Genomic DNA, 265,838 nt, shown 5'->3' with positions numbered 1-265,838 from the left:
CCCCTGACTGCTTGAGCAGCCATGTGGCAACGGGGGGGGGGGCACAGGGTCTGCAGCTGCTCTTGACTGCAGCTACCCATCCTTTGAAACCCTCTAGTCTGACCCCTTCCTTATTTCCTGTTGTAGCAACCCCGAACTGTCTGGGGCTCACTCACTGGCTGCAAAAATCGAACCCCAGTCACTCCTGGCCTAGCTGTGTTTCAGGCCAGTGAAGGGCTGCAAAGACCCCCAAGCCAACTTCCTGGACCCCACTGGCAATTGATCCGAAGCAGCAGGGGTGGGAACTCATTATGCATGGAAATGGAGACAAACGGGGCGTCCTTTGCCTTGACACCAAAGAGCCGTTCAGCGTTCAGTGAGCGGCCTTAATTCCTGGTAAGCAGAGAGAAAAGGGAAGCATTGGTTCAATCAAAGTCATTAAAGTCACCATAAATCACTAGGAGAATAATTCCTCCTGTATTGAATTACCCCTTTCAATTATTTCCCCCCTTCTCCCCCACCCCCTGCTTTTATTTCATGACCCCCCAAGGAGCAGCTTCTGTCAGTGTGTTCGAGTGACATCCAGTCAGGTTGGTGCTGTTAGGTAATTTCTGGACTTATTTTAGTGCAGGGTGTTTTCCCCCCTCTCTTGCAAATGAACTTGACCAAAGAAGTTGGAAGCCTCCAGTCTAAGCAAGTGTTTTTAAACTGAGGATTCTCAGCAGCTGAGCTTCAGGTTGTTTCCTCCAGAGCATGATCACTTTGAGTTTAAAACAAATTGTTCCAGCAAAAACTGATCTGCCTACTTTCCTTTCACTATCCCTACAGCAGGACTAAATTGGGTCCACATCAGTTAGACAGTTCACAAGTTAGCCCACACACCTCAAAATGTTCATGTGTCCACCGTCTTGAATCAGGGCGGATGACATCATCAAAACTATGTGTTTGTGGTGTCCCTACAACTGTACCAAATTTGGTCCAAATCAGTTCCTCCTTGCTTCATTGTGCGTTTCACACACTTCATTGGGTGTTTCATTGTGCATTAGAGTGTAGTCTGGTGTATATCAGGAGTTTACAAAATCCACTTTTTGCATGGGTTTTTGGGGGCAACTCCGAGTTTGCAGTGAAGCCTTGCAGTAAACGCACAGTAAAGTTTCTGCACCAAGTTCACATGTGCTTCCTCGCCAGTAAAACAAGACCAAGAGAGGTGAAATCAACCCATATCCTAATATCCTGCTATTGTTTTTACATGGCGGTGCCTTCCAGAGCAGCATGAGCAAAGCAGAGAGGTGGGTCCCACACAGCCCCAATGAGTTGACAGTCTTGGTTTTGACAAGGGAAGACGAGGGAGAGGAGAGCTGGTCTTGTGGTAGCAAGCCTGACTTGTCCCCATAGCTAAGCAGGGTCTGCCCTGGTTGCTTATGATTGGGAGACTTGATGTGTGAGCACTGTCAGATATTCCCCTCAGGGGATGGAGCCGCTCTGGGGAGAGCAGAAGGTTCCCAGTTCCCTCCCTGGCAGCATCTCCAACGAGATAGGGCTGGGAGAGAGATTCCTGCCTGCAAGCTTGGAGAAGCCGCTGCCAGTCTGTGAAGACAATACTCAGCTAGGTGGACCAAGGGTCTGACTCAGTATGTGGCAGTTTCCTATGTTCCTATGGAAGCCGCCTTGCAAAAAGAGGGGATGCAAGGCCAATAACACAGCCGTGGGGGGTGGGGCTGTTCGAATCTGGCAAGCGTTTAACAAGGAGGTGGTTGCCTTCCCCTTGGGTGATGCCTCTGCTTGCAGAGATAGCACAGGGTGGGGGGGAATAAGTTGGCGCAGGATCTCTTCTCCCCGCAGTCTCGTCCACCTGGAAGTGACTCTGGCCCACCGGCGCGTCGCGCGCAAGAATGAGACGCCGGCTAATTAGGCTGCCCTCCTGCCCTCCTCCGAGGTGCGCGATTCCTTTTTCGGCCTTTCCTCGAGTCTCAGTTTGGCCTGAGAGTTTCCGCGCTCCCCTCTCACGCTGCATCGGATTCTCAGTCTGCGGGACCCTCTGAATCTGTGCCTTGAATGCAGCCGCGTCGCATCGTGGGGTTTTGTTGCTTGTGGGGTTTTGTTGTTTCTGCCTGCTCCATGCCTTAAGAGCTCCCCCACCCACCCAACTAGAATGTGTTAACACTCACAATCAACTCCGCACCAAGAACTGCTGAAAAGGAAATGAATTGTGTATCGATAGCTGAGCTGGGGGACCAGCAATAATAAATGTTCTATCATTTGCATTTCCATTGGTTAGCTGCACAGTTCACGGGCTGACCCTGCAGGCTTCCTCCTTTTATTTTATTTATTTATTTATTTACTTAATTACGGGAGGTCCCCTTGTTATTTGGACCTTGCATCTCCCCTCACTGCCAGAATTCTTCCTAGAAGTGGGGACTGCTCTCTGTTTACCAGCCAGGGGATGGAGCCCCCAGCAAGCTGCTTTGTACTGAGTCAGACCCTTGGTCCATCTAACTCAGGATTGCCTACCCAGACTGGGAGCAGCTTCTTCTTGGTTTCAGGCAGGCTTCTTTCCCAGTCCAACCTGGAGATGCTACCCAACCAGGGTCCTTTACACTGACTGGCAGTGGCTTCTTCAAGGTTGCAGCAGGCAGGGGTCTCTCCCAGCCCTAACTGGAGATGCTGCCAGGGATTGAACCTGGGACATTCTGCATGCAAAGCAGATACTCTGCCACTGAGTTACAGCCCCCTGCCCTTAAGGAAATGCCTTACAGCCGACAGTGCTCACAAGTAGTCACCCCTCCAAATGCAAACCAAGGTGGCCCCTGCTTAGCAAAGGGGAGTTTTCATGCTCCCTGCTGCAGGACCTAAGACCACCCTAAGACCTTGTTTATTGTGCACTCACCAAAGCAAGGGACAGTTTGTATTACAAGCTGCCAAGGCGGGGAAACCAGTCCAACTGAAACAAATCCTCGAAATGTGCCAACCACTCTGACTTTGCCACCCATTTCTGGATGGGAAATGTCCCTTCAAGATTCCGGGAGCCAGTGCTTTAGGCTTGTTGACATCTCTTCATTGTTTTGACCGATGTCAGATACAAAATCTCATCAGCTATCTCACACTGTCAAGAACTAAATACTATTGCATATCAAGCAGAAAAGCAGCCAAAGATTGAAATAAAATTCAGGCAGTAAATAGACTCCAAAAATGTTAAAGAATTTAGGCTCTGGAAAATGGTAAACAGCAAGATTGGCAGATTAGCAACATTAATTCCTGCTTTAGAGATTTGCTCAAAGCAACAGCCCAGCAGTGTGCATATGCAAATACACATCCACACAAACTCAGAGTCAGATCTTTCCCCATCAGGTTTTCTACCAGATTTTAACTCCAGCCAACTAAGACAACCCCTCCATGTCAATAAGCAAGGAATAGCCAAGACCAGTCAAAATGTAAATCTCCTTCACCAGGAGTGTCTCCAAGGTAGTGGGTCCTTCCCTAAGAATAGTTCCTGATCCCCCATCCATCCGTCTGGACATAGGAACATAGGAAGCTGCCATATAGTGAGTCAGACCCTTGGTCCATCTAGCTCAGCATTGTCAACACAGACTGGCAGCGGCCTTTCCAAGGCTGCAGGCAGGAGTCTCTCTCAGCCCTATCTTGGAGATGCTGCCAGGGAGGGAACTTGGGACCTTCTGCTCTTCCCAGAGCGGCTCCATCCCCAGAGGGGAATATTTTCCAGTGCACACACATGGAGTCTCCCATTCATATGCAACCAGGGCAGACCCTGCTTAGCTAAGGGGACAGGTCATGCTCGCTCTCCTCTCCCCACCCCAGCCTTTCCTGCCGCGTGGCCAGGAAGAAAAAACTAGTTGGGGAAACAGACTGGAAGGTTTGGCCTAACCCAAGAAGGCAGTTGGCCCCATTCACGTGGTGACATACAGGTATACCTGGGTGCAGTCTCTGGCCTGGGCATGCATGGTCATGTGAATGGGCATGTGTGTAAGGCAAGATGCCTCTCAATCCCAGTTGCAGGGGAGCAATGGCGAGAGAGAGGGCATGTCCTCACCTCTTGCCTTTGGGCTTCTCGGAAGCATCTGGTGGGCCACTGTGGGAAACAGGAGGCTGGACAAGATGGGCCTCCTTGGGCCCGATCCAGCAGGGCTGTCCTTATGTGTACAGAGGCTGCACCCATCCAGTATATGTGGTAGCTGTGTGAATGGGGTGGTTATTTTCTAAGAGGGATCCAGCCCATTCCCTGAATAGATATGAAAATGTCAGACAAGTTTCATAAACACAAGGGACTTGCATTTGCGGTGGTATACAAATGTGTAAAATAAACATTAATAAACATTAATTACTTTGCCTCTATAATGTACAGCTAAATCCTCACTCTCCTAATAGCATGCTTTGCCACCCCATTGCTCCCTGGAACTAACCGCTCCAGAATTCCCCGTGTCCTCCACGCTGCAGCCTGCTGTCTCTTGTTCTCGGCATCCGTCCAGCGTCTTCAGAGAAAGACTTCTCCTGCTGAAGAAACATCTTCCAGTTCCTTCTGCCTCCCAAGTCAGGTCATTACTATTTCATAGATAAAAGCTTCACCCCCCATGAAGTTGCTGCCAAAGACTCTTAAAAACCACTCGTTCGCTGGCTGCCAGCAGATTGCTTGTTTGCTAAAGTGCAGCTACATTTGCTTGGATTTTCCACCCTCCTTCCAATTCAGTGCTCGTTTTGGCCAGGGGCCTCTGATGGGTCTCTGTTTATGACCACATCTTCCCCATCTGCAGCTCAAGAGATTCTGGCCTCGCAACCACCTCAATCCATCCATGGCCAGTAGCAAGAGCTCCATAATCCGTGAGGCCTTCTGATGGCACGGAGCTGTGTCGTGGGGTGAATTTAAGAGAGAGAAATGTGGCCCTGTCAAAACTTTGCAAGCCACCACAACACAGTTGGAAGCTCTGAGCAATTCTGCTTCCCCGTCAGGTCAGACCCAAATTAGCCCTGTGCCACCTTGGTTCCTCCATAGCCCCCAGACCCAGGAAAGAAGACGCACGAGGCATGTTGGTTGAGATTAACTAGGGGCCCCAACTTCCACCCTGGAGCTGCTGTGGAACAGACTCGTCTCTTTATAAACCCCCAGATCCCATTGTGGGGGGTGGTTTGGTCTGCAGAGGCACCTTAAAAGCCTGCCTCAGAAGCTGCTGTATGCTGAGTCAGTCCCTTGGTCCCTCTAGTTCCAGACTGGCCACACTGGCTGTCAGCAGCTCACTGAGGTATTCCCCAGCCCTACCTGGAGATGCTGCCACAGAGACGGGACCTAGAATCCTCTACATGCCAAGCAGGTGCCCTGCCACTGAGTCGTGGCCCCATGCCCAGCCCTGCCACAGATTCAACATGGCAGGAGACTCACTCTGCCCTGGCTCTGATTCAGTGAAGGTCTGGCTGCCTCCTCCTAAAGTGAGGGAGCCCTGAACTCAGCAGTGCCACCTGAGCCTTTGAGCTCTGAGTGGGTGAAAGCAGCTGATCAGCAGGGGCGTATCTAGGGTGAGGGAGGCAGGGCACATGCCCCGGGCACAACTTGAAGGGGGGTGCCATTTCTTAAAAAAAAAATTTTAAAGGCTGCCGAAAACAAAATGGCCACCACGCATGCTCAAATGGCCTCTGTGAGGCCCTAGGCCATACCAGGCCTCACAGAGGCCATTTGAGCATTCGTGGTGGCCATTTTGTTTTCAGCTGCAATTTTTTGAAAAAAAGCTATTTTTAAAAATGGCCACTAAACATGCTTAAATGGTCCCTGTGAGGCCCTAGAGGCCAGCAGGGGGGAGGGGAAACCTTTGCACACACACACACACCCCAGCCTTTAGGAAGCCCCCCAAAGGGGCTACAGGTAATTTTTAAAAAAATAATAATATAATATAAGTCACTGTACACATATTCAGATATGTGACTTGTATGTGACCTTCAGACTTGTATTTTTCCGCTGATATAATGGTAAAGTTATCTGAAAGATGGGTGTCAGATGTTTGGACAGGGGGAGCAATTTCAATGCTTGCCCTAGGCCCTACTTTCCCTAGATATGCCTCTGCCAATCAGTCCTCAAAGCAGCTTTGTCCCACCAGCCCAGTGACCCTGGGAGGTTAGGGAGGTACCCCCCTCCCCAACGCTCACCATCTAGCTGCTGGTGTCTCAGGGTGCTTGTTACGGAGCTTTAATGGGACTTTAATTTTGTCTTGGCAACCAGGATCCCTGCGTGGACAGCCTATGCAGCTGGACAGATGCTTAAGCTGTCGTCCTGCTTCTCTCTCTCTCTTGCTCTCTCGCTCTCTCTCTCTCTGCAACAGCTGCTACGTTGCAGCCCAGAGTAATTCTGCTGCCTTTGGCCACCGCAGCTCTCCATCTCAATAAGGCTTGGAAGAGGAGAGGCAGCGCTCACTTGTGCAGAGCTGGCAGCAGGGCTGAAAACTGGCACTTCCTTCTGGAGTGCTGTCTTTAAAAATGGTCGCAGCCCTGCTAATAGAGGACAACCGTTCTTCCTTGCCTGCTTTCAGGGTGTGTGTGTGTGTGTGTGTGTGTGTGCATGCACAAAGTGCCTTTAGTATGCCATGGAAGTCGCTTGCTGCTGTCTGGGGTCTCTTACTTTAAGCCAGGGGTTCTCAGATTTGGGACTACAACTCCCATCAGCCCCAGCCCCAATGGCCAAAGGGCGTGATCAGAGTTGCAGTCCCATCAACATCTGGAGACCCCCAAGTTGTAGGAAGCCTACTCTAAGGTGATGCTGTCACAGAAACTGGAGGCATGCAGGCTTACCTTTACACTGAGTTGGACCATTGGTCCATCTAGTTCCAATATCGTCTACACAGACGGGCAGCAGCTTCACACTGTGTGAGTGCCATGACCCTGGATCTGGGACCCTGCCCTTCCCGATTTGGGGATGAGGTCAATCCAGGAGATGAGATAGGGTGGGAAGACCTACGACATCAAGCAACCCCACACCACCAAGATACCCCACAGTAGGAGAGCTGGGGGACCCAAGGCAGCACCCTCATCATGACTCGAAAACACAGCCCTAATTTCATCCTCTACCTGGGAGGGGTCCCTCAAGGACCTGCCAGCACAGGCTTTCCCCTTTGTCCTAGGGTTGACAATTCTCCAGGAATCTTGAAGAATTGGCATCCATCCCATAAGGGAGAGAGCTGGCCATAAGGGTGGCAGCAAGCATGACTTGTCCCCTTTGCTAGGCAGGGTCCACCTTGGTTGCATTTGAATGGAGACTTGATGTGAGCACTGTAAAATCTTCCCCTGAGGGGATGGAGCCGCTCTGGGATGAGCATCTGCATGCATGGAGCATGTGTAAACACTGTAAGCACGGAGAGGAGAGCTGGTCTTGTGGTAGTAAGCATGGCTTGTTCCCTTAGCTAAACAGGGTCCCTCCCTGGCAGCATCTCCAAGTTAGGGCTGAGAGAGACTCCTGCCTGCCACCTTGGAGAAGCTGCTGCCAGCCTGGGAATACAATTCTGAGCCTGGCATGGCAGAAGGCAGCTTCCTATGTTCCAATGTTCCAATCTCCGGGTGACTCTTGAAAAGAAATCCTGGAGATCTCTTTGTGAAAGGTTATCAAGGGATAGCTTCGATCAGAGGTGGCAACCCTCCCACCACTCCTCCCATATTCTCGGGGGAGCATACAGAGCTCTCCCCTTTCTTTCATTCTCACAACCACCCTCTGAGGGAGGAGAGTTGCCAGGCCTGCAGGATGGGTCTGGAGTCTCCATGGACCGGCCGCCATCTCCAGGCGACTGTTGGAAGCCACGCTGGAGAGATCTTAATGGCTCGTTGAGGAGAAAGATATAGAGGGCAAAGCTTGGCTTCCGTCTGAATTGGCAGCCCTTCCCAGCCAACATTAAAAGGATCTTGCCCAGTGTTGACAGGGGACCCCTCTGAGTTGATGGAGATGGCCTGGCTTATGGGCACTGCTTGGTTTGTTTATGAGGGTGCCTTGTATGGCAAAAATCCAGCTATCCCTGCTTTGGGCAGTGGGCCTTGGACACCGGTGGGTCGTTTGCTTGCGCGAGCCGCAAACTAAGCCATGAACCACCCGCAGGCCTAAGAGCCAGGTGGACGGACTCGTGAATGGAACCACCTTGGGGCTCAAGATCCACCAGTCGCTGATGGTGCATCTCAGCCTGCATCATCTTATACTAGTAGCAACCTCTTGGGGCAGGTCCCAGGTGAATTAATCTGCTTTAAAAAAAACCAAAACACCTTCCCTGGTATCTGGTTCTGGGGGAGTGAATGTTGCTATGGCAACTGCATCCAGCCTAGTCACTTGAGTTTTGATAAGAAGAGAAACAAATAGAGAATAAAGCAAAGACAACAGAGGCCTGCAACGGAGAGACAGAAAGAAAGAGATGGGTGCCTCTGTGCGCATTCATCAAAGGCAGAAGAACAATGATAATAAATAAATAAAAACCGGCTGCTTCCTAATTTATGGGTGTTTGCTTTAAACCGGGTTTGTGGTGCTTCTCTGTCCCGGCGATTTCGGCTGCTGGGCACAGATTCAAATATCCGGAAGCCGAGGCATGAGGGAACGTAATCTGTTAGGATAACATGTTTGTTTACCAGATTAGGGGGAAATAAATTGCATCAGGAAAAGCAAAGCACCGTCAAGGAATCCTAATGACTCCTAACGGAAGCACCGGGGCCCTTCTGGTCCCAGCGGCCCCTGAATTTTGCCCCCAAAGACATTTGAGAACTTAGAGGACATTTGGAGGTCAAACTTCCCTGAGATTTTTTAAAGAATGTCAGAGGAGTTTACGACATGATCCTCAATTACCCCCTGGGTTTCACTTAAAGTGGGAAGAGAGAAACGGGAAGGGCACTTCCTTGGGCCACAGAAACAACTGAGGAACTTCCAGAGTTGGAAGAGTTTCCATTTCTCAGGAGAAAGGAGTATTGCGCAGCCCTGATCCGTGGCTTGAGGCAGAACTGCCTTCTGCATTTGACACTCATCTTACTGAGATTCTTGTAGCATCTATTGACATTTCTACAGATGCAGCTGCCAATCTGTGAAGACAACACTGAGCCAGATGGACCAATGTTCTGACTTAGTATATGGCAGCTGCCTATGTCCCTCCCTATAAGTATGAGTTGGGTCTCATCCTTTTCAGCCTAAATTTTAAATATAGCATCAACTTATAAATTGGTATATAATGACTGACGTGGTAGAAGGCATCTTCCTGTGTCCCTGTGACACCCCACCTGAGTGCTACATTCAAGGTGCTTACCTTTCCTCCCTCAAATTCACAAAGGACCTCGGTGGAGGCCGCATCAGTGTACCTAGCTGCCCATCATCTGGATTAAGTTCTCTACATCCGGAGTGTCAAAGTCACTTCACTTTTTGAATGAACAGGCTCCTCAAATCCGGGTTGCTATATTTAACTGGGAATTAAACTCTTTGATGTCAAGTGCTATATGCAATTTCCCCCCCTAGTCCTGGTGTGAATTTTTCATTAAAGATTGATGGTTTCCTTCTTTTATACTGCCTCAGCTAATTATTTCAAGAGCTGAGTGAGAGATAAATCTGGAGGAGATGTGAGTAAGAGAGTGGAGAGAGGTTTCTGGAAGGAGTTGTCAGGCAGAAGAGGGATTAAGTACACGCTAAGAGCCCTGCTGGATTGGACCAGAATGGACCCATCTCATTCAGCATCCTAATTTCCATCAGTGGAGAACTGGAAAAGCCCTTAAGCAGAACACTGAAGGCACAACTGAGATTTTCAGGCCCTTTCCTAATAGTCCTGAACAAGGAACTTGACTTAGGAACATAGGAACAGAAGGGAACTGCCTTCTACCGAGTCAGGACATGGGTCTATCCAGCTCAGTGTTGTCTACACCAGGGATACTCAACGTTGGGTCCCCAGATGTTATTGGACTTCAACTCCCGTAATCCCCAAACAAAGGCCACTGGGGCTGGGGATTATGGGAGCTGAAGTCCAATAACATCTGGGGACCCAGCATTGAGAATCCATGGTCTACACCAGGGCTGCTCAGCTTCGGCCCTCCTGCAGATGTTGGCCTACAATTCCCATAATCCCTGGCTATTGGCCACTGTGTCTGGGGTTTATGGGAGTTGTAGTTCAAAAACAGCTGGGGGGCTTAAGTTGAGCAGGCCTGGTCTACACAGACTGGCAGCAGCTTCTCCAAGGTTGCAGGCAAGAGTCTCTCCCAGCCCTATCCTGGAGATGCTGCCAGGGAGGGAACTTGGAATTTTGTGTATGCAAACATGCAGGTGCTCTTCCCAGAGCAGCCCCGTCCCCTAAGGGGAATATCTTCCAGTGCTCACACAGGGAGTCTCCCATTCATATGCAACCAGGGCAGACCCTGCTTAGCAAAGGGGACAATTCATGCTGGCTGACACAAGACCAGCTCTCCTCCCTGCAGGCTTGTCCTGCAGCTGCCTACTGCAAAGTAGTGCACAGGGGACATGAACTGTGTTGCTGGATGCTTTGTGTGTTTAAACACAGCCGGCTTCAGAGCGGCTCGACAGCTGACCGCCACCACTGCACCTCCAAAGTGGTTGAGATCCCTCTCTCCATTTACCATGTAGTCAATGTCATTTGGCCCTGAGTTGACTCTCTCACCAAAGCTAACCGGAGCCAGGGGCTTGTTATGAGTCGATATATTCTGCTCCTGCCGCCCCTGGCAGCGAGCCACAGGCAGCTGAACCAGATGGTTGGGGGGAAACCATTAGCTCCCAGCATAAATCCTCTTTCTACCCGCCCAGGCAATCCATTGATCCCTCCCACCTGCAATTGGTTGGGGTTTTTAAAAACATTTTATATCCCGCTCTTCCTCCAAGGAGCCCAGAGTGGTGTACTACATACTTGAGTTTCTCTTTCACAACAACCCTGTGAAGTAGGCGAGGCTGAGAGAGAAGTGACTGGCCCAGAGTCACCCAGCAAGCATCATGGCTGAAGGGGGATTTGAACTCGGGTCTCCCCGGTCCTAGTCCAGCACTCTAACCACTACACCACACTGGCTCTTGCGTGGTGTGGCCTTGCTTGGCTTGGCCTTGCTGAGTCTCTTGCAATTGGCCTCTGTCTTGAAAGCATCCCTGAATATTATGATGACTTGAGGTGGTAAAACAAAATTGGGGTGGGGTGGGGGGGCGGACTCCAGAAATAGCTTCAGTCAGAGTTGGCCACCAGGCATGCTGCAGCAATGCCTTCCAAATTGCCTTCCAAACTGTAGACCCCTGTTACGCGAGCCCTGCCAGCTCTTGATGCTTTTGAGCCAGGCCTCCACCCGGCTGGGTCTGGAGCACAGCCACATTGTGGGTCGGACTGCGTGCCTCTCTAGGCACACCCACGTCCCAGCATGCCCTGCAAGGTTCAGGCCAGCACCTTCCTCCGAGCTCCAGTTCCACCCCACCGGGAGCAATATGTTCCGCCCGCATCCTGCACGCCTGGCCGCCCACCTGCGGTGTAGACGTTGGACTACCCTGGTCAATCATCCACCGACTCCTCAGGCTAACCAGACCAGCTCAGCGGCTGCATACGTTCCTAGCCATCCAGGTGGGAGGACTCCTGCCGTTTCCTCCTCCTGGAGTTTCTACATCTCAACAAGCGCACAAATTAGGGTGATTAGAGGTTGCAAATTGGTGGTGATTGGGGCTAATCGCTTGATGAGAACTTTTTAGACAACTCAATCAGCTTGATGGCTTCCCTTGAATGAATTAATGGGAGTCAGTTCATTCATATAGCCATGGGATTTCCTCTATCTCGAGAGCTCGGCACAGGAGAAATCTTGAGACATTTTGATCCTGGGTCCTTGAGAGGATAAAATGAGGAACCATCTAAGCCACCCAGAGCTTGTCAGAGGAAGGGCATGAATTAAATAATTAATCTGGATTCATTCATTCATTAGAATTAATTGATTGTTTGATTAAATTTTACAGTCCCTGTGGGCCAGTCCTGCTCCCAGCTCAATCTTCCGGGGTCTGTCCCTTCACAGTTGGGACATCTTGAAATGGCTTAGAAAACCGGCTGCCTGGTGCCTGTGGAAGTCTGGTACTTCTAGGTGGAACTGCCTGATGTGTTCCTAGCAGGATCCTTGGCCAAGCCAGGGTTTCCACAGAGGCAGGGGTCTGGGTGAAGGCAAGAGTCCCGGGAGGAATTCAGACCTTGGACAGCTCCGAGGGAGACAGGCAAGAGGAGTCAGGCCACTGGAGAGCTCCAAACTGGAGAACAACCTCAGAGCAGGAATGGGTCTTCTTGCAAAGGTCTGGAATGTGTAGGTTGCCGGCCAGTTATTGTCATTGGCCCTGCGGTGCCTAGTCTCGCAAAAAGCTTCTGTGCCATTGAAAGGAGCCCATTTTTGTGGGGCCTCCACTTCAACTGTCAGATCCTCAAGGGATAGAGCTGACTCAGAGAACAAGGGCAGAGCTGTATCCTCAGGCTGCAGAGGGGGTGCTAGAATTGGCCCCCCTGGTCCCTTTAGTGCAAGAAGACGATGATGAGTGGGGGGGGGGCACTCATCATCCTCTGAGTAGACTGCCCTCGGTAGTATTTTCCTCCCTAGCTGCCCTTCTGTTGTACTAGTGGGATGCCCATCAAATACTGGGAACACGCATGAACACATGGCCAGCACTGTTCACATCCCTTCCTGGCTGGCTTTACACCACTTTTGCTTCCTTCTCTCTGCTGTTTCATCAGCTGGTCTTAGGAACATGGGAAGTCGGGAGTCAGACCCTTGGTCCACCTTGCCCAATATTGTCTTCACAGACTGGCAGTGGCTTCTCCAAGGATGCAGGCAGGAGTCTCTCTGCCAGCCCTGTCTCGTTGGAGATGCTGCCAGGGAGGGAACTGGGAACCTTCTGCACTTCCCAGAGTGGCCCCATCGCCTGAGGGGAATATCTTACAGTCCTGCTCACACATCAAGTCTCCCATTCATATGCAACCAGGGTAGACTCTGCTTAGCTAGGGGGACATCATGCTTGCAACCACAAGACCAGCTCATCTTCTTTCAGGTTTTCTCACTTTGCTCCCAGTCCATGCTAGCGAGATGCCTGCCATGCTCGGTGGGAGAGAAAGCAGCACCTCTGTGCTGCCAGCACCTCCATCCTCAGCTCCAACTCCACGTATGAGGGGGAGCAGCAGTGCCATCTCTTGGAAAGGGTTGCAGGTCTCCCCAATGGAGTCTGGTATCTTCCCACAGAAATGCAGGAAGCTGCCTTCTGCTTGGCCAGACCCTTCGCCCATCCAGCTCAGCATTGCCTACCCTGACTGGAAGCAGCTCTCCATGGCCTGAGGCAGGAGTCTCTCCCAGGGACTGGACCTGGGACCCTCGGCATGCAAGCATGCCCATGCCCTTCTCCTCAGCTATGGCCCCATCTCCAGAACGGAACACCTTACTGTGCTCATATGTACTGTAGTCACCGATCCAAATGCCAACCAAGGCAGGCCTTGAAGGTATTCCCACAAGCATTGGGAAGTGGGTTCAGGGAGCTTAGCTCCTGAGTCAGACCCTTGGTCCATCTAACTCAGTATCATCTACACAGGCCGGCAGCATCTCTTCAAGGTTTCAGGCAGGGATGCTGCTACAGTGGAGAGCAGAACGAGAGCGACTCACAGAGCGTCTGAGGATTCCCCCTCAGCAGACTCTGGCTTGCCTTCAGACCCCCTCTCCTCCTCCTCATGCACAGCCACGACTGTTTGTTTATCGGGATGGTTTTCAATTAAAAACGTATTGGAAACAATGCACTCCTTTTGAGCTTCATTAAGTTTGGCTAGTTTACTCAGCCTGGAAGAAACCTGGCAATCCCGCTCCATGACAAGCCGCTTAATTACAGCACAGACTGGCTGGTAAGCTCTGTTCAAAGAATCGCAGGCCTCAGGAAGCTCGGCGGGAATTAGCCCCAGTCAATGAGACGCAAATAAACTCCACCAAAGCAGCACGGAGCAGCCAGAAGCATCGTGGAATCCGAGGCCTGGAGGGCTCTTGTGGGGCATCTAGTCCACCACCCCCTTTCTCAGTGAAGGATGCCTGGATCTTGAGCATCCCCAATAGGGCTGGCCAGCCTCTGCTTGAACCCCCCCCCCAAGGAGACCTCCGGAGTTGGCTCCACTGCCAAACTGCTCTTAAAAATTAAGATCTTTCTCCTCATGTTCAACCCAAATCTGCCCTCCTGCAACTTACACCCATAAGATCTAGCCCTAACTTAGGAACATAGGAAACTGCCATATACTGAGTCAGACCGTTGGTCTCTCTAGCTCACTATTGTCTACCTAGACTGGCAGCGGCTTCTCCAAGGTTGCAGGCAGGAGTCTCTCTCAGCCTTATCTTGGAGAAGCCAGGGAGGGAACTTGAAACCTTCTGCTCTTCTGGGACAACAGGTTGTCTCTTCTAAGTGGCAGCACTTCAGGACTGGCAAAGTGCTGTGAGTCTCTCTTCTGCAGGCTAAACATGCCTAGTTCTTTCCATCTTTCTTTGCAGGCCTTTCTTTTTCAGACCCTGCCCGGCCTGCCTCCTTTGCCCTCCTCTGAACCCATTCCACGTCCTCCTTTGTGTGTAGTGCCCAAAGGTAGCCACAGTACGCCAGGAGAAGTCTGACTAGTGTGGGATGAAGTGGAACTGTTCGCTCTTGTTACTTAGAAAGAATAGTGCTTTTTAATACTCCCAGGAAACACATTCGCCTTTTTTGCAGCTGCGTCACTATGGTGGCTCATGTTCAGCTTCTGATCGGCTGCAGTCCCAAGATCCTCTTCACACAGGCTGCTGCCAAGCCAGGGGTTTCTCACCCCCCACCCCACCCCCGTAATCCTATACTTGTGTGCTTGTCCCTGCTAACAGAGCAAGGAAAGGAAAGGTCCTGCCGTCGAGTCAGTCTCAACTCCTGGTGACCACAGAGCCATGTGGTTTTCTTGGTAGAATACAGGGGCAGTTTTCCATTGCCTCAAGGTAGGGGTGTGCATGAACAGTTCATTGTGAACCAGTTCACCACGAACCAGGGCTGGTTCAAATCGATTCGAATTTGAACCAAACCATGTTTTTTTGTTTTTTTGTGTACACGCCTGCCTTGAGGCACCCTTGCGATTCTCCAGAACTTCTCAGAAACTATAGGCAGAAGTCGTGATGGCTAACAGTTCTTCAGGGTGTGGCTTCAAAAGCTGCTTTGCTCTTTAATTTGTTTGCTTGTTTATTAAATTTTATACCACCCTATCCAAAGGCTCTGGGCGAACAGAGCCCAAAGGAAGGCGTGATGGGAAAATCCTGGCCCACGAAAGTATTGGGGCAAAAGCAAGCTGAATTAATTAGACCTGGTTTGGAGGAGGATGATCTGACTGGCACATTTAAATATGTGGGAAGGAGAGCATGGCTACACACATCTCCCCACTCCTCTGTGCACTGCTGGTGCTCAGAAGTGCACAGAAGCACTGCACGTATTGCACAGCTGGGCAGTGCATCTGAATCCATGTGGTTCAAATACCCCACATGGCTGTGGTCTAATTTGGAGATGGCCAGATCTGGTGGCCCTGGCCAGATTTCCAGGAGCTGGTGGACCAGATATGCAGCTCAGCAAATGCACCCCTGGCCAAAGCCACCACCTACCCCTCCAGAAGCAAGACCTTTCTCTTCCTACCCAGCAGCTGCATAAGGCAGCATGACCTCATGCAGAAACAGCTGAGCAAAGAGGCACCTTTTAAAAAGCAATTCTTCTCTTTTATTTCGCAGGGGGAGAGCATTCGGATTTTTTTAAGAAGGCATACCTGTTTAGTCAGGCTTTTCGTTTATGGTTTTAAAGCTTTGGTTTTGGGGTATTTTAAATTGTTTTAATTATGTTAATGTTTTAATGGTTTTATATGGTGAACTGCCCAGGGACTTTTTTGGTATATAAATGTAAAGACTGACTGACTGAATGAATGAATGGGCTCTATCCAGCCCCAGCACAGCATCTCTCCAGGGGCTGTTGCTGGTGTCTACCTTGTGTTTCTTTTTGGCTTGTGGGACCTTTTGAGGCAAGAAACCATCTTTTAAAATTATGTTTCTTGTAAGCTGCTTTGAGAGCATTTATTGAAAAGCAATATATAAACATTTGTAGTAGAATCTTCACATGCGGGGTGTCAAAATAACATTTTTAAGGGCAAGCAGTCGGGAGGGAGTCTATTAGCTCTCTGATTTTGCTTCCTGGGTCCCTGGGGTTCATTTAGGTTTATACAGAGGACTTTGTGCCCTGCCCACTGGTTGCCACCAAGAATAAGGGCAAGAATTGAGACAGCTTCAGAATAAGGGCAAGAATTAAGACGGCCAGTCAGTGGAGAGACCACGAGGGCCGAAGCAGAAGGGACTAGTTATGTCTGCAGAAAACTTCACATATGGTCCATTTACACACACAGTTAGGTTTCGGGGAAGCAGGGGGGATGTGAAATCATGCTGGAAATCAGAAACCGTTTTGTAATGCTGTATATTGAAAAGGATACTTTAATCAGAATGTTCCTGTGGAGGTCTTGTTTTGTTTTGTGTTTTGTTAACAGATCCTCTGAGCAGCTTGGAATTAGATGGCAGAATGGAGTGATACAAGATGAATAACAGCAGCTCACTTTCGAAAGCTTTGATGGTTTTCTTTTGAATGTAAGAGCTCTGTGGGATCCAGCCCAAGGCAGCTTTGTTTCAACATCCAGTTTCCCTCAGTGGCCCACCAGATGCCCCTGAGAAGCCCCCACAACCAGAGGGTGAGGGCATGCCCCATCTCCTGCCATTGCTTCCCTACAACTGGGATTCAGAGGAGGCCTTCTGCCTTGCACCCAGAGGCAATGCATAGCCACTGAGAGGGTGCAAGTAAGACAGAAGCAAGTCTGCTAACTTGGATATTCATGATAATGTTGCATTTTTCCCCTGATTCCACTTTGCAACAACACTTGGAGTGTGTGTGTGTGTTTGTGTGTTGTTAAAGTTTTGGTGCCTTCTATTTAAAAAGCATAGAATTCAAAACATGCTAGGGCTATTCTTGAGATCAGAATCAGGGTCAGAAGAGTGCCCCGCCAGGGAGGAAAGCCAGGCACACAAGCGGCCGCCATGTGTTTGCAAAGATCAAGGTGGAGATTGGGGGGAGTCCGGAGCTGGGGAGGGCGGCTTTTCATCCACACTCAATAAAAGGGAGGGATTGTGGGTTGGCCACGTCCATCCCTCACAGCTCCCATGTGATGACTCTACCCTCCTCCTACCTTGACCCTCTACCCTCCTCCTACAAACACAACCACCAATCGGGAGTGCACCTGGCTCTTACTCCAACTGGGGGCACCCTCCCGCCCCTGATTTTGATTGTGAGAGTGAGCCCACTCTCTTTCCAGGACAAATCATGTCTACAGGGTGCCCAGGATGGATGCGAAAGCTGGACTTTGAAGAAGCCAGATAGAAAAAGTATTGACGCTTTTGAACTTGGGTGCTGGAGAAGCCTTTTGAGGAGACCATGGACAGCCAGGAAAACAAACAAATAGATCCTAGAACAAATCAATCCAGAATTTTCACTCCAGGCACAAATGACCAGGCTCAAACTCTCCTACTTCACACACATGATGCGAAGATCCAGATCCCTTGAGAAGTCCATAATGCTGGGAAAAGTGGAAGGAAAGAGAAGAAGAGGACGGCCAGCAGCCAGGTGGATGGACTCGATGACAACAGCAATGAAGGCACCACAGAGAGATCTTCAAGGCCAAGTGGAAGACAGGGCATCCTGGAGAGGATCTATCCATGTGGTCACTAAGAGTTGACACCAACTTGACGGCATTCAATCAATCAATCAATCAATTGAAAGGGCTCAAGCTCCTCCCCCTGCACCATAGCCTTGGTCCAGCCAGGGATTCCCACCCGCCTGTGGCTGCTTCTCCTAACTCACAGTTTGACCCTGATGGAGACTAAATCTGACAGCTGCCTCCAGAGGCACTCTTACCCCTGGACCTCCGGGTGGAAGTCTAGGGCCTCCACTCCCCCTGGGGGCCCCCAAATCCTCTTTAGTCTGTCCCAGGTGATGTGGTCACTGTCTGTGCATGCTGATGGCCCACACTGCTCTGGGTGGCTGAGTATGACCTCTGCTTTAGAGGCAGCGGAGTAGGGGGGCGATTCGGAAAGAATTATGTGGAATGGGAACTTAAGTGGTGTGCTGAAATGTTTCTGCTAATATGCATTAATATTCCTGTTTTATATTCTTACAGCCTTGTGAGTTCAGTTGCTGTTTTGTGCCCTCAAGAACTCACCTGTTAAAAAATACTTTGTGTGTGGGGGGGGGTGATGTTTAACTTGCAGCGGGGCTGGGGGGAGGGGGGCTCCCAAGGCCTTTAGGTCCAGGGCCCAGAATTACCTAGGTGGCCCTCTGGCTGCCTCCCGTTCAGATCCCTTGGCCCTTGGCCTTGGCCTTTTGTCTTCTTGCTTCTCTGGGCAGACCTCTGGATTTGTGAGCAGGGACCTAAAGCAAGAGCAAAATGGATGCGCCTTCCATGCTTTTCAAACTCAGACATGTGGCTTCTGGATTTTGAAACTTGATCCTGGCATTTTTAATCAAGTGGCCGCGAAGGAGAAATGGCAGCAAATCGAGATGCGAGCAAAACGGGGGGGGGGGGGGAGAGCCGGAATCAGAAGCTGATAAGCTACTCCCCTAACAAAAAGATTTGGATTTCGGAATCCAGTGTTCACATGTCAGAAATCAGGTCCTGAAAACTGGATTTAGCATGCAGAATCAAAAACCGGGAGTCCTTTTTCTCCAGAGCGACTTGGTTTGACTAAGTTTTATCAGTGGGCCAGCCATGTTTCCTTGGCGGGTGGCACAGGCTGTCCGCTGGAACAACTGAGACATCCTATTACTGCCCTTTTGAGTCTGTAGGATGCTCGGGCCACACAAAATGCTTCTGACACACTCTGATTATTGGCTGCCCTCTGACTGCTTTTATGTTAACCATTCAATTGTGTCTGCCCATCTGCCCGGCAGGAAATCAGATGTGACCTTGTGATGCGGAGATGGGGGGGGGGAGACGTTTCTGGAGCCTTCTTCCTCCTTGGACCACTTTGCGGAGTGAATCAGTTCTGCGAGCAGCTGACTAGCAGACTCCGGCTTGTCTAGGGGAAAGGGGGGGAAAGGAATAGCATCACCATGGTTACAGGCTCGTTTTTTTTCAGAGCTGTGAAGACCTCCCCGCACCAGCTGCTGCCTATGGGTGGGTTGCTTTCTGCAGTAGCGGCATGCATGTGTACACAGACAGGAGAAAGGGCCCAGGGATGCTTTCAGAAGCCACCGGAGGCTCTCCAGATTTGGCACGAATCTTTCCATTTGCTCAACGGCTCTTTTGCCTCCCAAAGGTGGCTGGGACACAGCCAGCGACTCACTGTCGCATTCGCCAGTGCAACTGCAATGGAGACAATGGAACCCCTGCTAGCCGGCCAAAGAGGCACCTTTTAATGTGGCGATTCTTTTTATTTAGCAGGGGGAGAGTAACTGGCCCCTCCAGTGACTGTTGCTGGGGTCTGTCATGTTTCTTTTTAGATTGTGAGCCCTTTCGGGAGCCATCTTATTTATGTATTATTTCTCTGTGTAAACCGCCCTGAGCCATTTTTGGAAGGGCGGTATAGAAATCGAATTATTGTTGTTGTTAATAATAATAATAATAATAATAATAATAATAATAATAATACATGTGAGCACTGTCAGATATTCCCTGCAAGGGATGGGGCCGCTTTGGGAAGAGCACTTGCCTGCAGAAGATTCCAAGTTCCCTCCCTGGCAGCATCTCCAAGATCGGGCTGAGGGAGATTCCTCCCTGGAGAAGCCGCTGCCAGTCTGGGTAGACAATACTGAGCTAGGTGGGTCTGACTCAGTATATGGCAGCTTCCTATGTTCAGGGCTGTCTTTAGAGAGCCCTGGCCGGGTGTGGGGCCCAGGGCAAATCAGCCAGTGTCAGGCCCCCTTCTAGTTAATTCTAATGGGGGTTAAGAGAGTGGGGCCCGGGGCGGTCACCCTGCTCGCCGTTCCCTAAGGACAGGCCTGCCCATGTCCCCTCTGTTCCTCATTAATCTGTACATGTCCCCACCATAATTGTAGTCCCCAGATGTTGGACTACAACTCCCATCATCCCCAGCCACAATGGTCATTGGCTGGTGTGGCAGGGGATGGATGATGGGAGTTGGAGTTGGAGCTGGGTGGGAAACCAAGTTTGAGAGCTCTTGGATTTAAATGATGATTCATAGCTGGCTGGCGGATGGGACTCCAGCATCCATGGACTGGCCCCACCAGGTGGAACCAGAATTTGTGAAGATCTGGAAACAGACACATAAAGCAGCATGCCGTTGGGGGGGGGGGGGCGTTGTGCTCTCAACGGCAGCAGAAGAGTGCAGATTGAAAGATGATGCTTCCAACCATCTTTGCTGGGACATATTCATCCCCGGAACCCAAGAAAGCAGCTCCCTGATCAGAAGAACCTAAAAACGTAGCCCTGCTGGATCAGGCCCAAGGAGGCCCATCTAGTCCAGCCTCCTGTTTCGCACAGTGGCCCACCAGATGCCGCTGCTGGAAGCCCACAGGCAGGAGCTGAAAGGGGCCTGCCCTCCCTCCTGCTGATTATATCAGCACATCAATCAAATTCGGCAGGGAGGTTTCCTTGGAAGCAGGGTGGGGTGGCCATGACGGAAGCTCAAGCAGCAGAAGCTGCATCAGAACATAGGCAGCTGCCTTCTATGGAATCAGTCCATTGGTCCGTCTACACTGACTGGCAGCAGCTTCTTCCAGGTTCCAGGCAGGACTCTTGCCCAGCCCTACCTGGAGATGCTGCCAGGGATCGAGCCTGAGCCCCTCGCCTGCCAAGCAGAAGCTCTGCTGTTGAGCTATGCCCACCGACCCACCCACCCCCGTTCCTTTCATGCTCCGCTATCAAGCTACACTCTTTCATCACGTAAGCCAAATGTACCCTTGTTTTGGCTGGAACTGAAGGGTAATGTTTGCTGAGTTTCAAGGACAAATTTGGCCAGTGTTTACAACACCGTTGGGGCCGGGTGGTGGGGGCTGTCCATGCAAAAATCACAGAGGGAGTCTATTAGAGGCGTTCGGAAGGCTGGCAAGAAGCAACACAAACAGCTTCCAAGCAATTGTAGGCTCTATTATGTCTAGTTTATAGCCTGTGATTTGCTTCCCGTCATGCAGAGGGCCAGTAAAAGTGTCTAAGTGGCTGGTGTTGATCTCGGCCTTGTTTCCTGCACCTGTTAAACCGATACCAGCTGGGGGAGAGAAATATGGCCAGCCAAACAGTCATACTGTATTTTATTGCCACTCAAAGTAAAGAAAATGAAAGCCAGCTCGCTGGGTAGCCTGAAAGCTCGTTGCTCGGAGCTGCTGGGAGAGGGCTTCATTCTCAGGTCTGCAGGCCGGCCCTGCCTTCCTCCGCACATGGGGGCTATTCTCGGAATAATGCGGTGGGCGCGGGTAGACTGAGGGAACGTGGCAGTGAAATGCATGGCCAAGTCAGGATGTCGGCAGTTACGGAATCACAAGCCACACCTCTGAGTCTCTCCGTCTGTCGTCCTGCTTCTCCTGAATAGTTCCATTTGCATAAGCAGGGGAGGTTCTGGCCAACGCCCACATGATTGCCGTTACGGTAGATGCCTCCTACCCTATTTCGGGAGCTGTGCACCCTCCCGTTCATGTGCCACCTTAAAAAAAAAGATGGGAGGCTGGAAGCTTGAATGTGAGTGAAACCCCAGCTGGGTGGGACAGTTTTTCTTCCCACCTCATTCTGAAGCTGGGGACAGATTCTGGGTAGGACGTGCTGATCCTACCCATCAGAGGCTTAGACAGACAAGCGAGCTCCTGGCCAGCACATGACTGGCAAATGGAAGCATAGACACCATTATCAGTGTGGGATATGCTAGACACCATTATCAGTGATAGACAGTATTATCAGATAGACACCATTATCAGTGTGTCCCACCCTCATGTCAATGATGTGAACTGCCCTCCAGCCTTTCATCAGAGAGCTTTTAACCCTGCACATGTACAATGCCCCTTGCCCTGTAGGATTTGCCCAGAGTGGTACTATTCCCATCTCTGTTTCTGAAGGGAAACTTCCATACCTTCACAGCATCAGAAGGCACGCCATCATTCTGTACTTCCTTCTCGGACCTATTTGCATGGCTAGCAACCAACATGCTAATTAAAGGAGTTAAAGACTGCTCTGCTTAATGGGTCTGGAAGCCAAAGTCAAGAATGAACATGAGCACACAGAAGTGAGCCAACACCTAGCCACCTGCTTACCATCTTGAGAGCTGGTGCAGAGCCGAGACAGAGTTAGAGCATTTGCTGGGTGTCTCACTAAGATGGCAGATGGATGTGAAGAAAGAAGGTCCTTAAGGTATCTTGGTCCCAAGCCATTTGGGGTTTTAGAGGTAACCTTGCACACAGAAAACTATTGGCACACAATGCAACAGGTGTCATATGAGGAGAGGAGAGCTGGTCTTGTGGTTGCAAGCATGACTTGTCCCCTTAGCTAAGCAGGGTCTGCCCTGGTTGCATATGAATGGGAGACTAGAAGTGTGAGCACTGTAAGATCTTCCCCTTAGGGGATGGAGCTGTTCTGGGGAGCAGAAGCTTCCAAGTTCCCTCCCTGGTTTCTCCAAGATAGGACTGAGAGAAACTCCTGCCTGCAACCTTGGAGAAGCTGCTGCCAGTCTGGGTAGTCAATACTCAGCTAGGTGGACCTATGGTTTGACTCAGCATATGGCAGCTTCCTCTGTTCCCATGATCAGGGTGCTCAGCACCCGTCACAGTTCTTGCCACTGCATTCTGTATCAATTGAAGCTTCCCAAGGGTCAAGGGCTGCCTCCCATAGGGTGCATTACAGTGGTCTAATTGGGTCACCATGGCCAGGTCCACTTATTCCAGAAATGGGCACAGTTGGCACACCAGGGGAACCTGGACAAATGAACCTGAACCATCACACCACAGCAGCCTATGCAGTTGCTAAGATGTCTGTGAAATATCAGGTTTACAAACAGCCTTCCCTTCCACGGCAATATTTCAGAGCCTTTACAAAGCACCTGCTTTTAAGTAGCACACAGGGCATTTCTTTGATGGGGCAATTCTCTGGTCGTGTATTTGGAATATATGGAGACTGCCAGGAGAAATGCTCGACAGAAGCCTCTTTGCCTTCCCAACCTGACACATTTGGGGTCTTCCTAAGAGCCATCACCAAGACTGCAGTCAGGGGTGTGGCAGAACGATTTGGTGGTTTGCAGCAGACATGGAGGAGAGAATCAAAGTGTGCTCCAGCCTACAAGACTTGGGGCCTTCTGCTTAGGGAAGAGAGCTGGTCTTGTGGTCGCAAGCATGAATTGTCCCCTTTGCTAAGCAGGGTCTGCCCCAGTTTGCCTTTGAATGGGAGACTCCATGTGTGCGCACTGCAAGATATTCCCCTCAGGGGATGGGGCTGCTCTGGGGAGAGCATCTGCCTGCTTGCCTGCAGAAGGTTCCAAATTCCCTCCCTGGCAGCATCTCCAAGATAGGGCTGAGAGAGAGTCCTGTCTGCAACCTTGAAGAAGCTGTTGTCAGTCTGGGTAGGCAATACTGAGCTCGATAGACCGATGGTCTGACTCAGTCTATGGCAGCTTCCTATGTTCCTATGGACTAGCACCATCAATCTTCATTCTCTCTCCCAACACAGCCTCTATAATTAGTGCATCCGTTCACGAACCAATGTTGATAGAGACTCTCTTGGGCTCCAGCGCCATCCCTCTTTCCTCCATAGTAAATGAGCTTCTCCGGGGCTGGCTAACTATTCCCACCCCTCAGAGAGGGACAGCAAATATCATCCTGGCTTTGCTTCCTTTCCTGAAAGTCGACACAGCCTGGTCGGCTGGGAGCCAGTGCCGTGTGGCTGATTCTCGCTTGAACAGGATTTGGCCCTCGAGAGAGTCAGCTTGTTACTGAAGGCCAGCCGCCAAGCACCTTCGTTCTTCTCTGTGCATCCAAACCAAAGAGAGGCCTGAACTTGGCCAAGAGAGTCAGCTGCCATAAAATGATGCCCATCACCTATTCCATGTCCGTGTCTGTGTTCCAGCTGCCGCTTGGCAACAGACCCCCCCCACCCCGAGTCCCCCTGTTTTCCCTCTCCAAGCAGAAAGATGAGAAGCCACTTTAATCCTGGCCACCAGATGGACGCTCTCTCCCAAAGCAATCTTGTTGGGGCTTCTTGGCATGGCAGACCTGGACAGCTTTGATGTGGAACTCAGGAGTATTTCAGTGAGCTTCATTTAAAAAAACAACAAAAAACACCACAGGCCAGAACTACTTTGGAAAAACAAGAGGCAAATGACATGCACACCCCCTCCCTGCCACCTACCCCAATGTTTGCTAAGAAACCACAGCAAGAGTTCCACAGGGTGGGTTTTGCTCCGCTGTTTGATTAGCTCTTTTGGATGAGGAGAGCCAGTTTTGCAGACCTTGCTGGTGCTGTTTAAAATGGGGTTAAAGGGGAAGGCACAGCAATGGGCTGATCTCCTGAAACTGGGAGCGTACTGCTGAAATCCCAAGCTCCCTTCAGTCTAGCAGATTTCCATGTGAATAGCTGCTATGTGGGTGATGCATTGTATTGTACTGTAAAGGTAAATTGTGCCATCGCATCAGTGTCAACTCTTGGAGACCACAGAGCCCTTTGGTAGAATACAGGAGGGGCTGACCATTGCCATCTCCCATGCAGTATGAGATGATGCCTTTCAGCATCTTCCTGTATTGCTGCTGCCCAATATGGGAAACATACCAGCAGGGATTCGAACCGGCAACCTTCTGCTTGTTAGTCAAGTATTGAGTCTTATTTATTGATTTAATGTTCCACACAATGGAGACTGAGCGAGTCTTCGGATGACCTTTGGCATCTACCGGTTGTGATGTCTGACTGTGCTGGGACAAAGGGGTTAAGGCACATGGACCTGAGCTTATGGAAGCATGGTCTCCACCCGATGCCTTGTGCAAGAATCAGGGGCATAGCTAGGCGAGAGGGGGCCCGTGTTTATCCCTCTCTGTGGTGCCCCCCCCAAGTGAGGGAGATCATGAAGAAAATAGGGAGGGATGGAACTGGAGGGCCCTCGGGAGCTGGGGGCCCATGTTCTTTGAACCCTTTTGCTCAGTTATAGCGATGCCCCTGGGAAGAACCAATTCTTTGCCAGGCTGGGGCTCGCTGGGTTCCAGGAGTCCCCACAGTCAGCAGTGGGAGAGGATGGCTCAGGGCTGGAAACTGAGAGAGGAACAGGACCACGGCCAGCTCCCTGGGCAGGTTCAGCACTTGGAGAGCTCCGAGGGCACCACCCACTAGGGCAGTTGTTGGGGAGGGAGCTGGTCCTCACTGAGTCAGCCAAGAGCTCTGCTCTCTAGCTCTCAGAGTTGCTAGAACTGAAGTATTAAAGCAATGCTTTATACTTTGGGCGCTGGCTCCAAGACTGGGGAGGAGCCTCCAACCAGGCCTGCTGGTCTTCAGATGGGTCCTCCAAGAACACCTCTGCTAGTCATACAGGAGCTGTATGGGATGCAGCCAGAGCTCCCCATGCTGACTCACCCATGAACTGCCTGTGCCTTTCCCTCAACCCATGAGAAAACTCTGCGAATCTCACACTTCATGTTTTAAAGTGACTAGCCCTCATGACTTCAGAGGGGGAAATGTGCTGAGATTTTTCTCTCAGAGCAAGTTGCTGGAGAGCAAATCCACAGTGTAATTTTAGTGTATGGGTGTGTACTGATATCCAACAGACCTGTGAAATCTGCATCAGTAAACGCCACCGTCTTCTGCCTAAACATGGAGGTCTTAAATTGGCTCCCAGCATTCTGTAACTCCAACTTACACAACCCAGGAAGGAATCAAAGTACTTTGAGAATGTTAATAGGCTGTCCCTCCTAGAAGCCCAACGGCACACTGAGTGAAAAAGCATTTATTTTGGAGATTGATGGATAAGTTGTTCTCATTGGCCTTCATCTTTTTAATTGGATTTTTTCCTCCAGTATAGTACACCTCCCCCAAAAAAGGGGGAGGGGAGTGATTGTTGAAAAAAGAAAGCAAGCTAATGAAATCTGCCTTGCATTGTGCTTTGGCAAGGCAGCTTCTGACTCTGATTTGCTGACCTGATACAATGGCGCTCATGAATGTCCCAGCTGCCCAGGGAACAGATGTCAGAATGTCTACAGTCCAGCTTCCCTGAGAGAAGGAGAAGTTGTCAGAGAAACCTTGCACAGGAATAATTCTGTGGGACAGGCTGAGTAATGAGAAGAAGTCCCAAGAGGAAGAGAAGCTAGAGGGCAAGCAGTCAAGGGGGCGTGGCAAGGAAGGATTGACTAATGGGAACCTGAGAGAAGTTTAGGAGGGGGCCTGCGTGACCTCGAAGGGGACTTTTGCCAGGGACAGTGGAGCATTATGAACTGGCACAAAAGCATTTCTGGCAAATGCTTGGGCTGCAGGCTCCTGGCTGCTCTTTATTGCCACACAGATTTAAAAAAAAAACATACAATCCTAGGAAAGCTAACAAAATGATGCAGAACCATAGGAGAGAGGAGGAATTATCACCAGGAGGCACATCCGTCCGTTTCACTCATTATATATACCAGTAATCTCTTAATATAAACCACTCCTGAATCTTTTTAAACTTAATATAGCAGATTTGCATAGCGCCCCATCCCAAGAGTGTGTGGTGCTGCCAATGGCTTCAGTTCTTCGAACAACACTGTAAGGGAGCAAGGATTATTACCAATCTCCTTCCCCACACATTGAGGCTGAGAGGGATCATGATCTCACCCCAGGCCAACTAGTGAGTTCACAAAAAGGAACATAGGGAGCTGCCATATACTGAGTCAGACCCTTGGTCCATCTAGCTCAGGATTGCCTGCCCAGGCTGGTAGCCGCTTCTCCGAGGTTGCAGGCAGGAGTCTCTCTCTCTCCCATTGTCCTTCCAAGGGAACTGCTGGTTCATAAGATCAGTTGCAAGGAGAGAGAAAGGAGGTAATTAAAATGCCTAAGTGGGCGGAGATTGAGGCAAGGCCTCGAACGGGCTGGGTGCTGCCACTACCATTGCTGCAATTTCCGGGAAGACTCCCACTTGAGTCTGATGATCCCTGGCGCACGGAGCCAGGGGCCTCAAAAGGCACCGGAGTCAATGGCAGCGGCAGCACCCAGCCCGTTCGAGGCCTTGCATCCATCTCCGCCCACTTAGGCATTTTAATTACCTCCTTTCTCTCTCCTTGCAACTGATCTTATGAACCAGCAGTTCCCTTGGAAGGACAATGGGAGAGATTAACAAATTACCTCCGTGGGCTTTTTGCTGATGAGTTGGTGGCTCCTGCGTTGTCCTCCAGGAGAGGGCGAGCTGCCTGGCTGTGGCCGTCTTTATGGCCAGCCTCTTCCACTGACCCATCGGAGGAGCTGAGGAGCGCTCCCAAAACAAGGCCCTTAATTTACTGTTATTGCCTGCAGTCCCTGCAGCAGCACACGTGATTTAGGTAGATGAAATCGGTGGTAGTTCAGAAGCGCATTGAAGAGGAGTCAGAGTCTCTCATGCTAGAAAGCTGGAATCTGGCTTGGATGGCTGAGAACATTTGTGGGTTTGCCATTTTTATATGCCGCCGTGTGTGTGTGTGCGTGCGCGTGTGTGTACACACAGAGGAGAGAGAGAGAGAGAGCTCTCTAGGTGGTGTACACAGTCGAGTTCTGCATAAATCCTGCTCCACAGGGCTCGGCACCCAGCATCCTCTGGGCCAAACATTACCCTCCCATTGACAAGGGAAGGCAAAAGCAGGATGTGGACTGAGCAGATCTGGGTGGCTTTAAAAGGAGCTTAGACAAATTCATGGAGGAGGACAGGCCTCTCAAGGGCTACTAGTCTGGTGGCTAGAAGCACGCAGATACCTCTTGCCTGGGTGCTTCCCAGAGGCATCTGGCGGGCCACTTTGTGCAACAGGATGCTGGTGGCCATCACCACACCCCAAGGCAAAGAATCCCCTAGATTAGTGATGCGCTGTGTGGAAAAGTCCTTCCTCTTGTCGGTCCTAAGTTTCCCAAACTTCCGTTTCATGGGGTGACCCCTAGTTCTAGTGTTGGGAGAGAGAGGTGGGGGGAGGCTTCCTTGGGCCTGATCCAGCAGGGCTGTTCTTATGTTATTTATTTATTTATTGTTAAATTGATACCCCGCCTTTCATGAAGCAAATCCCAAGGCAGCTATGTAACCCTTGTTCAAGTGTAGCTACACTACCCCTTGTAGAGATGGGGGGGGGGTTGAGGAGGAGGAGGAGGAGGAGGAGGAGGAGGAAGGCTGCCCCATTGCTTCCCTTCTTTCCACAGAAAAGTGAGAGAGAGAGACAGAGGAAGAGAAGGGCCCACCCACCCCCTTCCCCATGGCTGTAGCAGCAACCCAGCCTGAGGTCTCAGAAGCCCTTGGGGCTGGTAAGTTTGCCTTTTAAAAAACAACAACAACAGCCCCAGACCAGCCGGCCTGGGGGGGTTCAGCTTGACCTCGATCCGGGCCCAGTCTGGCTCGAGGGTGGGCCCTTTAACTGGGCCAGTTTGAGTACAAGCTGGCGCAACCTCAAACCAGCTTGTACATCCCTACATTACTGGCTTTGACAGCAGCAGGCGGAGGGACATGGGTACCAACCCCGCACCTTTATAAAAGTTTTTCCTTTGGGAAACTCAGTTCTGAGTAAAGATGGTTCGACTGAAGACAGGGTTTTCCGGAACCACTTGTGTCATAGGCCTGAGGAGTTCCTGCACTCTGCAGACTGATGGTGCAATTGAAATAAGGAGCACTGGGCGGAGAAAAACCAGGGAGACGTGTGTCTGCTGGTGCCAGTGGCAGCCCTCTTCCCTTCTGGCTGATTGGACTTGAAAGTTTACAGAACGCTGGGCTGGCTTTAGACACAAATCTTCTTTTTAAAGTGGATAGATCCAAGGCTGCAAGTGAGAGGGAGCTGGTCTGGGGGTAGCAAGCAGGAATGATCCCCATTCCAAAGCAAGGTCCACCCTGGTTTGCATTTGAATGGGAGAACATAGGAAGCTGCCATATACTGAGTCAGACCCTTGGCCCAACAAGCTCAGTATTGTCTTCACAGACTGGCAGCGGCTTCTGCAACGTTGCAGGCAGGAGTCTCTCTGCCAGCCCTATCTCGTTGGAGAGGCTGCCAGGGAGGGAACTGGGAGCCTAGTTGCTCTTCCCAGAGCGGCTCCAGCCCCTGAGGAGGGGAATCTCTTCCAGTGCTCACACTTCTAGTCTCCCATTCATATAATGCAACCAGGGCGGACCCTGCTTAGCCAAGAATGTCAGAGTTGGGGGAAAGGGCAAGAGCAGACCGCCTCCTTCCTGCCCTGCTTGTGGGCTTCTGGGAATCCTCTGGGCAGCCGCAGGATGGAGGACTGAGCAGTGCAAAGGGCTTAATCCGCCCCAAGCCCATCCTTAATGCCCTCTTGGTTTCACAGAGAATTGCTCTGGGCAAAGCTGGAGAACGGGGCGGGGGGCGGGGTCTCGCGCGCGTCCCGGAGGAGAGGGCTTTGTTTGATCCTTCAATGCGCTGCTTGGGGTCCTCTCCTCCCTCCCTCCCTCCCTCCGGGTTCCTTCCGTCACCGCTGGAAATGAGCAGCATCCATCCAGCTCCAGAAACCTCTTCATCTCGCCGCCCCGCAGCTTCTCTCCACGCCCGGAGCCCCCCGCTAATTATCTCCCCCCCCCGCCGGCGATTTCAAAGGACTAATCCCCAAACCGCGGCAGGAGGGGCGGGAGGATGGCAGTCCGGGGCAGCCGGCAAATGAGTCTCTGCATTGATTCCTCCTAATCAGGGGCAACAGTAATTAACGTGGAGGAGCCAGGAGACGGCGATGGCGAAGGGGAGTGTCCACCACGTCCCTACGCGAGGAGGAGATTAATAAAGTGGGGGGGGGGCCTCCTGCCTGCCTGTCCGCCTTCCGTTGGTTCCCACGGTTGGCGCAAAGGGCTGGTCAGAAACAGGCCAGCTTTTAACGGAGAGGGACTGTCCTACCAGCCCAGAATGCCTAGGCCGAGGGGCAATGCGCGCTTGCTAGTGAAAGACCAGCTCTCCTCCTCACCAGCGCAGAATGTTCGGAGTGGAAGGGGCCCTGAAGGTCTTCTAGTCCACTCCACCGCCCACCACCGGCTCAGAGCTGGAAATTGCTGCCTGGTTGCTCCTCCTGGTTAGTAGATCTGGGTGACTTGCAGCTCAGTTACTGGATGGGGCAGGGTGAGTCCAGTACCAAGAGGATCTGCAAAAATTAAATGCCCTCCTGTCTTCCGAGATGCTGGCTAGTGAGTGCACGGAGTTGGCTGCCGGGGTGGCATTCCTTTTGCGGCATTCGCTCCCTTCCTGGTGCCCTGGCCTGCTGGAAGTACGGACTTACAGCATGCAGCCCTTGTTTGCATGGCTGGGAAAGAAGTTGCAGCGCAGCTGGCCCTCTGAAAAATGTGCATTAAAATTTAAAATGTGTTCCAGAACATGCTTTTATAGATTAAAAGTGCAATTCCATGAATGTCTACTCAGAAGCAAGCCTCCCTGTGTTCACAGCAGCTTCCTCCCAAATGAATGTGCAGAGAATGGCACTGTACATGCATTAAATTTCAATGTATTGTTAGTCTATTTGGCTGTGTTGGCAACATCACACACAAACCTACTTTTAGCCCCCACAACTGCCTCTTATGGTTACTGACTTCTGATTTCAAAAATACTGAGTGGAAAGAGAGCCCTTTCCTCTCCCGCCCCCACACCCCCCCCCGCCCGCAAACTGAGAGGGAGAAGAGATGGGTGGGAGTTTCCCTTGAGGGAGGGCTGGGATGCATTTTGCAGCCTAAATTCACATTTCTTTAATTGGAGTAGTATTCGTATTATTACTGGTAATGTTGCTGTGGCTGTATATATGCTGCTTTTCTTTCTTTCTTTCTTTCTTTCTTTCTTTCTTTCTTTCTTCCTTTCTTCCTTTCTTTCTTTCTTGAAACAGCATATGAACTGTTCTCAGAGCAGTTTGCATTGCCAGAAGGATGGGAAGCCAGCTCCCTCCTGCCATAAAGGAGCTCTCGATATCTTAACAGAAGAACTAACTCCGTGCTGGAGAAGAGTCTCCCTGCAATTTGCCCCCTTTCCCAAACTGGGTGCCCCTCTCCCACGGGGTGGGGTGGGGGGGCTGGAGAGGTTTCCCTGCCCCAAGCTTACAATCGGAAAAGAAGCCGCACAAGGAAGATGCTTGCAACATTCCCTGGGGGTGGGGGTGGGCTGGTATGCTGGGCTGAAGCGGGAACCTTGCTGCTCTCCCCTTTGAAGCCTAAGAGCACTGCCTCTTTAAAAGTGGTGCCTCTTCTTTGCAGTTAGCAAACGGCCTTGGTTCAACCCCATGGAGAGACAAGAGAGAGGAGGAAAGAGGGGTTTCAGAGTTTGCATCGCATTCCAGCAATTCTGACAACAAACATGAATCATGAGACAGGGGTGGAGGCTGTGTGAATGCGCCCCTCCTATTTGGGCAAGGAGCATCAGGGCCCCAAAGCAGACTGCACCGAAAAACCCATTTCATCCCCGCTCTTCTTCCTGCATTCCAAATCTGAAGTGCAAACTCCAAACCCATCTGGAAATTCCAGGCGGCTGAGCTCCGTCAGATTTCCCCTTCCTCTTCCCCAAAAGGCTTTCTGCAGAGAGGTCCCCTCTGGCTTCTGGGCGCATTTTCGTTCCCTTTTCCCTGTTGCATCTCTCTTGGAAAAGACTAAAAAGCTACTCTGTAGGTGTAAATATTTTACCAGAAATTAATTAAAGATGAGGGCCATGTTGTGCCTGCTAAGAGGGGCATTTGGGGACATGAATTATGGACCGGCCTCCCCCACGCAGTCAGCCCCGTCTTTCCACGCAAGGCTTCAGCTGTTTTGAAGTTCCTGCAGCAATTCCCCAACATCTCTGAGCCTCCCTTTAAAAATACAACACCCTGCTGGAAGCAACCCAGACGCGACAGAAGATGGGGCTGTGCCCAGAAGAAGGGGGTGTGTGTTCTGCTGCAAATCTGTGCTCACCATCTCCCCTCTTTTGGATGGGCTGGCTGCATTTAGAGTCATGACTTGAACCCTGCAGCCCCATGAGCCAGGGGGAGCAGCCAGGCTCTCCTCCCTCACAGTCTGGGGAGGCGACAGAGGCATCCTTGTGGTGACTCCGACCACTGAGCCGCCAGCCTCCTTCTATGCTCCGCCCCTTCATCTGCATAAAACCCACCCCTGGGTTCTGTTGCTCGGTCACACTAAAGTGTGACAGAATGTTAGAAGTCTTGGACAGCATGCTGGGGGAGAGAGAGAGAGAGAGAGAGAGAGAGAGAGAGAGAGAGAGAGAGAGAGGACTAGACCCAACAGGTTGAAATTGCAAGGAATTGCAGCCTTAGGCTAGACAGGTGGGGAGGGAGGCGGGCGGGTGGGAGGGACAATGGCTGTGCTGTACTTACCTTCCCCCCAGATGATTTAATTTAATTTAATTTTTACATTTCTATCCCGCTCTTCCTCTAAGGAGCCCAGAGCAGTGTACATGGTTATGGTTATGCTCACAACAATCCGGTGAGGTAGGTTAGGCTGAGAGATACGTGACTGGCCCAGAGTCACCTAGCCAGTCTCATGGCTGAATGGGGATTTGAACTCGGGTCTCCCCGGTCCTAGTCCAATATGGCCAGGCGGCTTGGCCATGCACACGAGCAGTGCTCCTGGGAGAGCATCCCAGCCTCCAAGAATCCCAAAATGCACCACACACTGAGCAAGGTGCATTGGGGAATTCCCCCATCAGATGGGCTCTCTGGGCACCCATTTCGGTGTCTGCTTGGGCTGCAAGGATCCCGAGCAAACACATGATCCCAGTGCCAAGGTTAAGGGCACACTTGCTTTGTTTGGTCACACTGAAAGTTGGGTCAACCTTCCTCCCACGGTTCACGAGGCCTGTCCACTGTATTTTTTGAAGTATGTGCGTTTATCCATGTACATGTTCATCTTTCACCTCGGAGTTATTTAAAAAACTGTTTTTTTTAAAAAAAGTTTGCAAAGACATGGGTGACGTAACAAGTGCTAGCCAGTCAGTGCTGCCATGCAAAGATGGGTTTTGCTGCCAACATGCTGAACCACTTTCCCCAGAGCTTGATCCTGGGAAGAGGAAGGTATGTTCCTGCTGAACGCAAAGTGGGGTTGCCACCCAACACCTCAGCCCCTCCACGCGACAAATATTACGCCCATCTTGGTCACCCTGAGTTTCCCACAGTTGTGCACTTCTGAACTTGCTTTGAAAAGTGAATTTACCACTGTGACTGTTGGGGGAGGCATTTATTTTCCAAAGTGGCTTGTGCAAGGGGGGGGGCTGTTAATCTAAAACAAGGCATAACCGAAAGAGAGAGGTCCGAAAGCAAAGCTCTTTTAAAAGGTGCACAGAGGAGGGCGGGGAGGTAAAAGAGCATTCTCGGTTGTACTAAGATCAAACGCGCTTTGTCAACAGTTAACGGCACCCTTCTCTTGGGTACCATGGAAACCTGCCTCTTGTTGTTTAAATTATAAATGATATAAGGGAAATCCATGTTTCATAATAACTCAGGCCATTCCAAAAACGTAAAAGGCTTTGAAATCCAGGTTTACATTTCATTTAGGAATCCAAGGGAGGCTGGTGCAGAGAGCAAACGCCATCCACTGCAGAATTTGCTCCTGGAGCCCACAGAGCCCTGTGGTTTTCTTTGGTTGAATACAGGAGAGAATGACCATTGCCTCCTCCCGCGCAGTCTGAGATGATGATGCCTTTCAGCACCTTCCTAGATGGCTGCTGCCCAATCAAGGTGTTTCCCATAGTCTGGGGAACGTACCAGCAGGGATTCGAACCGGCAGCCTTCTGCTTGTTAGTCAAGCATTTCCCTGCTGCGCCACTTAAGGTGTCTGTTCAAGAGGTCTAATCAGTATAATATAGAAACATGCCTGTCCTGTCCCAGGTCTGGAGACTTGGTGCAAAGATGGGAGGAGGAGCAGATACTTGGGGGAGTTTGCAGATATCTGCTTGCTTGCTGGCTGAACACAAAACTAGTGGTCACATGGCGTTCAGCAGCTTGAGCTGCCATTGTGGAAGAAACCAAGTATCTAGACCTCATGAGGGCAGAGAAAAGTTTACAGAGAGATCCATGCCTTCCCTTCCAAGTCCCAAAGCACACAGGAACGGCCAATTCCAAATTATTTGGACAAGTTAATCAGAATCAGATTAACTCATGCAACAGCGTGTGCACATCTAATGAGTGAGTCTGCATAAACGAATCTACGAAAGCCTTGAGTTTAATTAGAGAGTGAAGGTGCTTGCAATTTTCACTTGCGCTCCAAGAAGCATGGAAACGGCAAGTGAAGAAGGTCACTCTAACCTGGGCACCCCATATGAGCCGTAAAGACTCAGGGCGGATCTAGAAGAGTGGCCATGTTCCAAGAACACAGGTCACCGGGGCCCCGGGGGAGAGAGGAGGAGAAACTGCTGCAGGCCCCGGAATCAGCCAACTCCACAGCAGCTACACACACACACACCACTGCCCGCCCGCCCCGCCAGCTGGCCGGCCCTAACCCATCCAGCACAGTCACCATCACCGGCAAAAGGCAGCAGGGCAGCCGCAGCATGAAATACGTACATTTATTGGGCAATGGAGTTTTCTGGGCTCGCCATGTGAAACATTTGTGGGCCCAGTGTGTGAGATTCGGTGGTCTTTTTATGCACAGATTAAATCCAGCACTGCCTGTCATCATCAATTTTATTACGGCCGTTGGCCAGCAGAAATAGGAATAACAAATATACTCAATACAACGATCAATAAAACAGTGCTAAAACAGTGCCTGTCCATTCTCCTTTCTTTGCAAAAAGTTAATCCCTTGAAATAATTTTCTTGCCTATGGGTTGTTCCCCCCAGCCAAGATGTTCACATTGTTTTGCATTGCGGGGTTGGGCATCTAAGCAAGCTGCCATCCTCTTGTAACAGATTAAAGAGGCATACAACGCACATTGTTATAAGCTGAAATGCTTTGGCTTATTCTTTCCCTGATTCTGCACCCTTCCTTTGGGAAATGCCAAATTCTCTGGCTTCATTATGCATTTATTTATGTATTGTGTATTCAGGATTTTATCAGAAGAGTTTAAGAGAGAGCGGGGGGAGGGGGAGGGCGCACATAGGAATACAGGAAGCTGCCATATACTGAGTCAGACCCTTGGTCCATCTAGCTCAGCATTGTCTACCCAGACTGGCAGCAGCTTCTGCAAGGCTGCAGGCAGGAGTCTCTCTCAGCCCTATCTTGGAGATGCTGCCAGGGAGGGAACCTGGAACCTAGATGCTCTTCCCAGAGCGGCTCCAGCCCCTGAGGGGAATATCTTCCAGTGCTCACGCATGTAGTCTCCCATTCAGAGGCAACCAGAGTGGACCCTGCTTAGCTAAGGGGACCATTCATGCTTTACTTTATTGCACAACTGTTTTTTAGTTTTATATTTTTTAAAATGTATTGTAAACTGCCTTGAGATTGTTTTTGTAGCAGATTACAGCTTTTGTCTCAGAGGGGGGGAATGTGGAATCATCCCTGGCTGGGCTTCTCATAAAATGAATCTATATTTTCTGGTAGAATTAAAATGCTGCCACTGCCATCCCTCTTATTGACAGAGCTTGAACCTCCCTGGGCTTAGGGTGGAATCCCAGGGGAAACACTATTTATTTTGCTATTGGATAAGTACAAAAAACCTTCCACGTGATGAGAAAACTGATAGCTGCTGAGCGCTTGAGGAGGCTTTTGAACCAGAGAAATCCCCTTTCTGCACTCCCTTTTTCTTGAGTTAAAAACCAACTCTGAGAGGCTTGTAAAAAGAAAAGAACAAAAAACCACTTTTATTCAGTTACTACAGACTGCTACTGTCTGAGGCTTTTAGGTTTTAAATAAATTCAAAAATACTTAGTAGGTTACAAAAATAGGTTGTCTTAGGCTGCAGTTTCAGGTTGCATTTAGGCGGATTGAGCATAGACTAGTCAGTGCATCTTATTTCAATTACGTTGCAGGTAAACAATAAAAGAATAGTATCAGGAATATGCAAAGTACCCATACAAAGAAATATAAGATGTCAGGGAGGGGTCTTGGAACCTTCTGTGTGCAAGCCTGCAGAACCTCTCCCCAGAGCGGCCCCATTATCTCCTCAGGGGAATCTCTTGCAGTGCTCACACATGTCATCTCCCATTCAGATGCAACCACGGCAGACCCTGCTTAGCAAAGGGGACCATTCATGCTTGCTGCCACAAGGCCAGCTCTCTCTCCTGTCTGCTGGTCTGCTCTGGAGACCTTTCCTGGACACAGACTGCCTCCCATTGGGCCATGACTTGCAGGACCTGTGAGTCATGACTCCACACAGTCTTCTTGAGGACTCTTGTTTCCACGGACTCACGTCAGCCCTTGTTCCTGGATCTGGCCCACTAAAGCAAAATCCAGCTGTCAATGCATGTCCCCTAGGGATACTGTTCCCCCAAGGATCAAGGCAGTGGGGAGGGTAGCTGGTCTGGTGGTAGCAAGCAAGAATTGTCCCCTTTGCTAAGCAGGGTCTGCCCTGGTTTGCATTTGAATGGGAGATGACATGTGTGAGCACTGTAGGATAATGGGGCCACTTTGGAAAAAATGCTTGCTTGCTTGCTTGCATGGAGAAAGCTCCCTCCCGGCAGCATGTCCAAGACAGGACTGAGAGAGACTCCTGCCTGCAACCTTGGAGTAGCCGCTGCCAGTCTGTGTAGACAATCCTGAGCTAGATGGACCAAGGGTCTGACTCAGTATAAGGCAGCTTCCACTGTTCCTATATTCCCTGCCTTCCCTGAGCCAACTAGCCCAGCCTGCTGGTTAATCCAGACGTAGGTGACTCTTTGGAAATTCTTGCTCCAAACAGTTCTTTTGAAAAGCGAATGCTTCCCAGCTCATGCCCAGACACGCCGGCTGTCTGCACTTCATTTTCTTGTGTGTCGTTATTCCTGAATGTGTTGTGTGATGATGACAAAGACCAGCTTCTATTTTAAAAAAAACAAAAACCATCCTCCCGTCCCAGACAAACTCCGCTTGTCTCAAAGGGCATGTCAGTCTTTGGCACTGATGAATGGCATGCTCACTTTCTTTTACGGGTGGTCTCCACTCCAAGCGGCCAGATCCTTGAAACAGGGACAGGATCTGCGTGGAGGTGACATTCTCTGCCATCCAAGTGAGGGACTCGTGGCCTTTAAGTGAGATTGATAAACAGAGTCGTCACAGCGTGGCATTCACAGTAGAAAGGGGGCACGTTGGTGGAAGGAGCACTTTAATTCCTCTGTTCCCATGAGAATCTGTCGAACTCCGGTGCATTCTTGCTGCCTGCTGGTTCTTTCCTGAGCAGCATCACCAAAACCCAGACCTCTGGCAGATGACGCTAAAAGTCAACTTGTGCCGTCGAGTCACTGTGAACTCCTGGCCACTACAGAGCCATGTGGCTTTCAGAGAAGGTACCCCCGAATCTGTGCTACGGAGACCAGGAAGACCGCAATGGATGTCAAGTCTGTGAATGTTCCTGATAAGGGGGGGAAAAAATCAAACAATTCTGTACCAAGACAATCTGAATCCTGTGACGGGTATAAATGGTGCAGATCTGGCAAATGCTTTTTTATTGGCTTGCATTATTTAGTTTGCATTTTTACTGTTCTGCATAATGTATTCTCCTTCTGCTCTATTAGCATTATTAAAAATAAGTATATACTGCTTTTCAACCAAACAAAAGTCCACAAAGCAGTTTATATAGCAAAAAGAAGAAGACCAGACAGCCCCAGCATACATTGGTCTATATAGTAAAGATGATGAAGCCCCCTCCCCAGTTGCTGAGAATTTTGTTCCCCACCCCCGCCTCACCACCACCCCCTTTGGTTTTTGAGGTTTCAGCAGGCCACAGACTTTGAAGTATATCTTTAGAACTACAAAATCATAGAATTGTAGAGTCAGAAGGGACCCTGCAGGTCTTCAGCCCCCTGATCATCACTGCAGGAATCTGCGGCAGCATCCCTAACAGGTTGGGTGTCCAGCCTCTTTTAAACGGGGTCCTGTTTAAATTAAGCAAGCATAAGACAAATAATTTGCTTAATGTGCCCCCTTTATAGGATCTGCTTCATTTGCCAGTTTAAAACTGGATGGTGGGTGTTGTAGTCCTGCGACATTTGGGAGCCTACATCTGGGAACCCGCATGTGAGAGCTGCTGCCTGAAGTGGAAACCAGTTTGGCTTTTCCCCCTCCCCTCCCCATGCTGTCTCCCATCTCCTACGGTATATGCTGTGTGACCCACAGACTGGGGACCCAGCACACAGGAGGCTTTGTAGGGCCTGCAGCTTGGAAACTCAGCTTGGAGTGCCCTTGACAGAACCCCTTGCGTTTGAGTCTGGGCAAGAACTGTAAGAGCTCCAAAGCAGCACAGCGAAGCAACAGCCCGCGAATGTGTCTCGGTGTGACAATTACCATGCATAAGTAATGAGCCTTTCTCCATCTGCCTTGCCAGCATGGAGAATTGGTCATGCGTTCTCCATTCATGTCCACCACCAGCCGCAGCAACAACGGGGCTTCCAGTCCAGGGCCTGGGTGCTGGTTCCGGGCTCCCACGTCCCTCCACTCCTCTTCACAGCTGCTTGAAATGTGAACAGCTCCTTCCTTGTCAAACGGCCAGCCCTCTCCCTCCTTCCTTCAGCCAGCTCCTGCTCCTCTGCCTTTAGCTGCAGCTTGACAGCCACACGTTGGCAAGTGAGAACGCTGACCTCCGTGCCATCACGAGAAACCGGCTTCCGGTTTCTGCAGATCTGGGTGCAGGATGTGTTTCCTGGCCAGTTGGCAACTGTATTTACCTAATCATGAGGACCTGAGGTTGTTGCAAATGCGGGGAGTTTAATGAAGCAAAGCAAAGCTTGGGCTAATTCAGCAGATGGAGCCAGACTTCGTGCATAAGGACGGCCATCTCTGGAACGGACAGTGAAGCCCTCTCTCACCCAGAGAAGCTGCTGCAGGTATATCAAGCCCACACCCAGACACCCCCTCTCAGCATGGAGTCCTGGGGGCTCAGAGGCAGCCTGGGGTTCGCCAACCATGCCCCCGCCTGATTACAGTCCCCAGGATTCTTAGGAGGAAGTCATGTCACTTAAGTAAGACTTCTAATTTACACGGTGATATGACTCTGGCACCATAAAGGCAAGCCAAGGGATCATGGCACAGGTTTCATGGGCAAACATCCCAGATATATAATGAAGCAAGCCTAGTCCACAAAAGGTAAAAAAGGATCTTAGGGTCAAGTTAGATGGTTGCCTAGATTCACTTTTCAGAGCTGTGCTTTGTGCCAGGAGCAACTCCCACTAAAAACCAGCATGCGGGCCTGATCCTGGTCGAGACCATGGCACACAGGGAGGGGAGGTGAACGCATTGCCCCTTGTGTCTTTTTTCCACCAAAAATCCCGACCTATAGAAGTGGCTGTTTGCCCCTAAAGCAACTAAGAGGCACCTTTTAAAAGTGGTTTTTCTTTCTTGAGCAGAGGGAGAGAGCTGGTCTTGTGGCAGCAAGCATACCTTGTCCTTAGCTAAGCAGGGTCTGCCTTGGTTGCATACAAAAGGGAGACTTGATGTGTGAGCCCTGGAAGAGATTCCCTTCTTAGGGGATGGAGCTGCTCTGGGAAGAGCACCTAGGTTCCAAGTTCCCTCCCTGGCGGCATCTCCAAGATAGAGCTGAGAGAGACTCCTGTCTGCAACCTCTGCCAGTCTGTGCAGATAACGCTGAGCTAGATGGACCAAGGGTCTGACTCAGTATATGGCAGCTTCCTATGTTCCTAATCAGAGAGAGATCAAGTGGGGGAAAGGCTTACATCCCTCGAAACGCACACTCCCTGGGATCCCGTCGCCCTAGGAGATGTGGCTCTTGGCAGAAGTCCGAGGCACTGCATGCTCGCCCACTGGTGATTAGCCCAATTAGCCCTCTAAAGAGACTGCCTTTTAGAGCTGATTACAACTAAGCGTCCGTTGCTGGCGAATAGCCACACATGAGCAAAGCGTGGCCCTCACAGGCACACAGAGAGACAGCGTAATGGGCCAGATTCTCACACAGAACCAACACTGATAAGGCGACACGCAGCAGCGGATGATATCAGCACCCACCACAAGGAGCTCAGCCGAGATGAGAGCGAGAGGGCGCGCTTCACACCAGCCTCTCCCTCTCAGGCAAGATGGCTGTCCCGTGCCTTCTACACAGGGACTGGCGCACGCAGGGCATTTCGTTTCACAACGGAGATCCTGACACAAGCACTAACTTTTCCTCCTTGGGACGCAATGTTCTTGTGCCAGGGGATCTGCCCCGATCCTGTTGCTACAGGGTAGCATGGTGCAACCCGGCACCACCAAAACCTTTGGTGGCCTCATGCCCAGGAATCGGGAGCGTGTGCATGACTCACAGATTCCCAGCTGGCCAGCTTTGCGTGGGTTGTGAGAACCTTATTTTGTGCCCAGTCCTCCTGGCTTTGCTCCTGAGCAATCTGCGCTGGACTCTCTCTCTCTCTCACACACACACACCCCTCTGGCTGGACCACAGAATAGGGCTCCCCACCCCCAGCACTGCATCTCAGGAGAGCGGTGTGCCAACAGACCCTCTTCGCCATAATGAACCCGGCTCATAAATAGCCTTGCTGTGCCTTCCTTCCAGCCGGTGAATATTTGAAAAGGCACCCGTGTCGTGGCTCTCGCTGTTCCTGTGACCTGCCGGGCGTGGGACGGGCGAGAGGCCAATACAGAAGCAGCCAGTTTTAAGCGTCCGTCGGAGCTCTAAAGCATCCTCACCTTTTTACAACCTTGGCTCTTAGGAGTGTTTGGGGGTTGTAATAAAAATGGGCATAATGCATAGAGGGGGCGCTTGGTGCCTGCATGTGGGAGGAAAGAGCATTCTTGCTCCAATTTGCTGGGGGCCGGCGGTGGTGGTGGGGGCCTTGTTGTTTTCACTCTGTGCCCCTGGAGGACAGCCTTCTCCTGCTGGGCTGAATCCTGCACATCGCAGCTCAAAGGGTCCAAGCGCAGTTTATTGGATATAAAAACCCCGACGACAGGCATGCGGGGTTTGTCCATGCATATGCTAAAGGCAAAAGAGGAATCCCCAGAGAACGCTGAAGTCGGGCGGGGATGTGTGTGTGTTAAGGCAGCTGCATTGCTGATTTAAAAGTTGATCCGTTATGTAGCAGGGAAAAACTGCAGGCTCCGACAGGCAATAATGCTCGGATTTGATAGAATAATGATCCTTCCCAGAAGCCCTCTCCTGCCAAACGGCGCCAGCTCTGTGCGGGCTGGGACTCTGGGTGGGTGTGTGGGAGGTGGGTGCCGAATCCAGATTCCTGAGCCTTTTGCTTTCTAGCCTTTGCCAAAAACACAGCAAGTGTCTCGCTGTCTGCAAAGCCCTGGCTGAATGTCTGCAGGAGGCATGGCTCCTCCTGAAACAGAGAGAGTTTTTAAATAAATACAAAGAATATTTATATAGCGCTTCACAACAAAAGTCCCCAAAGCAGTTTACATATAAATAAATAAAGTAAGTAAGTAAGGCTCCCTGTCCCCCAAGGGCTCACAATGTAAAAAGAAACACAAGACAGACACCAGCAACAGCCCCTGGAGAGATGCTGTGTTGGGGATGGACAGGGCCAGTTGCTCTCCCCCTGCTCAATAAAGAGGATCACCACTTTTCAAAGGGGCCTCTTTGCTCACTTAGCAGCGGTGGCCAAGGCAAGTTTCCAGAGATTGGGGGGGGGGCCAAGCAATGTAGCCTCAGTCTGCAATTTAGCTTCATTTTTTAAACTCCCAGTAATGGGCTTGTATCTAGCCACCTAATGGCACAGCAGGGAAAAGCTTGACTTACAAGCAGAAGGCTGTCAGTTCAAATCCCTGCTGGCAGTATACTGGGCAGAAGCGAAATAGGAAGTTGCTGAGAGGCAATGGTCAGCCCCTCCTGTATTCTACCAGAGATAACCACAGGGCTCTGTGGGACTCAATGACACACCTTTACCTTTAATGGGCTTGTAGCTCTGGCCAGGCCCCACTTGGACCTCTGGGCTCAGGTTTCACGCCCCCTCCGCCTCTCTCTGCCATTCCTGGGTCCTGCTGGCAGCATCCACTTGGCAGAAGTGGCAAGTTCTCAGTGGAGCCACATAGCAGAACAGGACTGCCAATTACTGGCTATTCTGCCTCCTGCGATATTTTTCACCCGCCAGCCATCAAAATGTTTAGAATGGCTTTCTATTGTCACATGCCAGATCCTGGAGGCTCTTCAGGCCAAACCTGGAAAGTGGGCCACCCTCCCTACCTCGCAGGGTTGTTGTGAGGGTAGACTAAAGAGGAGGCCCATATATGCTCCCCTCCCCTGAGCTCATTGGGGGTGTGGTGGCTGGGCTGCCAACTCTGGAGCCATGCCTGGAGACCTTTTACCCAGTAATGTGACATATTTCCACCCTGTCCGAGCCACTCTTGGAAGAGTCAGCTGGAGATAGGCGGGTGCCACTGCTTGGCAATCTTTGGGACGGGGGCGCTTGCACAACTGCACCCCACGAGCTGCCTCAATGCACAGGGCTTGCCTGGGTCTCCTCCCCTTCCATTGGCATTCTCTGCGAGTCCCCAATAATGTGTGATATTAAAGGGGGGGGCGCACCGCTTTCGAAATCCATTCTAAATCTCTTTTATCACTTGTGTTGCATCTATTTTTAAGAGACTGTCAAGACTGAGATTGTATATTCAAAGCAGGGGGGTGGGTGGGAAACAACAGCCCCTGAGCTGCCAGGCATAAATATGCAGAGTGGCGAAGAGAGCCGTTCTCTGAAGGCAGCAGCTGACGACATCCTCTGCTACTGAGCGCAGAACCCTGTCGCCTTCCGCCAGCGATGGGCGTCATGCAGCAGAAGGATCTGGCCTCCAGACTCCCCATGCCACACGGCCAGTCCAAAGGCAAGCCTGGAGATTGGGGTGGCTTGCTATGGCGAAACCCCTGCCAACTGAGCCAAGAGGCACCTTTTGAAAAGCGGTGATTCTCTTTATGGAGCAGGGGGAGAGCAACTGCCCCCCTCCGTCCCCAGCACAGCATCCCTCCAGGGGCTCCGGCTGGCATCTCTCTTCTGTTTCTTTTTCAGATTGTGAGCCCTTTGGGGACAGGGAGCCATTTCATTTATTTATGTATATCTATGTAAACCACTTTGGGAACGTTTGTTGAAAAGTGGCATATAAATATTCATCATCATCTTGCTATGGTGAATCTCGAGACATGGTTGCATACATACATACAAATATTTATAGACTGCTTTTCGACTAAAGTTCCCAAAGCAGTTTACACAGAGAAAACAATAATAAAGTCATAAGATGGATCCCTATCCCCAAAGGGCTCGCAGTCTAAAGAGAAACTCCAGATAGACACCACCGGCGGCCACTGGAGGGATGCTGTGCTGGGGACGGATAGGGCCATTTGCTCTCCCCCTGCTAAATAGAAGAGAATCACCATCTTGAAAGGTGCCTCTTTGCTCAGTTAGCAGGGGCTTCCGTCACCGTTGACCACCCTCAAACTCCTTGCCGGCTGAGCTGAGAGGAGCCCGCCAAGGCCTGTCCTTCCAAGAATGCCTCTTCTTCACACCACACACCCTTTCATGAGGCGAGTTGAGACAGTCGCCTCAGGCAGCAGGATGGCCAGATGCCCTCGGCCACTGGAGCAGGAGGAGAGAGAGGCCGATAGCAACCTTCCTTCCCCCTCCCTGCCCCCAATACACTTCCAATGATGCCTGCAAGGGTTGGTTTGGGAGGGGAGCTTGCCCCCACCAGGAGCATGGGGCAAGGCAGCTCTTGGCAGCTGATCTCAAGGTGTGTCCCCCCCACCGCCCCGCCAAGCCTTTTGGGTTGACTCTTGTGCCTCACCGGCACTTGAGAGATGACATGGAGGAGAGCGAGGAGATTCGGGCTTAGATTAGGCGACCCGAGTTGAAATTCCCACTCAGCCACGAAACTCACTGGGTGACCGTGGACCCCGTGCTCACCCCTTGGCCTGGCCTACCCTACCTCACAGGGTTGTTGTGAGGATAAAAGGGGAGACCCTCCCTGCAATGCCACCTCAAACCCCTTGCCGGAAGGGTGGCATAACCATGTCAGAAACAATGGTCCACATGCTGAAGACTGAGGAAAGGTTTCATTATATGAGAGACGGATCCCTGTTTACAGAACCGGTCCTGAGTGTCTGGTCTCTGCCCCTCGTTGGCTTCTGGGGGTGATGCGTGTCTAGAACTTCATTCATGTGAGTCTCTAGTTTGTTAAAAGATTTATCTCCTGCCTTGTTTTCCTGGAGGACCTGAAAATCGTTTACAAAATCAATCCATCAATTGATCATAAAAAAGCAATGAATGCAATAATGAGGCAAGCAGTAAGGAGAGACAGCAGACAGTCGCATGAGTCAACCCAGAGTTGAACGAGTCGTTCTAACTAAGGGGAGCTACTTTCCGCTGCTTTAAACATGGTAACTCTGACCTGGGGACCCCCCACCAATATGATGTGGATTTAGTTTGCATCTGTCAGCACAGGGTAACTGTCATGAACTCAACCTCCATAGTCAGGGGCGTATCTAGGGTGAGGCAGGCAGGGCACGTACCCCCGGCGCCACTTGAAGGGGGCGCCATTTTGTAAAATTAATTTTTTTTAAAAGACTGCCAAAAACAAAATGGCCACCATGCATGCTCAGATGGCCTCTGTGAGGCCCTAGGCCATGCCAGGCCTTGCAGAAGTCATTTGAGCATGCACGGTGGCCATTTTGTTTTGAGCGGCCATTTTTTTAAAAAAAGATTATTTTTAAAAATGGCCACCACACATGCTCAAATGATCCCTGCGAGGCCCTAGAGGCCAGCGGGGGGAGGGCAGACCCCCCCACGGCCTTTAGGAAGCCCCCTGAAGGGGCTACAGGTAATTTTTTTAAAAAAAAAAATTAATATAATATAAGACACTGTACGCACATCCAGAGTGGACCCAGCTTAGCAAAGGGGACGATCCATGCTTGCTATCCCAAGACCAGCTCTTCTCGGCCACTGTGCCCATATCCATGTGTGACACCACAACCAGACCAGACAGAAAACATTGCTGTATTTATGTATATCCGTCTCTCTCCGATTTATATCTCACTCTCTCCGGTGGGTTCAGAGCTGCTTATAACCACCACCATCACCACCAACAACAACAACATGTCTGTCCCTGAAGGGCTCACAGTCGAAGTAATTAAATGGCTGGGGGAAGAAAGGAAACCAGATGAAACAAAAATGAAGATTTCCAGACATAAAATGAGCTCAGCTCCAGCTTTGGGCATCTTATAAAAAACGCTGTCAAAAGAAGGACAGCAGGAAGGTGGTCTGACTTGTGCCCACCACGGAGCTGCCTGCCTCAAAGAGCCCCCCCCCCGCCCCGTCACCCCTCCCCGGCTGCTCATCAGTAATGACCAAGCCCCGCTTTGCCTGGCTTGGAGCACATGAGCAGGGTATGACGTATGCAAGCCAAGATCACCCTGGGTCCAGAAGTGGCGGTCTCCTCCTCGGGTATTTCTGAAACCTCATTTAATGGGCCATGGCTGGCGGACTCCAAAAGGCACGGAACAGGCCACCGGCTTCCCATGGTGCACAAGAGCCGGCTTCTTTTCGCACGGTGGGATTCCTTTGGGCTTGGAGTTGGTCGGAACACGCTGAAACATTCACAGGCTTTCGTTCACATGCATCTATTATGAACCTGGAATTCCTCCGCTCTATTAAAAAAATGATGTAATGATCTCAAAACATTCCATGTCTGCCCAGATCTAATAATTCCCTTACCTAGTCTCTAATGTTGTTTTTTGGGGGCGGGCGGTTTGAATACCGCAAACCACAGAGTGACTTGAATGTTCACAACAGGAGAGGAGATGTTTTCCACCCTGTTCTTGATGAGGCCACATAAGAACCTAAGAGAAGCCCTGCTGGATCAGGCCCAAGGCAGTTTCTCTAGTCCAGCCTCCTGATTCCCACAGTACAGCCCACTCTCTCTCCCAGTGCTGCTCCCCAACAGCTGCCCCCTCAAAGGTAGACTGCCTCTGGTCATGGAGGTACCCTGTAGCCATCCAGACTACAGACAGACCTGGTCTCCATGCATTTCTCTACGTCTCCATTAAGCTTGCCCTCGTCTTTTGTGGCAGTTGTTGTGCTCCCACGTACAGAGTCCAGTCTGGAGGAGCTTCAGTCTGGATCTCCTCCTGGAGGTGCAGGTGGCCTTGGTGACCAAGAGACCCTTCTCCCGGCTTCCACTGGCTGACCAGCCCAGGCCTCGTCTGGAAAGGCCTGCTCCTCTCTCCCCAACTGCGCACGATCTGCATTGGCTACCAGTTTGTTTTCAGGTTCAGTCCAAGATGTTGTTTGTGACCTTTAAAGCCCTGAGCGGTTTGGGGCCTGGATACCTTGAGGATCAGCTTCTCCCTCTATACCTTCCCATGGAGCATTTCCAGACAGCGGGCTGTACCGTGCGTTTTCTGCCAAGCTTTACTGTGGGTTTGAAGTTGCCCCAAAATACCAATGCAAAACTTGGGGTTTTTTTACCCCAGACAGAAATCGGGCTACGCTCTAACACACCATGAAAGACCCAAATCATGATGCTCTTCCCAGAGCGTCTCTATCTCCTGAGAGGGGAATCTCTTCCAGTGCTCACACTTCTAGTCTCTCTTTCATGTGCAACCAGGGCAGACCCTGCTTAGCTCAGGGGACAAGTCAAGCTTGCTTCCACACGACTATCCCTCCTCTCCTTGACCAGCTCTCCTCTCCATCACGTGTGCACCGTCCCCCATGCTCCCGACGTTTCATGGGCAGGGTTCACACAGTCACATGAATCTTGGTTATTCATCCTGGCTAAATGCTGGTTACCTGGAGCTGTCTGACTAGGATTTCTGTGAAATCCTGGGTTCTCACTGTCAGCTCCACAGGGCTCACTGATCTTGATTAACTGTTTAACCAGGATCCTTGTGGTTGTGTGAACCCAGCCATGGTTTCTTGCCCCTTCCTTCATTTCATTCCAAACTTCTCCTCCACAAAGTCCTGGCAGCCCCCTTCCCTTTTTAAAAAAAAAGATTTGCCCCCTATGGTCAGCAAAAGCAGAGCAGTGAGTGACCAGCAAAATCAAAGACTCTGTGAAGATTGGGGAGGGGCCTGAAGAATAAGGAGATGGGGTCTAGCCTGCCCCCCCCCACCCGCATTTGAACAGAGAGAAGTTGTCTGGGGGTGGGGCACAGACACATCAAGGCAGTGCGTGAATCCAAAGGTGTGATTTGGAAGGCAGGCTGAATCTCCCACATACCAATCGCCTGTTAAATATTCATCGGCTCCAAGCCTCGCCTCGCCTCGGGAGACCGGCGAAAAGATGGGAAATGTGAGTAATGATGAGCCCAAAGAGAGCAGCGGCAGGCAGCTTAATATCCTGTTTGAATAAACGTTTTGTAGATGGAGCAAGACGGAGGCCGGCTGATGACCACACACCCCCGCAGAAGCAGGATGTCTAGGGGAGCAGGTGGGGAGGAGGAGGAGCACAGCTTGTGTGGGCCTTGGGTGGCTGTGTGCAGGAGGGGGAAGTCTGGCGGGTGCAGCTTCTCCCTTGCCAGCGGCAGCAGGACTTTCTGCCTTGCCCTCTCCTACGCAGCAAAGCTGGGCCCTTGGCCCGGTGCATCTCACCCCCATTCCTATCTACAGCACGTTGGGTGGGATGCAAAGCTGCTGCCGGCTTTAAGTACAGGCATGGGAGACACAGGATTGCAGGGTGCAGAGTCCGGCCCTCTGCCACGCACACTTTTCCAAGGGCAGAGGCGTTCTAGTCTCCTCCTCCTCCTCCACGGGGAAGCAATGCTCAGTTTGTGCAGTCAGCCCACACCTGGCCCCATCGCTTCTGTTCCAGATACAGATCTGAACCATGGCAGGGTTGGGGTGGGCCCTAGGGGGGAACGGAAGACCCACCACTTCCTCCTCCTCCTCCTCCTCCTACCCACTTTCATGCCTTTACTGCAGAAGAAGTATAAGGACGTGGCGGGGGGACACAACATTCTTGGCACACCATTTCTCAAAATCCTGTGCATACAATATATCACCCCCTCGGACACTTTTCAGATCACACGTTATCGCCCCCAATGCTTCGGCTTGGCAGGATCGTCTTGAAAACGATCCCCAGAATCTCAAACTCCTACAATGGGGAAACACAGCAACTTTTTTTGCGACTGACTTGCAACACTGCTGCACTAAATCACAAAGACAAAACCTGAAAGAAGTCGTTGGAAATGGGCACGGCCCCTTGTGTCACAACGCAAGAAGGACGGAAGCACGCTTGGCAGATCCGTCGTGACCCTGTGGTTAATCTGGAGAAGGCTGGTCTTTTTAACGATCAAGATGAGTCCTCCAATGAGGAGCCAACAGTGTGCTAGTGAGCTGGGGAGGTGGGAGAGGAAGGGTGAAGAGCAAGTCCTCACCCAGCTGATGCCGCCCCCTGCCACAGGGGCTCAGGGATATTTGCCATAAGGACAGCCCGGCTGGATCAGGCCCAAGGAAGCCCATCTAGTCCAGCCTCCTGTTTCCCACAGTGGCCCACCAGATGCCTCTGGGGAGCCCCCAGGCAAGCGATAAAGTCATGCCCTCCCTCCTGCTGTGGCCCCCCTGCAACTGGGATTGAGAGGCACCTTGCCCCTGTGGCTGGAGGTGCCCTCCCCATCTGGAGGTGCCCCCCCCTTGTTCAGTTAGAGCTATGCCCCTGATCTGAGCCATTCCGCTGAGATTCCAAGGCCAAGGCCATCCCCTTGGACAGAGAGGCTTCTGGATCAATTCCTCCCCCCCACCTCCCCACCTCAATAGCGGCTGGCCTTGTAAGGGCCAGCCGCTATTGGCATAAATATCTCAGAAGTTTCCCTAACAGCTGAATGTATTTGAAATGACTACTTGATTAGGGGAAAATTCAATAAAGCACGTTTAATGTCCTTTGTTTATATTCAAACAAATCCAAAGCTTTATGGGGAAATGTTGTTTATTGGAATGCTTGTAAAACAGAACTATGCTCTATACGAATGCTTCTGACCTCCCCCAGGTCAGCAAAAGAAATGAAACACAGCTCTGGGTGTTCACTTGGAGTGAGATTGTGGCCGCATTCGCACGTGACACAAAACCGGAGGTGAGGGGACCTCCGGGTTCATTCTCAGCACGTCGGAATGTGGGCAACCGCAGCGTTGCTGCAAAATGGACCCATGGTTTTCCTCCCCATACAGAGATTTGTACCTTCAGTTTGTCATGAGGGCCACTATCAGGACTTCTGGTTCCATGGAGCCAGGGTTATGTTCAAATTCTGGCAGTCTAGTTGCTTTGCAACCGGAGTTGAGGGACGAAGCTCATAGGAACCTAGGAAGCTGCCAAATACTGAGTCAGACCCTTGGTCCATCTAGCTCAATATTGTCTTCACAGACTGGCAGAGGCTTCTCCAAGGTTGCGGGCAGGAATCTCTCTCAGACCTGTCTTGGAGATGCTACCAGGGAGGGAACTTGGAAACTAGATGCTCCTCCCAGAGCGGCTTCATCCCGAGGGGAATATCTTACAGTGCTCATGCTTCTAGTCTCCCATTCATATGCAACCAGGGTGGACCCTGCTTAGCTAAGGGGACAAGTCCTGCTTGCTCCCACCAGACCAGCTCTCCTCACATAACAAGAAGAAACAAGAGCATTGCTGCTTAAGAAGGATCTGTCACCACCGATCCTGCAATGTAGCCTCCATGAGGAGAGGAATTACTTCTCTGCCCTGACAAAGAAAGTGAGTTGGGGTGAGAGGAATGGGGGGGGGGGAGAACTCACCCATCCGCCACTTTTTCTAAGGGTGCGAAAACTGCATCAAATGTCTAATGGGGTGTGGAGTGCGAAAGGGTTCGTGACTCCACATCAGCAGCAAAGCCAGCAAGAAAGCTCTTTTGCAGCTGCTAAATATTTCATCCCCAGTCTGACTACCCTCCTGCTCTTCTCCTGCTTAGTGTGCCTTCACGTTTTCCCCTCTGCCCTAGCCTAAGCGCAGCGTCCAACCATAGCAGCCTCCAACTAGCCTGGTGGCATCTTTGATTTGTATTTAATGTCCTACTTAAATCCTTTCCCCTGCCACTTGTTTACATGAATTTTGGAAGCAGCTCACCAGTGCAAACAAACGAGGCTGAAACAGTAAACGTCCAATAGAACAATCCAAACCATGATCATCACAAAAAGGCAGTGAAATTTCATACCACTAGAAAGAAAAATCAGCTAATTTGGGAAGGTCAACAGAAAACAGACATGTTGCTGCTCCTTGTGGAAGGTTAACAGGGTGCCTCGACCTCTTTTGGCAGAGAATTCTACCACATTTGGTAGGCTTGAAACTGTTCCTGGAGATTCCTCCGTGACTAATATTTTTATATTATTATTAGAATATTATATTACTAATATTCCTACCAAATATTTTTCATACTGTCAAGCCACAAATCTCCAGGAGGAGAGCAGGCCTGGTGGTTGCAAGCATGAATCGCCCCCTTTGCTAAGCAGAGTCCACCCTGGTGCATTGGAATGGGAGTCTATATGTGAGCATTGTAAGATATCTCCCCCCCCCGCCCGCCCGGGGTGGGGCCAGAGCTCAGGGGAAGAGCACCTGCCTGCTTGCATGAAGAAGGTTCCCAGTTCCCTCCCTGGCAGCATCTCCAAGATCGGGTTGAGAGAGATCCCTGCCTGCAACCTTGGAGAAGCTGCTGCCAGTCTGGGTAGACAATCCTGAGCTAGATGGACTGAAGGTCTGACTCTCTGCATGGCAGCTTCCTATGTTCCAATGCTTATTTGAGAGGAGAGCTGGTCTTGTGGTAGTGAGCATGACTTGTCCCCTTAGCTAAGCATGGTCCACCCTGGTTGCATATGAATGGGAGACTTGATGGGTGAGCACTGGAAGAGATTCCTCTTAGGGGGATGGAGCCAATCTGGGAAGAGCAGAAGAAGGTTCCCAGTTCCCTCCCTGGCAGCATCTCCAAGACAGGGCTGAGAGAGAGACTCCCGCCTGCAACCTTGGAGAAGCTGCTGCCAGTCTGTGTAGACAATACAGAGCTAGATGGACTGAAGGTCTGACTCAGTATATGACAGCTCCCTATTTTAACTAATATCTTTCCTGGCTCTGTACTTGAGATCTTTTTAGGAGAGGAAAGCTGGTCTTGTGGTAGCAAGCATGACTTGTCCCCTTAGCTAAGCAGGGTCCGCCCTGGTTGCATCTGAATGGGAGACTAGATGCGTGAGGATTGTAAGATATTCCAATTAGGTGATGGGGCCGCTCTGGGAAGAGCAGAAAGTTCCAAGTTCCCTCCCTGGCAGCATCTCCAAGAGAGGGCTGAGAGAGACTCCCGCCTGCAACCTTGGAGAAGCCGCTGCCAGTCTGTGAAGACAATGCTGAACTAGATGGACCAACGCTCTGAGCTGGTCTTGTGGTAGCAATCATGCCTTGTCCCCTTAGCTAAGCAGGGGCCGCCCTGGTTGCATATGGATGGGAGACTAGAAGGGTGAGCACTGGAAGATATCCCCCTTGGGGATGGAGCTGCTCTGGGAAGAGCAGAAGGTTCCAAGTTCCCTCCCTGGCAGCAGCAAGCTATGGTGCCACATGAACCCATAATGCAGTGCGAAAAAGGTAACCCAACCCAGAGGTTCTAGTACATTGAAGAGCGGCTGCGACAGATAACTGAAGGTATGGTTGGCTTGCCTGAACAAAGTGGAGAATGTGGAAAGGGGGATGATTAATGAGCGTTAGCCGGGACACTTAAATTGAGATCTCCATCAAGGAACCCCAAATTGGCTTATCAGACATGTTATCAGAGTTTTAAAAGCATTGCTCTGGGCAACAGAGCCGACACTGGAGCCTGGGGCCTTGCCAAAGGGTCTCGCTTTCTTCCTATTGGCAGCGCATCGGATTTCAAATGATTTTTGCCATGAGGAGAGAGAAAATGAAGAGCAGCGACATGCAGAGCTGGGCCTGCCTCTTCATCGGCTTCCTCTCCCTGCCACACATCTCCACCCAGTTTTGGTTCCTTCACCCCACGCGCGAATGTGCGCGCGCACACACACACGCCCCTCTCTTTGGGAGATGCTCCACTTCATGATGCTCCAGAGCTCCCTGCCTCCCTCGTCCTCTCCTCACAGCCAGCCGCGTGCAGGAGAACACAGCCACAGACGTGGAAAGGGCTTTCATTCCCGAAACAAACAGAAATGAGAAGGCAGCCCAGCGACGGTGCCACGGTATTCCCTGGGCCGTCGGCGGTCTGGCCCTAGGTTCGAAAGGCTTGTCAGGGCCGAGAAGCTTCCAAAGAGCTGGTTCTTCTGGGCCAGGCAGGGCTTCAGTGTCGCTTGGTTTCTTGGTCATCTGCCAGTCTCCCTTTTGCATTTGAGGAAGCAAGCAGGGGCCTCCAGGCACTCCTGCCATGAGCAACTGGGATATGTTGCTGCTGTGTCGTTATAGAATGGCAGTCTGTGTTAGCTGGCCGGCCACGCCTTTGAGTGCTCCTCGCTGGCTGGTGAGAAAGAGACCCCAGGTGGGGAAAGGGCTCCCGCCTCCTGCTCACTTTCTTAAGGCTCCCCTGCCGTTTGCTAGAGCTGGCTGCTTGCCCAAGGGCCGCTGTAGCCCTTGACGACTGGTGGCTTCTAGAACTTGGACACCCCGACACCCCGGTGGGGGGGGGGGTGAGGTTTGAGGACAATAGTTCTGTGAAGCCAGTGAAGGCCTGAGGTCCTGCTGGTTGCCGCATGACTTGTCCCCATAGCTAAGCAGGGTCTGCCCTGGTTGCATCTGAATGGGAGACTTGATGTGTGAGCAGTGGAAGAGATTCCCCTTCAGGGGATGAAGCCGCTCTGGGAAGAGCTGAAGGTTCCCAGTTCCCTCCCTGGCAGCTTCTCCAAGATAGGGCTGGGAGAGAGACTCCTGCCTGCACCCTTAGAGAAGCCGCTGCCAGTCTGTGAAGACAATGCTGAGCTAGAGAGACCAACGGTCTGACTCAGTCTATGGCAGCTTCCTATGTTCCTATGTCTTTGGGATGGGGCTGCAATTGTGTGCTGTCTGCTGCGGTGAGAAATGAGGAATCATAGACCATTATTCAGAGCCATCGTCCTGGGCGTTTCCCTAGTCAGCTTGTGTATTTGTAAAGGAGCAGACATGTCTGAGAGAGAGAGAGAGAGAGAGAGAGAACACCCACCGCCCCTCACACTCTCTCCTGCCAAAGAAACCGATCCTAGGAGCAAGCGGCAGCCCTTGAACTCCCAGCTGCTCCGGGCTGTGAGGAGCACAAGCCAATAGGTTTCTCCGTTGTCTTCATCTCCGTCGGTCCTCTGCTGAGGCATCGCTCTCTCCTCTCTCGGCTCAGGCGGGCCGGCCTGACAGGCCGAGGCATGCCGCCCTCCAAGGAGCGCTCCCCGTTCAAGGCGTTGTGATAGGTTGTGACATCTTCAAAACAGTCCGTCTGGCGCGAGGACTCTTGACGATCTCTGGGAGGAGAAAGCAATTCAGAGCATCGAGGCAGGTATTGATTTGGGCTGGGGAGTAATTGGATTGTTCCAAAATAGCTTGGCAGGCATCCTTCGGTGTTGACACTCGGGGCCCACAGAAGGGCCGTCTGGATGAGCAGCGGAAAGGCGCTGGAAGTGGAGAGAGGCCTCCCACGCTGAGGTCACTCCAGCCCACTCCCAGGGTGGGTCCAGCAAAGCCCCCTCCCAGAGCCAGATTTGCTCAGGTCCATCAGAAAGCACCCTGGCCCACATCCATCCAAAACCTTTCCAGGTGGGAGAACAATCCCAGGGTCCGTTTCTCATGGAAGGGTGGCAGGCAGGCAATAGTGAAGGAAGCAAAGTCCACACTGGCAAACTCCTAGGAAAGGCGCTGGAGATAAAGCCACAAGTATCGCAGTGCCTTTCAGTAAATGCACGGTGCAGCCAGAGTTCGCACGTGACGTCGTGCAGTTCTGTCAACCCATCCGCTCCCAGGGTCTTATCAACAACCACGTGCCCTGCTTGTGAGTTTCCCAAAAGCGCTCAGCCGACTTTCCGTTGGGAAAAGAATGCAGGGCTGGATGGAGCTAGTCATGATAAGTAAATGGAACCTCTACATTCTGGGGCAGTGTACCCCTCAGATACCAGGGCGCTTTCCAGACTAGCTGCTGGAACAGCAGCAAAATGCTTCCGTTTGGGCAAGCTGCATTCAGATCGTAAATAGTAGGGGGAGCAGTCTCACAGCAACTAACAACCCCCCCAAAACCAGCAACTTTTTCACACTGGATGTACGACGTCCTTGCTCTGTATCACAGCGATTAAATTCGCAACAAGACTTTGGCAATGTGAACGGCACCCTGCTGTCCGTGTAGGGACTGCGGTGTCACGACGCAGGGAGTGTGGAAGCCCACTTCCGAGATCCGTCCTGACCCCCTGTAGGGTCTAGTCTGGGAAGCACCCAGGAAGAAGGAACAGGGGGATATGCTGCCTGCTTGGGAGTGTCCTGGCTGGACGCTGCTGCTGGAGAGGACCCTTGAACTCCTCAGTTTACTGCTTGTAGCCACAGCGGCTTTGCAGGGCAGAGCCTGGATGACCTCCTGAGATCCCTTCTAGGCACAGCAGCCTCTCTGTGATGAAGACAAATGGAGGTGTTTCCAGCTGCTGCTGCTGCTGGAGCGTTATTGCTTCATTTGGCCAGCCACTGGGGGGGGGAGCCCAGATACAGCAGCAGCACATTGATTGACAGACCAGAGGCTGCATCTGCACACAGGCAGGTGCAGATGGGTGGGGGCACAGGTGGGTGGGGGTGGGGTAGGGTTGCCAACTTTCCCTCATGACGCAGGATGTCCCTCATTTCAGGGATGAAACGTTGGTCCCTAGAGGGACAGCATTCCTCCCTCATTTATTCAATAGCATATCATTCAATTGCATAGACGTCAGTGATACTCAGGCTCTTGATTACCACTGGCTACACCTCCCAGCACCCCCAACCCGCCCCCAGCCAGCCCCCGCAAACCTGTGTCCCTCATTCTGGCAATGAAATGTTGGCAACCCTAGGGTGGGGGCATGGGGGACCCTGAACCCTTTCAGCTACGGGTAAGCTCTGGATCCGTACGAAAGAGGACTCTGCAGGAATCAGTGTGAGAATCCCTCAGCTGTTACGACCCCGTTGGTGCAGATCACGCCTCCCTCTTTGCATATCCAAGTGCATCCCAAATGCACTTGCAGCGGCTCCCAAACACGGGTCCCACCTGAGGCTGCCCAATGGCCTTTGGCTGTTGTAGCCGGGGGTGGCGGGAGTTGTAATCCATCAGGCTCTGGGGTCCCAAGTCTGAGAGCCCCTGTGGGCAGGCCAGTAGGGCCCGGGTTCCCATAGGATGGGTGGAGAGAGAGAGAGAGAGACGGGCTTGCTTCAAGCCACCGAGTGAGTACGTGAGTTCATGGGGGGCTTGGCCACACTCTTCTTGCTCAGCACCAGCTCGTGTCATTCATGATAACTTCGTTAGAAGGGAGCTAGGATTCCAGGCCAGGCAGCCGCAAAGGGCCGAGACGCAGTGCCTCCGCCTTCTCAGTGCAGGGGGGCCTTCTTGGAGGGACTCTTCTGCCCCTGTTAGGAGCAGAGGAAGCTGCCCAAGTCAGACCCTCGGTCCATCTAGCTCTGGATTGTCTACACAGGCTGTGGGTCTTTCCCAGCCCCACCTAGAGATGCTGCCAGGGAGGGAACTTGGGACCTTCCGCATGCAAAGCACCTCTGAGTGGGAGGAGGAGAGCTGGTCTTGTGGTAGCCAGCATGACTTGTCCCCATAGCTAAGCAGGGTCTACCCTGGTTACATATGAATGGGAGACTAGAAGTGTGAGCCCTGGAAGAGATTCCCCTCAGGGGATGGAGCCGCTCTGGGAAGAGCTGAAGGTTCCGAGTTCCCTCCCTGGCAGCATCTCCAAGACAGGGCTGAGAGAGACTCCTGCCTGCAACCTTGGAGAAGCCGCTGCCAGTCTGTGAAGACAATACTGAGCTAGATAGACCAATGATCTGACTCAGTATATGGCAGCTTCCTATGTTCCTATGTTCCTATGAGCTACGGTGACAGTCTATGGACTTTGTGGCTAGGGATGATGGGCGTTGTAGTCCAACAACCTCTGGGGTATATCTCACAGCAGACAGAGCGCCCCTTTAGTCACCCATCCCAATGTAAACCTAGGCACACCCTGCCCCAGAAGCCTGGAGGATATTTTAACCCAGAATGGGAACTTCTTGAGGAAAACTACATGAAGAAAATCTCCAAGTGTGCTTTTCCCTTTCCCTCAGCAGAAGCCTGGCATGCACTTGAGAGCGGCCCGATCCACAGCTCCATTTGTTTAGTCATATAAATTATGCGGTATCAATTACAACCCTGTTGTCAACACTGAGATTCAAACACAAAACCACTGTATTGAAAACCACCTTGGAAACAAAAAATATGCTAATTACTTGGCAATCGGCAACCTTTATCTCAAAAGGTCTCCAGCATCTCAAATGGTTGCACTTTACTTTGTCATTCCATATAAAGAGACTCCAATTACGAATACATTTCTCATAAGTTCACTGACTTTCTCTAAGCTACCCATAATTAGAAAATTTTACCAAATCTGCCATTACCCAAAGTTTGTTTAACTAGTCGTTCCAAGGTGGGGGGTGGGATTATAGTTGATGTCCAGACTAAATTACTGATGAGTAGTCCCACTGAAATTAATTGGACAATTTAGTCACACTGTCAGCCAATATTTCCCCATCTTTTTGTAATACCTTTAAAGCAGCAATTAATAGATGTATAATGTATCCAGTCCTCTTAAGATTCAAGAATTAATAACCACAACTGTGTGTTCTCTCAGACTTTGTTAGAATCTGCTCACAGATTTCCCAGGACTCCACGAGGACTAGAAGCCCACTTCTTGGTTAAAAAAGAAATCAAATTTCCCCAGAATGTTGCATCAGATTCTGCAGTCAGTAAGCTGACCGCAACGCAGGGGAGGGCAATGGTAAACCCCCTCCTGTATTCTACCAAAGAAAACTACATGGCTCTGTGGTTGCCAGGAGTCGACACCAACTCGACGGCACACCTTTTACCTTGAAGGTGACGACAAAGAATTCCAGGCACCACCTGCATTTAGCCCAATGCAGAATTACTGAGGCTGCTGGCTCAATGCCACAAACTAAAAAGCCTTGAGCACAGGCAGAGGCGCTCTTACTCCTGGACTTCGGGGCTGAATTTCGGGGCCTCCACGGGCGGGGGTGTGTGCAAATCCTCTTTAGGCTGCCCTGGATGGTGTGGTCGCCTGGCCGAGCATGAGGATGCTTGATTTGCAGGGTTAGGGTTGGGGGCGGGGGGGCTCCAAAGGCCTCTAGGTCCAGGCTCCAGAATTACCTAGGTGCACCTCTGAGCATGGGTGGGAGTAGAAGACCTCTAGGGTCCCATCCAGCATGCTGTCCCTGCTGGCTCCAAGGCTTGGGCCTGCAGCCCTGCCGTCCGCCCAGCCCATGGATGCTGATCTGCAGCTTCTGCCCACAGTGACTCACCAGCGAGAGCAGCAGATGGGGCTGTCAAGTGTGCCGCGGCTTCCCCTTCCCAAACGCAGGTAGGTACATGGCAGAGCGGCAGCAAACCTCCAGCAAACAGCTGGCCTGAGCTTCGTGGGGCAGATGCATGGAGGGGGGGCAGCTGGATCTGCAGCCCGGCTCGTTAGCACGAAGACCTGCATTCTAAAAAATAAAATAAAAATAAAGTTGGTTAGGCAGCAGGAGGAATGGTGAGGCCTCTGTTAGGGCACCTGGCAGGGAAGGGAGGCGGTGTATGGTTCATTAGCCAAATGGCTCTCTAGCTCGGCCTGCTTAATATGTCGCCTGTTGGCCAAGGCAAGGGAAAGAGCCCAAACAGAAAGAGCAGGCTGGCAAAGACCGGCTGGAAGGAGAAAAGTCCAAATGTTGGGCGGTGTGGCGGGTGGGCGGGGGTGTCTAATAACTGCAGTTCCAGAAACAACTCAATGGTGCCACCTAGACGGATCATTGAGGAAAAATTCAAGCTGGGCCCTTACTCTGTTCCTTGTCTCCACCCTATCCACCGAGAGCGGAAGGTTTTGCTGATCAGATAGACTGCTCCTGCTGCATGGTGCTCTGCAGCGCACCTGCTGAGAAATAATTAAAACAAACACTTCAGTGCTTTGGAGTCTGAGGCACTTGTGGGGAAGAGGATCGGAAAGAGTTCAAATCCCCTTTCAGCCAGGAGACTAGCTGGGTGACGCTGGGCCAGTCACTTCTCTCTCAGCCTAGCCTACTTCACAGGGTTGTTGTGAGGAGAAACATAACCATGTACACCACTCTGGGCTCCTTGGAGGAAGAGCGGGATAGAAATGTAAAAAAATAAAATAGAAAATAAACCAACCAGATTGTGTGGCTTCTGCACCAAGGAAAGCACCCCCATCATCAAGCCATAACAAAGGAAAGGGGGGATGATGCTGTGTCAAAGCACCAAAGAGCCCACATTGCCACAACAAGAGCCATTTTCTAGAAAAGCCCAATGTGAAAGCATAAACAAGCTATTTGCCTCCCCTGCAAATGTCTGATTTTAATGAATATTTCATAGGCTCCCCCCAAAAAACCCGCCATTGACATTTTGCTGGATTGCTTCAATTAGCACCTCAGACTCGTGTTCATGCAAATAGCAAGGTTGCGCCTGATCGTGCTTTATGCATCCATTTCGTGGTGCGACTGTGGAGAGGCAGGATCCTACCAGCCCTCCTGCTGCAGCCTTTATTGGATATAAATGACTTCGTAATTGCTATTGATCATTAACAGAGAACAATGTTATTGTTGAATTAGTCTGCAAAGGGGCTTGAGAAAGGCCAGCGATTCTGGGGCTGGTTCCCTCTCGCTCTGTCTCCTAGCAATCACAAGTGTTTTATATTCATAGAAGTGACTAATGGATCCTCTGGAAGAAAAAGTACACCGGGATCGAACATGGCTGAGGTGACTCGCTCAATTCTGTTGTATTTATCTATTGATCATTTCCCTTTTTGTCCTGTTCTGCTATGGTTTTCTGGGAAAGAGTTCAAGGCCCTTGCCTGGGAAACTATCAGCTGCTCAAGGTCTAGAGAAGGGAAAGTTATCCAGCAAACAAGGGAAGAACAGCCTTCTGCCCTGCTCTCATTCTGTAAGGGCCCGCCCAAGAGGTTTAGCTTGCCCCGAATATCTGGATCGCAACAAGAATCATAGACTAGAATCCTGGAATGTTAGCACTGGAAAGGAAGGGGTCTTAGAGGCCATCTAGACCAACCCCTGGCTTGGTGCAGGAATCTACTACAGCAATCCCGGTTCATGGCTATCCAGCCTCTGTTTGAAAATCACCAGTGATGGAGAGCGCCCCACTGCATGAGGCAGACTGTTCCACTGTCAAATAGCTCTTACAGTCAGAACCGCTGCCCCCCCACACCCAACATCTAGCCTGTATCTGCTTCCTTGCCATTTCCACCCATTGGTTCTAGACCTCAGGAGCTGCAGAGAACAAGCCTTCCCCTTCTATGGGGCAGCCCTCCAGATATCTGAAGTCAGCTACAGGATTGTAGAATTCAGACAAATCCAAAGACAGTATCCACGGCTGTTATCCAAAATGACGGCATGGAAGCTCCATGTTTAGAGGTGGTATACCTGCGAGCACCAAGAGCTGGGGATGAACAGCAAGGGAGGCTGTTGTCTTCATATATGTAAATGTAATAAATAAAATAATGTGAATAAAATAATAAATGATGTTGGCAAGCTTGTGAGCTTGCTGGAGGAATCATTCATCCATCCATTTGATTTCTGTACCGCCCTTCCCAAAGTGGCTCAGGGCGGCTTGCATCAGGCTGAAACAGGATGTCAAGCTCGATTTGCAGCACTGGGCTCTCCTCTTGCAATGAGCCAGGATTGGACCAGAAGACCTTCCAAGTCCCTTCCAAGTGTACATGATTCTAGAGGGGCTTTGGGTCTGAGCCCTCCAGATTCCCTTCCAGTGTTACAGAGACTGCTGAGGTGCAGCCCTTGGACTGTGTACCTCCAAGAGTGTCTCAAGGTCCACTGTCTCATCTGCCAAACAAGGTGAATGCGGGCAAAGGCATCTCTTTGCCATGCACGCGCACACACACACACACACACACACACACACACACCCTTCACGCCTGCCTGCCTAGCCCCACTTAGCACAAGACGATCCAGAGTTGCTGAGCCAGAGAATCCGCCATCTATACCACCAAAGTTCTCAAAGCAGTTTACATAGACAAACAAAGAATACATACATAAGAGACTTGATGTGTGGGCACTGCAAGATCTCCCCCCTCAGGGGATGGAGCCGCTTTGGGAAGAGCAGAAGGCTTCAAGTTCCCTCCCTGGCAGCATCTCCAAGATAGGACTGAGACAGACTATTGCCTGCAACACTGCCAGTCTGGGTAGACAATATTGAGCTAGATAGACCTGAGGTCTGACTCAGTTCATGGCAGCTTCCAATGTTCCTATGGAAGATGGTCCCCTGTCCCCAAAGGGCTCAAAGTCTAAAAAGAAAGCATAAGAGAGACACCAGCAAAGGCCACTGGAGGGGTGCTGTGCTGGGGTTGGATAGGGCCAGTTGCTCTCCCCCTGATAAATAAAGGAAGGTGTCTTTGCTCTGAGGGAATGAGAGCCAGGAAAGAGGTCAGCAGCCCGGACAGCACCAAGCAGCCGGCCATAAAACAAGGGTATGCCTTCTGTCACAAACATTCAGCTCAGGAGAGAAAGAGAGAGAAAGAGAGAGAAAGAGAGAGAGAGATTTAAATGTGACCAACATCGCAACAGCTGATCCAGTCACCATCTTATTTACTTATTTCTTATTTCTCTCTGTAAACGGCTTTGGAAACTTTTGTTGAAAAGCGGTATATAAATTGTTGTTGTTGTTGGGAATAAAGTCAACCGTGGTCTGAAATGCCATTATGTAACCGTCTGCTGGAACTGCAAGAGCAGTGTGTCATTTCCACTGAAATAGCCAAGGCCTTTGCGTCGCTGCTGAGACCCAGGAGGGGGTGAAGAAATAGTACCGGCCCTGCGTCCCTGCAGCACCTCACCACTGGAAACAAAGGCGACGGCTTTTCCATTGTTTCCCTCTGTGGTGGTAAACTGCTCTGAAGACACAGTGGGAAAGTGGCATCTCACTTTTTAAAAACAAATGCATCAGGTTTGCATCTGCAAATCGATGGCCTCCTTGTGGGCCTGTATCCTGGTAATTAACGGCACAGGCCTGTCACGGCTGATCCCTCCCTCGGATGCACTCAGAAGCAATCAGACGGTTAATGGAAGCCATTTCTGCCCAGGTTCACTCACTGGCTGGTCTGGCCTAGCACGGCTGCTCCCGCAAACCTTGGAAAGCTGCGATGTCATGCAGTAATTATTTGTACACCATTTAGAGTAATCGCTCCAGACAAGCTCCCGGAGGTGTCCAACAAGGGAAATTGCACTTGGGGCTTATGCTGAAGCTCCGTTTGTTTAAAAGATAAATTCAGTGACAGCTCACTTCAAGCAGGCCCTACCATGGCTTGGAAGGAAACCCTCATTAAAAGACCAATAAGGCCTCAGGCTGGGTTGTTGGCAATTGCAGAGCTTGGCAGAGGGAGATGTGAAGAAGAAGGAGCTCCCCTGGGTCACTGGACAGCACTGGTGACTCGGTCTGGCCCTGTTAGCAACAGGTTGCAGTATTTCCTTCTGGCCACTGGAAGCGCCCAAGAGCAGCAGATAATTGGTTTCAAGGCTTCCAGTGGCATCCTCTCCTGGGCGCTTGCCAGGCTACCCGCTCAACAGCGGCAAAATGCTTCGGTTTGGGCACATCGCATTCAAAACGTAAATCGCAAAGCACCCAGCAGGGGGAGCAGTCTTACGGAAACTCACAACTGGAAAATACAGAGACCTTTTTACGCCGGACACACAACGGTATAGCAATAAATGGCAGCGATTAAATCTGAAGCAAGGCATTGGAAATCTGAACGGCACCCTGCTGTCAGCGTAGGGACTGTGGTGTCGCAACACAGGAAGTGCGGAAGCACACTTCGGAGATACGTCGCGACCCCACTTTCAGGGTCTGATCTGGAAAGTGGCCTGGCAAAACAGTGCTGCAGTTTGACCGCATGTCCATGCCTGAGTCCAGCACAGCAGAGTCTGGAGAAGAAGCTGTTGAACCAGCTTTCGGCTGGGAATGGAGGAGCTACGGAGGAGCCAGGAGTGTCACCCCTTCCTGGGGCTCAGGCTGGCCCTGATCCAAAGCAGGTGTCTGAACTGGCCTCCCCCTCCTCCCAAGGAAGCCCATTGAGGTACCTGGTGAGCACTTCAGCTAATTGGCCAGCTGTGTCTGTTTCTTGAGATGAACGACCTCAAAGCGGTGGTACATATGCTGGTAACCTCTAGGCTGGATTACTGCAATGTGCTCTATATGGGGCTGCCTTTGTATGTAGTCCGAAAACTGCAGTTGGTCCAGAATGAGGGCAGCCAGGTTGGTCTCTGGGTCATCTCAGAGAGGCCATATTACTCCTGTGTTGAAAGAACTACACTGGCTGCCAATATGTTTCTGGGCAGAATACAAGGTGCTGGTTATTACCTATAGGAACATAGGAAGCTGCCATATACTGAGTCAGACCCTTGGTCCATCTAGCTTAGGATTGTCTACACAGACTGGCAGCGGCTTCTCCAGGGATGCAGGCAGGAGTCTCTCTCAGCCCTATCTTGGAGAGGCTGCCAGGGAGGGAACTGGGAACCTTCTTCTGCTCTTCCCAGAGCGGCCCCATCCCCGAATAAGGGGAATCTCTTCCAGTGCTCACACTTCTAGTCTCCCATTCATATGCAACCAGGATGGACCCTGCTTAGCTAAGGAGACAAGTCATGCTGGCTACCCCAAGACCAGCTCTCCTCTCATATCTGAAGCCCTAAACAGCTTTGGCCGGGGGTCTTTAAGAGACCGTCTTTTTCGCCATGAGCCCCACCGCCTGTTAAGATCATCTGAAGAGGTTCACTTGGCAGCTACTCGAGAACGGGCCTCCTCCATTGCTGCCGCTGGACTTTGGAATACGCTCCCTGTTGAAATAAGAGCCTCCCCATCTCTGGCCCCTTTCAAAAAGGCACTGAAGAGATGCTTATTCACCCAGGCTTTTAATTAGATTTATGGTTTTAAATTTGTCATGTTGGTTTTAAATGATTTTAATGTTAAGGATGTTAATGTTCAAATGATGTTAATTGTTTAATGGATTTAATGTTTAAACGTTTCTAACTGCAAATCATCCAGTCGCAGGTTGCGGGCAATATAAAAATATGTTAAATAAGTAAGTAAGTAAGTAAGTAAGTAAGTAAATAAATGAAATAATCTGGAAAGCGCCCATGTCAATACTGTAGAGCTTCAACCTAAGAAGCCGGGGGGGGGGGGGGAGGCCGCTTAGCTTACACCATTCTCTCTTCCTGCCTTGCCCAAGAGCCATGTTGCATGTAGGCTGGCCATTGGTCAGGTAGAGCTGTGTGGTCACCCGCACAGCTCTACCTGACCAATGTCCAGCCTGCAAGCAGCATGGCTCTCGGGCAAGGCAGGGAGAGAGAGGACGCGTCTGCCTGCCACAGCCAGGCCCCTCGACCGGTCTTCCTTGCAGCCCCCAAGCCCTTCCTTTGTGCACACATCACTGCAGGCGAGCGCTGGGTTGGCCGGCATGGTTTATTTATTGCTGGAGAGTTTGGGCACAGCCTTCTCCTCCTGGGAGACTCCTGCCCTCAATATTTCATAAGGCTGGCCGTCTCCAGCTGCCTGGCCCCATTTCTCGTCTAAGCTGCTTAGGCTGTGCCGGCCTCCAGGGGGGCCACGGAGGGAGCCTTCACGCATTTCTCCACTTCCCCACAAATAACTTAAAGCTGTCGTCTTGCTCAGTGGTGGAGAGGAGATTTGTAGGCGTCGGAGCCCTGCAAGGCGGGAGGGAGGGTCTGCCCCAAGAGGGCCTCCTTGCTCATCACGAGGTGTCTTGGCTGGATGCCTCCAACGGGTTCATTTGGGGTGACATCCTGTGCAGTGTGTGGCTAGCCCCAGAAGCCAGGATGTAACTTGAGCAAGGGCACGGCCCTGGAATATCTGGAGAAAGAAGAGCCTCTCTTCCCCTTGCCTCTGAGGGCCAACTGCAGAGCCCATTGGCCATGCCGTGATTACATCTCCACTTGCAGGAGGAGGGCAAAGCTCTCCTCAGCCAGACTCCTGCTGATCATATGGAGACCCCTCTTTGGGGTGCTGAAGACAGACACAGCACACAGCAGAGCAGTTCACCAGTGAGGCACGAGAGAAGCCCCCTCCCTCCATTCAGGAGCTGTGCCACACACACATTCAGGGGCTTTTGCCAGTCGTATGCTAGCTAGGTAAAAGGAGAGGAGAGCTGGTCTTGCGGTCGCAAGCATGACGTCCCCTTAGCTAAGCAGGGTCCTCCCCGGTTGCATATGAATGGGAGACTTGATGATGTGTGCGCACGGGAAGAGATTCCCCCTCAGGGGATGGAGCCGCTCTGGGAAGAGCATCTAAGGTTCCCAGTTCCCTCCCTGGCAGCATCTCCAAAGAGGTAGGGCTGGGAGAGAGACTCCTGCCTGCAACCTTGGAGAAGCCGCTGCCAGTCTGTGAAGACAATCCTGAGCTAGGTGGGCCAAGGGTCTGACTCAGTATACGGCAGCTTCCTATATTCCCTAAGATCTTTCCTGGCTCTGTACTTGAGATCTTTTTAAGAGAGGAAAGCTGGTCTTGTGGTCGCAAGCATGACTTGTCCCCTTAGCTAAGCAGCGTCCACCCTGGTTGCATATGAATGGGAGACTAGAAGTGTGAGCACTGCAAGATATTCCCCTGAGGGGATGGAGCCGCTCTGGTTGCCTATGAATGGGAGACTACATGCGTGAGCACTTTTAAGGTATTCCCCTTCTTAGGTGATGGAGCCACTCTGGGAAGAGCATGTAGGTTCCCGGTTCCCTCCCTGGCAGCATCTCCAAGATTGGGCTGAGAGAGAGACTCCTACCTGCACCCTTGGGGAAGCCGCTGCCAGTCTGTGTAGACAATACTGAGCTAGATAAACCAATGGTCTGACTCAGTATAAGGCAGCATCCTACATTCCTATGTTCCTAAAAGCAAGGTCAGAGTGGGGAATTTGGTCATTCCCAAATGGCCCCAGCTGGGTAGGACAAGCGTGCCCTAACTAGATTCCATACCCAGCTTTGAAACAAGGTGGGGGGGGGAATCATCCCACCCAGCTGAAGCTTCGCTCGCAATCAAGCTCCATGCCTCCAACCTTATTTTTAACTGGCGCACGATCAAAACCGAAAGGGCACAGAGCTCCTGAATTAGGCTAGGAAGCTTCTTCGACCCTAATGCCAATCATGTGAACTGCACTACTTCCATGAACCGTTGACCTAACCTAATTTGCCAAAAATATAACGGTGGGGCATGGGAGGAGCAAAGTATGACGCATCCACGGCTGGTCCAAATTCACCCCCTTTTTCGCCAATCTTTTTGCAGATGTTGCATCACGCAATGAGGTGGGGACTTTTTCATGTTTAAAAGCAGGGGAGACACAGCCAAAGGTAGGCCCCCAGCCCCCTAAGCCCTGTCCCTGGCACTCTAAAAAGATTTGTGGGTCACCCCAAAGTAATAAGAGCTTCTAACCCCTATCAAAGATGGGGGAAAAATCATCACAGCTTGCAAAATGCTGGGGTTTTCAGGAGGACTTTTAAAATTTATGTGGTTTTATTGTTTGTAGTAGAAGTTTGATTGTCTTCTCTTCTACATTTGTTTTAATCTCATGTATGCTGGCCTTGGGCCGAAATAAACCAATACATACATAATCTCATGCTGGCTGCTGACCGAAATAAAGAAAGTCAATGCTGGGGTCAAATACTTGAACCCCAACCCCAGTTCGAAGTAAATATTTAAGACTGCTATTACTCAGCAATTCTTCCTTGGAATTTCCTGGAATTTGGGCAGATTGTATGCCTCACAAGGGAGATTTCCCATGCCATACTTGCTTTAGCTAGGACCAACTGTCTTGATTTTATGATGAATAGAATCTTGCAGCTTTCTAATGAGAGAATACTGAGAGATCCGCTCCCCTGAACTCTCCTGGCCCTCCTTGGCCTGTACAGCGAAGTCTTACAAATTTGCTAAGTCCCACTGGAGGCTGAGAACTTCTGGAAATTAATGGGAGCTCAAACCCAGGGCCTCGCTGACACGTTCTAGAGACCTGTGGCATCTAAACGTGAAATGGTGTATTTCTACAAGTGGAAAGGAGGTTCAGGCTTTGAAGTGAAGATGTCCACAACTCCTTAATCAGATCTGACAGCAGCCAGCCCTCCTGGTTACCTCTCGTTAACACTCCTTAACGTGCTCTCTGGCAACGGTGAGATCCTTTTATCTGACAAACGCTCGCAGATCTGCTCGGGCCCCACTCTGCTTCTCTCACTCACCCTTGTGCACCCTGCAAGCCAGGAAGGGAGAGACACAAGGGAAGGGGAGAGGAGGCACACCCCGAATATTGCCTCGGGGCCACATAGGGAGATCAGCTGGTCCTGAGCCTTCTCCCCACACGTCTTCAAATGCAGGCAGTGAGTTGCGATTCACTGGCTAATCACCTGTCCATCCCAGGAGCCTTGACAGACCCCGTGTGATCATTCCAAGGGTCCGTCTTTCAGCTACTGCCTTCAATAGTTCCAGGATCCAATCAATCTGTAGTTAGTTATTCAAGCAAACTGAAAATCAGGGCGGTTGTGCGTCTGAAAGACTTTTTCACGTGGCTATTGAACCATTGGGGTTTTTTTTTTCCTGTTAACATTTTTATTAAGTTGGCCACGGAAACAATCAACAGAAACGAGATTGTCAGTCATAATATCTTTTCTATTATTGCCCCCTCAAAAATGTCTCACCATCTCTGCAATATATCATGAGCTGGTCCACAGTCAAAGAAATCAGATATCAGTCTGGAGGGCTGAAGTTCTGGTCGCACCAGCTTCCTAAAGCAAAAATGGCTCTCAGAGGTGCGAGGACACTGACTGCAGCAGCTGCCTGCCTGCCCAATATGCAAGGCTGTGGGTGATGTTTACAGCTGATGTGGCACAGACATTCCAGTGGGCAGCTTCAAGGACCATCCTTGTGCTTTTCGGTGCGTGGAATGTAGGAATATAGGAAGATGCCATATACTGAGTCAGACCCTTGGTCCATCTTGCTCAGTATTGTCTACCCAGACTGGCAGCAGCTTCTCCAAGGTTGCAGGCAGGAGTCTCTCTCAGCCCTATCTTGGAGATGCTGCCAGGGAGGGAACTTGGGACCTCAGATGCTCTTCCCAGAGCGGCTCCATCCCCTGAAGGGAATATCTGGCAATGCTCACAATGTGGTCTCCTATTCAAATGCAAACCAGGGCAGACCCTGCTTAGCTAAGGGGACAAGGCATGCTTGCTGCCACGAGACCAGCCCTACTGTGTGTGGGTGAACCTGTTCTTGAACCTGAGCCCTCCTCTCATACCAGAGGTTTGGGGAACCTAGACTATTAAAAGCAGAGTGGTTCTGCTGCAGTGTCCCGGGAGCCTGTGGTGAGAAGGTGATGATGCCCCATGCAGGGATAGAAGCGTAGGATTGGAGAGCCGGGAGGAGGGACCTTGGGGGGCTGCTCTAGTCCAAGCTCTGGCTCAGGGCAATTCCAGAGGGCAGCTGTGTGCGGGGAGGCACAGCAGAATATACCTGCCACGTCTCGGCAGCCCCCCCACTCCCCACCCGGCCGCCCAAATCCTTTTGCATTTGTGATTAAGCTTAAGCATTTGTGATGTGAACAAGACAGGGAAGCGTGCACAAGCTAATTCCTCTTAGCACAAGAGCAATCGCGTTTATTTGCATTATGCCCCCGGAATGGTTTTAATCAAGCCTGGGGAGCAGCAGACGCTTGGCCGTGGCGGGAAGGAGCTTGTTACCTGTCTGGAGTGGCTCCACCTTCGTTGCCAGGTTTCGAAGCCAAAGGCAGATGCCTTCCATCATGGGGCGGAAGTGGGAGGGAGGGCCCCAGGGCCCCGTTTCTTGGGAGTCAGCAGCAGATTCGCAGCTGTGGCCACGCAAGGCCCACCCTTCTATGAAGCGAGGGGAGAAGGTCACCCCAGCCAGCAAACTGCCCTGCAGCCTTGGAGAAGCTGCTGCCAATCTGGGTAGACAATACTGAGCTAGACGGACCAAGGGTCTGACTCAGTAGGAGGCCGCTTCCTATCTCCGTGACGTATGAAAACAGCCATAAAAATGAATGACAATCGCCCTGGACGTTAGAGCAGCAGGATCCAAGTTGCACTCCCAGGGGAAAGCTCCCCAGTTTGGGGGAGATGTGGGGAGGAAAAGGGGGTTGAGTCCGCACAAAGACGGTTGCTGCTGCGCTAACAAGCAAACAGTTGACAAATAATTCCCCATCACTGCAGTATTATAACCCAGTAATAAACACTATTTATAGCACCACACCGCACCGTTCCTGGTGCTCCTTTTTATAGCTGCATTGTTTCAGAGTTTATGCCAGTGCAGCTCCACCAGAATAACTGGAAGAAGACGGAAGTGACCGCGAGTGATGAATGGAGCTCCAGGAATGCATGGTAAACAGTTTAATTCCTGCACCATGTTAACGGATTGCTACATCCCGTGGCATCAATATGGAACAGGCTACCAGCTGCAGCAGCAAGTTATGGTTCGATTGGACGGAAGAGTGAGAAGAGAAATAACTCAGCTTGGGGAAGGGGGGGGTTCATATATTTCAGTACAGTCTCCCAAAAAGGGAGGGGGGGCCCTATACAACCAAGAACAAATCAACGAGTGGGTGGTAGGTATGTTTTTCCTAATGAGAAGCATGCTCAGAATGAGCAAGTGCTTTCCATGCCGGTGGGATCCCAGGAGAGTTGAACCCTTGATCATAAATTATTTAGAAATATTAGGCAGACAGCCGCCATGATATCAAATTGATTCATGGCGATATTAACAAGAAGGACTGTGTGTGAGTGCGTGTGTGTTGGGGGGGGGGGCAGAGAGAGAGATCAAGGCTGAAGAGAGCTCTGTGTGTGACGCAAAGAATAAAAAACGCCAACACCACACAGAGAAGAAAAAGTTTCAGGGGCCTCTGAACCAAAAGCGATGAGACTCAGAAGACCAAAATCATTTTAAGCCCTTTTAAAAAAAAATGGAAACAGGCAAGGAAGGAAAATACTTAAGGATAACAGTCACGGAGCGGCTGCAAAACCACGAAGGATGTCAACACACACCAGGCACATTTTAGGAGTGGAAGGGGAGGCAGAGAGGCCGGATCCAGAAGGCACAATTGCTCAGCAAAGGGCCTGCATGGGGAAAGCCTCGTCCTCTGCCAGCTGGAGGCAAGAAGGCAAAAGCAAGCCTCCATTCTCCTCGGTTGCTCTCTTGATGAGCAGACACACACGTATATTTGTTCCGCCACACGGAAAACAGCTGGCACCATCAGGTCGTGCCACAGCAACGACACCAGGGAGCCGTCCTTGCCAGCAATCAATGGCCAGCCATCGGGTACTCCTAGGGGTGTGGAGCAGGAGCAGGACTGTCCGAGATCAGTCCGAGCTGCCTCTCCTGGAGGCTTGTTTAGCTCTCAAGTTCTAACCCACCCAGAGGTGCACCCAGGTAATTTTGGAGCCTGGACCTCAAGGCCTTTGCAGCCCCCTCCCCTGCAAATTAAGCACCACTATGCTCCGCTGGGCAACCACGCCACCCAGGAGGATTGGGGGGGGAGGCAGGGGCTGTGGAGGCCCTGGACTTCGGCCCTGAAGCCCAGGGGTAAGAGCGCCTCTGATCCCATCTCATCCTCACAACAACCCCGTGAGGTAGGAAGGGTTGCCAACCCTGCAAGATTGGTCTGGAGTCTCTTTTCATCCCCATCACAAATAGGGTGATCCAGACGCACGCCATGGGGATCATCCAAGGCCAGGGTGTGTGTATGGTGGGCGGGGGGCAGCGAGGGTGGCGAGCAGCAAGGAAAACCCTGCAACTTTGAGCTGCTGCTACCGTTCTATGGCATTATGTCTTGGTTTATTCTGTAGAAACAATTCTAATTCTAGAAAGACTTGTTCACACAGTGATTTGTATCTCAGTTTAATGTGCGTTACCAGCATCCCACGCCAAGGCAGGAATCTCGGGCCATAAACCACCTTGGCCTGGGTTCACACAATCACATGAATGCTGGTAGCCCACATTAAACCTAGATTCAAACGAATTTGTGGACCAGCCTGGAAACACAGAATGAACCAAACTGGAATGCCATAAAAGGTCAGCAGCACCCCAAAATTGCAGGGATTTCCTTGCCCCCGCCCCACAGCCAAACACACACCCTGGCCCTGGATGAGCCACACACGGCGTGACCCTCGGTCACCCGACTTCTGATGGCAATGAAAAGAGCCCTGATGAGCAGGGAGGGTTGGGCAGACCAGGCAGTGGAGCAGGAAGGGAGATCTGGTCTTGTGTGTCCGAGTGTCGGGTAATAGAGAGAACACTTCGAGAGAGGGGAAACCAAGTTCACTTGCTTCTTTTAAAAAATTATTAATTATCATATAGGCTTTTGTGTCAGGCAGATAATGCATATTTAAAACCGGCTGGGTGCCAGCAAAAGCGCCCCGTGCAATTTCCTAATGCTAATAATGTTTCCATTAGCCACAATCAGGAAAAATCTGCTACTCTCTGGCCTAAATACCTTTTTTAAAAAATCCTATCATTCTGGCCAAAGGCAGCCGGTTGAATACATTAATGCATTTCAGATCCCCACTGAGATTTCATTTGGTCGAGGCAATTTGCAGTGGGAGGGGTGTGTGGCTGCAGCCGGTTTCTAAGCAGCGTAACTGATGGAATATCATGGCAGGGAGCTTCGAAAAGCTGTAGGATCCTTTGGGTCACAGAGTGTTTTCAGAAGTGGTGGGACATGGGGAAAACCTTGGGATTTTTCCCCACAGACAATTGTCTCAGTTATTTGTATGGGGCAGGCTTCTTTAATTTGGACGTCTCGGCGTACTGGCTTCGGGTGGCGGGGAGGGTGGTATTTGTCTGTTCTTCATTCACTGACTTGTATTCAAACGGAGAGGTTCTCCCTCTCTCACACTGTGAGTCTGCTTATTGTTTTCTTAGCCTATGCTTTCGTTCGTAATAGAGGTCCAACTCTGGTTTCTCCGTTAAAGCTGGTTCCTGTTCCTGTGCAATGTCCCTGCAACAGAAAAGAGGGGCCAGAAGAGACCAGCCTGTCCTGAGAGGATGCAAGCCCATTCCAAGACTTGCTGGAAGGAAGAGGGGAAGCAGCGTTTTTACTGGATGACAGGATAGGAAGCTGCCATATACTGAGTCAGACCATTGGTCTGTTTAACTCAGTATGGTCTTCACAAACTGGCAGCGGCTTCTCCAAGGTTGCAGGCAGGAGTCTCTCTCTGCCCTATCTTGGAGATGCTGCCAGGTAGGGGACTTGGAACCTTCTGCTCTTCCCAGAGCGACTCCATCGCTTAAGGGGAATATTTTACAGTGCTCACACTTCTAGGCTCCCTTTCATATGCAACCAGGGCGGTGCCAGTCTGGGTAGAAAATACTGAGCTAGATGGACCAAGGGTCTGACTCAAGTGTATGGCAGCTCCCTATGTTCCTATGTAAGTAGCTCTTCCTTTTAAGGACATTCTTCCAAATGTCTAGCCTGTATCAGTTTCTTATAATTTCCATGCTCCTGTTCTACTCAGGAGCAACAGAGAACACGCCTGTTCCTTCTTCTATAGGACACCCCTTTGGATATTTGAAGAGGGCTGTCAAACCCACCCACCCTGCTGGTGTCTTCTCTTCTCCAAGCTAAACATCCCCACCTCCTTCAACAGCTCCTCATAGGATGGTTTCCAGACCATTCCTCATCTTTCTTGCCCTCCTCTGAACCCGTCCCAGTTTTATCAACATCCCTTTAAAATATGGGGCCCAGAAGGGGACAGAATATCCCAAGTGAGTTCTGACCAGCACATAATAGAGTGGAACGATTCCTTCTCAAAGAAACAGCAAAGGCTATACCTTTGTTGATGCAGCCAAAGATCACATTCTCCTTTTTAGGAGCTGCATCACAACACTGGCTCACATTCAACCTGCTGACCATTGAACCACCGAGATCCTTTTCACATCCAGTGTGATATAACTGCTAAAAAAGCTAATGCAATCTTCAGTTACGTCCTGGTCTACTGAGGACCTGCCAGCCCTGGTGGCGCCAAAGCTTCTAAAACTGGGTGCATTTCCTGTAAGCAGCAGAGACTTCCCTAGCAAAGAGGTGGAGCCATTTCACTCTGCCAGGGCTGCAGCCATAAACAATGGACAAGAGCATCTCTCTTCGCAGCTAACTGAGGTCCTCCTGACCCCTTGCAAATCCCCTCCTCCTTGAGGGAGACCCTCACCCTGGCTCAGCCTAGACCAGGAAAGGCAGCAGCAGACTGCAGGCACGAAGGTCCGTCTTTGGACTTCCCCGGCCTACTTTCTTAGCTGAAAGTGTTGGAGGGGAGCCCAAGGCGGACCTGATCAGTGGCTTCTCCCCACCGTAATGAAGAGGCTTTTCCAAGGCTTTTAGCAAAGCCAGCTCACTGCTAATTGCGCGGCTCTTCCTAAGGAACGGCAGCCGTGCCAGATGTGATTAGAGGGCACAGCAGCCATTACAGGAGATAATTGGGCTGTGAGGGAAGAGAAGGTGCACAAGGAGAAGGCAAGGACTTGTGCTAAACAAGAGAACTGTGCCAGTTGTTTGGCGGAGAGGGTCCTGTCTGGCACATGGCGGGGAGGGATCCTGTTCTCCGGGGCGAGGCCCAGACTGTGAGGCTGAAAAACCCTATTCTCTATCACCGTCAGGAAGTCGAGTGGTGGAGGGCAGACCCACACCTTGCTCCTTCGAAGGGCTGGGCTTTTGCCCAGCCCTTGAAACCTTGTTCTTCTCCTGGGTTCTTCCAGGACTCACGGGTCCAAGAGCCTGAACAGATAGATTCCTCGCTCAGCCACCCTTCCCTGGTTGGTTTTCTGCCCCTTCCATCAATGTCCCCTTTCTGTAGCAGCAGTTAAGAGCCATTCAAGAAGCATCTTCTGGCCATGTGAGCCCACTGAGGATGCATTTTGTAGCCTAAAAGACGGGAGGAAATGTCATTTCATGCTCCTGGGCACTGGCTCAGGTTCAGCCCCAGTTTCTGATAGGAACATACGAAGCTGCCCTATACTGAGTCAGACCCTTGGTCCATCTAGCTCAGTATTGTCTTCACAGACTGGCAGCAGCTTCTCCGTCCCAGGTTGCAGGCAGGAATCTCTCTCCACCCTCTCTTGGAGATGCTGCCGGGGAGGGACTTGGAACCTTCTGCTCTTCCCAGAGCATCTCTATCCCTTAAGGGGAATCCCTTCTAGTGCTCACCCATGTAGTCTCCCATACAAATGCAAGCCAGGGCAGGCCCTGCTTAGCTAAGGGCACCAGCCACGCTTGCTACCACCAGACCAGCTCTCCCCTTGGTGACTTGACCGCTGCTTCTTGGCGTGCTGCCAGTGGCATCATTAACAGGAGGATCTTTCACATGCTCAGGCATTGTGGATTCGGGGTGGGGGGAGCAGGACGAGAGCTGCGAGGGTTTTCTCTCTCTCTCTCTATAAAGATGCTGTCGATCGCAAGCAGATCAAACTGATGACCCCTTGCGACGTTTCGTCTGAGATCGGTGTCTCTGCAGCCCAGGCCTCTCGGCGGGTGTGCTGTTTGGAATAAAGCCATCCATCAACAAGCCATTCAAAACATGAAAATCGATGCCAGTGGCACCGCGCAAGAGGGCAGCCCAGCAATAACAAAGTCACGTTTGGCATGCCTGGGGAAAAAGCGTTCCACAATACACCGCCAGGACATCTGGAAGGGGCTCCCAAATGCCCTGGCTCTGATGCCACAAGGGTGGATTTGGATTTGCGGAATGACAGGTTGGAGCCAGTTTCCTTGTCTGGAGCTGTGCAAAGCTCAGGAAAGGGAGGTCAGGAAAGACAATTTATTTATTTTGCCTCTTCTCCAAGGGACCCAGAATGGTACGTGGTTTATCCTCACAACAACCCTGTGAGGGAGGTTGGGCTGATAGAGATGTGAGCGGCCCAGAGTCACCCAGTGAGTTTCATGCCTGAACAGGGATTTGAACTCAGGTCTCCCCAGTCTAAGCATACTCTAACCACTACACCACACTGACCCTCAAGAAAACTGGAGGGGGACAAAGTAGCAGTGAAACAGGAAATGCCCTTGCTAACTGAGCAAAGAGGCGCCTTTTTAAAGAGGTGCATTTCTTTATTGAGCAGGGGGAGAGCAACTGGCCCTCTCCGTCCCCAGCACAGCATCCCTCCAGTGGCTGTTGCTGGGGTCTGTCTTACATTTCTTTTTTAGATTATGAGCCCTTTGGGGACAGGGAGCCATCTTGTTTGTTTGTTAGTCTGTCTGTCTGTCTGTTTATATCTATGTAAACCACTTTGGGAACTTTTGTTGGAAAGCAGTCTATAAATATTGGTAGTAGTAGGAATGTTACTAAATAGTTGTTATCATCAGCTCCACTGAGAGTCCCCCTCTATTTATTTAGGGCAGGATTCTCAGACTCGGATCCCCAAATGTTTTGGGACTTCAGCTCCCATAATTCCCAGCTAGGGATGATGGAAGCTCATGTCCCACAACATCTGGGATGATCTCTAAAACCCTGTTGGGCCAGATAAAAAGAGCTGGTCTGGTGGCAGCAAGCATGACTTGTCCCCTTAGCTAAGCAGGGTCTGTCCTGGTTGCATATGAATGGGAGACTGGAAGTGTGAGCACTGGAAGAGATTCCCCTTATTAAGGGAAGGAGCTGCTCTGGAAAGAGCAAGAAGGTTCCCAGTTCCCTCCCTGGCAGCATCTCCAAGACAGGGCTGAGAGAGAGAGAGACTCCTGCCTGCAACCTTGGAGAAGCCGCTGCCAGTCTGTGTCGACAATCCTGAGCAAGACAGACCAATGGTCTATGGCAGCAGCCTGTGTTCCAATGTTTCTATCCATCTCGTCGAGCAGTCTGCGTCTTCCCACTGTGCGCCCACCCCCCACCTGACCCTTTGTCAACCAACTGCTCCAACCCACTTGGGTTGCTGTTTTCTGCATGTTTTCCAGCTCTACCACATCCTTGGGGTGGGGTGGGGGGGATGAGCCATAGCTCAGCATCACTGCAGGCAGCAAGTCCCAGGTTCAATCCCTGGCAGCACCTCCAGGGAGAGCTAAATGGCCCCATGTGTGGGAGTGATTCCCAGGAGTGATTCCCACTAAATGGGCCCGTGTGGGGGAATGGTTCCCATACTCAAAAGAGACTTGAGGTGGTTCCCTATCCCAAAGGGGAGCACAGTCTAAAAAGAAACCCCAAGGTGACACCGGCCCCACAGCCACTGGGAGAAACTCTCTCTCTGATGGGCTGGACTGGGACAGCTGCTCTCCCCACTATCAAAGGTGCCTCTTAGCCAGGTTAGCAGGGGTCTGCTCCATGCTCTGCCCCATGAGACTTGGCCGGTTGAGTGCCACGAGGAACAGAGGAAGCTGCTTTCAACCATCAGACCCTTGGTCCATCTAGCTCAGGATTGTCTACCCAGGCTGGCAGTGGCCTCTCCAAGGTTGCAGGCTGGAGTCTCTCTCAGCCCTATCTTGGGCCAGGGACTGAACCTGGAACCTTTTACATTCAAGCAGTCAGGTGGTCTTCCCTAAGCAGCCCAATCCCTTGAGGGGAATGTCTTTCAGTGCTCACACATGTCATCCCCCATTCAAATGCAACCAGGGTGGACCCTGCTTAGCAAAGGGGGCAAGCCGTGCTTGCTGCTCTCCTCCCAAGACCAGCTCTCCTCCCGAGAGTCTGTTTTGTCCTCTGTGCTTTTTAAGGCCACACGCAAGAGCTGGAAGAGTTCCTCTGACAGTGCAGAGTGCCGCGTCATCAATATGCTGACGACACCCAGCTCTGCTTTCCATTCCCATCAACTCCGGGAAGAGCCAATTCTGTCCTTGAATGAATGAAGGCTTGAATATGGTGATGAGAGTGAGCAAAATGAAGCTCCAGTAGAGAGGCTGGAGGCAGTGGCAGAAGCAGGGCCGGCCCAGGGCGAGCAGGGTGCCTGGCTGGTCTGCCCTTGACGGGGTGCTCATTCTGCTGAGGGTCACCGCTTGAGGCTCCTCCGGGGTTCTGTGCTGCTGCTTGGTTCCCAGGGGTGTCCCAGGGCCAGTTCCCCAAACTTTGGTTGCTGGACAGGCTTGAGCAGGGCTGTCCTTAGAGCGCTCTGGTGGGGTGCAGGGCCTGGGGCAAATCAGCTAGTGCCAGGCTACTTCCAGCTAATGTGAATGGCAGGGGGAAGAGCAGGGCCTGGGGCGGTCGCCCTGCTTGCCCTGCCCTAAGGCCAGCCCTGGGCTCAGACGTCTTCTCTCAGACAAGGTGGGGCCGCCACTCAGTGGGGAAGCCTCCACTTGACTCCAATGGCTGTTGCTGGGGTCTATCTTATGTTTCTTTTTAGAGTGTGAGCCCTTTGGGGGACAAGGAGCCGTTTGTTTGTTTGTTTGTTTGTTTGTTTGTTTGTTTGTTTATATCTGTGTAAACCACTTTGGGAACATTATTTGCTAGCTAAAGGGCCAGCTTAGCCTTGTAGTTTCTTCTACTATTATGGAGAGGAGAGCTGGTCTTGTGGTAGCCAGCATGACTTGTCCCCTTTGCTAAGTAGAGTCTACACCGGTTGCATACAAAAGGGGGACTAGGAGTGTAAGCACAGTAAAATATTCCCCACAGGGGATGGAGCCACTCTGGGAAGAGCATCTAGGTCCCAAGTTCCCTCCCTGGCAGCATCTCCAGACAGGCCTGGGAGAGACTCCCCCCTGAAACCTCAGAGAGCCGCTGCCAGTCAGTGTAGACAGTGAAGAGCTGGATGGACCAAGGGTCTGACTCAGTAGGCAACAGCTACTGAGGGGATGGGCCCACAGCCCCATGGAAGAGCATCGGCTTTGCCTGCAGAAGATCCCAGGTTCAGAACATCCACAGGCAGGGCTGGGAGAAACTCCTGCATGAAACCTCTGAGAGTGGCTGCCAGTCTGAGCTAGATGGAGCAAAGCTTTGACTCTGGTAGAAGGCAGCCTCCTATGCTCCTGTGCAATTTGGGCCTCATTCCCCCAGTGACCTTTTGTATTTTCTCTGCTGTGCGCTGCACAAGGGCTTGTTATTTTAAACATGGTTCGGTGCCGAAAGCTGCGGCTACTTTCCAGATGGGGTTGAAATGCAAGGCATGCATCGTTCTAATGTTTTGCTCTGGCTGGAGTGCCAGATGATTGATCTTCAGTGACCTGCAAGAAGGTCTGGGGCCTGAGTGCCTCCAGGAGCCCCTTCTCCACCCAAATCCCTTCACTTTCTGGGGGAAGTGCTGCTCCCAGTTCGTTGTGGATGTCAGCACTAGAAGGACATAGGGCAGTGTTTTCTGTACAGCCACACCCAGATTATCACCCATGTCTACCCACGAAGATGCATCTGGCTCCATCTTCACTGGCGTCGGCCGCAAAGTGCCAGAGTCCGATGCTTCTTTCCGTTTCTACCTCAGAGGAAACGCACCTGGTTGCATTTCTCTGGTTGTTTTCCTGTGACTTAACCGGGAGTCGCTGGGTTCAAGATTGCCCTCACTGTTCTTTTTATCATGCTTGCACCATTATGCTTTGGGCACCATTTGGGCTGAGAGGGCCCCATGTCGATTTGCACATCAATCAGAAAACGAGATCGGAACCACCTAATTAAGGTTTCCCTGCTATGGAGGAACCTTTCCCTGTCCTTTTTGGTGCGTTCGGTAGCAGCTCTGCCCTTTGTCAGACGCCACACCGAAGGAGGCTCCTGTGAGCAACAACTCTCTGTGTGTGTCTGTGTGTGAGAGATGAGCGCTCTTGCGTTCTCTCTCCCTCTCTCTTTCTCTCCCTCAATATATTGGAAGCAATTTTCATCTCTCGTAAAACATGTAAACACCCAGGGAAAGGACAGATGGCAAATGTATCAAGAGAGCACAGATTTACATATAAAGAGAAGGGGGAGAGAGAGAGAGAGAGAGAGAGAGAGAGACCCACGTGGTCCCGTGTGTACCTTTCCTGGCACCACTGCAGTGCAGCAACGCAGAGGTTATTAGGACTCTCTCTCTCTCTCTCTCTCTCTCTCTCTCTCTCTCTCTCTCTCTCTCTCTCTCACACACACACACACACACACACACACACACACACACACACACACACTTTCCCAAGCACCCCACTGGGCCCCATTGCTTGTGGGCACCAGGCCCATTAATTCTGAACGGCTTCCTGATACCTTGCAGCACAGGTAAAGAAAAGCTCTTTGGAGATTTACTAAGGGAGTTTGCAAGAAAAGGCCGTGAATCAGAGCTTTGCTTTCGGAGCTATTAACATCCGACATGATGCGTTTTAGAGATTGGATTCCAGAGCGGGCACCCGCCTTCCCTCTGTATGTATTTTGTCTGCTTGGAATAGCTGGCTCCCTCAGGCGACTTTGGCATTGGTGGTGTTGTGATTTTCAAAATCCAGTTAGCGGGTCCACGGGAGGGGCATGGTGGAAAGAAAGCACTGGTGGGTTCCCTGCCCTTGAAGGAGGGCGATGTGGACAAGAAGAAAATTGCTTTGCGGAATACCACGCTGCTGGGATAATTAAGAAAGGGAGGGGCCCTTGCTTTGGGGAGCTCTCTCGTGGGAGGTGGTGATGTCCTCTAGCTCTGACAGCTTTTTTAAAATGAAACAGATTTGGAGGAGGAGAGAAGTTTCAGGATGTAAACCGCCTAGAGACGCGAGCTGAGGTGGTACTGTATATACATTCATAAAATAAATAATAAATACATATCCTCAGCTATTGGCAATGATCGCTCAATGGAGCCTCCATATACAGAGACTGTATACCTCTGGAAACCAGATGCCAGGGGAAGCAGTTGCCTTCATGCCCATATGCGCTAACTTCTCAGAGACATCTGACTGGCCGCTCTTGCAGGACTAAGTGGGGATTGGTCTGAACCGGCATGGTTTTCCTTATCGTCTTCAATTAACCATGATTTGATTTAGGAAATCCACCAATGCAAGATGCAGCAATGGCCACTTTTAAAAGAATCAGACGAATCCACTGAAATGCTTGTCCATGGCTGGAATAACTATATGTCAGGGGTTCTCAGTCTTGAGTCCCCAGATGTTGCCAGACTACAACGCCTATCATCCCCATGGTCAAAGGCCAAGGTGGCTGGGATGATGGGAGTTGAAGTCCAGCAAAACCTGGGGCTCCATCTCGGAGAACCCCTGCTATATGAAATCTCTGCATCCACAAGCATTACATGAATGACAGGGCTAAGATCATGAACCATCGGAGTCCTCCTGGGGCATTTGGCTGCCGCTGGGAGGAGACAACCGAGAGCAAGCATGCCTCTCCGGTTCTTAATGGCCAGGCCAGTTATGAGCCCAGCTCAAACACCCTCCAAAATTCATGCTCAGCTTGTAATGGACAAAGCAACACCGAGCCTGACAGGACAACCCTCCGTTCTGTGGCACGGTCAGTGATGATGTCAGAAGTGCTGTTTGACCGGAAACCCTTTGTTTTATCTGAGCCCATTTCAAACCAAGGCGGGCGAGAGGTGGTTCGCCCATCCCTGCTCGGCAAACTTGCATCTGATTTCCCGAGGCAATGCTTGTTGTGTCCTTAGAGCTGTCCACTGAAATCCCTCTCCTCATGGGCTTTCCAGTGAACTAGCAGGTGTCCTTTTCCATGCTGCAGCTTCAAGGTGTCCAAGTAACACAAATTAATGGCCGTTTGATCCTAAATACAATGCTGAATATTTCAGACTGATGCTGCGTTGTCCTTGATCATCTCCTCCTCTTGTTGATCTGGGGCCTTAGGCGACTGGACTTCTTGTGATCTGTGTACAATTGCAATAAGGGCAGGGCTACCCCACCCCATGGCATCCCACCCCCACCAGAGTATCATTATCACTGCAACAGCCAGGACAAAGAATACCCGTCTTGTGCCCTGACGGCTTCAGGCGGTAGGTAGTGCTGCCACCTTGTGGCATCTGGCAGAATCACGTTGCAGGAGATTCTTAAGATTAGACTGTGGGAGCCTGTTTTCATGACCACCAGTTGGTGGTAAAGTGTGCCATCAAGTCAGTTTTGACTCCTGGCTCCCACAGAGCCCTGTGGTTGTCTTGGGTGGGAATACAGGAGGGGTTGACCATGGCCTCCTCCCGCACAGTTTGAGATGATGATGCCTTTCAGCAGCTTCCTATATCGCTGCTGCCTGATAGAGGTGTTTCCCATCGTCTGGGGAACAGACCAGTGCGGATTTGAACCAGCAACCTCTGGCTTGCTAGTCAAGTCATTTTCCCACTGCGTGGTAGCACAGCGTTAACCCAGGAATGAATCCAGGGTTGTCTGAGGAACTGAGAGTTCTCTCAACCCAGACAGCCCAGACCCGCCACCCAGGTTAATAGTGAGGTGGAAGAGAAAGAGAGCCACCCTACCTTTCTGTTTGGGTCATCTGTGCAGCCAGCATGATTTAAATTGTTCCTGGCCTGCCAGTGGCCATGTTAACCATAGAGCCGGGTGGAAAGCAGGGCCAGGGAGAGGAAAGCTGTTGCTGTACGAAGGGCTGCCTCGCCAGCACTTGCACAATGCATTGTGGGATGGCTGGAGGCCCCAGCTCCCAATTGCCGCTCTGGAGGATGCTGCTGCAGCATTTGTGAGGGTGTGTGAGCTGCAGGAGGTGCTGGTCACCTGGGAGCAGGAAGGTCGGATTCTGCCTTCCCTCCAACCCACCTCCATTTGGTGGTGAGAACAGCCTCCAGTTGATAGAGTCAGGTTCCCATGTTTTTTGAAAAGGTTTGCATTAGAGGTTTTTGTATAAACAGTCTGTTTAAGCTTTCGGTCTTCATCTTAGTCATTATTTTATTAACTCATAGTCAAAAGACACTGCAATCAGGGGTACAACTGAAATAAAATATACAAGCCATACACGGGATACTGAAGGACGGCACTGTTAAGTTTAGCTCACTCATAGAACTGGTTCTCCTGAGAGCTGTGCCTGGTTTGTTTAAAACCGTTCTATCGATGTTTATTATCAAAGCACTCTTTAGCAGATATCACTTCACAGTCAAACAGGCCTCTGCGTGTCTACTCCAAAGTAAGTCCTACTAGTTTACTCCCAGGCAAGGATGCTCTGAGAAACCTACCTTGGAAATTCAAAAAAAGAAAGACGTCGGCAGATTCTGTTTCTAGTGCCAGGTTTTTAGTTAGTTCACGCAACCGTGGCAAAGATATAGGGAACGGTTCTGAGTTCAAGCCGAATCCAACGTGAGTGATCATTACGTGCATTCTTTTCTTGGCTGGAAAGAAGCCTGCCTTTTTTGCGTGTGAAGCAAGAGGGGGTCAAGAATCGAGTCTAGCTTTTCCTTGGCAATTATAGGCGGGGGGGGGGCGGATTCCAGGGAGGCCTCCCTGCTGCTGTGTAAGACCAGCACTGGATGGCACACCCAGCGCCCGGCCTGGCTCCATGCAAATCTCCAAATGCTTGCTTAATTCCGTGCCGTCGTTTATTAGATCAGTGCACTGGAGCTGCGGCTGAGCAGGGGTGTGCCACGCAGCTGAAGAATCTGTCTCACTTGCACAGAGAGGTTCTTTTTTTCTGCATGTTAAGGGAGGGGCCGTGAGCCGTGTGGAGCACAGGAGCCTCGCCCTCACCCCACCCAACAGCAGCCCACTGGAATCCTCTTCAGGGATCTCACCAGTCACTGCCCATATGCTTAAAGGACTAGATGCTTGCTTTTTGGAAATGAACGCTGAGATTTCCTGGGCACTGGATTCTGCAGCTTTTCCGGACTTGTGTGGATTTGCGGAACATGTGTGGCCTGTTAGGGTACCACCTCTGTAGGTCTTTGAAACTAAGGAGCTGGGTTTCTCAGGGCACAAGATGACGTAGAGATGGGCAGAGCCTCCTTGAGAAATGTCACCAGTTCTAGAGAAACACTGACTGTTTGCTTTTAAATTCCGTGGGTGCTTCTCCCAAGCAAGACACTCAATATTTACCTTAGGCTGCATTCAGCAGCGACTCAAATGGCAACAGGAGGGTCTGCTTTCCAGGTTTGTGGACTGAGCATTGGAAAATAAATGGCCACTTGTGCAGAACCCACGACAGAGTGGCCCAGGTGGCTTCTTGTTTGTTCTCTCCTGCCTTGGAAGTCTCCAAGGTAGAGAAGGCCAGCCCGAGTTGAGAGACAGGGGCCTTCTCGGTTCAGCTCTCCAGGCAACAAGGAAAGGAGAGGAACGTGGAGGTAAGCAGCCATTTTCAGCCTGCGAGTAATTAAAATAACCCTCGTCAATATTTCAGGCCCTCTGCTGCGTCTGCACAGCGAAAGGCCCGGCAGGAGCCACGGAAGCGGAGAGGAAAGAGCTTGTCTGGCTGCATAATGGCACATTACGAGATCAAAGGCCCTCCAAATCAGCGCTACCTGTGGAAACCCTCACCGGGTTGGTGGGATGTGAGGCTCCAGGAAACATCAGTGTGAGTGAAAGACGAAAAAAGAAGTCAGGAAACTGCCGGTCCTTGTTAACACTGGAGTAATCATACCGGAAAATCCTCCTGATCTCTTGGCACTTCTGTGAGATGAGAAATTCCAGCACAGCGGGGAGGAATTTGGGGTCTTTTCTAGGGTTTGTAGACTGAGAAACAAAAAGTGGGCAGGAGGAAAGAATTAATAGTCCACCATGCAAAACCAGCCATGGGATTGTCTACCTATGCGAGAAGGAGCATCAAGCAGAAAAACAACTGGCTTCAAATGGTACAGATAATGCTTAATATATCCTACAGCGTCTGGATCTGGAAGGACTATATATCTACATGTATAAGGACTATGGGCATAGTTGACCTTCAGCCATACTTTTTGGGGTCTAGAACACAGACAGTTTCTTCAGTCATTGTGTCTTCCATTATATATGTTTAATTTATCCGTGTTTCATGAAGTTGTGTGTGTGTGAATAGACGCTTATACACGGTATATACACTACCCAGTCTATGTTTTGTTCTCTGGTCCATGTGCCCTCTCTTCTTTCGTCTCAGAGGAGTTAACCGCCAAGACTTCAAACACTGAGGCTCAGCTCGGCCAGTCTTGAGGTGCCACTTGCCTGCCCACTGGGGGACCACGAGGTCACTTCCCGATTCCCTGTTGTGACTGCCGGCCACCCAGGACCAGCCCTTGAAGCAAGCATGTTTCACGCTCCACAGGGGGATGCTGGTTGCCAGCCCGGGGGTGGGGGTGGAGTGGAGGTGGCTAGTGTGGTCCAGGGCAAGCACAGGTCCAATTTCACAGGCCAGAGAGGCTGGAGGCGGGCAACAGAGTCCAAGGCAAGCAGCAGGCAGGCAGGGAGGCTCTGAAAGGGAGCGTTGCAGGCGAGGTCTTCTCGGAGGAGCTTCACTGTTTTTCAAGCGGGGGGGGGCACTTTAATCACACACACACACACACACACACACACACACACACACACCCTTCAATATGAGAGCCATTTCCCACTGTGCTGTCAGTCCGGTGCTTTTCTCAGGGGGAGGAGGGCCCGTCGAAAGAGACGGAGCCCTCTCTGAAGATCACGATGGGGAAGCCCTGGGAAGGGTGGCGCTTCCCAGCACTCTGTGCACCCCTTCCAAGGTGGTGCTGGGGCTCAAGAGAACCCTGTTTTTCTTAAAAGAGCCCCCCCCACACACACACACCAGCACCAGGCAAAGGTGACAATGGTCATCTCCGCATGGTGCCAGGGGAACCCTGCAGAGTTTTCAGCTTTGGCTGAGGCTTCACGCAGGCCCAATAAAATCAGTAAGCCAGGAAGTCGCCTTGCATGCACACACACACACACACACACACACCCGGGGCCTTACCATGAAGAGCACTGCCCTAGGGAAATCTCCTCCTCCAGTGACAGCCTGAGGCACTGCTGCCAATCATGGCTGACAGTTCTGAGCTAGATGGGCCAAAGGTTGGACTCCGGCAGAGGCAGCACAGCCTCCTATGTTCCCATGAAAACAATAAAACAAAGTGAAGCCAACATGACCTGCTTTTCTTCCCTACCCCCCCCCCCCCACCCTGATTTTAACTCTCTCATATTTTGGCCATGAGTGAATACTTGCTGGTGTGCCTACAGATGAAGATGCCTTCTATGTATAATGTATGAGTAGCAAATTTGGACCGTACCTGACAGCTGCACTATGGAAGCGAAACCCACCCTAATGTGATGCAGGGCGCTGTGCAAGGGGACTCATTTGCAGCCTCCTGCCGGGAAAGAGGTGGAGGTGGAGGCAGCAACAGCTGCTGCTGCTGCTGGAGATTCTAATATTTCTGTCTAGGCAAATCACAAGTTCAGGGGAGATGAAATGAGGGAGATGGCAGGTTGGGAGATTTTCAGGCCTGCGGGTGGAAAAGTTTTGCAAAGAACCATCCTTACGAGCTAGTTTGAGTGACTCTCTGCTGGTGGCAGAGAATAATAGGTTCTATGAAGAGGGAAAAGAGGCAAGGCCAGGTGGGTTCAGCACCCTGGAGAGCTCCCCTGTGAGCAAGTGGCTCCGAGTCCAAGAAGGGCCAGAGAGGCGATTGCTGGGAATGAATATCAGCCCTACCCCTATTAGCAGCAGAATGAAATCAGTACAATGGGAACTTAGGCAGCAGGAGATCTAGAGACAATTGTTTAATTTTCAAAAACAAGTAAAGGGTTTCTGTAGAGTGAGCCAGGGCTGCTCAACTTCAGCCCTCCTGCAGATGTTGGCCTACAACTCCCATAATCCCTGGCTATTGGCCACTGTGGCTGGAGATTATGGGAGTTGTAGTCCAAAAACAGCTGGGGGGCCTAAGTTGAGCAGGCCCAAGGGAAATAGGAAATCCTGCAGCCTGTTCTAACTGAGCTCATGCTTGAAGGGAAAAGAGAGACGAACTAACTGTTATCTCTGGGAAGGACTACTGAAAGACTGACTCTGGGAGAACAAAGCAAGGAGGACGCCTGCACTCTCTTTCTAAGCTGCTAAAGCCCCTAGTGAGCATCAGGAGGGCTTGGCACTGAGAGTCCATGCTGCTGGAGTCCCACCTCCAACAGGAATAGAGGAGAGAGCTCCGCTGGGGTTGCCACCCAGAGATGGGGGTGAGCAGATCTAAGACTGGGGAGGCGCAGCAGAGAGAGAGTGGACTCTGCGGGGTCCTCTCTCACTCCAGCAACTGCGGGTTGAGCTCCTGGGCTTGCCCCAAAGACATCTGGCAAAAGAGTTGGCCTCTTGCACAGCCAGAAAGTGCCAGCAGGTGCCTGGCGGGGGCCTGAAATGACGCTTCCAGCTCCGCCTCTTGGCACGTGGCAAGGAGGCACACAGATGCCCCAACTCCACATCATAAAACTGTCACAGATGACAGCATTCCTTCCCCAGGGAGGGCTCAGCTGGATGATGATGGGAAAGACAGTATCTCCCAGGTGGGGCGAAAGAGCAGAGCTTTGTGTGGTGACACAGGAAGCAGCAGCCTTCTACTGAGTCAGACCCTTGGTCCATCTGGCTCGGTGCTGTCTACACTGGCTGGCAGCAGCTCGCCAAGATTTCAGACAGGGGCCTTTCCCAGCCCAAACTGGAGATGCTGCCAGGGAGGGAACTTGGAGCCTTCTCCATGCAAGCCTGCAGGTGCTCTTCCCCTGAGCTACAGCCCCTTCCCCTAAGGGGGAATATCTTACATGCAAATGCAAGCCAGGGGAGTGCCTGCTTAGCAAAGTGGACAATTCATGCTTGCTATCACAAGACCAGTATTTATTGGACAGCCCCTGCCATGTGGGGCCAAGAGGCACCTTTTCTGCTCTCCAACTCCGGTGGCACATGAATGAGTCCCCTTTGCTAAGCAGGGTCTGCCCTGGTTTGCATTTGGACAACATGCATGCAAAGCAGACACTCTACCACTGAGCTATAGAGCCATACTCTAAGTATGCTAGAACTCTAAGGTTCCAGCAGACAGTGCTCACATGCTTCCTGGCTCACAGAGCCAGGAAAGATCTTAGGGAATATAGGAAGCTGCCATATACTGAGTCAGACCCTTGGTCCACCTAGCTCAGTATTGTCTGCACAGACTGGCAGCAGCTTCTCCAAGGTTGCAGGCAGGAGTCTCTCTCAACCCTCTCTTGGAGATGCTGCCAGAGAGGGAACTTGGAACCTTCTGCATGCAAGCAGGCCGGTTTTCTTCCACTGAGCTACAGCCCCATCCCCAGCCCCAAGGGAATATCTTACATGTCCGGGGTGGAGCCACCACCATTGGGCGAATGGGTTCAAATAACCCGGGCCGGCACCCATCAGGGGCCATGAGAAGCGGGGGCATTATTTCAGTCCCAATCGATCTCCCTCCCAAATGGGGCCACACCTTTCAGCATCTTCCTAGATCGCTGCTGCCCGGTAATATAGGAGTTTCCCATAGTCTGGGAAACGCACCAGGAGAGATTCGAACCGGCAACCTCTGGCTTGCTAGTCAAGTCATTTCCCCGCTGTGTCTTTAGGTGGCATAACTATAAGCAGAGACTGGAGTTGCCTGCCTCATGACTGCCACATTTAAATTTGTGTGTGAATACACCCCCACACACACACACACACTCAAAATCTCGGTGGGGTTTTTACCTGAGCTGAAGGCGTGCTTCAGAAGGGGGGGGGTGCCCTTGTTTCAAAAGGGTTGGGACTCCCTGAGCAATATTAGGATGCCAGATGGTGGGTGTCTCTTTCTAGGAAGCTTTTCTCTCTGGGGAAGGGTGGGGGACCCCCAGCTCCTTCTACAGACAGGATTGCCCAATGCAAGAGAGCCCTGGCGGATCTCAGCTGCCGTTTGATCTGATGCCAGATGAAAGCAACGCTGATCATATTATCCAGCGAAAGGGAGCGCAGCTCCCCGAGGCGTGACTGGTTCTTGGGTTGCTTCATGTATATTGAACAAAACTGCATTTGGAATCTCTGGTGGGCCGGCCTGATGGAAGCAGCCAAGCTCTCCTTGGCAGAGTTGACAGTGCCCCTCTGTGGGTTTGGGTCCACACACACTCATAGGAACATAGGAAGCTGCCAGATACTGAGTCAGACCATTGGTCCATCTAGCTTAGTATTGTCTACTCTACACAGACTGGCAGCAGCTTCTCCAAGGCTGCAGGCAGGAGTGTCTCTCAGCCCTCTCTTGGAGATGCTGCCAGGGAGGGAACTTGGAACCTTCTGCTCTTGCCAGAGTGGCTCCATCCCCTGAGGGGAAGATCTTCCAGTGCTCACACTTCTGGTCTCCCACTCAAATGCAAACCAGGGCAGACCCTGCTTAGCAAAGGGGACAAATCATGCTTGCTACCCCAAGACCAGCTCTCCACTCCCCACCCTTTAAACTTAAACCTTTAAACACAAAGCCAGGTGTTGTCTTCTCTCAAGCTTCGCTCAGTCTGATTGTCATAGGACTGTGGAGGAGGGTGCTTATACAGGAACATGGCCAGATCTCCAGAAAGGAAGGCCCTAAAACCTTCCTGGGAAAGGCCAAGAGCGAGGGAGACGTCGGAAACTACCTTATTCTGTTGGAGGTGGAGTTCCAGTGCGTCGCCCTTTTGCACCGACTATCCTAATGGGGGCAGAGGGAACTAGTGAGGGTCTCCTGACCTGTCCCTGCTTGCCTGTTCTATATGACTCCACGAGTACCTCCTGGATTGAGTCAGTCCTTTTCCTTTCCTCTTAGAGAGTAGATGGAAACATCTCTCTCACCCTACCTATTCATTATGTAGCTAATTGTTAGGATAGGTCTTTCCTATCTCTGGCTCCCTAGGCACATTATTTCCCCGCTGCCGTCTCCATGTGTGTTCTTAAGAGAATTGCAACAACTAAATTCTGCACTCTACTCTGTAACTGGAGTGGGCTCTTTGGAGGGGCTTTGCTAAATAATTGCAAACCCCAACATATTGTGCACCAGATCCGTGGTCCAGTTCCAAGCAGAAGTTGCTCCCAGCCCTACCTGGAGACGCTGCCTGGGATTGAACCTGGGACCTTCTGGGTGCCAAGCAGATTCTCTTCCATTGAGCTACAGCCCCCTCCCCTAGGGGGACTACCTTACAGAGCTCACATGTAGCCTCCCATCCAAATGCAAACCAAAGCAGGTCTTGCTTAGCAAAGGGGACAATTCAGGCTCACTGCCAAAAGACCAGCTCCAAACATCAACCCTGACATTCTCTTGCCAAAAGCAGACAGAAAAAGAACTCACCAGCCAGCCATGAAGGGAAGGGCCAGTGTTGGTCTGGGTTTCCATTTTACTTTCATGGATGGTAGCAGTGGATACACCTACCCTACTGCCATCAATGTGCTTGATCCTTATCTGTCTACACTACCAGGGGAATTGGAGGAGCAGGAGGAGGAGGAGGGGAGGAAGAGGAAGAGGGGAAGAAGAGCGGGGCAGGGGGAGATCATCTCCTGGAAGTGCTGGCTGCCATCCTAACAGGTGCCTTCTGCCACTACAGGGGTCTACGAAGTGTCTATTTCTCACTCATTTTGAACTTTGTCATTTGCCCCACCTCACAAACCTGGGGCTGATGGCTATAAATCAAAAAGCAAGCCACCTGCTGAATTTAATTCCAAATCAGGGCACAGCCACAAGAAACCATTGCTCACCTCCGCCATCCATGGCCACGGTGCTCAAGCCTTCTCCCTCGAAGGGTGCTTGTCCCACAGTGGTGACATGTCTGTGTGCTGCAGAGGGGGAGTTCTGCTGGGGCATATTTTCCGGGGCACATGCCTAGCAGCCCATGTGAAGCACAGGCTCATCCCACCAGCTCCTCTGCTGCTCCACAGAACCAAAAGGACAGCTGAGAACACACCCACGATCCACACTGCAAACAGACCAGCTCCCTGCCAGGGAAACTTGTGCAGTGTGTGTGGCTAGTCCTCACTGAGAAACAGCGGAGAAGTTGCACGTGCCCACTGAGGAGGGAGCACATAAGGGCTGGGTGGGAAACAGAGCACATTTCCCTTGGCCTGGCCTCTTAAGTTGTGGGCACATGCACTGGCGTATTTATTCTCTTTCCGTTTACAGCAGACTGGTCTGGATGATACCATCTGCTAGCCCCTAGCCCCACCACACCATTGTAAATGAGGGCCTGCACAACCCACCCCCACTCCTTCCAATCCATTCTAAAATAAGAGGCATTCCCACTTTTCTCTAGAAGAGGGGGGATGCCTCTTTTTAATTTTAACAGAGAATCCCTCTTCTAAAATGGTGCTTACTATGACACATAAATGCATCATCAGGAAGAGCAGTCTCACAGCCGGGGCCATCACCATTGAGGCATTCCCATTTTGCTCTCAGACAAGAGGGAATACCTCTTCTGACATGAGGCTTGCTGTGCCACACTCTTGCGTCATCCAAGAATGATGCAAAGGTGCTTCTTGATTCAAAACTATCATTTTTATCTAAATGCAGATTTATGCCCATTTAATCGAAACATGATGCAAAACATCAACTGAAATTCATACAGTTAAGAGTTATTGAATGTTCAGAGGCAATCCCTTCCCTGTTGCAGAGGCTGAACAGAGCCCAGACATCCTGACCCCTTGCTCACAGGACATCCCAGGGGCCCTGCACACTTTCACAACTGCCTGCTCTCCTCCGGATGGAGAAGAAAGATCCTTTTCTACAGCCACACCACTCCTCATTTATCCTCCAGCTCTTGCAACTTTGCCCAGGATGTGATCAGAATGAAAATCAAGAATACGAGAGAGTCAGATTCCATGCCCGATAATAATAATAAATCCCTGCACCAAACATTTTCAAAGCAGCAGAGTCAGGCAGGGCCAAGGTGGGGGGAAGTGAAGGGATTCATGCAGACAGGCGCAGAAAGCGTGCAAAGTAATTAAAGTTGCCTGGGTCTGTGTTTAGCCCCAGAGGAACCCCTTGAAACATCACGGGTGCTCATTAATGGGGGATAATTAGAAATCCAACGCCACTCCGGAGCCCCTTTGAATCCCCGGGTCTGCACTCCCCCTGGTCCAGAGGCCTCCAGCCTCTCCCACTGCCTTGCTGAGCACCCAAGTGAAGGGGAGCCGGCAGCCCTGAGATCTGGGAGGGGCTGCAGAAAATTAGACACCCGCTGCCCTGATACCTGACCAGCTCTCTCAAAGATCCTGGCCCCATGGAGGGAGGGAGGCTGAAGCGAGGAGGTCAAGGGGCTGAGGCACCTTTTCCACCAGAAGAAGCTACAGCAGCGGGGAGGGGGGGGAGTCTTTTTATTTAGGCATTTAAAGGGGGACAGGGTGGAGGTTTATAACCTCGGGAGCCGTTTGGAATGTAGGGACCTGCTTTCTGCTGAGCCAAACCATTGGTCTGGTGGCAGCGGGGCCGGCGTCCTTTCTAGCCCCTCCTGGAGATGCCGCCAGGGGTTGAACTTGGGGCCTTCTGCATGCCAAGCAGACGCTCGGCCCCGGAGCTCCAGCCCATCTCTGTTTGGAGAGAATGCCTGCTTTCCAGCGAAGCCCTCGCATTTGATGCCCGCCAGTGAAATGGGGCTCGGTGCCGGAGACGACCCCCCCCCACTCAAGGCACAGGAGGGGGCGGGAATTGGCGAGGAAACAGTCGATCGGAAAAGGGCCAATGCAGTGCTTGGGACCAGCCTTGCTTCAGAATGGGGGTGGGCCACACCAAGGGGCATCTTCCTGCTAATCTCAGTGGATGGGGAGGATCATTTGGGTGGCCATGATCCTTTAGGGCAGGGTTTCTCAACGTGTGGGTCCCCAGATGTTATTGGACTTCAACTCCCATGATCCCCAGCCCCAGTGGCCTTGGGTTGGGAATTATGGGGGCTGAAGTCCAATTACACCTGGGGACCCACACGTTGAGAACCCCTGCCTTAGGGAGTCTGCCCCAGGCCCCTGGGGACTCCCTCCACTCCTCCACGCCCTTCCCTGCTGCCTTGGGACTTTATTTTGGCTCTAGCAAACCCAGCAAGAAGCCAAAGCTTCTTGGCATCACAGCGGCTGCTGCTGCTGCTTCCGCACCCACCGCTCTTTTTGGCCACCATCCCTGAGAGGCAGCCCAAGACTGGGAGAACTACCCGCCACCTACCATCACTGACAGGCAGCGGAAGGAGAGCAATGAGATCAGACAGTAACATATTGTGGAGACTTTGCAAACTTCCGGTCCCCTCTGGATCTCACGCTGTGCCGGCAAGCCCAAAGGGGCAGCATTGTCAGGGGTGTCCCTTGGCTTATTCCCCATCGGTCAGAAGAAAGGCCCCCTCCCTGTCCAGCCCTCGACCCAGCAGAGAACCCCGGGAAGGAGCCCGCCACTGCAGGTGGCTCTGGCTTCCAGGTGTGTTTGCCACCTCGGATCTGTCCAATTACTAATGGCAGATGTTATTTCAAGATGGAAATTGGGGCAGTCATGCAGTGGGGGAGGGGAGGGAGGGAGGTGCCATGCCCCAAATCACCTATCTGCTGAGATTCCCGTCAAGACAGATTTGCATAATTACGGCTCAAATTAGTCCCCCTTCTGTCATAACGATTGGAACGCCTGTGAAGCAGGGGAGATGGTGCAGAATACTTAAATGCTCCATCCCGGCGGAGAATATGGAAGGCGGGGAGAATTCAGATCACTCTCCCTGGTGCAAAAGGGGAGAGTCGCGGAAGTCCTGGGGGAGGAGGGAAGTGCGGAGGGAGGGGCGCTAACGAAATCCACAGACCCCCCACGCCTGACAACGTGGGGATGAGGTATACCATTCAGGGAATGAGAGGGTGAGACCATAGCTCAGTGGGAAAGCATCTGCTTTGCATGCAGAAGGTTGCAGGTTCAATCCCTGGCAGCATCTCTAGTTAGGGCTGGGAGAGACGCCTGCCTGGAACCCTGGAGGAGCTGCTGCCAGTCAGTGTAGACAGTACTGAGCTAGATGGATCAAGGGTCTGACTCAGTAGAAGGCAGCTTCCTATGTTCCTAGTGAGAGCAGAAGATCCTATAGCCTAGACCCTGGACAACTCTGTGCCACCTGGACCCCCGCTCCCGCCGCATGCTAGGAGATCTAGGGGGGCCGGAGGCAGCACGCCCACCTTGACCCAAGGACATGGTCCATCCTCTGACTTGGAGGAGTCCCTTGAGGAGTTGGCAGGCCACCGAGAGATCCCCCAATGCTGCTGGATCCAGTGCTTAAAAATTGACCCCTCAAACTACGGGGCTTTCCCCAGAGAAGGGAAGGGGCTGATCTACTCTACCTGGGCAGCACCCACAGAAACCAGCAGCCTGCTCCAAGCATCTGCTGAAGCAACCTCCATCTTTTCTTGAACCCAGAGCTCTCTTGCAGTCCTCTTTGGAGCTATCCAAGGTTCTGAGCCTTTTTCTTGCTGAGCATCCCTTAGAGCTGTCCAGGGTCTGAATCCTTCTTCTTCCCTCTTCTTCCCTTCTTCTCCCCTTGGCGATTGACCCTCTGCCTGGACCAGGATACTGAGCTGTGAACCAAGCTGTCCCTGGTACAAATGTTGCCTCTGCCAGCCACTCATGAGGCACTCTCTTCAGTCAAAGCTCTGCCTCACCATCTCCCTGGCCTCCAGTCCGGAGTATAGAGTAATTACTGACATGACTTACAGCATGGGTGGGTTCTCCAGCTTGGATCCCCAGATGCTGTTGGACTACAACTCCCATCACCCCCTGTCAAAAAGGCCCAAGCTTTGACTGCCTTACAGGGCTCTTGTGAAGCTCAAAGAGATAATATAGTGGAGTGCTTTGGGGATCTACTAAAATGCTGAGGCAAGATCTGAACTCAAGACATCCGGGGACGGCAGGATCCAGGGGGACAATCCTTCCCATGGCTCCTGGTAGCCCTGACCAGAGCCCAACAGAGACCCCAGCAGCAGCCCAGTGGCGATCTTTCCCTACCTCTGCTCAGCAATCCTAGGATGGGGGAAAGGAAGGGATGGCAGTCAGCAGGGAGGCATTTGGGCGCTTTCCAAGATGAGTCTGATCTCCAGAGAGGTTTGACCCTGATTAGAAGGGCTTGAGGAGTTCCAAGCTGGGGCAGGGGTTGGGGTGGGGGTGTGCTCCCAAATCCCCAGCTCCAATTTCACCACTACATGCTAAGGTGCCCCAATGCACCATTTGGGAATTTTCACTCTAGCCTGATGATTACAGGTCGAATCAGAACATACAACTGTGAACTCAAGTGGGATTTTTGCTTAGATTTCTTTTGTTTAAAATAACAACAACACCTCCCTCTGAACAAAGATTGTGCGCAGAGCTAGGTAACTGCAGCGAGCAACTGGAGGACCTTAGCAAAAATCTGCCGGGGGCAGGTGGGGAGACTCCCTCTGGCTTGGGAAGATGAAACACCACTGCAAGATCGGCTGGCCCCCCTGGAGCTGTTGGTCATCAGCCATATTGATCATGTTGATCATCAGCTGTTGATCATCAGCACATTTTGTGCAAGGGGGGGCCCTTGCACAACATGTCAAACATCTACATAATGAGAAGTCCTCCTCCTACAAGTGGAGCGGTGAGCTGTCAGAAGGGGAGATGTGCTGCCAGTTGAGTCCTGGCTTAGCCCACCACTCCGTGCCAGCCAGGATTAAGCACAGGAGCTGGTGGTAAAGTCACACTGCAGGGGAGGATGGAGAAGGAGCACCACCTTCAGGGCACTGAAGGGCTCTGGCAGACGTGGAAGCTGGGCGGCCCACTGGCAAAAGGGTGGGCAAGCGTCTCCCGCCCATCCAGAGTCACAGGAATTCTATTAACACTTATCAAGAATCTATGGAATTCTTTGCCATGGTGGCTTTGCTTAGGTGGCTGAAAATATAGGCAAAAGCCAGATGGGCCTCTAATATGTCGCCATCAGGGCGTAGCTCATTCCACAACCTCCGCTTCGCCTGCAGGAGGCCCCAAGTTCAGTCCCTGGCAGCATCTCCAGGTAGGGCTGGGCAAGACCCCTGAGCCTGTAACCTCAGAGAGCTGCTGCCAGTCAGGGTGGGCGATACTGAGCTAGACGGACCAAGGGTTGGACTCAGTGGAAGGCAGCTTCCTATACTGTATGTGTTTGTGTAATACATCTGACCATCTGCTGCATGTCCTCCACAACGCCTGAGTGTTGAGAGGCAGGCATTTGCACACATTTGACAGAGAGCTCAGCTCCTTCCCTCCCACCCAGGGCTCTCACTTCTGGAGACCACGAGGAAGAAGCTGGCAGCTCTCCCACCTGCGTGGGCAGCAATGCCGGGCAGCATTTAAAAAACCAACTGCAACATCCCCTGGAAGCAAACTTGGGATCAGAATTGAGCAAGGGCAAGGAGAACTAGCAGGTGGGGTCTGTTTTAGACCAACAGGAGCGAGTGAAGGCTGCGGGCTTGCATTTACGCCGAGTGGGAATCTAGCCCATGGACTCTTGTCCTGAGACTACACTTTGGGAGCGGGGTGGGGGTGGGTGGGCTGTTCCTCTTTATGAAACTGCCCGTGCCTTTCTCAGGAACATCCTGCCAGGACATGCTGTGCTGAGAACAGCTATGCCTGAAATAGCAAGGCAGACAGATTTTTATCACATGAAGCCGGCATCGGCGGCGCCTACTGTTGGCTGAACATGGAGAATCACTGGTTGCTTTGGAGTGGAGGCAGGAACCAAATTCGAAACTGAAGAGCCTCTGCTGACTAGCAGAAGTTTGCCGGTTCAAATCCCCGCTGGTACTATATTGGGCAGCAGCAATCTAGGAAGGTGCTGAAAGGCATCATCTCAGCCTGTGTGGGAGGAGGCCATGGTCAACCCCTCCTGGATTCTCCCCAAGACAACCGCAGGGCACTGTGGGGTGCCAGGAGTCGGAATCGACTTGATGGCACACTTTACCTTACCGAGTCACCTGGCTAGTTCAGAGGGACCCCCAAACAAGACCTCTCTGGCCTTCTCTCCTCAAACACCCTCTCACACGTTCCACAGACATTGCCTTTCTCTGGGGCTATGCAGTGCATTCCCGGCCTGGCCTGCTCCTTTTAAAGGGGCTAGCAAAGGCAATCAGAAGGTGTTGCTCTGGAAGAGGAGAGGAAGTGGCTCCATCTGTCCCATCACAGAGAGCAGACTGGGCAACCCTCCACCACGGAAGCCCACCAGCTCCAAAGGCAACTTGATGGCTCAGCTGGACCTGCCTCTGAACAGATATACCAGGGACACACACATAAATTATCCTGATGGAGCGAAGGAGAAGCAATTAAGAAGAGCCCTCTGCTGCATTAGCCAGCCTGGCCACTCTGCTCCCAGTCCTGCAACCTCCGCCCCAACAGGACCAGCGAAGACGCTTTGGCCAGCATTCTGCAAAAACCCTTGCCTTGGTGGAAGAGCCCCATGGAAGACCACTGGAGAGCTGAACTGTGGGAGACCCACCCTGAGGACCTTGTGCCTCTCCAGAAGCTGGGCCTCCTTCTGCCTCCCCCCTGCACTTATTCCAAAAGCCTCCAGAAGCCAGCCTCCACACTGCCCAACAAACACTTCTTCCAGAAACACGAGGAGGGAGGGCTGTGTTTTTTCCATTCTACGAGGAAGGCGCATGCCCAGAGGTACCTCCTCCCCAGCGAGGCTGTGTGTACAGAGAGAATCAGCCCCACCTGCTGCATAATGGCTAAATGAGCAAAGAGGCACCTTACAGAAAGTGGCGATTCCCTTTATTTAGCAAGGGGACAGCAACTGGCCCTCTCCATCCCCAGCATAGCATCCCTCCAGGGGCTGTTGCTGGTGTCTATCTTACGTTTCTTTTTAGATTGTGAGCCCTTTGGAAAGAGCGAGCCATCTTATCTTATTTATTTATATCTATATAAACCTCTTTGAGAACCTTGGATGAAGAGCGGTATATAAATATTTGTAGCATTATTTATTTATTTGTTTATTTATTTATTTGATTTCTATACCGCCCTTCCAAAAATGGCTCAGGGCGGTTTACTGGCCCTCATACATTCGCCCATGCAAATATGAGGGGGAAAGGACGATGCAAGTCACCAGTTGCATAGCTGCCTTGCACCCAGCCAGGCTAGTAGCCATGGACAGACCTGTCCTCCATGAATCTGTCTAAGCCCCTTTTATAGCCATCCAAGCTGGTGGCCATCACCATATCCCAGGGCAAGGAATTCCATAGATAAGAACAGAAAGTTAGTCAAATATTGCCCCCCCCAAAGGTTTTATGTCTCTGATAGTGTTGAAACCAGGAGGAAAAGCTAGAAAGTTGAACCATAGCAGCATCTCTGCCAGCGTCTCGTGCAAAAAGCCAATCTCTAATTCATTCTCTACTCCCAAGCCATAACTCTGCAGTTGGTGGCAAAGAACCCGATCCTACGAGACAACCACACAGAACATCAGTTCTTTTCCAAACACTCATTAGGGCCAGGTTTAGCTGAGGGGCGATCTGAGAGGTTGTCTAACTTCTTGAAATAATTTATCAAAACAGGATATACTCTAACTGACAAAGAAGGGAGGCCTAGCTCAATTCTTAAGTAGGCAGCAGGGGTACCCTGGAGGAGGCACAGGACTTTCCTTAAAAGGGAGTTTTTTGAGCAGTTTCCAGCTGGGTGATGATTTGTTCTTCCCAACCTACTCCATATACCTCAACCCCATAAAGCATCTATGGAATTCCCTTTCCCTGAAAGCAGGGGCATAACTATAATAGGGCAAGGGGAGACAGTTGTCTGTGGGCCCACTGCCTTGGGGGGCCCCCCAGAGGCAAGTCACATGGCTGACTCCCCCAGCCACGCACCCGCCCGGGCTTCCTTCAGTTGGATTCATCCTCCGAAATTGATGTGAGTGTTAAGACCTGGAGCTACCAGAACAGCATGTCTTTCTCTGGTACCATTAAATGACTTGCATCGTCCACAATTCACAAAACCTTTTTAAAAATAATTTAGGGTGATGTTCTATAAATTCATAGGGTGTGTGTGTGTGTGTTGCAGGGGCGTAGCAAGGTTGGAGTGGGCCCAGAGACAAGATTTCAAAATGCCCCCCCCCCTCAAAGTCCAGGGCCTCCACACACCCCAGACCCCCAAGGATTTAAGTCTGATATTTCAAAATAAGTATGCTGCCTGGAAATACATTTCACTGAATACACACACGCACACGTCACAATATATAGTGATATACATTGAGTACTATATATTTGTGCTACATTTAATGCCCAGAACACACTAGAAAGACAAATTATTACAATGGCCCCCTCGCTGCAGATTAGCAAAGGAGACTTTCAACCATGCAGGGTGAGCCTATGTTTGTTTTCTCAGAATTCTGAACAAATTCAGTCAAGTTCGATTCCAGGAGATTTTTCACAGGAGGCTTTTAAAGCCCTTTAACACACATCTCCTCTGGAACGGAGGTGCTGCATTCACAGGTGGGCCAGATTTACCCTGAAAGTCCCTGCCAGTTATTGGAGAGCAGTTCACATGCAAGAGAAATCAAATCAAATCAAAGCACCACACCTGCTTCACAGTTCTCACTCAGACCTTCTGGGTTGCAAAACAACTTGAACAGAAGTACATTTATAAATGAATGAATGAATGAATAAAATAAATATAATACTGTTTCTTCCAGAAGTTTTTGCAATTTTCTGCCATGAAACAAGCCACTTATAGGACTTTTTAGATTGGTTTTTTTTTTTTTTAAGCCAGCACATTTTCCAAGCTGTTTAAAAATAAATATCCAGAGACTTATCAGTCCCTCCCCCCCCATATCAAAGCCCTATGGCAAGCAGATGCCTATATATCCGGGGGAAGGCAGGGGAAGGTAACCACAAAAAGGAGTTCACACACTACCTGGCCAAGGCTGGGCTGGGCTGGGCAGGGCAGGGCAGGGCAGCAAGAGGTCTTCTGCTGCAGAGAGCAGGGGTGGCCACTCCGGCTGCCTCCTCCTTCCTTCCTGGCTGGCTTGGGCCCTACTCGAGTTCAGGCTTCACTGAGGCCTACACGGAGGAGGCCTCCCTGGAAGCCCCGCCCACCCGCCAATCAGCTGAGAGGCGGGAGGAAAGCCGCTCTTGGCAGCAGGGCCAGGAGGACAAGCCGGAGCGAGGAGGGCGAACAGGGTAAGGGGCTGAGGGGCCTCGGGGCTGGGCAGGGGGCAATGGGGAGCCACGTGAGGGGCCTCGGGGGGGTCCCTCCAGGCAGTGGGGCCCCCAGGCAACGGCCTCCCCTTGCCCCATCCGTGTGTGTACATAACTATGCTTTTCCTTACCACTGTTCAGCCTCATTTTAAGATTTCCTTACTTCATGAAGTGAACTTCGGTGTGGGGGGGTGCATTTTAAAACCTTGTCTCTGGGCCACTGGAGATGCTTTGGGGCTTGCCCCCGGGGTTGCCGGCCCTCCGGGATTGACCTGGAATCTCCAGCCATCGGCTTAGAACAGAAGAACAGCCCTGCCGGATCAGGCCCCCCTCCCTGCCCCGCAAGGAGGCTCATCTAGTCCAGCTTCCTGTTTCACACCATGGCCCACCAGATGCCTCTGAGAAGCCGACAAGGCTTCCAAGTCCAAGCAACTCTTGAAACGAAGCTTGGAAGTTTCAGCGGCTTGGTGTGGGGGGGAAATATTGAGGGTAGGGGGGATCCTGCAGGAAAGCCTCTCCAGTGATAGCTTCGGCCAGAGTTGGCATCCCCCTGGGCACCCCTGCCCCCCAATCAGGACCCACAGTGCAGGGCTCCCTTTCATTCCCATGGGGCCAGAATGGGAGAAGACTTGCTGGCTGGGCTGGGCTGGGCTGTGCCCCCAGCTGGAGCCGATCTCTCTGCTTCCTCTCTTGGCCAGTATCCGCCACCGGAGGCTGCTTCCTCACCTTGCTGACTACAGGCTTCCCCTGACGGGAGAAGCCGCCTGTGCCAAACAGATAAATAAGAGGCCATAAATAGTCGGCTTCCCACATCGGGCGCTGTGGCCTCAGATTAATTCCAGGGCTGAGCCTCGCTTTCTGATTAAGCCACCACGATGCGACCTGATTCCAAAGGAGGTTGCCTCTGGGAAATCTGCCGAGTGGTGCAATTCCGGCTACTGAGCACTTTCACATGGCAAATGTACCTGCCAACAACACTCCTCCAGTCCTCAGGCTTGCACCTCTTCCCCTGACATGCTTCAGACGGGCTTTTCATCCACCATTAAGCGCTGCGAATACATTTACTCAGTGAAATGCACACTCACCCCTTGCTTCATTGTTTTTTGTTTTTTTTTAAGGGGCACCAACTTAAAATGCTGCAAAACTCCAGACTGGGGTGAGGGGTTGGGGACGCACTGTTTTGTGGCATCATGGGGACAGGCCAATCAGTGCTGTGCCCTACAAGCTTCTGCAAATAAATGGGAAGGACCCATTAGAACTGGGCACAGTCCCAGTTCTGCTGGCACACAAGCAGAGAGCATGCTTTCAGAGTGGCCTCAAATTATGTACAATGATGCCCATGCCCCCCAAAATCTGGTCCACCCCTCCACCTGCGTCTGTATATCACAGGGCAGTGGGGCCTGCACCTTATCTAATTTGTTCCCAAGGCTCTCCACTTCCAGGGTGAGCCAAACTGCTTGAAGCACCAAGCAGAAGTTAGGCTCTCACACCTGCAGGCCTCCTGCTCTCTCGCTCAGCCTCTGCCTTGTGCCTGGAACTCCCTCCCAGAACAACTCTGAGGCGGCCCTGGCCTCTTTCCCTCTGAGTCTGCCCTGCAACTCATCTTCTCCGTAATGATGAAGCCTTCAGATTAAGCCCTCCATCTTCATGCCTGTAACTAGATTCGTTCACATTCAGCCCTTTGTTTACCATTGCCCTCTTTCTCTTTCTCTTTCCCTTTCCCCTCCCTGAAAATAGTTGATGCTGAGTCTGTAAGATCTTTGGGGCAGGGGCCTGTCTTCTCTCTGTGTTAGTCTGTAAAGGGCTGTACACCCTGATGGCTCCACGTAAACAGGCCATGAAACTGATATTTCCTCCTGCCGACGTAACAGGTGTTCCGGTTTGCACAAATAAAGAGATGGCCCCGGTGTCTGAGGGTGATGGGAGTTGTAGTCCAACAGCATCTGGGGGGACTCAAGGCTCAGAATCCCTGGCTAGCTCACCAAGCAGGATGTGACGGGATCTCTCGGGATGCCTTGCCCACAGCCTTGGCCTCCTCACCCTCCAGGGACTGTCTCAGATGGAGTCCAGACATTTTGTCTGGGAAGTGAGACATCTCACTCAGCCTGCCTGCCTGCCTGCTCTCTCTTCCAGAAAAGCCCTAATGCTTTGGATATCAGTTCACACTGATACTCATCAGACTGGATGCAGAGGACCCCCAGAGGCCTTTTTCATGCCGGCTGCTTTCTGCTCAGTGACAGGCCTCAGATCCGCTCTGGTGTGCAAAGCCTGACATCCAGCGGCCAGGAGAGAGACCGCCACCAGAATCTAAGGAGATGAGACAGCAGCTGAGGGCCTGCCGGCCTGCCTGCAAAGGAGTTTTTCACATGCTCTACAGCAGCTGCTGCTGCAACCACCCGCCAGCCCATTCCCCTGATGCAGAGGCACTCTGACCCCTGGACTTCAGGGCTGAGGTCTAGGGCCTCCACAGCCCCCACCCCCAATCCCCTTTAATCTGTCCTGGGTGGAGAGGTGACACCTAGCCGAGCATGAGGATGCTCATATCATACTTTATTTACGGTCTTTGACCAAAAAAGAAATAAAAATCTTTACATAGTTAAAAGGAAAAATATTCATAGAAAGTCAGTTACACATAACGGGCTAGCAGCTTTTGATTAATAATAATTACACATAAAAATAAAATAAAATAATGGCATTGGAAAGGCGTAAGTGTATAGGCATAATTTAAAATTAACAGTAAGGAACCCAAAGCTGTATTCTATTCTTTTGAAGTTCTTAATCTGGTGACCACATAACAGAATTTAGCCACAACGTATGAAATACCTGTATAAAGTTTAATGGCAGCAGGAATGTAGTTCCCTCCTTGGGACCAGAGGAATTTCACAATGGCTATAATACTGCGTTTGGCCGTATCAAATACCGATCTAATATGGCCCGTTTTATAGCCGTTGAATTGAAACACTATCCCAAGGTATTTGATTTGCTTTACTTGGTCTACATTGTGATCTTCAATTGACCAGTTAAAATTCCAATGTTTAGAACTAAAGCGAAGTATTTTTGTCTTAGAATAGTTTATTACTAATTGTTCCTTCTTGCAATGGCTTACCAAAACACCCAAAGCTCTTTTTAAACCTATTCTAGTTTGTGATAGAATTACAGCGTCATCGGCATACATGAGTGTAGGCAGATGTTTGTCTGCCAATTTAGGTGCATGTATGTCCGAACCTTGCAGCTGCTGGATTAAACTGTTCACATAAAAGTTGAATAGGAAGGGAGCTAAGATGCAACCCTGTCTAACTCCCCTAGTTATGGGTATCTTCCTTGAAAGTTGACCTGTAGAATTAAGCCGTATACAGAGGGTTGAGTTCTCATATAGTTTATATATTAGTAACAATAGTCTTTGTCAATTGAAGTTTTAGATAACTTGGCCCAGAGAATTCATGAGGATGCTTAATTTGCAGGGGAGGGGGGGTCTCCAAAGGCCTTGAGGGCCAGGCTCCAACATGACCTAGGTGCACCTCTGCCCTGATGAGCGCATATGGCTGCTGCACACCCACAAGGGGGCACTGCTTGTTGCTGTGGGCACTCAGCACTGGCAGGCACCCTGAAGCCCACGGGAGAGGGATGGTCCTTCTTGGGCCACACCCATTCTCTCCACCTAACCGATCCCACCAGGTTAGGGCTAGGGTGTCAGCAATCTGGCCACCCAGAAAGAAAGTCCAGGAAGATAGTCCACAATACAAACTGGGCTGCAGAAACAAAACACAGCTCAGAATAGTTCTTTATATCAGGCTCGGGCTGAAAGCTGTCGACACGAGGGTTGACAAATGTTTTCTTCCAGCAGCTAACAGAAAGCTGCTGACGTGCTTTATAGTCCAAGCTGATAACTCTCAGCTGGCAGGGATTCAAGGCTTATCAGCCCTCTGCAAAAGGCATTTACTCCTCCTGATAGCTTCCAGCTGTGCTCTCCGCCTTGTGACACACCGTTGCTGTTGAGTCAGTGGGGGTTGCCTGCATAGCTCATCTTCTAGTCTGTCCATCGCTGTCTCTGCTGCCTCAGACTGCTGTGCCTGCTCTCTGCTGTGCCTGCTCTGAAACATCAGCCGGACCTTCCTCAGCCATCTCTTGAGAACTGACAACTGGGCTCTGCCCTAAGGCACCCCTGCATCAGCTGAAAGGCTGTCAGCTTCCCCTTCCTCCTCGCTTACTGAGATCGAGGGTGTGACATAGGGGAGGAGAGCTGGCCTTGTGGTCACAAGCATGACTTGTCCCCTTAGCTAAGCAGGGTCTGCCCTGGTTGCATATGGATGGGAGACTAGAAGTGTGAGCACTGTAAGAGATTCTCCTCAGGGGATGGAGCCACTCTGGGAAGAGCAGAAGGTTCCAAGTTCCCTCCCTGGCGGCAGCTCCAAGATAGGGCTGAGAGACACTCCTGCCTGCAACCCTGGAGAAGCCGCTGCCAGTCTGTGAAGACAATACTGAGCTAGCTAGACCAATGGTCTGACTCAGTATATGGCAGCTTCCTCTATTCTTATGTTGCTGTGAAGGTAAAACAGAGAGAACCATAGGTGCCATCCTGAAGTTCTTGGAGAGAGGCAGGACACTCATGGAATCAGCAAATAAATAAATAGGAGGGAACAAAAAGCACCTCCTTTGAAACATGAATCGGATCCTTGGTGGCCAGTTTTGTTCTGGTTAAGATCAATACTGGGGTTCTCAGACGTGGGTCCCCATGGGGAGGGGGCTGATGGGAGTTGTTGGCCAGCAACAACCTCTGGGGACCCATGTTTGAGAACCCCGGTATCAAAGCCTTTCACAGAGCCCATGAAGCATCCATCCACTGTGGGGACAGAGAAGGACCCGGCAAGAGATTTCCCCATGGCCAGTGACTGCCTCTGGAGTGGGTGCCTGTGGACATTGGGGCTCCCAGGTGTCTAAAGCAGATAAACCAGATCAAGACCCAACAGATACCCATGGAGAGAGTGGGCTTCAGTTTTTGTTTTCCCCTTCCAGGAAGACAACTTCAGCCTCAAGAAACAGATGCAATGGGCATATCAGCTGAAGCAGCTCTGGCCACTGCCTCAGCCTGGGACACCAGAGAGAGTTTTGTGACCAGAAGCACCCCCAGACTGCATACCTGTTCCTTCTGGGGAAGTGTGGCCCTCATCCAGAACCTGCAGATTAAAATCATCTCTTGAGTTCCAGCCCCACACAATAATTACCTCCGTCTTATCTGGATTCAGCCTCAAGTTTGTTATCCCTCATCCAGCCCATTACCGCCTCCAGTCAAGCATTCAGGGAGGTTATGCATTCTCCTGATGATGTTGACATGGAGAAACAGATTTGGGTGTAATCAGCATACTGATAACACCCTGCACCAAATCCCCTGATGATCTCTCCCAGTGGTTTCATGTAGATGTTAAACAACATCGGAGACAATACGGAGCCCTGAGGGACACGGTACAGAAGTTCAGCTTTTGAAGGACAACAGTCTCCAAGAGACACCATCTGGAATCTGCCCATGAGGTAGGAGCTGAACCACTGCAAAGCAGTGCCTCTACAGAGCCATCCTGCCCTCCCCCAGAGAAACATTTATAATCTCTACCAGGTGAAGTGAGAAACCTCCCTTGGCCTTCTAGGAGCTGACCATGCAAGCAACACCTCTGGTTGCTGCCACCCTTTTCTCTAAGGCTGCAGGATTCAAAAAGTGGTATTTTGCCCACAGGAAATTTTTGCCTGAAAAAGCAACAATGGCAGCTAGGAACAAGCCTAGACTTTCAAAGGTATCGGTGAGACAGCATGAACCTTCTGAAGCCCTTTCCCTCTGCCTGCCTTGGAGCCTTTCCCCTTCACCCTCTGCGGGAAGATACACCCGGGGTCCCCAGACTAGATCCGGAGTCAAGGTGAGCCCAATTTGGCCACGGGCAAAGTAGCACTTAGCCTTTGACTATGATTCAGAGACAATTATACACCAAATAAAAAAAAACCCTTAGAAATGATACCGGTTGCAACAGAGTACTTGATAGTTTGGTTGCCTTTTATTTTCTGCACAGAAGGAAAGGATGGAAACATCAGTAAAGCACTCACATTTTTGACAATCTGTCCATCTTCGCCAGCAGCTTGGTAAAGGAGGAAGGGGTGTGCTTGGGGCCTCGCCAGGAGGGGGAGCAATGGCACCAGGAGCTGCTGGTGCCCCTGCACCAGGCAGGGAAGAAACTTATTACCTCTCTCACCACCCCCATCCAGTCGCCCTTTATATCTGAAAGAGTCTCCCACACACATATTTGTAAAGGGGAATTATTATTATTATTTACACTTATATCCCGCTCTTCCTCCAAGGAGCCCAGAGCTACATACTTGAGTTTCTCTTTTACAACAACCCTGTGAAGTAGGTTAGGCTGAGAGAGAAGTGACTGGCCCAGAGTCACCCAGCTAGTATCATGGCTGAATGGGGATTTGAACTCGGGTCTCCCCGGTCCTAGTCCAGCACTCTAACCACTACACCACGCTGGCTCCTCACTGGATTCCCCTTTACTATATTGGCCGCCCAAACCGACAAATCGGTTCAGTCAGGTGGATCGAACTGGCCAGTCGGTTCAATCAAACCGGTTCGGAGCAACACAATTTGCTTTGAATTGATTCGAATTTGAACCAAACCACATTTTTTGGTTCGGTGCAAACCCCTAGTTACAAGTTTGATATTCAGCGTCAAACCTTAGAAAGTGTAATTGTGTCTAGCTAAGAAGAGAGATGGTGTCCAATGTATAAGAAAAGACTAGTGTTAGTCAAGCTTGAGGCAGGACCAGGCTCCAATTTGCTTGTGGGAGGCTTGGAGAGAGGGCTTCTCCCAACCCTAAGGAAGAAAGTCTGGGATAATCAAATCCCTGTGGCCCAGTCCAAAGGGAGGGGCTGGTTTTACTGGACATCAGCCTACAGGGGAGGAGGAGGAAGTCAGTTCTTCCCTGGAGGCCTTTCAGGGGTGTATCTAGGGTAGGGCAGGCAGGGCAAGTGCCCCGGGTGCCACTTGAAGGGGGCGCCATTTTTAAATATATTTTTTAATGGCCACCAAAAACAAAATGTCCATCCCACATGCTCAAATGGCCTCTATGAAGCCCTAGGCCATGCCAGGCCTCACAGAGGCCATTTGAACATGCACGGCTGCCATTTTGTTTTCAGTGGCCATATATATATATATATATATATATATATATATATATATATATATGCCACTGAACATGCTCAAATGGTCCCTGCGAGGCCCTAGAGGCCAGGGGGAAGGGGAAAACTTTGCAGACCCCCCCCCCCCACAGTCTTTAGGAAGCCCCCTGAAAGGGCTATAGGTAAAATTATTTTTCTCAAAATTAGTATAATATGTCACTGTACACATATTCAGTTTGGCACTATGTACAGGGAATCAGGGCTTGTGAATACTGAGCTGAAGCTTATGAGCTAGGATTGTATTCATTTGCTCTTACTTTGCTTCCTTTGATAAGTGAGTTAAATATTATTAAGACATAATGTCTATTAATGGTGAATTTGTCTTTGAATCGGTGTGAAATCCTTAGTATTAAGAGTTTCTTGCTCTCTTTCTCTCATTTTAACTGTCTTTCTGAAATACTAGAATATATTCCAAGCAGTGACACAGTTGACTCTGCATATCCTTTAATTATTTTCAGAGTATCTGGGAAAAGTCAAATTCTCCATTGATTTTTAAAACTTATGTAATAGTGATGCTGCAATGCATAGTAGAGAATTAGACAGTTTTGTTTAGTTTTTCAAGTACACCTCCACATAGTATTAGGGTATTTCATGAGCCCCAGCATACTGAAATGTGTAGTTTTCCAGCATTTTTTGGTCTGGCTACGTCCACTGCTAAATAGTTTTTGAAAAATTAAAAGATTAACAAGCTTGGCTTGTATTTTTGAGCTGATATTATGGTAAAGTTATCTGAAAGATGGGTGTCAGATGTTTGGTCAGGGGGCGCAATTTCAGTGCTTGCCCTAGGCGCTATTTACCCTCTGAGGCCTTTGCAGGAGATCTGATCAGCAACTACTGTAGAGAAAGGGGAGACTAACAGCCTTGGGCTGGGAATCACCTGGAAGATCCTTACCTGAAAGTAAGTAGGAAGGATAGGCACCAGTTTAGCTAGACGCACCAGGGAATTTATTTTTAAGTGCTTGGATCTGAATGCATGGTTCTTGTAGTTCCTGGAAGGGAAGGGTTTTACTTGAATGGCAGCTGCTATTGCTGGTGCCTCTCTAGTTTTCCTGATCATCCAATTGTTAATAAACCCTTGTTGCTGTTACAGTGTTACTCCTTATTGGCTCCTGCCCCAGACACCCGCTACTGAAGGCCTAAGACTGCTCAAATCTTATGTGTAGGGAGGGGTTTCCCACTTTACTCTCCCAGAATATTCCCTTGGAAGGGTGAATCTGCTCATATCAAAAAGTGGATGGCAGTAGCCTGCCTAAGACTCCTCACAGCTAGAGGAGGGATTCTGCATTCTTCCCCCTTTTGATCATTACAGCCCCCCCCCCTTGTTCTTGAGACGTTCTGCACTCTATTTGTTCCATCCCTTCCAGTGGACAGAATGGGACACAGCGCTTTGCACAGCACCAATGAAGCAACTAGTGTTTAAAACAAGGGGCAAAATGAGAAAAATAATTTGACTTTGAGCAAGTGGTTCCCTCACATCAGGAGAAAAAACCCTGGTGAACCTTCTCATTTCCTTTCTAATTCTTTCCCAGCCTCAGAAGAAGCAGGAGCACCTGAGTCCCAACCTAGCAAAAGGGGCCATTTCCAGTAGTCGAAAACATGGCTTTTTAGCTTCTCACATCTCTCACTTGACCACTGGCCCCAGTCAACACTGGTATGAATTCAGTGGAAACAATTTATTTGGAAGCCACACATTTCAAAAATCAACACACTGTTAAGACGAATGCGGATTCCTTAATAGGAGCTGGCTTTTTCATTGGTCCACAGTGAAATAAAATCACCTTAATATGAACAGTAGATGCCCCACCTAATTGCGCAGTGGGAAAGTAACTTGCCTAGGGAGCAAGAGGTTGCTGGTTCGAATCCCTTCTGGTATGTTTCCCAGACTATGGGAAACTCCTATATTATCGGACAGCAGCAATATAGGGAGGTGCTGAGAGGCATCATCTCCTACTGCATGGGAGTAGGGAGGAGAATGGTCAACCATTCTTCCAAAGAAAACCACAGGGCTCTGTGGACGCCAGGAGTCGACACCGACTCAACAGCACAACTTTACTTTAATATGCACAGTGGCTCTCTGGGTTGTTCTTTGCTTCACACAACGGAGCGAGCACTGGCAAGGAGCACCAGCATTATATCAGCAGAGCTGCCATATAAGCAGCTCTTACATGGGTATGGCTCTGCAGGTGTGTGGGTACGACTCAGACCCACAAGACTGCCAAGCAAGTGTGGCATTTGGCACCCAGAGCGGCATCTGTCATTCTGAAAAGCTCAACTTCCCATTTTTCTACAGCATAATTCTAACGTCTTGTGGTCTTATTCATTACAGATATGGGAATCCTGAGAAATTTTGCTAGGGGTTCAGCCAGCAATGAATTTCCTGAAACAACTCAGGCGGTGAAAACAAATTTCACCCAGCTGCTCGCTAAAACCTTGTTTCCTCCATCTGTGGAAGCTATTTGTGCAGCCTCCCGTGTCCATGATTAGGGTGCTTTACTGATCTTAATTGCTGGTGTTTTCTGGATCTGGTCTTGTACTTTTATTGCTTTTGTTATGAACCTCCTTAAACCATTTTTTATTGTAAAGGACGGAACAAATCTATACATAAATAATAAAACTGCATGTGTGGCATCCGCATTCAATGTGTTTGCTGTGGGAAAAGTTGGTTCGATACCAGAATTCTCTGCAGCAGCCTGTAGAGCTGTGGGCAGGATATTGGAGCATGCCAGAAGTTTTGATGGGGCCATTTGCAGCCCAAAATGTGGTCCCTCTGATTTTGCTGACCCTGGGCCAGGGAAGTAGCCCGTGGTCCCAGGGAGAGGTTTTGACAAGCAAACCTGTCTCAATGACCTGCCTGGAACAAACACACTTTGTAGAACTGATTCAAGGTGGGTAAGCCCACGGCAGTAGGCGAGGAGGGTCCCAGGACAGCCTCATCTGCCCAAGGAGGGTGTTTTAATACCACCAGCTGGATGCTGGGGGCTGATCCAAGACTTTGGGAGAAGCAGCAGAGGTGGCAATCCAGAAAAGTGGACAGAGAAGTCAGTAAAAACCAGCCTGGTTCTGCAAACCTCCCTCCACTTCTGGGACCCCCAAGAAAGAGGAGAAGGAGGAAGAAGAAGAAGGACCCCCAGCGTCCCCTCTCCCAGGGTCCCCCAGCTGCCATGGCTTTGGCTTGGGGGTGATGGGAGCTGCAGTCTGCAACATCTTGGGATCCCTGTGAGAGGGGACGCAATGGATCCCTGCTGGATCTGGGACTGCAAGCGGGGGGGTGCTTCTCCTCTCCCCCCCGCCCACCCGGGGTCTTTGGCGATCTAGAGCTAATTTTTTTTAAGGCTACCAGGCTGTGGGGGAGGGGTGCATGGTGTGGCTAGAGGTGTGTGGGTGGGGAGGGGGGACGATGGACTTCCTTAAACCTCCCCCCCGCCAACCCCCCTCTCCAAACTATTTGCAAGGAGGAGGGGGGAGGGAGTTGCACAGGAGGAGGGGCTGCCTTTATCCGCCCCCCCCCCGTCCTGGTGCGGGGGTCCCGCTGCCGCCCAGAGGCGGGAGGAGGGGCGGGCGGGCCTGGCGGCGCCCAACGGGCAGCAGCAGCAGCAGCAACAGGCCGAGTCAATGGCCGCCGCCGCGGCGCCGCCGCCGGTCCCGCCCCCGGCCGGCCCGCAGCCCTCCCCGCGGGCGGCGCATGCATGTGTCCCTCTGGCTGGCTGGTGGCAGCTCGGGAGGAGCCCGGCGGCGGGAGCGGGAGCCCCAGTCCAGCCCGCCCAGCCCAGCGCCGCTCCCGCCCGCCCGTCCTCCGCCCGCCGGCCTGCCAGCCAGTCCCCGCCGGGCTCTGCCTCGCTCTCTCTCTCCGGCCGCCTCCTCCGGCACTGCGGCCTGGCGCTCGGCTCCGGGAGCGGCGGGCAGGTGAGGCGGCGGCGCTGCGGGCGGGCCGGCGGGGGCGGCCCCGAGGAGGTAGGCCCGGGCGGCGGTTGCCTGGCAACGGAGCGGGGCCTGCTGCTGCTGCTGCTGCGCGAGAGGCTTCCCCCCCCGCTTCTTCCCTGGCGGGTAGTAGGCCGCGGGGGGGGGGTTCCTCCGGGGGGGCTGGCAGGGAGGAAGTGGGCCCCTTCCCCCCCATCTGCCAGCAAGACCCCCCCCTTCAGCCACCCACCTCCTGCTGCTGCTTTTGGGGGGCGGATTATGGGGGGGGCGCCCGCCGCTCTGGGGCTGAAGCCACTCTGGGAGGGGATCGGTATTTTTTTAATTTTAATTTCTTCATTTTAATTTCCTTTTGTTTTTCCCCGGTTTCTTCCTCCAGGGTTTCCAGCCATGCGAATTGATCTCCAGGACTGGCGTCCCCAGGAGACTCCTGCTGGCCAGCCCTGCAAGGTGGGCAACCCTCCCTACCTCGCAGGGGGGTTGTGAGGCGGGGGGGGAGCTGGTGGAGTAAAAGGGGGAGAAGTCAGCATGCCTGCTCCCCGGAGGGGCTTGGCGGAGTGGCAGCAGGAGGGTGCCGGCCTGCTCTGGCTGGAGCTGCTCCTGGAAGCCCGGGAAGGGGCTCCCCTTGCTTTCTCCAGGACCCGGCCATTGCTGCTGTCTCCAGGAACACTTTCTCCAGCTGGTCCCTGGAGACTCCAGGCCGGCCCTGCAAGGCGGGCAGCCTCCCTACCTCTCAGGGGGGTTGTGAGGTGGTAAAATAAAAGGGGGAGAAGTATGCATGCTCCCCTGAGCTCCTTGGAGGAGTGGCAGGAGGATTGCCAGCTCTGACTTGAGACCACTCAGTATTTCCCAGTGATTTCCATCATATCCAGCCATGGACATCTCCATGCTTGCTTTCAAGAGTCACCTGGAGAGGGATGCAGATTTCTGGAGACTCCGGGCTAGTCCTGCGGGTTGACACAAACTCTAACTGGGATGATAGTGATTTTTTAATTATTATTTCGTTTTGTAAGCTGCCTTGCTTGTGCTCTTTAAAACAAAAACAAAAAACCTGAAAAGCAGAATCTAAGCGTAGAGTATGAGGAGGGCCTCTAGTTGCTGATCACAAACATAGTTCTTATTTTTGGGTTTTCTCCCTGGTTTGCCTTTCAAAAGCATAATGCTGGGGGCAAGGGTGGAGCTGACCTTAAGGGGCAATAAACAAAGCAGCATCATTATTGTTACTCAACAAAAGTCCTTACAGTGGTTTGCATAGCAAGGAGAGGGGTGGTGGTGGTGAACACTGTTGTGCAGGTCTGGACAGATCTGGCTCCTTCCTCCTCCTCTGTGTGTGGCAAGGCAACCAGTTTTCCAGCTCTGCATTAGAAACATGTTGGTCCAATTCAGATATCACACAGAATCATGGTTTAATCACAGTTTCTGCACAGTTTTCACAAACTTTGGGCTTGTGCATTCTAACAGAAAAAGTTTTCTTCTTCGGTTCTCTATTTAGAACAGCTGTGATTTGCCATGAGGTTATCCTGGCTTGTTTAAAAACTCTGGATGGGGCAAACTGAGATTTCCTGAGTCCAGGCTTTATGGCAAGCTGCAACTTGTTCTTTGTGTGTTCCACCTTTTTTTAAAATCCCAAAATAATACAAAGATAGAAAAAAATCAAAATAACACATACTAAGACAATACTGGAACAGTTTTAGAATGAAACTGAAGAATGTAGCATGATTAATACTTAGAGATACAAATTAAGAAGAGTGTTATTATGAAAATAAAAGACTAGAACATTATAGAAGTGACTAGGCAAGTATCATCACATGAAATAAACATATTGACAATCCATAATGTATTGAATCAAGATGGAGAGATGCTAATACAATGTTAGTAAATTCAGTTTCAAAAATTCAGATTTTATCCAAAATTGCCCAAAATCAGTAAAAAGGGAATAGGATTTTTCCCCATAGAGGTGAATGGGGAGATCAGGGGTTTTGGGTGGTCCCCTAAAAATCCCCGATTGGTCCTAGAGCCATGAAACTTGCCACATATGAGGAAGGGGGTCAGGGTGTAGTGATTTTGAAGAGAATTGGTCAATCCCCTGTTTTTTGGTGAATGTTGATGTTTTTGTTTTTTTAAAAAATGGCTACAAATGGTGAAATCTGGCAGACTCTTTCGTGGACTAGGTCCTTTGTCATATGCACAAAGTATAATCTTCTGTGAGTAGAGCCATCTATAGAAATGGGTTCAGAGAAGAAGGAAGAATAAGACAGTGGAGCCAGAAGAACAAGGGCTAGGTTTTTGATGCCTCTGTGCAGAGCCAGATGTATTTTAAAAAAGAAAGAATAGCTATTCAATACCGCAGTAGTTAGAACCATGCCATCTTCCTAACTAGGCTGTGCCCATTTAACTCCTGTCATGGAGAAATCCAGCTAAATCCAAATTGAATGCAATTGAATTTTCTGCTGACTTCGGGTTCAGCATTTTCACAGTGAAGGTTCCTGTTGACCTCTTTTGTTTGGGTTCAGCAACAGAGTATCCTGGAAGAACTAAAGGTTCTCCTGTGGGTGTCAAAATGTTGCCAATTTTGTTGTTAGGTTTGTGGCTATTCAGTCATGTTTACCATCTGTTGAGATTATTTCCAGAACTTGGGCAAAGACGAGCCAGGGTCTATGGTAAGAACTAAATAGAACATAGGAAGCTGCCATCTACTGAGTCAGACCTATTGATCTATCTAGCTCAGTATTGTCTACCCAGACTGGCAGTGGCTTCTCCAAGGCTGCAGGCAGGAGTCTGTCTCAGTCCTATCTTGGAGATGCTGCCAGGGAGGGAGCTTGGAACCTAGATGGGCTTCCCAGAGCGGCTCCATCCCCTGAGGGGGAATCTCTTCCAGTGCTCACACATCGTCTCCCATTCATATGCAACCAGGACAGACCCTGCTTAGCTAAGGGGACAAGTCATGCTTGCTACCACAAGACCATATGTTCTCTCCTAGATATGGTGGGAGGTGCATTAATGAGCTTTCTCCAACTGGGTAGATTTGTGGGCAGCCTGTTAGTTAGGTTCTAATTGTTGTGATGAGATTGGTTGATCAGTCAGTCGAGGTAGCACCATTTAATAAAAACATTGGCTGGCAACTCCACTTATTAGTAATCCGATATTTAAGTGGGGTTCGGCTGAGTAATAATAAAACATGTAGAGTTTGGTGGGGAACGTCATTGGGGTTCTTTGTGATCTGTCTATGTTGTGGTAGCTGCATAGTGAACTTTTGTTTCCTTTTCTCCTGCTAGGCTGGAAGAACGAGCTGCCTGAAAAGCTGGGCCTCTGTCGGCCCTCTGGTTATCCACTAGGATGTTTCTGATGAACCCCTCTCCTCTGGTAGCCCTTCAGAGACAATGGGAGCCCTTTGCGCCAGCAAGGAGCTGTAGGTATCCCATCTGCTTCTCCGAATCGGAAGATGACATTGCTAGAACGACTGTGAGCGCCAAAGTCCAGATGATCATAAACAACCTGCAGAGCGACGAGTCCTCCCTGGGCACCAGGGACGGCTATGGCTGTCTTATGCAGAAGAAGCGGAAAGGTACCAAGGGCAGGGGCCACAAGCTCAAGGGCAGCGGGAGGGGGCTGCCGGGACGCATCCAGTACGCCCAGCGCAACTGCCCTGCCGACTCGGATGGCATGGAGGTGGAAGAGAGTTCCGAGTTTGGACCGCTCTCGCTGAATTCCGACAGCGACGATTCTGTCGACCGAGACATCGAGGAAGCCATTCAGGAATACCTGCGGAATAAAGGCCAGGGTCCTCAGCCCTTGCCGAGCAGTACCAAGAGTCCCCACAGCCTGGGTGGAGGCCAGAGGGTCCAACAGGAACGTCTTCCACGCGATGCAGCTTGTAACATGTTCCCTGCACATGTGAAAGCAGACGTGGTCCAGCAACACCTTGCCCCTGATTACTTGGCAGACCCAACACTCCAGTGGGCCCCGTCCCCCTGCAGTGTGAGCAGTGATGATTCTTTTGAACAGAGCATAAAAGCTGAAATCGAGCAATTCTTAAATGAGAAGAAGCAGCAAGCAAGAAATAAGGCCAGCGCAGCGGGGAGCAAGAGACTTGATCAGAAAGAGGCCCACGAGAAGTTGGCCATTAAGAGCCAGAAAGAAGGGGCTAACCGAGGGAACCGGAGCTTTCTAAAGCAAAGGGGCCAGCATCCTGAATTCCAGAACGGCAGCACTTCTCCTCAGTGTTTGAAGTCCAAAGCCGGTGAAGAGCTTGCCGACTTCCAGAAAGCCAGCCAAGCACACTTGGAAGCTGACCATCCCTGCATCCTGGAGCCGAGTAAGGAAGGCGCGATCGGGCAGAAGCTGTGGAAAGCCAGCGGAGAACAAAGACTTGAAATAATAGATGTGTCTGATTCGAGCAGCGATGATGGCATTGAAGAAGCTATTCGGCTTTATCAGCTTGAGAAGATCAGGAAAGAAGCCGGTTCCAAAACAAGCTGTGTGCCTTTTCCAAAGGAGGAGTTCGGGGCCAGTGGGGTGGCAGATATCTCCGCAAGCCTGACCATCCATTCCGTGAAGAGTGCCTTGCCAGAAACCCCTCGAAAAGCTCCAGGCAGCAGGAGGAGGCAGAGCAGTTCCAAGGCCGCAGAACTGAACAGGGCTGGGGCCGTCTGGCATGAGCCAGGCAAGGGCGGGAGCGGCATCTCTCCAGCCAGCAGTTTGGCCAAATGTGCGGTCACCTTCCAGGCCTCTTGCCGAGCGGACACCGCGGCCGAGCTGATGTGTGCCGAAGCCATCCTGGATATCTCCAAGACAATCATACCTCCCACTGTGGGAAGTGACAGTGGGTCCCTCGTGACAGGCCCGTTCTTCTGCTCCCAAGGCGTGCCTTCATCCCAGCCGGAGAGTGACAGCAATGCTGTGGACAGTGATGACAGCATTGAGCAAGAAATCAGGGCGTTTCTGGCTGTCAAAGCGCAGACAGAATGCTTGATGGCAAAATCCAAAGACCACCTGCCTGCTGCCCCGTATCTTCCCCCCATTGGGCAACCTGATGATCGGGCCAGAAGCCCCAAGCCTCCCATCCCCCCAACAGTACAACTGTCACTGAGTCGGAAAAGGAAACTTAAGAGGGAAAACACAGCATCCAGGCAGGGCCAGGGCAAACAGCTGAAACTGTCAGAGATGGGCTATAGCCACTCAAAAATCTTTGCAGCCCCAAAGGAGGATGGCGTACACATTCCAAAAAGTCATGAAACCGTAGAGGCAGTTTGGTCCCAGCAAGACGCTCTGGCCCCTGTCAGTTCTGTGGAGTTTGCCAACTCTCTGTCCCAGGGACTGCTTGGGGCAGAAGGCCTCGTGAAACATGCAGCCCGGGGCCCCCAGAAATACGGTGCAGGCGACAAGAGCAGCTCTTTAGACAGCGATGAGGATCTGGATACCGCCATCAAAGACCTCTTGAGGTCCAAGCGGAAGCTGAAGAAGAAACCCAAAGACCAAAGAATTCCCTGCAAGAAGAAGGTCAGATTTGGTGACACGGAAATGCACATCTTTGAAGACCAACCGTATGGACTCCAAGGAAGGGCTTGCAGATCCCAGACGCCCCGCTTGCTGAAAAGCTGCCTCACAAGATCCAGAAGAGATGTCGGAGAGGAGACATCTGCAAAGAGCAGGGCTCAGGGTGGTGTTGGGGGAAAGCCAACAAGTGCAAGGAGCATCCCGGGTGCGTTGGAACTTAATCAGGAGTGCCCACCGAAACTGACCTCTGGGCCAGATGGCCAAGAAGTGTCTTGGACGGCTGCCTCCTTGACTGATGACAGCAGCTCTGTGGATAGCGATGACAGCATTGAGCAAGAGATCCAGAGGTACTTGGCAGAGAAGGCCAGAGACTCAGCCAGGTGTGTGGAGAGAGCAGGGCCTGACAAGAGGGTGGAGGTCGAACTGGGAGCAGTCCGGCCCGAGTCCGTTCCTCTGAAAGCAAAGCGCCAGCCCTTGGCGGGGAGAGGCACTGCCTTCCTGAAACAGAGTAAAAAAACGACGAAGGTGGGTCCCTCGGGAAACCCTCCTCGTGCTGGTGGGCCCACAGTACCGTCTGCAGAAGGCCCCTGCAGCCGGGCTGCAGTCCAGTTGCAGCAGGCAGGCCAAGGGGTTGTGCAGGCCAAGGGTGCCAGCTTACCTGTGGAAAGAACAGCAGCAGAGCACCAGGGTGTCTGTGATCGCCAGCCAGGGAAAGACAAAGCTGAGAAGCACAAACTGCCAAGCTGTTCTAAACCCATGGCTTCTTTCAAAAGAGAGAGCTCGTATGAGTTCAAAATCTCCAGCAAGTTCATAGCAGGCCTCAAAAGTGTGCAGAACAAGAAGAGATCAGTGGTGGTGGGGAAAAGGCAGAGCCTCGAGTTGTCAGTCCTCCAGAAGCGGGGGAGTCTCTTGGCAGCGAGCTTGCTGGGGGAGAGGTGTGAGGCCATCCTGCAGAGAGGGGTCCTGGGCCCCAGGAGGAGAGAGGCCGGAGTCGGAGGGGTGGGCCTCTCTCCAAGGGGCACGGCTGAGGGGCTGCATTGCGCTGCGTCAGGGAGGCCTGAACCAGCCGAGGCTCCCTCTTTCCACCAGGAGGGGGTCAGTCTTGCAAAAGGGACTCCTCCTGCAAGAGACCTGGAGCCTTGTGATGCCAGCCGAGGCCCTCCGGTCCCGGAGTCCGGCGCAGGTGGTGCCCGAGTTGGCCCGGGGCTCCTGCATGCTGAGGCCGCAGTTGAGGAGGAGAACGGGAGCCAGCCCCAGGGGCACGGCTGCTGCTGCTGCTGGGAGGGACATCCAGCCCCCAGCAAGCCTGGCCACTCGCCTCTGAAAGAGACAGCCTGGACCCTCCCGGTCAGGATAGCCGAGAGCCCCACCCAGAGAGCTCTAGAGGCAGGTCCTGCAGCCTTGATGGACGTCCCTGGGGCGGAGCACGCCCGTCGCGGGGTGGAAAACAAGGCCTCCCGTTTGTAAGTACTCCTGGAAAGAGTTCTTGTACCACAGTCAGTCCTGTTCAGAGGTAACTCCCCAAGGCTGCTGCCTCCTGCCTACATTCCTAACTACAATTGGTCAGATTCTGGGACGTAGAGATCGGGAGTGGCTGCTCCTAACGAGCAACTTGGGGGGCTCCTCTCTCCCTCCCTCCCCCCGCCCTGCCTGAGAGCCACGCTGCCTGCAGGCTGGCCACGCGTCAGGTAGAGCAGCCTGGCTAATCGCGCAGCTCTACCTGGCGCATGGCCAGCCTGCAGCGGCGTGGCTCTCCCGGAGGGCTGCGGGAGAGAGGAGCAAACGCTGGCTTGTTAGGACCAGCTGCTACTGGTGGAGGCGGAAGAGGCAAGACTTTGGTAGTGCCTGTCAGTGTGGGTGCGAGTGGGTGGTTCCACTTGCCTCCGCCTGGCGTCCGCGGACAGGGCAGCTGGTCTGTGGAGCGGCTCCAGATCCACCCACACACACACACCCCGTGGCCATGGCCTTTTCTGACACTGCTCCCCATATCAGACCATGGCAAGGTCTCCAGAGCTCCTGCAGCGGAAAGGGAAATGGCAGGGGAGTGATGGGTGGATCCCCTGTGCACACACAAATGTGAAGAAATGTCACTCCCCTTACCTGTACTCAGTTTTTATTTCTCTTTTGGTAGAATTTTTTTTTTTAAAAAAATTGAAAAATGCTTCAAGGAGATTTTTAAAATAACTGTTTATAGAGCGTGCCTAACTACAGAGAGCTGCAGTTACCGTGCTTCTTGTCACAGATGGTGCAAGCTACCGTGGTGTGTGATGCACCTGGGCATAAAACGCGGCCACAGCCGCCCACCTCTGGTGCTTTTCAATGGTCCATCCGTGGCGCAGAGTGTCTCCCCAAACCCCTGGAGTGGAGGGGAATGGGCACTTGCAGACGCGCATTTCCAGATCTATCACCGAAATGTAGCCAGCTTAGGGCATTCTCCTGTTTTTCCTGCTCCTTTCTTTTCTAATCCTACTTCTTTGTGTAAGCAACGATATGCCAGGACATACAACCAGACCTGGTGGTCAGATGGTCCCGAGCCCCAGGTGTACCACCAGCTCCTTGCACTCACCCGCTGTCCCCGTTGCTCGAATGGAAGCACCAGAGTTGCTCACCCCGAAGGCTGGGCCCAGGACAGCCTAACCGTCATGGTTGAAGAATGGGATTAACTCTTGAAATTATGATTAGTGCCCAGTCTTCATGATGCTAGCTGAAGTGTCTGCACATGCAAAGAATTCTCCCTTTGCCTTTTATCCTGTGGCACCAAGATCAGCCTCCGGCAAAGCTGCTGCTCCTTGATCCTTGCAGCAAGCGAGAGATGGTGCCATCCTGGGTGGCCCCAGGCTTGACCTTTGCCCCTGGTGACCACTTGAGTTCCTGTTTCTTTTTTGGAAGGTGCCTGCACTTCTAGCAGGTGGCCAGTGGGAGGCGCTGTGCTCTGCTGCAGAGTCGAGGGGGTGAGCAACAGGCCTCACCGCTGCCTTTGCTAGCCAAGGGCACCCTCATGAAAGGGAAGGTGCTATCTACACCGCAGCATTCTTGACTCCAGGGCACATTTGACTGCAGTCAGTTGGCCATATTTGATCAGTTGGTTGGCCAGCCTGCCAATGCTCCGCTCCGTGCATGCATGGGAGCTTCTTTGTTCAGAAGGGTTTGGCCGACGGGAGCGAGCAAGCGTCACCAGGGCTTTTGCTTGCATATTGCCAGTGGAGCTCCTTCCATATCGGAATGTGTGATCCTCGGGGTCAGGTAGGAGAGGGATGATTGCCACTTGGCTTTCTGAAAAAAGCAATGGAGCTTTGCCCCTTTCTTCTAAGAAGTGTAAATTTGTAAAATAGAAAGTATGAGGCCCACCTCTGTTTCCAAGAGCAAGTGCCCTGAGACGATTTCCTGCTGCTTCGTTAGAAGGCAACACGTACAGTCCAAAGGCAGCTTTCATTCAGAATTGGGGACCCTACTTGGGGGCTGTTCTTTTCTTTTCGAAACTAGCATTTTATTTTTTAAAATGCTGCTTTTACAATGTTGACATCGCAGGACTGTCCCTTCTCCCCACAAATTTTGCTGAACATTCCCTCCGTTTCAATTCTTTTCTTAAATCAACCTGAAGGTTTCAAGTGTTGGTGGGGGTGGGGGGAGCTTGGGAGGGTGGCAGATCCCTTTGTCTTCATTCAGTCTCTGTTAAATTGCAGTACTTCGTATCTTGTGACTTCAACGCTGTCTGATTTTAAGGAGCACTTTTTAAATTAAAAAGAATCTTGTTTTGTATATAAGAAATGGTGTACATTCATACATTTATAAGATGTAATAAACTGGGTTCAGAACCATGAACCATGAAACCAAAAACGATCTCGAGGTGTGTCTCCTGCGTTGTCGAGATGAGTTCACACCCTTCTGCTTCCGTCCCTCGTCTTGCTGAGGCTGCTCCCAAAGCTCCTGAGGCCTCTGCCTGAGCAGCATTCAGACAGCCGCATTCTGCCACTGGGACAGTGACCGGAATGATGCTTGTCCTTTATCTGAGAGGATTCAGAGCATTCTGCCTACAGGTTTCAGAAGCTTTACCAGTGTTCTTAATCTGTACCGTGTCATTCCACCCGTGGTGCCCAGGAGGGTGCTAAGGCTGGCAGAGGATGTCTCGTCCAAGGACCACACCGCATCACTTGGGTCTGTGAGTCGGCAGGTTCACCTGGCTCCTGCCCGCAGACCCATAAAAGGCCAGGCGGACCCACAGTCGACTGGGAAGTGCTCTTGCGAGAGCCTGCCTGAAGGGCATCAACATCTTGGCCAGCCGGAATGTGTCGCTGTCACCGACTCTCCCTTTGGTCCCTGCGGAAGGAACTCTGTCTCTTGCATACTTCTGAAGATGGGGCCGTGGCTCAGTGGCAGAGCCCTGCTTGGCAGGCAGAAGGTGCCCGGTTCAAAGTTTGGCAGCCTCTCCAGGTAGGAGACTCCTGCCTGCAACCTTGGAGAAGCCGCTGCCAGTCTGTGTAGGCAATCCTGAGCTAGATGGGCCAAGGGTCTGACTCGGTATACGGCAGCTTCCTTGGTTCCTCTCTTCTTCCAAGTGGCTGCTTTCCCCCTGCTTTACTTCGGCCAGGTTTGATGGCCTTCCCCCAACTGGATATTCCAGAGAGGCCTCCCAGCCATTCTTGGTTCACATTAAGAAACCCGGGCCGGTCTTCCTCCTGAGCCGTTAGGGGGTATTAAGAATTCCTTGGACAGATCCCAGCACTTGAGTGAGAGGCCGAGCTCAATAACCAGCAGATCTTCTGGCCCTAGGATTGTCCTTGGCAGGTGCCTTTGCAAAGGATTGACCCCAGGGCCATCTGCACGCAAGGCCTGTCTCCTGTCCCTGAGGCACGGCCTCTCCCCGCAAGCGGCTCATCTGGCAATGTCAAATGTGGGGGGGGGGGATCATGTGCCCCCTTGCTGCTGTCGCCATCCTCACCCCACACCTCTCCCCCCACCCCGCATATCCAACAGTGTCAGGATAGGAGACCTCAGAAGCAAACATGGCTATCAGCTGGTGGCACGTGCCCAGCCCAGTCTGGGGAGACGAGGGGAGTGCAGCACAGAGCTTCTTGCACAAGATTGTCAGCAGGAAGGACGCTGCGGTGAGCGGGCCCTCTGTCTTCTGGCCCCAAGCCAGCGGAAGAGAAGGGAAAGCGATTCCCAAGCAGCCCCCACCAGCCCAGGGATAAGGAAGCGCTGCGAATGCCAGGCGATTCAAGCCGACACTTCAGCCTGCCTAGGAGCCCAGCAGGACAAATCCCGAGCCGGCGAAAGGCCTCCGTCTCCTCCTCGTGCTGCGTGTGTCGCTTGTGCCCATGGCTGCCCACTTCCCAGAGCCTCCAGTCGGTGTTGCTGGGGCCGCCTTGTCTAGGATCTGCATCAGTGTTCCCTCTCAAAGGGATTCCCAGATGCTGTGGACTCCAACAGCTGCAAAGGCTGTTGCTTGGGGATTCTGGGAGTTGTAGTCCACCACACCTGGGAATCCCCGTTCGAGGGAACACAGCTCTGCATCCTTGTGAGGAAGGCAGGCTGTCTGGCATTTCGTCCTGCCTGTTTGTTTGCAGAAGAGACCTGTTGAGGGGGGGGGAAGGGGGAGGGGGGCGCAGATGCCCAGGCAGCTGGTGCTAGTCCAGTGCCCCCAAAGGAAGGAGGTAAGAAAGCCCTGGGAGCCCCACCCCCTCTCCCCTGCTGCCACACACACCCCCACTCCAACCAGCTCCCCAGACTCCGAATGCTCGTCTTTCCTCAGGCTGCCCCCCAAGCCCTTCAGCCTCCACCTGCTCCAGATGAGGAGTGTGGTCTAGCTAGCAGCCACCAGCTCCTCCTCGTCATTCAGTCTGGGCGCTTGCATGCTTCCGTGCTGCCTGTGTCTTGGCATTGCAGTCCCTGCGCGGGCAGCAAAGTGCCGTTCACATTTCCGAGGCCGCCTTCCGTGTTTTGTTCCTGTGTTGCAGCCCTATAACGTCGCGTCTGTGTTGCCAAAAAATAGCTGCATTTCCCCATTGTAGGAGGCGACGGATTTCAACTGCGATTTTAAATCAGCACCTCAAAACCTTGCAGTTTACGCCACTTTTTGCGGTGTGGAGCTGCTGTCTGGAAACCACCATGTTGAAGGACAGTATTTCGCTCCCAGCTCTGCAAAAAAGAATAGACAGAGGGCTGTCCCTGCATCTAGAGAGGATGTTGGCAAGAGCAGGGTGAATTTCTGTGTTGCTGGGACTTGGTGTGTCCTCCTCAGAGCAAGTTAGTCATTCACACCATGATGCTTTCAAACCTGGGAAACACCCCAGGAAGCTGCAGTGCTGAGTCTGTCAATTGTCATGTTTAAAAAAACCCACAATGCTATTTCTGGCTTGAAATACTCCACAGAATCTGCCCCCCCCCGCCGCCATCACCTGTTTTTCCTTAAAAGAAGGTGGATGGGTCCTGCTTGCTTCTCTCTCCCTTCCACAGCTTCTCAAGTACCACCATTGATCCAGGATGGACAGTTTTGCCGTACATCACTCTGTCCCCAGCGCAGCTGTGTGGAAACCCAGCCCTAAACATGCTGAGTAGAAGGAAAGCACTCCAGGTAGACATTTGGCTGGAACCGCCGTTCTCCCCGCCCCCCCCGTGGGTTGAGCAGCAAGGTCCCCTCCCCTCTCCCACACTCCCAAATGGTTCCCATGGAGATTTGGCTTGGGTGGCAATAAGGTGAGCATCCTGGGAAACGTAAGCATTGTTCTAAATAAGAACGTCAAGACGGTGCTCGGGTTCGGGAACGGAGCCCAGGGGCTGGCGAGGGGCCATCATCTCCCCTCTGCGCCTGCCCCTTCTGTGCGGTCATCTTTGGGTGCCTCCGCTTGAAAGGTGAGGCAGCTGGGAGAGGGCCCCCACCATGGAATGCCCTCCCTCGAGGAGAGACGCTGCCCCCTTCCTTTCCAACAGTGGATTTCCCCTTTCCTGGCAGTGAGCACTCCCCTTTGCCAAACCTTTGCAGGCCCCTTGGGTCCACAGTGAGCCTCACATGGCCCCCCGGAACTGTGCAGGCTTCCTTCCCTGGTGGTGTGTCAGTGCTGCTGCTGCTGCTGCTGCTTGTCTCCCTCCAGGGGGTGTAGCTAGGGGAGGGGGGCCGTGTTTGCCCCTCTCCCTGGAGGCCCCTCCAAGGGCAGGAGAGAATGGGGGAAATAGGGAGGGGTGGAGCTGGGGCCCCCTCTGGAGCTGGAGGGCCCGGGTTCCTTGAACCCATCCGCTCAATCCTAACTACGCCCTGGGTCTGACTCAGGACATGGCAGCTTCCTGTGTTCCTATGTTCCAGGTGCTTGGTGAGAAACCCAGAGTTGGTGGGAATGCCAGGAGGACAGGATCCACTCGGCAGTAGTGTCTCGTGCGGGGAGAAGAAAAACGTCCGCCAGAGAAGTATGTTCTAGTCGTCTGGAATGTGTCTGCCCCTGGGTTTGGCGGGGCCCCGAGGTTTGCCTCCGAATGCTGTGAGAAGCTGCTCGTCCTCAGAACACCCTGGACAGGCATCTCCCAGCTGCCTGCTAAGGGCAAGGGTCCCCCAGTTTGCTTCTCCAGATGTTGTTGGACTGCAACTCCCAGCATCCCCTGCCATTGTGGCTGGGGATGATGGGATTGCTGCCCCGCAGCATCTGAGGGACCCCAGGAGGGGAGCCCCTGTGTGTGAGGGTAGACTGTACCAGTGTGCCAGACAGGGTTCATGAAACAGCCAGGTTTTCCCTTTGGGTTGGCCAACCCTAACCCAAAGCACCCGCTTGGAAGCCCCGTTCAGACATGCGGAGAACGTCGGCGTGTTCTGCATAGGGTCTGTGGGGCTGTCTGCATATGCTCAGGAACCCTGGAAGGGCAAGATCCCCTGTAGGCACAACGCAGCCCTTCACATGAAGGCATGGAGGTTTGGGAGTGGAGCCCGCCCAGCTATGTTCGGCATGCACCGACTAAGCCTCAGAACAAGGCTGATGCTCTCTAATTAGCATCCGTCTGCAGAGGAAGAAATCGGTACAAAATGTGTGACTTCTCCTTCTTCTGAGTGATCGTGATGTGTCCCCCTTGGTGAAAAGGTAGATTGTATGGGACAGAGTATAAGGAAGATCTCGAATGTGAGAGCCCAGCTGAATCGGACCAAAGGTCCGTCCAGCCCGGCCTTCTTCGGCTCCTCACAGGGGCCGCCCACCCAGAGCCCTCCCAGAGGCATGGAAGCAAGCAATGGTCCTTCCCTGAGGTTGCCCACCACTCGCACCCCCACCCCGGCACCAGATCGAGTGCACCCTCTTAACAGGAAAGCTTCACGTAGCCATTGTGATTAATAGCCAGGCCTGGACTTTCGGGCTCTCTTGGAACTTGGTAGCAGTTCCCATCTCTGCGATATTCGGCTCACTTCTGAGCTGTGCTCTGGGCTGCTGACCCGCCCTTCGTTCCAGTGGCGCTTTCTGGGGCAGAGCAGGCGGCCTTGGTCCAGGTGGTGTCCTCCGTCCCTGTCTCAGCAGAGGGAGTCCCTGCCTAGGCTTCCAACACATGCACAGCAGCGGGGCTGGGGTGCTCTCTGAGGGGGAGGGGCTCTCGAGGGGCTCTCCACCCCACAGAATGTGGCTCCACCTGCAGCATGGACAGAGCTCCTAGAAGGAACTTCCAGCAAGAACCTCCCTTTTCTGTATTCCAGGAAGGAGAAGAAACGCATCCTGCAGCTCCTTGCCCCTGCGGGGGTATTCTGCAAGCCTAGAAGCCAAGCCACCTTGGAGGAAGCCGAGGGTGGCTCTTCGGCCTCACTTCCTCCTCCCTCCTCTGCGGGAGTGATGTGGTCTACTCTGCACAGCCAAGCCGGCCCTTGCGGACAGCGCCTGCCCTGGTAGTCGTCCTGCACGTTGTGGCAAGTACCAAAGGATGCAGCCGGTGGTGTGAACGTTCTTAAAGCCATTCTGGTCCCAAAGCTTGACGTTTGGGCCCGGTGCTATGATCCGGTGCTTGTCCTTCTCCTTACCCAGATGGTTCATTCCAGCGGTCAGGACTGAGGTTCTTTGATTCTCCTTCTAGTATTTTACTTCCGTCTCATCTAAGGTTTAGATTCCGGAGCCCCGCGTTTGGGACTCATCCCTCCAAAGGATTCCGGGGTGAGTGAAACTCCCCCGTTGACTTTCTTTGGGAATTTGAGGTGCGGCTGTTGTACCATCAGTGGCGCTTTCTCTTGGTGATGGTGGCCAGCGCAAGCAGGCTGAGCAGTGGCAAGGGGGTGCCGTGCGGCGGGGGGAGGGCAAGCGAGCGGAGGTCCAGACCCTGCACGAGCCCCTAGCCCCCCTTCCCTGGTTATCCGGGGCTTGGGAAATTAAGGGGCAGAGAGGGCTCTTTTGCCTCTGTGTGATGGGAAGGTGGGAGTTGGGCTCCCCAGCAAGTGTCTTGCCTGCAGGATCCGGATCCAGCCTTGCCCGTCACCCCTCGAGGCTCCCTTGTGTGGTGGGGGGAGGTTCTGTTTGCACCCAGCATTGAGGTTCGGAGTCCTCTGAAGACCCAGGATCTGAGAACAAGCACAGCCCTAACGAGCGCCAGATCGGCCGTTGCTTGCTCCCCATCCATGAGCTTCAGAAGCCTTTCCAGCCACAAAGGCGGAGTTTTGCCCTTGCCCCCCTTGCTGCCTCTGTGCGCCCCGATGACTTTTGGCTCACGGCTGGACCACGGTGGTTGTAATAAAAACAAGAGTTGATGTTTCTTTGGAGTCTGCTTAACTGGCACGTCTGCAGAAGCGACACTGTTGGTTTTTTGGGGAGGAGATGCCCAAGGCAGAGCCCGACTCCGAGCTCTGTTGGCTCCAGAGGGCCTGGGGGAGACCCACAGTGCCCCCCCCGAGGAGTGGTCCTTTCCAAGACAGCCACAGCCAGGAGAGCACAACCAGGAGCCAGTAAAAGGGGCCGCACAAGAGATGTTGCAGGGCTGGCGATACCCATCTGCTTGCTTGGTTACCTGGATTCTGGATTCTCAGGCATGGCGGCATGTTTGCTGCCTGAGCAGGGAGGATCCACCACCGTGCAGGCCCAGAGCCCTGGGAAAGGCGCTGACCCGGAGTGCATTGCAGGACACACCAGGGCCCACAACGGTGTTTGCAGAGTGAGTTGGGCTCCTGGGCTGGGAGCAGCCGCAGGCACCCCCACTGGGGGTGGGAAGAGCCAGCCTCTCCAGTAGGAGGAGTGCCTGGCAAGGCGTGGAGGTGGCCAGCCTGGGAGACTGGGCGGCCAGGTGTGGCAAGGGAGCCACCGGCGCAGACTGGTGCTTTTATAAATGTGAGCCAGCCACCCAATAAAATGCCTCCCCAAAAGCGCTTGCAATATTTTCTCCGTTAAAAATCTCAGCAGTTTCCGTTAAAAGTGAGCAGCCCATTTAAACCTTCTGTGCATTTAGGGGTCTGATGTCTCCCCTCAGGCAAGGAATTGGAAATCCTCCCCCCACCCCGGCCCCTGCTTCATTTTTGCCACACAACCATTTAAGTAACAGCTTGTCCTAATGAGCTGGGGGCTAGGGGCATCAAAGGAGGCAGCTTAGGAACATAGGAAGCTGCCATATACTGAGTCAGACCATTGGTCTATCTAGCTCAGTATCGTCTACCCAGGCTGGCAGCGGCTTCTCCAAGGTTGCAGGCTGGAGTCTCTCTCAGCCCTATCTGGAGATGCTGCCAGGGAGGGAACTTAGAACCTTCTGCTCTTCCCAGAGCGACTCCATCCCCTGAGGGGAATATCTTGCAGGGCTCACACATCAAGTCTCCCTTTCATATGCAACCAGGGCAGACCCTGCTTAGCTATGGGGACAAGTCATGCTTGCTACCACAAGACCAGCTCTCCTCTCCCACCCTTCCCAAGAACTGTGCTGCCTGCAGGCTGGCCATCCATCAGGTAGAGCTCCGTGGTTAACCAATCAACTCTGCCTGATGGATGGCCAGCCTCCAGGCAATGCAGCTCTTGGGTGGGGCGGGGGAGAGAGGGAGAGGAGTCACCCAAGCCGCTGCCGGGAAGCAGAGGTAGCCGTGTCTCCTCAGCCCACCCGCCACTGGAATCCCCCACCCAACCCCTTCATGCAGGCCTATACGGACCCGCACAGAACCAGACCGCAGACCCCACTGCTGATCCGCAATGCTTTAATGGCAGGTCATGCTCTTGCTACAGAAGCGTAGGCAAGCCCAGTCGGGATCTTTCCCAGGCGCAATCCAGACGCCTTCCAGAATTGCTGCAGAGGGAACTGAGAGCATTGAGTGTGCATTGCAGCCAACAGGGCCCCCACCCCGGCAAGTACATCTCCGGGAGTTTTGAGGCAGGAAATGTCGGAGTTGTGTCTTGGTGGGTGCCAGGGCAGGAAAAGGCTCGGGGAGGAGGCGCCTGCCCGCAGCTACTCGCAGAAGGACGGGCCGCCAATCCGGTAACTGGGGTGGAAGTTGAACGTGTCAAAGAAAGTGATGAAGTTGTCTGGGCCGGTCACGGTGCTCTTGTCCATGGCGGAGTTGATCCCGCTGTTCCTGTACATGCCGAACTTGACGTAATGATCCGAGAAGGTGTGCGGCGTGCTGTGGTAGCTCGTCTGCGGGGAAGGAGAGGACAAGTGGAGGGTTCACCATCTCAAGCCAAGAGCCTCGGAGAGCAGCGGGGAGTGTCACACCTGCGCCTCCCAAGCGCCCCCTTTGCCCTCTGGGTCTGAGGAGAGGAGAGCGGGTCTTGTGGGAGCAGGCAGGAATGGTCCCCTTTGCTAAGCAGGGTCTGCCCTGGTTTGCAATTGAATGGGAGACCACGTGTGAGCTTTCTGGCACATAGGCAGCTGCCATGTACTGAGTCAGACAATTGGTCTATCTAGCTCAGTGTTGTCTGCACAGACTGGCAGCGGCTTCTCCAAGGTTGCAGGCAGGAATCTCTCTCAGCCCCACCTTGGAGATGCTGCCAGGGAGGGAACTTGGGACCTTCTGCTCTTCCCAGAGCGGCCCCATTATCCCCTGAGGGAAATATCTCACAGCGCTCACACTTCTAGTCTCCCTTTCATATGCAACCAGGGTGGACCCTGCTTAGCTTAAGGGGACAATTCACCAGTTCTAAGTCCCCTCCCTGGCAGCATCTCCAAGACTGGGCTGAAAGAGATTCCTGCCTGCAACCTTGGAGAAGCTGCTGCCAGTCTGGGTAGACAATACTGAGCTAGATGGACCAAGGGTCTGGCTCAGGATATGGCAGCTTCCTATGCATATAAATCCTAACCCCACTAATCGTCATCCCAACAACCATGCCAGATTCTAAGTTCATCAAACTGCTTTCGCTTGCTCTTGTCAGTTTTACACACACGCCCCATTCTGAAAGGAATTTGTAAGCTCCTTGGGGCAGGGACTCCTTTTTGTTTATACTGCAAACCCTGAAGGTTTTCAAACATTCTGCCCCTTCAGTCTGCCAGGGGACACTCCCCCTCCCCCCCCAAAAAGTCTGCATCTGGCAAAAAATTCTGGGGCACACCGGGCTTGCCTGAACCACGAGGGCATATTGGAAGAGCCTCTGGTGGCTGGCTGCACCTCAGAAGAGCTGCTCAGCCATGGGAGAGAGGAGATCTCTTTCCAGAGCAGCTCCATCATGGCCAGGCTTCCCTGCAAGTTCCCTTCCCCTAGACTAGAGTTGCCAGGCCCCCCGGAATTCTGGGTTTCGCCCGGATTTTAAGCACCTCACCCAGCTTGCTTCGCCCACCCAGATTCGCCTGGATTTCAGCTTTCATTTTTTAAAAAAATACCAAACACAACTAAGCTCCAGGCCTTGTAGAAGCGGAGCTATGGAGCAGAACGTGCCATCCCTCTTCTGCTCAGAAATTAGTCTCAAGCCAGTTTACAACATATGCAAATTAGCCCCCCCCCTGGATTTGGAAAGCCAGACTAGGGCAACTCTCCTGCTCTAGACCCCATTGGCACCTCACAGCTGCAAAGCCCCCTGCCTGGCGATGACGGGAGTGGATCTCGTGACTTTACCGGCATCTCGTGGACTGTGGGTGGCTTCGCGCCGTAGTCCATGTTGCTTGTCCTGAACAGAGGGTTGCGCTCCTTCGGCCTAGAGGACAGAAGCCCAGGTTCCTTGAGTGAGACTTCCCGGGGGGAGAGGGGACAAGATTCTCCCCCCTCGGTCACCTCCATGTGCTCATCAGCCACGGGGGTGTGTGTGTGTGTGTCTTTTGTTAGGGCCATTGGCCAGATAAACAGTCGTCCTGCAGCTGGCAATAAATTAACTGCAGCCACAGAGATAAATGTCCGCCTGATAGCAACAGGGACCCCGTTCCAGAAAGGCTGCTCTGCCGAGGCACTGCCTGCGTCTTGCTCCACCTTCTAGGGGGGATTCGCCACATGGGGCAGCCCTCCCCACAGCCTTGCCAACTGCGGGCACCCTGACACTAGGAGCAGCTCATCGGAATGAGCCGGGGCGTGGCAGCCCCAAGGAAGGCACAGCTGCCTCTGCTTCCCAGCTGCAGCTGGGCTTGCTCCTCTCTCTCCCACCCTGCCCGGGAGACGCACTGCCTGCAGGCTGGCCATTCGTCAGGTAGAGCTGCGCCGTTATCCCTACCTTAGTCCTCTCATCTGCAGTATGGAGGGTAATAATACTGACTTACCATTCAGGATTGTTGGGTGGCTTATCATTATTGATTTTGTTCTTATCACAAAACTGTCATCATAATTTAAAAATGTATATACTGCTTTTCAACAAGCAAATCCTCAAAGTTGTTTACAATAGAAAACAGAAGATGGTTCTCTGCCCCAAAGAGGCTCACAATCTGCAATGAAACAGAAGTGGGGCCCCAGCAACAGACACAGGGGAGGACCCCCCCCCCCGCTGCTGCCCGCCCACCCAAGCCCTTGGGAGTGATGCTCTGCTGGGATGTATCAGGACAGCTGCTCCCCGCACCACCACCACCCCCTAAACAGAAGGGGCCTCTTTGCCACCGCTTGAAAAGGGGCTGCTTTGGGCTTGTTCCCAGGGGCTTCTGTCCCCAAAGGGCTCACAGCACAGAGGCAGCGCCAGCAGCGGCAGCCAGGGGGGAGAGATGCTGTGCGGGGGCTCCCAGTGCTCTTCCCTGCTGGTAAATAGGAGAGAGAAAGCGAGAGAGCGCCCCCCCTCTTGACAAGGGGGTCCAGTGGGGGGGGATCCTCCCACTGGGTGCCTCCTGAAGCCAAAGGGCATCTAAAAGGCAGCCTCAGAGAAGCGGCTGGAGACCGAGATGCTCGGCTGGGCTGGAGAGCCTCCCTTCCCGCTGCAGCCAAATAAAGGAGGAGCCCCCCCGGCCCGCCCAAGGAGCCTCTGGGCTCAGTTGCAGGGTCACCGGTCGCCTGCAGCGGCCCGTGCTCCAGGAAAGAGGCTGCTGAGGCTGGGCCACCGGAAGAGGGGGCCTCCTCGCCCAAGCAGCCACTCGCCCCTCCTCTCTCACCTGTAGCCCCGAAACCACCCTGGGTGGTTGAACCGGGCGGGCAGCTTCTCCTCCACCCGGTAGAAGTCGCTGGTCCTCTGCCCGTCGCCGCCGCCGCCGCCGCCGGCCTCCTTCGGGCAAAGGGCTGCGCCGCCCTCCGGGCCAGGGACGTCGCCCTGCGACATCGCGGCGGGCGGGGGGCGGGGGGGCTCTCCTTGGAGGGGGGGAGGAGGAAGAAGCCCCCCTTGGAGGGGGGAGGGAGGGGGGCAGCAGCCGCCAGACGCCGCCAGAGACGCCCCGCAGGAGGAGGAGGCGGAGAAGGAGAAGGGCGGCCGGTCCCTCCTCCTCCTTCCCCGGCGAAACAAAGCAGCCGGTTGCTAGGAGACGGGCCAGCTGGGCGGGGGAGGGGAGGGGAGGGGAGGGGGTCCTCCTGGCTGGGGCGCGGGAAGAGGCGGAGGCGGAGGAGGAGGCGGCGCCAGCCTCGCAGTCCGGTGGGGGCGCCACGCGGCAGCGGGCAGGGCAGGGAAAAGGGCAGGGCAGGGGGCTCACACGCCTGGCTGGGGCGGTGGGCCCTCATGCAGGCCAAGGAGGGAGGGAGGGAGGCAGCCGGCGGCTGCGGGGTGGCCTCTCGGGCCGCCCGGAGGCTCAGAGCCACGGAAAGGGGCTTGCAAACCACCCATCACTCCCTGCTCTCTCGCCATCAATAGGTCTTTTCCGAATCAACGGCCATGGGGACGCTGCCCTACCGAGTCCAGACCCTTGACCCCAAGCTAGCGCTGCATCGCCTGCATCGCCTGGCAGCACCCAGGAAAGCGGAAGCGGGCCGCTTGGTTACCGGCGCCTGTAACTCAGGTGTGTGCTTGAAGCTGGCTAGTACAGGCGAGCTGAGGCGAGTGGGCGGGCTTCAGGACTGCCAGGGTGCTCCGGCCTCGTGCCAAGGAGTGGCTCGGGCTACTCCGGCTGGAGGCAGAGGCTGCCTCTGGGCCCGTACTTGGCCCCCCCGTTTATTTCCAGCCCCCAGCCGGAGGGCTCGGGCCTGTGGCACGAAAACCCACCCAGGACTTTCTCCTCCGCTGGCTTCTCCTCTGTTTCCGGTCCGTCTTGTCCTGCATCAAGGCAGACGAGGCCTCCTGAGGGTGCCGGGGAGGGGGGAGAAGTGGAGCCCCCACCCGGTCACCAGTTCCTTCCCGGCCCAGTGAAATGGGGAGGCATGGGTGTGTGAGCTCCTGTCCATCCACCCCACTGCAGCAGCTGCCTTGGCACCTTGGGGGCTTCTGGGGTAAGGAAGGGGCTGCCGGCAGCTCGGTCAAGCTCAGGGAGGAAGAGGGTGCAGCAGCAGCAGCAGCAGCATGGGGCCCTCTCCTGGCCCAGGATCCTCCAGGCAGAGCAAGGTGGGTCGTATTGGCCTCTTTCACCACTGAAAAGACTGCAGGGACAGGATGGGAAAGGCAAGGGCCTCTCTGGGGTTTTGTCCCTTTTGCGGGGTGGTCAGACAGAAACCCACCATACAATACTGGCGACTCTCTTAACTAATGGGTCCTCCGTCCTTTAAAAAGCGGCCTGTGCATGTAACCAGCAGCTGTCGTGTGCTGCTGTCCCTGGAGCAGCCAAGCCATGGCGTGTCTCTTGTTGCCTCTTTTGGTCCTTTCTTGAAAACTATTGGGAAACAAGAAGTTATGTGATTTATTTTGACGTGCATGAAACATTGCATTTTTCTGTTCAAACAGGAGAAGTTTGCAAAGGATTACGCCTTAGATTTCCTGGGTAATACACTCTTCACAGTTGTTTCCTTTTTATATTTTCTCTTGTGACAATCCGCATGTAATAGATACAGTATGTATGCACAATATTTCTACATATTTATATTTCACAGATGTTCTTCAGTTATCTGATGAAGTGCCTCATCACAAAAGAGATCAGGTTAGCTTGTCTTGTCTGCTGTGCCCTTGCACTTTGTGCTTTTTCTTGAAATCTGTTGGGAAAGAACAAGTTACGTCATTTATTTAGGAGTCTGGGCAATCTCACAGTTTTCTATTGGAATATGTGAAGTTTGCTAAAGATTACGCCTTAGATTTCCTGAGTAATACACTCTTCACAGTTGTTTCATTTTTATATTCTCTTGTGATATTGTCAGTATGTAATAAATCAAGAGGACACATATTTTATAGAAGTTCTTCAATGCTCTGATTAGTGCCTCATCACAAAAGAGATTGGGTGAGCCTGTCTTGTCTTCTGAGTCCTTTTGCTCTTTCCTGAACCTGTTGAAGATCATTTAGTTTAGTAAGTAAGTAAATTGCTTAGAGCAATATTGCATTTTAGGGTTACATCTTCGATTTCTTGGGTGACATGCTTTTACAGCTGTTTCATTTTTATGATGTTGCAGAATCAAAGCATGATTACTGGCTGACAGCACGATGAAACTACCCAATGGAAGCCCCTATTGAAATTGAGCAGCTCTTTAGAGTAACACTTGAGTTCCAAAAATGGAACTTAGTCTGGTTGTCAGCCATAGCTATATAAATTTTGCATATCTTCTTCAGTCCTCTGCTGAAGAGCCTCATTGTAGGATACATTGCTAAGCTAGTAATTTTTTTCTGTCAGATTATCTCCTACACCCTGAGAATTCTGTTTTTGGTGGTTTGCTATTTCCTTCACCTTAGTCCAAGTTCTGTCTTTGAGCCTTACCTGCCACTCTGGCATCTTGGGAGAAGAAAATGGTCCAAAATCATCGAGGTCACTGGGGAAGCCAACTCTGTGGCTTCCTGCCAAACTTCCCTCAAAGGGTTGTTGAGAGGACTGAATGGAACTCACAGGAAGTGTGTCCCATTAAAGGCAGCCACTAAATTAGAGATTGTGCTGCCATTTAAAGCTGCTTTGAAAATAAAGAAGCCTGAAGCTTCTACACAACCCTGGTTTGGCTTGTCTCACATGTTGATGGCTGCTGTCATTTCTTCTTGGCTTGTGTGTGGGTGCATCCTTTGGTTGTTCCTTGAAATCTGTTATAAAAGAACAAGTTGTGTGTCATTTATTTCGAGGTTTGGGCAATATCGCATATTTATCTTAGATTATAAGAAGTTTTCCTGATGATTACATATTACAATTCGGGAAATAACATACTTTTCACATTTGTTTCAGGTTTTATTTCATCCTGTTTCAGGTTTTATTTCATCCTGACTATCAGCATGTAAAACATTGAGTAAATATATTTGGTGTCTACAGCCACACCTAGCTTACAAATGACCCGTACTTACAAACAAAGCTCCATAACATATTAAATTAATGAAGTTCCCAATCTAAAGGTGCCAAACCGCCCCCCCACACACACACACAAATAAGTCATCCCTCATAAGAACTATATGCACTCTAAGTTATGAACATCCAACTTACAACTGTTGTAACACAGCCCATTTGTAATGGCGGGGGGGGGGGGGAGGATTCCCTGTAATCTACACCTAGGTATTGTTTCTGTTAGATTGTCCTTTATGCCCCAAGAGTCCTCTTTTCCCTGATTTGTTTTCTCTTTACCTTAGCTAGTCACACTGGAGGAGATATGGTCCAAAATCATCACGCAGGCCTGCAGATCATTGGGATGCAAGCACCAACTCCATTTCTTTTGGGCAAACCTGTCACAAAGGCAACATAATAGAACATGTATGAAGCGTGTTCCATTCAAGACAGCCAGCTTCTTAGAGATGCTGCTGACTGCCACAGCTCTTGAGAGGGTAAAGAAACCAGAAGCTTCTAGACAACCCCAGGTTACAGGTAGGTTTGGCTTGTGTGTCCTGGACTCCTTTCATTGCTTCTTGGCTTGTGTGTCGTTGCTTCCTTTCCTGCTTTCTTGAAATCTGTTTGAAAATAATGAGTTATATCATTTATTTATTTAACATATTTATGCACCGCCCCAAATTACCAATTCTGGGCGGTTTACAATTAAAAAAACACAAAAACACACAAATGAAAACATCTAAAAAATATAAAATTTTAAAACAATATTAAATTCTATCAGTCTAATTAAAAGCTGAGCTGAAAAAATGTGTCCTAAATGCATTTATTTTGAAGTGTAGGCCATATGGCATGTCTATCTTACTATTGAGATGTTTTCCTGATTATTATATTTTAGAATTTTATTCTATTGCTTTTATTGTCATGCATTTTAATTTGTGACTTAAATATTTTAAACTTTGTAAACAGCCTAGAGATATACATATCAGGCGGTACAAAAATATAATAAACAAACAAACATGCTTGTCACAGTTGCTTCAGGTTTTATTAACTCTTGTGACTATCAAGTGGGGCAGAAAGCTTTTGTGCATAAAATATTCTCCATTCATCAAAGAAGGTGTTCAACATCAAGATATTGTTCTTGTTACATGGTCTCCTACTCTCTGAGTGTTCTCAGTTTCCAGATTTGTATTCTTTTAATCTTGGCCAGGTTCTGTCTCTAATCCTTACCTGGCACACAGGCCTCTTGAGAGGGGAAAATGGTCCAAACGCACCACTCGGGCACTCAGGTGATTGGGACAGAATCGCCAGCCCGGTTTCTTCTTGCCAAATTTGCCACGACGTTTTGTGCAAGGATGGAATGGAACACGCATGAAGCCCAATAAAGAGCTCTGGGGAGAATAAAGAAGCCTGAAACTTCTAACACACATGAGGTGTGTTCTACTCAAGGCAGCCACCATCTCAGAGTGTATGCAGCCTAATAAAGAGTTTGGGGGAAAATAAAGAAGCCTGAAGCTTCTAACACGCATGAAGCGAGTTCAATTAATAAAGAAGTCTGAAGCATCTTCCATTCTTCTAGGCTCGCATGTCATGGCCTCCTTTAGTTGTTTCTGGAGATCTGTTGGAAAAGAGCAGCTTGTGTCATTTATTCCGGAATGAGGACCATATCACATTCCTATCTCCTGAGGATTTTGACTAAGGCGTGCTTTTTAGATTTCTGGGATGATCATCCATCTTTATGACGGTCATAGACCAGCATAAAGTATAAGGGTGATTACATGTTAAAAGTGAGAGTAGATAAAAGGGGATTACATATAAAACGGTACATATTAATACTAAAAGCACTAAGAATACTAAAAATAGTAGATAATACACCACAAGCATGAGGGCCTAAAAGCCTGAGAAATAGTAAACGTCTGGGATGAAATACACTTCACAGTTGTTTCCTTTTCATATCATCTTGTCATTAGCAATGGATGATATATATCGAATGAACATTTTCTTCGGTCTTCTCAGGAAAAGCCTCGTCACAAATTGCAGTGATAGACTCAGGGAATTTTTTAATGGTAGAGTGTCTCCTATACCCAGAGAGTACTCTTGTTCTTGGTCTCTGTCTCTAATCCTTACCTGGCACGCAGGCCTCTTGGGAGGAGAAAATGGTCCAAAGGCACAACTCAGCCACCCAGGTGATTGGGACAGAATCGCCAGCTCGGTTTCTTCTTGCCAAATTTGCCACGACGTTTTCTGCAAGGATGGAATGGAACAGGCATGAAGCATGTTGCATTGAAGGTGGCCACCATCAAAGCATCTATGCAGCCCAATAAAGAGCTCTGGGGAGAATAAAGAAGCCTGAAGCTTCTAACACGCATGAAGCGAGTTCAATTAATAAAGAAGTCTGAAGCATCTTCCATTCTTCTAGGCTCGCATGTCATGGCCTCCTTTAGTTGTTTCTGGAGATCTGTTGGAAAAGAGCAGCTTGTGTCATTTATTCCGGAATGAGGACCATATCACATTTTAAAAATTTAAAAAGCGTAACCCTTGTAACACGCATGAAGCGAGTTCTATTCCAGAAATTTCATCATATGCAATTGTATTGCGTAACTTGCATTTCTTATTTGCTGGTCAAAGCCAGGAATACAGGAATTTGAACCCTCGGGCATGGAGGTCCCATCTCCGTTTCTTCTTTGCCACACTTACCACAAAATGTTGTTGAGAGAATACAATACGACACACATGATTTGTGTTCATTCAACCAGCTAATAAATTGGAGATCATGCTGCTTGATAAAGGTGGCAGAATTATGAACAAGTCTGGTGTTTCTAACATGTATTAAGCGTATTCTACTGAGCAAGCCACTATCTTAGCAGTTATGTTACTACCCAAAGCCATTTAACTTAATTTAATTTAATTTAATTTTGTATGTATTTATTAAATTTTTATACCACCTCACTCAGATGGCTCTATGCGGTTCACAAATATAAAAAGCTATAAAAACTAATAGTAGTATTAGTGATTATATTAGTATTAGTGATATGGTCAAAAACCCCAAAATAAAAACGAATAACTAATTAAAAGCAAATTTGATAGAATAAGAAAATAATTCTCTCTTCTCCTGAAAGAATAAAGAAGTCTGAAACTTAGTGTGCGCACAACAGGGACCCCGAGGAGGCGCTGCTGCTGCTGCGCTCCGCCGCCAGCGAGGGAAGTGGCTCCGGAGTGGCGCCTGCTTGTTCCGGCCGCACCACCACGAGGATGGCGGCGCCCAGGCGGCGGCTGCTGCGGGCAGGTCAGCCGGGGGGACGCGCGCGGGGGCGGCCCTAAACCCAGGCTGGGGCTGGGGCTGGGAGGGGGGCGGCGGCGGCAGCAGCGGCCAGAGCAGGCTGGGTGCGCCCCCGGGCGGGGTGGGCGCCCTGCTCGGCCGCTGCGCCTCCCGGCTTGCCTGCGCGCCCGGCGGCGGCGGCGGCGGCTGCCCTGCTGGCGGGAGACCTCCCCGCGCTCCTCCCCGCTTGCCGGCGGCACCTTCTCGGGGGCCTGCAAAGGAGGCTTCCGAGGGTGGGCTGCTGCTGCTGCTGCTCTCGGAGGCTCCCGCAGCCCGCCAAGGCCTTTCGGTCCGGGGTGCGAAGTCGCCCGGGCGCAGCTCTGCCTCCCGACCCCCGAGAGCCGCGGGGCGGGGGGGGATGCGCCTTCCGCTCCTCTGTCCAGCCTGATGATGAGCTTCGTTCTCGGAGACTCCGAGCTCTTGCAAAACTGTGCCGCTTCGCCCGCTGCAGGCTCCGTGGCCGGGACAGTAAAAAGCCGCAGGACAACGGCCTGGACCTAGCCGGAAGCCTCGCGGGGCAACGGCCTCTTTTCCATCTCTGGGGTGCAGACCTGGTCAGAAATCGCTATGAGCATTTGCTCCCCCCCCGCCCCCCCGCAGATGGTCCCGGACTAATCCTCCCGCTTCAAAAAAGCCCCACTTTTCGTTTTCTCTCTTGGTCGCGCTGGGAGGGTCTCGGTCCCGCTTTCTTTGCCAGCAAGTAAGCTGGCCTGTTGGGGTTCCCAGCCTCCCAGATGTGGTTGGTCTATCACTCCCACCAGCCCCCAGCCCCACTGGCCTCTGGCCGCGCAGGGTGATGGGAGTTGTAGTCCACCCGTTCATCTGGTGGCAACCTAGGCTGTGGAATGTGCTCCCCGTGGGTAGAAGAGGATTGCCTTCCTTGGAGGCCTTTCTGGAGAGCCTGAAAGACCCATTTTTTTAGCCTGGCCTTTTAATGATGTCTAGTTTTAGTTGTTGTTCTAATCTGCTTTTAATTTGTGTGGGTTTTTTAAATTTCTAATTATGTTTTGTTCTAGTGTAAACTGCCCTGAGCCACTTTAAGAAGGGTGGTATCTAAATTGACGAATAAATAAAACATCTGGGCACCCAAGCACAGGAATGCCTGGCCGTCCCGGCCCATGAAATTGGTTTTTTAAAATCTGGTTTCTCCTCCTGCAGCGCTGGCTCCCTGGCTCAGCTGCTCCGGGGTGGTGCCAAGATCCTCCCCTGCCTTTCCTCGGCTTTATGGATCCTTTCCTGCTCCGGCAACACATCCCGAGGAATCCCCCAAGGGTGAGTGCATTTGCCCTGAGCTGTCTCTGGCCAGGGCCGGTTGGGCTCATCCAGTCCCGCACCAACAAGAAGGGGGTCGTCAAGAGGGGCAGGGGGCCTCCGGGAAACCATGGGCCAAGCTGGTGGAGAGGACGTTGTTGGGGTGGTTGGCCAAGAAGTAGGAGCTCGGAATGGGGAGGGGCTGCCCCTGGAAGAAGTGGGGGGTGGGGAGCTGTAGTGGCCCCAGTGCTGGGGAGCTGCTATGAGCGGGGGGGGGCAGGGGCAGGATGGGAGGCGAGGAGGATGAAGCAGCAGGAGCTGCAGCCACTTGGCCACGGGGAGTCCTTGGGAGAGCTGGATTGGTGGTGGCATCGAGCACGAACATAGGAAGCTGCCATATACTGAGTCAGACCATCGGTCCATCTAGCTCAGTATTGTCTACACAGACTGGGAGCGGCTCCTCCAAGGGTGCAGGCAGGAATTTCTCTCAGCCCGATCTTGGAGATGCTGCCAGGGAGGGAACTGGGCACCTTCTGCTCTTCCCAGAGCGGCTTCATCCCCTGAGGGGAATCTCTTGCAGTGCTCACACTTCTGGTCTCCCATTCATTTGTAACCCAGGTGGACCCTGCTTAGCTCAGGGGACCAGTCCTGCTTGCGACTACAAGGCCAGCTCTTCTCCATGAATGGTCCCCTTTGCCTAACAGGGTCCACCTTAGTTCGCATGTTGATGGGCTACTACATGGTGTGGCCACTGCCCGCTATAAGAGCTTCCCCTGAGGGGGAGGGGGCCACAGCTCAGTGGGGAAGCAGCAGGCCCCAGGCAGGGCTAGGACCAGTGTCCCCTCGGATTCCCAGAAGTGCCCAGAATGCCCAGCCAAAGGCCCTTGCAGCTGGGGATGCTGGGAGCTGTAGTGAGCAACGTCTGGGAATCCCTGTTGGAGGGAACGCTGGCTGGGAGAGACCCCTGCCTGGACCCTGGGAGAGCCGCTGCCAGTCAGAGTAGACCATCCTGAGCTAGGTGGGCCAAGGGTCTGCCATATACTTCCTGTGGCCGCTTCCTGTGTTCAAGTTGGCCCTTCTGTTTGCCTCTTCCAGACTTGAATGACCTGCTCCTGACGGAGCCTCTGAAACACGCCGACTACTTCAACGTGAAGGAACTCTTCTCCTTAAGGGACCTCTTCGATGCCCGCGTCCATCTAGGCCACAAGAAGGGGAGCCGGCACAAGTCAGTGACGTGTGGCAGGCGGGGTGGGGGGGAGGCTCCCAAATTTCACGTTAATCAGGATCCAGAGAGATCCTGCCTCGGCCCTGTGTGAGTGGCCGGGTGCGAAGGCCGCTAGCCGGAGCCCTGGGCTGGTGGGTTTGGAGCAGCACTCTCCATCTCAGTGCGAGGAAGGTTTCTTTTAAACAGGCCTTCCAGAAGGACTTGCTCTTACCACCATTTTGAAATAGGGAAGAAACAGGCTTGCCTTCTGATATTCTAGCAGTCCAAAATATTCCATGGTTGCACTTCGCTATCTAGTCCTCACGATCTCTCACCTGAGCAAATCTCTTGCAGGGAGCTGGTCAGTGCTTGTCCTGAAGCCTCCCTTCTCCTTTATCAGACTCTTATCTCTGTTCAGGCTCCTGCAAAGGAACAGGCAACATGACTCAAATAGAGTAGTAATTATTTTATTCCGGTAGAATAATTACCGGAATAATTATTTTCATTATTAAATAATTATAATTATGTATAATTATAAATATATTCAGCCAGTATTCCATTTAAACGTTAAACTGACACACAATAAAACATGTATGTACCAATAACCCCATGCGATCACTCTAAAACAAATAGCTATATTATGTTGATTTTATGTTCAGATCAACAGGAACGAGTGCCCGGAGAAAGGCATGGGTTTGAGCAACTCCAGGTTACAGATTTTGTTGATGGCTTTGAGTGCTTGTTCTTGGGTTGCTTTGAGTGGAACAGTCCTCTTATTGAGATTGCAGTGGGCAGAGCATTTGGGAAATGCTCAAATCATGGGCATCTCTTCCGGGATAGTTCTTTCAATTGGGGTCATATCAGTTCAGATGCCCTTTTCAGTTCTTCCGTGACGGCGGCCACGGAGTAAAAAGCCCTCGGCCTTTGGGCCTTTTCCTGCACAGATTCATGGAGCCTTACATCTTCGGCTGCCGCCTCGACCAAGACATTATCGACCTGGAGCAGTCCATGACGCACCTGCAGCTGGCCCTCAACTTCACCGCCCACATCGCCTACCGCAAGGGCATCATCCTCTTCGTCAGCCGCAGCCGCCAGTTCTCCCACCTGGTGGAGACGACCGCCAAGGAGTGTGGTGAGTATGCCCATACGCGCTACTGGCAAGGGGGCTTGCTCACCAACGCCCACATCCAGTACGGGGTTGGAGTTCGCCTGCCTGACCTCATCATCTTCCTCCACACTCTCAACAACGTCTTCGAGCCTCACATGGCCCTCCGGGACGCAGCCAAGATGAACATCCCAACGGTGGCCGTGGTGGACACAAACTGCAACCCGTCCATCATCACATATCCCATTCCGGGGAATGATGACAGCCCATCGGCGGTCAGTCTCTATCTGAAGCTCTTCAAGATGACCATCACAAGGGCCAAAGACAAGCGGAAGCAGATGGAGGTGTTACGTGGACTGCAGAACAAGCCTGCCAGCAACTGAAGCTGCTTTGTTTCCCTTAAAAAAAAAATCACTAGTCCAGACGCAAAGGCCCGACTCAGCTTTTCATATGGAGGGGAGGATGGGCAGGTTACTAGCCAAACTTCCCAACAGTAGAACAAGACAGTGCAAGTTTATTGTGTTAGTCCAAAGACCATTAAGACGGCTCAAAACTCACAAAGGTGCAGCAGACGAGCAGAAAGCACGACCTATGTTCTTCTACTATTTACAAGTTCTACTACTTCCATAATTACTATTGCCTAATTATGTGGAGTCGTTAAAAATAAAAAAGAATGGCAGCAGCCTTGAAGCTAACTAATATTTTAATGTACAAGCTTTTGTGGATTATAATCTACTTCCTCAGGTGCAGAGTGAAAGCAAGTGCATGTGTAGGGAGTCTGTTATTTCACTGCATGTTTTAGTTGCTGAAACCAAGAAAAGCAGCCAGCGCCTATAGCAGTTGGGGTTGCAGTGGGTCAGATCAGGGAAGCAGAGCAGGCCTCTTCAGTTTTGTGATGTTTCTGAAGCACAGGCGTTCTGCCCCATTTCAGACCTGCGCTCTCTTTGGAGGGCTCCCTAGAGGTGTGGGTGGCAAACTTCTAAATCAGTCTTGGGAGCCGTGCTTTTAACAGTAGCTAGATACACAGGACTGTGGTGAAGCTGTACAAGAGATTTCTGATGAACACGATGACATGCTTATTCCTGCTGTTCAAGGCACAGGTTTTGGTTTTGGTTTTGCTGGCTTGTTGGCAGACCTGCTGGAGTTTCTCTGTAGCCCTTCTGGCCATCTGAGTCCCTTAGTGCTTAAAACAGTGATAATTGGACCCGATAAGTGGTGGGCTTGGGGAACCGGTGGGCATACTTTACCTTTGATACTTAGCTTCTCTCTGTGACTGCTTAACTATGAGAATGGCTTCTGAACCTTGCCTTTGCCCAAGTTCTGTTCCCAAAGGATATGGAGGAATACATGCAGTAGATCCAAGTAGCAAATCTGTGTTGAGACTGTACCCACTTCAGATGGGAGCGGTAGTCCCATGATTATAATGCCCCCCTCCATCAAGAACATTGCACATAGCAATAGCCTCCTTCCTGACGTGCAAAGACAGGAGTTCCCCAGATGTTCTTGGACTGTAACTCCCATCTTCCCCAGCCTCAGTGGCCATTCACCACTGGCAGTTGTAGACCAATTACATCTGGGAATCTGAGCTGGAAAACCTCAGAGCGAGACTAAAGCTTCCTTCTTGGCATCCTCATTTTCAGCACGCAGGAAGGGATAGGCGGGTTTTGTGGGAAGCACCCCCATGTGCCAGCACCACTACCCCTACCATCTGGAATGGAGGTGTTTTGCTGCTTCATTCTGAGTCTATGAAGTGGCCTTGCGGGAAGCAGGATTGTTGAAACCTTTAGGAATTGTGTCTTGGGAACTGTTCTTTGGTGTGTAAAAGGCCCCTTTTCATCTCGCGTCAGCAAACCTTGCAGGTCTCTTTTTGCCATCTCATTTGCTGAGCTTGTAGACCTATTTGTTGACAACTTAATTTGTGCTCCCCAGCCAACCCCCCCCCCCCCCCCGCTATTCATTACACAGAAGGACTCTCCCTATCAGTGAAGTTGGACAAATGTTTAAAAAGGGTAATGGTGGAAAGATATTCTTACGGCATTGGCTAGAACCTCCCAAAGTGTGAAGAGTGGGTGGCAAGCAGCAAAAAGCCACACAGGGTGGCTCATTTCTTAGTCCTCGATTAAAACATTTCCCTTTCTCAAGCTTGGGGTGTTTGTTTTGTTTTTGAGGAAATTGAATTGTGTTGCTTCCAAAGCAGACAGTGTTTCGAGGCATTTATGATAAACAGCCACCTGTTTGCTTCCTAAACAGACAATAAAAACAATTTTTGTACACGTAAGCATGTGTTTTTGTTAATTGAAAAGGTGCCTTTCCTTCTCAGAATACCCAAAGTTACCAGCGTTGAGGCCTCTGGTCACCCTGTGTTTGTGTTTTATGGAACTGCAAACTCTATGTGAAAAGTTTAAATAGAGGATATGTGTGGAACAGAGCAAGCTGTCTTATACCGAGTCAGACCATTGGTCTGTCTAGCTTAGTATTGTCTGCACTCTCTGGGAGCAGCTCTTTAAGGTTTCGGATAGGAGTCTATCAGCCCTACTGGGAGATGCAGCCAAGGAGTGAACCTGTCACTGGGCTACTGCCCCATCTCCTCAGGGGAATACCTTCCAGTGCTCCCACAGAGGCGCTCTGACCCCTGGACTTGGGGGCCAAAGTCCAGGGCTGCCGCACACCCCTGGGGGCCCCCAGATCCTCTTTAGTCTGTCCTGGGTGGTGTGGTCGCTGCTGGCCCACACTGCACCAGGCACCCGAGTGTGATTGTGACCCTGTGCCAGGTGCTTTAGAGATGGGGGAGTGGGGGAAGAAGGCTCGTGGGAGGGCCTTCTCTGTTGCAGCCTCCTCCTTATGGAACACCCTGCTACTGAGATTCCTAATGCCACCTACCTTCTGTTCTTTAAGAAGCTTTTGAAAACTTATTGATTTTGCCAGGCTTTTAGTGGGGTGTGTGTGTGCGTGTGTGTGTGTTTCCCTTTTTTCTCCTGTTTTCGTTGCTGTAATTTATGCAAACCGCCTCGAGTCTATGGAAGTCAGGCGGTCAATAAATTTGCTAAATAAATATGTGAGATGGGAATATGTTGAAATGTTTCTGCTAATGCATATATTTGCATAAATATATCTGTTTTCTCTTCTTACATTATTGTGAGTTCAGTCGCTGTTTCTGCCCTCAAGAACTCATGTCTCAAAAATACTGTGTGTGCACATGCGTGTAGGGGGAGAACGCTTAACGTGCCGGGTGGGGGGGCCTCCAAAGGCCTTTAGGTCCAGGCTGCAAAATTGCCTAGGTGCACCACAGTCCTCACACATGTAGTCTCCCACCCAAATGCAAACCAGTGCAGACCCTGCTTAGCAAAGGGGACCATTGATCATGCTTGCTAGCACAAGACCAGCTCTCCTCCTCCTGCTCAGGTAAGAAAGTAGATTGTCCTGCAGCTGGAGAGCTAGTTGTCTGTTTCTTCCTCCAAGGAGACCACTGCAGTCCAGTGGTTGTGTTTATCCCCACAACAACCCTGTGAGGTAGGTTAGGCTGAGATACATATGCTGGGGGGTGGAGATGAGGCTCCTCACCTGCAACTGTCCACAAATGAAAGAGCCCAACCATTTCTAAACTATACTATTGCTTTGCAAATCCTGCCACCCCGCCCCCGCTTTGCTTCTACGAAAAACGGGAAATTCCCATCAGGGCACTGGAGAAGCACAGAGCAGGACTGCTTCGCCTCTTTTGCAAACTTTCTTGTCTCTCTCGCCTTGCCGTCCTGGCGCTCGGGAGCCATTTTTCAAACGAAAGCGGAAGTTTCTTGACCTTCTCAGGCTTCCGTGCAGGCGAAAAAGAATTCTCGGTTCCTCCTAGACAAGCGGTCAGAGGCAGCAGCTCGTTTGTCTCTCGCCTCCTGCCGTCTCTGCGCGTGCGCACTCCTTCTCGCGGCGGTTATATAAGCCGGAGGCGAACGCGGTGGCGCCCTTTTTGGTGCTGAGGGTGGAGGTAGGTAGATAAGCGGGTGAGTTGCGGGGCGGGCGGGCACGCATGCACGTGGACATATGTGTGGGGCAACGCTTCAAGAACAGGCGCGGAGGGAGCCCACGGGGCTGCGTGTAGAGCCTCCACGTGCAGAGGCTGTCTATCTTTGCATGCCTGTTGCAAGGAGGAGGCAATGGCGAGAGATGGAGCGTGGCTTCCTGTCTCGCGGGTGCGCTTCCTTGGGCCGCCTGGTATTATTATTATTATTATTTACATTTTATATCCCGCTCTTCCTCCAAGGAGCCCAGAGCGGTGTACTGCATACTCAGGTTTCTCCTCACAAGAACCCTGTGAAGTAGGTTAGGCTGAGGGAGACGTGACTGGTCCAGAGTCACACAGCTAGTTTCATGGCTGAAGGGGGATTTGAACGCGGGTTTGTATTCAAAGGGGAGAGTCGCCGCCCACATCCCGAAGATACGCCATGGCCCTTAACCTGAAAATCTGAGGACTCCCCCGAGCCTCTCTTGAAGAGAGCTGGTCTTGTGACTTGCCCCCTTAGCTAAGCAGGGTCTGCCCTGGTTGTATTTGAATGGGAGACTGCATGTGAGAGCACTGTCAGGTATTCCCCTGAGGGGATAATGGAGCCGCTCTGGGAAGAGCAGAAGAAGGTCCCAAGTTCCCTCCCTGGCAGCAGCATCTCCAAGAGAGGGCTGGGAGAGACTCCTGCCTCCAACCTTGGAGAAACCGCTGCAAGTCTGTGTAGACAATTCTGAGCTAGATGGATCAATGGTCTGACTCAGTATATGGCAGCTTCCTATGTTCCTATAATAGAGCCAGGCAGCAGGAAGGTTGGCGGTGAAAGTAGAGGAGTAAAGTCGAAGGTGCTCCCACCACCACTACCCTCATCAACTCCAAAATGCAAGACAGAAAATGAGGCTGGGATAGCAAGATGCAGAGGCCTTCCCCCAACACCCACACACACTCTCTCTTTCCCAGACTCACTTTCAGGAGTGTAAATATCACGCAGTCCTAAGAATTGATAGTTGCAACAGGTTGGCACAAAAATTCAACCTAATTTGGATTGAGCTAATATTTCAGAAAGAGAAGCAAACCCCTTGTGAGTCTATGAGACATAAACAAAAGACCCTCGTTTTAGAGCCCACAGTAATAAAACCAGCCACAAAAGGACCAGCCTTTGTGTTTTAGGGGGGGAAATGTCTATCTGCTTGCTTGAGTTGAATTCCTGTATGCTGCAAATGATCTCATTAAAATGAGCTGCTCTTCTTTGCTCCTGTTGCAGGCTGGAGACTAGAACCTGCGTCAGCCTTGCAACTGGAGGCGGCTTCCCCTGCTTGACCCGTGGTGAGTCTGGCCTGCCCGAGTCCCGCCAGTCAGGGCGCTCCCTTGCCCCTCTAGGCGTTGCAAGCACGGATGCTGTGCCGTGTTTGTGTCAGGAGGTGGCAGAGAGAAAGAGGCTATGTCTACGCTCAGTGCTCTGGGTCTGTGAGCACTCAGAATGATTAGTAGCCTGACAGGGGAGCTCTCTGCTCCTCAGCCTTTCAGAAACCCTCTGAATGATGATATAATGTGTAACAGTGGTATTAAAGTTCTTGCTACAGTCCTTCCTCACCAACTGTGAGGGTTCCGTGCAAAGAAGACCACTCAGTTGGCAAAACAGAATCTGAGGGGGGATGGTTTGCCCTTGCTGTGGGCTTCTCGGAGGCCATTGTATGAAAGAGGGTGCTGGATTAGATAGGCTTTGGGCCTGATCCAACAGGCCAATTCTTATGTTCACATCTGGAGACCCAAGGCTGGGAACCACGAATCTAAGCTAATGGCCAAATGAATGACCTTGAGTGGTCAGAGCATTGGACTAGGGCCAGAGAGACCCAAATTCAAATCCCTAACCCAACATAGACGTTCCATCCTTTGCTACACCCTGCTCAAGTGAGGACTTCAGCCTGGAGTGAGTGGCATTTGCCATGCATCCATCACCTCCCACAACATGCAACTGGGCTCGCTCACTTGAGCCATCTTCTGGGCGCCCTACAAGCGGCTTTCAGCTGCAGACCTGCTCCCTGCTAGTGATACGTGGTCTGGATTCTGTGGGTGGGATTTCTGGATTATCCTGCCTCGGGACAGGGAACCCCCTTCCAAACTTGCAGGTCCACACGCATGTTCCTACACCCAGTTAGAACCAAACCTTACCGTGGGAGGGAGGAGGGCTAGTGGGTGGAGCAGGGATGGACGCCACAGTCATAAAACCAGCCACAAAAGGACCCGCTTTTGTGTTAAACAAATAAATAAAAATTCTGCCTACTTGCTCGAGTTGGATTCCTGTATGCCACCAATAGTCTGATTAAAATGAACTGCTGTTTTGGTCCTGTTGCAGACTGGAGACTAGAACCTGCGTCAGCCTTGCAACTGGAGGCGGCTTCCCCTGCTTGACCTGTGGTGAGTCTGGCCTGCCCGAGTCCCGCCAGTCAGGGCGCTCCCTTGCCCCTCTAGGCGTTGCAAGCACGGATGCTGTGCCGTGTTTGTGTCAGGAGGTGGCAGAGAGAAAGAGGCTATGTCTACGCTCAGTGCTCTGGGTCTGTGAGCACTCAGAATGATTAGTAGCCTGACAGGGGAGATCTCTGCTCCTCGAGTGCATGCACGCATTCACACGGTCTTTAATGTCCACTCAGTTAATTTTGGATCCCGCCCAGGCTGAATCAGGAAGGTCCCACTCTGAATGCACATGGTGTGTGCACCCCACCTCAATACTGCTGCCCAGAACAAAACTCATTCCGCACATAGATGAAAAAGATTAGAACACTGCTCCTTGGCCCTTCAGAAACCTGGTTGTAACGACGGTATTGAAGTTCTTGCTATTTCTCAGTGCTTTGCGGGAGGAGTGGAGGTGGAGCAGTTGCTTGGCAAAGGCGGGACCCCAGGGGCTACTGAAACGCCCCCTAGGATTTACACAGGGCCGGTGGGAACTTTTTCACTCTGAGCAACAGGCCTTCCACTACCATATCCCTGGGAAGTCAGCTCCCACATTATTGGGGGCTGCTCGGTTCTCCCAGCACTGACAGCTGCACAAAGCAGCTTCTTCCCAGGTGGAGGGACAGTCTCTGCAACAAAGTCAGCCCCTCCCAGGGCTCTTGTTAGCAGGACACACATCCAGGGCAGCCTCAGAGAGAGAAGGGGATCTGGGTGAAACATCGCCCATTTTGTTTTTAGAAAGCAAGGGGGGCTAAAAAGAAAGATGGTGTTGCCATAGAAATGTGATGCAAATCTGAGATTTGGCAGAAATGTTGTCAGATGTTTATGGTTTTAGAACGCAACATCCCCCCTGCCCCAAACCCAGTGCTTCTCTGAGGCTCACACCGTGGCCACTCCCCTAGCTGTGAGTAAATCCTGAAGGGTTTTTCATCCAGCAGCTGACTGAGGACAGCAGCCCAGAGACAAACGGGAGACTTCATGCTGCAGCCCCACCTTGGAAGAGTGGGGTTTGCTTTGAACAAATCTCTCCCCCTAATATTCGGGGTGGGGGGGTGTTCTTTTTCCATGCCAATTTTGTTTTTACGGTTCTGCCTGTTGGTGGCAGTGGGTGCTAGAGTTAAGCAATTGCTTGCTGGTTTCAATCTGATCTGCATTTTTTGTTCTTGTGCCTTGGCTGCCGCCGCCACCTTAAAAGTATATTTATACTAGTAGGTGAGGCCTGTCATTGACCAGGCAAATTTAATTTGGCATAGATTACACTTAGAGGAAAGCTCTAGAAATTAAATGTATGGAATAGAATTTTTAATTAATGCACTTGCAAAAGGAAAGTCGAAGGGAGGAGAACTGGTCTTGTGGTAGCAAGCACGACTTGTCCCCTTAGCTAAGCAGGGTCCACCCTGGTTGCATATGAATGGGAGACATCTGTGAGCACTGTAAAAGATTCCCCTCTGTGGATGGAGCTGCTCTGGGAAGAGCATAAGGTCCCAAGTTCCCTCCCTGGCAGCATCTCCAAGATAGGGCTGAGGGAGACTCCTGCCTGAAGCCCCAGAGAAGCTACTGCCAGTCTGGGTAGACAATACTGAGCGAAATGGACCAGTATACTGATGGGCTCAGTATATGGCAGCTTCCTGTATTCCTAAAGAACAATTTGAAATTTGTAGGATTTCAAGTTCAAACACTGACTGGCAGAGAGAGGCCAGTGGAGCAGCTCCATTCCTCTGAATTCTGGTGGGCTGGCCACACTTGTTTCCAAAACAGCAAATAAGGAAGGTGGCGTGTACATAGCATCAGGCCCTGAGGGCAGCATGGACCGGCCACGGCCTTGGCATTTCAACAATGGATTCTAGGAACTGTATTTAGAATACAGTCTCATGTTTAACATTCTGGGGTTTTTTTATTTACAGGAAAGTGTTCCTGGACTTCTTTTGGCCGATATCTTGATATATACTGTTGAAAGTCAGGACCACACTCAGCATCAGCACAAATTCCAAGTGGCCCCCGTTATCCGCAGTTTCACCACTTGCAGTTTTGCGTATCTGCAGTTGGACAATATATACCCAGCCTCATTATCCGTGGTAAGCAGTTTCTCATGTCTGCGGTTTTGGGCGTGTGCAATTCTGCCCTAATATGGTCATGCTTTTGCTGCACGTGCTTTTGAGTTGTGGGGGGAGGACAGTGCAGTGCTTTAGTCTGCATTTTTTGAGTTTTTTGTGCTTCTAAAAGCCATCTTAGGTAGCATTTGGGAGCCTTTAGGAGCTGTTGCTAGGGAGCTTTTGGCAGCTTTTTGGAGCCATTTCTGTGGAACTTGTTGCAGGTGGAGGAACTCATCCAAACCCATCAGGAGGAGGAATTGGAGAACATCATCCAGGCAGCTCCTGAGAGTGAGGGAGGAGATGCTCCCCGAACCCTTTACCACGAAGGACTTGTCTGAGATTCTGCAGCTGGGGGCTGCCTTGGCCGACAAGGTCTTCGAAATGGATCCCCAGATGGAGCGCAGCATCCAGTTCAAAAGGCAGTTGGAGGCTGCTTTGCAACCCTATAAGGACACCTACTGGGCTCTGCAAAGCACCCTCACCGGCTACTTGGACCAGGTAGCTACACCCAGCACCACAGCCCTGGAACCATCATCTGAAAGCGACCCGTCCACTTTCTATGGTTTTGAGGAGGACAGTGACAGTGACAATGCCAGAAGCAGGTCTGCCTCTCCAGGGCCACTTGCTGCTACCTGATCTGTGCGCCAAGCTGGAGACTGGAGTGCTGTGAACTCCAGAACCACCACAGTGGAGCGAGTTAATTCCTCCGTCCTAGTTTTGATTTTTGCTGCCTCAGGCCGGAGGGAGCAGGAGTGCTGCAAATCCGAGCAGTGAGGTAACGCCTCTGCTTTAGTTTAGTTAACTTTGTGCTGCCTGTTGGGCCAGCCTTCCAACCAAGCAGGCCAAGGGGCTTGTGCTGCAGAGTGCTGGGCTTCAACAGAGAAGTGAAGAAACTTGAAGATTACGCATTCCTGGAGGAGCGGGAGAGCAGCAGAGCCGAGATGGCCAAGGTACAGTGCTGGGCTCCATCCTTATCTCTGCTTTTACCCTGTCTTCTCTGTGGTTTCCTGAGCTCCACGACCAGAACAGAACCCCCACAAATAGCGAGGGCCACCTGGATCCTGAAACAAAAGCTGCTGACAGCTGGAGCTGGCTGTATGGAGTTTGAGGTGGAGCTGAGTAGGAAAAGCTCTTGCAATCCTAGGCTTCTGTCGAGGGCCCAAATGTTTCCTTCCCACTACTCACTTAAGTGGCGCAGCAGAAAAATGACTTGACTAGCAAGCCAGAGGTTGCCGGTTCAAATCCCCGCTGGTCTGTTTCCCGGACTATGGGAAACTCCTGTATTATCAGGCAGCAGCGATATAGGAAGATGCTGAAAGGCATCATCATCTCAAACTGTGCGGGAGATGGCAATGGTCAACCCCTCCTGTATTCTACCAGAGACAACCACAGGGCTAGTCTGTGGGCACCAGGAGTCAACACCGACTCAACAGCACACTCTACCTTACTCGCTTAGCCACAACTTTCTTCCAGTCAGGCGAAAATAATTGCAGTTTCCCCCGAACTCAGATTTGTCTGAGGCTTTGTTGTAGACTGTCTTGAGCACTTGTTTTGGAAGAGCAATATACAAATATTTAACCTAACATACCAATTGCAAGGATGTATACAAAATATTTAGTTTTGGGAGCAGGCACAGGATGTATCTGAAGTGTTATTTCCAGGGGTGGTGGTTAAAGACATCCTAATGATGAATGGTGAGGAGGAAAAACAGTGGGGGAGATTTTGAATATGGGTGCCTGTCGTCGCCCCCCCCCCCCCCCGCCCTTATGACTCTGGGTAACCGTGAGCTACAAGTTAGGGATCTCTCTGGGTCTATCGTTGCGGCCAGTCACCAGCCCCATTAAGATGTATAGATGACTGCAGTGGGGCTTTAATACCAGGAGGCGGCAGGCGGGAACCAGGCTGTTTAAGAGTCTCTTCCTTCAAGAATATGTGAAAGACGATGCCAGCGGCTGCACAGCAGACAGCAAAGAGGTAGCCAGAATGTTTTAAATAAAAATTGTATTAATGTTTTAATTGTTGTCTCTATTGTATTACTGTTGTGAGCAACCCTGAATAGCACTGTTGACTGGTGGGGCAGGATATAAATATTGTAAATAAGTAAAATTTATTTCATTATAGAGCTGTTCGTGTGGTAGCAAGCATGAACTCCCCTTTGCTAAGCAGGGTTTGCTCTGGTTTGCATTTGAATAGGAGACTGCATGTGTGAGCACTGCAAGGTATTCCCCTGAGGGGATGGGGCCGCTCTGGGAAGAGCATCTGCCTGCTTGCAGAAGGTTCCCAGTTCCCTCCCTGGCAGCATCTCCAGATAGGGTGGAGAGAAACTGCTACCTGCAGCCTTGGAGAAGCTGCTGCCAGTCTGGGTTGACAATACTGAGCTAGATGGACCTGTGGTCTGATTCGGTATAAGGCAGATCCCTATGTTCCTAAAATCTTCGTCTTGGTTCCTGTGGGTTTCAAAACTCCTTTTTCTCTGAGATGCACATATGCTTTGCCTGTAGGTTTCACACCTAGCTGTTTGGCCATCATGAGAAACGAAAGAATCATGGATGTAAATGGAGGAACACTTCGCTCTGCCTTGGTTCTGTCTGTGGCCGTCGTTATTCAAAAAGTGGCTGAGGCTCTCCTCCCATCCATAGAGTCCCTTGCACCTCCGTAATCCTGTTAATTAGGGTCTCCCCCTCTCTTTCCATCTCAGAGGTGACAGACACCGAGAGCCAGATCCCTGTTTGAAATCTATTTTTTAAGACGGGGTTCCCGACCTGTGGTCCTCCAGACATTGAACTACAACTCCCATCACCCCAGCTACAATTTATTTTGACCAGGGATGATGGGAGTTGTAGTTCAGCAACATCTAGAGTACTGCTTGGGAAGAGTTCCTAGCTTAGGTGCTGAAACGCTTAGAGCGCACTCTTGAGAGAGTTCAGAGGTGTTTTGTCCTGGAGAAGGGAACAAAGCACAACACCCCCGCCACCATGCTCTTAAGCTGGAGATTCTGGATCCATCTGTCCTGCAACAGATACTGTATGCATGCAGTAGCCTGCTACTCTGCCCGCCTCTCTTTTCCTGTTACAAACCTGGAATTGATTTAATTCCTAGAGGATGGCAACTGTGACCCTGGCCAGCAGAAGCCCGCCCAAAGGCCAGTGACTGACATCAGAACAAGCCCTCCTGGAGGCTACTGCCAGAGGGGGAGATGGGCACCAGGCCTTCCATGTGAATCAGCTGCTGAAGAGCTCCTCGCTACAAGCACAGACCCCCATGAGAAGAGTCCTTGGAGAAACTGCAAGCCAGAAAGCCTCGCCAGAATCCAGTCATGAACACCAAGACACAGAGGCAACAGTAAATCAGAAGTTAATTGGCTGTGAAATGCATGTTCAGTCTCACACACACAGCAAGTATGTGGAAGGAGCCCACACTTGTGAAAAATCAGCCCAGTGCAAGTAACCCTGGCTGTGGTGCAGCAGTAAATGCGTTGCCAGGGCAGCAGATGGTGCTTGATGAGTGAACTTGGCCTCACTGCATGTGCAAAGTTGGTGGAACCGGCTACTATGAGCCTCGCTATAAGGATGGTACAAGGCAGGGGCTAGAGAGCAGCAGATGCAGTGAGAGAGTCTTCAGCAGAGAAAGTAGCCTTTGACCTCCTCAGAGCAGATGCTGCAGAGGATAGACCTTTCTGAACAGCTGCAGTTGTCTTGCCTGTGGGCACACATTACAGCTAAAACCAGCCCACATTGCAGAGAAGATGGGATGTGGTCTGCTGGAGGTTGAATTTGGCTCAGGCCACTTTATGTCCCCCAGTGACACAGGCAGGCATCTTGGTGCATGATGATCTATCCAGAGAGAAACTGCCGCCAGATTTCATAGAAATGAAGGAGACATTTAAGCAGATTCTGAGAGCCTGTGTGTACATGCTAGATGCTGTTGTGTGTCCACGTAGGTGTAACCTTACACTCTGTGCTGTCTGAATAAACCCCTTTTCTGAGCCCCTCCATCGCGCCTTGGACTGATGTCATTTACAGAGGTGTGCCTCCATCCATAGAAGAGACCAAGGAAGCTCTCCTCAGAGGCGCCCTGGGGTGGATTTGCTTGGCCCGAAGCGGAGAAACTGCCTGGTGGTTTCCAGAAAGGTTGGGATAGGTGGAAGGGAGTCCGGGGGATGAAAACAGCCATGATACTAGCTGGGTGACTGGGCCATTCACTTCTCTCTCAGCCTAGCCTACCTCACAGGGTTGTTGTGAGGAGAAACCTAAGTATGTAGAACACCGCTCTGGGCTCCTTGGAGGAAGAGTGGGATATAAAATGTAAAAATAAAATAAATAAAAATAAATGAATAAAACAGCATCAGAAGGTGCCTAATCCGGGGGGGGGGTCCTCAAACTTGGGGCCCATTGTTGCAGAAGATGATAGGAGTTGTAGTCCAACAACAGGCAGGGAACCAAGTTCAGGAAGACCTGGCTCTGCCTTCTGCTCACAGTTGCTCACTGGGGGACACAGCCCTGCTCACCTGTTTGGCTCCCCACCACCCCACCCCGAGAAGAAAGATTGGAGTGCAATCAAAACAGCAAGGCTGCCACTGTGGCATGCCTCCAGGGAAATCTACTTTGTGGTAATCTCTGCGGGGATTCAGATTAATGGTCCATTGAGACATGTAAATCATGATGGGGGGGTGGCATGGCTAGCTTTTCGGGGGGGGAGGTGGGGCAAGGGAAGGAATAATCTCTCCAGTCTGTGGGCTGCCCCTTGAATGCTGGTGATGACATCAGGAAGTTCCTCTCCTGCTCTTTGCTTATTCATTTCTGCCTACAAGAGACATGGTAGACGTTCATAAAATTATGCATGGAGTAGAGTGTGTGGACAGAGGTGAAATTTTCACCCTCCCTCTCAACACTAGAACCAGAGGCCATTCTCTGAAATGGCCAGGAAATTTAGGACCTACAAAAGGAAGTGCGGTTTCACACAGCACATAGTTAACCTATGGAACTCCCTGCCACAGGGTGTGATGATGGCCACCAGCTTGGATGGCCTTAAGTGGGGCTTAGATAGATTCATGGAGGACAAGTCTATCAATGGCTACTAGTCTGGTGGCTATAGGCCACCTGCAGCCTGATAGGAAAGATATCCCTCAATCCCAGTTGCAGGAGAGGGGGCATGCACTGTGGACTCCCCAGAGGCATCTGGTGGGCTACTGTGGGGAACAGGATGCTGGGCCTGATCCAGCAGGGCTCTTCTTATAGATTTAGCCGCATGTTGGAGTAGGGCCCCCTCTTCTAGTGCCAGCAGCACCCTTTGGAAGGGTTCTCCTGCCAAGCACTTGGGCTTCCCCAGAAAACCACGCTTGGATCTGCATAAACCCCAGGGGAGATGAGGCCTTGTTTAAATGTTGTGAAAGCCAAGCCAGTTTTTAAAAAAACCACCTTGGCAAATGGTGCGGGATGGGGGGCGGGCGGAGGTGACTGCATCCAATCTGCTTGAGTGCTCTTTAAAGGAGAGAGAGAGAGAAATCTAACCTTGGGCTGTCTGAAAGCGATGGCAAATCCCCGCAGGGCCCGTTAATCCTCCCTTCAAGGGAGCCTTGCGTCATGGAGGAGAACGGGATCTCACTGCTGCTGGGGTGGGGGGGGGGTGCACTGACTCTCAAATTGGCCCCCACTGCTTCCAAGGACAGGGCTGCTGGAATTGGGTGCCAGCATCAGCAACAGTGGGTCTCCAGCCATACAGCCAGCAAATTGTGCATCCCTGGATTGTGTGTGTGGGGGGGTACTTCTCATTATGGAATTGGAAGAGATCCAGGTTTTTCTCCTGCGCTGCCTGCAGAGGGGAAGTTGGGACATGCAGAAGGCGGGGAGGGCATTGACAACCTGCTACTAAATCGGAGGCTCTCCCCTGCCGTGGGGCTGTGCATGTATTTAGCGTTATACGGCCCTGTATCAGATCTCAGAGTGGTTTATAACTTAGCCAAAGAGCAACTAAAGCCTCCTATTAACCCCAGACGGGTGTGGGTGGGAATGATGGGAGTTGTAGTCTTGCCAAGCTTGCAGTCTGGTCTCCGGTTTGGGTTTTGGAGGCTTCCTGTTCCGATGTGCCACAGCCTGCCTTGTGCAGAGTGGGCGCGCCTTTCCTGGGGCCAGCAGGAAAGTAACATATTCTGCACGGGCGATGGCAACGGGAAACCCCTCCTGCATTCGACCAAAGACACCCACGGACCTCTGTGGTCGCCACGAGTCGACACCGACTCGACGGCTCAACTTTACCTTTAGACATCCTTGGCTACTCCTGCTGTGGTTGGATCATAGCTCCCATCATCCACAGGGGCTGAGGATGATGGCAGTTGTAGTTCAACCACAGCTTTGAGGGTCAAGGTTGCCTCCCCTTGAAACAGAGGCTGGGTAGCCATCTTGGCAGGGATGCTGCAGCCGATTCCTACCGTGACTAGGTGAGCTCTAAGGGCCCTCCCTTCTCTGGCCTTCTGTGGTCTTGGGGGCTGGGGGGGGGGGGCGACATAACACTTCCGCTTGCCTGGGCACGAGACCTCCATGCTCTCGATGTGGGATGGCAGCAGGTCAGCTTCTTTAAAACCTGAGCTGCCCTAATCATAGGGGGGTATTTGGGGGGCGGGCGGGAGGGTGTCTGATTTGTGCTGAAAGAGGGGCAGATGAGGGGGGAGTGCTGAACACGCAGCCCAGCAGGGTCTCTGCCCAAGCAGCAGTTTTCTCCCAGCGGTGCCCATTTTTGCAGCTGGAGGAAAGGGGGCTGCCGTCTGTCAGCTGAGCGTCTCCCACCAGAGCCCCTTGGAACTGAGCTCCAGGCAGCTGCTGGCTGCGCTTCCCTGCCTCTCTCTTCCTTTGCTCCAAGGGAGAAGAAGCACAGCTCTGGAGGGTAAGCATCGTCAGACCCACCCCAAAGGGGGATCTCCGCAGATCTCAAAGGCATCCGCCTTTCCTGAGCAGCTCCGCAGAGGGCGGCCCAGGCCAGCCGCCCGCCTCTGGCTTCCAAGGTGCTTCCGCAGCGCCCGAAAGCTGCTCAACCTTGAAACCGGCGGAGGAGACTCTGGCTGCAGCCACGAAGCATGTGCTGGATGCCCGGCTGGCAGCGGGACACGCTCTTCCCCTTCCCCGGCAGCAAAGTGGAGCAACTGACTCGACACTTTCTCAGGAGGGAATGACAGAACCGAGGGGCCGGGAAATCCCTCCCGGTGCTCCAGCCATGCGGCGATGGACGCCTCGCTACTCTCCCCCACCTAAAATCACCCTTCACTAGTCCCGGTGGCGTTTTTGCTCCACTCCACGGCTTGCCTCTCTGCTCTCCAGCTGGCAGTGCAGGCGATGCACACAAGAGGAGAACGCTGATTACAGGAACGCCCCATTTCGGAAAGCTGCAGGCTTGCGAAAGGGAGAGGGGGGTATCGGGAGACTTGTCCCACCAGGAAAGGGCCCTGCGCTCTCCCAAAGGGCAGAGTCCTGGGCTGGCAGATCTAGCACAAGAGCTGTGGTGGTGGTCCCGGCCCTGTGTGGCATGCATGGTGCCCGGGTGTGGAGACCTGCAGTCAGGGCTCGGAGGAGGTTTGGCCACGGCACGGTGGCTCCCGTAACCTCTCTGGCTCTACCCAGGCAGAGCTTGACTTGGGTGCCTCGCCCCAGTGTTCCAAGGTGTGAGCACGCTCACAGGTTTTTGGATGTCCACTCAGTTAATTTTAGATCCCGCTCAGGTTGAATCAGAAATGCCCCACTGGAATGCGTTGATCCTGCCGCCCAGAACAAAACTCATTCCGCACACAGCTGAAAAGAACTCGAGAGAACACGGCCTCCCCGCAGCCAAAAAGTGCAGCGCCCTGACCGGATCGGGAGCAGCTCCCAAATGAGTCCAGGCTGCAGCACCTGGGGCTCTTTCGTTTGGAAAAGAGGCGACTCCGAGGAGACATGAGAGAGTTGTGCAAAATTCTGCATGGAGCAGAGAGGAGAGAGAACACATTTTTTTCTCCTTCACAGCACTAGAGCCAAGGGGGTCATTGCATGAAACTGAAGGCGGAGAAATCTAGGACCGACCGAAAGGAAGCTCTTTCCCACTCGGCACATAATAGACGGAGCTCTCTGCCACGGGATGTGGTGATGGCCACTAGCTTGGATGGCTTTCCAAGGGGCCAAGACAGACTCAAGGAGGGCAGGCCTACCAATGGCTACTAGTCCTGGTGGCTATCGGTTGCCTCCAGGCTCAGAGGCAGGATGTCCCTGAATGCCGGCTGCAGGGGAGCCACAGCAGGAGAGAGGGCAGGCCGCCACCTCTGGCCTGTGGGCTTCTCAGAGGCACCTGGTGGGCCATGGTGGGAAACAGGATGCTGGACTAGAGAGGCTGCCTTGGGCCTGATCCAGCAGGGCTGTTGTGTTTTTATGTACCTTGAGGCAGGCAGGCTGGCTGCCCATTCACCGGGAGGAGAGAGAGCAAGGCAAGGTTGGTTTTGCTTGTTGACTTTCTCCCCCACTTCTCCAGGGAGGAGAGTGACTAGGGCACTCGCAGCAAGTCAGACATGTCAGTGGTTGCCTGGAGAGGGAAGTGGAGCCATGGAGCGCCTCCATGCAAGAGCTGGGTGGCAAACAAAGATGTTTGCCACCCCCTTGCCCTGGCCTTCAGTCAGGCTTCCTCTGGGGTCTCTTAACTCCCACACCTCCTTGATCTCCGGTTTCTCACCCTCCGTGCCTTCCCCACATAGCTTCCCCCTGTTCATCGGCTGACCCGTCACTTCCTGTTTTGTCAGCATTCTGTAGCAGACATCTGCATCCCAAGAAGCACCACAGTTCACCTTTACAGTATATGTTGGTTGCTTTAAAACCCCACACATTGTTGAACATCTGAATCCTGAAAGCAGAACCATTCAAAAATAAACAACTAACAAGCAGAAGGTTGCCAGTTCAAATCCCTGCTGGTACTATATCGGGCAGCAGCGAGATAGGAAGGTGCTGAAAGGCATCATCTCAGACTGTCCAGGAGGAGGCCATGGGAAACCCCTCCTGGATTCTACCAAAGACAACCACGAGGCTCTGTGGGCACCAGGAGTCGAGAGCGACTCGACGGCACACTTTACCTTTACCCCATTTGTGTAGTTCTGGTTGGATTTCCTGGCAACATCAGCGAGAGGAAATTGTTCGCAATCCTAGTGAGACCTTTTGCACGATTCATGTGTGCGTCTCTCTTTCACTTTCTGGTCCATAAGCAAAAAGGTGTTAGATACAAGCCTCCGTGAGCTTGGAGATGGAAGAGAGCACCAGCAGCAGCCCTCAGCCCATCTCCGCGAGGGAGAAGCCGAGCAAAGAGCCCCAGACGGCTCACCCGCATGAGCCAAGCTGCATTCTGCAGGAAAAGGAGGATTCTGCAAGACCCCCGTGGAATGGGCATCTTGGGGACATGAGAAGAGTTAGCAAGTTAGCTGCTCTGAAATGCAGCGGGGGTCTCTTCACTGCTGGATCGATCCAGACAGATGCACTCAAAGCAACAGAGGACCAAGGAGAGAAACCCTGTTTGTTTACACCAGAAAGCGTGTCCCGCTCCCTCCACGGGGCATCTGGCCCTCCCTGCTCTGCTGACTGTCCCCCGGAAAGAGGAAGGCACCTGGCCTCCCCGCTCACCCCATTCCCTGGTGCCGGAATCTCTCCCTCTTGCTTGCACGCCTCGGTGGGTGTGCTCCCTGCCAGCCACGCTCCTCCTCTTCTGCGCTGCTCTCACAGGCTCGTCTTGCCAAGTGGGGAGAATGGGATGAGGTGAACGCCCGCTGCTCCCGCCAGCTTTCGCCCACCAGGCTATCTTAACTCTGCAGCTTCCCCGTCCCCAACGGTATCTCTAGGAATATCTGGTATTGGAGATCTTCTTCCACAACAGAGTCTTGAGGCTGTTCAGCACGAGGGAATGATGCACTTCCATCTGGCTGGCCAGCCCGCTGAGGGTGGTGCATGTCTTCAGTTGCTTGCGCAGCTCCTCTCTCAGGTCGGCCGGCGCCCCGTGCAGCAGGTACTCCTGCAGGAGCTCACAGACCTTGGCCAGGTTGGGCTGGACCACCTCGCTCTTGCACTGCTTCATGAGCTTGTCGCACGCGGCCACACAGTCCTCCCCATAGGTGCAGTCCGCGTTCTGCTCACAGTGGCGGCCCTTGAGGAAGCCCCGGATGGTCATCGCGGTCGCCACCTTCCTCAGGTCCACCATCTTGAAGTCGAACTTGTCATTGTAGCCCACGTTCTTGAAGGCGGTCTCGCAGATGTAGAAGTTCCCGTAGGTGCCGTGGAATATCTCCTCCACAAATTCCAAGAGGCCGATGGCGATTTTGGCCCGCCGCGGCCAGGCCGGAGAGAGCCACTGGTGGATCACTCTGTGGATGGCGGAAGGCAGCAGCGGCTGCAGGAACCGGGGGACGTCCGTCGTGTAGAGGGAGGTGTGGGGGATCTTCTCGGTGATGTACAGATCCCCACAATGTCCTAGCAGCTTGGACGTGTGCTCCTTCTCGTGCAAGGACATCGTCAGCAGAAAGTCATTCTGCTGCAGCAGCGCCCAGATGGACTTCGCCTCTGCCAGGGACAGTTTCCCATCTTGACTGACATCGGCCATTGCGATGATTTTGTTCACCAAGTTCACAAGGGAGGTCTGGTCGCCCAGGTTTGACTGCAGGCAGAAACAAGACAAACCTCTTATCAGCTCCCTCTGCCTCTAAATGCCAAGACCTACACCCTAACTCAAGGCTGGTCTCCTCCTGCATGAGCTGTCCACCCACCACCACCAGACTTGACTAGGACATTTGAGCCCAACCCGCTTGCCGACTCGGGCTGTTCACTGAACCCCAAAGGCCGGGGATCCCAACTCTGCTGTGACTGAGGAAGAGTCGAGAGCAGGCTGGGGCGGGCGGGGGGGCTGTACCCTCATGGATGGTTTGATGCTCAACAGAACAAAGGGACACCTTTTAGAAGTGTGGGACCTGCCTGCTCCCAGTGGGAATGACTATTGCTCTTCCCACGAGCTTCAGACACCCTAAACGCCACCCGCACAATCCCAAAGAGAGTGACCTTCAAGAAACTCAGCAGCATCTCTCTGAACTCGTCCATCGACGTCCCCCGGGTCGGCTTGTCAAAGAGGACCACGTCCCTCCTGGGCATCGAGTCTGGGTTCCCATCGCCCTTAAAGGACTCTTCGATGCCACACTTGATAATCACTTCCTTCTCCTTCCAGATCCCGCTGTAGACCTGCAGGAAAGGATAGGAAGGGTGGCCATCGGAGGGAGGCTGGCTTTCCCCTGCCCCGCTGCTTGGCTTTTCTGCCGCCTTCCCAGGCCTGTGTCCATTCTTGCAGGTTTATGTGGTGAGCCTGTGGCAGGGAGGGGCTGGTTTTCTTCTGGTTACTGTACAGCGCCTAGCGCGTATTCGGTGCTTGAAAAATAAGCAGCCAGGACCATGGGCTTCCGTAGCAGCGATTTCTCAATCATCTACTTATTTATCATATTTCTATACCGCCTGACATGTAATACATATCTGTCTACATATCTATCTATGTTTACATTCTCCGATATGTAAATACTTAGCCAGGCAGCTGAAACTAGCATAAAGATTTCCGCCCCCTTCCTGCCAACAAGACAGCCCACACACTTCTGCATAGGAACCTAGAAAGCTGCCTTACACCGAGTCAGACCCTTGGTCCATCGAGCTCAGTCTTGTCTGCACTGACTGGCAGCAGCTTTCCACGGTTTCAGGCAGCCCAGCCTGGAGATGCTGCCAGGGAGGGAACCTGTGGCCTTCCACATGCGAGCAGGCAGAGGCTCTTCCACTGGGCGACAGCCCCATCCCCTTCTCCGGCTCCTGGGCCCAGGGTCCTCCGCTTCCAAGGGCCCCGTGTCCGCCCACTCCCTCCCAGGCCCCTCTCCTCCACCCCGCCCGCTTTCTTCCACAGCCTGCCCCTTCCACCCCATGCAGAGGCCCAGTGCCCGCCCTACGCTCCAGCCTCTGCTTCCCCGGCACCTCCTGCCAACACACACACCCCTAGCCCCATTGGGAGGTTTTTCTGTCCCCAGGGGGCCCTTCTGCTTGCCAACACCCCATGGCTGACAACCTCCCCAAGCATCCCAGCTGACCTACCTGGTGGGTGGGAGAAGACGAGAGGCACTGCTGGAACAGGAGCGTGTGTTCCGCACACAGGTCTTTACAGGCAGACCCAGAGATGATTCCTTTATTATACTGGTCACACTGGGAGGGAGGAAAGAGAAAACAAGCGACAAGCAATTAGTGGTTCTTCCTCACTGGTTGGGATCAGTTCTGCGGTGGTCAGAGACTGGGTGCCTGAGAGCAGATCTCCAGATCCGGCTTGTTGCCAGGGCAGGCCTGGTGGAAAGGAAAGGCCCGAGCGGTTCATCCAGGAGGCAGCTGCTTCGAAGCAGCCAAGTGGGGAATGGCTGGGCTGATGGGGCAGGCCCTTGACGTGGCCGGCGTGCCATGCTGGCATTTAATCGTCCCTGCACCAGGAAGTGTCTTCTGAGACGGTCCTCTCCATCCTCACAGAGGATGCTCCAGCAATATCACAGCTGAGGCTCGTCTCTCGTGCTTGACTCAACAGTGCTTCCCTGCACAAGGAAAACCAATTAACGTGTCACAACAAGGCAGGCATCTCGACCCTGAAGAGGGGACAGAGCCGTGTCAGCAAATGAAAAGCCTCCACACCCAGGGGGCACTTGGAGAAGAGATGACTGAGCCAAGACGAGTGGGGAACAAACCGCGGAGCGGATCAGGAAGGACCACCGGGGCGAAGAGAGAGAGAAGCACCAGCGCACACTCTGCTTTGAAGAAAGAACCTGTCCTCCGTGAAGTCTGCCAAGCTGCAGTGCCGTTCTCTCTGTACCCGGCCTTTTGCACCTTCCTCCCCAGTGTTGGAAATGGGTGCAGGAACTGAGCTGAGGTTCAAATAAAGAATGAGGTTGTGCCCCAAGGGTCTCGTGGTGCTCTTCCCCCAACCCCATTAAAACAAGGGTCTAATTTCGCTCAATTAATGACCTCGTAAATCTTCCTTCTCTGCATTTTACAGGCAGCAGAAAGTGGATGAGTGCAAGACCCCTGGGGGGTCACTCCAAGCTCTTTGCTTCTTGGGATCACATTCCCCAGCCAAAGGCTCTCTCACAGCCAAGGCTGGTCCTAAGCAGAATTATGGGCAATAAAATGGCTTTTAAAAGCAAGGAAGCTGCTCGGGAGGCTGAATAATTCACTCTGCATCCATGATGCAGTCTTAGGATCATGGCACACACAGAGGTTATTATTATTTATTATTAATATTTATTCAATTTCAATACTGCCCTTCCAAAAATGGCTCAGGGCAGTTTACACAGAGAAATAATAAATAAATAAAATTAAGATGGCTCCCTGTCCCCAAAGGGCTCACAATCTAAAAAGAAGGACAAGACAGATGCCAGCAACAGTCACTGGAGGTCCTGTGCTGGGGGTGGAGAGGGCCAGTTACTCTCCCCTGCTAAATAAAGAGAATCACCACGTTAAAAGGTGCCTCTTTGCCAAGTTAGCAGGGGTTACAGGTTTTAGAGCCATTTGAATAAATGCCAAAGCCTAGTAGAAAGATCTGAGAGAAAGTGGCCAGATGGAAATCCTAGGATAGAATGCACTGGTACTTCTGCTGAATTCCTTTGTAAGGGGAAAAAAAATACGATTTCAAGAACACGATTGCCCCCTTCTTCCCTATTTCCTTGGTCCCACAGCCTGCCTGAGCAAAGCACAAGAGAGAGGGGAGAAAAGTAATGTAAACGTACTCACCGGCCACCACAGCTGCCAGCACCACTGCTCACCCTCTCCCTGGTGCTGCCCAAGCACACAGAGGTCCATATTTACCAAACCACCTGTGCAGCGGTGGTGCAGCTGCAGACTCTGGGCATGCACCCGGTGAGGATTCTCCTTTAGAAGTCAAGTATAGCTGAACTGGTTTGGTCAAACTGGCCGGTTCGACCAAAATGGTTTGGAAGCATGCGCTTCCATTCCGATTCAAACCGAACTGCGAATTTCAGTTTGCAGAATTTCAGTTCACACACCCCGATGCCTGGATTCCCACCCCTCCCTTCGTAAGCCTGCACGGAGCGCATCATGGGGAGAAACCGCCACCAAAGACAAGTGACCTGGAAAAGACACTCTGACAAGCGCCGCATTCTCTGCTGGTACGAGAAGTGCAGCGAGAGCCTAGCTTGCTGCCAGGATGCATCCAGCTTCACGCAGGAGTGGGGAGGGAGCTCAGCTCCTTCGACACCTTTGGTGCCAGAGAATCGGGACTGCCTTGTATTGCCGTTCTCTCAGGCGGACCTGCTGCTTCACCAGGGATGGACCCAGCGGGAAGAAGAGGGGGCATGGCCCAATCCTGTGCGGGTTTACTCAGAAGCAGATCCCCCGCAAATGAGGACAACTTCCAAGGAAGCGCACACAGGATTACTGCCTCTCCGGCGTTTTCACAGGCAATGCTGCAGTCATGTTTGAACCTTTGCTGTCTCTGCCAGTCACTGGTCACACAGGAGGGAAAGCAGAGGACAGATCACATCTGTAATGCCAGTGAGCATTCTGGGAAAGGCAGGTGAGAATGTTCAAACAAAGGTTCTTGCAAACCTGATTGGATATGGCCAGCTGGCAAAATCAAATTGATTCATCCATTCCTTGCAGACCCGACTGAAACAAGAGCCCCTTGGGAACAATATGGACACAGGAAACTGCCATCTACGGAGTCAGACCCTTGGTCCATCTCGCTCAAGACTGCCTACACTGACTGGCAGCAGCTCCCCAAGGTTTCGGGCGGGAGTCCCTCCCAGCCTGGAGGGATGCTGCCAGGAGCCTGGGGCCTTCTGTTCCACTGCACTATGCCCCCACCCAGGAGAATAGCTTACAGCAGACAGCCACCTAATGGTGCAGCGGGGAAGTAACTTGCCTAGGGAACCAGAGGTTGCCAGTTCAAATCCCCGCTGGTCTTTCCCCCAGACTATGGGAAGCACCTATATTGGGCAAGAGTGATAAAGGGAGATGCTGAAAGGCATCATCATCTCATACTGCGCGGGAGAGGGCAATGGGAAACCCCTCCTGTATTCTAACAAAGACAACCCCAGGGCTCTGTGGCCACCTTTAGGCAGCACTTGCATGCACCCCCCCCCATCCGTGTCAGCTTTGCTAAGCAGGCCACAGGAGCTCCTGGCCCACAGTCATCTTAACTTGCCTGTGTGCCCACTCTGTGCCAATGGTAGCCATCAAAGAGGAGCTGGGGGCGGGGGGGGGGGAGAGAACCAATTTCTATGAAGTTTCCCTGCCTGGAGGAGATTCTTACTTGCAAGCAGCTATTTTTAAACCCAGGCTTCATCTCTTTCATTCCTTGTGGGGTTGTTTCCAGAAATATTGGGGGGGGGGTAGTATGTATTCTGTCCAGCATGCAGGCAAGACTTCCCTCCTTGGGTCTGTCCCCTGGCTTCTCCCAGTGCTCAGACAACCTTTTGCTTTATCAGGAGACCTGTTTGTCTCCTATCCGCGCTGAGAGAGGAGCATCAGAAGCTGCCTTGAGTCAGACTGTCAGTCCACCTAGCTCAGTGCTGTCTACACAGACCGGCAGCAGCTCTTCAGAGTTAGGGGCAGGGGTATTACACAGCCCTACCTGGAGATGCTGCCAGGGATGGAATCGGGGACCTCCTGCATACAGAAGCCACCGAGCTGCGGCCCCATCCCTTCCCCAATCCCTTTTGAGACTCATCTGAAACATTTGCAAACCCGGAAGAGGCAGGGGGGGAGAGAGAGAGAGACTCACAATGATCATTTGGCAGACGTGTCCTCTGCAGAGCTCCGAGTAGGAGGAGTAATGGATGTAGATCATCCAGCTGCCCACGAAGATGCTCAGCCAGGCAAGGAAGAGGTACTTCACCTTGATCCCGGGGAGGCGGCCCTGTGGCAGGGGCAGAAACCCAGCAACGTCAGTCCAACCCCAGGGAGCAGAGATGGAAACGGGCTGGGAGTGGGGGCGGTTCAGCAGGAGGGAAGGCTGACTTCAGCTTTTCATGGCTGTGGGAGACTCCTCACTCCAGAAAACCAACCTCTGCGTGACTGTGGAGCCACTTGATGGCTGCAGTGGACGCACTGCAGAGAAAAACCAAACCACCGATAGACATCAGTAAAGCTCAGGGGTAGCGCAGCTGCAGAAGGTCCCCGGTTCACTCCTGGCAGCATCTCCAGGTAGGGCTGGGAGAGACCCATTAGCCTGAAACCTTGGAGAGCTGCTGCCAGTCAGGGTCAGCAATGCTGAGCCAGATGCACCAAGGGTCGGACTCGGTAGATGGCAGCTTCCTGCATTCCTATTCAAAGGAGGTCTTGAGAGGGTGAGGCCAGCTCTATGACCCCCCCTCACCTGCTCCAGATTCGAGGTCCTTGTGATTGGCTTTGCTCCTCTGGGCCCCATCCTGCTTGGTGCTGGTGAATAAGAGCATCCTCTGCATACACCGATGGCCCATCAGGCTCACTTTGAACTAAAAACCAGGGTCAACTGAAGCACCATAGCAATTTAACCACCTGCTTTTAAATAAAGCCATTGATTATGTGAGGAATTCAATTGCTTGCATTTAAGTTGCATATCAAGCAGCCTCTGCTTTGAGATTTTATATGAACAGAAAAGCAAACTACATTCTCTAGATAAATCAAAACTAAAAGGCAGCTCTAGCCAGCTGTGTCCTCCCTGCCTCTCCGAACACCCCCACGGTGTCACCTCCCTCTGCTCTTCCAATATTTTGATTGTAAGTGCCTTGCGGGCAGGGATTGGTCTCCTTTTTTGCCTGGGAAACTCCATAACTATGTACATTATGGCGCTGCATAAACAACAATGCATAGCAACACGTTTTTCAGTATGGACCCCTTTGGGAGGCATGGAAAGAAAAATGCAAAATGGCCAGTTCAACAAAGAAAGGTGACCACTCATTATTGAAAGAAAAGACCAGCTTTGCTTTTGCATTTCTTTTTTCTCGTTCCCTCTTTTCCACAAGAACAAGACTGCTTCACACAAACAAAGCAGTTGGCTTTTAACTTGCAGAACAAAAATTGGCCACCTTTGACCAGTCAGCAAAAGCCCTGTGAGAAGATTTCCGTTTCCCTGAGTATTTGTTTTCAGAGAAAAAGAACAGAAGAGAGAATCAGTCCTTTCTCCCTCTTGCCCTGAAATTATGGGGAAACTCCCTGGAGAAATCTGGGAGTCAAAGGTCTGCCCACGCTGGGAAAAAAAGCATCATTCTACAAAGGCATTTGGAGGATATATTTGTGTCTCCCTTTTATTTTTTAATTTACGGGGGGGGGGTTAAAAAAAGCATTGCTTGTTGTTTTATTGGGTTTCTCCCCCAGATCTTGTGAGTCTTAAATTGCGTTTGTAATTGTTTTTAAAGCCACTTGGAGCACAAGGAGAGGCAGGGATAAAAGGAAGGAAAACAAAATAACTCTCCCATTTGCAAAGTAAACACGTGGTGGGTTTCATTTCCAGGGGACAGTCTCTTCTGTGGCTTCTCAGAGAGCAGACCAAGCCCAAGGAAAGACTGCCAGGCTCATGCAGACCCACAACAGAAGCTCAACATGCCAGAGCAGAAAAAGCTTGGGGGAAGCGTGGCCCCACCAGCCCCTCAGACGCACACGGGCAGCCCTTCCAGCGCCTGAGCCGGCCAAGATGCCTTTTGGGAGAAGGCCCAGGAGACATTCAAGCCTCCCCGAGGGAAAGCCCACAAATTCTCAAGAACAATGGTAGCTCAAGATGGAGAGGCGGGCGGGCGGGCAGGCAGTGGGGATCTGCAGGCATCCAAAGTCCAGCAGCCCTTCTGGGGGGTAGCCCCACGGCGGCAGCCGGCCCACCCTGAGGAACAGCAAGTCTCTTGCCCAACTCGCCCTTTCCTGGGTCTCCAAGACCTCCCAGTTTGGTCCGGATGAGTTGTGGATATTCACTCTGCCTGAAAGCAAGAGGTCTAAGCCGGACGGCCTGCCGGAGCCTGCCTGCCTTAGGATTACAGAGGAGCTTGCTCCACCTTCCCGGTCCCTGGGCAGGCTCTGAGTGTGCCTTGTAGAATCCAAAACACTGGCAATCACCCCAGAAGGGGGCAGCCGCCGCCGGGGAACAAGAGGGGGGATTCTGCAGGGCTCTCTCTGTGCCAGGGCCACACCCCCAGCTTCTGCTTCCATACCAGGGCTTAATCATGGAACGGACGAAGACAGTGGCCCAGAGCAAGTGCAGAGTGCATCCCCACTCGCCACTGAGTAGCTAAAGAGTATGCACGAGCCAAAGGAGAGAAGAAAGGGCTTGGAGGCCAGAAGGCGGAGGAACCTAGGAAACTGCCCTATACTGAGTCAGACCCTTGGTCCATCTAGCTCAGCATTGTCTACACAGACTGGCAGCGGCTTCTCCAAGGTTGCAGGCAAGAATCTCAGCCCTGTCTTGGAGATGCTGCCAGGGAGGGATCTCGGAACCTGCATGCAAGCCTGCAGGTGCTCTTCCCAGAGCGGCCCCCTCCCCTCAGGGGAATATCTTACAGCGCTCACACATGCAGTCTCCCATTCAAATGCAAACCAGGGAAGACCCCGCTTAGCAAGGAGGTCAAGTCATAGCCCTGGAATTCTCTATGGAGGAATTAGTAAGAACTCCACCGTCATTGTCCTGAGTAGGCACTTTGCTGGGTGGGCTTCTTCAGCGGGCTCCGGTTTTGATTTTGTCCGCCAGCGAGGCCTCCGAATCCGGAGGCAGCAGCCAGCTCCTTCCTCCCCTGATGGAGAGTTAACGCTCCAGCATCTGGCCTGTCCCTCTCCGCTCTGAGTGACGTAACATGCACACTGGATGCCTTGTGCTCACACACAGGCCGTTTACAGCCAGGGTCACTCCTTCCCCCGCCCCCAGCACGCAAAACACCACACAAAGTGTGTCCAAAACAGGGCTAGTGACACTCTTCCGGTGCCATCGGATAGTGGCCACAGATGGCCAAAGGCCATTCTGCCTTTGACCCCTGCTAACTGGGCAAAGAGGCACCTTTTACCATGGCGATTCTCTTTATTTAGCAGGGGGGGAGTAGCTGGCCCTCTCCACCCCCCCACAGCATCCTTCCAGTGACTGTCGCTGGTGTGTGTCTTATGTTTCTTTTTAGAATGTGAGCCCTTTGGGGACAGCGAGCCATCTTATTTGTTTGTCATCTCTCTTTGTAAACCACCCTGAGCCATTTTTGGAAGGGCGGTATAGAAATCGAATTATTATTATTAATAATAATAATAATAATAATAGTGTCTGGGGGTGATAGGAGTTGTAGTCCAGCGCCAGCTGGAGACCCCAGGAGCGTTCCCAGAGAGCGGTTTTACTTTGATTAACCACAGAACAGGGCAAGCGTGCGTTCACAAATTGTCCCGCTTTAAGTCGAAGCCCTCGTGAGCTATTGGGGAACACTCCAGACACGACTCGGGAGTTTTCATTGCACATTGGCGCTTCGCCCGATCTATGTCCAGGGTAAAAAAAAATCCACTTTTTGTGTCGGTTTTGTAGGCAAATCCGAAACATCTGTAACTCGCAGCACTTCACCCCTCTTAACCCTGCGGTAAAGCCAGCTGTCTGGGGAAGCGGTCTCTAGGGCTGCAGGAGTGTCTAGACTCCCTCCCTCCCTCCCTGCAGCTCCGATTCGATTCTGCCTTTCAGTCGGGCACAAGGTGGCTGCTCAGGAGAGCAACCAGACCCGTGTTCAAGCAACCACCGCGCAGTCTCAATACTGTCACCCTGAAAGCTCAGATTCCCCTTCACCACAGATTCCTCTGCACAGCCCAGCCGCGGAAAAGCTCCTTCCCCTTGCAAAACGCCGCTAACACGCTGAGAGCCTAGGGTGCACTTCTCAGCGTGTGTGTGTGTGTGTGTGTGTGTGTGTGTGTGTGTGTGTGTAGGGGTGGGGGCTAATTTATAGTTCTGCGGGCTGGAAATGAAAAGGAGGACCTTTGACCTGTTGAAATGGCACTTCCTCAAACATCCCCAAAGGGCATCTCTTGTGGAGTTTGGGGCAAAGTGCTCTTTATTTAAATACAGCCAGAACTGATGGGATTCGGTAAAAAGCCTTTCCCTGGGATTATCTCGCTTCAGTGCACTGGGCGACAGGAAGTGGGGAGAAGGGGGGCCCACAAGAGTCATCTAAACCACACAGAGGAGGGTGCAGCCGAGCCCTTTCAGCTGTCTTCCCCCTTTTGGAAAAAGAGCTATTCCTTCTCCCTAGCTCCTCACAACCCAGCGACAGACATGCAGCCACACTTACGGGGAAATACACGACACATCTCTACCCAGAAGTCCCACCGTGTTCATCGAGCTAAATCCCAGTTGGAGGAGAGCTGATCTGGTGGTAGCCAGCATGACTTGTCCCCATAGCTAAGCAGGGTCTGCCCTGGTTTGCACTTGAATGGGAGACTTGATGTGTGAGCACTGCAAGATATTCCCCTCTGGGAAGAGCAGAAGGTTTCAGGTTCCCTCCCTGGCTTCTCCAAGATAGGACAAGATTTTTTTTTTTTTTAAATAGGACAAGATTTTTTTTATTGAAAACTACCAAAGCATACAGTATGTTGCCAAAGCACAATTATATACAAAGTGGTTGTTTGTACATGATATATCTACAAAGATTTACACACAAGAATTTGGAAACACACAAGTTATGAAGTATATGCAGGTAGTACTGTAACTCCGGGATGGGCGATTACAAGGCACATCAGGTAATCGGGCGGGGTGTGTGTGTTACGTCCGACGTCCATTTCCACAATTTGTCCCATTGCTGTTTAGAAGAGATACTCTTCTCTTTTTGCACATAACCATACAAACTTTTCCAGAAGAGGTTTACTGTCTCATCTGCGTGAACCTCTTGGTCGCGTCTTCCCTTCCTATTCCTATGCAGGAGCATTGCAGAAATGACATACAGGTTTACTAACCTGATTATGAGAAGGGGAACGTTCCAATTGCCTAGTATGGGGGCACCCATTCCGTCCCGTTTCCTTGAAGGTTTCTTTCTGGGACCTCAAAAGGAGGTTCTATCGCTCAAACCCGAGGTTAGTTCTTCCCAAGTCTGTTTTTCCAAATCAGGCCACTCTAACAGCCTGCTTACTCCCTGCCACATTCTTTTGGCTACCACACACTCTTTTAAGAAATGCGAGTGGGTTTCCCTGAATGTTTTGCCTAGCTCACTAGCTTTCTGTTTGCAGGTGATTTTAGGGCACTCTTGCTGGTCCTCTGGGAGGGCTGAGAGAGACTCCTGCCTGCAACCTTGGAGGAGCCACTGCCAGCCTGCGAAGACAATACTGAGCTAGTGGTCTGACTCAGTATATGGCAGTTTCCTATGTTCCTATGTACCTGTGTTTCCTATGTTTCCTATGTTCCTGGTTTGCATTAGGATGGGAAACTACATGCGTGGGCACTGTAAGAGATTCCCCTTAGGGGATGGAGCTGCTCTGGGAAGAACATCTACAGGTTCCAGGTTCCCTTCCTGGCAGCATCTCCAAGAGAGGGCTGAGAGAGGCTCCTGCCTGCACCCTTGGAGAAGCCGCTGCCAGTCTGTGAAGACAAACCTGAGCTAGATAGACCAATGGTCTGACTCAGTAGATGGCAGCTTCCTATGTTCCTAAGCCCTCACCTCTTGCCTGTGGGCTTCTCGGAGGCATCTGGTGGGCCACTGTGGGAAACAGGATGCTGGATGGGCCTGATCCAACAGGGCTGTTCTTATGAGCTTACTTTCAAGCAAGCACACTGAGAAACCTTAAACATATTTGATTCTATGGAGGCGCTCAGCTCTCCTTCACTGGAGGTTTTCAAACAGAGGCTAAAGCAGATGCCTGCAGTGAGGCGTGGGTTGGATGAGAAGAGCTCCAAGGTCCCTCCCAGCTCTCAGTTCTAGACCTGCTTGGGGAAATATGCCGACCGTTCTGAAGATCTGGTAGCCCAGGAGTTCTCAACCGTAGGTGCCCAGATGTTGTTGTACTACAACTCCCATCAGTCCAGTCACTGTGGCCAAAAGCCCAATGGAAGTTGTAGCCCACCCGAAACAGCTAACTAAATATTGAATGTTTAGTTGGCTTTTGGGGGTGGATCTGCCCAGCTGTTGGCAGTGTTCCTTCTAACAGGGATTCCCAGATGTTGTTGACTGCCACTCCTAGGATCCCCAAGCAAATGTCATTGCAGCTGTGGGATCTGGGAGTTGTAGTCAACAACATCTGGGAACTCTCCATTAGAGGGAACCCTGGTGGTTGGTTGTCACATACAAGGTCTTGGTATGCACAGCTTGTGTTTGGGAGTCCAACAACATCCAGCCTTGTCCAGGGAGCCCATTTTGCAATGGTCCCAATGTGGATGGCTGACCATGGTGGATTGGCCAACGGCACACTGACAATCTTGTGGCATCATCTATGATCACCGGCACCCAGCTTCTACCGAGTCCAACCCTTGGTCCATCTAGCTTAGTACTGTTGACCACAAGGGTTCCCAAGCCTTTGGCCAGGGTGTCTAGGAATGATGGGAGTTGTAGTCCAGCAACATCTGGGGACCCAAGGATGTTCGTGGGTCGCTTCATGAGTGTCACACCCATCCTGTCGCAGCTTCATTGGTTACCAGTCTGCTTCTGGACGAGATTCAAGGTACTGGTCTTGACCTTTAAAGCTCTACAGGGCTTGGGGACGGGGTAGCTGTTGGACCGCAATCGCCCATGTTAATCTGCCAGGGCCCTCTACTCATTGTCTCAGGCCCTGCTCATAGCCCCGCCCCTAAGAGATCCAGTTGGCGGGGCCTTTTCAGTGGTGGCCCCTCGGCTTTGGAACACCCTCCCTGAAGAGCTTCGCCATGCTCTCTCCCTTAGTGTTTCTAAAAAACAACGAAAATACATCTTTTTAAAGAGGCATTTTTATCTTTGGTTATATCTGGTAAGTTTTTAGGGGTTTTTATAACTCTCAATTTTTAGCTTTTAAAATAACTTTTAATTTGAAACGTAATACTCATTGTAGTTTTCAGCCTGGCTTTTAACTTGTTTACTTAATTTTGTTTATTTTCCATTGTATATTTATTTTATTGTTGTGAGTTACCCCGAACAGTACTGTACCGGAGGGACGGGTTATAAATATTTTAAATAAGGCCTAGCCACCCCATTCCTCTGGGCACAGCTGATCTGGGATTTGAAGCCAGGACCTCCTGTGCCCTCAGCAGGAATCAGAGACCAGCGAGACCAATGTGACCGTGAATGCTCACACGGGGCTGGGTGAAATCGCAACAGCTGGATGTAGGCGCCAACAATCCAAGAGGGATGTTGTGAATGCCACAAAGCCAAACAGCTATTTTGGGAGATAAACCAGCGGTGCGGGCAGATCGTCCCATTCAGACGAGTGTCTGCAATGCGTTCTCCAAGGTCGCTTTAAGTTCTCAGATGTCCAGGCCTCTGGGGGACATCGCCGGACCAGAGCAGCCTAGATCTCCTACGGCAGCACCCACCCCCGCGCCCCAGATCTCATCGGCGGCAGCAGCAACCCGCAATTCCGCGGAGGTCCTTGTGCTGGGAGAACTGGAACCCGGAGACTGGGGCGAGGAGGAAAGCCGCAAGCAGGAGCAGACTGGGCTGGGGAGGAGATCCTTGGCTGGGTTCCGCGGAGGAGGGCCACCGCCAAGGAGCCCCCTACGCAGAGCAGGGGGCTTTCCTCGCCACCTCCTCGGGTGCTCTGCACACGCACCCTTCCTTCCCTCGCTCTCTGTGGAGCTGGACTAAGACTCCCATCTCCCTTGAGCGGCGGCGGCGGCGGCGGCGAGGGGTGATGGGGTCTGTAGTCCAACCGCATCTGGGGCCCCTGTTCTAGGGGGATCCTTCCTGGACCGCGACCCCGGCCTGGAACCCGGCCGACTCCTCTCCGCAGCTCGTCCGCCCCACCGCCTGCGCGGCCCCTCAGGCTGGGGAGGAAGACGAGCCGCCGCCGCTTCGCCTCCCTCCCACCCCCCCGCCGGCGGCGGCCCCGTCCCTGCGCTGCTGCCCGCCCCCCCCCGCCGCGGGCGCGCGGCTTACCTGCAGGCCCTTGGAGAGCGGGCAGAGGAGCACCAGCGGCACCAGGCGCCGCAGCCGCCGCATGCTGGGCCGGCGGCGCCCCCCGATTCAGCGCAGGGGCCGGCGGCGGAGCCCGGCGGCGGCCTGGAGCGAGGAGGGGGCGCGGGCGGGGGCGAGGAAGGCGGCGGCGGCGGCGCGGGCGCTGCACTCAGGCGCGCGCGGAGGCGGGCAGTAGCGGCGGGTTCCCGCGGCAGCGGCAGCCTCCCGGCTCCTGGGTCGGGCTCCTCCGGGGACCCTCTGCTGCTCCAGCCCCGCGGCTGGTCCCTGGTCCTCCTCCTCCTCCTGCTGCTGCAGCATCTGCATCCCTGCGCGGCGGCGGCGGCTCGGGTTGGAGGAGCTGCGCTCTGCTCCCTTAAAGGGGCCGCGCTTCCTGCCCGCCGACCGAGGCGGCGAAAGCACCAAAGCTGCCGCTCGCTCGCCCGGGTGGGGTCTGCAGCCCCCCCCCCCCCGCCGGCCCGCCCGGGGAGGAGCCAGGCCGCGCCCCTGCGCTGCGGCTCGCTGGCTCCTCCTGCGGGGTGGAGGGGGGTACGTGCCCCGCTCCTGGGCCTGGGGTCTCTCCTCTCCTGCTGCCCTCCGCCCGCCCAAGAGCTCCGGGGAGTATTTGACCCTCCCGACACTCCCGGGTTGCACGACTGGCCTGGAGCCTCCAGGAACCCCCCTCCCTCTCCAGCAGCCGCCCCCCCCCGGAGGTGTCAATGGCTTGACCTGCTGCAGAAAGATTTGGCGGGGGCGGCATTGTAGGGGAACCCTGCAGGGATGGCTGCTCGGGAGGGAGGCGCTGCTGCTTCTGCCCAGGCGGTGGGCAGGCAGGAGGGCACCGTTCAGAAATGGGGGGGCTATCAAGGTCTGGGGCCTCTGCTGCTTGGCGGGCGCCCGCTCGTCTTCCGCCTCTGCTGCAGCAGCCTGTTCCAGGCACGGTTGCCACCTCCGGAGCCCTTCCCAGTGGATGCAGGGCCCCTGGAAGTGTCCACCGCCCCCTGCATAGTTCTCCTCCCCCACTCCCAGCTGAGATCATTGGGGAGGCTCAAGATTCTCCCCATCTGGCCAGAAGCCAGTCTAGAAGTTCAGGGGGGCACAAAAACCCCTTGGGGGGAGAGACAGTTTGCAGCTGAGCCTGAGGGAGCCTTATACTGATTTGCAACAAAAAAAAATATGGGGGGGGTCTGGGAGGGGGGCAGGCCTGCTCTAGCCTGCCTGACTACAGCTCTGCCCTCCTAACTGCTCCCTGATAACTCACAGGGTCTTAGGGGTAAATCTGGCCAATATGGGAATATACCTCCTCCATTCCGGAGGAGATGTGAGTTAAAGGCCTTCAAAAGCCCCATGTGAAAAGCTTCCAGGTCAGGTTGGGAAAGACTCCTACAGAAAACCTTGGAGAGCTGCTGCCAGTCTGTGTAGACAATCTTGAGCTAGATGGACAAATCAACTGACTCAGTGTATGGCAGCTTCCTACTTTCTCACTGCTTGCTGGTGGGGAGTGTGTACCAATAGGAAGATAGGAAGCTGCCTCCTACTGAGTCAGACCCTTGGTCCACCTAGCTCAGTATTGTCAACCCAGACTGGCAGCGGCTTCTCCAAGGTTGCAGGCAGGAGTCTCTCTCCGCCCTCTCTTGGAGATGCTGCCAGGGAGGGAACTTGGAGCCTAGTTGCTCTTCCCAGAGTGGCTCCATCCCCTAAGGGGAATATCTTACAGTGTTCACACTTCTAGTCTCCCTTCAAATGCAACCAGGGCAGACCCTGCTTAGCTAAGGGGACCAGTCATGCTTGCTACCACCAGACCAGCTCTCTTCTGCAATATTTATAAGCTGCCCTACCTTGTGGACTTAGGACACTTTACAGCAATTTCATTGTAGACGAAAAGGGTACTAATGATTTGCTTGAGGAAACAAAGGCCGGGGCGGGGAGCCCCATAGTAAAGCCTAGCCAAGTGCCTCTGCTAACATTTTTGGGTTGCTTGTTCCTGCTGCTCTCCTCATTGGAGTTCCTGATTTCCCCAGCAGATGGCACTTTAGGGCCGGGAAAACTCTCACCACTAGGAACAAGCAAAGGTATTCCCACTACGAATAATCAGGTGGCAGGCCAGGGTGGAGAAGCTGCACAGAGCTTACCTTCCTCCTAGACGGTCAGCCAATGGGGGTGGCAAGCACAGACGGTGCTCCGGCAGGGTCTGTGCTGCTGCACACAGAGAGCGCGGATTTCTGGAGGCCAGGAGGACGCAACGAGCGCGGTGCTGCCCTCCACTCCTCCAAGGTCCTGCAAAGCGTGTAAGGAGCACAAGGAGAGAGGAGGAGCAGGCTTGGACTGGCACACGGGGCAAGAGGGCCTATTCCCGGTGCGCCCCACCCACAGGGCACCCCTGCGCCCCGCCACACTCGGCAGCAGTGACTACGCCCACCCTTAATGACCCATTATTCGGCTCCAAACCCGGCACCCTCCCTACATACGTTCCACCTCCCTCTCAGTGCCCCCAGTCCAGCCCTGAAGAGGAGGCCGCTCTTGTGCCCACCTTCTCCCCTTCCTGCCCCCCATGTCCCTTTCGAAGCCAGTTCTGAAGTGGGGCTGGCCCATGGGGCAGGGCGGAATTGGGGGCCTCCCCTCAGGTGCCACAGTTCCTCGCGTCAAGAGCAATTAGGTTTTTCAGAATTGTCTGTATCAGATTGGGGTTCTCTGTATTTTCCAATAAAACATGATGTAAATCGTAACTTTTCTGCTTTCGTAATAAAAACTGCGAAATCACTGCTCTAGTGCCTAACCAAGAAACTCCAGGAATTATAATTCTGCAAAGGAGCTGGGAATCTCTTGGCAGAGCTGCTACAGACTCACCCCACGGTCGTTTGGGGGCAATGGTGGACATGATACGGGTTTCAAGCCAGGCGCACCCCTCTCTGACACTTCTCGGAGTGTGAGGCATGGACCTGCCTGGTATCTTGGAACCGGTTTTCCATGCAGGCGAGTTTTTCTTCTCTTGCATAAGAAATGTGGCCCAGAGAACGGCCGGAAGGCATCTCAATTTCTCGGCGGCTAAACAGACCTGGGTCTGACCTTGAGCGAGAGAAGGACCATGAAGAGTGGAGCAGACAGCAATGCAACAAGCCGAGTTGCAAGCTTTAGCATTCGATCCGTCAAGTGGGGGGCAGGGGGCAGAGCTCAAATGGTAGCGCGTCCACTTAGCATGCAGCAGGTCCCAGGGGGCAACCCCCTGGGTAGGAAGAATCCTGCCTGGCACCCCGAAGAGTCACGCTGCTAGTCAGAGACGATAAAACTGGGCTAGACAGACCAAGGGTCTGACGGAGCAGACAGCCACTTCCTCTCTTCCTGACTAAAGCTCTCCTTGAATGATAGCGAAGGTGGGAAGAGCCGCTTTGGGTCTGTGGAGCGGAGAGGTCAGGACCCGGCTTGTCCAATTTGGAAGCGGTTTCCGTTCAAGTGTGTTGCTGTAAAGAGGAAGGAACAGCCTTCCTGTCTAACCAGGAGTTCTGGTTTTAGTTTATTACGCTGCAAGTTATGGGCAGATACAGCTCCATCGGTCAGACAGCGTAGCAGGTGAACAAGGGAGGGAGGCCACAAATTCAGCAACCAAGCCTTGCATTTAAGGGTGTGAGAAAGAGTGTAACGCCTCTAAATAATGGTGTCACCGATTAGCGCCCATCACGTCCTGCCTCAGCATCACCATTATACAGTAACACTGCCCAGAGCCTTTGGGTGGGGCGGAACAGAAATGCAATAAATAAATAAAATAAAATAACCTTTAACTAACTTTATTGTGGCCTGAAACCAGTATCAACAACACCCTTCAATTAAAACATCTTAAAACAAAGTCTCACTACAAGTATACATACATATGTAGAGTTTAAAAAAGGCACAGGAAAAATGAGGAGCAATTCTTCATTCTTCCAGTGACGAAGTCTACAGATTGTAGCACCAAATCGCACCAAATCACACAACTTTATATGTCTAATCAGACAGCAACCAAGTGAAATAGAACACATCCAAATGTCCAGGAAATGTTCCTCTCAGTTATTAGCTCTCTCTGTGAATCTCGATATGATGTGGGCAGTCTAGAAACATATGCTCAGTGGAGTCAACTCCATCAGCACCACAGGGGCATGTTTCAAATTCTTCATAGGGAATTTTAGCATATCCTCCTTCTGAAACTGCGGAGGGGAGGATAGAAAACAATCTGATCATTCTGTTCCATAACTAAACAGCTCACAATCATGTCATCACCACCCTTTCTAAATGAGGCGAGGCTACAGCATCTGGGGCTCCTTACCTTGGAAAAGAGGCAACGAAGGGGAGACATGATGTATAAAATTGTGCATCGAGTAGAGAGGGTGGGAAGAGAGAAATTCCTCTCTCTCTCTCACCACACTCAAACCAGGGGCCATCCCATGAAACGGAAGGCCAGGAAATTGAGGACTGACAAGAGGAAGTACTTTTCCACACAGTGCCATAATCGATCTATGGAATTCCTTGCCATGGGATGTGGTGATGGCCACCAGCTAGGATGGCTCTAAAAGGGGCTTAGACCGATTCATGGAGGACAGGGCTATCAATGGCGACTAGTCTGGTGGCTGTGGGCCACCTCCAGCCTCAGACGGAGGCACGATGCCTCTCAATCCCAGTTGCAGGGGAGCAACGGCAGCAGGAGAGACAGGGCCTGCACATTCCTCTGGCCTGTGGGCTCCCCAGAGGCATCTGGTGGGCCACTGTGTGAAACAGGATGCTGGACTAGATGGGCCTTCTTGGGCCTGATCCAGCAGGGCTCTTCTGATGTTCTCACCCACCAAGTTCTGTTAGTTAGTTTGTTTGAACTGCCAGTAACTCTTGAATGGGATGTTGGGCTCATGCAGGAACAGATTTTGCATATTTTGATGGAGCAACCTAAGGAAAAAGAAGGATCCTTGGCAATGTTCCCTCAAAGGTGTGTGCATGTGCGCACACTCATACAGTTTTTGATGTCCGCTCTGTTAATTTTAGATCAGGTTGAATTGGGAAGGCCCGACTCTGAATATATGTGTGGACACACACACTGCCTTGATCCTGCTACTCAGAACAAAATCCATTCCATGCACAGATGAAAGAAATTAGAGCCAGCACTGGCCCCTGACCCCAAGGAGCTTGCAGTCTCCATTTCCACGGTGCCTGGCTTTTAACGCTGGCATTGTCTCCTGATGCTCACCTCTGCTTCTCCATCTACTAACAGATATGGAGGATGCACGTTAAACTTGGCCTCAGAGGAGCGCTGGCTGCCTGGAACCTGCCCTTGGTCTCTTGCCAGCCACTCTCTGGAGAGGAGTCATTAAAAGCAGCCATCACTAATTGCATTTCCCTAATGGCTCTGCCACAGTCTCCAGCTCCAAAATCCATCCGAAGAAAAAGCTCCGGGCTTCTAGGAAGCAACTGGAGGCCTGATCTGTTGGGGCAGCCGCTGCCAGAACTTTCTCCCCTCCAGCCACTTGCCGCTTCTGTGCAGCCTTCCTGAGTGCCTGCACACAGCATCATCATCATCAATTCAGTTCACAGCATGACAGCTGTGAATTTGTATCACAGCTGCTCTTTCTGGGAGGGAGGCACGCCTACTCTCTTGCTGCTGCTCCCCTGCAACTGGGATTGGGAGGCATCTTGCCTCTGACTCACCTTAAGAGTGCTAGGCACCACTGACTTACCTAGCGAGCCAGAGGTTCCCCCTTCCAATCCCTGCTGGTCTCTTCCCCAGACTATGGGAAACGCCTCTATCGGGCAGCCGCGATATAGGGAGGTGATAAAAGGCATCCTCTCCTACCGCGCAGGAGGAGGCCATGGTCAACCCTTCCTGGATTCTACCCAAGACAACCTTGCTTTGCAGAGCAACAGCCTCCAAGCAACACCATCTGGAATCTGCCGGAGAGACACAAATGGAACCACTGTAAACTATTGTCACCCTGTCCCAACTCTCTTAGGTGGCCCAGAAGGATACCATGGTTGATGGTATAGAAAGCCTTCAAGAGATCCAAAAGGATCTTAATCATTTCCCCCACTAAACCAAAAAGCCCCAGATGTTGTAGCCTTGCCACAGGCAGAAAGTGCCCCTTGTCGTGGTCCAGACCTCTGAGTCAGAGGAGGAGCAGGAGGACCTGGCTGTGAGAACAGACTCTGAAGCTGGGCAGGAACGGCGGCAGACAGGGGAATCTGGACAGCTGGCAGAGATGAGGGCTGAGGAGCCTGATCAGGAGGCAGTTGGAATTTCACCTGTGTTAAGAAGACGTCTCAAGAGAAAGGCTCAGTGGGAGACGCACAGGTGCAAGATCTCACAGGAGAGGCAATAGAAATGCTGAGTCAGGGAAGCCTGATTGGCTGCCGGTTATCTCAAGCCCTATATTAAGCAGACGCTGTTCCTGGGACAGGACTGTCAGCAGTGTTGCCTTTTGCAGTCAGTGTTCCTCATGCTTATAATGGTCCACCCTTTCTTGTTTCAGCCTGTCCTTGTTCTGTTCCTTTGTTTCAGTTATTGCTCAGATATCATAGAGGGGGGTGCCTAGTTTAGTTTCAGGGGACTTTATTTTGCTTATGCTACTTCATCTTTGAGAGTCCTTCTTCGCTTTCATCCGTGTAGCTAAGCTGCTACAGAATTTTGATCTTGACTCACAGAAGTGGAGCTCGAGGGACTGTAAATCCTGTGGGGTCAGCTGTGCCAACAGATTTATGACGCCCCTTGGAATGCCTCTTGAGGTTAAGGGGGCAGGTGAGGGTACCCTGTCCCCAAATCCTGGAGCCAGCTCTAAAGGCTGGACTGGACAGGAAAGGGCTGACAACCAGACATCTTTGGGTGAGGGTATTAATGTTTCTCCTCAATGCTTTTTGCCAGCTCCTCCTGCTTATCTTGAACAACTACTACTACTACTACTAGTAGTAGTAGTAGTAGTAGTAATAATTATATACTGCTCTTCAACCCAAGTTCTCAAAACTGTTTACATAGAAAAATAAAATACATAAATAAAATGGTCCCCTGTACCCAAAGGGCTCACAGTCTAAAAAGAAACAAAGTACCAGCAACAGCCACTGGAGGGATGCTGTGCTGGGGCTGGATAGGGCCAGTTGCTCTCCCCCTGCTAAATATAAGAGACTTCTATTTATCACCAGTTTAAACAGTGTCTCTTTGCTCAGTTAGCAGAGGTTTGGGATCTGTCAACACCAGCAGGCAATCCTGTTCCTCTCCACACCATCAAAACCTTCACCGGCCAATTTCTTCAGACCCAAGAGCTGCTGAGGACACCAACTCTCAGCTGGTTTGTCCCTGGTCATTGGGCAGGACTTCATCTGAAAACGGGCAGGACTCTGTCTGTCTAAGAGACTGCCTTCTTCTCCAGGAACCCCGCCACCTAAGATCACTCAAAACTGGGCCTTTCCTAGGGTTGCCAGGGATTGGGGACACGCTCCCTAACAAAACCAGAGCCTCCCCTTCGCTAGATGTTTTTAAGAAATATCTGAAGGCATACCTGTTTAATCAGGCTTTTAATCTATACTTTAAATTGGTTTAATTATGTTAATAGTTTTATTGTTGTTACATTTTAAATGGTAAACCACCCAGAGATATTTATATGGGGCGGTACAGAAATGTGCTAGCTAGCTAGCTAGATAATATTCCACTTCTTAAATCCCCATTTTCCTTGGAAGAATTTATCCCATGCCAAAGAAAATGCTTCTTCCTTCCTTTTTAAAGCTGCTGCCTGCAACTTTTCCAGCGAAGGCAATAAATCATGAAGTTTGTTCCAGGGCTGCATCACACAGCTAAAGGCAACGTAGCAAGTTCCCTCACTCTCTCCCTGTATATCTCTTTCTCTACACTTATGTAATGCTGGCCTGATGCTGAGGAGGCTTCCAGAATCCATGAGAGGGAGGCTCTGGGGCTAGATCCTGCACACACCTTTCACCAGCCTTGGCACTGAGTAATATAACCTGTGATCATCAGTGCACTTTGGAAGGAGCACTACCACACAGATGGGTCATCAGCATCATAGGAACAGAGGAAGCTGCCATATACTGAGTCAGACCATTGGTCTATCAAGCTCAGTATTACCTACCCAGACTGGCAGCAGCTTCTCCAAGGTCGAGGCAGGAGTCTCTCTCAGCCCTATCTTGGAGATGCTGCCAGGAGGAAACTTGAAACCTCCTGCTCTTCCCAGAGTGGCTCCATCCCCTCAGGGGAATATAATCTTGCAGTGCTCACACTTCTAGTCTCCCTTTCATATGCAACCAGGGCAACCTGCTTAGCTAAGGAAACAAGTCATGCTGGCTACCACAAGACCAGCTCTCCTCTCCATCATGCTCTCCAGATGGTTCAGGTTTCTAGAAGGCCTCTTCTATTCCATTCCATTCAAGACCTCTGGCAGGGACTGATCCATAAATATCATTGGACTGATCCATATATATCGGTGTCTATTTGCATAAGAATAAAACCATAGTTTTGAAGCATCCGTGTTTATATGCTGGGTGGGTGTCTGAGGAGAGGTTTTCCCTGTACTGTGGGAGATGGGGAATGAGTTTTCTGCCGGCCAGATACAGTTTGTATGTCTTATGTCAAAACGAATTTAAATAAATTGGTAGCATGTGCATGCTCCATCCAAAGCATTTGTGAGAACAGAGGAAGCTGCCTTACACTGAGTCACGCCAGTGGTCCACCCAGCTCAGTATTGTCTTCACAGACTGGCAGCAGATTCTTTAAGGTTGCAGGCAGGAGTCTCTCTCCCAGCCCTATCTCGTTGGAGATGCTGCCAGGGAGGGAACTGGGAACCTTCTGCACGCAAGCAGGCAGGTGATCTTCCCGTTGTGGGCCCATCCCCTAGCAAACCAGGGCAGGCCCTGCTTAGCAAAGGGGACAATTCATGCTTGCTTCCACGAGACCAGCTCTTAGTTACTCTCACGGAATAATCAGTTAAATGCACACTCCGTGTGCAAGTTAGTGAAGTGTTGGCAGATGGGGATGTAAAAACATGGACCAGTCCAGGGTTCTCAAACTGGGGTCCCCAGCTGTTGCTGGACTACAAGTCGCATCATCCCCTGCCACAATTACTTTTGGCCAGTTAAGGATCCAACAACCTATGGGGGCCCACGTTTGAGAAGCCCCCCCTGGGCTAAAGTCTATCCTTCACCCCCTTGCATTCTATCTACTACTCCTCCTACAAAAATTTATATACCGCTCTTCAACCAAAGCTCACAAAGTGGTTTACAAAGGGGAAAAAATACATACATATGATGGTCCCCTGTCCCCAAAGGCCTCACAATCTAAAAAAGAAACATAAGGCAGATACCAGCAACAGCCCCTGGAGGGATGCTGTGCTGGGGATGGGTAGGGCCAGTTGCTCTCCCCCTGCTAAACATAGAAGAATTACCACTTTCTTTGTTTTTGAGATATTTCTATACCGCCCAAAACTCTGGGCAGTTTACAATTAAAACCATTTAAAATATCAAATCAACAATTAAAATCATTGAAAACATTGAAAACCCAATATTAAAAATATTAAAACTATGTATCTAATTCAAAGCCTGGGTGAATAAGTGCGTCTTCAGTGCCTTTTTAAAAGTTGCCCGAGATGGGGAACTTATTATTTCAACAGGGAGCGCATTCCAAAGTCCAGGAGCAACGGAGAAGGCCGGCTCCCGAGTAGCCACCAAGTGCGTTGGTGGCAACCACAGACGAACCTCTCCAGATGGTTCTTTAAGTTTAGGAGATGTCTCTTGGCTCTGTCAACAGGGGTAATCTGTTGACATTTGGATTGTAAGTTCCATGGGACAGGGAAGGGAGAGCTGGTCTTGTGACACCAAGCATGAACTGTCCCCTTTGCTAAGCAGGGCCAGTCCTGGTTTGCATTTGGATGGGGGACCTGTGAGTGCTGTAAGTTATTCTGCTTAGGAGGTGGGGCCATCGCTCCCTGGAAGGGCATCTGAGGACCCAGGTTCACTCCTTGGCAGCATCTCCAGGTAGGGCCGGGAGAGGCTCTTGCCTGAAGCCCTGCAGAGCTGCTGCCAGTCAGAGTAGACAGTACTGAGCTAGATGGACCAAGGGTCTGACTCCGCAGAAGGCAGCTTCCTGTGTTCCTGTGACCAGTGCTGTACGACGTAGTAACTTAGAGCACAACAGAAGCCAAAGTGATTCTGTGAAGCCCCATATGCAGCGATGGCCCCAACGGAACCAGGATAATTCATATAACCGTAGCATAGCCTTTCTTCGTGGCTCTTGGGTCAGACTGAAGAAGGCAAGAAGTCTTGTCTAAGGGGCGGGGGGGGAGTGGCAGCTTTGGGGGCTTGATCTTCGGGATAAACTGGTGTGCTACTTGCAGGCACCTCCTCTAAAGCATTAAAGCGGCTTAGCAACCCGATCCTCTTTAAGAGGGAGGGTAAAAATACACACACAGCAACAGCAGCAGCAGCAGCACACAAGAGGGGCCCCGCTGGGCTCCCTTGTTTTGTCAGGCGCTGGCAAAGGAAAGGCCTCTGCCCTGCCCTGTTTGCAGGCCAGCGATGAGGCGGTGGGGCTGAGCAAATCCCAGAGGGGGTCAAACGGCAGATCTGACAGAACTAGCCACACCCTGCTGGTTAGTTGGGGCTTGACTCATCAGGAGTCGTCATGTGACACCCCCCCCCATCTCTGACCTTCAAAGACAAAAAACCAATCTTTCCAAAAATAAATCAATCTAATTGGGGGGCGGGATCCACAGCAACCCATCAGGAGCCTGGCCAGACCTTTGATTCCACACAGGGGCATTTCACATAGGAGGCATTTCTGGTGGGTTATTTGGGGAGGGGGAGACCTGGCTGGGTCCAAAGGGCTGCCCTTGGCTGTTGTTATGGGGTTGGCTCTTCTGATTAACAAGGGGGGGCGGCGGGGGGGGGGGCTTATTGCTGTGGTTTTGCCAGACATGCCACTTGTCAAAAGGGCTTTAGGGGCCCTTACAGGCCTGGGATCTCTCTCCAGCCCTGGGAATGTGGCACCCACTAGAATCCGTGGAGGGGCAGCTGGAAGCAGTTCGTTGGGTGGGCAGAAGCAGGTGCAATCTACCCTTCTGAAAGAGATGCCGTTGTGCAGTTCTACCTTCATGGCCGGGGATCTCTCTCCATCCTTGGGAATGGGACACCCACCCATCTAACAGCGGGAGAGAGAGCGTCAAGCAGTCAAGTTTAGAATTTAGACGGGACAAAAAGAGCTGTGGGTTTGTCTGGAGACGAAGCCCCTTGGGTTGCTGCCCCTCTCTGGGAGAACCTGAGGCCAAACTGGTAGTCTTTCAGGAGTCCATGAAAACCCTCACCGGCCTCCAGGGCTCTCCTGCTTTCTCTTTGAAGGCAAGCCGCCTTCTGCAGCCATGTGGCGGTATATTCCAGGCCATCCTCCCAGGGGTGTAGTAGCTAGAATTGAGCAGATGGGTTCAAACAAAGACCCTGCCCCCCCCAGCTCCACCCCCCTCCCTATTTTCTTCATGATGCCCCTCACTCCAAGGGGCTGCAGGGGAGAAGGGCGAACATGGCCCCCTCTCCCCCAGCCACGCCCCTGCATCCTCCCCCAGCCATGGTGGTGGTGGTGGCCCCAGCAGGGGAAGGCTGAATTCACAGAGTTGCATCTTCCAGGCTTGACACAGTCATGACCAGGGGAGTAGCTAGGGGAGAGGGGACCTGACTGTGTCCACCCCTCTCCACTGCAGCCCCTGGGAGTGAGGGGTGGAGCTGGGGGCCCCTCAGGCGCTGGGGGCCCGGGTTCTTGGAACCCATCTGCTCAGTGATAGCCACATCCTGCCCTGGCTCATGATGACCGAGCATCACTGACCACAATCAAGGGACCAAGTGACTCCTGACAAGTGTCTCATGATGAATGGGGGGGGGGGGGGCGGCTGCCCACTTTGCCCCTCCTGCAGATGTGGGAGGACAACTCCCATCACTTGGTCACTGTGGCTGGGGATGATGGGAGTTGTAGTTCAACCACCGCTAGGGGGTGGGGGCCGAGGTCGTGAGCTCCTGGTGCAGAGCCCGGGCGAGTTCTAAGTGTGGGCTGGGAAAGAAGCTTCCTTGGCGAAAGCACAGACGTTGTCCGTCGTAGTAGTAGTAGTAGTAGTAGTAGTAGTGGGTCTCCTCTGGGCGGTCAAACAGGTCCCGCAGGTTTTGGAGAGCGGTCGAAGAGGCCTCGCAGGTTTTGGCAGGAGGCAAGCGCGTGCCTCTCTCTGCCTCGGACGGGCGCTCCTTCTTGGGCGGCGCGCACACGGCTCATCGTCGGGCGCCCCGTCGGAGGCACCTCGTCGTCTAAGCGGCGGGCTCGGGGCGCGCGGAGGAGGAGGAGGAGGAGGAGCGGAGTCCGCGCGCGGGCGAGGCAGCGAAAGCGAAAGGCGGCCGGGCGGGGGCGGGCCTGCTCGGCGTGGCCGCCCCTTAAGGGACGGGGCGAGGCCGGGGAGGAGGAGGAGGAGGAGAGCCCAGGAGGCGCCGCCGCCGCCCTCGCAGAGGAACTTCCGCGCGTCTTCCCGACAAGCAGCAGGCTTGACCGGGAGCTCGCCCCGCGCCGCCCTCGGCCGCCGCCGCCGAGCAGCATGGACTGGGGCGGGCCGCTGTGGGGCGCCGCGGCGGTGGGGCTGATGCTGCTGGCGCCGCTGCTGCTGCTGGAGCTGAGCCCCGCGCTCAAGTTCCGCGCCAAGGTGGGCCTCTACTGCGTGCTCTGCCTGCTGGCCTCCGCCCTCACCGCGCCCGTCTGCCTGCTCTGGAACCGCGGCCGGACCGTCCACAACATGCGGTGAGCCCGCGCGGGGGGCGGCTGGGCGCGGGCGCGCGGCGGCTTTGGGAGCCCGCCCAGATGTGTGGGGCGCCCCCTTCCCCGCGCTGGGGAGCCTTTCCAGGGCTGCTGCTAGGAAAGGGTTCATGGCTGCCTGGGTGCAGATGATCTCGCCACTGACTGCCCAGGACGGGGGCTCCCCAACTCCAACTCCCATCATCCGCAGGCGCTGATCTCTGGGGACCGAAGTGTGGGAACCCCCCGCCTGGACCCAGAGAGAGGGGGCTCCTTTCTGCCCATCGAGTTCGCTCCACCTCGCCGCCTAATGCCCAGAGCCCGGGTTGCGCGCGTGTGATTGCGCGTGGCGCAACCGCGTGATCCAGGCCGGCGGCTGTGCGGGGACTCCAGGATCTCGGCCCGGCTTGGAGGGCTGCCGCCCCCTGCCGGGATCCTCGGGGCACGCCCCTCTCGGAAGCAGGCTCCGGTTCCGGCGTGGTGGCTCTGTCGGAAGGAGCCCTGCCAGAAGTTGTCCCCTTTGCTAAGCAGGGTCCACCCTGGTTTGCGTTTGAATGGGAGAGCACGTGTGAGCCCTGGAAGAGGTTTCCCCTTTCGGGGACGGGGCTGCTCTGGGAAGAGCGCTTGTCTGCAGAAGGTTCCAAGTTCGAAGCCGCTGCCAGTCTGGGTAGACAGTACTGAGCTAGATGGACCAAGGGTCTGACTCGGTAGAAGGCCGCTTTCTAGGCTCTAGGGGTCAGGCTCCGGGGGTGATGCTTCAGGTGGTCGCTCCTGGGACGCTGGGAAGGGCTGGGTGGATCTCTGGACACAGCAAGTGAGCCCTCCTGCTTAAGGAAAGGGTGCAGTTGCGTTGGAGCAAGCCATGATGTGTGGGGGCTGTGTACATTTTACTCCAGGGGTTCTCAGCCGTGGGCCCCCAGAAGTTGATGGACTACACGGGGATGATGGGAGTTGTAGTCCAGCAGCCTCTGGGGACCCGCCTTTGAGAACTCCTCGGAACATGGCAGGACGCTGCCTTCTTCTGTGGAGTCAGACCACCGGTCCTGCATGCTCAAGATTGTCCACACTTGTCTCAAAGGCTGGTTGTTGACTGCAAGAAAGATAAAGAAAGTATTGTCTGCCTTGATCGGCATCGGCGCTCTCCATCCCCTAAGGGATGCAACTGCAAACCAACATGCACCCTACTTAGCAAAGGGGGCAATTCACGCTGGCTACTGCAAGACAAAATCTTCCCGTTTCACTCAGTTGTTTTATTGTGAGCTGCCCAGAGAACAATTTGTTATGGAACACAGGAAGCTGCCGTATACTGAGTCAGACCCTTGGTCCACCTAACTCAGTATTGTCTTCACAGACTGGCAGCGGCTTCTCCAAGCTTGCAGGCAGGAGTCTCTCTCCGCCCTCTCTTGGAGATGCTGCCAGGGAGGGAACTGGGAACCGCCTGCCTGCCTGCCTTCATTATTAAGCAGGATCAGCTGCAGCCACTGCTAGATGTAGGGTTAGGGTTAGGGTCGCCCGCCTCTCCCCCTGCGCCTGCAGTTCAAGGACCTCCTCGATCTTGACAGCTCTGCTTCTGCTCTGCTCTGTGAAAGCAGGAGCAAGCCAGGGCTTCTCCGTGAAACAAACCCTTTGCTCCGTCCTCTTTGACGCCTTCGCTGTTTGAGGATTTGCTGTAGCAACACAAACATGGAGCACAGACTCAGCCGTGTTGCGGGGAAACGCGGCTCTTCGGCGTCCAGGTTACGGGGTTCTGTCGCCGCTGCCATTGCCTCCAGGCCTGGCGTCCTCACAGGCCGTGGCACCTGAATTCAGAGGCTTCACCCTCTGCACTCTGGCCCCTCTTTCAGGCGTCCTGGGGAGCGGCCGCTGGAGGCCACGAGGGAGCAGCCGGAAGAAATCATGAGCTCTTCTTGTGACCTGGCTGGTTTCCACCAGCATCTCTCCTGGCATCTTTGGCGTCCTTGTCGGGTGGGGCTGAAGGGATGGGCCTTGCCCTGAGGTGCTTGCAGATCTGGGTTTCAGGAGCCCGAGATGGCTTACAGTAAGACGCCATCATATTTATTCCAAAGTGTTGGTTGAAGTTGTCTCCGTCCCACCCCGGTTCGTGCTTCATCAGATACCACTTGGGTGCAGCGGGGCTGGGGAGTGTGTCTAGAGTGAAGGGCCTAACCCCAGCCCTAGGCACTGTGGAAGCGGGTCAAGAGAAGCCCATTTGCCAGCCAGCCTGCCTCCCCAGTGTCCTGTGGCATAATTTACTTGGTGATTTCTGCAAATTGCTTTGTCTGGTCATCTTGTCAAGTGCCCCTGTTTGGCTCTCGCCTTTTTTGGGCTGGCTCCTAGCTTCAAAGAAAATTTCTCAAGCTTTTATCGATTTATGTACACTTTGATATCCCACTCTTCCTCCAAGGGGCCCAGAGTGGTGTAGTGAGGATTATGTTTATCCTCACAACCACCCTGTGAGGTAGGTTAGGCTGGGAGATGTACGACTGTCCTGAAGTCACCTGGTGATTTAGGCCTGCTGAAGTTGCTGGCCAGGAAATCGAGCCTGTTTCATCATGTGTGTTGTGCAGTTTGTGGGTTCTTCCTGGGCTCTGAGAATCTGGCCGTCTGTTGTTCTAAGCATCTAGCTCTCAAGATGACAGCAGCGCTAAAAAATGTGTGCAGCAAAGCAAGTCAATTTTGGTTAATTTAATGGAGGAGAGGTCTCTCAATGGCTACTCGTTGGAGGGCTACAGGCCACCTCCAGCCTCCAAGGCAGGATGCCTCTGAGTCCCAGTTGCAGGGGAGTAACAGCAGGAGAGAGGGCCTGCCCCTTTCAGCTCCTGCCTGTGGGCTCCCCAGAGGCATCTGGTGGGCCTGTGTGAAACAAGATGCTGGATTAGATGGGCCTTCTTGGGCCTGATCCAGCAGGGCTCTTCTTAGGTTCTTAAAGCTCCAAATTAACACACACACACACCAATCTTATTTTGATTTTTGGAAATATTGGATTTTTGTTTGTCTTTGACGGTGAGAGATTCTGTGGGGTGCGACTCACACGAGCCATCCTCTAGTTGCGTGTCAAATCAAATACTTTATTACAGCCACAGACTAGTACAGTAATAATAATAATATACATACACATAGAAGCCTAACAGAGTGAACCACAAAAGTTGTAATGTAATATGAACAAGTTAAACCTAAACACAGAGCGGCTAAATTAAATTCTGAATGAACTCCTGGCGAGTCTTGCTGGCTACCAAAATAAACGTAGCCACATTCTCAGATATTAAATCATTCTGTTCAGCTAGAAGATCATCAGGATAAGAGTCTGTGCAACCTGGATGACCACTTGTAAAAGGAATTCTGTGTCTGTGCTGTAGAGCTCAGTGAAATTGACCGTAGAGGAGCACACGAGCCGTAGTTTTGATATCTCCCAATTACAGTGGCAAAAACATTCTTTGTCGGGAGTTTTTGAAACATCTCCCTTCCAGAACTGCTGTTTGTAAAACATTGCAACATGCCAGCGTCAAAGCTCTGCGGTATTTTGGCACTGTAACCGAGTGAAGATATCTAGCAGGGTTGAAACTTGGTTACCCAAATAGACACCAACAGGAATGGAGCCCGGGTCGATTTGTTGCTCCATATTGTATATTTGTTGTCTGAGGTTTGCCCTGGCATTTTCATACCCCAGGAAGAGAGAGGCCACAGTAGTTCAGCCTCTGTTTTCCATCCCAAGGGGTAGACGTCTAATAGCACAGACGGAGCGAAACCTGTGCGGTGGAAATTGTGGCCAGCATTAAACGCTTTAAATTAAAGAAATTCTTTTGCCAGAACTCAAGGATGCTAATCGATACTCTGGCCAGTGGCCTCCACTTTAAGCCACCCTGCTTCCAGGCGAAGGGCAGCACGAGGCCCACCCTGGGGTGCTTGGGTAGTGTCCCTCACAACTTTAGACTCTGCGGATTCCACCTTGGAGAAGTTGGCAGACATGCCAGGTTGTGCTCTGTCAAGGAGCTGTGCTTGAACTTGGGCAGAAAAGTTTTAGAGCACAGGGGGCAACTTGAGTGACCCTAGAGTTTGAATTGCTAGTGCATTCTTGTGTCCGTTCTGTGTTACGTATTCTCTCTGTGCGCACCTTCTACCCGAGTCTTGGAAGATTACACCAAGGGAAATGGTTTGGGTATAATTAATTTCTAAAGACTGTTCACCACTATAGTTGGCAAGAGAGTGTAACGCTCTTCCTGTTGGCATGCTAGTTGGGTGTATTCATGAAAACTAGTATAAATGTTCGTATGTTGCTTTTAAATAAGGTTTTCAAAGTAAAGTGTGCTGTCGAGTCGATGTCGACTCCTGGCGCCCACAGAGCCCTGTGGTTGTCTTTGGTGGAATACAGGAGGGGTTGGCCATGGCCTCCTCCCGCACAGTGTGAGATGATGATGCCTTTCAGCATCTTCCTAGATCGCTGCTGCCCAATATAGGTACCAGCGGGGATTCGAACTGGCAACTTCTGGTGTGCTAATCTAGTCATTTCCCACAGATACTGTCTGACCCCCCAAAAGGCTGGCGCCCTATAAAGGAGTGCAAGGGTGGGAGATGCCAGCAACTGCCTCTGGAGGGATGCTGTGCTGGGGTTGGAGAGGGCCGGTCGCTCTCCGCTGCTAAATAGGAGAGCCACCCTTATCTGGAAAGTGCTTCTTGGCTCCGGCAGCCAGGGGATCTTGCAGGGATGACCTTCACAGCAGTGAAAGGGTTTTGGCTCGTGACCCTCTGTGCTGATTTATAGTTGGCAGCATGGGGTGGGGGCTCTCTAGCGTCGCAGGCAGGCATGCCGTGGAGCGTTTGTCTTCCTAACGGCTGGTGTGGGAAGTTGTGGTGGTGAAATGTCAATGCCTCCCTGCATGTGTGTGGAGGATTTTCCTTGAGTTCCAGTTAAAGCTATTTCTAGCTTGTTTTTCTACCTCCAACAAAGCCCATAATCATTGCAAGAAATAACTTGCACACAATAGGAGCCAAACAAGGAATGACGCCCAAATCAATAAATTAAGAACGGCCCGGACAAACCCTGAAACTCCTGTGTGGCCAGTGCGTCAAATGCTCCCCAGAAAGCACCCTCTGGAGATGGAGGCTGGTGAAGCATTTGCGGGTCATTTGGGCCGCTCCACGTCCCTGTCAAGGAGGGCCTTTTCTGCTCCCCAAAAGGCCCCAAACAGCAAAGATCGGGATTGTGGCTGGGGCTGATGTCTGGAGTACCACCAATTGGGAAGCCCTAACGCCTGGGCCGTAATGGCTGAGCCTGTTGGGAAGCCCTCGTGCCCAGGAAAGCGTCCAGCGTGAAGATCTCTCAAACACCCTTGGCCACGTCTCCTTAAAAGCTGCAGGTGATGCCACTGACCTCCCAACCTGAGTGAGTGAGTGTTTGCGTGCACGCAAATCCTTTTCTGCAAATCCCGTGTTTTGAGTAAGAAAGGGTTGGCCGGAGACTTGATGCTCCACCCTCTGCACCATGCTGCCAGTGCGTTGCTGTAGCTGAAGAACATGCTTGTGTGGAGCAAAAGGCTTCTCCTGGGTTGTCTGACCATGAAAGCAAGGGAGTGCGTTGGCGACCGGTCTCCATCCCCCACCCAAATGCATGTGCCTGGCTCTGGGGTTGCACTGGGGTTTGCATTGCCCCCAGGGACGGTGGGTATCCTGGCCCCGTCCGTGTGTGTCCCTCTCTCCTGCCCAACACCTGCCTGAGTGTGAGCTCGATGAAGCAGTAATGGGCGTGTGAGCTCTGGAATGTGGCTGCTGCTGCTGTGTTTTATTGGCAGAAGCAAGCCGGGCCGGGAATGTGCCTAACTTTGCAGTGTCTCCCTAGGACCAAGTCAAGCACTTCCTTGCTGCATCGGGCCAGAGAGCCCGTAGAGTTCAGGGCTGCAGCCAGCAAGAGCTTTCTGGAGGGCAGAGAGAGGGAGGGTCACCGAGCACAAAGGCTTCTGGGGTTTGTGGTTCCTCTGCAGTCATAAGGGCTGCCCTGGCGGACCTCAGACTTGGGTCCTTGGATGTTGTTGGACTACAATTCCCATCATCCTCACCAGCCCCAATGCACAGCCGCCGTTGGGTTTGAAAGCCCACGGGCTAGAAATTTGCTTTCTATGTGTTAGTTTTGTTGTGTTTATACGTTTTTTTCATAGTTGCTTTTTATATGTTACCTTAAAAAAAAGGTTGCGACTCACAGGACGTAAAGTCACCTAATTCTTGCTGTAAAAATAGTTTCTGTAGCGGTGGCTGGGTGGGTGGATCTGTGTTTCTAGGATTTGCTATTTCTAGGACGCAAGAGGCTCCTGAGTAAGTGACCGCCCCTCTCTGGTGTGGCTACCTGCTCCCTCCTCATCCCAGCTAAGCGGCTTCCTCTGCTAATCTGCGGGGCTTCCAGGAGAGCTTCTCTTATGCCACTGACCCTCTGCTCTCCTCCTTTTACTTGGAGCAGCAGGAGGAGGAGGGAAACTGAGAAAGCAGACCAGGGGGATGAGGAGGTTGGGCAACCGCTTTGTTAGCCCATTGGTCCACGCTGGAGGAGGCTGCTGGGTGTCAGAAGAGCACCAAACCACTCCACCTTGGGAAGCTGGCAGCCTCTGGGGCGGAATTGCGACACTTCAGCTGGGCAGTTGCTGCGGCTTTGCCTGGAAACTTCCCCGCCATCGTTGATGTTCAGCTCTTTCAGTTGGAGGGAAAGGGGACAGCGGAAGCAGGGGCGTAGCTGGGCGGGGGGGGGGGGGAGGCGGCCCGTGTTTGCCCCCCTCCCTGGCAGCCCCTCAGGAGTTGGGGGTCCGGGCTCTCGGAGCTCATCCGCTCAGTTATAGCTACACCCCTGAGTTGGAAGTAAAGCTTTTGAGCCTGGAACAAAAGGCTGGATTCTTCCCTGAGGGAGTAGGAGGTGCATTTGTTTTCAGGGGGGGGGGGGGAGAGGGGTGTGTGTATGTGTACACATTTGTTTTGTTGAGTCTACTTGGGCACAAACACACACTCTCTTTTGTTTGCTCGTGAGCTGTTTCAAATGGCGGAGAGTGTGAATCGGGAGTTCCCCACCTTGGGTCTCCAGATGTCCAGCTGTTGTGGCGGTGGATGATGGGGCCTGTAGTCCAACATTGTCCAAGGATGATGGGAACCCCTGATCCAGCCATAGGCGGTCAGGGTGTGTAAAAGTGAGAGTTGGCTGGGGCCCGGTTCTCACGGGGGAATCTCAGTCTCCTCCTGCCAGTGCTAATAAGACTTGGCATTTATCAAAGCGTCCACCTGGTAAGAGACTTGTTCTTGGTGTTCACCTCCAGCCTCAGACGGAGGCACGATGCCTCTCAATCCCAGTTGGGGGGGCGGGCAGCAGCAGGAGAGAGGGGGCACGCACGTCCCTCTTGCCGGGTGGGCTTCTCGGAGGCATCTGGTGGGGAACTGGGGGCTGCACTAGATGGGCCTCCTTGGGCCGGATCCAGCAGGGCTGCTCTTAAGAACATATGTCATCCTGCCATACCCTGCAAGGTCGGCCCTTGGCTTTGCCCTTCATCACAGAGCCTGAGTCCTCCGAGGCTAATATAGCTTGTCTGGGGTTGCCAGTGACCTTTGGGAGGAGAGTTTTGCAGGCAAGGAAACTGAAGCACAAGATGTCGGATTCCAGACCTCCCTCCTCACACAGGAAAGGAGGCGTGCCTTCTTCATCAGCGGAAGCCTCTCTGCCCATGGGTGCCTCTTCTTCGCTGGAGGGAAAAGGCTCTCTCGGCTCAGAGCAGTCGGGGCCAAGAGCGCTGCCGTCTGTCTCTTTGTCTGCTAAGGACAGCTACCCACCTGGGGTGCCGTGGGTTGGCCTGCTTGTGAGCTTCCTTGTGAGAGGAGAGCTGGTCTGGTGGCAGCAAGCATGACTTGTCCTCTTAGCTAAGCAGGGTCTGCCCTGGTTGCATATGAATGGGAGACTATATGTGTGAGCACTGGAAGAGATTCCCCTTCAGGGGATGATGGAGCCGCTCTGGGAAGAGCTGAAGGTTCCCAGTTCCCTCCCTGGCAGCATCTCCAACGAGATAGGGCTGAGACAGATTCCTGCCTGCAACCTTAAGAGGAGAAGCCGCTGCCAGTCTGTGCAGACAATCCTGAGCTAGATAGACCAATGGTCTGACTCAGCATATGGCAGCTTCCTCTGTTCCTTCCCTAGCGATGTTTCCAGGGTTCTGGCCCAGACTCCCCTCTGGAACTAGGTGAAGGTTCGCTTTGCTGCAGTTAGGTGGTGACTCAACTGTGGACATAAAGCTGTCGGAGGGAGGGAGGGCGGGCCTGGCACAGCAGGGCTCCTCTGCCTTCTGCGTAAGCCAATTTCCTCTTGTGTCAGTGGAGTCAAAGAGGGTGAAAGGGGAGAGGAAGTCTCTGGTAGGAGGCTGGCACAAGAGCCACGGTCATGGCCTGCCTCCGGGTCGGGGCTCTTGTGCTCGGTACCCAGCAGGCCAGAGGTTGCCGGTTCGAATCCCCACTGGTCTGTTTCCCAGGCTCTGGGGAACACCTCTGTTGGGCAGCAGTGATACAGGAAGGTGCTGAGAGGCATCATCATCATCTCAGACTGCATGGCCAACCCCTCCTGGATTCTACCAGAGACCACCACAGGGCTCTGTGGGTGCCCCGAGTCGACACCGACTCGACGGCACACTTTTACTTTTTACCCAGATTCTGATAAGGAGGAGTCAGAGGGGTGAGACCACCTTGTCAAGGACAGCAGAAGAAGTTCAGGAGGTGGTTTTAGAAACGTCTGGTAAGAAAAAGCCGGGAGTGGTTAAGCCCCATCTCTTACACCCCTCTCCATTCCCATTTATTTATTTAGTTAGGGTTAGGGGGTGGATCGGGCCAGCTACTCTCCCCCTGCTCAATAAAGAGAGTCACCACGTTTAAAAGGTGCCTCTTTGCCCAGTGAGCAGGGGATTCTTACAATACGGTTTCGAGCTCTGTGCACGATACTCCAAATGTGGCCGCACCTTAGATTTGTGCCGTGGCATTTATAGTACTGGCACTTCTGTTTTCAGCCCCCTTCCTAATGGCCACTAGCATGGTGTTTGCCCCTTTCACAGCCGGTGCTGCCGCCCAGATCCCATCACCTGGGCTCTTCATCTTGGAGGGACGTGGCGGGGCCATCATTTCTTTGTTTCCTTCCCCAGGGGCAGCAGAGGGTGTCTGGGAGGAGAGTGCTTCTCCAAGCCAGCATCCTTTGCGGCCTGACACAGGGAGTCTCTCGGCTGCCACTCTGGCTGGACCCCACTCGAACCGCCCCAAAGTGTGTGTGGGTGTCAGCCCCACATGAGCCAAGAGCGCTGCTGGCTGCTGAAGTCAAAACGGGGGTGGGAGGGAATTGAGCGTCTCTGCTGTGGGTGCAAACACACCCTTTGCAAATCCGGGCGGTCTGGTTTTTCCTCTCTTCCTTGGCTAGAGACGCACTGGAAACTTGCTGTCTGGCCCAGCGAGGCGCTCTAGCCAGCACCAGGCTGGATTAATAAGTGCCAGGTTCAAAACACAAGTTAACTGGGGCTCAGAGAGGAAGACGGAGGGACCAGGTTCAGAATATTTATTTGAACTTCTAAGCAGCACGGAATGCCTTTTAACAACACAAAAACAAGTTCTCAATGTGCTCTGCATCGCGAGAGAAAACAAAAGAGGGTCCCATGTCTCAAAAGGGTCTGCAAAATCTAGAACGGTGTGCTTGGAGCAGTGCACATGCTTAAACCTGCATGGGCAGGGAACCCGTGCAGCACTGCACACCCTGCTGGATGAGGCCAAGGGCCTGGCTGGCCTCTTTCAAGCAGGAGTCTGCTTTGGACACTCCCAGGCAGGCAGAGCAGACTGGAGGAGGCTGCTGCCTCTTATTTATTTGCTCACAGCGCAATCTGGTCATCTTGGAGAGGAGAGCTGGTCTTGTGGGAGCCAGCATGACTGGTCCCCTTAGCTAAGCAGGGTCCAACCTGGTTGCATATGAAAGGGAGACTAGAAGTGTGAGCACTGGAAGAAACTCCCCCTCAGGGGATGAAGCCGCTCTGGGAAGAGCTGAAGGGTCCAAGTTCCCTCCCTGGAAGCAGCATCTCCAACAAGAGAGGGCTGAGAGAGAGACTCCTGCCTGCAACCTGGGAGAAGCCGCTGCCAGTCTGTGAAGACAATACCCAGCTAGGTGGACCAAGGGTCTGACTCAGTATATGGCAGCTTCCTATGTTCCTCTGAGGTAGACACGGCGACTGCGGCCCAGAGACCCGTCTTCCATGAATCGGAGTCATTTGAGGGAAGGCAGCAAACTTGCTTCCCTGCCTGGCTTCCTGCAGCAGGCAATCCTTATCACCCCGCGCCCGTGAGGTGCTGCTGCCACTTCCGAGCCGGTTCCCCAACTGTGAACGTGCAGAGCCGGTTGCTGCTTCTCCACTCTTTGCAAATGGGCCAAACGAGGCAGGGAGAGGGGACTCTCCCATAGGTGATGCAGTAATTAGAGGGGGGACTCGAACCCAGACCTCCAGGGTGCCAGGCCCTGAAAAGTGGCAGCCATCCCAGGGGTTAAAGCCAGCAGGTCCCTGGCTGAGGGGCTTCCTGTCTTGCAGGGTAGCCCCTTTTGGCGGAGGCAGATGGGGTCTCCGCTCTGGAAGGCGCCTGGCTGCTTTTGCCGTCCCAGCTGGCTCCTCTCCAAAGTGCTCGCTCACCTCACCCGAGGCTGTGCTTGTGCCTCTCCGGTCGGGTCGCCCGAGGGTTGGGAAATGGACTCTGCCCTCCATCTGGTGAGACCAGAGTGGCGGAGAACGGGTGCCCTGTGAGCTGGGTTGTGCGCTGTTGGGCTAATGAGTAACCGGCCGCTCCCTCCCCTTCCTCGGCAGCCCAGTGCGGGGGTGTTCGGGGGGGCGGATCCTTGCCGGCCCTTGTCTCTGACCCTGCTCTCTCTCTTATTGTGTTGGTTTGTTCTTGCAACTACGTCCCTCTCCCCAGGCCCTGAAACCTTTGGGGCTGGGCAGGCCCAGGGGCCGCTGGCCTAGTGGTCAGAGTGCTGGACTAGGTCCAGGGAGACCCGAGTTCCAATCCCCGTTCAGCCCCATGAGACTAGCTGGGTGACTCTGGGCCAGTCACTTCCCTCTCAGCCTAGCCTACTTCACAGGGTTGTTGTGAGGAGACACAAGTATGTAGTACACCGCTCTGGGCTCCTTGGAGGAAGAGCGGGATAGAAATGTAGTAGTAGTAGTAGTCGTCGTAGTAATTAATGCAGATGGCTGTGCCTTACTCTCCAGCCCCCTGAGCCTCGCCACACAAAAGCAAATGTGTAGGGCGTGGACGGCTGCACCATCGCTGTGAGAGAAATGCGGAGGCGTCAGTTTGGCTCCCGTTTGCTGTGTGGGCGATAAAGCAGTGCCCCCATCGGACGGAAGTTGCCTCCCTGCAGGTGGGCGGCTGATTCAGGCCTCCCCATCATCTGCCCCCTGGGGTTGCATCCTGCCCAGCACAGCTGGGAGAGCTGCTAAGGAAGAGCCCCCCCCCCAATTAGCTGCTGTTCCCTGTGGGGTTAAGGGCTTGTCCTTTAAAAGCGGGGAAAGAGACACTGTGTAGAAAGGAAGCCAGTAATCCTCCCTCCCTCTTGCCGCTGCTGTCCTCTGCGTCTGCGGAAGGGACAAAATCCGGGACTCTGCCTAGCGAGAAGCCACCTCTGTGCAGGAGCTGCTTCGAAAGGCGGGATGTGGAATTCGTCATCATCGACGAGGAGTGTACTGTGGACTTCTGTCCATGGTGCTCCCAAGCGAGCGATAGAGCGCAGTGCTCCTGGGAAGGGATGTATAAACAGGACTAGGCGTCGGAGGGAAGGGTTCCTTGGAAACCTTATGCTAAATCACAGGTTAGAACATAAGAGCAGCCTTGCCGGATCAGGCCCAAGGAAGCCCATCTAGGCCAGCATCCTCTTTCACACAGTGGCCCACCAGATGCCGCTGCTGGAAGCCACAGGCAGGAGTTGAAAGAGGCAGGCCCCCTCCCTCCTGCTGAGACTCCCCTGCAAGTGGTACTCAGAGGCATCCTGCCTCTTAGGCTGGAGGTGGCCTGAAGCCCCCCGACTAGTAGCCATTGATAGACCTCTCTTTCATGCAGTTATGCAAGCCCCTCTTCAAGCCACCCAGGTTGTTGGCTGTCACCACATCTTGTGGCGGAGAATTCCACAAGTTGGTTATGCGTCGTGTGAAAAAGTACCTCCCTATGGTGTAACCCTGCAGTGAACGTAAGAACGGCCCTGCTGGATCAGGCCCAAGGCCTATCTAGTCCAGCATCCTGTTTCCCACAGTGGCACAGAAGATGCCTGGGAGGAGAGCTGGCCTTGTGGTAGCAAGCATGACTTGTCCTCTCTGCTAAGCAGAGTCTGCCCTGGTTTGCATTTGAATGCAGAATGAGTTTGGTTCTAGGTGGCAGCATCAAGGCTGTGTGTGCACATGTGCATTATTCTGTGCCACTATAGATACAAAGTACACACACACCACTCATAAATATGGAAGGAAAGAACTGTATTTTACACTTCTGTTTAGCTGTCTTCTGTTTTAATAGCAATTGTCTTTGCCGTTGGTGGTTAAAAGTGGCCTAAAAGTGGTTAAAAGTAAGAATGAAAATAACTCCCTGTCATCTAAGTTTGGTTTAAATTGGAATTTGCTCTTTTGCTGTAAAATGTTGATTGTCTGGTTCACTTGCCCCTGTAATTGGATAGCTAGTCCCAGTAGGCTTCCCGTTTCCTTCCAGCTCTCCTGGGGAGTGGAGCTAACACATGCCTTGGCTTAGCCCAACTAGCTGCTTGCCAAAGTCAGAGTGTTGAATAAGGGTCTTAACTGTAGATCGATTAATTTGTACATTTTTGGACCCATCCCTTGGAGCTGATTCAAACCTAAAGGCAGGTAATAGTATCAGAAATGGATAGATAAACATAGGAAGCTGCCATATACCGAGTCAGACCACTGGTCCATCTAGCTCAGTATTGTCTGCACAGACGGGCAGCAGCTTCTCCAAGGTTACATTCAGGAGTCTCTCCCAGCTAGGGTTGCCCTATTCTGGCTCTCCAAATCTGGGCGCCTCATTTGCGTATTATGTAAAAGAGCTTGAAAATAATTTCTGAGTAGAAGAGGGACTGCACGTTTTGCTCCATAACTCCAGTTGAACCAATTCTACGAAAAGGAGCCAGCATGGTGTAGTGGTTAGAGTGCTGGACTAGGACCGGAGAGACCCGAGTTCAAATCCCCACTCAGCCAGGAGACTTGCTGGGTGACTCTGGGCCAGTCACTTCCCTCTCAGCCTAGCCTACTTCACAGGGTTGTTGTTGTGAGGAGAAACCTAAGTATGGAGTACACCGCTCTGGGCTCCTTGAAGGAAAAGTGGGATATAAATGCAAAATAATAATAATAATAATAAATAAATAAATAAATAAAAGCAGCACAAGGGAGACTAGGAAAGGCCCTATTGCTGTGCTTGAGGCAAGGTGCAAAGTGCACCAGGCCAGGAAATTTAGGACCGACAAAAAGGACACAGGAACATAAGAAGCCACCATACAGCGAGTCAGACCCTTGGTCCACCTAGCTGAGTATTGTCTACCCAGACTGGCAGCGGCTTCTCCAAGGGTGCAGGCAGGAATCTCTCTCAGCCCCATCCCGGAGTTGCTGCCAGGGAGGGACCTTGGAACTTCCTGCATGCAAGCAGGCAGGAGCTCTTCCCAGAGCGGATTCCCCATCCCCTGAGGGGGAATCTCTTCCAGTGCTCACACATGGAGTCTCCCATTCAAATGCAACCTAGATGCTCTCCCCAGAGTGGCTCCATCCCCTAAGGGGAATCTCTTCCAGTGCTCACAAGTCTAGTCTCCCATTCATATGCAACCAGGGTGTACCCTGCTTAGCTAAGGGGACAAGTCATGCTTGTTCCAACTTTTTCGTACTGCGCATAATTAACCTCTGGAGTCCTCTGCCACTTGATGTGACGGCCACTAGCTTGGATGGCTTTGAAAGGGGCTTAGACCAATTCATGGAGGGCAGGCGTGGATGGCTTTAAGAGTGGTTTGGATAACTTCATGGAGGAGAGGTCTATCAATGGCTACTAGTCAGAGGTCCACCTCCAGCCTCAAAGGCAGGATGCCTCTGAGTCCCAGTTGCAGGGGAGCAACAGCAGGAGAGAGCGCCTGCACATATCTCTTGCCTGTGGGCTCCCCAAATTCAGAGCTGCTCACTTTTAGCCCACTTTTAGCGCACCTTAGATGGGTCCAGCTTTTGCCTGAGGGGCTGCTCGTTGGTTACATATGGACCACCTGCCCACTCTGCTTTTCCACAAAAGCAGTTCCCAGAGTGGTGTCCACAGCAAGAGCAAGGAGAAGATGGTTCTCTGCCCCCAAGAGGCTCCCAGTCTAAAAAGAAACACAAGGCAGACGCCAAGAACAGCCACTGCAGGGATGCTGTGCTGGGGTTGGATAGGGACAGTTGCTCTCCCCGTGAGAGCCGCCATTTTAAGAAGGTGCCCACCTGTGGCCCAGTGAGAGGGGGCACCTTAATGAGGCCGACCTTTGCCTGCCCCCTCCTCAGCTCATTTATTATTTATCAAGCACCTGTCCACCCTGCTGTTCCACGAAAGAAGTTCCCACACAGCAAAAGCAAGGAGAAGACGGTTCTCTGCCCTCAAGAGGCTCCCAGTCTTGGGAGAAATGCATGGGAGGGGTAGCCCCCGGGCTGAATGGAGACACTTGCTCCTCTCTTCCCAACTATGAGGGTGCCACGGCCCTGTGCCTCCTTCATGTTGGAAAGCGAGCTCCCTGCCCAGGTACCATTGGTGATTTCCAAGCCCTGTGCCACACAGAGGGCCTGAAGATGGTTTCCTGTCTCAGAGGGGCTCGGAGTCTTTTTAAAAACTGGGAGCCAGCGTGGTGTAGTGGCTAGAGTGCTGGACTAGGACCGGGGAGACCCGAGTTCAAATCCCCATTCAGCCATGAATAGTAGCTGGGTGACTCTGGGCCAGTCACTTCTCTCTCAGCCTCACCTACTTCACAGGGTTGTTGTGAGGAGAAACTTAAGTATGGAGTACACCGCTCTGGGCTCCTTGGAGGAAGAGCGGGATATAAAATGTAAATAATAATAATAATAATAATTAAAAGAGCTAAAATGCACTGGGTCCCACTGCCACAAAACTTGCCACACAACTGCAGCTATACATAATTCTGCAATTGCTGAATACTGTTTCTTGCTATGTGGAATACCGCACAACTGGTTTATCTCATCTACCAGAAAGATAGTGCCCAAGAGTTGTGGGGGTGGAGAGGGAAGCCAGCTGCCAGCTCTGAGCATGCATTGGTTTTTGGAAGTCAGATGCTAACCCGTTCAGGACAAAGCCTGCCCAGTAAAAGGAAGAGCTGGAGGACGGCGTTGTATTTTTAAAAAGGAAGTTGAGCTGCCAGACCGTGCCTAACACAACCATATTCCATGAGTTGTGCATTATGTAGATCACATGAATTATTGGCTAGCTTTAAGTGTGCTGTTTTGACAGGTTTTCATTTATTTTATCAAAGGTTAAGTATTGCCACCATATATATAGATGGTTTGAATGTGGCTGGGTTCCCGGGTTGCACTGGAAATCCCCCTCTCCCCGTTTCAACGGTTGTATGTGGAAGTAGAAGCCCTCGATTCGGTCTCGGGATGCCTCCCCCTTCGTTTCCAGTCGCCACAAATCTCCAGCCCAGGTTGCTTTGGGAACATGGAAGGTGTTCATGGCAGGTGTGGTTTACTGGAGTGCTGGTCGCTGTTCTGAAGTAGCCTCTGTCCTGAGTTTCAAAAGGGATGGAGAGTCCCATTTGAAGACTTTGCTCACATTTCTAGTATTTTGGACTTAAGAAAAGAGGATTTCCCTGCATTTCATTGCCCTGGGGTTCACGCCATCTTACATTCTTCCTCCTGGAGTCCCAAGTTGGGGAGGAGAGCTGGTCTTGTGGCCGAGAGCATGAATTGTTCCCTTTGCTCAGGAGACTCTGCCCTGGTTGCATTTGAATGGGAGATTTGATGTGTGGGCACTGCAAGAGATTCCCCTTCTTAGGGGATGGAGCCGCTCTGGGAAGAGCCTCTAGGTTCCCAGTTCCCTCCCTGGCAGCATCTCCGAGATTCCTGCTGCCTGCAACCTTGGAGAAGCTGCTGCCACTCTGTGTAGACAGTCTTGAGCTAGATGGACCAAGGGTCTGACTCAGCTTCCTGTGTTCCATGTACACTCTCACACTTCTTAAGGAATAGTCACCAGAAAAACATTAACTAAAAACCCAGCTTGCTTCATTTTTTGCTTTGGCAGCCATGGATTGTTCGTAATGAATTTTTATAAAACAACTGTTTAGAAATGGGAAAATCCAACGGGGAAATAAAACATGGGTAGCTTTTCAGCTGCACATCGGCATGTTGCAAGAAGGCATTTTGAAAGTTGGAAGCGTCCGCTGTCTCCGTGTCACGTGTCTTGTTTAAATATAGCTGTTAAGAGTGTCTGTAGGGTCCTGTGCCAAACCATGCGTCTTATCCCAGGAGGATGTTGGAGCAATACAGCTTGCTTGGCTGGCTTTGAGAAACCCCCCTGAGTGACTGCTGTGCTGGTTGTTCCAGAGCAAAACTTGACCTTTTGGGGAAACTGCGGGTGGGTGTGTGTGTGTGTGTGGCAAGAGTTGCTGAAAGATAAAGACACTCTGTTTGAGCAAAAAGATAAAGACACTTTGATAAAGACTGTGTGCAAAATCCAGCGAACAGTGGCGAGAGTGCTCCCTGCAAACCCCCAGAAGTTGAACGGTAGCTCAGCTTTGCACACAGACGGTCTCGGGTTCAGTCCCTGGCAGCATCTCCAGGTCGGGCTGGGGAAGACCCCTGAGCCCCAAACCCTGCTGCTGCCAGTCAGTGTAGATACGGAGCTAGATGGACCGAGGAAGGGGATGATTCAGCAGAAGGCAGACTCTCCTTTCTACCACCGTTCCTCCCATAGGTAAACGGGTGCCAAAGCTGCAGCTGGCCTGCTTGTCCAAGCTTAACCGCCCATTCCCGGATGACTGGATGTAGTCTAGTTGTTTTTTTGTGGAAAACTGGAACTTGTGAGTTTGGGCTTATTGAGCTTCAGTGGGCCGTATTACAGACACGGTTTGTGTTGTAGGAGCTAGAAATGATTCTTCCGTTGCTGTTGGTTTAGGAAGTTGTGTTGTGTGTTTATACGGGGCTTTTGGCTTCCACTGTATGGATTGGGCTTCTGGGAGCCTCCTGTGTGGTCTTATACAAGCTAATACTCATTTCAAGGAGCAGGGGAAGGTGTTGATCCCAGCTGCTGGGAGTGCCTGCTCCTTCCCTGACCGGGGCCAGGTGAGAGTGTCCTTGCCCGAGATGTTCCCAGCCTGGAGGGGAAGGTGGAGACGGGAGCCTCTTCAGGCCTAACGGGCAGCTCATCCGCACATCTCCTGATGCAGAGAGCATGGCCTCCCGTCCCTTCCTGGCCCTGCTGTGTTTGGTTTCTTTAAAACAAAATGTTTTAGTTTTCAACAAGGCAGTGGTTGTTTGTTTAAATTAAAACTTACTTTAGTTTTTCAACAATACATTCCACAAAGCAACCTGGAAAGAGTCGAGAGAGTGAATGAATCATGTTTCAACACGAAACTGAAGCACCCGCAAAAGCAAAACATAACCCAGGAAGCAAAAAAACTGGCTGGCAAACCTTCCCGCTGCTCTTCATCCACAGAAAGCGGCTCCCTTGGAGACCCATTCAGACATGTGTGTGGTGTGACTTGGGGACTTGTCTCTCAACCCCTTTTTAAAAGATTGTCTCGGGCTGGTCTGCTCCTGGGAGTAGCCGCATCCTTCAAGGAAAGGAGGTCGGTTTGGGTTATGATGTTTCAGGCCCCTTTCTTTGACCAAACCACAGGTGCATAAAAATATCTGGGGCACTTCCACCTGGATTAGTCTGGATCCGGTACACTTGCAGTCTGGGGGACATTCCTGTGCCTAGAAGGAGAGCCATGCCCGCAAGCTTGGGGCCCTATCGTGTACCTCCTGGTTGGCATTCCAGCAGAGAGCCGTGGGGTGGGGTGCCGGAGAGTGGTGGCCCCACAGCCTCTCGCATTCATTCCTGGCTGGCCACTTTCCTAGCCCCCGCCCCGTCTTCCAGCCTGCTCGAGATCCCGTGCAACCTCAGAGGCGCCAAGGAAGAGTCTGCCCCTCACGTGTCAGTGCTGTGGATGGGGATGAGAGGAGGACCCCTGTGGCAGGCAGACCCCACACAGAAGCCCTAGTCGGACACTGAGCCGCACCTGCGTCCAGACGCCTGAACGGGAAGGTGTGTGTTTGTGGGCATAACTGTGCCTGCCTTCATCAGACCAGCCTGAGACCATCTTTTAAAAAGGGGTTCAGAGACGGGTCCCCTAGTCACACCACACACTGCGGCCAACATGTCTGAATGGGTCTCCAAGGGAGCCGCTTTCTGTGGGTGAAGGATGCCTCTGAGTACCAGTTGCAGGGGAGTAACGGCAGGAGAGAGGGCAGGCCCCTTTCAACTCCTGCCTCTGGCTTCCAGCAGCGGCATCTGGTGGGCCACTGTGCGAAACAGGATGCTGGACTAGAGGGGCCTCCTTGGGCCTGATCCAGCAGGGCTGTGCTTCTGTTCTTATCTTAAAAGTCCATCTTAAAAAGTTGACTTTTAAATTGAACGCAGGCCTACTGAAATGCAGAACTGGTGTATCTGTGTTTGACATGGGGATAGGTGTGCCTGCATATAGATGTGGACACGGCACACGGGGACCGGATGAGTCTCTGCGGATGGGCAGAGACTCGGTGGCAGCAGAGCCCCTGCCTGCCATGCAGAAGGTCCCAGGTTCACTCCCTGGCAGCGTCTCCAGGTGGGGCTGGGAAAGGCCTCTGCCTCAAACCTTGGAGAGCTGCTGCCAGCCAGTGTAGGCGGCGCTCCGCGCTTTCTGTGTCCTGTGCTGAGTGTGAATGGTGCTGAACTTGAACTGGGGCGGTGGGGGGAGCCAGGAAGGATTCCGAGAGGTTTCGGGTTCTCAGACCCGCAAAAGGGCCTTTTCGGTTGCTGCCCCACTTCTTGGGGACTCTCTTCCCCTCCAGATTCGTTTAGCCCCTTCCTTACTTATCTTCAAATCTCTATTGAAGACTTTTCTTTTTTGCCAGGCTTTTGCCCTGTAGTTTACCTTTTTTAAAAAAAAGTTAATTTAGTTTTTAATTTAGAGTGTGATTTTTAATGTTGCCTTGTTTGCATGGTTTTGTGCACTGCCTGGAGTCTTCGGAGTGGGTGGTATATTAAATGTTTCTAATAAATAAATAAATAAGTAAATAAAATGTGCTTCTAGAATGCAGGCTGCATTTCAGGGGGGAAAAACAACAACCAGGCAGGTTTCTTCAGGAGACGGGGCTTGAGAAAGCAGGCTGACCTCTTGCGCTCTCTCCTCCTGCCCACAGGATCATCAAGAACGTCGTCAGGAGCTTCAAGTACCTGTATGGCCTGCGGTTTGAGGTGAAGGGTCTGAAGCACTTTGAGATAGAGGGCCCGTGCGTCATCGTCTCCAACCACCAAAGCATCTTGGACATGATGGGTACGCTGACTCCTACGCTCTTCGGCGCAGGCGCTGGCCGTCCAGGCCAGCAAATGGCCACAGTTTGCAACTGATTCTAGGAAATGTTCTAATTGGCGGATAACCTCATCGCTAAATTGCTCCGTTGGATAAAGGCAAGGGGCTGGTTTTTAGTCAAGCTGGATGTTTCCAAAGCCTCCATGTGGATTTGAAAGAGCTGCAAGATGAATAGAAGCTACAGTCTGGGGAGGAGAGCTGGCCTTGTGGGAGCGAGCATGAATGGCCCCCTTTGCTAAGCAGGGTCTGCCCTGGTTTGCAATTGGATGGGAGACTACGTACGTGCCCTGTAAGAGAATCCCCTTGGAGGACGGGGCTGTAGCTCAGAGGTAGAATATCTGCAGGCTTGCATGTCGACGGCCCCAGGTGTTCAACCTCTGGTGGCGTCTCCAGTTAGGGCTGGGACCTGGGAGGGACTCCTGCCTGCAGCCTTGGAGGTTTGCTGCTGCCAGACAGTGCAGGCAATCCTGAGCCAGGTGGGCCCAGGCCCTGACTCAGTACAAGGTCCTGTGCAGTGGGCTGGCTTGCGAGGAAGCCGTTGGGCTTCCCAGGCCGCAGGACTGACTCTCTGGCGATGGGGCAGGCCTTGACCGGCGAGGCAGAGAGCCGTGAGTCACGGGGCAGGCCGGTCCCCGCAGTGCTGACCCTTCTGTCCTCCTCCGCAGGGCTGATGGAAGTCCTCCCGGACCGCTGCGTGCAGATCGGCAAGCGGGAGCTGCTGTACTTTGGCTCCGTGGGCCTCATCATGTACCTCGGCGGCGTCATCTTCATCAACCGGAAGAGCACCAGCAACGCCAAGTCCGTCATGTCCGGGGTGGGCCAAGCCATGATGAGTGACAACGTGCGTGCCGCGCTCGGCCAGGGCTGGTCTGGGTGGCCGGGGCCTTTCCGTCTCTCGTGTGCCTTCGAAACCTCCCTCCTGCCAAGCGCGGGGCCTTTAAAACACCTGGGCCGGGGCGGGGGGTGGGAACTGGCTACATCTTCAGCGCTGCCTTGCAAAGAATCGTGCAAGCGCCTGCTCACGCTCGAGAGATTTGGCTTTGGTTGCTCTGAGACTGTGGCTTTGGCACCCCGCGCAGCTTGTGTGCCACAGAGCCAGATGCTGCCAGCCTGGTGGAGTTTGGACCAGCCTTCTAGTCCCAGGCAGGCAGCAACGCTGGGAAAGCTAGGATCTCTCCCACAGAGGACCTTGCGCTATGAGCGGATCTTTTTAATCCGCTGGATTTTAAATAACCTTGCAAACGGAAACCCAAAGGGCATTGCCGATGGAAGGCAATGGAAACAGAAGCCCGGACCGAGAGACCACCTTTGTTAGTACCTTTTGGGGATCTGGGAGGGAGTCTGAGGTCTGGCAGGCAAAGGGACAGGGGCTCTTGTCATGGTTCGGAGGGAAGGCCCTTGGAAATGTGTTTTGCAAGAACCCTCCAGGACACTCCAGGGCTCCCGTGGCTTGCCGCCCCGCAGATAATTAACAGAACCATTGCCATCTTCGGAGATTGCAGCTCTATTTAAAAATTTAAAAACCCTTTAAAAACATGTCGGCAAGAGGGGAGACTTCAGTGCCCCTCTGGAGCAGTCCTGCCTCTGGCCCTTACAGGCCTCTGCAAAGGAGGAGAGCTGGTCTGGTGGGAGCAAGCAGGACTTGACCCCTTAGCTAAGCAGGGTCCTCCCTGGTTGCATGAAATGAATGGGAGACTAGAAGTGTGAGCACTGGAGGAGATTCCCCCTCAGGGGATGGAGCTGCTCTGGGAAGAGCAAAAGGTTCCCAGTTCCCTCCCTGGCAGCATCTCCAAGAGACTCCTGCCTGCAACCTCGGAGAAGTGGCTGCCAGTCTGTGAAGACAATACTGAGCTAGATGACCAAAGGTCTGACTCAGTATAGGGCAGCTTCCTATGTAACAGAAAGCAACTTGGCGTGTTCCTAAAAAGTTCTTGGATCTTTGGCCACAGTGGGAGTTGCTTTGTGTGGAGTTACCGAGAGTAACGGTGGGAAAGGACCCCCAACTCTTCACCCCCTTCTCCACCCCACCCCCCACCAAGGGCTCTTAATGAGAAATGTTGTTTGAGCAGGGGGGGTGGGGGGGGCTTAAACTCGAGGCTGGCTGGCTGTGAGTGGTGACGTTTTGTCCGTTCCTTTCCGAATGCCCAGGTCAAGGTGTGGATCTACCCGGAGGGCACGAGGAATGGAAACGGAGACCTCCTGCCCTTCAAAAAGGGGGCTTTCCATCTGGCTATCCAGACGCAGGTAACTCTTGTTGGCCGCCTGGCAGGCCGCTGTCCGTTGCGCACCGGGATTTGGATGCTCCGTTCCGGAGGAGTTTTAAGATGCGTTTTAGAGTGCAGGATGATGCACCCAGCCCAAGATGGTGTGGGATGCCTCTTGGCAGGGAGCCTCACTCCGGCTGCCTGTTCCGCGAGCAGAGAGAGGTGGAGGGGGGCTCCCCTGCCTTTCTGTAAATGCTTACAAGCATGTAGCCATGTGCCATTGTGTCCTGCCCTGCCAGTCTGGTGTCCAGCGGTATACTGCCTGCCCAGGGAGGCTTCATGGAGCCATCATGGTTGGTCAGACCTCCTCCACCGTGAATCCCCGTCCCAGCCATCTAGACGAGTGTGGCCGTCTCCACCTCTGGTGACAGCAACTATGCACGAGATTCTTGTGAAGGAGCTTTATTTGATTGTTATTATTTTTTTTGAATGACCTCCCTGTCAGTTTGGTGGCCCTCAGCTCTAGTATTGAGAGGTGGGGGAAACCCGCCCCCCTCCCATCCGCCCACAATACGACGTTTACCATTTGGCAAACCTCCTCAGTACAGGTTCTCAAACGTCTTGTCCAGCAGTGTCTAGGGATCGCAGTATGAGGACCCCTGCTCTGGTGTTTTCCCCCCGCCCGCCCATGGGTCGCTCTTCTGAACTCTCCAGCTCCCAGCCCTCGAGCCTTTCCCTGTGAGGAGATGGCTTGGCCCCTTCGTCGTCCTTTGGGCTGCCCTTCTTCGTCTCTCTGCAGCAACGCAGAAAGTGGCAACTCTGGCTCCTAGTCCGGATGGCAATGGTCCACCTCCAGGCTCGGGGGGGGCGGGGGCAGGATGCCTCTGAATCCCCATGGCAGGGGAGCAGCAGCAGCAGCAGGAGAGAGGGCCTGCCCCTTTCAGCTCCTGCCTGCGGGCTTCCCAGAGGCATCGGGAGGGCCACGCTGGGAGACAGGATGTGGGCCTAGATGGGCCTCCTTGGGCCTGATCCAGCAAGGTTCTTATATTCTTAGCAGCAGCAGGTCTCCTTGAGGTAACTAAGCTTTGTGTATGTGTCATCTTATTTATTATTTATTATTTCTCTGTGTAAACTGCTTTGGAAACATTTGTTGAAAAGCAGTCTCTAAATATTGGCTGTTGTCTCATGTGTTGTTCCCCCTTTCTGGTTTTTGTTCCCAGGTTCCCGTCATCCCTGTCGTGTATTCCTCCTTTTCTTCGTTCTACAACCCAGCAAAGAATCTCTTTGCGTCAGGTACAGTCATGGCGAGCCGGTGGTTCCTGCCCCACCACAGAGCGGGCCCTTTCCTCTGGCATTGCTGCAAACCGGTCTCTGCGGGGATAAATAAATAAGTCACGGGGACACCAAACAAGCCACCCCCAGCTCCTCCCCTCTTTTCCCTCTGCCTGCAAAGGCCCCCCCCACCCCGCTCAGTGCCGGAGAGGAATGAAGAAGTCCTGACCGGCAGTTGAAAGGGCTGGGAGCAGGACAGGCCGTGGAGGGCTGTTTGTGTCGGGGGAATGGAGCCCGAGGTCATGCTCTGCCCTCGCTCTCTGGGCAGCCACAGGGACCGCAGGAGGGAGGGGAACCGGCAGCTGCTCTGTCTGTGCACGAATCGGCTGGCCAGCCGGGACCCCGCCTGCTGCTGCGGTGGCCTTCTGAAGCCGAGAGCCGCCAGCTTGGTCTAGCCTCCGCCGCTGCCGGCAGCTCTGGGCTCCTTGCCCTGATGAGGAGTCCATGCTCCCAGCATGTGGACAGAAATGCTCCTGCAAGGCTGGGCTGGCGTCTGCCTCGCACCCCCCCCCCCCCCCCGGCTGCTCTGGAGGCCGTGTATTTATGTGTATACCTCCCAAAGCCTCCAACATAAAAAGGTTAAAACTTTACAATAATTTGAAATTTGAAAACCATGTTGAAAACGATTAAGAGTGTAAAGCCTGGGTTGAAGAAGTTATTTCAATTATTTCAAACTTGCATTGGATAATGATAGGTTTATACTGTGGAATTTATTGAATTTATATACTGCCCAACATCGAAATCTCTAGGGATCGAAATCTCAGAATGAAAATATAATATAAAACATTTAAAATTCATAAAAAGATGAAAATCTTAATAGGTGAAAACACACAAAAATTTAAAAATTAGATTTCAGTTAAAAGCCTGGGAAAACAGGTACGTCTTCAGGGCCCTCCTAAAAACAAACAGAGAAGGAGATGCTCTTATTTCAGCAGGGAGCGAGTTCCAAACCCTGGGGCTGCCACAGAGAAGGCCTGGTTTTTAATGCGTGTATCTTTTCATTCCCGTGTGTGTATATACATTTGTATAAAAGAGGGTAATTATACATACGTGAATGAAAATATCAGCACCTTTGGGAACTCTGGCTGTGACCTTCACTGCGCCCCTCTCCCCTCGGCAGGCAAAATCCAGGTGGAGGTTCTGCCCCCCGTCCCGACCACGGGCTTGACAGCTGCCGACGTGGGAGACCTCACCGACCGATGCTACGCCACCATGAGGGAAACCTTCTTCAGGCTGTCGGGAAGGACCGGCGAAGTCAACGGGGCACCCCCCACCCTTGCCGAATGAGGCACGCACCTGGCCGGGGGACCCCTCCTGGTTGCCAAGTGCTTTCCAGTGGCTCCCTTGCGTGGAGCCCACACAGTTTTCCCCACAGTGTTGGGGTCCTTTTTTGAGCCCAGCCCGGGCGCGATGATCGCCCTCTCACTTGGCAACATTCCTCTTCTCTTTCCCCTCAGACCAGCTACCACCAAAGAAGGGATTGAACTCGCTTTGCCACCGTGACTCTGTTTCTTCTGCTTCGGGAAGGAGCCGCGGTCAGTGGCTGCCAAAATCTGGACGAACTCTCTTTTCCTGCTCACTTGAAAGGGGTTGAATCCCAGACGTTTGGTCTCCCCCCATTAGGAGGTTTTGCTTGCTGCTGCTTTTCGGGGTACTGCACAAAGAGGGGTGCGAACGTCTTGCCTTCTTGTTTCTGCGCTGGGTAGTGGACCACAAAATAGCCCCCGTGGAAATCTAGAGGACTGTCCTGTATTCAAGGATGGATCCAGTAGTTTGGGGCAGCTGTTCCCTGGGAGGGGGAGGAATAGAGTGTGGGAAACCAGTAATGACTCCTGTTTGTGATGGGGGACGCTGGTTTCTGTCTAGGGTTGAGGGTGACTTGGGCCCAGGGGTTGGTGGAAGGCGCGCACTTCAAGTGAGGAAGCACTTTCGGATGGCTTTGTGCAAAGGATGGTCTCCAGAAACGCTTCCTTGAAGCTTCATCTTGTGAAAAGGGAGCCGGATGGTAAAATGGCCCGAGGGGTGGGTCATTTCCATGTTAGCCTGGTTCAGTTCTCTCCTGTTTTCAAAGTGCTGCTGATAAGTTATAGGTAGGTCTTTCTGAAAGGGAACCAAGGGAGTGACTGTCTTCAGGGTCCAGGTGGGTGGGATGAAATGAAGGGCTGGTTCTGTGAACAATGTTTTCCAAGCAAAGGTTCACTGTTTCTGTAGGTTTGGTGCCTAGCCGCAAAGGGAAAGCATGTTTACAGTCCGAGTCCCCTGAGTGACGTGTGTACTTCTGGGGTTGGGGTAGCAGCCAACGCCACGAGGTCTTGAGTTCAGAAGGATGTTCCCAAACCATCAGGGCATGGATAAATGTTTGATTGCACAAACTAGTGTGGATTAAATGAATCTTCCATTCAAATGCTCTGACTTGCAGATCTGTTGAATGATGGCTTTCACTTCACTTCCAAGAATTTAAATACCAGAGAGGGTACAGCCCTGTAGCTGACTCTTATCCTCTGGGCATCAGTGGGCTTATCCAAATTCTTCTAGGACTAACCCTTTCAGGGCCCAATCCTCCTTCCCTGCTTTTGATTGTGACCTTGTTTGTGATTTTTTTTTGTTTGGACCTTTTGGGAGGTGACTTCGACCTCAGGTCCCTGCCCCTACCACCACCAAAGAGGGGTTAAAGGGAAATGCACACTTTCTGTGGCACATATAAGAGACTGCAAGTCTGACCCACATTGGAAATGTGGAATAAATGCAGCTTACAGACAGAATGCCTTTTTTCCTTTCTAAAGACCTGAAATGGCTGCAGCGGGGTGTGTGTGTGTGTGTCACTGCTTGTGATGCGTATCCATCCCGTTATTGCTTCTAGTCAAATAGGTCTTGGGAGCCAGACAAAAACCTGGTTTTGGCCACTGGAGTAACAACTGTCCAAAAGTAAGGGGTGTGTGTGTGTGTATTGGGGCAGGGTGTATCACAGGAAGCAAACCACTTTTACCTCTCCCTTTAATACACTTGGAGGTTGACCTCTTTCACACGCCCCACTTTCCCCAGAAGCACGGTGGGGCTTTCCTCTGGGTGCAACGTACTCTCAGACAGTCCTTCCTCAAAAGTGCCCCCCCCCCTTTCCTGGTCCCCCTGGTGCTTGTTTGTGTAACCGTACATCAGAGCAGAAGTTCTGACTTCCCGGCCGGTAGTTGTTCCTGCCGTGCGATGTTCCACTCCTCAGAGGAGTTCGCTCTCCCCAAATCAGTCACGGGTTGCTTTAATGAACTTCGCCTTTGAAGCTGACTTGAAGGGTTGGAGCTTTCCGAGAGAGAAATCTCCCGGCAAGAGGCCAGGCTCCCTGTTTGGGGTTCACTGCTCCAAGGTCGGATCTAGCTGGAGACGGAGCTCCAGGTTCAGCATGGAGCAGTGAGCAAGGAGAGTGGCGTGGCCGTCGGTCTGGAGGCTGAGCAGCCAGAACTGCTGCTCCCCCTCCACCCGCCACGCCTCTGGGGCCTCGGCTGTTTTTCTTGGGCTGTTCATCCTGGCCATCTCTGGAGGGACAAGGGAGCAGCCCCACCAGGCCTCTGCTGCCCTCCAAATAGGGCAGGCTGGGGTGGGTCTTGTGTGCTCCCCTCTGCTTGCTTCTGCCAAGCCACCCAGGAAGAACAACGCCCCTCCTGCAGGGCCATTGGTGGCAGCCACCGGAGAGGACTACCTGGCACTTGTGAGCACCCAAATCCGGCGCGCGCTCCTGCAGGCAGCATGCCTGGGAGGACCTTGTTTTGCACAAGCCAGCGGGTGGGGCTGGACCTTCCCTAGCAAGCATGGCCTCCGTGCAGGAGGGCCAAGGGGGTGGGACTTCTGGTGGGTGGGTGGCTGGGGTGTTTGCACAGAAGCAGAAAAACCTCAAGTGCCTCTGAATGTAAACTGGTTCCCACCTACTGGAGTTTGATGCTTTGACACAAGTGTGTGTGATGAAATAGAACTGAGCTTTATAAAGAGAATTTAAAGAGAAGGATTCTTGGGCGTGTGTATGGTATGAGTATTGCTTTCGTGTGGGAGAGGTCAAAAGCGCTTGTGTTTCCTTAAGATCACCACTTGTATTGGATGTGCCCCCTCCCTCCCTCGGACTCTGAGGGCACTGGAGGGCAGCATTTGGCATCAAAAGGCAATGGTGTTTTTGTTTTTGTTTTTAAAGCTTGCATTTATTTATTTTATTTGGTACACTTATCTATATCGCCTTATACAAAAAAGTCCCTGGGTGGTTAGTAACATTACAATTGCTAGCCAATAGGGACTTGTGCAAAGTCCTCCAGTACAACAATCACAATAGCAGGAGAATGCAGCAGGCACTGGCCAGCTATGTAGCTTGATATTTGAACAGAAATGCTACCTTAAAGTCAAAACATCTGTGGTTCTCCAGCATCCTCTTTCTGCTCCCCATCTCAATCTGTTGTTGCCTGTAGCAGCAAGCACGAATTTGCTAAACAAAGTCTGGTTTGTATTTGGACAGGTGGTTACATGTAAACACTGTAAGAGATTCATCTTTAGGGGAGGGGGGCATAGCTCAGTGGCAGAGCATCTGCTTGGCATGCAGAAGGTCCCCAATTCAATCCCTGGCAGCATCTCCAGGTAGGGCTGGGAAAGGCTGGAGCTGCTGCCAGTCAGTGTAGACAGTCCTGAACTAGATGGGCCAAGGTCTGACTCAGTAGAAGGCAGCTTCCTATGTTCCTCCTCACCCCACAGAGGAAGCTGCCATATACTTAGTCAGATCCTTGGTCTCCCATTCATTTGCATCCAGAGTAGACCCTGCTTAGCTAAGGGGACAAGTCATGCTGGCTACCACAAGGCCAGCTCTCCTCTCTTTAGTTGATCACCTTCAACTTAGAACTAATAAATAGAGCAACCAACAACACCCCCCTGCACTATTTGGAGTTGAACTGCTAGTGACCATGGAGGCTCTTTTAGAGGTCTGTGCATATCTCCAGATAAATGTGTCAGGTGGGCCTGGCCCCTCAAGCATCCCTGCCGCTTCCTCCAGAGAGGAAAAAGGGCCCACCGGCCATTCCACTCTCCCCTGCCCCACTGCCCGCTTGCAGCCGTCAGGTGCTGGGAAAATGCCCCCTCTCCTGGCAAGGGGAGCCGTAACCTCCCATTCGCAAGAAGGGTCCTTCAGCCTCTGTTTTTCAGAAGTGTGATTTTGTTGTATTTCCAAAAAGAGCAATTGCCCGGTGGCACCGTGTCTCTTGGGTTCCTCTCTCTACACACCGCAAGCTTCCTTGGAGGGAGGGGACACAGTGGGGGAAACTAAATGGGACTCGGGGAGAGGCTGTTGGGCACCCCGCTTTGGGAAGACGGTCGACCCCGGAAATGGCCAGCATCTCGCTCCTGTCTTCGTCTTTGCACTAAGAAGCTTGTGCAGCCATAGAGAGGTTAGCTCCAGGCTCCTCAGATTTGTAGTCCAGCAACTGCTGGAGACCCAACTTGGAGGACCCCTGGGTGAGTGTTAGGGGGGTCCTGGGTAACGCACACACTCCCTGGGTGCGTCAGAAATTAAGCACAGAACGCTGGAGTTGGAGTGGACCCTGACGGTCTGCCAAAGCCTGTTTGAAAACCTCCAGCGAAGGAGAGCCACCATGCAAGGCAGATGGGTTCAATATTGAACATCGCTTACATTCAGGGAGTTCTTCCTACTGTCTAGCCTGAATCTGCTTCCTTCCAATTCAGAAAACCTGAATCAGAGCTGAAAGGTTGCCTGGGGGTCTCCTAGTCCAAGCGCCTGCTTGCTAAAGGAGTCTGTTACAGCATGACTGTCCAGCCTCTTTGATGGCCTCTAGAGGAAGAGAGACTACTGCTTCATGAGGCAGGCAGTTCCACCGTTGAACTTGGGGAATGGTTGCTCTGTAGCTGAGAGGACAGCGATTGCGGGTAAGGGACTAGAGACTTCCTTTCACAGCAGAAAGCAGTTGGCAAGAGTACAACTGGCATATGGACACTTTAATGGGGAATTGACACAGTTGGAACGTTGGCTCCCTGCATCCCTTCAAATCCCAGCTGCTGTGCTGGGGGTACCACTCCCCACCGTCTCAGCCCTCCAGCTCCCAAGATTTTCTGGGGAAGCCAAGACAATGCAGTAATTTTCTAAGTGTCATGTGGCTACATCTTTGGTCTTCGTGGGGAAGGTGACCCCTTGCCCCCCACCCACCCAGCACCGACTTGGAAAAACAGAACTGCTTGGGGGAAAGTGGACATGTTAGTGCTTGCTTTCTCAACCTCGTACCACAGTGAGGTGTGGATTTGTACACGTATTATTTTATATTGGTGAGAGGTTTTGGATGTCAACAGTAGCTTCCAGACAAGACTTGTTCTTGCCCCTTTTGCGGCTCTTGGAAGATCATCTTCAGAGTGGAATTCCACAGCTGACCACTTTGCTTTATCTGGTTTCCTGTTACCGGGACAGGCATCGGCTACTAGTCAACAGAGAGCTGCGTTATAAGTGTCGGAGTGAGGAAGAGGAGGTTCTGGCACCTTGCTTCTTCATCCACCCTCAGAGTTCATTCTTACAAGAACCTGCACAGATGCAAGAGATGAAAGACGTCATGGGTACAGGCCGCTAGACCCCTACCTCGACCACTCTGTAACAAACTGGAGAAGCCTCAAAAATAAGGAAATCTGCCCAAGGTTTTACACATCGTTCACAAGTTCTGGGAGACATTTTTGGTGAGGGTTACCCCTGCTAACTGAGCAAAGAGGCACCTTTTTAAAAAGTGGTGATTCCCTTTAGCAGGGGGAGAGCAACTGCCCCTATCCGACCCCAGCTCAGCATTCCTCCAGTGGCTGTTGCTGGTCTCTACCTTTATGTTTCTTTTATAGATAGTGAGCATGGATTTTAAGTGATGTCATAGGATAGTTATTTCCCACATTTACTGTGTGGGAGGAACGTGCTGTGCACTCAAAAGCATGCTCGCCTGCAGAAGCTTCCGGGTTCCCTCCCTGGCAGCATCTCCAGATAGGGCTGAGAGACTCCTGCCTGCAGTCTTGGAGAAGCCGCTGCTAGTCTGGGTAGACAATACTGAGCTAGATGGATCAAGGGTCTGACTCAGTCTATGGCCGCTTCCTATGTTCCTATGTTGAAAAGAAGTGCCAAAGAGAAGCTAGCAGGCTTCTCGCCACTCACAGGTCTCCAGCCGCTCTTCCAGAAAAGAGATCTGCTCACTGAGGGAGTCGATCCTGTCCAGTTGCTGCAAGGAGTGAGCGAGCAGGCTGATGGGGTCGGTGGGGATGCCCTCCAGGCCAGGGGCTTCCAGTTGCAGGAATGGTGCCAAAGCCAGCTGGAGTTTCTGTTGAGAGAGGAAAGGGAGGCTGAAGGTTACGTAGGGATGGGCTATGCTCTGAATAACTGGCCAGGCGCCTGGCATGCTCATGCAGGTCGCCCTGCGGCTCATCTGGGAGGAAGCCACAGTGGCCCATAGGAAGCTGCCGTAGACTGAGTCAGACCCTTGGTCTATCTCGCTCAGGATTGTCTTCACAGACAGGCAGCGGCTTCTCCAAAGTCGCAGGCAAAAGTCTCTCCCAGCCCTACCTCCTTGGAGATGCTGCCAGGGAGGGAACTTGGGACCTTCTGCTTTTCCCAGAGTGGCCTCAACCCCCGAGGGAAATATAATCTTACAGTGGCTCACACCTCTAGTCTCTCATTCATATGCAACCAGGGTGGACCTTGCTTAGCTAAGGGCAGCTAATCCTGAGCTAATCCTGCAAGGAGCAACTGCTTTGTCCTGCTGAATTGAATCCCACCCGACAGGGGCCAGCCAGGCACCACCAGGAAACGCACGAGCAGGGCATGGCGATCAGTGTCCCCTCGAACAACCCCCAGAATCTCCAAGGAGAAGCCATTGCAGCTGGGGATTCTGGGAGTTGTAGTCCACAACAGCTGGGGATCCCTGTTCGAGGGGACACTGTTGGCGATGGTCTTCTGTGGCTGGTCCTCCAAAGGCCAACTGCCCCGGCTCTGTCAGTCATGGCTCTGTGAATTCTCCCATTGGCCTTTTTAGGCCTCTAAGTTGGTCCTTGCTGCCACCTGGTGGGAAGAAGTGCTTCTGTGGGTCTGCCCTAGGCCAGCCACCCAGCCTCCCCATGGGGCAATACCCCCTCCGCCAAATCCCTGCATGCTGCAGAAGGAGAAGGGGGCTGCCACTCACTTCTTCCAGCGCGACCACCCTGCTTCTCAGCTCCTTCACCTCCTCCGATGCCGCTGGGTGGGCGACTCCGGCTGCAAACAGAAAAGCACCAGTGAGGCTGTGACTTTCACGGAGGGCGGCGGCGGAGGAGATCTTTTCCACTCCAAAAGTTCCCAAAGCAGCCCCTTGCATGGCAGGGTGGTTGTGCCAGAAAGGCTCCTTGCCCCACAACGGGCTCACAATCTGAAGAGAGGGAAGGCAGGCGGCTCCAGCCACGGGAGGGACTCTGTGCTGCCCCCCTCTGGCGGGGAGTGATGGGGGTTGTAGTCCTACGCCATGTGTGTGGGCGACGCCAGGTGCCCCCTCAGCACGGCGCCCCTGCTGCAAAGCCCTTTCCTGAACTCAAAGTGTCCCGGGCTGCAAGACGCCATTTCTGAGCCATGCCACCCTACCCCAGAAAGCCGCCACCGCCGCAGTGGGAAGAAGGTCCGGGCCTCCCCGCTCCCCTGCTGCGCAGAGAAGGGCTGGGGCAAGGACCGGACTAGGAAGGCTCCCTCGTCTCCAGCAGTGCCGCCTCCACCACCGTTGCTCCTTCCGGAAGAGGCCGGTGCGCTTCAGCATCCTCCTGTCCACCCCGCAGGACTCTGCAGGGGGCCTCCTGGCTCCGTCGCTTCCGTCTGCTGGGGGTGCCGACCCGCCGCGCATTATTACTCACGGTACGAGTTTGAAGTGGCACAGCGCGTACCAAAAGTAATAATGAGCCGTAGGCAGCGTCGCCGGGTGATCCTCCTTTGCCGGGGGTGATCAAGAGGGATCGGGTGGAAGCCAGCCAGCCTGCCCGCCGGCCGGCCCTCTCCCTGGCCCAAGAAAGCCACTGGCCCCAGACGCGCTTCTCACAGCCTGGAATGGGCACTGGAGCCGAGTCAGGCTGGGCAGTTTGCTGCTGTTTCTGGCAAAAGTCTGAGACTGAGGGTTCTCTGCCAGGCTGCATCCAGGTGTGCTCGGAGCAAAGTGTGTGCCTCAAGCCAGCGTCCTGAAAACTGCCCTTTTTAAACGTTAGGAGGCAAGTTTCTAGTCCTTGTGGCGGAAGAGATCTGCTCGGAAACATGCGCGCGGGCCCTGCCTGCTGACGTCTTAGAAGCCAGAAGGAGACCCGTTTCCGGTGCAGAGCTCCCTGGGACCAGCAGAGCCAGAATAACACCTGCCCCCGCGGGGTTTGCTCTGGTCCCGTCTTCTGTGCAGAACACGCCGCTCTGGATGCACCCAAGAGACGCAACACACAAAAGCAGCACAGGGGACGAAAGGAGTCGAAGTGCATCAATGCTGGGGCTGCTACTCAGGCGGTGCTTGGTGGTTGTGCTCAACTCAGTGCGCCAGGCCCCGTGCCACAGAGGAGAAGGCCGTGGGGAGGGAGAGCCTCAGGGTCACAAGCCAGTTTGCTGGGGGTGGGGTGGGGTGGGGTGGGGTGGGGTGGGGGAGGAAGGCATCTCACCCCAGCCCCAGACAGGAGGGTGCTAAACCAAAAGGCACCCTCAAGCCCCCACCCAGGGAGATCGTCTTGGGATACAAATCCCCTCCACCCAGCAATGGGTCTTTAGCAATGCCCCTGTCGCTGGGCTGCCTCCTCCCTCCCACAGCCATGATTTTCAGAATGGAAAGAGAGAGGCTGACCCCACCCCCTCGGGCCACAGCTGTCCCACGCCGGGGCCAGGTGGTGGGGCAGAAGACAGGGACATGCTCTGACACAGCCATTCCGTTGCTGCCATAACCTATTAAATGGAAAGGAAAGGGACTCGGGGCGGGGGGGGGGGGCCCAGTCCGAACGCTGGGGTTCTTCACTCCTCCGGGTGTTGCATGAAATGCCTGCAACAACTTCATGCACACACACACACCACCCCCCAGCTAACCTGCTTGAACGGAATCGTACCTGGGCTGGTGGGGAGGGGGGCTTCCGTGGCGGGGTCCGGGGCCTGGCAGGTCTTCCCGTCCGCATGGAGCTGGGACCCTGGCGGGCAGGCACAGCGGTAACTCCCCGCCAGGTTGAGGCAGAAGTGGCTGCAGCCGTGGCGTCTCCCGCCAGCACATTCGTCCACATCTGAAAGCACAGGAGGAGGCGAGGCCTTGCGTCTGCCCCAGGGGGGATGCGCCCCACTTGAATGGAAACAAGTGCTGCTGCTGCAGCCCCCCCACCCCACCCCCAGCACTGGGCCTTGCGCAAGATCCTCTGCTCTTGGCGCACTGAAGATGCACAGGCTTTATCACGGGCTACTCGGCGTTCTCAGCACCCTTGCCTCACTAAATCGCCCAGGATTCGGGGGGGGGGGCTGGAACAAGGACAGTCAAACTGGTATGAAACTGATTTAAATGTGCAGTACGGCTCTGCCCTAGAGCACCTGGGACCCTCTAGTCCCGTTACCACTCATGCGCCAGGCGTTCCCAGGACATGCTTTGAGCTGCAGCCCCAATGCTGGGAGCCCTGCTGGGGGTCAACTGTACCTGTCTGACAGCACCGTCCTGTCCATCCCAGAGGGCAGCTGCATTTATTTGGGGACGCACACTTCCCACCGTGCTGGCAAGGTGGCTGGCAAACGGCTGCAAGGCAAAGACACACAGTTACGCCGGCCAAGTGTCAAGGGAGTCTCAGCGCATGCACGCTCAGGCCCACGCCCCACTGAGCCAAAGGGGCCCGCAGAGAGAGCTGCACCTTCCCGAAACCATTCACTGGAGGTCCTGTGCTGGGGGCCGATAGGGCCAGTTACTCCCCCCCCCCCGCTCAATAAAGAGGATCTCCACATTAAAAGGGGCCTCTCTGCCAAGTTAGCTCCACTTCGGCCTGCCAGCTGTCATTGAACTACAACTCCCATCATGCCTGACTACTGGCCACGGTGGTGGGGAGTGACGGCAGCTGGAGGACCCATGTTGCACCCCCCCCCCCGTCCTAACCAGTTGCAGGAACAGGGAGCCCTGGAGCTGGGGTGGGGGGAGTGTTGCCATTTCATTTCCCGGCTTCTTGAGAAGATATGGAAGACCCGTTTTCCTTTTTACAGGGGTGACTCATCATCACGTCCACAAGGGTGGTCAGTCCTGACGGTGATTTTTCTGTCAAACTGTTCAGAGCCAGAAAGAAAAAGGTGCCCTTTTCATTTTGCTCTGGGTCCCCCTTTTAAGCCCAATCTCCTCCTGCTCAAGGAAAAGCAGGAGGAGGAGGAGGAGGAGAGCTGGTCTTGTGGGAGCAAGCATGAGTTGTCCCCTTGCTAAGCAGGGTCTGCCCTGGTTTACATTTGAATGGGAGACTGCGTGCGTGAGCACTAGAAGAGATTCCCCTTAGGGAATGGGGCCACTCCGGGAAGAGGACCTGGGGGTCCAAGATCCCTCCCTGGCAGCATCTCCAAGATAGGGCTGAGAGAGATTCCTGCCTGCAACCTTGGAGAAGCTGCTGCCAATCTGTGTAGACAATCCTGAGCTAGATGGACCAAGGCTCAGTAAAAGGCAGCTTCCTCTGTCCCTAAAACGTACTTGGCCCATGCTCAGAGGCATGTCGGCTGAAGTGGCAACGGCTGGGTTACAACCTTACAGGTTTCGCCCATATTGCACCCAAGGCATTTAGGCTTGCTTGGTATGTCTTTTTTTTTTTTTTTTAACCTAAATGACTGATGGGATAACAAGACTGGTCACGAGAAGAGTTCTATGCAGCCCAAAGGGACCTTGGTTGGTACCTGAGAAGGGGGGGTGTTTTACCTATATTGCACCCAAGGCCAGGGCGCCTGCTTGCCCGTCTCCATCCAGGGCAGCATGTGTACGCTGGCTGCGAAACCGTCCGATACACCGGGCGCTGGGCGATCCTGTAGGTAGTTCTGCAAATGAAACGGCAGGAGAAAGAGTTGGGCCGTCACAGCCTGCAGTGCTGAAAAGCAAATGGCCCAACTGTTCCAGGGCAGAAATGTCACGAGGAGGCAGAGCCCACAAGACTCTTCAGCAAAGCAAACATGGCCACGACCCCACGTGCAAGCATGACTTGTCCCCTTAGCTGAGCAGGGTCCACCCTGGTTGCCTATGAAAGGGAGACTAGAAGTGTGAGCACTGGAAGATCTTCCCCTCAGGGGATGGAGCCGCTCTGGGAAGAGCAGAAGAAGGTCCCAAGTTCCCTCCCTGGCAGCATCTCCAAGAGAGAGGACTGAGAGAGACTCCTGCCTGCAGCCCTGGAGAAGCCGCTGCCAGTCTGTGAAGACAATTCTGAGCTAGATGGACCAAGGGCCAGACTCAGTAGATGGCAGCTTCCTAGGTTCCTACCCCCAGGCCCGACAGAAGTCACTATTCCCCACACAGCAGCTGCTGACGGACGTCAGGGTGGGAGCCTCTTTCCCATCGGAGTGAGGCTCCTGGGCTGTGTGCCCCACCTTCTTCTCTGGGCAGGGTACTGCTCCTTACCTGTACGTGCTGCAGAGTCGGTACCCCTGGCACACAGTGAGGTAGGGCTGGTAGACCGGCTGGGCGTGGGACACGAGGGAGGACACGGCACGGCTCTGCACCTCCACGGAGCACACCCGGGGCCTGAACGAGAACCGTTGCGACTTGGAACGCAAGCAAGCAGCTGGGGCAGGTGGCGGCAGCAAGGGAGGCGGAGGCCGGGGGGGGTCCCAGGTTAGACACCAAGCCGCTTTAGACGGAGGCAGGGGGCCTTGACCTGGGGAGGCGGCCAGGGGCTGGGCCTGGGGCCTTCTGCGTGCCAAGAAGGGGCTCCGGCAGGGACCCTTCTGGTCTTCCCCGGAGATCTCGCCTCTCTCAGCACCCCCAGCAGGAATCAAACCGGCAGCCCAAGGACTCGAAAGCACCAGGCGAGACAGAAAGCGAGGCTGAGGTCAGCCGAGGGAAACAACCCATAATTGTCGGAATGCAAGATTGGGTCTTCAGTCGAACTGATTCCTTTTTTAAAAAAAAATTAGTGTTGGTGCACAAGTTATAGACAGATTAGCTACGTCCAATACAATGTTTTTGGCAGGTTGGTTTTTATAATCACAGCAACTTCATGCTGCTTGCTTCTAAAAATGTTTTGCCAACGTCGTGATCGACACTCCACCCGGGTTAAAAGTAAAGTTGAGGCACCAGTCGAGTTGGGGTCGACTCGGGGCCCCCACAGAGCCCTGTGGCTGTCTTTGGTGGAATCCAGGAGGGGTTTGCCGTTGCCTCCTCCTGTGCAGTATGAGATGATGATGCCTTTCAGCACCTTCCTAGATTGCTGCTGCCCGATAATATCGACGTTTCCCATAGTCTGGGAAACACACCAGCAGGGATTCGAACCAGCCATCTCTTGCTCCCTAGGCAAGTTACTTCCCCGCTGGGCCATTAGGTGGCGCTGGTTACCTGGCACTTAATTTCACCAGGGGTCAAAGAGGAGGGATTCCGGGGTTGGGGGGGGGGACTTAAACCTGGACTGTCAGTATCTGGCAGGCCTGCAGATTGCCTTTGGGGTTCTCCCTGGCTGGGCCCCACAGCCCAGCAGGAAGCTATCCTCACTCTGCAGCTCCTGCATCACTAGCCCAATTCAGACATGATGCTGTTCAAGTGTACAGATTTCTTATTTGTTTGTGTGAATGACTGTACCTGGGTTCATTTCAGAAGTGAACCTGGAAGCAGGCCATGCCAACAATGCATGAGTCAGAGAGGAAGTGGATTGCGGTACCTGTGTTCAGCACAACGTGGGAATGACCGGAACTGTGTACAGATTTGTGTATGCTGTGCACTCACTGGACGAGTGTTGAACATAACATGTGAATGGGCCTGCTGTGCTCTCCAGGGGGGAAGCGGTCCTGGCTGGGTGCCCCGCCCCTGGTGTGACAGTGTTGGCACAGCCAGGGGAACTACCCGCTGGACTGAAATGCGCAGGATGGGTAGTTGAGGACAGAGTGGCCCTTTCCGGGCTCCTTAGCAGCTGCTATCACACGAGGGATGTCTCAGGGGGAGGCAGGTGGGGGCACTGCAAAGCAGCTGGGCTCAGACGCAGCAGGCAAGAGCCAAGAGCTTACCCTGGCTGGAAGATGCGCTCAGCAGTGGTCACTGTGAGGAGGAGGAGGAGGAATCCTGGGAGGGAGCAGCGGACCCTCCTCATTTCCTGTCCTCTGCTGGGCCTTCCTCCCGCTCCAGCGTTGCATGAAGAAGAAAGCACAGAGGCGTTGTAGCAGGCGCTGCTACAGGCGAGGTCTCTTCAGCGAGCAGCCGAACTGGAAGCAGAAAGGACAAGCCGTTGGAATCGCGCGGGGACAACCAGCCCAGACCACTGAGAGGTGCCTCCTGTGCAGGTCCTACTGAAATGATACAATGCTAGAGTCGGGAGGGACCTCAGAGGTCATCTAGTCCACCCCTTCCGCTTAGTACAGAAACCTGCTACAGCTTCCCTGATAGTCCAGCCTCTGTTAGAAAACCTCCAGCAAAGGAGAGGGCCCCACCCACCGCACTGCATGAGGCAGGCTGTTCCACTGTCCCAACAGCTCCCGAAGTTAGTAAACCCCTCTCAGTGTCTAGCCAGAATCTGCTTCTTGTGACTCCACCCAAAGGCCAGCAAGAGGAACTGTCGCTCCATCTAACGTCTCTCAACCCTGATGTAGCAGCGAGTCACTCCGAAGCCACAGAGGGCCACTTCGAACCCCTGAAAAATGACTCACACAGAATTATAAGAGGCACCCTGGCATCAGCCTCAGCCTTAGAACCAACAGGTCCGAAGGAAAGAGGAAGAGAAAGATAAACAGAGAGCGATTCGGGGAGGCGGGATTCTTTGGAATATACTGTATGCAGCACACACCCGAGCAGAATTGGTCTAAAGTGGCACGGTCAAACTGTAGTTGGCTCAACTGACCAGTCAAATAAGGGGGAGGGGGCCCCTATGCTAATTACACTCCAAAAAAGCCCCCACCAAGTTGCTATGAAAACAATGACCATTCCAAACATCTGCAATCTATTGTTCTCCTCAGCTCACAATATGGAGCAAACTCCAAGCGTTGGGCCGGGGTACGTCAGGAACCAGACGTTTTCTTTTTGGCTGGCGTGTCGAACACGCGTGACAGCCCAAGCAGACGTCTATCAAAGGAAACAGACGCACACAGAAAAGGCCACAGCTAGCTTGAAAATGTAGTTGGAGGTGCAATGCCAGGCTGGGGCGGGGGGCAGTTTTTAAACAGAGAGTCCCCCAGACCCGCCCCCCAAGTCTATAGGGGGGGAGACCCCATGCTTGCCAAAGCTAGCCAGATGCCACCAGGATGGCTGCCCCCCTGAACGTTCTTATTTAGACCGTCTATGTGCAGCTTTTCAACGACAACAAACGTTTGCAAAGTAGTTTGCAGAGCAAAATATTGGCCCAGCCCCTGCCAGATGGAATGCTGCCCCCCCCCCCAGGAACTCTGGCTACTTGTCAGCCACTGACGGAGAAGAACCAGCCAGCAGCAACTGCCAAGGTCTGAGGTTACTGACTTGTGGTCCCAACACGCCCCCCACCCCCTGCCACCCGCAAAGGGGCCAGGAGGAAACCTGAACTGGTTTCAGGGGAGCGAAGCCTGGTGAGTTACAAAGCTGGCCAAGCTGACTATTTATCTACCATATTTTGGGGCCAAACAAAATTTGGTGCCTGGGCTAGCTCTGCACCCTTCCGCACTTTTCAAACTGGCAGCACAAAAAGAAACGGAGCCCCTCAGTGGCAGCGTGCTTGACACATCCCACTTTCCCTCCTGGGTTTGCAGTCCCAGGCTGGCAGCAAAACGAGGCAGCTGTCTGATGCCCTGGAGGGCTGCCATTCCTGGCTGGTGGTCTGCATTTGGTTTGGCAGGACGCAAACTGCACCGGCCTGCTTTTAAGAGGCACAAGAGAAAGACCAGGGCACGACACTCCCCCCCCCCCAGTGTGGGCCAGCAACACTCAAGCAGGGGGCAGGATTCTGGCAGCACTTGCAAAAAGAAAACACCGGAGAGTCTTCCTGAACAGGAACAAGAGGGCCATCTCCCTCTCACTGCAAAGGGTGCCGCTTCTGACTGGCTTCTTAGGCCTCTAGAGACCAGGAAGGGGGGGCAACCTCCACGCAACTTCCCCCTCGGAGGTCCACAGCTGTGCTTCAGCCTGGCATTGTGGGCCTCCGTTTCCAGCCGCTGCCCTCTCCAAGCACAATCCAGGCCTCTTCGTTCCCAGGTGGCTAAGTGTTGACTTTTTGGCAAGAACACACTCAAGTGGGGACTTCTCAGAGCTCTTTCCCTTCAAGGGGCTGGAGGAGATTTTCCGCACCCAAGAAGGGAACCAACGTCCAGCCTTCAGGGTCAACACTCCACTGAGCTGCAAGCCCCCAGCCTCTTCGAGGGTGACGTCAGCGCCCCAATCCCGTAACTAAAACTGGCAACACCGTCTGCACGGACTCCATTCCCCCCATGACAACAAACTGGCGTCTGGAGCTTGGGCGACGTTTTTGAAACCCCAGATGCTGCCAAGAAGGAAATCTACATTCTTTGAGTGGAATAAATAACAATAAAATGATGTGTTTAACTTTACATAAGCTGAAGGCAGAGAACAGCTTTAAGAAGAGAGGCTCTGCTTCCAACAGGGTGACACACACATTTCGCTTGTTGCACCGATCACTTTTGGTCACACAGGTCTGACAGATTGGCAGAACAGAAACTTTGCAGAACTTTGTTTACCAGCAGCAAAAGTGAGATTTCTTTACTTTCAAATAATATTTTTGTCTGTATTTTTCAATACTGAAAAATATTTTTTTTCCATTTTCAACAAACCATCAACCCAATGTATAAACATAAACAACAAAGCAGACGCAGCAAACCAGAAGCGATAGTCACTTTGCTATCAAAAGCTGGTTGGAGCGGGGGGGGGGGAGACTTAAATCAGGAACATTAGGAAAGGGATCAAGCACGTCTCTTGTGGGTTATTGGATTTATTTAACACATTTCTATCGCCCCATACGCAAATCCCTGGATGGCTCACAGTCTAAAAAGACAATTAAAACACGAACACAATTTAAAAATACAGAGGAAAAACTTTAAACTTGAAAACGATCAACTAAAAGTCTGACTAAGCAGATATGTCTTCAGACCCTTCTTTAAAACATCCAAAGGGGAGGCTCTACTTTCCTTAGGAAGTGTTGTACCAAAGTCTTTGGGCAACCCTAGAAAAGGCCCGGTTTCAAGTTGCCACCAACCAAGCCAGTGGCAACTCCAACATAGGGCTAGGGTGCTCCAAAACACAGGGGCTGCAACGCGAAGGCCCTGCTCGCTCACACCCCATGGGCACCAGCAATTTCTCTTTCACTCTGTCTTCTACTCTCCGAGTACATGATGGTCTCTCTGTAGCCTTGCTTTCCTCCACCAACTTGAGAAGAGCATCTGAGTTAGAGCATGTGAGGTGTAACTCCTGCTGCTGAGAGCCATCCATGTGCTTTGCAAGGAGCCATGGGGAAACCGTTCCCCACAAGTCAATGACTTGAGGATCCATCCAGTCCAGGACGAATCGCTTCTGCAAAACAGGGAACAGCCCAGCCACGCAATGGATATTGCGAACACGAAAGCAGGAGGAAGGTTGAGGAGGCATCTGAAGAAACGTACGAGGACTACTCTGCAAAATACTGAACTGATATGAAAAGATGGTAAACGGACAACACGTTATTAGTTTGCAAAACTAGCAGAGCCTTGGATCACCGTGGGTGCTCCTGGCACATTTTTAAAAATTAGATGAAACATGGAATTATTTCACTCCCAGCAGCAGACTTCTCCAGTACGCTCCAAACACATCCGTTGTTCCGTTTGGATAAAGATCTGATCGTGGAAAAACCCGGTAACCAGTGTCTAAACGCAACACATGTTTTTAATGCCGCAAGGAGCCCAGAGGGCTGGAAGCTCTTTCCTATCTCATGTTTACCTACTGTAGCTGCGATGCTCACTTCCCCCCACTGATTCCGACTGGTTGCAGGGCTCTGCTGGTGCAGTTGACCAGGGACAGGCACAGGTCTGGTTGGCTGGTACCTGTCCCTGGGGACAGATGCCGGAGGGTAGCTGTGTGGGTCTGTTGCAGCCAACATGCACACCCTCACAAGAGTTTTGTGGTACAGATTTACTGTGGCAGAAGCATCTGTGGCCTGGATCCCATCTCATCTGACACGGGAGGTGGTCTCCTCCACCGGCAGAGACAAACAGAGGAAAACACGCTTGGAGGAAAGACATCGAGGTTTCTCGCGGAAAAACGGCAGCAGTCAGCCCATAATGGTGAAAAGTCAAGTCAAGAGAAGCCGCCGGGATTCACTTGGTAGCCTGCTGACCTTCTTCTGTGCCTTTTCAACTCCACCTGTCGTTTTCTCTTCAAGGCAAGTTGCTGGGAGTCAGGCTGCTCTCAAAGGCAGAGGAGCAGAGCCAGCAAAAGGAAGTGGCAACATGGCTCACTTTTCCAAAAGGGTGTGCAGCCATCATAGGAACATAGGAAGCAGCCTTCTACTGAGTCAGACCCTTGGTCCATCTAGTTCAGTACTGTCTACACTGACTGGCAGCGGCTTCTCCAGGGTTTCAGGCTCAGGGGTCTCTCCCAGCCCTACCTGGAGATGCTGCCAGGGATGGAACCTGGGACCTTCTGCAGGCAAAGCGGGGTATGGCCCATCTCGTGAGGAGATATCTAACAGAAGACAGCACTCACATGTAGCCTCCCATCCAAATGCAAGCCAAGGCAAACCCTGCTTAGCAAAGGGGACATTTCATGCTCACTACCAGCCACCTAATGGCACAGCAGGGAAATGACTTGACTAGCAAGCCAGAGGTTGCCGGTTAAAATCCCCGCTGGTATGGGAAACACCTCTATCAGGCAGCAGTGATATAGGAAGATGCTGAAAGGTATCATTTCATACTGTGCGGGAGGAGGCAATGGTCAACCTCTCCTGTATTCTACCAAAGACAACCCCAGGGCTCTGTGGTCACCAGGAGTCAATACTGACTCGACGGCACACTTTACCTTTTACTTACCACAAGACCAGAAAATAGTCACTGACCATCAATTCAACTCTGTTCTGATGCCCAGACATTGTGGGATTACAATTCCCCCCATCCCCTACCAGCCCTTGTGGCAGGGGATTATGGGAGCTGTAGTCCAACATCATCCTTTTTAGATTGTGAGCCCTTTGGGGACAGGGAGCCATTGTCTTTCTTGATTTCTATCTAGGTAAACCGCTTTGGGAACTTTGGTTGAAAAGAGGAATATAAATATTTGTCACATTTGTATCCGGGCACGAAGGGTTTTGAACCCCTGAATGAAGCCATCCAAGTAAACAACCCCTGATTGTTAGTCACTAATTGCCCCTCATCTGGCCCAAAGTCCTGAATGCCAGACCCACACATTCAGCAGCAGGACCACGACACCCTTCAAGACAAGGGTTGCAGGGCCAGCCCCTCCGACCCACTGCGGAAGGACTCCCAAGGCTGACACTGCCCGCCCCCCCGGACAGCCCGAGGCCGCTGCTGGCACTGGCCCCACACCTGGCCCAGCCCCAGACTCTGCTAGCCAGCGGTGGGGTGAGCCAGGCAGCCAGTGAGTCGCGAAGCCCCTCCTGAAAGGAGCCCGTCTCCTCAGACCTGCTGCTGCTGTGGGGGGGACCATTGCGACCCCCAGGGAAGCGCCCTGTGGTCGAATGCAGAGGCGAGGCGCTCCGGGGTTCCAAACATCTCAGCACATCGGAAGTCTGGAGACGGAATTATGTTCCTCGGCAGATAACATTCCGGCGGCTGGATCCAACCTGGATCCAATCCCCTCTCCGACATTCCTTGCAATCAGCACCGCTGACTAAATGAGAATGTGGCCGTCTAATAAGAAACATTCCCGCACCACACGCAGGAGGGCTGGTGCTGCTGACTTTGGATGCTGAGCAGGCAACATCCTGACAGCAGAGAGCAGACGAGGGCACCAGCGGAACGCCTATGAATTCCCTCGCATTTCTGTGGCAGCGATGGACCTTAGAAGCAGCCTCTGAGAGGGCGATGGCTGTCCTCAGGGGAAGTCCAAGAAGAGCTGGTCTGGTGGCAGCAAACAGGCATTGTCCCCCTGGCTAAGCAGGGTCTGCCCTGGTTTGCATTTGAATGGGAGGCTACACGTATGAGCACGCTAAGACATTCCCCTGAGGGGATAAAGGGGCTGCTCTGGGAAGAGCACCTGTGCCTGCTTGCATGCAGAAAGCTCCACGTTCCCTCCCTGGCAGCATCTCCAAGACAGGGCTGAGAGAGACTTTGGAGAAGCCGCTGCCAGTCTGGGAAGGCAATCCTGAGCTAGATGGATCAAGGGACTGACTTGGTATATGGCACCTGGGATTTTGAGGCATACAGACCCTGAAAATGGAGGTTCCGTTTATGTAACATAAAGAACAGCCATTAACAGAATTGCCCACCAGGAATAATAAGTATCTAAAGACGAATAACCAAGGAGTTGGCAGAAGACTGATCCTCCTTGGCCTTTAATCAAATGAAACACTCCAGACTAAATTTGCCGATCAGCAAGAGCTCTGTACAGGTGGGGAGTGGACAGTGTTTGAGATACAGAAGGAAGGACGAGATGATGTATTCAGTAAGCCAAAGCTATCCAAACAGGCCACCTCTACATGCCTTTTTCATCCCCTACACTCCAGGGAAAAGGATACTGAGATGCCGTGACGTGTCTACACCTACGAAGGTTAGAATCGTTCAGACCGTGGCTTTTCCCGGGACACTCTATGGATGCGAAAGCTGGACTTTGAAGAAGCCAGACAGAAAAAGTATTGATGCTTTTGAACTTGGGTGCTGGAGAAGACTTTTGAGGAGACCATGGACAGCCAGGAGAACAAACCAATGGATCCTAGAACAATCAGTCCTGAATTGTCACTCGAGGCACAAATGACCAGGCTCAAACTATCAGACTTGGGACACGTTCTGCAAAGACGCAGCTCCCTGGAGAAGTCCATCATGCTGTGGAAAGTGGAAGGAAAGAGAAGGACGACCAGCAGCCAGGTGGATGGACTTGATCACGACAGCCATGAATGCACCACTGAGAGACCTTCAAGGCCAAGATGAAGACAGATCAGCCTGGAGAGAATCTCTCTGTGTGCTCGCAAAGAGTCGACACTGACTTGACGGCACTTAATCAATCAATCAAAAACACACTACAGAACCAAAACCTCTTGAAAAATAAACAAATCAGCCCCTCATGCTCAGCCTTGGGAAGTCACTAGCTCTGAGCCTATTTCCCTTCTGTAGAATGGGACCTAAAAAGGAGGTAGGGGTGTGTGTGTGTTTGGACATAACAGTGTGTGTGTGTGTGTGTGTGTGTGTGTGTGTGTGTGTGTAAAAAATGAGATCGAACAATGTACTACCTCACAGGACTGTTGTGACCATGTTTGATCACAAAGTATGCCCTGCAAACATGGGCCGCGGTGACAACTCGCCAACCCAGGGCGTCCCATGCTTGGGCCCCCAGGTGTTGGTGTTGGACTACAACTCCCATCACCCTCTGTCACAAGGCAGGGGATGATGGGAGTGGTAGTGCAACATCAGCATCGGTGGGGGCCCGCCCGCGTTTGGGAAGCCCCCAAGGCAAGCAGCGGCGGCTTGCATCTGCAGAACTCTTTCGACCTCGGGGCCTGGTTTCCTCTGGCGCCACTAGGTGGGGATCTGCTCTCGAGATCTACAAGCCCGCTGCTGGGAAACTTTACACTTTTTGACTTTTTTTTGCAAGGGGTCTTCTGCAAAAGGAAGCTCTGGCGCGGTCAGCAGGCCGCTGGAGGGGTGCCGCTCCCACGGACTGCAGCCGAGGCGCGGAGACGGCCCGGGTTTGCTGCCTCCGCCGCCTCCGCCGCCCTCCTCCCGCTGGGCCGCCCCGCCTGGTCCCCTGATCGGAGAGCTACAGCCCCGAGAAAAGGAGGGCGGCGGCTTGGGCGCGGAGGTCCCCCCGGCCCGCGCGCATTGGCGCCCCCTTCTCCTCCGGTGCACGCGGCTCTAATCACTCTAATAACAACAACAGCAAGAAGCCACGCTAATAATAACCGGGGGGGGGGCTCCTCTGGCTCTGCACGGGCAGCCGGCAGCCGAGCGCGCGCGCGCGAAGCCAGACGCGCCCTTGGCGCTCCCCCGGGCCAGGCAGCTTGCGCCGCGCAGCTGGGGAGCGTGGCCGCTGCCCCCCGCCTCCTCCCTGGTCCGCCCCGCCGCGCGCCCCCGCCGGGCAGCTGAGCTGGTCCTCACCTAGTCTGCTGCCCTGTTGCAGCGGAGCGGACTCCCAGCGAGCCGGCGGCCACCCCTCCCCGCCGCCGCCGCTGCCCTCCGGATTGCTCCCCGCCGGCGGCGCTCTCTCCTGCCTCCCCCTCCCGGAGCTGAATCACATCCAGGGCTGCTGCTCCCCTTCGCCTCCCCTCCGCGCGGCAGCTCAGCGAGAGGGTCCGGCGGAGGCGCCTTTGCGCGAGGAGGAGGAGGAGGAAGGCGGCGCCGCTGCTGCCCCGGCCGGGAGAAGAAAGCGCGCCCCCCCCGCTCCCCTCCCCGCCCCAGGAAGCGCGCGTGCTCGGCTCCCCGCTGCCTGGGTTCCCACCGCCCGCCCGCGGCTCCAAGCAGGCAAGCGGGATCCATGAGGACCAGCCACTTGGGGTGCCCAACTAGCCGAGGAGCGAGCGAGAGAGACCAAACGGCGCGCTTGTTGGGCCGGATCGGTACCCAAGGCCGCCCCGCCGTTGATCGCGACAGGAGGACACCCACCCGCTGGGGCTGGTTGCAGGTGCATTGGAGGCTCTGCCAGAGCAACCTCCAACCGCTCCTTGCACGTGTGGACGAGCCAGCCAGGAGCGACCTTTCATCTCCTCCCTAAGCAAAGGCAAGCTACGCCCAACATGTGTGTAGGGGGATTGCAGGGGGTGTGCTGTGGCCACCACAAATAATGCCCACCTCATGGCGCAGCGGGAAAATGACTTGATCATCAAGCCAGAGGTTGCCGGTTCGAATCCCCGCTGGTCTGTTTCCCACCAGACTATGGGGAACACCTCTATTGGGCAGCAGCAATATAGGAAGATGCTGAAAGGCATCATCTCATACTGTATGGGAGATGGCAATGGCCAACCCCTCCTGTATTCTACCAAAGACAACCACAGGGCTAGTCTATGGGCGCCAGGAGTCGAAATCAACTTGACGGCACACTTTGCCTTTAGTGAGAGCTAAGCCTAAACATGGAGACGTCTGAATTGACATCTGCAGTGTAGCCCTACGTCAGGCAGGAAAGGTGGACTCCTTGGATGGAGAGGAACTGCTAGCCAAGAACCAGGGCTGAGTGGCCGTGGGGGCCACTCTGCAGAAGGGGGGCTCCTACCTCTTGATTTGGTGTCAGCTTATTTGGGGCGGGGGCGTATATGCCGCTGCTGCGGCCAGACCAAAGAGGGCAGCCACAGGCTCAAATCGCAAGCCGGAGAACTCACCAGATCCATCTTCCACAGTCATCTGCCCTCAGACAGGAGGGGGCTTCTTTGGACGGCAGTGTGATTTCTTACTGCAGGAGCAAGAGAAACCAGGCTTATTGGGGACCTGTAAGGAAGGGTCAGGTGACCGACCTGAAGCCCTCCAGCTGTGGTTGCACTACAGCTCCCATCAGCCTCTGCCACTATGGGAGCTGCTGCCCTCCAACAGCAGCTGAGAGCTACTCCTGCTGTAATACATAAGAGGTCATTTCATAAATATCTCAAACGGGACCATTCTCGAGATGGGTTTTTCGTGTGACCTTAAGCTTGCCAACTTTCTTATTGGGGCAATAGCCATTCACTGCTCATTCCCTCTCCCCCAGTATCTGGCATTCAGAGGTAGACTGCCCTGAACCTGGGAGGTTCAACAGCCATCATGACTAATAGTCAGTGATAGACCCTCTCCTCTGTGAATTTGTTTAATCCCATTTTAAGGGCATCTAAGCCAGTAGTGAGCCAGCGTGGCATAGTGGTTAGAGTGCTGGACTAGGACCAGGGAGACCCGAGTTCAAATCCCCATTCAGCCATGAAACTAGCTGGGTGACTCTGGGCCAGTCACTTCTCTCTCAGCCTAACCTACTTCACAGGGTTGTTGTGAGGAGGAACTTAAGTATGTAGTACACCACTCTCGGCTCCTTGGAGGAAGAGCGGGATATAAATGTAATAATAATAATAATAATAATAATAATAAATAATAAAAAAGAGTGATATTGCAAAGTATGAGAAAGCAAGATTTTTGTTGAAAAGCAGTATAGCAATCCTTTTAAGAATTATATGGATAGGTAGGGAGAGAGAGAGAGAGAATGGTAGATAGATATTCATTTCTTTCATATGCATTCATTTCTCCCAAGTGCGTCCCATCAAATGGCTTCAGGGCGGCTTGCAGCAATTAATTAATAGCCGACAATGACACAATTAGCAGCCCCAACACAAAAACAGCATGCAAAAACTAAAGCCCACCCAAAAAGCCAACACAGGCAGTTCCCAGCCGCTGGATGCGTTAATCCTCCTCTTCCTCGGACTCTCCCTCACAGACCAGGGCAGGCCCAGGGACCTTGGCAGCCTCCTTCCCCACCCAGCAGCAGAAGAGGCCGTGTGGGTTTCCCCAGCAAGGGAGCCACAAAATGCCCCGCAGATGGCTTGGCCCTGCGTCCCAGCTAGCCTGACCTCAGACAGGGCCACGGAGCCAGACCTCCTCTCTCTGCCAGCCAGAGGGCCCTACGATGCTCACACAAAGGACACGGCTCCTATGGCTGTGCCCAAGAGGGAGTGTCCGCAAGAGCCCCTTTCCCCACCCCAGCATGGCAAGGGGGCCCCTTTGGAAACCTCCTCTCATCCCTCAGAGATGTAGGACCACCACCACCACCCCCCACCTCCAGTGGCCTCCTTTGCTCCTGGTCCCAGGGCTGAGGGGAGTTTCCTTCCTATCTCCCGTGGCCAGAGGTACCTGACTCCCAACATCTCGGCTCTTCCAGCTCCAGCCAGCTCTAAAGGCACAAAGGCCTCCCCCAGCCCCACAAACCGGTTCTTCCCCAGACAGAAATCCCACCGCTCTGCGCCCAGAGTTGCTTAATGTTCTAGGCAGGTGTCTGATGGGGCTCCCAGCGAAATGTGCAGAATCCCTCCTTCTGCCTAGTTGTTAAGGGACAGACACCCGGAAGACCCTGTCTCTGAGTGGGTGCGGGTTCTTTGGCTCTCTTCTGGCCACCCCTGATTCTGATGATTCCTTGAGCCCATGGCATGCATGGACTAGCCTAGGTTTGGTTTGCCAGCAAAAAAAGGCTAGAAGGACGGCATCGGAAGTAAGTTAAAGTCCTGCATATGTCAACACCAGCCTTATCCTAGTCCATAGAAGTCCAGCATCGCAAGCTTGGCTTCCGTGCCAGGACCGAGTGCGGCATTCGCAGTCTCCTGAAACCTGTTACATAGACGTGGGGGTGTCGGAGAAGGGTCTCTCTCATGCTCCCAAAGCCCAAGGACACGGAGGCACAGATCTCGGAGACGCAGGGCCACCATGCGCTGGAGACCGAGTCCTCGGGCGCGTCAACACCTGGCCGGGTGTCGCCCCTCCCCATTTCAAGGTGACACTGAAGGGCTGCTTGGCGGTGCCTGGCCCGACATATCAGACACCGAGAGAGATGTCCTGCTTGCCCAACTCAACAGGCTGGGCTGTGACGCCTGCTTTAGGGCTACCACGCGCATCAGCCAGGGGGCAACGGGACTTCTCTCTGGCAGAAGACAGTGGCCCTGTGGCGGACAGTGCCAGAGAAATGGCACGGCTCGTGGGCCATCACAACGCTAACCCCCACACAAAGAGGCACAGACCAAACTGGGGCCAGCCTCTAGAGACACACACAGACCCCCTCCACAGCTCCCCTCTGCTGCAAATTCCAAAAGAGCCTTGGGAAACGACCCTCTAGCCGCATGGTCCACACTCTCCCATTCCCTCTGCTTCCCTAGGAGGGGGCCCCACTGAACGAGCCATGGGGCACCTTTTGGACCTGGTGGCCCACTTCTCTTTACTTGGCAGGAGCAGAGCACCGGCCTCCTCCTCGCTCAGCCCCGCAGGGAGCCCCCTCGGGGCAGGGCTTCTCCTTCCTTGCCTTTGCAAACTTTTTGTGGAGAAGGGTGCACAGCTATGCTAAATCGTGTTGATAGGATGGCTGCGGGAGGAAGACCCAGCAGTGAGGGGCTTCAGAGCGAGGCACAAGGCGAGCGTGGTGGTGCTCCGGCGGCATTGCGTTGGCTGCCCTCTGTGCTGGCCCTCCTCCCGCTGTCTGTCGGTCGGTGCCTTCCCCAAGGCGGCGGCGGCAGCGGCAGCATCCTCCTCCTCCTCCTCCTCCTCCACGCGCGCGCGCGGCCTTCCTCCGAGGCAGCCCCAGAGCCCTGGCCGGGTCCTCTTCCGCTGCCGCCGCCGCCGCCGCCTGCCCAGCGCAAGAGCCCCCGGGGCGGCCGGGCGCCAGGCAGCTCCTGCTCGCTTAGGGCGCCATACCTGCGGTGGGGTCTCTGCCAGCTGGCAGCGCCTCTCTGCCCCGAGGGCCCGCCTGGGCTGCGCGCCGCCTCCCGCCAGCACTCCGAGCTGCGCCTCTCCTGGAGCTCGGGGGCCCCCACAGCGGCTGGGCTGGGCTGGGCATGCTGCTGAAGGGCCTCTCCGCCCCGGCCGGGGCGACTCTGCCTGCTCTCTCCCTCCCTCGCCGGCCCCACTGGCCAGTGGCGATGAGGCGCGGGCACAGCGGGTCCCTTTGGAGGTGGCTGGAAGGGCGGCTTTTTATGCCCGCCTTCCTGTATAAATCAGGGCTGGGAAGGGACGGACACTCCAGACAGGAAGCCCAGCGGCTGTTGCTGGCTGATAAGGGGGCGTGGGGGGGGGGGGGCGCAGAACAAACACAGGAGGGCTTGGGACCTGGAGCAGCTGAGCCATCTTGTGCTGCAGGGAGGGCAGGCCAGAGCAGCAGCAGCAGCAGGTGGGGAGGACCGGGCCTCCTCTTCCTCCTCCTCCTCCTCCTCCTCCACCCTGGCTCCCCGGGGCCACCCTTACAACGCAGAGCCCTGTGCTGGGCCTGCTGGCGACTCCCCACCTGGCAGTCCTCTCTGGATGCTCACACAGGCCCATTTTCCAAACCAGCCTCCTATGCACGGACACCCATCCACGATCCAGGAGCCGCCCGTCCTAACAAGCCTAAAACCCTGCAGCTTTACCTAAGGGATGGCCAGCCTGTGGGCCGTGGGATGGGAAGAGAGAGAGGAGAGCTGGTCTTGTGGTAGCAAGCATGCCTTGTCCCCATGCTGGCTCACTCCCAGCAGGGCCTGTTCTTCTAGGTGCTTTACAATTTTATCCTTGAGGATGCTTTCTATCAATTTGCCTGGAACGGACGTTAGGCTAACCGGCCGGTAATTTCCCGGATCGCCCCTGGGTCCCTTTTTGAAAATCGGTGTTACATTTGCTACTCTCCAGTCCTCTGGTACAGAGCCCGATTTCAGGGATAAGTTAAATATTTTAACAAGGAGGTCAGCAATTTCACATCTGAGTTCTTTGAGGACTCTTGGATGGATGCCATCTGGCCCTGGTGATTTGTTAGCTTTCAGTTTTTCCAGACAGTTTAGAACATCATCCCTTGTCACTTCTATCTGACTCAGCTCTCTAGCCTCCATCCCTAAAAAGCCTGGTTCAGGAACAGGTATATGCTCAGTATCCTCTGCCGTGAAGACAGATGCAAAGGACTCATTCAGTTTCTCTGCAACCTCCATATCCTCCTTAATAATCCCTTTCACTCCCTCATTGTCTAATGGCCCAACCGCCTCCCTGTCAGGTTTCCTGCTTCTGATGTACTTAAAGACGTTTTTGTTATTCCCCTTGATACTTTTGGCTAAATGTTCCTCAAACTCTCTTTTTGCCTCCCTTATTGTCACCTTGCATTTCTTTTGCCGGAGTTTGTGTTCCTTTCTGTTCTCTTCATTTGGACAGGCCTTCCAATTTCGGAAGGAAGTCTTCTTCCCTTTTATGGCTTCTTTGACGGTACCCGTTAGCCATGCTGGCATCCTCCTGGACTTAGTGGTACCAGGTATACAATCTAACTGGGCTTCTAGTATTGTGGTTTTGAGTAAACTCCATGCACTCTGGAGTGAAGTGACTCTCCTGATTTCCCCCCTCAGCTTTCTTTTCACCATACTCCTCATTTTGGAGAAGTTTCCTCTTCTGAAATTCAAAATGTCTGTGTTAGACGTCCTTGGTGATTCTCTCCCCGCATGTATGCTGAATTTGATGGCACTGTGGTCACTGTTCCCTAAAGGGTCGATGACACTGACATCATGCACCAGGTCCTGGGTGTCACTCAGAATTAGATCCAAGGTCACCTTCTCTCTGGTTGGTTCCATGACCAACTGTTCTAGGGCACAGTCATTTAGCGTACCTAGAAATTTGACTTCTTTGTTCTGCAAGGTGGGTGAAGCGAGGAGCTCATGGCTGCCCCTCTCACTCAAGGAGGGCTGGGCTGGTGGTCGCAAGCATGACTTGTCCCCTTAGCTAAGCAGGGTCCACCCTGGTTGCATATGGATGGGAGACTAGCAGTCTGAGCACTGGAAGATCTTCCCCTCAGGGGATGGAGCCACTCTGGGAAGAGCAGAAGGTTCCCAGTTCCCTCCCTGGCAGCATCTCCAACGAGATAGGGCTGGGAGAGAGACTCCTGCCTACAAGTTTGGAGAAGCCGCTGCCAGTCTGTGAAGACAATACTGAGCTAGATGGACCAAGGGTCTGACTTGCTATAAGGCAGCTTCCTAGGTTCCTCTGAGAGCTCTGCCAAGCTGGCACAGCGGAAAGTCTCCTCCGGTTTTTCTGCTGACGGAGACCAAACCCACCCTTAAAATACAGCAAATGGAGAAGTTGCAAGGGAGGCAGGGATCGTGGGTGAGCCCGGCTGCCGAGGGTGCCCCACTCCCTCCCTTTGGAATGCAGGCTTCAAGGGCATCGCCCCAAAGGCCCACCAGTGCCTGAGGACTCAGGCTGTGCTCTGCACTTATCTCGCCTGGCCACACAGGGGGAAGAGGCCATTCTTCTCAAGAATGCACCGCTGGTATTTTTAACAATGGCTATTTGGGGCAGTGAGAACTTCCTGGCTTGCAAGTCTCTTGCCAGCAGCAGACGGGCAGCTGCTGCTGCCGGCTGGATTTCGACCCCGCTCAGGGCACCTTCTGCTGAAAAAGCCAACCCTTTGGGGGTGTCCCCAAGGCTGCTGCAGTCAAGGCTTCAAGCAGCTCTTCGCTGGTGGAGCACAACCAGCGGGCAAAGGGGGCCCTTTGGAATGAGCAAGGCCCCCCCTTCTAAAAAACAATTAGCACCCTCAAATGAAGCATTTGCCGTTCACAATGCCAGAAATCTCTGTTTCCTCTCTCTGACAGGAAACAGGAAGCGAATGCAAGGGGGAGATTGGGAGTTTGCTTGGAAGAACAATGAAAATCTCATCAGAGAGGAAACGGGAACTGCGTCAGGAAAAAAAACACCACTTTGTGGGGAAGGGAAGAGGGGATGACCTCTGCGTTGAAGACCCTGGAAGGCTGAGGGAGCCTGCACAAACAGAGCCTTAAAAGGCCTTTTCCTGGAGCAGGCTGCTGAGCAACCCCCCCCCCCCGGCGGCCATCTTGGTTCCCCCCAGCTGCCACCACAGCCCGAAATTCAGGGGTGCTGTTGAGCCTTGTGCATATCCTGCCCTCCTCCAACGTTTTGCCGAGGAAAGCAGCGACAACTGCTTAAAAAAACCCAACCTTTATTTTCTTTCAAGAAAGGAAGTTTACACAAGCCATGGCCCTCTCTCACAGAAATGCTCCTCTTTGGAAACTTCAGAGAGGAGTCCGTCTGCAAGCGATCCCACACTGGGGCACTTCTCCAACCTTGGGAGACCTTCTTGCCGCTCCTCAGCCTCCTTTGTCCTGCTCCTTTATTTCTTTTGCAGCAACCACCTCCAAAGAAACACCATTACCCCATTCACACACGGCCATATAGACCTGGGTACAGCCTCTGACCTGGGTTTGCATGGGTGTGTGAATGGGCATTTATCTGAGGCTATACCCAGGTATATTTGGTTGTGTGGATGGGGTGATTGTCTGCAATATTTAAGGGGGGGCGACCTTTGCACCCTTAGCTTCTTCCCCAGAATTCACGCTTAACAGGAGGTGCTCACACAATTTGGTCATCCATGTGTGGTCCACCTGAATTTCCCCCACATTTACACCATCATATTGATTCATGGAGGGCTCTGAGAGGTTTGAAAACAGTGATGCAGCTGCACAAGGACTGCACAGTCGCATGGACTGCTTTTAGCACAACTGTTCTGTCTTTTTATTCAGGCCAGTATGGCTGGGGATGATGGGAGTTGTAGTCCAGCAACATCTGAGGACCCAAGTTGGAAACCCCTGGCAGAGGCTCTTGACTTTTGGGGTAGCACCAAAAATGCACTTGAGAAACATGCTGGTGTGGAAGCAGAAGCAGTGATCCAGCGTGTGTGCATGATGGGGGCTAAAAAAAAGCACATCTGGCAGTGCTTTCAGTGAATAAGATGGCCAACCCAGTGATCAGGCTGCGGTCTTCCTGCATCTTTCTTGGTTGCCCTGGAGGCGGAATTCTAGCATGCGCTGTTCTCCACCCTGCATGACAAGCGACATCGGCCAACCGTCCTCGCCCAAAACTGGGTGGCTTTGGGTCCGTTGATACCTCCATGCCTCAGTTCTCCACCTGTAAAATGGGGGTCGTGGTGACCTAACTTTCAAGGCAATTGTGATGAGGGGTGAGAAATGTGAATGCTCAGCCTAAGCCTTGAGGGTGATGCAATCCATCTCGGCAGAAGAAAGGTCATAAATTGCTTTTGAAAGCTACAATAAACCCACCTCCCTAGTGGGCAAGACACCTTAGAAAGCAAGAAGTGCCTCAAAGGATCAGTCCAAAGGTCCCTCTTGTGCATCTTCTTCCCAGCAACCAGAATTTAAAGGTATCCTGCCTCTGAGCATGAAGGTTCAGTACATATCTCAAAGCATAGCAGTTGTTGAGACGTTTGTGCTATACAGAGCAAATCGTCTGTGCCTGAAAACTAAATTTATTTTGCTTGGAAATTGAGCCTATCCGTCTCCCTATTTAAAGCTTTGGAAAGCCAATGAGTTTTACTGCAAGTAGGACCAGCCAGAGCCAAACTTTAAGCAGGCGCCACCCAACTTCATGTCCTTTTCAGTTATGATAAACTTCCTTTGAATTTGGTGGAACAAAACAGGAACTCGGGATCCTTTGTCAACAGAAGTCTATTGTGATTTAAGCCACTTGGGTTGCCAGATCAGCTTTTCAAGGGTTGAGACATATCAGGACTCACACCTCCTGCCGGTGTTGGACTTGTGGTCTTTGACCACCGTACTGCTGTGTCCACCGTACTGCTGTGTCTAGAGATGACCCCAAACGCCATACTCTTCAGCAGTAGGGCTGAATGCAAAATGGCTGGTCCTTCAAGACAACTGCGTTTGAGTGGTGGCTTCTTGGACCACAGTCTGGGCTGACTATGTACCCAACGGTTTTAGTCCAACAACCTCACCGAGACGTCCCTCACGGCAGCCGATGATTTGAAGTTTGGAGGGCTGTTGCTTTCATGTCCTGCTTGAGGGCAGCTTCCTGAAGTCATCTGACTGGCCGGTGTTGAAAACAGGATGCAGGATTAGATGGGCCTTTGGCCTGGTCCAGCAAAGCTGTTCTTATTTTGAGATACGGCCCCACGTTCCATAAGAAATGAGCTTTCTTACTCACTTTTTATTGCCATCAAACATGCTTCTTTATTACTGGATAAAACCTAGTAAATGAAAGGAACAAAGGGGGTGTTCAAGGATGGAGTCTAACTCAACGCCAGTTGCAAAGGAGCCCCAGCCCCAGGAGAGAGGGCGTGCCCTGAGCCCTTGCCTGTGGACTTCTCGGAGGCATCTGGTGGTGGGCCACTGTGCGAAACAGGATGCTGGATTAGGGAGGCTTACTCGGGCCTGATCCAGCAGTGCTGTTCTTCTGTTCTGGTGAAGAATGCCAAGGCATGGGAATCAGTACCCACTTATTGAAAACTGCTGGGAGTGGGACAAACCCTTCCCTTGTACCCGTTGGCCCCTGAAACTCTGATTTCTACTTTTGTACACTGCCTAGAGATTTTTATACTAGGAGGTATATAGATGCAATAAATAATGACGTACTTGGTGCTATTTGCCTGCATTGTCGCTCTTCTCCTGTTAAGAGTGTGGACACCACTGAGAGGCTGTGCGCTTCCCCCTGTTTTGTGAACTTGGCAGGTACTTGGCACGCATCCTGGCTAGTGAAGGGACCTCTGGGACGCAGCTACATTAACTATCCCCACACATTCTAAATAAACACTTTCCTGAGCCATTTTCCTTCCCTCCAAGCAAAACATTTGTGCATATCTCCAACCCGTTGCTGGTTAAGATCAGCAACAAATGTCAGTGAAGAGCCAGGGAAACAGCCACACGCAGGACCTGGTGGGATGAGTTTCTTCATTGCCCTCAAAGAAGAAGAAGAAGAAGAAATCCTGTGGTGGGAGGGAAGGTTGTGCTGGCCCGGTGAGAAAACGTTTTGGTTCGGCTGCCAAATGGTCATGCTGAATGTGGAAGGCTTCCGGCTCCAGGGAGGGATCCTCTCTCCAGAGCCGCTCCAGCCAGCTGGAAGACACCACTGGGAATCCCTGGACTTGTGTCCTACCCAGGGGGAGTGAATTGAAATCTCACAGGCAAAAGCCGCCAACACCACAGACGTCCAGTCATTTCACCATCATCCCATCTCCCCAGAGAGCTCAGGTTCTGGGCTGGGGGGCAGTGAGGGACCTCCCCCCCCACCCACACGACTTGGCAGCCTCTCCTCCAAGACCCAAACCCCCAGGATTACTTGAAGGAAGCCGCGACGCCAGCGGGACGTGTATAAAACGGATGCAAAGTTTGTGGAGCGGACATGCCAGGCAAAGGTGGTGGGTGTTGAAGCAGGGAATGGAGAGCCCTGTGTCAAGAAACCCCAGTCAAGAAACACTGGAGGGAAGGATTCGTGAGAGGCCGTGCGCGCGCACACACACACACACACACACACACACACACACACACACTATGGACCTCTGAGGCCTCCTCCAGCCGCTTCAGAGAGCCGGCGCTTGGCTTGTGTCAAGCAGCAGAGGCAGCTCCAGCTTGCAGGCCAGGGAGCCAAGCAGGATCTCCCCCTCCCTGCCTGGGACCCCCCCCGCCCCCCTGCTCTGCCCCGCTTTAGTTCTCCTTCCCAGCCTCAATTAGCCTTTTTTTGCGCAGCCCGCCCCACTGATCATGCCGGCTCAGCATTTCCACCTCAGAAGGACTTTCACAAACTCCATGGTATTAAAATAGAGCATGGAGGGCGGGAGGAAGAGAGAGAGAGAGAGAGAGAGAGAGGTTTTTTCGGCAAAACATTTTCCACCCTGGGAACAGCCTCTTCGTCCGCTCTCTGGCTTTGCCGGTTACGCGATCTTCATCCAACAGCAGGAGAGAGAGAAAGTCCCTCGGGTTAGGGGAACGCTCCCTCTTGTACCTCACAGTTAGGCTTCCTCTGAGCATGTGCAGAGTGCCTTTACCTGTGCATTAAGTGCAAGTGGCCCCACAACATCCTCCGAGTGGAAGTGTTTTCCAGTTGAAGGGAGTGGTTTCTTCAGTGTGGCAATGAGTCCCTTCTTGTATCTCCTGCTTTGCAAATTCTTCTGGACTGTTGCACAGGGGCTGTGCCCCCCCCCCACTTCAAATGTTTTTCTAAAAAGAGAATGAGGTTTTTATTATATCCTAGCTGACCCGGTGCAAACATCTTTGCCCCTAGTTCTCCCTGTCTCCCCCCCACCCAGCAACCGATCCAGCTCCCTGCTCCTCTTTATTTCGTCTCCATCCCTTCAGCTGTTCTCCCGCCCCCCCCTTCAGCCCCAGTTTCACTGCCCCTATATATTATATATATATAGATTCCAAATCAGGGACTAATCATGCCTGGGCAGAAGCAAACTCGTTTGTGCATGTATGCGGATGTATCTACACACACACAGCGAGGCTTTTTTCCAGATCCTCACAATGGCCCTCATAACAAGGATTACGAACCTAGGAAGCTGCCATATACTGAGTCAGACCCTTGGTCGATCTAGCTCAGGATTGTCTTCACAGACTGGCAGCAGCTTCTCCAAGGTTGCAGGCAGCAAGAGTCTCTCTCCCAGCCCTATCTCGTTGGAGATGCTGCTGCCAGGGAGGGAGCTTAGAACCTAGGTTGTATTTGTCAATGCCATCTTCATGTGTGGGGTGCTTCTAGCCACCACCACCAGCACCCCACCCCCTGCCACTAGGATGGCTAGAATGTCAGAGCTGTGAACCGGAGAGACCCTTGTGAAAAATCCTGGCGCAGTAACTACATTCCCTGGCTGCCTTTTCAGCCCCATCTTGGTCTCTCGGTCGCACCTGCCTCGTGGGGCTGTTGTGTGGATGACATGGGGATACCCTCAAGCAGGCGACCCCGGAGACACGAGGAAGCCTCACCACTAGGCAGCCTGGCAGTCCGGAAACGGCCGCTCACTCAGCAGCCTTCTTCCACTAACCGCAGAGCTGAGTTGGCTCCGGGGACTGGGAAACAGAACATGCATCAAGACGGAGCCGAGGGAAGGGCTGGCTGGGTGAGCACCCCACCCGGGACAGACTGAAGAGGATTTGCGGGGCGGGGGGGGAGGACCTCAGCCCCAAGTCCAGAGGTAAGAGCACCTCTGGGCGCTGGGGGAGGGGCCTTCTGGGGAGGGGGCCATAGCATCTGTGCCTGCAGAAGGCCCCAGGTCCGATCCCTGCCTGGCAGCATCTCCAGCTAGGGCTGAGAAAGTCACCTGCCTGGAACCTCGGAGGAGCCTCTGCCGGTCAGGAAGGTCTACGCCTGCGAAGACGAGGTGCCTCCAGACCAGTGTCCCTCCGAGGGGTGCGCATGCGCGTTCACACATGTTTTTAAATGTCCGCCCGGGCAATTTGATATCTGGCTCAGGGAGGCCCCATCCTGAATGCACAAGTGCCCACACTGCCTTGATGCTGCCGAGTAGGTAGAGCAGATGAAAAGGTGGGGGGGAGAATAGATTGCAGCCTGCTGCAGACTATTCACAGATGATCTGCTTGTGTGGACGTTTTCTCCCAGAGCACTTCGTTTAAGGCAGGAGTTCTCCACCTGCTGGGCTCCCACTGCTGGGAGAGGCTCTGGCCTGAAACCCTGGAATGCTGTTGCCTGTCAGTGTAGACAACACTCGGCTAGCCGGACCAAGGGGCTGACTCAGTCGGAGGCCGCTTCCCTTGGGGACAGGGCCATGGCTCAGGAGGAGAGCGTCTGCCTGCCTGCAGAAGGTTCCAGGTTCAGCTCCCAGCAGCAGCTCCAAGTAGGGCTAGCCAAGAGCCCTGCCTGGACCCCAGGAGAGCTGCTACCCAGCCCGCGTAGTCAAGGCTCTTCCAGTGCTTGCCTTGTGCACAGAAGGGCCCACCGGAAGTCCAGGGCTGCTCTCCCACCGACCCATCAGGAGCAGGTTGGAGCCCTCCTTCTGGCACTTGGAGGTGGATTTCCAGAGATGCTGCCCAGTGCGGCTGGGTCCTTTGCCTGGCTGGTTTGGGGAGCAGGCGGGGGGGGCGGGGACGACACACAGAGCCCTGCTCCCCTGCTTGCTTTGGGAAACACGCCTGCCCCAAAGGGCCGGCTGCGAAGACAGGAATAGCGGCCACAACAAGAAGCCCTCTGCTCCAGCGGTGACAACGAAGTGGGGAGACCACGGTCTTTGTGGCCACGCGGTGTGGCCGCCCGCGGTGTCATCATCTCTTTTTCGACGCATGTTAGACGCAGACTCCCCCGCGCACCCCGAGGAGCAGATGGCACTGGGACAGCAGCCACCCCTTCTTTGGGTCCCCTGCGCCTCGGCCCGGCCCGGCCCCTGCTTGTATCTGTATACTAGGGGGCAGGGCGGGGGGCTTGGAAAACGGCAGCCCTTGGCGCAGAGGAGAAAGGCCGGAAGCACGGCCTTTGCCCAGGTCTTGCACAGTGCCCACCCCCCCTGCCCCCCACCCCCTGCCGTGGCCCACAGTCTGTGGGGATGCGGCAGTTGTGGGGCTGGAGGTGGTGGAGGCTGAAGCCGCCCACAGAGGCAGGAGGCTCAGAACCCATCCGTGCCTCCCCCCCCCAACAGCTCTGGCATCGTAAACCTCACTGCGAATGAACGTTAAGCCCAGCAGGCAGAGCAGAGGGGGGCCGGTGAGGTTTTCCTGCCTCTTTGGAGCGAAGCAGTCAAAAGATCCCCTCCGTCACCAGCCCCTGCAAGTGCAGCCTTGAGATAACTCCGGAGCAATCCTCCCCGTTTCCGCCTTTTGTCCTGGTGTGTGTCGTCCACCCCCCCCCCGCCCCGCCCGCCTTCCTCTGCTGCTGAGAGTGTCCCGGCTCAGAAAGCATTTCCTGCCCTGCTACCGGCCACCACCATCCTGGCCTCAGGGCCTGCAGATTCTTTGCCCCGGCCTTGGCTTAAACACAAGAGTCCCGTCAGCCGCACAGCCTCCACCAAGCCCTTCGCCATTCTGAGTGCATTCTTTCACCCTCCCAATGCACCGTATTTTTGAAAAGATTGCACACTGCTTTGCAAGGGCGTAGGGTTGCCAGCCCTCCAGGACGGGGCCGTAGCTCTGCTGAAAAGAATTCCTTCCTGTGAGAACTGCTGCCAGTCAGAGCAGCCCCTACTGAGCGCGAGGCACCACCACTCTGACTCAGTGAATGGCAGCTCCCTATGTGCCTGGGTCTCCAGGAATCGGCATCCTCCGTCTCCCAATGACCGTGGAAAAGAACCCTGGAGAGGTGAATGGCTTGATAGTGTACAAAAAGGTTGCCAGGGTGGGCAGAGAGCGAGACAAAAGGAATGTCCAGGAATAGCTTCAGCCAGAGTTGGGCCACCCTCGGCTCTTGTGCACAGTAGAACAAGTTCCCCCCGCCATGCCCTGTTTTAAGAAAGAGCAACAAATACAGCTCCACATTCAAACTACCCAGAGGGGCAGCTAGCTGATTTGGGAGGCTGCACCTAAAGGCCTTGAGACCACCCACCTCCTACACACACACACACACACTTCACTTTCACCCCTGCTAACCGGGCATAGAGGCACCTTTTAATGCGGCGATTCTCTTTATTCAGCAAGGGGAGAGTAACTGGCCGGATCCACCCCTTATGTTTCTTTTTAGATTATGAGCCCCTTTGGGGGGACAGGGATCCATCTTATTTAGGTATTATTTCTCTGTGTAAACCGCCCTGAGCCATTTTGGGAAGGGCGGTGTAGAAATCGAATAAATGAATAAAACAAATAACTATTTCTAGCCCGTGGGTTCTGGAGGGCACAAACAGCCACTGGACTCACAAGAATGTAGGGCACTAATGGAGGGGGGACGTGGCACAGGAAGGGGTCCTTGGGGAACCAACAGGAAGGTGGCGAGCGTGTCCCGGTTTCCATCGCTGAAATGTCGGAGGGTGGACGACAGACAGGCCCACCCGCTTCCACGCGGACCACTTTGGGGCTCACAGAAAGCTCTTTCAAGTGGGGATTTCTCGCCCCATTTTTCTCAAGAGTTGGAGAGGAGCAAAAGACACACACACACACACACACCCTTTGCAAAGGTGCCTTCTAGTGACCGCTCCTCAGTAGCATTTTGCGGGGTGGGCAGTCAAGGTCTGCCCATTTTGCAGACCGGGAAAGGAAGGCCACGAGATAGGGACCGGTCCATGGCATAGGCAGGTTCCAGCCCAGGTGTCACGGAGCCTGGCCCTGATCCTCCACGCCCGGCCCTCTCTTGAAAGCAAACAGCCTGGTCCCCTGGCCCAGCGGTGCCTGGAGCAGCCCACGGCAGGCCTGGAACTGGAGGCACCAACTTCCTCCGTTTCTCTCGTAAACGGCCTCTGGATTTTGATGGCTCCAACTTCCCCGACTTTGCACAGCAGAGAGAGAGAGAGAGAGACACACACACACACCCCGCCGCTGCCCGACACGAACCCCTTTGGCCAACAGCAGGAGGGGCAGGATATCAGGCCTCAAAGAGCTGCAGCCCTTTGGAGGCTACAGGAGGGAAGCCGGTCAGGGAGGGCTCCAATCTCGCCCAGCAGACGTTTCCGCCGGGCGCTGCTTCCGAGCAAGCCCCTCACTCAGCCCCCTCCATCCATCACGGAGACCTCACCGCCTGCAGCTCATCCTGAGGAGGAAACAGGAGCCAGGGGAGAGGAGGGGGTGAGGAGCCTCCTGCCTTCCTCCAGCCGCACGGGAAGAACTCAACCTGCCTCCCCGCCACCGTCCGTGCCCCCCCTGCTCCCCCAACCACTTCAGCCCTGCGCACTGGGCCAAGAGGCCCCTTTTCAAAGTGGCGATTCTCTTGATTGAGCAACTGGCCCTCGCCAGCCCCAGCTCAGCATCCCTCCAGTGGCCGTTGCTGGGGTCTGTCTGGTGTTTCTTTTTAGGTTGTGAGCCCTTTGGGGACAGGGAGCCGTCTCATTTATTTGTTATTTCTCTGTGTAAACTGCCCGGAGCCATTTTTGGAAGGGCGGTCTAGACATCGAATAAGCAACCAAACAAATAACTAAATAACTAAAGAAGCGCCCTTCCTAGAAAGGGGTCAACCGCAGAGGAGGCGTTGCATTCACAATGGCAGGCCGGGGCTGCTGCGTGAGCAGGCACCTGGAGCCAGGGACCAGCCCTTCTCCATGCGTCAGGGGGGCCGTCTGGAAGGCCAACGCCGAAGCCGGGAAGATGGCTCTCCACCAACAAGAGACCCTTCTGAGGGTCTGCACCCGGCCCTCCCCAGTGGGCAATAACCTGTCAGGAGCCCCAAGACGTGGCCCTTTGCTTGCTGCCTCGCAGCCATGCCTGAGCCGCCCCCCCCCCCAGCCATCACGGTCAGAAATGGAAAGGCGTCTGTGCTCTTCTTCCCTCCCCATCACCCCCAAGGGGAGGGGACCACAGAGGGGCCATCGAGGCACCACGGATGCCTTCTCGTCCAGCAATGTCTTCTGCAAGACATCCTGTTTGCGTTCAGGATGGGGAAAGAAGGTTTTCGAGGAGGTCTGGCTCAGGGCTGTCTGGAGAGGAGGGCTGGGGGGGGGTGTCCAGGGCCCCACACTACAGCACAGCAAGAGAGACTCCTCATCACATTGTGAGAGCAGGACCAGTGCAAGATTCCTACCACTATTGCCGCCGCTGCTGCTGCTGCTACACATATTTATATGCTGCTTCTCAACACAAGTTCTCAAAGCAGTTTCCACAGAAAAATAAATAACAGAGAGGGTTCCCTGTCCCAGGTGGGCTCTCAACAACCCAGAAAGAAACACAGGGTAGGCACCAGCAACATCCACAGTGCTGCAGTTGGACTGGCCCGGTTGCTGTCTCAGCTAGGAAGAAAAACATGATACTTCGCAAGAAGCACGACCTTCATGTTTAATATGGATTCATCTCGGGGGGGGGGGCGCACAAACTATTTTCACCCTGGGCCCCACAAAAGCTAGCGCGTGTTCCCTCGAAGGTATATGCATGTGTACAAAGACAGAAGGTTTTGGATGTCCGCTCAGTTCATTTGAGATCCCGCTCAGGTTGAATCAGGAAGGCCCCTCTCTGAATGCAGATTGTGTGCAGGCACACACTGCCTTGATCCTGCCGCCCAGAACAAAACTCATTCTGCACACAGAAGAAGGAAATTAGAAGGAACACTGCTAGAGACCAATGGCCTTTGGCCATTGCAGCAGGAGATGATGGGAGTTGTAGTCCAACAACATCTGGGGAACCAGGCTGGGGAACCCTAGGCTAGATTGTCCGTTTTGCGTCCATTGTGGAGTGTCCTTGGCTTACATTAATTGTCCTTCTGTTGTTGTCGACCTGGCTTAGTCTGGGCAGAAAACCAACCCTAAAAAGCAAAACCCGCTGTTATGATCACCACTAGAAATCCACTCGCCCCTTCCGGCTTGGTTTTAGATGGACACTCAACATGATGGGGCTTTCAGCTTTGGGCCGTGGATGACTTTCTCTCCATTCCTACTTTGAGTTGTGGGTTCCTTTTGTTATCGCTGCTTCCCGTCTGCTGGATTGTTTTATTGCTTTTGCTGCATTCCTGCTGGAGAAGGGTTTCGGCCCTTTGTTGATCTTTGTAACTTTGATTGTTTTTTTTTAATTGTTTGTTGTAACTGTATATGTGATTGTTTTCAGAACATTTTCTCCAATGTTTGGGGAAGGTGGGCCAAAACTCTTTCAGATGAAACAAAAGAAAAGAAAACAAAAGGTTATCTGAAGACTGGCTTTGTTGTGCAGAACAAGGATTCTCCACCTTGGGTCTTTGGACAACCAAGTTCTGAGTTTTAGCCCTGCTAGATATTTAAATTTGATAACAGCACCAAAATACCCCAGAGCTTCCACTGAGATGTAATGCCTTACAGACAGCAGTTCTGGAAGGGAGATATCAAAAAAATCCCCCGCAAAAAAGAGACATGTCCCTGCCGCTTGGGAGTGATTGAAATAACGGCACACGTACTCCTTGACTGTCAGTGTTATCATAAATATACAACCCCTCTTATTAGTTGTCATCCAGGTTGTACAGATTATTTTCATCTTGATTACCTCTTAGCTGACCAGCATGACTTAACATCTTATAATGTGGCTGCTAAATTCTGTTTAATAGCCAATATAATTTGTCAGGAGCTCACTTAGAACTCAGTCCAGTGGATCTGTGTTGATGTTTAGCTGGATTACAACCTTGGTGGGTTATTTTGCTGGGCTTCCATATGAAGGTATTGATTGTTTGAAACTTGGGTCTGCACGGAGGTTGTGGGACTACAACACCCGATCTCCCCAGCCCCAATGGACATCGCTCAGTGGTGGAAGAGCATCTGCTTGGCATTCAGAAGGTCCTAGGTTCAACTCTGCCTGGCAGCATCTCCAACGAGATAGGGCTGGGAGAGAGACTCCTGCCTGGAACCTTGGCGATGCTGCTGCCAGTCTGTGCAGACAATACTGAGCTAGCTGGACCAAGGGTCTGACTCAGTATATCGCAGCTTCCTCTGTGGGATAATGGGAGTGATAGTCCAACAACATTTGGGGGACCCACGTTGGAAAATCCTGTGGGATGATATGGGGCCAAGATGCCCCTCGAACACTTATCTGTTTTCCAAGTCCAGATTGCATAAAGGACGTGATGCTTTGCTGATGCCTCCTGCAAAAGGCCTTTGAGGAAATAGCCGTTGTAAAAGACCCCCTTTCATCTCATAGGCAGCACGGCAGTGGGGGTGGGATTAATGTCCCAGACAATCCCCACCCCCTGCTGCCCCTTTGATGAACCCCCTGTGCTTACTTGATGGGAAGGAGCTCTCCACATGCTCAGAGAACCCTTCCTTTCCATCCTCCACCTCTCTGCCTAAAGACCCTCCGGACAGAGGCGGAGCCGCATTCTCCGTGGACTCGCTTCTGCCAGGCGTGGGCGGCCCAAGGGGTGGCGGGATTGAGATGGGGCTCCCAATGCAGTCTCGCCCCACGACCCTGGTGGGGATCAGCAGCCCCCTTTCCAGACCAACCTTTGCAAAGTTGCCAGCAGGACCTTCTTCTCAGGGTCCAGCCTGGTTTTCATTTGAATGGGAGACTATATGTGTGAGCACTGTGAGATCTCCGCCCGCCCGCCCCCCCCACCTTAAGAGGGGCCAGAGCTCAGGGGAAGAGCACCTGCAGGCTTGCATGGAGAAGGCTCCAAGTTCCCTCCCTGGCAACATCTCCAGGATAGGACAAGGTTTCTTCTTATTATTATTGAACCAACAAACTACCAAAGCATACAGTACGTTACTCCAGGATAGGGCTGAGAGAGACTCCTGCCTGCAACCTCGGAGAAGCCGCTGCCAGTCTAGGTAGACTATCCTGAGCTAGATGGACCAGTGGTCTGACTCAGTATATGGCAGTTTCCTGGGTTCCTAAACCCGCCCACCCCACACACACTTTTGTTACTGATGTCACAAGCACTCTGAGCATGCAAAAAGGGCCTTAAAGTTATCACAGGGGTCCAGCAAGGGGAGGGGGGCAAGCCACGTGATATCTGGGGAATGCTTCTCCCCTCACCCCCAGCCCAATTTCTCCTGTGAAGCAGAAGTCCTCCTTCCGCCCAAGAGAAGGCATTCCCTCCCACCAGCTCAGGCCTTAGTAGGAGCAGAGGGCCGGCCACTAGGTGGCAGTGCCGGCCCATCCAAAGAGGGTTAGGGTTTCAGGCACTTTCCCTCTGGAAGTGGGTGGCTGTGCTCCTTCTCCAGCATGCTGGTCTCCAGGGCCTTTGGGGGGATCGGATGCCCAAGGAAACTGCAGACCTCCTGAGCCTTTCAGGCAGTTGGGCGGAAGAGGGGATTTCAGCAGGTGCAGCTTGTCACCCAGCCTAGGGGAGAGAAACGGTGCCTGCCGAAATTCCCTCTTCCACACCGCTCCTAAAAACAGACCCTGGTATGTGCACCTCCATGGATGCTTCCTAATACCCCGCTTGAACCCAGAGCTACCCCACCCACCCACCCCACACACACCTTATGGCCTGGGGATGGATTCTTCCATGCTCCGGGCAAAATTCTGGCCAGTTGCATTGCAACAATGCAATGTTTTTAATCTTTTTATTTATTTATGTATTTATTTATTGTTATTTTCTACACTGTATATCCCGCTCTTCCTCCAAGGAGCCCAGAGTGGTGTACTACATACTTAGGTTTCTCTTTCATAACAACCCTGTGAAGTAGGTTAGGCTGAGAGAGAAGTGAAAGGCCCAGAGTCACCCAGCTAGTCTCGTGGCTGAATGGTCTATGAAGAAGAAGAAGAAGAAGAAGAAGAAGAAGAAGAAGAAGAAGAAGAAGAAGAAGAAGAAGAAGAAGAAGAAGAAGAAGAAGAAGAAGAAGAAGAAGAAGGAGAAGAAACCAATTAAACAGATCTTAAACATAATGAGATACAACTAGAGTTGCCAAACCCCTCAGAATTCTGGGTTTCACCCAGATTTTAAGCATCTCACACAGATTGCTTCACTCATCCAGATTCGCCTGGATTTCAGCTTTCTTAAATAAATAAAAAAAGCAAGGCACCAGCCCTTGTAGGAGTGGAGTTATGGAGCGAAACGTGCAGCTGTGCTCAGAAATTATTCTCAAGCCAGTTTACATGATGTGCAAATTAGGCACCTGGTTCTGGAGAGCCAGAATATGCCCTCAGATGCTCTTCGGCTAATCCGGCACCGTCAAGCACTCCTAGCCGGATTTCTCTGGGTTCTTTCCTTTCTGTTTCTCTGCTTTGTCAGCTCCCCGGCCGTGGGGCTCAGCTGAGCAGCATTTGAGGGGCCGTCTGGAAGACCTCTAGAGAGGCCCTTTCATGCCACCATCCATGGCTTTGAGGAGGGTTGGGAGGGATCTCCCAACGGGGGCCGCCCCCTCCTGCTGCTGACCGCATTGGCACTTCCCATGGTTTTATTAGCCTGCTTTTGTCATACTTCGAGTTTTATGGGTTTAGGGTGGTGAGCCATCTGGAGAGCCAGGTGCGCCGTGAGCCCGCTTGGTGTTGTGTTTACAGCGCAAGGATCGCCTCAGGTTGGCCCAACGCAGGTGGGGGCAGCCGCCGCCGCTGGGCAGCTGTGAAGCCGCTGGGAAAGTGCCCAGTCATGCCGGGGCCTTTGAAGCTGGGACGGCGATGGACCCGAAAGCACTTGCAGCTGGCACAGGCCCTAGCAAGACCCGGGGCTGCCCGGGCAATCCGTGGCCACTCAGCTCCCGGCGGGGTGCCAACTGGCCTCGTGAGCTGGTCTTGGGGCAGCAAGCAGGACTTGTCCTCTTAGCTAAGCAGGGTCCGCCCTGGTGGCATTTGAAGGGGAGACCACATGTGAGCCCTGGAAGAGATTCCCCTCGGGGGATGCTGCTGCTTTGGGAAGAGCAGAAGAAGGTCCCACGTCCCCTCCCTGGCGGCAGCAGCATCTCCAGGAAAGGGCCGAGAGGGACTCCGGCCTGCAACTGTGGAGAAGCCGCGGCCCGTCTGTGTAGACAATATTGAGCGTATGTTTGTTAAAAACATAAGAACAGCCCTGGTGGATCAGGCCCAACAAGGTCTGTCTAGTCCGGCATCCTGCACAGTGGCCCACCGGACTTCACCCCCCCGAATAACTTTTTCCAGTATTTTCCACACTGGCCGTTCGGATCACCCGACTTGCTTTCAGGCTTGTGAGGGAGGAGGCTGATTATTGGAGAGTCCCGGCCAGAACTGGAGGGGTGGGATCCCTAGCGGAGAGGCACCCCGCCCCCCGCTGCCTGTTTTTATTCCCCTTGCTCTCGCTCGCTCTCCTTTCCAGGGAAATCAGTGAGCCTTCTTGAGATCTTCTGCACGTCATCCGGGATGAGGCAGCTTCATGCTTTTGAGCTTCGAACATCCCGTAAGGTTTGGGCTCATGAGGTTCGGTTGGAACGAGTCCAGCTGATGAGAAGAGAGGGCGGCCAGGTCGTGTTTCCCACCCACTCCCTCCGGTGCCTAAAGGGGGTCCATGGGGTGCCTCTTCTTGGGGTGGGAACTCCGGAGGCTTTCCCAGCCAGCTGCCAACAGGTGCAGGCAGTGCCTCCCTCCCTGCCTCCCTCCCCTCCCCGGTCCCCTCCCCAACCTGCTGAGTGGAGGAGAGTGAGGGGGCTACCCAGAGACCAGGTGGATTAATGTGGGAAAGGCATTGATGAGGGAGGGGAGGAGGGCAGAGGCTTCTTTCTGGAGTCTCCAATCAATGCAGACCTCGGAGGATGCCTGAGAGGTTCAAAAGGAAGGCTTCAGCAGACAATTGAATGCTTTGAGGTCCCAGATGGCAGCTCTGCGTGCCTGGAATGATCACAGCCCGTCCACGCTGCACAACACACTCAAGCAGAGGTGCCTTTCCCCGTGTCTTTATTTGGTTTTATTTCGACACTTGTATCCCACTCTTCCTCTGAGGAGCTCAGAGCACAGGGTTATTTCTATCCTCACGACAACCCTGTAAGGTAGGTTAGGCTGAGAGAGACATGGCTGGCCCAGTGAGTTTCATGGTTGAATGGGGATTCGAACTCGGGTCTTCCCGGTCCTAGTCCAACACTCGAACCACTACTTGACAGGAGCCTCTACCCCGCTTGAAGAACATGGGATGGGGGAGCTGGAGGGCTGATCCGGATCCCTAGTGAAGGAGGACAAGAGCTCGAAGCAGCAGCCACTTTGGAGGACTGCGCTGGTGCTGTGCCAGAGCGCTGGTCAGAGCGCTGCCTGCCCTGCAGGGTGTCTCTGCCCAGGCTCTTGCCAACTCTTCTCTGGAGAGGACGTGTTGGGCTTGACCGCCAGCCTGCAGAAGAGTTCTGGAGACCCGGAACGTGACTTTGGGACAGAGGGGGGGTTGGTTCCGATCAAGGCATTCGTCGGGCTTTCTGATTTGGACACCAGAGGTGGGGGTGGGCCTTGGCCACTAGCGGGAATGGCTTTAAAAGAGAGGAGGAGGAGACAAATCCATACATGATGGGGCCACCATGGCAGGTGGGCATGGAGCCTCCATGTGCAGGCACAGCCTGCCTCTGGCGGCCAGCTGCTAGGAACAGACAGCAAGGGAATAGTTAATGGGCTTCCCTCTGCCCCCTCCGGGCAAGGCAGTTCCGAGGGGGCTGCTCTGCCCTGGGCCCCTCGGAAAACTGGAGCACCTGAAGCGGCTTTGCGAGCTGTTTGCACGTCACCAGAAAGGCTTCCGTGGCCCATGCAAGGCTGACATGCCAGAGGTGGCCGGTGGCTGTGGCACGCCCACTCTGGCTCCGTGGCCTCTCACGGGTGCCGACAGACACCGCCCTCTTGCGGAGCGGCCGCCCTCTGCGGGCTCCGTTGCCCTGCCCTGCCCTTGCTGCTCTCCTCTCACGCAGCTGGAGGGGACCCTCCGCCTACTACTCCCACTTGGTGATGGGGCCGGTGGAGCCCCATCGAAGCCCAGGGGGCGGGGCGGGCAGGGGGGCTTTCCTCCCCGGGGCCTTTGGCCCTCCCCAGCAGCCGGCAGGGGCAGCTGAGCAGCGTCCGGCTCCAGAAGCAGCGAAGGCCTCCTAGCAGGGAAGACTGCACCAAGGAGGGGGCCGAGGTTCTGCCCAGACTGGCAGCAGCAGCCAGAGCCAGCAGAAGGCGGCAGCAGCACCTGCATTCTTGAGGAGGACCAGAAGGGGGCAGCTTCCATACGGGGCTGAGCCTCAGCACCGCCGGCTTCCGGAGGCACTGCCTGCTGGCCCCGTCTTCCGCCTTCAGCTCCCCCTTTTGCCGGTCCAAGGCCGCCTCCAATGCGCGCTCCTCTCACATGAGGTCCACACCTGCTCCTCCAGGCACACAACTCCCTTTGCCTGCCCCCTTGACAGCAACACCGGGGCGGGGGGGGGGGCTGAGCACCTCCCGACCCTGGCAGAGGCCCGTTCCCGAAGGAAACCGTTCCCATGCCCTTCCTGTTCTTCTGCAGCAAAGAGAGTGGCGGGAGGGGGGGAGGAGATGGCAGCAGGGGCCCGGGGCCCGCCTCCGCTTACTGGCCAGGGCCTCCTTCAGCCTTGCCAGGCACCCGACCATCTTCAGACTTGTTCCCACAACTGCCGGCAGGGTCCGAGGGGTGCCCGGCCAGCCTCAGTGGGAGAGCCGGGCACGCTTCTGGCTTTGGGGCGTGTGTTTGCAAACATCCAGGTTGGAGGCAGGGAGACTGACCGGGTGCAAGGCGGCCGCTGAGGAAGACGAGCGCGCCCGCTCCAGATTGCGTCGCCAGCATTTTGCTTTGGCAGGAGGCACAGCTGTCTTGTTCTGCTGCTCTCGCACTTGCACATGGCCACTTGCCCAGCCTGCTACATGGATGCTTGTTGTGAGCCCACGACTGCCCGTCAGGAATGTCCCCGCCCAGTGGCTCTGCTAGTCTCCGCCCCTGCCAGCCTCGTGTGCTCCTTGTTCTCCTGGGTGCTTTCCAGATTACACGCCGCAAAGGGGATAAAAGGCTTCGGCTTGGCAGGGTCGTATTGAAAAAGGTCCCCAGAATCTCAAACTCCTACAACGGGAAAATACGGCTGCCTTTTTTTTTTTTTTTTTTTTGCAGCGCACATGCAACGTTGTAGCACTATAACGCAATGACAAAACCCAGAAGAAGGCATCAGAAAGGTGAACGGCACAGAGACTGCAGTGCCACAACACAGGAAGTCCATCAGCACACTTTGCAGATCCGTAGTGATACAGTTGTATGGTTTAGTCTGGAAAGCACCCTGCAAGTTTTTCACATGGAGTTTTAAGGCTCATCTCCTCCGGAATGGAGGCGGTGCGTTCACACACATCGGCCAGATTACCCCCAATTCCCTTGAAGTTATCAGGGAGCAGTTGACACAAAATTCGGGTTTTTCACTGTGCATTAGAGCGTAGCCTGGTTTATATCAAGGATTTTTTAAAAATCCACTATTTGTGTCTTTTTAGGGGGCAACTTCGGGTTCAGAGTGAAGCCTCCCCGTAAACTGACAGTCAAGCCTGCCATGTCCCTGGTGGTGGGAGTCAGGCCCCCTCCAGCATCCTCCAGGGAGGCTGCCTCTCAGTACCAGCTGCAGGGGAGCAACAGCAGCAGGAGAGAGGGCAGGCCCTCCCCTCTGGCCTGTCGTGGGCTCCCCAGAGGCATGGGGGGGGGTGGGCCACGGTGTGACCCGGATGGGCCTTCTCAGGCCTGACCCTCCCAGACGCTGCTCTTCTGTCCTTGCAGCGCCCTCTGAAACTCCCACGAGACTCTCTGGGCTGCTCACCCACCGCTGGGGGTCCTTCCCCAAGAGCACTCACCGTCTGTTTGCGAGTAATTCTCCCACAAGTACTAAGCAAACAAGCGGAGATATGGGAGATCACAGCCCCGTCCAGAGTCACAGGTTGTAAAGTGCCTTGTGTTGTGTTTGCTTCGGGCAGAATTGTTTTATAGGCAGGACTTTTAAATCACATTCCTTATTTGCTGACGGGAAGATTGGCCGGGCCGGGCTTGTGTGCCTGGTCCCTCTCGCACCGTTCTCATCGGAAACCCCCCATAAAACCCAGGGGGATGGGAGGCCAGAGTAAACAGTTGCCTGAACCCGACCCAATGGGCCAGCTGTCGGCTGAGCACACCCGGTTAAAGCCTTGGCCCTAATGGCCTCCTTTGAAGTCCGGAGCAGGCTGCAACTCAATAACACTTGGCCAGGGATCGCCACATACCAGGATCCAATGGATGCTCTTTTAGCATTTGGGGTGGGGGGGGGCTGTGGTTCACACCTGACAACACAAGAAACCAGGACCCACCAGGAAACCGACAACACAAGAAACCAGGACCCACCAGGAAACCCATCTTGCACACGCTCGGCCTTTAACCTGTGGGGGGGAGCAGAGCGCGTCAGGATGGGTGCCATGCAGTGCTGGTGCTTGGCTCCTGTGCTCCAACCGGGGGAGAAGCGGGGAAGGACCCTGGTAGAATCTGCTCCTGTTTCCAGTGGTGTGAATGTTCTGCAGGGTCTGATTCTTGTTCTCGTGTGATTTGATTGCAATCTGCCCAGAGGCCTGAGGTTGGGGCAGCATGTAAATAGGCTGCATAAGTGCACAAGTAAAAGGGAGCAGCAGGCCCCAGAGGGGAGAGGAAGGGGGTGGCAGCAGGTGGGAGGCTGGCCCAAGGGGCGGTGCCTGTGGGGTGGGGGGTTCTGGCTGGCGCCTTGCTCTGCCCCACTCAAGGGTCATCCCTCCAGCCCACCATGGCTTGTTGGGAGTCCGTGCAGAAACACACACACACACACAAGAGGCGATGTTTCAGTGCCCTGGCTTGGAAACCGTGAAGGCTTCCTCCAAGCACCAGCTGGGTGCATTTCCTCCGCTCCTGGCGAGGCAGAAGAAGGGCTGGGAGCAGCCTGAGCTGGGAAGGCCGGGCTCCCAATCTCGTCACAGCCTCAGCTTCTTCCCCGACATTTGGGGTGACGGGGAGTGCCCAGTGGCCCTGGAATGCAGGAAGTCTCCAAATGGCCCTTGGGAAGGAACCGGTGCCTTTCTGTGGGCATTCCCCGCCATTCTGAGATGAGATGCATGATGGCGGCCGCCTAGTGGACGGGGAACCTCCTTCTAGCCGCTCAGACCCTGGGCCCATCTGGCTGCACATGGCCGGCTCCAGGGGTCCCGGAAGAGGATGGTCTCCCCCAGCCCTCCCTGGAGATGCGGTTTGAACCTGGGGCCTTCTGAATGCAAGCCACTGAGCCACGGGCTATTTCATGACTGTGTTACCAGAGCCCGAACCAAGCATACGGAGAAGGCAGGGGTGCTCCGTGGCGCAGTGGGGAAGTCACTTGCCTGGGGAGAACATAAGAGCAGCCCTGCTGGATCAGGCCCAAGGAAGGCCCAAGGTCTAGTCCAGCCTCCTGTATCGCACAGTTGCCCACCAGATGCCGCTGGAAGCCACAGGCAGGAGTTGAAAGGGGCAGGCCCTCTCTCCTGCCATTACTCCCCTGCAACCGGCATTTCTTTTATTTCTTTTACTCTCTGTGTGTATGTTTTTAAAAACTTTTACAGTTTAAACAAATAAGGACCAACTCCCTGGCGATTAAGTTATCTTTGAGACCCCTTTGCAAGCTATCTGTTCCTATTGTTGTTCTTACTACTCCCCTCCCGTGCTGCTTAACATAATAGATAACCCAATCAACACCATGGTGCCAGGAAGACCTTGCTTAAAGGCCCTCGAGCAAGGCGAGCGATGCGGAGATGAAAATGGGCAGCAGCAGGCAATGAGGAGAGTCAGCAGAGAGTACCAAATAGAGAGCAGAAAGAAGGGGCAGATGTTCAAGCCAGGCGTGCGGGGCCCTAGAAAACGCGGGGCCCGTAGCAAATGCTACATTTGCTACTATGTAAATCCGGCCCTGACTCAGAGGCATCCTGCCTTTGAGGCTGGAGGTGGCCTATAGCCCTCTGACTGGTAGCCATTGATGGACCTCTCCTCCATGAAGTCATCCAAACCCCTTTTAAAGCCATCCAGGCTGTTGGCTGTCACCACATCCTGTGGCAGAGAGTTCCACAAGTGGATCACGCGTTGTGTGAAAAAATACTTCCGTTTGTTGGTCCTAGACCTCCTGGCAATCAAATTCATGGAGTGACCCCTGGTTCTAGTGTTGTGTGACAGGGAAAATAATTTCTTTTCAAGAGGTTGCCAGCTCGAATCCCCGCTGGCTATGGGAAACACCTCTATCGGGCAGCAGCAATATAGAAAGGTGCTGAGAGGCATCATCTCATCCTGAGTGGGAGGAGGCAATGGTCAACCCCTCCTGTATTTGACCCAAGGCAGCCACAGGGCTCTGTGGGCGACAGGAGTCAGCACCAACTTGACGGCACGATGTTACCTTTTTGCTCAAGCTGATCTTGTTGGGTTACAACTCCCATCATCCCCTGCCTCAACGGCCTTTGGCGACTAGGACCCCCTGGGCCAAAGGCTTCCAGGAAGACTGCAGCCCTCGCCTCTTGAGAAACGAACCGCGGCCGATTCCCGCTGCCACCGCCACCATTGATTTCGCCTCCAGCCCCGCCAGAAACAACATCCCCTCGCCGAACGTGCGGAGAGCCAGTGAGGATGTGGAACAAGAATTGGGGAGGTGGCCGTGGGAGGGGCGGGCTTTGTTCTGGCTCCTCTGGGCAGGGACGGAGTGGCCAGCGAAACACGGGAGGCGGCCTGCAGGAGGCGGCTGGCCTTCCCGAAGGTGACCTGGTCTCGGCACAGCCACGCCGGGGGCTGCTGACAAGCCTTATCCAGCCCTCCCAGTCTCCCTGGAAGACAATGAAGGTCAGGGGCCAGAGAGGGGTTTGGTTCCTTGCCATCCCCGCAGCAGCCCTCTCCCGTGTTTGGACTTGTTTTCCTGCCTCTCACATTCCTGGCATGGACTGACAGCAGGAGAGGAGAGGGAGAGATCCGCTTGAAGAGCGCAGCCTCCCAGAGGAGGAGAGCACTGCTGCTGCTGCTGCGGCTGCCGCCAGGGTTGGGGTCCGGAGCATGTGTGGGGCATCACAGCCACAAGCGAAGCCACAGCCACCCGGAACCTAGGAAGCTGCCTTCCTATGCCAGACCTTTGGCCCACCTGGGCGCTTTCCAGATGAGCTGCCTAACAGCAGCAAAAGGCCTCCGTTCAGGCAAATCGCCTTTGAAACGTAAACAGCAGGGGCAGCAGTTTCACGGAAACTAACCACCCCCAAAACAGCAACTTTCTTACGCCGGACATACGGCGGCATCGCACTATATCGCAGCGATTAAATTCGAAACCAGGCACTGGAAATGTGGACGGCTGCCTGCTGTCAGTGTAGGGACTGCGGCGTCATGACGCAGGAGGTGTGGAAGCCCCCTCCCGAGATATGGCGGGACCCCGTGGCAGGGCCTAGTCTGGAAAACACCTCGCTCAGCATTGCCTGCTACACTGACTGGCCCTCGCTGGGCCGGACATACATTTAAGGCCACTTCAAAAGAGGATCTTGCCCACGGAAAAGGGCATTGCTCGATCATATAAACCTTAGATGATGATGATGATGATGATGATGATGATGATGATGATGATATATTAAAATAACAAAGCATATCCGTTGCAGCAGCAGCAGCCGCCGCATAGTGCTACGTCACTTGCCGTGTGGAAGTACCAGTTTCTCTGCCTCTGGCTGCCTCCTAAAAAGTCTCATCAGCATTAAAAGGCTCTAGTATGAAAGCAACCCTACATAGGAACAGAGGAGGCTGCCATATACTGAGTCAGACCATCGGTCCATCTAGCTCAGCATTGACGACACAGGCTGGCAGCGGCTTCTCCAAGGTGGCAGGCAGGAGTCTCTCCCAGCCCTATCTTGGAGATGCTGCCAGGGAAAGAACTTGGAACCTTCTTCTGCTCTTCCCAGAATGGCTCCATCCCCTAAGAAGGGGAATACCTTACAGCGCTCAGACTTCTAGTCTCCCATTCATAGGCAACCAGGGCGGACCCTGCTTAACTAAGGAGACAAGGCATGCTGGCTACCCCAAGACCAGCTCTCCTCTCCGGAACCCTGAACTACCAAGATGGGAAGCACCAGCCAGGATGGTTCTGCCTGCTGGTCCAATGAATGTGCCTTCTGCATACGCCGGGCGGCATCTTGGCCATTTGGGGCCACGCACGGACGACCCTCCAAGCAGCCGCCTCCAAGTGTCCATCCAGATCCTGCCGAAACCTCCCCCCTTGCCAAAGCTCCCTCCGTCCTCAAGCTCTCCCCAGTCTGGGCGGGTTCCAAGGGCCCTTCACCGCAGGACTGAGCAGGGAGAGGGGGCTGAGCCCTGGCCGTGGTCAGGGCCCCTTTGGCTCCGGGCCTGGGCGCCCCAGCAGGCATCCAGGCAGAGTGGCTGGCTGCTCCCTGGCCTCGCCCACCCCGCCTGCCGGCTTCCCGGTGGTCTTCCTGCCGAGCGCTTGGCAGGGCCCCCTCTTGCCGCCCTGGCCAGCCGGGCCCTGCTCTGCTCGCCAGCAGGCCTCCTCCTCCTCCTCCTCCCCTCTGTGGCCCGAGAAGGGCTCTCTGCAGAGGAGCGGCGGCGGCGGCAGCGGCAGCAGCTGGACTTTGCTTCCGCTGCAGATACCAAGCCAGTGTCCTTGGCGGCCAACCAGCCCCTGCCTCTGCCAGCTGCAGGTTCCCGGCAACCTCGCCCTCTTGCAGCCCCCGCCATCAGGCCTGCTCTGAGGCTCTAGCCACGCGGGGCAAAGCTGCCACGGCTCTCAGGGCTGCCCTTGCGGTCAGAGGGGCTGCCCAAGCAGAGGAGCGCTCCACCCTGGACTTGGGGGCTGAGGTCCAGGGCCTCCCCGGGGGCCCCCAATCTGCTGCAGTGGTTGCCTGGCTGGGCATGAGGGCGCTTGGTTTGCAGGGGAGGGGGGGTCTCCCAAGGCCTCGAGGTCCAGGCTCCCCAGTGACCGAGGAGCACCTCTGGGCGAAACAGCCGCCTGGCTCTGGCACTCCGCGCTTTCCTCCGCTCCACAGTGCAGGGGCGCCGTTGGGAGGGGGCAGGGCTCAGAGCCCCCGAATCTCAGCAGCCAGCTCCCCCGTCTCCCTAACCCTGACCCCTCCCAGAAAGGAAGTGCAGTTTGGTGGTGGGGGGGAGAAAACCTGCAGGGAGCAGCAGCGGGGAGGGCTCTCCTGGCCCCCTCTGGCCCTCAGCGGCTGCCACCTCCACCTTCACAGCTGCTGCACTAGAATAGCAGAGACTTTCAGAAACATGCGGAATTATTCTTGGCAGGGGGCGGGGAGTCTGATTGAGTTTCATGACCGAAAGGGGCCCTGTCTGTGGGCCCCGGACCTTTCAAGGCTGCACCATAAGCGCTCTGCACGCGCCCGTCTCAGCCACGCCTTTCTTCCTTTTTCCGTGTCCCTGCCCCACAGCAGGTCTCCCTGCTGCACCCCACTTTTCTCCCTCCGGCCATTGCCAATAGGCACACGCAGCAGCCAGACCTGCAGTCCTGAGAGGGCCGGGATCGGGGCTTTTGCCTCCCGGGTGATGGCCACACCGGAAGCTGGACGCCCCGCTCCCCTTTCAGCCGCCTTCCTTGTTTAGGGTACCTGTAAAGAGGGGTGATCTGGAGCACCTTCCTCCGCTCACCATGTTTCCCACGGACAGGTCTGCACACTGGGAAATGCCTCCCCCCACCACCTTCTGTGACCATTTGACCTCTCGTCCCTGTTGGCAATGTCTCTGGGGTCAGCGCCCTCACAGGGCTCCTGCTTTCTCCTGCAGCCTCCTTCCCCTCCTGTGTGGCTGGGAGGAGCCTCCTCTGGCCCTTCTCCCCCCCCCCACACCGCAGCCCCCATTCCCTGGCAGGTGGTTTGGTTCTTCCTATGGAGGTTGTGCCCATGATGGGTAAAGGTCAAGTGTGCCGTCAAGTCGATTTCGACTCCAGTGCCCACAGAGCCCTGCGGTTGTCTTTGGTAGTAGAATACAGGAGGGGTTGACCATGGCCTCCTCCCACGCAGCGTGAGATGATGATGCCTTTCAGCACCCTCCTATATTGCGGCTGCTGCCTGATCTAGGGGTTTCCCATAGTCTGGGAAACAGACCAGCGTGGTTTCGAACTGGCAACCTTCTGCTTGTTAGTCAAGCATTTCCCCGCTGCGCCGCTTAAGGTGGTCCCTCTGCTGGGCCAAAGGTCTCCGTCATTTCTCAGAGAAACGGACAAGCCAGCCCAGTGGCGAACTGACCACATGCCCGCCGAGGGCAGGGAAGGTGGGAAGGGGGTGTGGGGACAAACCTGGCCGTCGCTGTTGTTACTGCTATTCCTCCGACTACGCTGTTGCTGTTGTGTTGTTATGTAACCATCTCTCTGGTTACCCGAAGGAGCTGGAAGCTCCGAGACCATCCAGAAGCCAGCCCCAGAGCACACATGATGATCAGGATGGGGCCACAGCTCAGGAGCCGAGCACCGGCTTTGCCTGCAGAAGGTTCCAGGCTCACTTAGTCCGGGCAGTATCTCCAAGGAGTTTCACACAGGGCTTTTAAAGACTTTCGGTTTGCATCTCCTCAATCTCCACAACGAAGGAGGGTGCATTCGCATATCGGGCAGATTTACCCCAACAACGTCCCTGCAAGCTATCAGGGAGCGCTTCACACACAATTCAGGGTTTTCATCACGCGTTAAGAGTATAGCCTGATTTATATCCAGGGTAAAAAAAAATAAATCCACTTTTTGCATCAGTTTTGGGGGGCAACTCTGAACTTGCAGTAAAGCCTCGCAGAAAACTTGCGGTCAAGCTGTGTGAAGAACTCCCATATAGAGATGGAAGACATCCCCTGCCTGAAACCTTGGAAAGCCACTGCCTGTCAGAGTAGACAGGGTCTGACTCAGTATATGGCAGCTCAATACCTAGAAACCCATGCCAAGGTGACTTCTGGCCCGAGATGACTTCTGGCCCTGAGCCATTTTTGGAAGGGCGGTATATAAATCGAATGGATGGATGGATGGTCCACTGCAGCAGAAGAGGCTGCAGTCCAGGAGGAGAGGTGAAGGCAAGCATCCCCCGGAAGGCTCCCTGCTGAGGTGTGGCACCCAGGCTGCTCCCGGCTGGATTTTAATGAAGGGAGGCTTGTGCTGCGCTGGGCGTTGGGACGTCTCCTGGCAGGTGTGTCACCCTCTCTGAGGAACCAGGAGGGCGGGTGCCCCGTGCAGGCAGGCAGGCAGCTTGCTCGCAAACCTCCTCCTGCTCCCCAGGCCTTGGAGGACGTCTTCCGCCGCCCCCCACCGCCCAGGTTTCCTGGAGGCCTTGGCTTCCGAGCCGCAAGAGGACCTGGGGGAAGCTGAGCCCCGCTTGGCGCTCCAAAGAGGGGACCAGCCAGAGCCGAGGGGGTTCAAGTCCCCTTCATTTCAACGAGGGGGCGAAGGAGGTCTCTCCCCCTGACATCCCTGCTCTTCACTTTCCACACCCGGTAGGCTCATCACACCCCTGCCAGGGTGCAGCCCCCAGGCGGAAGCAAGCCCACTCCACAGCAAAGATGGAGAAATGGGATCGGACCCACTGGGGGCGGGGCGGAACAAAAACGTATCTGAGCCAGGTTTGCTTGAGCCTGGCTGCACATGGCTAAAAGGTGTGGACGGCCCAAAGAGCCTGTGCGGAGCGGCAGCAGCGGCCAAGACCAGCAGAGCCCAGGCGGGAAAAGAGAGGCCGGTCGGACTGGGCCGTGTCTACTCCTTGGGGCGCAAAGGGTGCTGCTTTGTTCCTTGCAAAGAGATGCCGGCGCTCACTTCTGCCTAGAAACCCCACCCCCTTCCGACCTGGACCCCCTTCTCCCTGCGGGGTTTGTGCCAGGATGCAGGACCACCCCAGGAGACCCTGCAGGGCCTGGCACTGCCCAGCGCTGGGGGAGAAGCGTGCCCAGGTCGGAAGGGGGGTGTTCTAGCCCGCCCCCCCCCGCTGCCCATGGTGCCCATCTGAGAACGCTGACTTGGCGGTGGTGGACGGACACTCCTCCTCCGGCAGGCAGGCAGCAGCACTGAAGAAGAAGTGTCCAGGGATGCCCACCTGTGCCCAGCAGGGCTGCTAGGGCCCATAGAGGAGGCGTCCCTGGTGGCGGCAGCAGCAGCAGATGCTCCTTCTAAGACTGGGGCTTCTGATGGGCGTAGCCCCTGAGATCTGGGCTGCCCTCCCCTCCATGGCGAGGGAAATGCTCTCTGCACCTGCTCAGAGGCGCTTGAATCCCTGCTGCAGGGCTGTGAGGAGGACTGAGCCAGGCACCGTGTGCATATGGAAATGGGGAGCAGATTCACCCCCAAAGGGAAGAGCGTCGGGCGTCAGCCTCCACGCGGCAGAAGGCAGGAGAGCGTGACCACGCAGGCGATCCTCGGCGGGGGGGGGGAGCTCGAGGCACTCCCGTGTTGCAACGGAGGCTGCCAGCACCAGCAGGCCCCGTGCCTCGACTCGCCGCCTCCCCAGCTCTGGGGCTTGATGAGGGAGAGAAAGAGCCAGGGTGGGGCGGCGGGGCAAGTCCCAACACTCCTGGCGGTGCCTGCTGCCAGCAGCCGAGCGTGAGAAAATTCCAGGGTAGGGCAGCTCACAGATGTATAAACACGGTGGATCTTTTTATGGCAACGTCCTTACGTGGCGGGGGGGGGGGGCGGCGGCACTGTGTCCCTTTCTCCTCCTTCTCCTTCTCCTTCTTCAGATTTCAGAACTGACACACCGTCTAAGGAACTGGCCCTTCAGGCATGGAGGAGAGGCCTCCTCGGCTCCTCTCTGTGCTTTCCTTCCCCATAATTCTCTGCAAGCCCCACTGTGCCGCAGCAAAGAGCTGGGGACATACCGTGTTTCCCCGAAAATAAGACAGTGTCTTATATTATTTTTAGCCCCCAAAAATGCACTAGGGCAATTAGCGGTACATCAGAAATTACTGCTAGGTCTTACTTTCAGGGTAGGTCTTACTTTCGGGGAAACAGGGTACTGAGTCAGGGAGGGGGCTTGGAGGACCCGTCTGCATGCTAGCAGGCAGGTGTTCTTCCCTGAGCTGCCCCATCCCCTAAAGGCAGGGCTGCTCCTCTCCAGCCCTCCTGCAGATGTTGGCCTACAACTCCCATAATCCCTGGTTATTGGCCACTGTGGCTGGGGATAATGGGAGCTGTAGTCCAAAAACAGCTGGAGCAGGGGGCAAAGCTGAGCAGGTTTGCCTAAGGGGAATCTCTTCCAGTGCTCACACATCAAGTCTCCCATTCATGTGTGCAACCAGGGCGGACACTGCTTAGCTAAGGGGACAAGTCCTGCTCGTTCCCACAAGACCTAGGACGCGTCCTAGAAAAGGGGCCCCAAACCTCCATTGTGCAGATGCCAGGGAGAAATGGTTGTTGGCAACAAGATGAAGAATGAAACTTGCACGTCCAGAGGCACTCTACCTTTGAAGGGTATGTCCTGTGGGTTTCCCAGAGACATCTGACTAGAAGCGAGCTAGATGGCCTGCTGGTCTGGTCTAGCAGCCCGGCCCCTTGACTTTCAGAGGAGAAGCTGCATGAATCACTCTGTGGACCCCGTGATTCCATGCAGCATCACTCATGGCCAGAAGGCCTGTGACAAGGGGAGTCCCGGCTTTCGGCCTCCTTGTTTTAAAAGGAGCTGGATTCCCCCAAGGCACGGCTTTCTTACCTTGCGTCCCGAGACGTTGTTGGACTACAACTCCCATCATCCAAAACAAAGGCAAAGGCCGCAGCCCGCCTTGGTGCAGGGTCACAGCTGGCTCTTGCTTCAGTGCCACAGCGGCTTCCTTTAAAAAACAACAACCCTGCCCCCCTCAAGTTCCTAGCCCTTATTGTAGTGGGAATATCTCTCCGGCATTTAACAACCTGCAAGGCTTATGAGCCGCATATGTCCAGCTGTGGCTGGAGCAGAATGTGCATTTTCTGGAGTGTCGGATTGTAGGAACAGACCATGT

General features: G+C 52.9%; 6 protein-coding genes, 3 long non-coding RNA genes and 2 other non-coding genes across 25 annotated transcripts; 7 read left to right on the top strand and 4 right to left on the bottom strand.

The window, feature by feature from the left end:
- Positions 1 to 35,251: 35,251 nt before the first annotated feature.
- LOC128338899 (uncharacterized) lies at positions 35,252 to 97,993 on the bottom strand. 5 transcript variants are annotated; one of them, XR_008312741.1, is made up of 5 exons: positions 97,882 to 97,993; positions 58,097 to 58,189; positions 57,582 to 57,764; positions 38,467 to 41,456; positions 35,252 to 37,534 (listed from the first exon to the last, which is right to left on the bottom strand). It is a non-coding gene; the product is annotated as an uncharacterized LOC128338899 (long non-coding RNA). The 5 variants fall into 5 exon arrangements; XR_008312745.1 differs by lacking the exons at positions 35,252 to 37,534; positions 38,467 to 41,456 and adding exons at positions 44,858 to 45,257; positions 45,532 to 45,766; XR_008312742.1 differs by lacking the exon at positions 38,467 to 41,456.
- Positions 78,306 to 83,139, top strand: LOC128338900 (uncharacterized). The gene is made up of 2 exons (XR_008312746.1): positions 78,306 to 78,413; positions 82,464 to 83,139. It is a non-coding gene; the product is annotated as an uncharacterized LOC128338900 (long non-coding RNA).
- Positions 97,994 to 98,074: 81 nt separating the features above from the next.
- On the top strand, positions 98,075 to 125,100 carry PPP1R26 (protein phosphatase 1 regulatory subunit 26). 4 transcript variants are annotated; one of them, XM_053282065.1, is made up of 6 exons: positions 98,075 to 98,147; positions 109,678 to 109,748; positions 112,574 to 116,257; positions 121,251 to 121,368; positions 122,095 to 122,195; positions 123,457 to 125,100. In XM_053282065.1, exons 3-5 carry the CDS (start codon positions 112,635 to 112,637, stop codon positions 122,155 to 122,157), a joined length of 3,804 nt encoding a protein of 1,267 aa, XP_053138040.1. In that variant the 5' UTR covers positions 98,075 to 98,147; positions 109,678 to 109,748; positions 112,574 to 112,634; the 3' UTR covers positions 122,158 to 122,195; positions 123,457 to 125,100. The 4 variants fall into 4 exon arrangements, with proteins under 4 accessions (XP_053138040.1, XP_053138039.1, XP_053138041.1 ...); XM_053282064.1 differs by lacking the exon at positions 98,075 to 98,147 and adding an exon at positions 108,859 to 109,286; XM_053282066.1 differs by lacking the exon at positions 98,075 to 98,147 and adding an exon at positions 108,859 to 109,334.
- Positions 125,101 to 125,896: 796 nt separating this feature from the next.
- Positions 125,897 to 129,563, bottom strand: PIERCE1 (piercer of microtubule wall 1). Its single transcript, XM_053282062.1, has 3 exons — positions 129,207 to 129,563; positions 127,762 to 127,840; positions 125,897 to 126,350 (listed from the first exon to the last, which is right to left on the bottom strand). Exons 1-3 carry the CDS (start codon positions 129,368 to 129,370, stop codon positions 126,162 to 126,164), a joined length of 432 nt encoding a protein of 143 aa, XP_053138037.1. The 5' UTR covers positions 129,371 to 129,563; the 3' UTR covers positions 125,897 to 126,161.
- A 47-nt stretch (positions 129,564 to 129,610) lies between these two features.
- On the top strand, positions 129,611 to 141,564 carry MRPS2 (mitochondrial ribosomal protein S2). The gene is made up of 7 exons (XM_053282061.1): positions 129,611 to 129,676; positions 129,893 to 130,037; positions 131,059 to 131,105; positions 132,716 to 132,947; positions 136,885 to 136,998; positions 138,073 to 138,202; positions 139,126 to 141,564. Exons 2-7 carry the CDS (start codon positions 129,914 to 129,916, stop codon positions 139,667 to 139,669), a joined length of 1,191 nt encoding a protein of 396 aa, XP_053138036.1. The 5' UTR covers positions 129,611 to 129,676; positions 129,893 to 129,913; the 3' UTR covers positions 139,670 to 141,564.
- Positions 141,565 to 143,192: 1,628 nt separating this feature from the next.
- Positions 143,193 to 151,812, top strand: LOC128339107 (uncharacterized). 4 transcript variants are annotated; one of them, XR_008312845.1, is made up of 6 exons: positions 143,269 to 143,489; positions 144,539 to 144,600; positions 145,631 to 145,692; positions 147,630 to 147,800; positions 148,040 to 148,768; positions 149,699 to 151,812. It is a non-coding gene; the product is annotated as an uncharacterized LOC128339107 (long non-coding RNA). The 4 variants fall into 4 exon arrangements; XR_008312844.1 differs by having other exon boundaries at positions 148,040 to 149,792; positions 150,918 to 151,812; XR_008312843.1 differs by lacking the exon at positions 143,269 to 143,489 and adding an exon at positions 143,193 to 143,262 and having other exon boundaries at positions 148,040 to 151,812.
- Positions 144,642 to 144,774, top strand: LOC128339135 (small nucleolar RNA SNORA17). The gene has a single exon (XR_008312862.1). It is a non-coding gene; the product is annotated as a small nucleolar RNA SNORA17 (small nucleolar RNA).
- Positions 145,734 to 145,866, top strand: LOC128339134 (small nucleolar RNA SNORA17). Its single transcript, XR_008312861.1, has one exon. It is a non-coding gene; the product is annotated as a small nucleolar RNA SNORA17 (small nucleolar RNA).
- Positions 151,813 to 156,616: 4,804 nt separating the features above from the next.
- DIPK1B (divergent protein kinase domain 1B) lies at positions 156,617 to 172,345 on the bottom strand. Of its 2 annotated transcripts, XM_053282661.1 has the most exons (5): positions 171,859 to 172,345; positions 163,608 to 163,742; positions 159,923 to 160,030; positions 158,861 to 159,037; positions 156,617 to 158,462 (listed from the first exon to the last, which is right to left on the bottom strand). In XM_053282661.1, exons 1-5 carry the CDS (start codon positions 171,919 to 171,921, stop codon positions 157,650 to 157,652), a joined length of 1,296 nt encoding a protein of 431 aa, XP_053138636.1. In that variant the 5' UTR covers positions 171,922 to 172,345; the 3' UTR covers positions 156,617 to 157,649. The 2 variants fall into 2 exon arrangements, with proteins under 2 accessions (XP_053138636.1, XP_053138637.1); XM_053282662.1 differs by lacking the exon at positions 163,608 to 163,742.
- An 11,579-nt stretch (positions 172,346 to 183,924) lies between these two features.
- On the top strand, positions 183,925 to 210,531 carry AGPAT2 (1-acylglycerol-3-phosphate O-acyltransferase 2). The gene is made up of 6 exons (XM_053282060.1): positions 183,925 to 184,645; positions 204,064 to 204,197; positions 204,899 to 205,074; positions 206,382 to 206,477; positions 207,658 to 207,730; positions 208,890 to 210,531. Exons 1-6 carry the CDS (start codon positions 184,446 to 184,448, stop codon positions 209,054 to 209,056), a joined length of 846 nt encoding a protein of 281 aa, XP_053138035.1. The 5' UTR covers positions 183,925 to 184,445; the 3' UTR covers positions 209,057 to 210,531.
- Positions 210,532 to 211,922: 1,391 nt separating this feature from the next.
- EGFL7 (EGF like domain multiple 7) lies at positions 211,923 to 234,647 on the bottom strand. Of its 4 annotated transcripts, XM_053282056.1 has the most exons (10): positions 234,390 to 234,647; positions 231,359 to 231,429; positions 221,946 to 222,140; positions 220,351 to 220,473; positions 219,661 to 219,776; positions 218,419 to 218,514; positions 217,850 to 218,017; positions 215,944 to 216,014; positions 214,923 to 215,085; positions 211,923 to 214,315 (listed from the first exon to the last, which is right to left on the bottom strand). In XM_053282056.1, exons 3-10 carry the CDS (start codon positions 222,026 to 222,028, stop codon positions 214,293 to 214,295), a joined length of 843 nt encoding a protein of 280 aa, XP_053138031.1. In that variant the 5' UTR covers positions 222,029 to 222,140; positions 231,359 to 231,429; positions 234,390 to 234,647; the 3' UTR covers positions 211,923 to 214,292. The 4 variants fall into 4 exon arrangements, with proteins under 4 accessions (XP_053138031.1, XP_053138034.1, XP_053138032.1 ...); XM_053282059.1 differs by lacking the exon at positions 220,351 to 220,473; XM_053282057.1 differs by lacking the exon at positions 231,359 to 231,429.
- Between the last annotated feature and the right edge of the window lie 31,191 nt (positions 234,648 to 265,838).

The sequence above is a fragment of the Hemicordylus capensis genome, chromosome 17 (assembly GCF_027244095.1).
Source record: "Hemicordylus capensis ecotype Gifberg chromosome 17, rHemCap1.1.pri, whole genome shotgun sequence".
In the NCBI taxonomy this organism is placed as follows: domain Eukaryota; kingdom Metazoa; phylum Chordata; class Lepidosauria; order Squamata; family Cordylidae; genus Hemicordylus; species Hemicordylus capensis.
This window is presented reverse-complemented; position numbering and strand designations above follow the sequence as displayed.

Excerpts from the sequence above, each read along its gene's own strand:
- PPP1R26 (XM_053282065.1), top strand. The coding sequence starts at position 112,635 with ATGTTTCTGATGAACCCCTCTCCTCTGGTAGCCCTTCAGAGACAATGG. Across the intron at positions 116,258-121,250 it reads GAAAACAAGGCCTCCCGTTT|CTTCTCAAGTACCACCATTG; the intron begins GTAAGTACTCCT and ends TCCCTTCCACAG. Across the intron at positions 121,369-122,094 it reads GTAGAAGGAAAGCACTCCAG|GTGCTTGGTGAGAAACCCAG; the intron begins GTAGACATTTGG and ends CCTATGTTCCAG.
- PIERCE1 (XM_053282062.1), bottom strand. The coding sequence starts at position 129,370 with ATGTCGCAGGGCGACGTCCCTGGCCCGGAGGGCGGCGCAGCCCTTTGC. Across the intron at positions 127,841-129,206 it reads GGGTGGTTTCGGGGCTACAG|GCCGAAGGAGCGCAACCCTC; the intron begins GTGAGAGAGGAG and ends TCTGTCCTCTAG. Across the intron at positions 126,351-127,761 it reads CCACAGTCCACGAGATGCCG|ACGAGCTACCACAGCACGCC; the intron begins GTAAAGTCACGA and ends CCTTCCCCGCAG.
- MRPS2 (XM_053282061.1), top strand. The coding sequence starts at position 129,914 with ATGGGGACGCTGCCCTACCGAGTCCAGACCCTTGACCCCAAGCTAGCG. Across the intron at positions 130,038-131,058 it reads TACCGGCGCCTGTAACTCAG|ATGTTCTTCAGTTATCTGAT; the intron begins GTGTGTGCTTGA and ends TATATTTCACAG. Across the intron at positions 132,948-136,884 it reads TAGACAACCCCAGGTTACAG|CGCTGGCTCCCTGGCTCAGC; the intron begins GTAGGTTTGGCT and ends CTCCTCCTGCAG.
- DIPK1B (XM_053282661.1), bottom strand. The coding sequence starts at position 171,921 with ATGCGGCGGCTGCGGCGCCTGGTGCCGCTGGTGCTCCTCTGCCCGCTC. Across the intron at positions 163,743-171,858 it reads CGCTCTCCAAGGGCCTGCAG|GGCCGCCTCCCCGGGATCAA; the intron begins GTAAGCCGCGCG and ends CCCCTGCCACAG. Across the intron at positions 159,038-159,922 it reads CGTCTTCTCCCACCCACCAG|GTCTACAGCGGGATCTGGAA; the intron begins GTAGGTCAGCTG and ends CCTTTCCTGCAG.
- AGPAT2 (XM_053282060.1), top strand. The coding sequence starts at position 184,446 with ATGGACTGGGGCGGGCCGCTGTGGGGCGCCGCGGCGGTGGGGCTGATG. Across the intron at positions 205,075-206,381 it reads AAGCCATGATGAGTGACAAC|GTCAAGGTGTGGATCTACCC; the intron begins GTGCGTGCCGCG and ends CCGAATGCCCAG. Across the intron at positions 206,478-207,657 it reads ATCTGGCTATCCAGACGCAG|GTTCCCGTCATCCCTGTCGT; the intron begins GTAACTCTTGTT and ends TTTTGTTCCCAG.
- EGFL7 (XM_053282056.1), bottom strand. The coding sequence starts at position 222,028 with ATGAGGAGGGTCCGCTGCTCCCTCCCAGGATTCCTCCTCCTCCTCCTC. Across the intron at positions 220,474-221,945 it reads GAGCGCATCTTCCAGCCAGG|GCCCCGGGTGTGCTCCGTGG; the intron begins GTAAGCTCTTGG and ends GTTCTCGTTCAG. Across the intron at positions 215,086-215,943 it reads GGGTGGTCGCGCTGGAAGAA|AAACTCCAGCTGGCTTTGGC; the intron begins GTGAGTGGCAGC and ends CTCTCTCAACAG.